This window comes from Nelumbo lutea, chromosome 3 (genome assembly GCF_056320005.1).
Source record: "Nelumbo lutea isolate HS-2025 chromosome 3, American lotus-T2T, whole genome shotgun sequence".
NCBI classification, from domain to species: domain Eukaryota; kingdom Viridiplantae; phylum Streptophyta; class Magnoliopsida; order Proteales; family Nelumbonaceae; genus Nelumbo; species Nelumbo lutea.
Genome location: NC_142686.1, coordinates 5,981,305 through 6,265,046, shown reverse-complemented (window position 1 = coordinate 6,265,046; position 283,742 = coordinate 5,981,305). Strand labels below are relative to the sequence as shown.

General features: G+C 39.3%; 22 protein-coding genes, 1 non-coding gene and 2 pseudogenes across 41 annotated transcripts in view; 10 read left to right on the top strand and 15 right to left on the bottom strand.

Annotated features, from left to right (window-relative positions):
* The window catches only part of LOC148862594 (Leucine-rich repeat protein kinase family protein), a 19,373-nt gene extending 9,768 nt beyond the window's left edge, over positions 1 to 9,605 (bottom strand). Inside the window, exons 1-6 of one of the 3 annotated variants that reach the window (XM_088981360.1) lie at positions 9,139 to 9,605; positions 8,255 to 8,792; positions 7,060 to 7,571; positions 6,813 to 6,945; positions 160 to 231; positions 1 to 45 (exon numbers count right to left, since the gene is read on the bottom strand). The exon at positions 1 to 45 is cut by the window's left edge and continues 24 nt beyond it. In XM_088981360.1, the coding sequence (XP_088837486.1) occupies positions 1 to 45; positions 160 to 231; positions 6,813 to 6,945; positions 7,060 to 7,571; positions 8,255 to 8,792; positions 9,139 to 9,205 (1,367 nt within the window). In that variant the 5' untranslated portion in view covers positions 9,206 to 9,605. Of the gene's footprint in view, positions 46 to 159; positions 232 to 6,812; positions 6,946 to 7,059; positions 7,572 to 8,254; positions 8,850 to 9,138 lie in introns of all 3 variants that reach the window. The other 2 variants (XM_088981362.1, XM_088981361.1) reach the window with 2 other exon arrangements.
* A 1,796-nt stretch (positions 9,606 to 11,401) lies between these two features.
* LOC148862593 (adenine/guanine permease AZG2 pseudogene) lies at positions 11,402 to 13,369 on the bottom strand (annotated as a pseudogene). The gene has a single exon (XR_016109025.1). The product of XR_016109025.1 is annotated as an adenine/guanine permease AZG2 pseudogene (transcript).
* A 6,001-nt stretch (positions 13,370 to 19,370) lies between these two features.
* LOC148862592 (E3 ubiquitin-protein ligase AIRP2-like) lies at positions 19,371 to 21,889 on the top strand. The gene is made up of 5 exons (XM_088974665.1): positions 19,371 to 19,800; positions 20,523 to 20,685; positions 21,029 to 21,095; positions 21,195 to 21,429; positions 21,513 to 21,889. Exons 1-5 carry the CDS (start codon positions 19,718 to 19,720, stop codon positions 21,718 to 21,720), a joined length of 756 nt encoding a protein of 251 aa, XP_088830791.1. The 5' UTR covers positions 19,371 to 19,717; the 3' UTR covers positions 21,721 to 21,889.
* Positions 21,890 to 32,467: 10,578 nt separating this feature from the next.
* On the top strand, positions 32,468 to 38,381 carry LOC148862591 (two-component response regulator ORR26-like). Its single transcript, XM_088974189.1, has 5 exons — positions 32,468 to 32,771; positions 35,403 to 35,555; positions 35,673 to 36,062; positions 36,217 to 36,293; positions 37,094 to 38,381. Exons 1-5 carry the CDS (start codon positions 32,645 to 32,647, stop codon positions 38,108 to 38,110), a joined length of 1,764 nt encoding a protein of 587 aa, XP_088830315.1. The 5' UTR covers positions 32,468 to 32,644; the 3' UTR covers positions 38,111 to 38,381.
* Positions 38,079 to 45,276, bottom strand: LOC148862590 (protein WVD2-like 7). 5 transcript variants are annotated; one of them, XM_088974192.1, is made up of 10 exons: positions 44,936 to 45,229; positions 43,724 to 44,308; positions 43,416 to 43,641; positions 43,273 to 43,307; positions 43,122 to 43,180; positions 42,893 to 42,967; positions 42,742 to 42,826; positions 42,583 to 42,636; positions 42,327 to 42,434; positions 41,177 to 41,667 (listed from the first exon to the last, which is right to left on the bottom strand). In XM_088974192.1, exons 1-10 carry the CDS (start codon positions 45,002 to 45,004, stop codon positions 41,452 to 41,454), a joined length of 1,512 nt encoding a protein of 503 aa, XP_088830318.1. In that variant the 5' UTR covers positions 45,005 to 45,229; the 3' UTR covers positions 41,177 to 41,451. The 5 variants fall into 5 exon arrangements, with proteins under 5 accessions (XP_088830320.1, XP_088830318.1, XP_088830319.1 ...); XM_088974193.1 differs by having other exon boundaries at positions 42,742 to 42,817; XM_088974194.1 differs by lacking the exon at positions 41,177 to 41,667 and adding an exon at positions 38,079 to 38,199 and having other exon boundaries at positions 43,273 to 43,641; positions 44,936 to 45,272.
* A 1,473-nt stretch (positions 45,277 to 46,749) lies between these two features.
* LOC148862589 (peptidyl serine alpha-galactosyltransferase-like) lies at positions 46,750 to 58,562 on the bottom strand. The gene is made up of 8 exons (XM_088981110.1): positions 57,547 to 58,562; positions 56,208 to 56,378; positions 55,286 to 55,529; positions 54,987 to 55,187; positions 52,883 to 53,355; positions 48,299 to 48,463; positions 47,911 to 48,154; positions 46,750 to 47,815 (listed from the first exon to the last, which is right to left on the bottom strand). The coding sequence occupies exons 1-8, from the start codon at positions 57,843 to 57,845 to the stop codon at positions 47,180 to 47,182; spliced, it is 2,433 nt and encodes an 810-aa protein (XP_088837236.1). The 5' UTR covers positions 57,846 to 58,562; the 3' UTR covers positions 46,750 to 47,179.
* Positions 58,563 to 60,035: 1,473 nt separating this feature from the next.
* Positions 60,036 to 62,236, bottom strand: LOC148862588 (Radical SAM superfamily protein). Its single transcript, XM_088975768.1, has 2 exons — positions 61,302 to 62,236; positions 60,036 to 61,212 (listed from the first exon to the last, which is right to left on the bottom strand). Exons 1-2 carry the CDS (start codon positions 62,099 to 62,101, stop codon positions 60,585 to 60,587), a joined length of 1,428 nt encoding a protein of 475 aa, XP_088831894.1. The 5' UTR covers positions 62,102 to 62,236; the 3' UTR covers positions 60,036 to 60,584.
* A 98-nt stretch (positions 62,237 to 62,334) lies between these two features.
* On the top strand, positions 62,335 to 62,452 carry LOC148862587 (U5 spliceosomal RNA). Its single transcript, XR_016112049.1, has one exon. It is a non-coding gene; the product is annotated as a U5 spliceosomal RNA (small nuclear RNA).
* Positions 62,453 to 64,661: 2,209 nt separating this feature from the next.
* LOC148862586 (elongator complex protein 3) lies at positions 64,662 to 74,511 on the bottom strand. Its single transcript, XM_088977725.1, has 10 exons — positions 73,964 to 74,511; positions 68,648 to 68,717; positions 68,358 to 68,530; positions 67,478 to 67,652; positions 67,109 to 67,275; positions 66,720 to 66,939; positions 66,525 to 66,629; positions 65,966 to 66,118; positions 65,177 to 65,368; positions 64,662 to 64,997 (listed from the first exon to the last, which is right to left on the bottom strand). The coding sequence occupies exons 1-9, from the start codon at positions 74,431 to 74,433 to the stop codon at positions 65,210 to 65,212; spliced, it is 1,692 nt and encodes a 563-aa protein (XP_088833851.1). The 5' UTR covers positions 74,434 to 74,511; the 3' UTR covers positions 64,662 to 64,997; positions 65,177 to 65,209.
* A 329-nt stretch (positions 74,512 to 74,840) lies between these two features.
* Positions 74,841 to 76,502, top strand: LOC148862585 (pentatricopeptide repeat-containing protein At5g66520 pseudogene; annotated as a pseudogene).
* Positions 76,503 to 80,454: 3,952 nt separating this feature from the next.
* Positions 80,455 to 81,842, bottom strand: LOC148862584 (small heat shock protein, chloroplastic-like). Its single transcript, XM_088975307.1, has 2 exons — positions 81,107 to 81,842; positions 80,455 to 81,019 (listed from the first exon to the last, which is right to left on the bottom strand). The coding sequence occupies exons 1-2, from the start codon at positions 81,345 to 81,347 to the stop codon at positions 80,532 to 80,534; spliced, it is 729 nt and encodes a 242-aa protein (XP_088831433.1). The 5' UTR covers positions 81,348 to 81,842; the 3' UTR covers positions 80,455 to 80,531.
* A 16,002-nt stretch (positions 81,843 to 97,844) lies between these two features.
* Positions 97,845 to 105,899, top strand: LOC148862583 (26S proteasome non-ATPase regulatory subunit 6 homolog). The gene is made up of 8 exons (XM_088976677.1): positions 97,845 to 98,097; positions 98,203 to 98,317; positions 103,800 to 103,890; positions 103,996 to 104,141; positions 104,233 to 104,452; positions 104,637 to 104,745; positions 105,115 to 105,283; positions 105,391 to 105,899. Exons 1-8 carry the CDS (start codon positions 97,950 to 97,952, stop codon positions 105,563 to 105,565), a joined length of 1,173 nt encoding a protein of 390 aa, XP_088832803.1. The 5' UTR covers positions 97,845 to 97,949; the 3' UTR covers positions 105,566 to 105,899.
* A 2,975-nt stretch (positions 105,900 to 108,874) lies between these two features.
* Positions 108,875 to 110,621, bottom strand: LOC148862582 (myb-related protein 315-like). Of its 2 annotated transcripts, none has more exons than XM_088979467.1 (3): positions 110,338 to 110,621; positions 110,106 to 110,235; positions 108,875 to 109,939 (listed from the first exon to the last, which is right to left on the bottom strand). In XM_088979467.1, the coding sequence occupies exons 1-3, from the start codon at positions 110,468 to 110,470 to the stop codon at positions 109,387 to 109,389; spliced, it is 816 nt and encodes a 271-aa protein (XP_088835593.1). In that variant the 5' UTR covers positions 110,471 to 110,621; the 3' UTR covers positions 108,875 to 109,386. The 2 variants fall into 2 exon arrangements, with proteins under 2 accessions (XP_088835593.1, XP_088835594.1); XM_088979468.1 differs by having other exon boundaries at positions 110,113 to 110,235; positions 110,338 to 110,568.
* Positions 110,622 to 121,361: 10,740 nt separating this feature from the next.
* Positions 121,362 to 122,976, bottom strand: LOC148862581 (uncharacterized). The gene has a single exon (XM_088977750.1). It carries the CDS (start codon positions 122,474 to 122,476, stop codon positions 121,922 to 121,924), a length of 555 nt encoding a protein of 184 aa, XP_088833876.1. The 5' UTR covers positions 122,477 to 122,976; the 3' UTR covers positions 121,362 to 121,921.
* Positions 121,362 to 134,243, bottom strand: LOC148862580 (uncharacterized). Of its 4 annotated transcripts, none has more exons than XM_088977747.1 (8): positions 133,829 to 134,242; positions 133,718 to 133,744; positions 132,954 to 133,086; positions 126,595 to 127,182; positions 125,458 to 125,715; positions 124,465 to 124,740; positions 124,276 to 124,346; positions 122,989 to 123,466 (listed from the first exon to the last, which is right to left on the bottom strand). In XM_088977747.1, exons 1-8 carry the CDS (start codon positions 134,173 to 134,175, stop codon positions 123,154 to 123,156), a joined length of 2,013 nt encoding a protein of 670 aa, XP_088833873.1. In that variant the 5' UTR covers positions 134,176 to 134,242; the 3' UTR covers positions 122,989 to 123,153. The 4 variants fall into 4 exon arrangements, with proteins under 4 accessions (XP_088833871.1, XP_088833873.1, XP_088833872.1 ...); XM_088977746.1 differs by having other exon boundaries at positions 124,465 to 124,688; positions 125,241 to 125,715; positions 133,829 to 134,240; XM_088977745.1 differs by having other exon boundaries at positions 121,362 to 123,466; positions 124,465 to 125,715; positions 133,829 to 134,236.
* Positions 134,244 to 134,296: 53 nt separating this feature from the next.
* LOC148862579 (uncharacterized) lies at positions 134,297 to 136,689 on the top strand. The gene is made up of 5 exons (XM_088977749.1): positions 134,297 to 135,127; positions 135,224 to 135,452; positions 135,561 to 135,610; positions 135,742 to 135,816; positions 135,910 to 136,689. The coding sequence occupies exons 2-5, from the start codon at positions 135,312 to 135,314 to the stop codon at positions 136,406 to 136,408; spliced, it is 765 nt and encodes a 254-aa protein (XP_088833875.1). The 5' UTR covers positions 134,297 to 135,127; positions 135,224 to 135,311; the 3' UTR covers positions 136,409 to 136,689.
* A 4,834-nt stretch (positions 136,690 to 141,523) lies between these two features.
* Positions 141,524 to 144,209, bottom strand: LOC148862578 (nucleoside diphosphate kinase 2, chloroplastic-like). Of its 2 annotated transcripts, XM_088980132.1 has the most exons (6): positions 143,689 to 144,209; positions 143,526 to 143,582; positions 143,327 to 143,413; positions 143,004 to 143,089; positions 142,826 to 142,875; positions 141,524 to 141,752 (listed from the first exon to the last, which is right to left on the bottom strand). In XM_088980132.1, exons 1-6 carry the CDS (start codon positions 143,848 to 143,850, stop codon positions 141,736 to 141,738), a joined length of 459 nt encoding a protein of 152 aa, XP_088836258.1. In that variant the 5' UTR covers positions 143,851 to 144,209; the 3' UTR covers positions 141,524 to 141,735. The 2 variants fall into 2 exon arrangements, 1 of the variants encoding a protein (XP_088836258.1); XR_016110462.1 differs by lacking the exon at positions 141,524 to 141,752 and having other exon boundaries at positions 142,813 to 142,875; positions 143,004 to 143,413; positions 143,531 to 143,582; positions 143,689 to 143,772.
* Positions 144,210 to 145,612: 1,403 nt separating this feature from the next.
* On the bottom strand, positions 145,613 to 153,664 carry LOC148862577 (putative carboxylesterase 11). The gene is made up of 2 exons (XM_088980131.1): positions 152,456 to 153,664; positions 145,613 to 146,524 (listed from the first exon to the last, which is right to left on the bottom strand). Exons 1-2 carry the CDS (start codon positions 153,364 to 153,366, stop codon positions 145,987 to 145,989), a joined length of 1,449 nt encoding a protein of 482 aa, XP_088836257.1. The 5' UTR covers positions 153,367 to 153,664; the 3' UTR covers positions 145,613 to 145,986.
* Positions 153,665 to 156,952: 3,288 nt separating this feature from the next.
* Positions 156,953 to 158,900, top strand: LOC148862576 (cysteine proteinase COT44-like). Its single transcript, XM_088977468.1, has 4 exons — positions 156,953 to 157,715; positions 157,898 to 158,133; positions 158,251 to 158,391; positions 158,512 to 158,900. The coding sequence occupies exons 1-4, from the start codon at positions 157,199 to 157,201 to the stop codon at positions 158,803 to 158,805; spliced, it is 1,188 nt and encodes a 395-aa protein (XP_088833594.1). The 5' UTR covers positions 156,953 to 157,198; the 3' UTR covers positions 158,806 to 158,900.
* A 34-nt stretch (positions 158,901 to 158,934) lies between these two features.
* On the bottom strand, positions 158,935 to 176,533 carry LOC148862575 (serine/threonine protein phosphatase 2A 57 kDa regulatory subunit B' theta isoform-like). 7 transcript variants are annotated; one of them, XM_088977464.1, is made up of 4 exons: positions 175,085 to 175,477; positions 174,627 to 174,870; positions 173,030 to 174,314; positions 158,935 to 159,796 (listed from the first exon to the last, which is right to left on the bottom strand). In XM_088977464.1, the coding sequence occupies exons 3-4, from the start codon at positions 174,245 to 174,247 to the stop codon at positions 159,437 to 159,439; spliced, it is 1,578 nt and encodes a 525-aa protein (XP_088833590.1). In that variant the 5' UTR covers positions 174,248 to 174,314; positions 174,627 to 174,870; positions 175,085 to 175,477; the 3' UTR covers positions 158,935 to 159,436. The 7 variants fall into 7 exon arrangements, with proteins under 7 accessions (XP_088833590.1, XP_088833588.1, XP_088833589.1 ...); XM_088977462.1 differs by having other exon boundaries at positions 173,030 to 174,536; positions 175,085 to 175,400; XM_088977463.1 differs by having other exon boundaries at positions 173,030 to 174,536; positions 174,627 to 174,837; positions 175,085 to 175,337.
* Positions 176,534 to 178,403: 1,870 nt separating this feature from the next.
* Positions 178,404 to 222,477, bottom strand: LOC148862574 (AUGMIN subunit 6-like). Its single transcript, XM_088974402.1, has 13 exons — positions 222,122 to 222,477; positions 221,967 to 222,023; positions 221,769 to 221,863; positions 220,713 to 220,863; positions 187,690 to 187,815; positions 187,409 to 187,568; positions 183,755 to 183,815; positions 183,340 to 183,661; positions 181,932 to 182,057; positions 180,556 to 180,717; positions 180,189 to 180,441; positions 179,534 to 180,019; positions 178,404 to 178,760 (listed from the first exon to the last, which is right to left on the bottom strand). Exons 1-13 carry the CDS (start codon positions 222,335 to 222,337, stop codon positions 178,720 to 178,722), a joined length of 2,256 nt encoding a protein of 751 aa, XP_088830528.1. The 5' UTR covers positions 222,338 to 222,477; the 3' UTR covers positions 178,404 to 178,719.
* Positions 222,478 to 251,199: 28,722 nt separating this feature from the next.
* LOC148862573 (glucose-6-phosphate 1-dehydrogenase, cytoplasmic isoform-like) lies at positions 251,200 to 261,414 on the top strand. The gene is made up of 16 exons (XM_088979278.1): positions 251,200 to 251,335; positions 251,780 to 252,012; positions 252,408 to 252,493; positions 252,965 to 253,034; positions 253,130 to 253,316; positions 253,965 to 254,122; positions 254,220 to 254,288; positions 255,010 to 255,068; positions 255,536 to 255,572; positions 255,726 to 255,797; positions 256,590 to 256,737; positions 257,003 to 257,098; positions 257,781 to 257,851; positions 260,633 to 260,748; positions 260,967 to 261,012; positions 261,102 to 261,414. Exons 2-16 carry the CDS (start codon positions 251,824 to 251,826, stop codon positions 261,267 to 261,269), a joined length of 1,572 nt encoding a protein of 523 aa, XP_088835404.1. The 5' UTR covers positions 251,200 to 251,335; positions 251,780 to 251,823; the 3' UTR covers positions 261,270 to 261,414.
* Positions 261,415 to 265,669: 4,255 nt separating this feature from the next.
* LOC148862572 (F-box protein SKIP14-like) lies at positions 265,670 to 270,346 on the top strand. The gene is made up of 2 exons (XM_088979274.1): positions 265,670 to 267,503; positions 268,658 to 270,346. The coding sequence occupies exons 1-2, from the start codon at positions 266,568 to 266,570 to the stop codon at positions 269,216 to 269,218; spliced, it is 1,497 nt and encodes a 498-aa protein (XP_088835400.1). The 5' UTR covers positions 265,670 to 266,567; the 3' UTR covers positions 269,219 to 270,346.
* A 646-nt stretch (positions 270,347 to 270,992) lies between these two features.
* On the bottom strand, positions 270,993 to 274,131 carry LOC148862571 (Restriction endonuclease, type II-like superfamily protein). The gene is made up of 2 exons (XM_088979276.1): positions 273,568 to 274,131; positions 270,993 to 272,201 (listed from the first exon to the last, which is right to left on the bottom strand). Exon 2 carries the CDS (start codon positions 272,150 to 272,152, stop codon positions 271,220 to 271,222), a length of 933 nt encoding a protein of 310 aa, XP_088835402.1. The 5' UTR covers positions 272,153 to 272,201; positions 273,568 to 274,131; the 3' UTR covers positions 270,993 to 271,219.
* NBP35 (nucleotide binding protein 35) lies at positions 274,094 to 281,730 on the top strand. Its single transcript, XM_088979275.1, has 3 exons — positions 274,094 to 274,201; positions 274,380 to 274,481; positions 280,670 to 281,730. The coding sequence occupies exons 1-3, from the start codon at positions 274,159 to 274,161 to the stop codon at positions 281,599 to 281,601; spliced, it is 1,077 nt and encodes a 358-aa protein (XP_088835401.1). The 5' UTR covers positions 274,094 to 274,158; the 3' UTR covers positions 281,602 to 281,730.
* Positions 281,731 to 283,742: the final 2,012 nt, after the last annotated feature.

Genomic DNA, 283,742 nt, shown 5'->3' with positions numbered 1-283,742 from the left:
CTTAAGTCAGGGATTGGTCCAGTGAAGGAGTTACCGTCCAGCCACCTAATAGGCCAAAAGTGATGCACTGGATATGAAACTATCAATTGGGACATGACAAATAAAAAGAAAAACAAAAAAGAAAAAGAAATGAATCACTTAAAGTACATCAACACTTACAATTCTGTCAAACTGTCCAAGTTCTTAAGCTCATTTGGGATTTTTCCCTTCAAATTCTTTTCAGAGAGAGCACTGTTGAGCATGCCAGAAGAATTATCCAGTTATTATAGCAGGTTCATTATGTAATAGCTATTTTTTCATATTGGTAAATTTCATATACTCACTAAAAGTCAGGACTTTTTCTAACATTCTATTTTAAAATGTAGTGCAATACAGACTGGACTTTTCAAGTATTGTCAACTGAACTACCCTTTAAATGTTTTTATAAAAGACAATAAAAAGCAATTACATGTTCAAGTGCATCCAGGAGTGGGTTTTGTCAGTAGTTGTCTAAAGAAGCCTGGTTTTAACTGGTGCTTTGATGGCAAGCCTTCCTGTTGTAGATTCTTATCATGGCACAAAGAACCAGTGATACATGGGGCACACATATGCAGGAGGGAATGGACAGGAACTACCATTTGATGGATCATACATGGGAGATCTTTTCTAGCCTTATAAATGAGCCAAAGGATGACCATCCTAACAATCAGCTATGATTGGTGTAGATGTTCAAGACTGCTATCAGTCTTGAGCACTAATAAATTTCAGGTTCGAAAAAGGAGAGAAAGTATAGAGGGAAGAGGAGAAAGAGTAGTGAGAGAGCAGTAGAACACAAAATTTGAAAGGAAGGATAAAATCTCAAAATGTTCTGCCACCGCCACTTCTATTTAATATTTAAAGGTTATGCTAGTTACATGAAAGGACACATCTGCCCTTGGTATTTACATAACACATAAAACAATATAAAACTGAAATATAAATAACAACTAGAATAACAGATTGACCATCAGCTAACCCTAGGATGACTAAGTACATTCTACCCTACGGACAGAGTGGGACCACAGCTGTGGGGCCCACATCAGTGTTCTCTACACTCCCCATCAAGTTGGGAGTGAATGTTTATCATTCCCAACTTGGATAGATCCGCCACTAGCTTCTTTCTTGATACGGCTTTAGTGAGGATATCTGCTAGCTGCATATTGGATGTGATGTAAAGGAGGCATACTTCTTGAGATGAGACCCTCTCTCGTACAAAATGTCAGTCAACTTCAATGTGTTTGGTTCTGTCATGCTGCACTGGATTATGTGCTATATTAATAGCTGCTTGATTATCACAATACAGCATCAGGGGCTTCTCATACTCAATATCCAACTGTATTTCAGCCATAGGATTTCAGCCACTCCGTTAGCCATGGACCTGTATTCTGCTTCAGCACTAGATCGGGAGACAACACTTTGTTTCTTACTTCTCCAAGAGACAAGGTTACCTCCCACAAGGGCACAATATCCTGAGATAGACCTTCTGTCATCAATACTCCCAGCCCAATTGGCATCCGTATAGACCTCCACCTTCATGTGGTTATTGTTCTTGAACAGCATACCCCTACCCGGGCATCTTTTCAAGTACGATAAAATTCTTTCTGCGGCAAGAAGATGTGTGGTTCTAGGAGAATGCATGTACTGGCTGACAACACTAACAACATAAGTAATATCTGGCCGAGTGAGGCAAAGATATAGGAGCTTTCCTACCAATCGCTGGAACATAACCTTGTCTTCAAGAGGCTCCCCACTCTCTGCACTAATCTTGTGGTTCTGTTCAATGGGTGTACCCGTAGGCTTGACACCTAACTTTCCAGTTTCTGCCAACAGGTCTAGGACATATTTCCTCTGAGAGATAGAGATCCCCTGTTTGGATCTAGCAACCTCAATACCCAAAAAATACCGGAGTACACCAAGGTCTTTCACCTCAAATTCTTGATGAAGGAGCTGTTTAAGGGACTCAACCTCATGGCTATCATTCCCTGTCACCACAATATCATCAACATATACTGCCAGTAGTGTCAAGGAGACTCTACCCTCTTGATGAATAGAGTATGATCTGACTGGGCCTATACGTAACCAAACTTCACAAGGGTTAGTCTGAATCTATCGAACCAAGCCCTAGGTGACTGCTTCAAACCATACAAAGCCTTGTTGAGCTGACAGACCTTCTTACCTGTTTCTGCATCATAGAATCCAGGAAGCAAATGCATGTAAACCTCTTCCTACAGGTCTCCATTCAGAAAAGCATTTTTCACGTCCATTTGGTATAAAGGCCAAGTGTGACTTGCTGCAAGGGATAATAGGACTCGAATGGTGGTCATCTTGGCTACCGGGGCAAAGGTCTCCAAGTAATCTATGTCATAAGTCTGGGTGAACCCTTTTGCAACTAACCGAGTTTTATACCTCTCAATGGATCCATCTGCATTATGCTTCACAGTAAATACCCATCTGCATCCAACTGGTTTCTTTCCTTTGGGCAGATCAACTACCTCCCAGGTGTTATTTTTCAACAAGGCATCCATCTCAACCTGCATTGCATTTTTCCATTCCGGGACGGATAGGGATTCTTGCACTATTCTTGGAATAGGGACATTGGAAACGAAACTAAGGTAGGACTTGCAGGTAGGAGATAGGCGACCATAGGATAAAAACTGGGAAATACAGTGGGCTGTAGATGTGGTACAATGTCGTTTGCCTTTACGGACGGCAATCGGAAGGTCAAGGTCATCTGTAGGAGGTGAAATGACAATAATAGAGGAAGTCTCTGTGGGCCCTGGAATTGCAACACCTGGACTTGGAGCTACAAATGAGATTGGAGCTAGCCTGGACTGCTGATGATCGGGATCAACCTGCCTGCACCGCCTGTGATAGACCCTCAACTCCTGATCCCTCTAACCACCCTCACCATTGCAACTCTCATCACCCAACGGAATAGGTAAAGGAACTGCCCCACTCTCACTGCTCTCCCCTTGAGGAGTAACCCGAGGATAATAGGGTGTCTCTTCAAAGAAAGTGACATCCATGGAGACAAACTTCCTCCCTGAGACAGGATCATAGCAGCAATAACCCTTTTGAGTTTGTGCATAACCAAGGAAGATGCATTTGGAGGCCTTGGGTTCGAACTTGGAGTGGTGGGGTCCGAGAAGCAGAACAAAGTAGGTACAACCGAATGTTTTAAGGGGAATAGAAAACAACTCCTCACTTGGGTATAGGAGGGAAAAAGGAGATCTCATATCAAGGACCTGAGAAGGAACCCGATTAATAAGATATACCGCTGTGAGGATAGCATCGCCCTAGAAGCGAATAGGGACATTGGAGGTAAACATGAGACTTCTAGCCACCTCCAAGATGTGCCTATTCTTCCTTTCTGCAACTCCATTCTACTGAGGTGTATGAGGGCAAGAGCTCTGGTGTATAACCCCATGATTAAGAAGGTCAGATGTCAGTGGTTTAGCAAAGTATTCCTTTGCATTATCAGATCTAAGAACTTTGATCTTGGCATCAAATTGGGTTAGGGTCATTTGGTGAAAGTTTTGGGTCAGGGCAGGGACCTCATCTCGTGAACGCATGAGATAAACCCAAGAAAAACGGGTATGGTCGTCAACAAATAACAAGAAATATTTGTACCCACCCATGGAAGGGATGTGATAGGTCCCCCAAACATCAGTATGCACAATATCAAAAAAATTATTACTCCTTTTATTTCTCAATAAATAAGACTTTCTACAATGCTTAGCAAATTCACAACTTTCTCACTGCAACTGAGACAACTCAATAGACTCAAATAAAGCTGGAAACAGACTCTTTAGAGACCGAAAGGACAAATGACCCAATCGGTTATGCTTTGACTCACACTCTGAGAAATAAAAGACATCTTTTCTACTGACTCTTCCTGACGGGACCTCTCCCCGAGCAGATAGATCCCATTCGTCTCACGGCCAGTCCCAATCTCCGTCTTCGTCTCCAAGTCCTGAAAAACACATCGGTCAGGGAAGAAGGTTACTGAGCATTTCATATGCTTGGTAATACTACTGACTGAAAGAAGATTAGTATCAAGCTTAGGAACATGCAAAACAGATGACAGGGAGATAGTATCTGATAACTTGATGTCACCCTTCCCAGAAATAGGAACCAGGGAGCCATCAGCAATAGATACTTTATCCCTACCAGAAGACAAATGGTAAGTGGTAAACAGTGAAGGCAAGCTATTCATGTGGTCGGATGCACCTGAATCTATTACCCAACAAGGTTCAGTAGTACCTAGAGCTAAGGCATGGTAGACTGAAGCTCGAGTACCTGAATGTGCGAAGGCAGATGTGGCAGGAGCTGATGGTGACTATGGTGGCTGAGCTAAATTTCCAACTTCCTTTTCTAACTGTATTAGGGCAGCCCGAACTGCAGCTAAGGTCTCTAAAGGTGTTCCTCTTGTGCTAGATGAGGATGCTGAATCAATGTTCACGGCCACATGAGCAGTGCCCTTCTTGCTTCTCAACTTCGCCGGAACCAAGTGAGGATGCAGTTTCCAACATGTTTCTTTTGTATGTTTGGGTTTCTTACAATGTTCACATACCACATCCTTCTTGTCTTCCTTCCTCCTGTCCTTCTCTGAATCACCCTCTGATTTGGGTGTGGCAGCTACAAAGGCTGGTGTAAGGGGCTGAGGTTGCATCATAACTTTCCTTCTGGTCTCTTTACTATGTACGAATGAGTATTCTTGAGAGAGAGTTACACTGTCTCTAGTCAAAATCTGTTGCTGCACAATATCATACTCTGAATTGAGGCCCGCCAGAAACTCAAACACCCGGTTTGTCTCGACCTGCTTTCTATATTTCTGTGCATCTTTGGGACTCTCCCACTCAAGAGTTTCTAAGTGATTAATCTCATGCCACAGGGACTGCAAGGTAGAGAAGTATACTGAAATCGGTTTCTCTCATTGTTTAAGGTTTTTCACTTGATATTTCAATTCATATGCTCTGGCAACATTAAGGGGTTGGGAATAGGTTTCTTTAATAACATCCCTTGGTATACGTAGTTTTCTTGAATTACGTATACCAAGTAGTTTTCTTTAATTTCTTTAATTTCGGATAATATGAGGCCGCATGGAATTACACAGCCATGTCATAACCAAGTAGTTTTCTTGGTTCCACTTGGTATACGTAGGGTCTCCCTTGGGGGGTTCTTTCACATCTCCCAAGAGGTTCCCTAATTTACCTCTTTCCCCAATAGCCATCACGGCTGATTGGGCCCATTCCAAATAGTTTGATCCATCAAACTTTACGGTTGTAATCTGACCACCCGTCTCAGAAACACTACCATAACTGATGTTCCCAAAGCTGCCTTCTACCTGATTTTTAAACTCCATCACAGTCAAGTCTCAAAAACAGCACTTGGACTACCAATCACAATCAAAACAGTGTAGGACTGATCTGTACTCACAGTGTATGTGCACAAAACTGGTATAATTCTGATTTGAAACCAACTAGCAAACACAACAACAACTGTCCGTACAGTTCTCACCCCTTAAGAGAGTTCGAAAACCCCAAAAGGATATGAAAAACAGCTTAGAAGTAGGTCTGATATGCTTGGCAGAATTAGGGTTTTAATCAGTCCTTAAAGTGAACATTTCAGTTGTACAATCCAATCGGTACTGTATAGATAGACTTGCAGTAGGGTTAATATGAAACCCTAAAATCTGATCAATGCTAACAAAAAACTTGAGGACAACTCCAAGTAGATCGCAAGGTTTAGTCTAACACTAGGGCTTGCTGCACGATCACTTTCAAACCCTAGAGTAGAGAGAAACAAAGCTAAGGCAGTTCGGCCCAACAGTAGGGTTTGCTATAAAACCCTAGAGAATAGAAGGAAGAAAACCCTAGAATGGTTCGGCCGCCCTCTCCAGATAGGTCCAACCTATCTTCTCTGATAGAACTTCTCTTAGAAAGTAAATAACTTACAAGAAAAAACTGTTCGCTGCCTTCCAAGGTTACCCTGACCCTAGTCTTCTCTGATTCTTCCTGACCACCAACACTCTACAACCGTGACAAGCCTTCAACAGCTGCTAAACCTTCTGGCGATCTCCAAGAATCAGTTTGCGAACTCCACCTTTTCAGCTTCCAGTTCTAGGAGATTCTCATGTGGTCAGCTGGTACTAGACTCACATGAGAAACCCTAACCTTGCTCTGATACCATGTAGGTCTTCAAGACTGCTATCAGTCTTGAGCACTAATAAATTTCAGGTTCGAAAAAAGAGAGAAAGTATAGAGGGAAGAGGAGAAAGAGTAGTGAGAGAGCAGTAGAACACAAAATTTGAAAGGAAGGACAGAATCTCAAAATGTTCTGTCGCCGCCACTTCTATTTAATATTTATAGGTTATGCTAGTTACATGAAAGGACACATCTGCCCTTGGTATTTACATAGCACATAAAACAATATAAAACTGAAATATAAATAACAACTAGAATAACAGATTGACCATCAGCTAACCCTAGGATGACTAGGTACATTCTACCCTACGGACAGAGTGGGACCACAGCTGTGGGGCCCACATCAGTGTTCTCTATAATTGGATTATAGGATCATATAACTGAATACATTTTTTTCTTTTTCATTTCAGAGGCGACAGCTATTAACGGTTGGCTCTGATCTCTTTCTCTGCATAAACATATATGCTTCTGGAAGCATGTTATATCAATCTACCATTTGTGCATCTTTTAGCTTTATATGCCATTTATTTAATATGGCAATGCATCAACTGGAATTTGTATTCCAGAGACAAGGTATGAAAGACTTACAGCTTAGTAATTCTTGGCGGTGTGCTGGAGCTGCATATAACCCATTCCCATGGAGCTGGATTACAAGGATCACCTTCCACATGAGCCCAATCACTTCCAGGGGACAAGGATCGTAGGATATCCAAAGTTATTGCTTCCAATTGAGAACACTATAAATCATTAGATCATATATAACTGACAGGAAATGATGAAGAGATAATCTGAGTAACTGCAACAAGGCAGAAATGAAATCATTAAATAGACTTACCATCTTTGCTTTCTGTCTTTGGGACAATCTGCATATATTTACTGATTTCAATTGCATTTAGGAGTGGTCCACGAGTAGAATCTAAAGTTTTGACAAGTGAAAATGACAGTACAAAATCCAGGGATATGTTCATATAGCTGGGTTCATAAAGAGTGTAGCTCCCATTGGCATTCTCAATAATGTTTACTATGATATTGTTATAACCAGGCACTCGAGGTTGCTGCATAGTAAATTTCCGAGTGTCATTCTTACCCAAATCTTCAATTTCAGCAAAATATGCATAAGCTCGAGCATTAGCAGGAAAACCTTCAAGATTTAACCTGTAGCTGAGTTGCCCTCTGGTGCCAACTACGGCAGTCTGCATTACTTTAACAGGTGGGAATTCATGTGTTCTTATGTCTATGTTCTTGGAGGTATTGATTCTTTCTGTGCCAGGAGCAACCCCCACAAGATAGTTCTGTCTTCTATCTAGGTCTGAATCCCATATTCTGTCATAGGGATCATCTGGGTACCTGTTAGTAAAGGAAAATAAAAAAGAAAATATTAGTACCTCTTCACTGATCTTTCAACATGACATTTGTCTTAAAATGGAATCTAGATATTGGTGAGCATGTTAATTTATAAGTCTGCTCTTGCTGTGGTTCAGCAATTGTGGCCTAGTTCTTTTTTCCTTATGATCTTTGAACTAGCTCATCAATTTAGTTTTCTATTTTCTTTCTTGTTTCTTTATTTTTCTTTGAGCCTTATCTGTCTGGGTTGATTATTTTATAAGTGAGAGAGATAGTAGCACCGTTTCCCAAGTGTTGTACTTAGTATAACAGAGGAAAATACTTCAGAAAGGAAGAAAAATGCAAATGACCAAGTAAAGGCAAGGTTAAATCACCAAGGAAAATGCCCCTAAGCTTACAAATAGAACCCCAAACAGCCATTTCCCTGTATAAGACTCCTACCAATTGCATGCTTTTTTGAATTTCTTTCACTGATGATGTCTGAGAAGCACAAGGACTTGGAATATCCAGAGAATCCCATGTCCCAGTTATGGCCTTACTCTTGGGATATAATGATTGTAATATGATTGGATGTTCTCTATTATCTCATTCTATGATGCTTTGATTTCACATCAAATGATGATGATAAAATATGATTCACTGCTGATGGATTTATAGACTTAGATAAGAATCTTCAGAGTACATACCTAATGGCATCCTTGCTTAGAGCACCAAAATTAACTCGGGCTGCAACCTTGAGGAAGAAATCATCCTCGTAATCTGTAGCATACATTGACAGATTTAAAGGGCGTAACTCAAGAGTCGATATGAAAGGAGAACTTGTTGTTGCACAACAGAGACAGAGATGGATAGAGGAGGAGGTTGCCCTGATGATTATTTCTTCAACATATACTCTTGAAGAATCCAAAACTGTTATGGTTGACCACATGGTAGAATCCAAGTAGAGCTGAAATTTGGGGTATGAGTCTTCACTGTTAGAATCGCCATACTGAAATGTTGCTCGGACAAGATACCGTCTTCTTGCAGTGGTCTGTAGAGTATAGCAGTACTTCTTCCTGTCTGCTGGGAAGTCTCTGCGTCTCTGATACTGTAGCATGTTATCCTTTGGAGTGTCAACTTTTACCACCTTACCATGTGTAGTGAATCCAGTATCAGAAATCCATGCTAGTCCAGTACTTGGATCTGTGTAATTACTAATCCCTCCACAGTCTATACTGACAAACTCTGCTCATTAACTTAACAAGGTTATGACTAGTTTGAAATTCTCTATATTTAATTAGTCTGCTCACAAAGTAGAAATCCTTTTATCAGTTTGAAAGAACTTATGTTTTGTTTATGCCAATCAGACTAAATCTTAGCTTACTAGCAAATATACTTTGGTGTGGTTTAGTTTACAAGGAATTCTCAAATCACTGAATCAGTTTTGCATTTGCAGCATGATGATACTCAGAAATAAAGATGCTAATAATTGCAAAGCATGGTTCCTGGTGTTGATTAGAGATGTTTTTACAAATAAAATTGTGTACAAATATCATAGATATATTATTGCAGATTCGATAGAAATACGCACCTTTAAGTTGGCAGGAAACAAGAGTTAATTGAAGAAATATAACAAGAAAGTAGGAGAATAGATCCATTGAAGACTAGAAAGGCTAGCCACACCCTTTGATGCTTCGTTCTGTCTGTCATCCCATTTTAGATGAAAATCTAGAACTTCTTGTTAAAGTTCAAGAGCTCATCCGTCTTCTCTCCACCCAACTTTTACTTTTATAGATGGATGAGGTGTGTGGGTGTGTGTATGTAATTTTCATTCACGTATAACTTTTCATCTTGGAATCTGCTTTTTTGTCATTATAATTGTTTAAGGATCAATTTCAAATCTCCTTTTTTCTGGATTTTAAAAAGATAATGTCCATTCTCCAGTTGAACTCTTTCACCTGTTTTTATTCCCACAAGCAGCAGCATGCAACCTTTTTCATAGTGTGAAGCAAAGTTTGGGAAGACACCATTCAACGGAGAGGAAAGCAGAAGTTGCCAATTCTGTTCATTCTAACCATCTGATAAATAGACCACGTACAGGAGTCTTGATATTGAGATTAGGATGGGGAGATCTCGCACGTAGAAAATACGAACTATTAGGCTATCTTTGGTTTGAAGTAAAATGTAGGGAAAGGAAGGAAAATGTAGGAAAACCTTTACAAACTTTGTATAGGTTTTCCTGTCTTTTCCTTTCTTTCCCTACATTTTCCTTCAAACCAAACACAATCTTAGGGACGAATCCTTAACCACATGCTTGTGTCTTGTGTGTACATGTAAGAAGGAAAAGATTGAAATGGGTATTTAATTTAGCCATGCAAAAAAAAAAAAAAAAAGTGGAGAAAATCTTTAAGGAAAGAAAAGGCAAAAGAAACAAATACGGTGATGGTGAGGGTTGCAGAGTTCTTTATAGTTTGGACTCCATCTTTTTGCTTTAGCTTATTATAAAATGGTTTTCTGCTGGCCTCCTTTTCAGTCTCTGTTTTGCGTTGCAGTTTCAATGACATGCATTAGATGCCCTTGATCATCGCCTTCACCTCATGTGATGCTTTCACTCCATCGTTCTGGTTAAGATAAGCTACTTAGATTAATAGGTTTAGTTCATACCCTGTTGCTGATTGAATGGTCCAGATTGATTGGATAGTGGCTCATAGGTTGGTCATATGTATGGATATGAGAAAAAAAAAAGACTTTTTAAATTATAGGGGACCATCTTGCATTTTTTCAGTAAAGGGGGAATGTGAGGTTGAGCAGGTAAGCAAGTGAATGGTATGGATCTAGTTCCAGAGCTGATCTACCAAATGTTAGAATTGTCTGGATCCACTTCATTCCACTTGGTCCTTCTTTATGTCCATTGGACGGATCTCTGTTGACAATTGATCCAATCCCCACTGAAGCTTAGGCTGTGTTTGGTTCAGATTTTGCTTTAAAGAATCACTCGAAAAAAAAAAATGTTCCAAATTACTCACATAAATCCAGCTTAGAAGTGACTCTTAGAATCACGAAATTCATCAGAATTAATTATTCAAAAGCATGTCAAACACATCCTTGGAGAAATCTCTTCCAATCCCACTTGATAATCAAGCTGGAGCCTGGAAGGACAAAGGGGCGAGTGGCGATTGGGAGGGCTGAGATGAAGATTCAGCTAAATTGATTCAACTTTCTTCAAATGATTGATTAAACACCCAATTTGGGCTCTCCGGATTTTTCATGAAAGGGAGAAGCCGCTGCACTTCTACCCTCCCAAACGGGTATATAGTAATTAACGTCCATTTCTTTTTGTTCCAAGACAGCTAGAGGAATATCCAAAATTCCAAATCTATGCCGTAGCATGATGCGCGTAACGTAACGAGATAGAATCTCTTTCTTTTTATGGGCCTGGGCCTACACGCATTAGACCGGATGAACCAGGCTATGTGGTTTCGTAGCATCTGAATCCATCAATCCAGTCATACGAACCGGATCATTCCTTTCCTGCTGCACTGGGAAAAGGTGGATTGGCGACAAAACATAATCAATTTGAACCAATTCAGGATCCAGCTGCTCATGGCTCATGCGATGGATTAGCATCTAGCAAGAAGATGCCACTTGCCAGATAGTTGATTTTTGGTTCATCCTTCCCAACCCAACCCGGATTGGCCTGAACCAGCCTCCAATTTCTCTTGACGGAAATATCGAATGTCTATCATCGTGTCCAAATTCTCTGTATACCAAACAAAAGTAGGATTGAGATTAACTATGGGAATGGGGTGCCAGGAGTTCATTTTCTTCCATGACACCTGGGTGACATTTCCAAATTGCACAGACATATTAAATGTATGTATTAAATAATAAATATGGTAGCTGGCTACTTTACCTTCCTTTTTTTTTTTCAGAAAATAACTGCTAACTGCTTACTTCTACCTACTGATAAAGATAAAAATTACAAGAGTTCAGCCGTTGGATCTGCATTAGCAGTAGTAGCAGAGACCTGGTTTTGAACTCCACCCACAAGTACCCTCCTCATCATCTTCACCAACCATCTCATAGAGCTCTGTATGTAATCATACAAGCTCAGAGCCAGGTAAAGGCCAATCCCAGCGATAACTCCATTGGATATAGAATAGGTGAGTGGCATGAGCAACATGGTAACAAATGCAGGCGCACCTTCCTTCACCTTCATCCACTCTATATCCTTGGTCACCCTCATCATCATCACTCCAACCATGACGAGAGAAGGCCCTATGGCCCATGGAGGAACGCTTGCTAGAAGAGGCGTGAAGAACAACGACAACAAGAAGTAAAACCCAACAGTCAGAGCGGTTAATCCCGTTCTCCCCCCTTCTCTGATCCCCGCCGACGATTCTACGTACGTAGCCATTGTCGACGTTCCTAGTGCCGAGCCCACAATCGTCGAGCTTGCATCCACCACGTACGCCAAGTATTCACCTTCAAACCCTCCGTTTTCATCATCTACGAATTCTCCAACTTGGGCCACCGAATACAATATCCCTGTTGTGGCCAGCACATCCACGTAGAGCAGCGTCACTAAGGCCACCCAGACGTTGCCTCTGTTGAACTCTCTGAAGCTAAAAGCTCCAGCGGTGGTCTTAATTCTGTGGAAGTCCACCACCTTCTTGAAATATTCGTAGTTGGCGTTACCAAGAGGGGTGTCGGGGAAATATGTTACAGAGGTTCCCCTGATCCATGAAATCAGTGTCACAAAGAGAATCCCGTAGATCATGCTGCCATTGATTTCCTTCATCAATCCATAGCAAGTTATCAGGAAGCCAACGGCACCCAGCCAGAATGTGGGGCTTTGCATCTTGCCACTTTGGCACTCGCCGGTAAGTGGGTTTGTATGGGAGCAAGCTGTGAATGTCAACAACGTTGAAGAACTTGGGCCTACGAGGCCAATACCTTGGTGGGGTTGAAGGCCCACGAATGCAATGAAAAGCCCAATACCTGCTGAGCAGGCGAGCCGGACTGGATTAGGAATAAGACGAGCAAGCTTTGCTCGTAAACCAAGTGCAGAGATTACAAGAAAGATGCAACCTTCCACAAACACTATGGCCAGGGCGGTCTGGTAAGACATGGGTCCGGATCCATGAAAGCCCACTAAGTTATAGGTGAAGTAGGCATTAACCCCCATACCTGGCGCTAGGGCGAAAGGTAAGTTGGCCAGTAAGCCCATTGCGAAGCATGCAATCATGGAAGACAAGGCAGTGGCCACTATGAGGTCGCTTTTGGTTTTGGCTAAGCAGTTCTGATAACCCACATTTGGCTTGAACTTACAGTCCGGAGCTGGCTGCTGGTGGCGGTGGTGGTGGTGCGGTGTGGATGCTGCTGATGCATTATTTCCCAGATGCATGGCGGTGGAGCAATCGGAGACGGAGCACGTTCCACCGGAGTCTGCAAGCAACGTGGCGTTGACGCTGATGATGTACGCCATCGTAAGGAAGGTAGCAGTCCCTGCACGTAATTCCCTTGTAAAGCAGCTCTTTCTGGCCTCTAGTTTGAAGTATCTCCCAACTCTGCTCTTTGAAACTCTTTCATTGAGACTCCTCTCCTGTCTTCTCCATGACTCTCTTAGCCTCGCAAGACCTCCACCTCCCAACCTCCCAACAATCTTACCACCCATCTCTCTCTCTCTCTCTGCAAAATGTTCAGTCATGAGTGTGGGAGTATCTCTCAAGTAGTAATAATATTTATAGGCCTAACTGGAAAGGGCAATTAATTCAGTATTCCAAATTTAGCAGCATGAATTATTTAAGAATGAAAAAATGAAGCGGTATCCGGATATAGAAGATTAGGGTGCATTAGAATAAAGGATTTTATGATTCAATATGGGCACCCTTATCACTCACTACCCATTGCAGTGCCGGTTTCCATTTATGATCTATAATGGCCCTCTGAGACCAATTCAACGGTTGGAATGCAAAACTTGACACGTGGAAAACACTATTAAGTCTGGAGATCCCAGATCATAGACTATTACTTGTGAGATTCCATTGGGGTTTTGAGTTTTGAATGCTAAGTGGTGTTGTATTTCTATATTCATATGTGAATGCTGAATGGGTATTTTATATTAATATGTGTATTAGAATAATGTATTTGTTGCATGCGCAACCAGCTAAGCTATTCTTTTGTGCACTGGAAATTCAATGGATCATCTTTTGAGATAAGGCCAACTGAGCCATAAGGGGAAGAGAGAAAGGAGGGAAAAGAAAGAAAGAAGGAACCGAAAAGGGAAGTTCTTTTTAAAAAGAATAGAGTTATATCCGGGCACTGTTTGGGGCGAGACAGAGGGATTCACATTGCTATTTTGTTTTCCCAAGAAAGAATTGGAAACAAATGCAATATACAGAGGCTCTTCTTTTAAGGGGGGGGAGGGGGTTTTGCATTTGATTCTCATCATTTCTCCCACCATGATGGGTGATGAAGCTCAGTATCTACCTATATATGTAGATGGGGATTCGCAAATCAGTGAATCACAATCACTAATATGGGTTCTCTTTAATTTCTTTGGATGAATGTTTCTAATTCAAAGCCCATGTCTATATCAGCTTCAGCTTCAGCTTGTAAATTTATATCTTTTACCTTTATTCTTTCCTCTAGAGGGGTTGTTGCCATTTTGGAGATGATCCTTTCTTTGTTTTGTTGTCTTGCAGTTGTTTCTTTAATACAAGGTATTGGAGAGGAGCCTAACAATTAATAACAAAGCCTGTAAAGTGGTTCGAGATGGGGTCGCTTACTTTTAAGAGTGACAGTTTATTTAATCATTAACTTGACAAATTGTTTTCTTGTTGACGTGGCAAGCTTATTAGCTTAAGGGTGGCAAACATAAGAGAGAGAGAGAGCTTTTTTCGGTAAGCTTCTTTATGTTCATATGCAAATGTGGAATTGGAACTGTCCATTTACGAAAGCAAATTTGACAGCTTTAAATTGCCGAACTGAAAGACTTCCAGTTGTTAAAATAATTAAATAACAAAAATTTACCCAACTTCAGTTTCAGGTTCAGCCATTATTTATTTATTTTTGATTCAAAAGAAAAATGGCCATTCCCCACTTAATAAATCTTGCCCCTATCCAGTCAGTTGCTTTATTAACTTCTCTAAACACATGCCTATACTCTACTCTAAATAGAAAAGGGTCTTTGATCTGTAAACACTCTAACAATATTTCTAATCAACCAGGGGGGCTTAAAATTTTCCTTGAGGCAAGCAGTGACAAGACTCGAATAACCTTCAATGATAACTTGATGATCCAAGAAGTTTGTAGCCAGGTTGTGGGCCTCCTAGGCAGCCCAGGCCTCCTCAGCGTTGATTGAAGAGATGCCGATTGATGCTGCACCCCTTGTAGTCCAACGTTCTGTCAAGGTGATTTCTCGCCATTGCCGCAATAGAGCATCTATCATCACTCGATCGAGACGCATTAAAGTTGATTTTGATCGTGCTATGATCCGATGGACGCCAATAAATATCCACCCATTTCTTTTCTGGTTTTGAGGTGCCTGAACCCTGCAAAAAAGAAACATACTCCTCCCAGTTTTTTCTAGCTTGCACCATCATCAGCGTTGGATAACAATTTTTTAGTTAAGCATTTCAACTGTTATCCAATGGCCCCTTATTCATATAAAAATGCATTTTTTTCTTGTATCACTTGGACTTTGTATACTTTACTGTACATTTGTAAAAAAAAAAAAGGTAAAAGACTCAAGTATACCCTAAATTTTCAGAAATTGACTTAAGATATCTTGAGATTTTAAAATGGACTTAAATATACTTATGACCTTTTTATCCTCAATTTTTATTTAAATTTTCAAAAAGAACCAAAGAAAAGATAAAACCATTTTTCTCAATGTTTCTAATTTCCATCCTTTAGAAGTCTTTCTATTGTTACTATTAGGTTGTGAGTAACAAAACTTAATTTGAAAAAAAAAGTAATGAGAATAATTCTTGTTGATGTGTTATACTGTTATTATTGGAGCTGGGTTTTGGGTTTACCTGGGTCTAACAATTGAAGTGGTATTTTCTTTTGGGAAAACATGCAGCCTGATAGAAAACCTCAGGTTTTAGATTAGTGATTGTCTGGCCTATTGTATCATGAATAGCTGGGTTTTATGGTTCACCTGGGTGGTGGGCATATCATGGTTTATTAAACAGTTTATCATCATGATAGCTGCATTTGGGCCTTTCCAGTAAACATGACAAAATAAACTCATGTTTACTGATTGTTCAATTGGTAAGAAGCCTAGTTGGTGCGAGTGTGCGGTTGTAGGTAGGTACAATTTTAGATTTTTAAAATAGGATTTTTATTTTTTATTTTTTGAGTTTATATTTAACTTTTACCAATGGAGAGTATGTTAAAGTCTACTGGGATCAGCTCACAAGGTATATTTAAGTCCATTTTAAAAGTGGAGAAGTATGGACTGGTCCAATGCAAATTTCTGATTTCCATTGTAGAGCTATAAACATTCAAAAGGTAAAAAATCCACATTTATACACCTATATCCACCTGTGAATTAACATTAATTTCGAACTGGCACCTACCCCAAATATACCTTGAGCCTATAAATTCTGACCCTGGGCTGAACCATCTTTCTCCCTATTATAATTTAGGGTACGTTGCTTGAGAAAACTTTAGATTTGCATAATGATCATGGGGCTGACAGGGCTTAGACCTCGCATGAGGGCCTTAACCTACTAACCTAGGCCTGTGGACCCTGGAAATTTTCGTCCCTAACCTTGCATAATATTCTTATTTGTAAAAGTTGGAATGTTTTTCCCCAATTTAAATGATATAATATTTCAAGCTAATTTTAATTATTTTAGCCAAGATTGTTTTCATGGTAGAATACTAGAATCCTTAATTTATTATTATTATTATTTTTTGTTTTTCTATATTAGTACGTAAGGATCACTGACCATGCTATGGAGAGTTCTCATTTTGAGGGTCTGATCCCATGTTTTAAAAAATAATGCTGAGTGATCATCTTGATTATTATTATCATCAATGTGTTACTGGAGTTAAGGGTTTAAAAAACTGAATCAGAAATAGAACTGCTTTTTCTTTCTATTCTCCGATAGAGGTTTAATCATCTAATTCAAATGGGTCAAAACAGATGAATTCAATTTCTATTGCTTATTGTTTATTGCATCTTGGCCACTAGATTGAGATATTAGGGTTAGATACGCGTATTATTAGAGGGGAGAGAGTGAGAAAAGTCGCTGAGAAAGAAAGAAGAAAGAGTAACGGCCCTATCTCAAATCTCTCTCTCTCTAGCAACCAGTCAATTCCTTTCTTATTCCCCCACTAACAAGTCCAACGTAACCTTCTCTTGATTTTAAGTTTTTAAATTTAAACTGTAAACCGTCTGCATTAGTTACTTTTTAGAAAAATCTAGCCCATGGGGTCAACGAAACCAAATAGGTGGCCAATTTTCAGGTTGAGCGGTTTGATTGCCTGTGTCAATGATATTTTGAAAATTATGCTTGGAACCCCTTACATGTGGCAGTTGGAAAGAGAATGAGAGAAAAAGAAGAGGAAAGAAGTAGAAAAGAATTAGGATGTAGAAAAGTAAATCAGACCTAATTAGTTTTTCTCTCACTTTTCTGTTTTTTTTTTCTTACAATTTCGGAAATAAAAATAGAAAAGTGTAAAAAGAAAATTAGTTTTGTGGCAAAATTTTCCTATACAATTAATGTTGTGTTTGATACCATTTTCACTTCAGGCTCAAATTAATGTTGAAAGAGGGTATGACATTTCATGCCAAAACACCAACGTAGGCATTTTGACATAAAACTTGTTTTGTTGTGCTTATGCTGATTAGACATTGAAGAAGTGTTTTGTGCAGTATAGTATTGTGTTTGGCATTAGCATTGCCACCTCAAAATGCTTAAATGAAATAATTATATTCGAGGTGACACCATTCAATCGATCTTTAATTCAATGGTTATGTTTATAAAAAAAACATATTACAAATGAGCAGCTGATGGAATTGATGTTTCCTCACTCTCCCCATGGTTATGCTTATAGAAAAAAAAAAAAACGTATTACAAAAACTCAAAACGGTCTTAACCAAATAGATAATTCACATTTAAACTCAAAACGCTTAATGGTGCTCATGTGGTAGTGTTTAAGTAATATAATCAATGGTACCAAATATCACCTAAGTCATCACCCAAGAACTAAAGATGTATGAAAAGCAGAGAACAGAGATCTTGTGAAGCCAAAAGAAAAGAAAGAATAAAAGAGACTTTGATCCCATGTAATTGCATTGGAATCAATTCATACAAAGACCAAGGTCAATGGGCCTTACTAATTATTTTTAGGGTCATTTATTAGAACACCCCTTATAGTTTTCTAGTTTTATTTAAACCTACCCTATAGTTTTTTATTTTACTAAAGCATCCCCTATAGGTGGCAACCTATTGACTAAATCTTGCCATCTGAAAATAGTAACATGATCACCTAAATTGAGTGAAAAATGTTCAAAGGCATGGGTCCATGAATGTTTATTCAAAAAGTACCCCTTACACTTCTTCACTGTATATTCTTATTTTTATTTACTTTGATTAAATTTATTCAAAAGCACATCAGGGTCAAATTGTTATAAGGGATGTTTTAGTAAAATACAAACTATAAGATAAATTTTAATAAATTCATAAAATTATTAGAGTGGTTTAATAAATGACCTTTATTTTTAATCCCAAAATACTCATATAGGGCCCACCCAACACCAAACCCCAAGGTCAAGCACATCATAGGGTTGTTGGATATTGGGTCTTGCTTCATAAATAGCATAGATCGAGTGAGTCATATTGTAATTTATCATCCATACTACCTTATCAATCATTCTTGAAGGGGATTCTAAGCTTGTCATATTGCTTGAGGAAGCTGTTGCTACGCCATGAAGATTAGTGAACATCGTTGAAAAATGTGAACGTGTGAGGTTGTATGTGGATTGTTGTGTCATCTGCCATCATGTGCATGTACAAATGACTAGTGTTTGTTCAAAGAAGATTTTACCTTCTCATAACCTATGACTAGAGCTTTCATGTGCATGACAGGTTATCATGGGTGTCTTTATTAGGTAGAGAGGAGGATTGCTACACGGACCGTGAAAACCAACAACAATCTCAACAGTCAAAATTGCCCATTTTAGAAATCGTCTTTACTATAATTTTATTTTTTTGGAAAATTCCTTTTATTTTGGACCTAGTGATACTTTGGTCTCTGAATTTTAAAATACAATAATTTAATATTCAAAATTTCAAAATGTGTCATTCCAGTATCAATCGTTAATCAGTTATTAACCAACCATTAAATAGTCTTTAAAAAGATGCAAATGCTCTCAAGTGTCATCTAATTTTCTTTATTAACTATTCAAACATTGACAAAAAAAAAATAATCCTAAATCCTTACATCTTTTATTCAAGAAAGTTGAGGTCCAAAATGTCCAGGTGACCCCAACTTTTTTGAATATAAAAAATAAGAATTTGGGATTGCTAATTTTTTATCAACTTTTGAATGGTTGATAAAAAAAATCAGATAACACTCAAAGGGCATTTGTGTCTTTTTCATGTACTACTTAGCAACTCATTAACTGTAGTACTGGATTGACAAGTTTTGAAAATTCAAATAATGAATTATTACATTTTAAGGCTCAAAAACCAAAATGGTATTAGGCGCAAATTACAGAATATATACTAATCGGAAAATTTCCCTTTTTTTTATTGTCTTCACTACCTTGTAATGTTATTATGTAGATCCCTATTATTCCTTGTACATTCCTGGAACTGGGATTTGGAATCCAGTCCATGCTGCAAATATATATTGATTATTTATTTCAATGGAATTTCTCATTTATCTAATTTTTTTTTTCTCTTCATTAATTCAAGTAGAGGAGGGAAGCAAGGAAATATGTGAGAAGAAAGGCAAGACATTCTTTTCTTTACAAGTGGGGAAATGTCTCCATTGCTAAGCAAACTTCTGTCGTTACCCTTCTTAAAATCTCTCTCTCTCTCTAACCTTTCCGTCCAAAATTCTCCTCCCAAGATAACACCCAAAAGCCTTCTTTTTGTTCGCCTTTAGCCTTCCTTTTTTTCCCTTTTTTCTCAGAAGTAAAGGAGATGTGTCAAAGACAACCCAGAAAGTCTTCTTACAGAGAATCTATCAAAGCTCTTGAAGCTGATATACAACATGCTAATAAGCTGTATGTCCTAACTTTCTTTACTTCTTTCTCATAGTCTTTTTATTTTTATTTTCCTTTTGGCTTCTAGGTATTGTAGCTTTCACCTTCTGTGCACCTTGTTATTCAGAAATTGAAATATGGTTTAAACCATTTGTTCCCCTATAAAATTAGAATGTCAAAAAGCGAACAATTGATAAATGTCGTTCTAATAATTTGGTTGTTATGGTATATAACAAGATGAAATTGGTATTGAATTTGGGGAGTTGGTTCCTCATGGCAGATGCTCTTCCAAAAGCATACGTGGGAACCCTTGTTCGCTCAGTTGAAACTTTTTTTTTTTTTTTTTTTTTGTTTCTGTAAACTCAGGAAAAGAAACAGAAGTCAGTTGCTATTGGCTTAGTTTGGAAAGAGTACAAATACAAAAATACAAATATGTACAGTATAAATACATATAAAGTAATAAAAAATAAAAGCTTTTGCACTCTATGCATTTTACTATTTCTATTGTGAAGTAATTAGAACTGCTTCTGGTTTTGGCACTGGTTTGTGGAGTAACTCCATTAAGATGTGCTTGAAACATTACATGAAGAGTTCCTGCTGCTATTTACTACAAATATTTTGTTATATTTATGGGCATTATAGGCGAGTTCATGAGAAGAAGTGTTGTCTGTTCTACTTAATGTTTTACACATATATTTTCAAAACAAACCCAGAGACTCAAAACATGATCTTTGCATTTGCAGGGCAGCTGCTCTCCCAAGAGACCATGATGGGGAGTGCGTTCAGATGAGATTGTCCTACAGCCCCTTTGCACCATTCTTTCTTCTTTTCATTGAATGGATGGATTTTAGTTGTGCAGATACCCTCCCAAGCTATTTAGGCCTTCTCCACATAATTATATACAAGGTTAGTTGGTTTTTCTTCCTCTGAGTCTGAAGTTAGGCTGCCTTCAGCATAGTTTTTTGGTGTCCTTTTTTGTTTGTCTAAACTAGAATGGAGCAGCAAATGTGTCTGGTTTTGCCAGAATCATCAATTATTTTGTGGAAACAGGTCCAGAATAGGTGCTTTTCCTTTCCTTTATAATTAAACAGCCAAGTTAAGCTAAGGCAAAGGCAGCCTTATGCTTCTCATAAGGAAATATGAACTCATGATGAAGTTAATAATATGAACTAAGCTATCATTTATTTTATTGTTTGTTATATTATTGATTTATTGAACAACCAGGATTAAGCTTTTTTCAACTGTACAGGCATATATTGATGGAATGACAACCATATCTTCGCATGAAAGGAGAGCCACTCTTAGGGAATTCTATGGTTTGTAATGTTTTATGGCATCCCCCTGATTCCCACTATTTCCAGTGCTCATAAATAGCTTTTCCCTTATTTTATTTTTTAATTTGAAATCCTTTGCAGCTGTAATATATCCTTTGCTTCAGCAACTAGAAGGTGAGTTAGATGAATTGGAAGATAAGAATGAGAGAAGTCACTGCCTGGATGTATTGAACCAGAAGAAGGTGATAGAGAGGAGGAAGGTTTCCCTCAAGGATTCAGAAAGAGAGGATGAATGTAGTATTTGTATGGAATCTTGTACCAGGATGGTGTTGCCCAACTGTGGCCATTCCATGTGCATCAGCTGCTTCCATGACTGGTAACAGAACCCAAATTTATTATTCAATCAAACAAAATTCCCATAAGCATTACTAATAAGTTTATTTTTTGTATCAACAACAGGAACATGAGATCTCAGTCCTGCCCTTTTTGCCGTGGTAGTTTAAAGAGAGTCGGTTGCAGAGATTTGTGGGTCCTGACCAGGAACAGCGATGTGATTGACACGGCAAACCTTGCAAAGGAAAACTTCAGACGTTTCTATCTCTATATCAGTACCTTGCCTCTTTTTATGTCTGACACCAGTTTTTCCATACATGGGTACATGATTTGAATTACAGAATTCAAATGTATGATGCTCCAAATGGGAAGGAGCCGATAACCCCTTGTACATGGAATCTTTTTTCTTTCTTACTCTGGTGACTGGTGTGCAATTGTGCATAATTGATACAGTGGATACTTGCAAACAGGAGAAAATTATGAGAGGAAATTCTTTCTAGCAAGAACATAGACAAATGCAGAGGCATTTGCTGGGGATGAGTCCAGATCTGCTGACCACAAAACGCTATGCATGACGCCCTATAACCTCACAACAGGAACATACATCTCTTGTATTATTTATTTTCATCCATGGGGAGATGTTCTCAATGTGCAGCACAACTGTGGTGTCTTGCACAGGATGTGGCTAGCATTTTGTGGTCAGCAGATCCAATCTCTTTGCTGGGTTAATTCTATTTCGTAGCGTCAGAATCTAGAAACTGGAGAAAGCTATCTCTACTCTATCCGGAACCAGGAACTTGGGAAAGTATCAGAACGCCATTGTCAAGTCCACAGTTCTACTTGATTCTGTTTTTGATCTAAAATCGTGATTTATAGGTTGGTTGATGATTGAGTAGGTTTGATAATGCCATAGTGGGTCATTTTGGTGATCTTTCCTTCCCTAAGCGACTCTGGCGTCTGGAATGGGCCACATGAAAATCTTGTTTGGACTTGGGAAAACCCAAGACGGCTAGTTTGGGGTGAGTAGGAAATGCAACTTGGATGAGCCTAATCCGAACCCAAACCAATCTAGCCTACAATTTTACATGAATTGGGCTTAGGTTTTATTTGATATTTTAGTTCTCAGGTTCGGGGATGGCACAACCCTTTTTTTCTTGGGCTGGTCCTAAACTAGCATTTAACCTGAGCTTAGCCTGATTAAATTTAATATGTTATATATATAATTATATTTAAAATTATAAAAATAGCTTTTATATATTATGTTATATATGAATAAATTTAATATGTTATATTTATATTAATTTATTATATATAAAAGTTGAAAAGTAAATAAAATTTTAATTTTTCTGATATTTTAGAAAATTTAAAGTAAAGTTGGATTAAATCCGAATCCGATTAACGGATTCGAAGTATTTAAATCCAATCGATTTTCAGATCAGATTCTGATGTAGGTTCTTAGTAATCTCATCACACATATGCATGCATACATTTTATGCAAATATATATAAAACTAAATTATTAATAGTAAAAAGGTTCATGTAACCTTTTAATACATTGGGCCTAATTTGCCAACCAGAGCCCTGCCTGGGCTTGCGCGCAACCATGTCAAATTCTAGTTCGGGCTAGGCTTGGGGTGGACAAATCAGATTTGACCTTGGCCTCAGTCTGGGCTTAGGGCCCTTAAGCCCAATGCTTAGGGTTGGGCCGGGTCCAACCTAGCCTGTCTAAGCCCCTTTCATCTTTTTCTCTTGGTGCTTATTGTGTCGAAGAAACCACCAATATAAGGTGGGGTATGTTGATGGAGTGGACCAGAGGCTTGGATGCCTGGCCAATCTAGAGGTTAGAGGTGCAACTTGGACCGGGTTAATCCAAACCAATATAAAAAAAGTTGGGTTGGATTGGGCTGAACTTCTTTGTCAAGTTAGGATTGAAAAATATGAATACAATTTAGATGGTGTTTGGTGTTGATGTAGCTTTTGGAATAAACAGTGCCAGCTCAGCATTGGAGATGCGTTTAACAAAAAAAATGCCTAAAAAGTTATTTCTCGAAAATCGTGTGAACCGATTATCAGAAAACATCAAATTTGACTTTTTCATTTTCAAGACCAAATTTTCACTGTTTGGCTTATACGGCGCCTAATGGCACGAGGTGTAAAAAAATAGTACAAAACGTTTATCCTATAAATGCCATAAAAACCAAAGAACCTCTTAATTGTTGGGTAAGATTTGAGCCTTGGGCAATCCAATCCAACCCCTTCTTGACGTGTCTTATAAATATCATATGTGCATGTACACATGTATTAATACATATATGTAACCATTCATCCCTGAACTTATGTATCTATATGTATGCGTCAATATTCTAAGGGCCCGTTTGGTTAGCATGGATAGAGATCTGGAATTGGAATTGGAATGACCAATTGTTTGATTCGGCGGAATCGAAATCTCATTTATTCTTGATGGAATGGTTTCCTCCATTTGAAGGAATGGTCATTCCTTCCCCTTTTCTTGGGAATAAAATCCCATTCCAACTTATTCCAATACACATTCTGATTCCTGTCTAAACCAAACAGACCATGGGAACAAACTATTACGATTTTGAATTTAATTCCATTTCCAATTCCAACCACAAACCAAGCGGACCCTACACTCCTACTTCACCCCCCCCACCCCCCACCCACAAAAAAAAATAATAATAAATCAATAAATAAAACTCCTAAAGCACCATGACTTTGTCCTAATGCAAAAAACAATGAAATGATGCTAAAATCAGCCAATCCAAACATGCAAATCTGCTAAAAAAACTGTCAATCTAAGTCTGAGAAATAAAAACGTTTTAGCAAAAAGAAATGAAAAAATCAACTCAACATGATTCCAATGTTGACCTCAGCCTAACCTGGCCGAACTTACATCCCTATATGTGTGGTGAATGGTTTAGATCTATCACATAAATTCCTCCATGTGGCAGAAAAGAGTTAAATCGTACAAGATAATAGGGGTGAGGAATCTTTCATACCATGGGCCCAAAATAGACTCACATTACCCTGGCTGACCTAACAGTATAAATTTGAGAAAATTTTAAAGACTTAAAAACAGTATATAACTGTTTAAGAGTTAAAATTTTAAATTGTCTTTTGATCACATCCAATTAAGTAGATTAAACATCAATGGTCATGATTTAATTTCCCCATGGTGTTTCTATGTGGACATTACATCCTTGGTGCATATATAAAGTTCAAGTGCATGTTTTTTAAAAACTTGATTGCTAATAAATATAATATGTAGTTTAAAATTTATATTTTCTTTATTGATTAAATTGGATAAATTCAAAATGTTGATTATCATTATATCGTTAAAAACTTATAAATTAAATTTAAATTTTTGTAAATATTACTCTTTACATTACTTATTATAAACATTCAAATATTAAAATGAAAACAAATGATTGAATAACTTAAGTAACTCAATGGTCAAGTGAGACCATGGATTTTTAACCATGAATACTTGGGTTCAAATCTTCACATCCCCAAAAAGTACTTTGGGGTTTATTCTAAGGCAAGTTTAGTTCAAAGGCAGGTTCCATAAGGTCAGTTCCATCAAGGCCAACCAAAACCGGTTCATCGGGTCGATTTGGGTAGGGTAAAACCCTAGACCCCAGCCTGGGTTGGGGTCAATTCCAAGAATTTGGAACTAAACCCTACGCTGTAACAGATTGGGTGATTCAAGGCCGGTTTGAGGTCAGTTCCATTCGGTTCTATGTATAACCTACCCATTTGCTCACCCCTACATCTTATAATTTTTTCATGTGGGACAAGTTATAAAGAGTGATAAACAAAAGCTTTAGTGGGAATATTAAGAATTAGAAAACTAATTTTACAAAACTAAAAGTACAAGTGTTTAACTATGTAATTAATCAATCAAACCTAATAAATTAATCTCTAATGAGATTGAATTTCAACAAGCAACTAAACTTAATTTTGACCCTATCATAATCGGAACTCAAAATTAATTTAGATGTAGGTTGATCTTATTAATAGTTGTGACTAAAATAAAGACTTAGTCATATGTAATAAGGTATCCAGCTGAGAGTTCTGATATTAACATTATTAAGTTCGTTTTTTGGAGCACTTTTCAGCCTATATGGGCTTTTAAAAAGCTATTTTTTTAAAAACCAACTTTTTGAAAAGCACTTTATAGTGAGATTCAGTCCTCACAGAACTGTTTTCACACCGTATTTACAATCTTTTACATCCATGCATTAGGAACATCTTCATAGTTGTATGTTTATTTTCATACGGAGGTATATCCAATACATGGCTGCACGGGACTGTACGGATAATGTGAGCATGGTATTGTGAATACCAAATCTGATATCCTTTTTAGTATTTGTTTGATCCCAACTTTATTGGTTCAAAATAACTGCTTGAAAATATGAAAAGTTAAATAACGTTTTCTTTTTCTATTTTCCAAATGGGTTTTCTTATGTAAAAAAATTATTTTGAACTTTTTCGCCAAAGATTTTTTTGAATGGCCTTTGGTGTCTCCTATGTGAAAAAAAAAAAAACGTTGGAAAGCACTCCAACTTTTTTTTTTCTTTGCTGATGCTTTTAAGTGATTTGGTTGTGTATGATGTCAATACTTGGTGTGATGCTTCACATCAATGATAATTTCTTGAATTTCATTGCCTTGTTGGAGCCACATCAGCGTTAGAGGAATCGGCATTGAAATTTCTATTTGATTGGTCGATTTTGGTGATTTTCAGAAAATTGGTAATAAATCAATTCTTAAAATCAGCCCTTTTCAAGGATCACTTTTTTTTGATGATTTCTTGATTTCTAGCTGATTCCATTTTTTTTTTGAGGATGACATGGCCAACATCTCATTGAATAATAACTCTAATACAAAAATAACCAACCCTTGAGAATCAGTACCAAACAAACTCAAAGCCAACTTCTCAAAAATCAGCTTAGATGACAGAAATCATACCAAATAACAAAAATTACTGATTTTTGAAAATACTTATTTCAAAATTTATCGATTTTTAAAAAAATTGGTAAGGAAGAATCAGCATTGATGCCAAACATCCCCTTAGTTATATTAAATTTGGTGAACTGCCTGTTAATGCCATTACATCATCCGACTGTGCGATGGATAATATGCCACGTAATACAAGAAAACCAAATATCGCTTGGCTAGATTTAGATCTCATCTAAAGATCCTATTTGGTGTCTGAGATCTCTTTCTACCACAAGGGCAAGATTATGGATACTCGTCAGGTGAAAGATTGAAAGCGGAAGAACTAATATGAGTGAAGTGGGTTTTTTTTTTTGGAGAATGACTGATCAGCTGGGTTCAGAATTCTTAATCTCACTGTACAAGGAGATGAATCCTGCACGGGAGCAATGGATGATCAAAAAGGCCAATGGCCTAGGTTGGCGGTCTCCATTCCACTTGGGAGGGGTGTCAGCGTAACATCTTCTACGAGGGGTACGTGTTCGCCCGGCCCCTTATAGGTCAGTTTATAAAGTTTGATTCTTTATCTTTCTATTTTGTGTAATCTAAGGTCATGGTCATTGTCAAAATGGTTCTGGTATTACTTTTAGGCTTTGTCATTTTCTTTGGAGCAAAACAAGCCAATTAATTCTAGGCGGGATTTTCGCAATTACTACTATGTACTGTGTACATTGCTTGGTGGAGCTCATGAACTTGATTTTTTTCGTTTTAACTTGATTTCACAGTCACTACATTGAATTTTTGACCCTAGTAGAAACTTGATTTCTTCGTTTTAACCAGAAAACAAATTTTTATCAAACGTAAACAATATTATCTGCTTCTACTTTTTTACTCATAAGCAATTACAAGATTTTATCAAACCTAACATCATTTAAACTCACCCATAACCCACTCCTTGTAGAACCAGAACATGGACATCTTTCACACCATGGGTTTCTTCTATTACATATATATCTGTACTTAGGGATGGCTATCCTACCCGGTGGGTATCCCCCTATCCTCCCCAACAGGGTTCTAGAACCTGTATGGGTACGAATAGAATGCAGTATTAGGTTAAACCCGATCCTCCCCAACTAATATATTATTGGAAATTAAAGCATATAAACTTTATGTATTAAATGTTGAATTTAATAATATTTTAAATTTTATGTGAATGATAATTGATAGTTTATGTGTTTTCTACATGTCTTAATCAAATAATTAAAAATTCTATTGTATATTTGTGTTATTGTACTTATTTATTACAAGAAATAATAGGAGATTAGATGCAGATTCTAAACCCAATCCACCTCTACCTTTTAATACAAGGAGGGTAGGGTCGGGAAGGGTTTTGCATTTTCATGTGCAAAAAGGGTTTAGATTCTCAAAATGTAACCTGTTATGGGTTTTGGAACAGGTACGGATTAAGAACTTTAGAAAGGCAGGTAAAATTTAGAATTTACAAAGTCCTCCCCAAACCCACCTATCTGCCATCCCTATCTATACTATGAGAGCGGAATTAATCCTCACAGAATTATTTTCACACCGACATATTTTTATTCATGGGAAAATGTTTCCATTGCATGACTAAAAACTGCTGTGAGGACAATGTGAGGATGATTCTGTGAGGACCAAATCCAAGTTCCTATACCACATAGTTGTCCATGCCAGCATATTCTCTTCTCTCCTTGCGTTGTTTCTCAACTCTTGAATTTTTAATTAAAAAATTAAAAATAAAACACGAGGCTCCGTAAATTTACCCACAAACCAATTCAGTTTCGTTTTATTACAAGACTGAATGTAATTACTTCGCTGGAGGATATGGGCATCGATGTTTTTAACTCAGCCTGTGCATTGCACAAGTCTCTACTATTATACAAATTAGGAATGACGTTTTAAGGAAGGAAATTGTTAATTTTTTTTCTAGGCCTCATTGAATATTCCTATAAAAAGGTTTAGCCAAGAAACCCGTATTCTAAAAAGAAAGAAAAAAAAATTAAAAGCATGAGGTTTTCTTGATTCACATGTATGGCACCAAAAGAAAACTACATCAAACATAACTGCACAAGGGTTAAACTTGGGCACCTTCCATTTTTTTGGTAAGGGAAACATACCCCACTCATCATAGAAGAGTTGATGCATTAACAATTCTTTCTCTAAATATCTTTTGTCTTTTCACTAAGAACGGTTTCTTCAATTATCAAAAACTGGGATGGACCCAAATTAATTTCCTTAATTAAACATAGAGGCAAAGAACAAACAAAAAGAAAAGAAGAAAAGAGAAACCTTGATAGTGTGTTCAAGTCAACTGTACAGGATTAGTTGTAGCATATCCCTGCTAAATAATGGATGCCACCCATGCAACCCTAATCTCCATGATAGGTTATTCTCCCTTGTCGACAATGCAAAGTGGAAACATCAATATGGATGTGGTGTCGTTGCAGAGAGTTTGCTTAAATACTAAACCTCTTTTTTTTTTTTTTTTGTTTTTCCTGTGTGTGACCTCATGGGTATCCTCTTGGAAAAACTATCAAACGTACGGTTAGGGGATCCGGATGCAAAGGACTAGTAGGGATTGGGTCGGGTTTGAGTTGAGTTTGGTGGGCAGAGTCAAGCTCAACCCGAATGCAAAGGATATGCATGAAAGGTATTTTAGGGGGGGGGGGGTGCAACTTGGGTCGGGTTTTTTTTAATTTTAAATGAGTCGAAGCTGATCCGTTCAGTCAGCTTGCCAGCCGGAATCGGATTGGACATGATTCACTGTATGGGCCCACCTGATGGACTGGTTCTAAAATTTAGAAAGTTGTTCACCACTCCACCAAGTCCAGGGTTCGCAGGGCAGGGCCCAGGACTGTTGAGAAAAAGACCAAGATTATTCCATCATTTCCACAACTGTGCAACAACAGAAGATTAACAAAAAGCAATGTTATTCCCACGTGAATGTATTAAAGAAGTGCACAAGAAGAATAATTAACATTCTAGCTTTAACTGCTAATTTAAAACAGCTTTTTGATAAGTTGCATGAATTCATCCTCCGAATTTCTTTGTCCCAATCATGCTTCTCTCTCTTTAAGTAAATTATTTCTTTTAATGTAAAGAAACTGATAGTGGGCATTTCCTTTTAGGGCCATTGTTGAGCTGCTTTAGGACTAGGAAAGCTCTTCCATTACCATTTGCCACTCTCAAAAGCAACCCCACCCTTCTCCCGTACTTAATCCTGTTTTTGTCTGTAACTTGTGTTCTCAGACCTCGAAAAGGCACCAAGTCCCAAATTATTCTAGACTTTTAGTAATTGAGGAATCATGGATTATATCCATTTGTTTGTTGTTAATTAACCCTTGAGAGTTAAGAGTTAGGGCCACTGTTTCAAAGACTTAAAACCTAAATTTGGTCAAATGGATCACCTTAGATGGGGCTTTACCCTTTGGAGAATAATCTTGTTTCAACATATTCGATTGTTGTCAACTCCTAGCAAGCAGCCTGGATTAGATCAGTCATCCCACCAAGGCTCCAAACAAAACTCAGGATCTAAGCAGCACCAGCGTGGCCCATATCTGTCCTGCCGAACAATGAAGCTTTTGGCCACTTTCTAGCCCAGAGAACACACAAAGCTCGACCTGGCCCCCCCTCCCCCCGTACGTTCTTCTGTGGAATAAATGCCACCAACACTATCCTTCTCCATGGACCATGGCCACTGCCGGCACAAATCCCCCATTTGGAATCAGGTCAACCCTAATTCAATTCCCTAGTTTTTCCCTGCTTCCTTTCAGATGGAAGTAGGCCCCAAGTTGTGTGCTTCAATGGGGTCAGCACTTATCTATATCGATCCTAGCTAGCCACCCTTTTTCATTCTTCTTGTTTACCATCAAGTTCCCTAGTCAATCTAATGTGGATTTCACCCTTTAACGTGGGTTCATGCCATTGGTTGGTATGAGGAAACACATATTCAGTCGTATGAGCCACAGTAATCACAGAATCACTTGAAATGATTTGGATGTGCCTTAAGTTGTTAGATTCAATGAGGGCAGCACTAATCTATTTCCTAGCCACCATTTTCATTCTTCTTGTTTACCATCAAGTTCCCTAGTCAGTCAATCTGATGTGGATTTCGCCCTTCAATGTGGGTTCATGCCATTGGTTGGTATGAGGTAACACAAATTCAGCCGCATGAGCCAAAGTAATCACAGAATCACTTGATATGATTTGGATGTGCCCTGTTTGTGAAAACAAGAAAAAAGTGTGCCCAGGTAACTACCTTGTTTCCCCCTTTCTTATCAAACCTTTTAACCAGTCCTCGATGTTTTTCATTTTTGTTTTCCTCTTTACTAAGTGCAGCTTCAGCACACAACTGTAATGGGCGTATTATGATTAGACTGACTTGTTAGCCCAGGTTGGGTTTATATACAAGAAACTAAACCAAGATGGGGCAATAAATCTGGGTCCCCATATCAGGACTACCCCAGAACAGGCCTGGATTTAAAGCCCACCTAGGCAACCTGGACTACTTGTCTGTAACCTTCTCCATGGTTCAATATGGAGCTGACTTTGGTACCTTGGAATGAGTGGCCTCTCAGGAGATGCCACTTAGAAGCTTCAAAAACAAAGTCATACACATTGGCAAACACCCCCTAAGTAACTGTTACAGCAGTGCTGTTTCACTTGGTTTCATCTAAAATACTTGGAACTTGATAATCACTTGGTTTATAGATCTTTTTCCTAGTAAATTCCTTATTAATACTGAATTAATTCCTGGGATTTTTGACGCAAGAACCTGCCATCACTAAGTATTATGTATACAGGAAACAACAGTTAAGGATTCTTCGTGATGAAGACTCTGTCTTACAGAAGAGATCTAATGAAATGCAGTTGGAGGCTTGGATAGATAAACAAGAATCTCCTTATTGCATGCAAGCCAAGAAAAAAATATAAAAGAATAGGAAAGGAAAAGCTCTGGCTTGTGGCTTTGGACTGCTAATGGAGTCATATAATGTACCTACGGGCTACAGACATGAAATTATAAAATATCAACCATAGCTTTCCAACCAAGTACATAGATGCTTTAAATATGAAAGAATGGGCATCCAACAGTTCATGGCTTTCATTGTTCATACTTCCACTTCAAATATTTTATACTTTCTTTGAATAACATTCTCTCCTTCCCCCCTCCCCCTCTCCCTACTGAGTACATTCCAGTTCCTTTATTTTAACAACTTTCAACCATAAAAAAAAATCCCACGCTCTCTCTCTCTCTCTCTCTCCATTGCAACCTATTATAAGCCTTGGGATAAATAGAAAAGAATTCTAAGAAGCTTATTTGATACAGACCTCATTAACTTATCCTTTTGATGATGGACCTACTATTCTTTGAAGGAATTATTGTTCAATGTTTGACATCTACCACACTATTATAAACATTTCGAGCTGGAAAGTGGGACAGTGGGCAATGAAGCTAAGACACGTAATCATAGAGACTAAAGTTCTTTGATTAAACCTCCCATTAGAGACAAGACCATTATGGAATTTTAAATGCTATCAAAGTACAAAGAAAAGGGTGGCATTCCATGCATGAACAACCCAAGAAAAACTTCATCTGCTTTCAATTCATCTCTATATAATGATGATTTTGCATAATTTCAACAATCATCTGCTTGACTAAATGATGATCATGGTCGTTGCGAAGTCAACATCGATCGAGTTTGTCCATCAGACACGGCATTTAGTACTGCAAAGTGACATCAGATCATAGCCCTACTTATGTGTATAATCATTTCAAGTTAGAAGCGTTTCAACATTAGAAGGATGATTGGGCCAAAAAGGAATGGAGTTCTGGACACTGCTGCACCATTTTTGCAATATTAATAAACATGAGCTATTGTTGTCACTGTGGTGATCTCTGCATTCGAACATGCTTTAATCCATTTTTTAAAGATTCTTCTCTCCACTGCCAAAGTTAACTGATGAGCACTTAACAAGATTAAAAAATGTTCAGGAAGAAAGTTAAAATATACTAAATTGACCGTTAACCAGCCGGCTCCAATATTCGCCATTCCACTTCACTTATTTCACTCCTTCAAAGTGCAACTAGACACAAACAAATACTCATTTTTTTAAACACTCAACGTCATCCCTCCCTCCTCTCTCTCTCTCTCTCTCCCCGCCTAGTTCCTACATAATACACTGCAAGCAAAAGCAAAATCCCCTTTTTCTCTCTCTGACTGGTAGAATAACGAGCTTTGGGATCCATACACTATCAGTTTATCACGCCAATGGAAAGTGGTTTTGCTTCTCCTCGAGCTGATGCCTTTCCAGCCGGCCTTCGTGTTCTTGTTGTTGATGATGATCCAACTTGGCTCAAAATTCTCGAGAAGATGCTTAAAAAGTGTTCTTATGAAGGTAATCTACTACCAGAAGTTTCAGTTTTGCTTTTCTATGTTGTGTCGATTTCTGGAAGGTCTTGGCTAACTGATTGGTTGTACCGAATTTGATGCTTACAAAGTGTCTTTCTTTCTACTCTATAGCAGTTTTCATTCTTTAAGCTAAATATGAGAGCTTGGTATGAGCAAACTATGTGAATCTTTGTTACTAAGCGGTTGCTTTTGAGTTGGGATTTTTACAAGTTGTAGTAAGAGTAGAACTTCAAAAGCATCCATAGCTTCAGTGTTGAAGCTCTAGAACTTTTCTCTAGAACGCAAATCATTAACTGAAAAGACATGCAGCTTGAATTGAAGGAACTGTACATTCCGACATCTAGAAAATTTTTGTAACTGTTATATGGAGGATAAAAGGAAAAGAAAATCGTGTTCAGTTAAAATTTTATGGTTGGAAAGGATATGGGATTTCTTCACTTTGTCTGGTCGTGGCAATAGTTGTGATGTCAACATAATTTCTATGATTATGATATGGAGGAACTTAGTTGAGAAAAATCATGCTTAATTGGCTCTAAGCATATGAAACTGTTTTTATTTGCCTTTGTGCACTTCTGCTTTCAGTTGAGAATGTAACTGGATAAATTTCTTTCTAGTTCAGTGATCCTCGTGAAAATCCCAAAGTTTTTCCATGACCATTACATACCAAATATGTGGCATCATGTAGCATTTGACATCATAGAAATGGGAGAATTTGTAAACTGTAAATTTCCTAGGAATGTTATTATTACATTATTTTGCGTCATTACTCCTAGAAGCAGGAACACTGAGTTGACTAGAACCCGCCAATTTTCACAAATTGGAACTTCAAGACCCCTCTGTTCAGTTTGGCCATAGATTTATACATGGTGTATAAGAACAACTATTAGGCCAATTTGACTGTAGCTTGCCTTCCTCACCAAACCCTTGCTCCCAATACACCCGAAGCTCCCTCTCTCTGTGTCGGCCCCACAAAACGGAGAATGTGACAGATTTTGTGAATCTAGTGTCCTGCGAGGTGCGAGCCCCACCTGCAATTCCAGTCTAACTGCGAGTCCGGATAACTAGTGAACCTGGATGACCTGTGGGTCTGGACATCCTGCGAGTCCCACCTGACTGCGATTCCAGGAAGACCTGTGAATCCGGATGACTTGCAATTCCTGGATAGCCAGTGATTCCAGATGCACTGCAATTCCCATATGTCTGCAAGTCCATATGCAGCATTAGTGGCCTAATCCCTCTGCTTCAACCACAGACCATTATGAAATTTTTCCTTCAGAATTTTTCAACTTAATTGGGTCAGGTCATGGAGCAGGTTGAGACTGGAATTCAAGGCACCAACACAACAATCTGAAACTCGGGATCTTTTTCCTGTTTTACTGGGTACTTGCCACTTGGTTTTTTCTTTTCTTTCAATAACTTAGCAAATCTATTCTGTTTATTCCACTTTCCAAGCTCCATTTTTAAATCCACGTTTGGTGAAGTCAGAGTAGGCCTTCTCAATGGAAAAAGGATAGGACTATTCAATTCCCAGTTCCCAGTCAAACTATCATTGAGTTGGATTGCTGTCTGGGATAAGAAAAGTCACAAATTGGTGGCCAAAAAAAGGTTTCCCGAAAAGAAATTACTTAAATCTCGTGTTTTAAGGCAATGAAGAACATTGTTTTTTTGGGATGTGAGAGGTGTCACCGTGGGGCTGATGCACAATAAAAGGTCAAGGATTAAATCCAACCAACAATCAAGTCTCTGAAACCTAGGTTCTACAAAAGTGTCAATTCTTCATAAAGTTCTTTCTACATGAGTATAGCTAAGGAATGGTCTATGAAAGAATCATTCTCTCTATGGTTTCATATATGGCTCTGTATAATACTTATGATTTCAAGAATTGCATTTTTAAGCTTTCAACTTGCACTTGGACAGAGCACCCAATGCTGGTATAGTTATCAGCATCAAATTATAAATTGTCAGAAGTCACGTGGATCTTTTTAAATAAAAAATCTAGTTTTTGAGTAGCTAAAATTTTCTTGTCCCTTCCTTGTAATCTCTTATAATGAAATTCTAGGGGAGCCACTCGTTAAGATAGTGAACAAACAAGCAAAGTAGAACCCCTTTATCAAACTCTCAGCCAAAATTTTCATTTGTTCTTTTCAAGTATCATCATCACATGGCAGATGACAGATGGAGGACTCCACATAAGTGGTACTTTGGCATCAAGCGAACTGAGTGAATATTTTAAGGCAAGCATTACACGGATTTGGAAAGAAGATTAATGGTTCTGCTGGATGCGGTAGCTCAGTTCAAAAGTATCATCTTGGAGGCATTAATTGAAGGAAAAAAGCCTGTTGCTTTATGCCATGAAAAAATATAGGTTAATTGTCATAAGGTTGGTAAAATAGGGGTGGAAATATGATTCTTACAAGTGGATTCTGATAAATTTGCATCTGTTCCATTTGAGTGGTGCCATGCAAATCCTTTACAGTTTAATGCTGATGTGTAATGATATATGGCTATTGTATTTTGAACCAAAAATTGGATACAATCCTCATGATCTCCATGACAACATTAAGCATGCACACTTCCCATACATTTCTGAATTATTTGTTTCTTTTGCTTTCTGCAGTGACTACATGCTGTTTAGCAAGAGATGCGCTGGACATGCTTCGTGAAAGAAAAGATAGATTTGACATTGTAATTAGTGATGTTAATATGCCTGATATGGATGGTTTCAAGCTTCTTGAACATGTTGGACTTGAGATGGATCTGCCTGTCATCAGTTAGTTCTTTTCCATTAACTTCGATAGTTTGGCTTACAGGATAATTTTTTCCCATTTTTCATTTTGTCAAGTTAAACCTAAAGTTATGACTATACATATTCTGTGTTTCTGCACAGTGATGTCTGTTGATGGGGAAACAAGCAGGGTGATGAAAGGTGTTCAACATGGAGCATGTGATTATCTTCTTAAGCCTGTTCGAATGAAAGAACTTCGAAATATATGGCAGCATGTCTTCAGAAAGAAAATTCACGAGGTTAAAGAAATTGAGAACCATGAAATCCATGATGATGTTCAGATGATGCGAAGTGGATCAGAAGAATTTGATGATGGACACTTACCAAGTGGAGTTGATTTGGTTTCACCAAGGAAAAGGAAAGACGTGGAAAATAAAGAGCATGAAGACCAAGAACTTAGTGATCCTTCTGCTATGAAGAAGGCTAGGGTAGTTTGGTCTGTGGATCTCCATCAGAAATTTGTCAATGCTGTAAACCAGATAGGTTTTGATAGTAAGTTTTTCTAAGCTTCCTCTTAAAACCAATTGTCTGAGGAGTTTCAATCAAATTAACTCCAAAACTTATGATACTTTTGATATTGTTTACTATTTTCAGCTTTCATCCTGCTGCATATTGCAGATATATGATGTTTAATTTCTTTTGGCAGAAGTTGGCCCAAAGAAAATACTAGACTTGATGAAGGTTCCTTGGTTAACTAGAGAAAATGTTGCTAGCCACCTGCAGGTATATATTTTTCTATATATCATCTTCCAGTTATCAACTTGAAGGTGTCTTGGGCTCTGCTTTACACATTAAAGAGTAGTCTGTTAACAAAGCTCTCAAGCAAAGTTGTCATTCATTGCTCTAAATAAATTGATTTTTTTTTTCAATAGTTGAAATATCTCTGAACTCCTTTTGCTCTTTATATACCGTCTTCCTTGCTATTAAAATTACTAACTTCTCTACTGGAAAATTCTGTTGTCCATATTTTTCAAATCAAACATCAATTTCTTCTGCAACTTAATTTGAAATTATATGCTGATAATGTGATAATAGCTTATAGCTGCTTATGCTTTTCTGCACAGACTACGGAATTTCCTTTTGAGCCTCAAGATTGGAACTTACTAGGCATTAACTAGTTCTGATGTTTCCATGGCCATAACTTCATTTAGTTTAATATGGTAAACATAGGAACCAGAGACACCAGGGCTTCATTTGGTCATGCATTTAATGCTTACTTATTTTAGCTAATCAAATATTTAAGAAATCAAATTTCAGTATTAAATTTGTTAAATACAATAACTTTGGAGCATGCGACCACCTTAATGACAATAATAATTAAAGGTTAAATAAAATTACCTCCTTTATTTTTTTTTTCCTTTTGGGTCTTGCATAATATATTTATATTCTTCCTTTTTGCATCAGAAGCATAAAAGTTATGGGTCATCTGAAAAAATTTTGGAAAATGTCAAATGAAATTTTGCATACCTAATATTGGATATGCTATGGGAAATCTGACTCTGAGAAACTTGTATGATATGCAGAAATATCGTCTATATTTGAGTAGGTTACAAAAACAAAATGAATCAAAAGCTCCCTTTTGTGGGACAAAGCAATCGGATTTCACTCCCAAAGATACTCCTGGGAGCTTTGGCATTCAGAATTCAATCAAGATGCACCAAAATAATGCAGCCAACAGCAGCTATGGATACTGTGGCAACAAAATTCTTCTCCAAAATGTGGGCTCAGAAATCCATGAAAATGACCTGAAGGGTATCATTTCCTTCTTGCCAATAACAGAACCCAGAAAAGCTTTGGCTGGTGATGTTTCAAATACTCAGAAGTCGAGTAACGGTTTTCGAGTGGGCTTGTCTCATTCTTTTGGGTCACTGGGGCCAGATGTCAATTATCCAACCATCCAATCACCCAATTGTTGGAATACAGATATTCCCGTAATACAGTTTGCACAAAAAGCAAAGCAAGAAAAGGAGCCATATATTTTGTTGGAGGATAACTACATGCATCTACCACCATCAGGTCCACAGAATCAGATCCAAGCTGATAGACTACAATCCTCTCCACCCATTAATTCCAGAGCTTCTGTCACAGAAAAAGGTAAAGTCATTGCCACTGAAATCAAGCCTTTGTGTACTGAATATGGAAGCAACCATGTTGGAGATATTTCCCGAAGAGGACAAGGAATTAACTTGTTTTCTGCTTTTGGATACATGCCCACTGCTACTGGTTCGTCACCTATGAGAAATCAAAGCTTTGACCAGATTTACATAAACAACTGGAACTCTCTCCAACCAAGCATAATCCCAGAAGGTGGGTCATTTTTGTCATCTTCTCATGAGGACTTGGAACCATGTTCACTTCAAGGAGGATATGGTTATACCGAGACTGTTGGCTTCAACAATGAGGAGATTTTGGCCTATGAACATTTAGATCTCACTGCTGACCCTCCGAGCCACCTGTATGATGGATTGAGGTTCAATTGTGATTATCCATGTGATTCAATGGAATATCCTTTAATAGACCGAGGTCTGTTCATTGCATGAGGCCACTCCACTGAAGTCTGCTCTTGCTAGAGGTTAGCAAAGGATCTTGTTCCAGATAACCGGTCCCCCGAGCAAAATGCTTGCTTGCCCTGGGTTTATTAGGATTTGTAATATCCCACATTTGGACATGGATGTCAAAACTTGTACAGTAGATCAAAGCAGTATAATGTGTACTTGTGATAAACAGTTAATCTATGCTGCTTCAACTGCAAATTTTTCAAAATGGTTCCATCAAAAAATAAATAAATACTGCAAATTTTCAAAATGAGAACATCATATATTTTGATAATGTTCATATCAACTCCAAACAGGCACATGTGCACTGTTATGGGCCCGGGCGTAGGATCTCGTCACGGGTCGGTCCACGGGGAGAACCTCTAGCTTCCCCTTGCCCCTCCCTTTGCGTGCAGACCCTATCGTGGCGACCTAAGGGGTGATTTGTCCAAGAGATCACCCTAACTCTCCTCAACTCTTCTCTTGGCTGAAATTCTTAGATGCCTTTATTCAATAATAGTGGCTCCTTAAATAGGAGATTATAAGAGTCCTGCTCTTAGGGAGATTCCTTGCTGAATAGGGAGACCTCCAACTCTATCTTGATAAGATAAGACTGATAAGATAAGATAAGTCTCTCTTAATCCTAATCTAATAAGATAATCTAATCTAATCTACTAACTTAATAAGATAAGAATAACAAGATAGTCTAATCTAATCTGCTGAATGGATAAGACTGTGGTTGCCGAATTGGATAGGATGAGAACACCGGATCATTGCCGCTAATGTTCCCAATACGCGTCCACATCATTACTCCCCTCTTGGACTACGAGCTTGTCCTCAAGCTCGAATTCAGGATGGGTGTCGGGAAACACCGTCAAAGGAATCCCGGATAGGTGGAATGACTTTGCCCTCCTGGATCGGATTCCAATGAAGAGGGTTCATCCTCATCTTCCTCTTGTTTCACCAGGAGGCAGAAAAGTCTCTTGCACTTGTGCCCTACTAAGTAGAGTTCATCGCAATTAAAACATTGTCCCCTTGCCCTGCGTTCCGCCATCTTAGCCTTGGACAAGTGCTTAATAGGGGGTGCAACGACGTTGCTCCCTATACTGGATGCTGATCTGGAATTGTTGCTCATCGGTGGCTTCCGTTCTTGGCTGGCTGCTGAATATGGAGCCATTCCGAGTGGTTCCGGGGATGCCCATGCTGATGGAGGCCGTCCCATACTGAAGGTTCCGCGACTAAGTTGTAGTTTGCGTTCGAAGGCGCGAGCTATATTCATGGCTGTAACCAGGTTGGAGGGATTCTGCATTTCCACGTCCACCCGCAAGGGTTCTACTAACCCAGCGGTGAACATGTCTACCTGCTGGTCCGGTCGCACTGAAGATGCCCTCGCGAGGAGGGTCTGGAACTGGCGCTGATATTTTGCCACCATGCCGGTTTGTTTAAGGTTAATTAGCTCACCTAAGGGGTTGCTTGTCAGTGGGGGCCCAAATCTAAGAAGGCAGTAGAACTTGAATTGGGTCCAACTGAGCCTAGGTTCTTCTTGTTCTAATCGATAGAACCAGAGTTGCGCTTCCTCTGTTAAGTGAAAGGCGGCTAGGCTTACCTTATCTCGGTCTCCGTTCGTTGATTTCGAAAAAATTGCTTGCACTGATACAGCTAGTCCAAGGGATCTTCGTTGCCGTTATACGACTGGAATTCTAACCCATTGTACTTGGGGATGACTGCGGCCCCCTGGTTGTCGAACTGCTGTTCGCTGAAAGACTCCGGCAGATTTGGTCGGCGGCCGCTAGTGGCTGTCACCCCTTTTGTGTTCCTCTCTTTACTAGAAAGGAATAACTCCATCAGACTTGTAGCTCCCTGACTTCGTCCTTGATTTCCCGTACTTCCGAGCTAGTCTCCATGAGCCGGTGCTCGAGTTCGTGGACCCTGGACGGCAACTACTCCAGATCACCCATGACGCCTTGCTCTGATACCAAAATGTTATGGGTCCAAGGGGTGATCTGGGTGACCTAAGGGGTGATTTGTCCAAGAGATCACCCTAACTCTCCTCAACTCTTCTCTTGGCTGAAATTCTTGGATGCCTTTATTCAATAATAGTGGCTCCTTAAATAGGAGATTACAAGAGTCCTGCTCTTAGGGAGACTCCTTGCTGAATAGGGAGACCTCCAACTCTATCTTGATAAGATAAGACCGATAAGATAAGATAAGTCTCTCTTAATCCTAATCTAATAAGATAAGATAAGATAATCGCTCTTAATCCTAATCTAATAAGATAAGTCTCTCTTAATCCTAATCTAATCTACTAACTTAATAAGATAAGAATAACAAGATAGTCTAATCTAATCTGCTGAATGGATAAGACTGTTGTTGCCGAATTGGATAGGATGAGAACACTGGATCATTGCTGCTGTTGTTCCCGATACGCGTCCACATCATGCACATACATCTATATCTATATTATATAGAGGAAAGAGGAGGCAAGAGTCCTCTCACCTTAATGCTCATGAGAACCCCCCTCCTCTCACTTAGCAGACATGTGGTTATTTATATTTTAAATTAAATTATTAAAAATATAAGTCACAGTTAAAACCCTCTTAGGTCTTAATTGTTTCTGAAAAAACATACCATTACTCTTTCTTTACTAAAATTATTCTGTTCTTACTTGCAAGTAATCGTATAACCAGTAACCACATAGAAGAAATCATGTTAAATTTCAAATCTTTACAAGGAGTTGGAAATTGCATACTGTTCAGTCAAAGCCTGTAGGGAGGTCTCATTCCTCTCTCTCTCTCTCTCTCTTTCTCTCTCTCCTTTTTTTAAATACTCTGGACAGTTAAACAGGGGATTACAGGTAGAAAAGAAAATATTATATTTCAACCCCACATAAATTACTGCTTTAAATAGTTGTGCTCTTGATGATTTTGTTCTAGGCTCAGTGGAGTTGCTTCCCAAATCCCAAATTACAGGTGCAGGTTGGCTGGGAACCAACTAGTATTATCTATTATTTTAATGACCAAAAGAATACATTTTTATCTGATTCAAAAAAGAAACAAACAAATTATATAGGCATTAACCCAAATACACGATGATATTCATTATCTTGGAAACACCGTGTAGCTATTTTGTACATATGTTCTATGATTGCCTAAATATAATACATTCCATTAGGAAATGAAGGAAAGAAGGATCTGATGCAAAACTTCACTTCTGTTCAATGGAGAAAGAAACCTCCAACATAGATTGCAAATTTCCCATTGATAACCTCACATGAGAATCCTCACTATCAGCTCTTCAATAGCACTGTTCAGGTAAAAAATAATCAATGCATGAAGCTCTCCTATTGTTCAATGCTGGATATTTGGAGAAGAATTCTCCTGGGCATTCTTGTCATGTAACAAAGTTACAGAACAAACTTGGCCTCTGATGTTCTTTACCATAACATGCTTGCAGTTATTGTTCTTGACAGGAGGCCTTGGAAGAAGCAGAAAGCTTGCATCCTGGACCGTATCATAGCTTGGATTCCTTCCAAGTTTGGGTGATCGAGGATGTGTTAGTGGAATCTGTAAGAGATAATAGATATGCATTAAAATGACAACAATTCTTGATTGGCTTTAAGCAGAGCTCAAGGCTCAAAGTTTTGACACATATGGTACCATATCATATGATATGTATCAAGTTTTCAGGGTCACCAAAATGTTACATGTTGATAGTTAGAGCATTTTAACAGGTACATTAATAAATGTCCTAATATATCTATCTGTGAATAAATCTTAATGAAGAAAAAAAGTGTATCCAGAGTATACTTTGAACCATGGCAGAGCTCAAACAGTAAGAGCATTGTAAGAAATGAAACTTTCCTAGAGGATTAGGTAATTTAAAGCTCAAGTAGGAAACATCTATGAACCCCTGCCAAAGAGGAGACAACAACACACGTGCAGATATAACAAGAGAGAGAGAGAGAGAGAGAGAGAGAGAGTACACACACCTTTGGGAGAAAAGAGAAAGCACATTTACCAACAGAGTTAGTAATAAAGCACAACTAAGAGAATGAACTTCATGATTTGTGGGGACTAACATCTATCTTTGAAAATACTAGAAAACCTACCTCCTCTTCAAGTATCAACAGTAGTTCAATTTCCAAATGTAGTTAAGTCAATGTGACCATCAATTAACAAGAACCAGGAAGTGTGATGTAAGCTAACATGATAGAAAAGGCTACCTTCTTAATCTGATTCTTTGGTAGTTCTGTCTCACAAAAATCTGGCATTGGTTTGGCTTTGAAGCTGAGGCTCTGACGTAATCTTTTGAGTTCAGTTTTGGCCTTTTCCTGTAAAACAAAAAGAACTTGGTCAAGGTGCTCAGTTTTTCACTGAGTTGCAGGTACAAAATGAAATTGATATATTTAAAAAGAAGAGAGACAGCATTGATTTGAAACTTTGTATCAAGGCTATAATAAATCTTGGCAAGGAAAAAACCTTGGATTGCTGCATCTTTTGCCCCTCATTGGTATTGAGTTTCTCCTCCAACTTCTGAATGTATTGGAAAAATCAAATGATTATACAGAAAGAACAATGAATAACAGATTAACTGGCATAAACATAGCACATTCAGTGTAATAATTAAGGAATCCTTGCCTCCTTTCTTTTTGCGGATCTTTCATCACTCCTGAGACTAAAAGGAGAAAATACAGTTGGGGATCGTGTTCTGATCCTGGAGCAACTGTCAAGTAAATTTCAGTTTAGACGAACAAGAACCATGTAAGAGTGAAGCAAGCAAACATCTTACTCTACAGAAAGGGACTGTGTAAGAGAATTAGCTTTTCTGCTTCCAGATACACCATGATCAAGTGTCAGTCTAATCCTGTAAACCAGTACAGTCATAATTGATGTTAAAGCAAAAAAAGTTTCATATAACTGATGTTAAAGCAAGAAAAAGTTTCATCTTGTAGTGCAGTTGGTACAGATTAGGGAATTATGCATATCTGGAGGCATAATTATGGAATTGGGTGAAATACCTTTTATTTTCCAATTGAGGGGTTAGTGAAGGAATTTGTGGTGACCCGTTTGCAGATGCCTGTGGTTTGAAATGAAGCTAATTAGCATGCATGGCAACTTTGGATTCTGAAGAATATACGAAGGCATTGAAGGCGAATTTGGAGTACACACCCTATCTGAAGTACAAACAGTTGACTGGTATTTAGCTGTTTTAGATAAATTTCCCGTCAGTCTTGAATCCCCTATCCCTTGGCAAACTGGAGAGGATTTGTTAGTTCCACAAGCACAAGATAGAGTGAAATTGATTGACATACAAAGTGATTTTGGAGTTGATCGCTTCTTATCCATCAAGTCTCTTGCAGACTTCTTGCTTTTTGGAGTGGCACTATTTTCTTTTCTTGTAAGCACCGGGGTTGTGAATTTTACAGGGGAAGATGGAGCCTTAGATGCTCTACTGTAAAGTGATGGTTTTGAGGAAGAAAAACTAGATTTTGTCTTGGTTTCTGAAGGCAAAGTCTCCTGATTAGCAGAAATAATCTCCTGGAACATATACAAGCAATGAGTGGTTGCAATTAGATCGTGCTGTGAAAAACAAAAACTAGAGAAGTAAAACAATACTTACCTTTACAGGTGATTTCTCCATTTGGATGCTTCCAGAAGGCTCCATCTTAGCAACTTCATTCAGCTTGCCAGCATCTCCAAGCTGGTTTGGTGAAGCAAGAAGCATGTGATTCTCCTCAACAACCTGGTCTTCTATCACTTTATCTGCAATTTCTACCTTAGCAGCTTCCAGTTCATCTTTTTCAACAATACGGTTATATCCATTCAGATCCAAGGTGGAACTTGCCTCACCTTTTTGGGCCTCAGCTACTTGTGTCTCATCAATTCTGACATGGCTGTTAGACCCTTCCAACTTGACATCCAGGGAAACACTTTGTTGAGCTCCATCCTCAATTTTTGGTTGGGGAGCATTATTAGCTGCAACATTTGTTTGGTCAAGCAAGGGGACTGCCTTCTTTGTGGCAGTTCTCTTGTAATAGGCTTCAAAATATACTTTCATCTGAGCCACTGAACCAGGTCTCGTGTATTTCTCAGACTCTTCTAAGTACCTGTTGTGAGAGAACGATGACCATTTCTCCCAGTCTAAGGACTCTGACATGAACCTTCCAAAGGAGATTGATTCTCCAAGAGAATGTACGGGGTTCCCCTGTAACACAACATTTCACTGATTACACGGCTAAATATCCATCGCCAACTGCAAATAAAATCAATCTCGAAAAACATATATTTACCTACAAATCAATAACAGAATCACAGAATAAAGTCGCAACGATCACAGGAAGTTCTGCCTAAGGAATAAAAATAAGAAATAGTCGTGTATTTGAAATTAAAAAACATCAAGTAACCGTTTGCAACTAAAAAAAGGCTGCAAATCACAGACCAGACATGGAGAACCCGTAGTAAGCTGCATTGGGAGGAAATAACTTACGAAGAACAAATGCATTAGATACCCATCAGAGAAAAACTACAGCTAAAACAGCACATGCAGGAGAGAAGGCATAATTAACCATTCCGTATTTCATGAAATTGCAGAATTTCCATGAATCAGGTAAATCCCTCAGCAGAACCTTGCAGTTAAATTAAGGGCCATGTATTTTTTTTTCTTCTCCATCAAAAGAAGAAAAAGAATGCTTGATTGATGGTGTCAGAAGTTAAATTAAGGGTCATGTCTAAAATGGCATGCATCTCGTTGGCCAACCAACCATGAGGAACCATTAACAGGAACTTGAGAATGAGAGAAGTTAATGGGCGCTTTTTTTTTTCTAGTCGTTACCTCTTTGGCTTCATTGGTGGTGTCAGAAGCATGAGAGAAAGATTGCATGAGACAAGCTGATTCCCCCATGACTTAATGAAAAACCACAGTCCTGTTTGAACTCCTCCTCTGATTTCCTCTACTCTTGCTCTTTCCGTATAAGTAGCTAAACTGAAGAACATTCACTTCAAAATTTGAATTACAAGCCTTTGGGTTCGGGAAAAGGAAATCGAGAGAGGGTAGTGCAGGAAAAAGGGAAGCTTTTTCGGCGGCGTTTTTTTTTCCTTGCTGTTAAATTAAATGTTCTTATATTTCGGATATTTCAGGTTCCCTCTCTCATCTATTTCTGAAAAAGCTTTTCTTAATTGTTACAGCGAAAAAAATTAATAAAGTTCTAAAGTTTTGATGGCCCCACGTTGCAGCCGTACATCGGGAATATCATTCGAATTTATTTATATGTTTTCAATTACGGGAGAACCGGAGATGTTCCCTGTGGACGGCTAAAAGTTCTGTAAGGTGGGGTATGAAACCGTTCTGTGTGAGGAGGAAATCCAGATTCATAATCAGGGAACTAACAAGTAACAACGTGCATCCAGCATCCTACGTTGGATTGGAGCATGCTGGCCGACCCGGCTTGAGGCCCAGATTACAGCCAGACCCAAGGCCCAGCTTAAGGAATCTATTATCGGCCTTGGCCCAAAAAGTAAGTCCAATGCTCAGTTTCGGTTAGGTTAGGATTGGCCGTTGGCCCGAGACCTAGCTCAAGATATATATATATATATATAAGATTCTTTGGCGTCATCCGTGCTTGGAGTTGGTTGTTAGCTGTGTCAAGAACGATTCATAGCAAGCGAGAGATGGCCATAGAGGTTACACCCCCACGATTCCTAGCAAGCTCTGTCGAGAACGATTTCTTCAAAAACCGTTGATTTTGGTCAGCAAACCACTGACCCAACTGTTTAACCGTTTGAACCATTTTGACCGTTTTTATTTTATTTTATATATTTTTTATTTTTTTGTCTGAACAGGCCAACTGTTCAATTCGGACAGTCAGACCATTCAACCGGTTAACCAGACCCTGACCGGTTCGATCTCCGAGTTGGTTTTAAAAACCATGATTCCGAAAGCCCTCCCAAACGGTACTATAAAAAGTCGGTTTGCCAAGTGATTACAATAAGGTCTCTCATGGATGACTTTCAAACACTTGATCGATTGAATACGTGGCTAATTCAATGGCCATTGGGTCCCCTTCCCCTATTTGATAGATGGTCTGAATCGATTGCATGATTCGGGACCCACCACTGAATCCAACCTAAGATGATGCCAAATCAAAAATATCAGGATGGTCAACCATTTTATTTATATGATCTTTATCTTTTCTTTGGAGCTTTAGGGCCTTAAGATACATATATTGTCTTCAACCAATGTGGAGTTCGGGGCTCTGTAGGTGAATTCTTCTCGTGGATGAATGGTGAATCCTCAGAGAGAGGTACCTCCTTAGCCAGTTGGCACAATCCATGAATGAGCACAGAGCGAGCGCCTTAGCTTGCTTCCGGTTTCTGGACCTTGCGACTTGGAGGCCCTGCTGTGGTCCGACACCTTGGTTCACCAAGCAACCAAACATACACAAGAATTCCTACTTGTGAGAATGGAAAAAGCAAAGGGACATACCGAGACTTTAGACCTAAATGTGTTTGGCATCTGAACCTTGAAAGTGTTATCATTGGTTATTATAATAGTGTGCTGCCAAAGGAGCAGTAGAAACAGATAATTAGCAAACAGTGAAAACTAAAACAATTTTAAGTAGCTAAGAGGGTATTCCAAGTTTCCAACCATTGAGAATAAAATTAAGATTATATATTTTGTTCTAGAAGAGGCTATGGAATCTGTGAACATGTCTGGTACATGACTAGATTTAGATATCAGGTCACTTGGATTTGACATTGTACACTCAAAATTGGGGTTGAGCTTAAACTTAAGTGGGAAGTCAAATTTCGTGAAGAAATATTGATGGAGCCCATACCCATAACTTTATGCGGAAACAAGAAAAAAACATTCACCATTATACACACCTGTCTTCACCATAGAGATGGAGAGGTTCTACTCAAAGATGTCCTTGTTCTTTTCCTCAACCGTGTTCCCTTCCTTTTCATGAAAGGATGAGATTCCTATAGACTGCTTCCTGTTGTTACATTAGATTTTTTCATTTTGTCATTTTTCTTGACGGATCATGATTTTGATATTCCAGCACTAGATAGATGCCTATCATGTTGCACCCAAGAATCCGGAATAAGACATTCTTCTCTTGTTTCTATAAACTTTATATCTTGTTCCCTCACCTTTTCTGCCAGATAGCACTAGTGACATGACCACTACGAAGCCCAAGATAGAGAAGGCCCATAGACCAACTATCCAAACCCTTAAAGACATAAACATCTGTTCATTTGCAGCAGGTAGAGATGATGCTTTTGAAGAAGTTATTGGATGTATCCTACTTCTTACTTCTTTTGATATCTCAAGAAACTTGCCAACTTTCCTAAGCATAGGTTTTTTTGAGGTCTCCCAGTCTGAGGTGGTTTCTGTAGTGAGGTTGTGGCAATTCCTCCTCTTGTGATGCAAATTAAGAGCTTCATTTAGTGTCCTTGCACATTCAATGCTCAATTGATCCTGCTTTAGAATGTTTTCATCAGTTGAGTCGAGTGTTGCAGCATCAGGTGGATCTGGAAATTGAGCCCAGCATGTATTCACCAAGTCAGTGTTCCTCCAGTTGGCCTTATCAAAGCTCCAATTACCCACACTAAATTCTAGCCCGTAATGGAACACTCTATAGTTCACACCAGGTTGAGGAACATAACCTGGATAAATCAAGATCTCATTGTTTATGATATGCCTGAGTTTCAACTGCATAAAAGACAGCATTCAAGTAAGCTTTGAAGACTAGAATCAGATGTAAATTCTGGAGGCAGACAAGCAGCAATCGTACTGTAAAAACATACCTGTGCAGCACCAAATGAATAACCGTACATCTCACTAATCCATCCAGATTCATAAATATCCCCAGTGATTTCTTTTGCATAATGCTCTTTGTCAGCTCGGACCTCCTCAGTTTTGTGCAGCCAAAGTAGAGCAAACTTGCGTAGATCATCTATGTGCATGATGATTACACCACCAACCTTGTCACAAGCATCGGGATGACTGGTATGGAGTTTGGCAAGCACATTGTCACATCCAATAAGGTAGCTAGGATGCATAAAGACAATACAACAGCAACTGTTACTCATACGAAGATGTTCATATATAATTGCGAATACCAAGATCAAAACAAAAAGCACATGAACATAAATATATGCAGACTAGAATGCATATATATCATTCATCTCTTACTCATATGGGGTTGAAACTGGGCGACCACGTGCTGCTTTGAACTCCCATGGGGTAATTGGGCCTCTTAGTATCATGTCCGCATCCAGAATAACTATGAATTCTGCATCTATGTCTGCATGATTAAGCCAATGAAGCACTGCTGCAGGCTTGTTGATTGCAGGGTACCTAATATGGCACAAATACAAACAAGGTTTATGTCCCTCATTTATCTATTTATATTTTTGAAAGAAGGTAAGGTAAATTTATTAAAAGAAGCAGAGAATACAGAGGGGCTCCAGAAATGGAGCAACATTACAGAGAGCAAGGCCCCAAAACTAAATTACATTTCAAACAAATTTCTAGACCTCAGCTGTGCTCCAATATAGTCTGGAGTCAGCTGCAGTCCAAATTTAATTTTTATCATAAATGGGGACTGAAATCATGACCTCACGGTTGAAGCAGGAAGCATTGCGCCAGTGAGCTACGAACTTACAACTTTACAAAAAATAGAAACCTACAAACCAGATTGGCATTTTTTTCAGTTCAAAAGGCAAAGGATTACTAGCTATTACCAAAAGAAAAAGGCCATTAACCCTGCCATCTGGGGTCCGAGGCAGGGTGGACTTTATAGGGACCTAATCTCAGGCATTTTTAGCACAAAGTGGCTGCTCTGAGACTCAATTGTGCATTCTCACAATAATCAGCCGAAGATATTTTTTTGATAAATGAGAGTAATTTTATTAAATCAAATAACAGAAATGCAATCAGTCTAGGAGGAGGCACGAGATGTTACCCCCCCCCCTAGGACTGAACCATATACACCAAAACTGCCCAAGCCTGAGACACAATTACAAAGTAGCCCAAAATAGATCTCCCCTTGACACCCCCTGCTTGGCATTTTTAGCACAAAGTGGCTGCTCTGAGACTCAATTGTGCATTCTCACAATAATCAGCCCAAGATTTTTTTTTTTGATAAATGAGAGTAATTTTATTAAATCAAATAACAGAAATGCAATCAGTCTAGGAGGAGGCACGAGATGTTACACCCCCCCCCCCCTAGGACTGAACCATATACACCAAAACTGCCCAAGCCTGAGACACAATTACAAAGTAGCCCAAAATAGATCTCCCCTTGACACCCCCTGCTTGGCCATCAGCCATTGCATTTGCTGATCTTCTAACCCACTGAAACCTGACAGTCATATTCCTTGTCATCCATTTAACTTTCTTTAACAGATCCCTGTAGCCCAAACAAGCTGTTTCTGGGCTAATTAGCCAGCCTACTACCACCTTAGAATCCCCTTCTACTAGCAGATTTGTCACTCCACTTTGACTAGCCATCTGTATACCTTGTACCACTGCTAGTAACTCTGCCCTCATTGAATCACCTTCACCCACTGGTCCTGAAAATAGAGACAACCTATTGCTGTCTTTGTCTCTCAGAATCCCACCAATTCCCGTTGGCCCTGGGTTACCTTGGCAGCTTCCATCAAAATTCAATTTTACCACACCATCCGGTGGGGGAATCCATTCAGCTTGTGATTTGATCTTGGTGGAACTGTAGCAGCCACTGCAGCCCAATTTCTCCTTAAGTCATCAAAGGAGTAATCTGCCAACATGTGTGAAGATTTTAACCATGAAATAGTCCTTGTCAATATGCATTCCTTGATTTCAGAAAGACTTCTTTTATGTTCTTGAAATATTCTAGCATTTCTCTCCTCCCATACAGTCCACAACGTAGCAGCTCTGATACATTTCCACATTAGCTTCCCTCTTTTTTGTCCATCTCCCAAAAGCAGCAGGAGTGAACAGCAACTTTGCTAGAGAGCAAATTCCACCTGCACCCAAATAATGAAACAACCAAGTTCCAAATATTGGTAGCAAAGGAGCATGATATCAGCAAATGGTTACAGTTCTCACCCATCACTTTACACAAAAAGCGCCAATTAGGGGACAAACACATAAAAGGTTTCTTCTTTTGCAAGTTTCCCGCAGTATTGATCTTACCATAATAGGCTTCCCAACAGAACACTGCTATTTTGGGGGGAATTGGTCTTGACCATACCTCTTTAACGGGGAAGACTTGAGAGGAGGGATTGGAGCAAAGGGCTTTAAAGAAAGAAGCACGAGTGAATGAGCCAACCGGGGTTAGGGACCAGACTCTTGTATCCGGGTTAGCCCAAGATTTTACCATTAGACTAATCAAACCCTCATCTGTTATTACCATTGAGTGATCATTTACAACTTTAGAGCACTACTGGGTAGGTGGGACACATGGATAGGCTCTGACAACATCTGATGGTAAAAGAAGAGTAGAAAGGTGCTGAAATAAAGATCTGTAAAAGAAAAGAATATTTCTTGAAGAAGAAGAGAAGAAATGAGAAAAGGAAGAGAAGACATTTGAGAGAGAAAAGAGAGCAATAATGCTGGTCACCCTCTACACTATTATTTATAGTCTAAAATAATAAAGAGTACAAAGACCAATATGCCCTTATAGGGCAACTAACACATAAAACAATTAAAATAACTACTCAAAAAGGACCCAACAAGAGTGTTGTGGTCCCTACTTTCTATCTAAACAATAAATAATAAAAAACTACCACTATAGACTACACAATTTGTCTAAAACCTCAACACTCCCCCTCAAGTTGGGAGTAAATGTCACACATTCCCAATTTGCATAGATTGCATTCAAACTTGTTCTTTGCAACCCCTTTGGTGAAGATATCAATCAATTGTAGTTCAAAGGAGACATAAGGCAAGTAGACTTCTCCAATTGTCACACTTTCTCTTATGAAGTGCCTAACAACCTCAATGTGTTTAATCCTGTCATACCGAATTGGATTGTGGGCAATATTGATTGCAGATTGGTTGTCACAATATAACATCATGGGCTTCTCGGCTTTTATTCCAATCTCACTCAGTAGAGATCTCACCCAAAGTAGTTCTGAAACACCATGAGCAATAGATCTATATTCAGCCTTTGCACTTGATTTAGCCACAACTGAATGTTTTTTACTCTTAAATGAGATCAAGTTTCCTCCCACAAAGGTGCATACCCCTGATGTAGATCTCCTGTCATCTAAGCAACCTGCCCAATCTGCATTTGTATAGACTCCAGCTTTAAATTTTCATGATCTAAGAAAATAATCCCTCTGCTAGGGTGCTTCTTCAGGCATGCAAGTATCATCTCAATGGCTTCCCAGTGCTGAACCCGAGGTGCATGCATATACTAACTTACAACATTAATAGCATAGGAGATGTCTAGACATGTCATACATAAATATAGTAGCCAGTTTACCATCCTCTGATATCTTCCTACATCCTTAACCAACCCACCATCCAAAGCATTAATTCTATGATTTGGATCAATAGGAGTATCAGCTGGTTTAGTTCCTAGCTTCCCAGTCTCCTATAGTAAATCCAACACATACTTCCTCTGAGAGATGAAAATCCCATACTTGGACCTTGCAACCTCAATCCCCAGAAAGTATTTCAGTTCACCTAGATCCTTGATCTCAAACTATTGTTGTAGTGACTTCTTGAGTGCATCAATCTCCTTCAGATCATTTCCTATAACTATATCATCTACATATACAATCAATACTGACAAGAGTGTCTCACTCCTTTTTACAAAGAGAGCATGATCAGATTGAGTTTGTGTGTACCCAAAACGGATAAGTGCTCCTATGAACCTATCAAACCATGCCCTAAGTGGCTATTTCAAACCATAATAACTGCTCAAAAAAGACCCAACAAGAGTGTTGTGGTCCCCACTTCCTATCTTAACAATAAATAATAAAAAACTAACATTATAGACTACACAATTTGTCTAAAACCTCAACAAGAAGAAATTGAAAATTCTAGCAACAGTATATTTGGGGACAATGTATAAGAGGTTTAGAGTTATACCAATGCTACCATGCACATTAGCATATACAAATTACAAAGGGTTCAAATACCAATTAGATGTCTGACATACAGAGATGTTTCCAAAAAACAAAATAGAAAGGAAAAAAGAAAAATAATTGAGCAATAGGAGCATTCAACAACATAAATCTAGAGTTTGGGGAGGGCCAGTAATTTGCTTTAAACTAGGTGATAACACAATTTAAGGCTATGTTTGGTTTCATAGAAAATAAAAGAAAAGCGAAAAGTTGAGCAAAAGTTCTTAAGGAATTTCACAAAATTACTTAAGAACTTACCCTCAATTTTTGTTTCTTTCTTGTTTTCTATCAAACCAAACATAGCCTAAGAAAAAAAAGTTCAATGAAAATCACAGCATTTCTTAGTAATAGTTTAGATGGCCAATTAGTGAGAACTTGGAGTTCTGCTACCACCAGAAGAATTCCATTAAGATAACAGTAGAGAAGGTCAAAGACTTCCATTTCCAACTTTTCTTTCTTGTTTTTAACCACCATACCCAATGCCTGTTGACTTCCATGCATCCCCACTCATTCATTCAAATAGTGGTCCACGTAATAAAACATGCTTTCTGATTCTTAACATATTGCAAGTAGGAAGAGATGCTCATTTATAACTGTTTCCAATGAATGCTTTACAAATTAAAAAAAAAAACAAATAAAATGTGGAAAATTGGGTTACCAGTCTCCTGTTAATGGATGACGGCTCATAGATGGAACATAATGTGTAGGAGCCAAGTCGTGGCCTTTATATTGCTTCAAGTCCTCCTCTGTACAGCTAAGAAGTCGCGTGAGATTTCCAGGCTGACCACTCAAATGGAAACTATGGACAAGCCCTACAGTCTGCCAGTCAAAATAAGAGGAACATTCAGTGGAGAAAATGGTATGGATTTTTGGATGCATAGTTTCTGATTCACTAGAATACTGTTCTGCTTCAGCTTTGTCATTTTGTGTACTGTCATGAATTAAATACTTGGGCTTTGTTAGTTCAGCAAAAGTCTTGCTCTTCAGAAAGCTCAAATATTTTGACCACTTTGTCTTAGGGCACCCACTTGATGCATGGTGTAACAGAAGGCCCTCATTCAATGTGTTCATACATTCTATGCTTAGAAATAGGCCTCGCCTTTTGTTCGGATCAGCTTCCAATGCTAGCACCTGCAAAGAGGAAAAGAAAGAAAACTCAATTTGATCTCTTCCACCAACTTGGTTCAATAGTTCATAACAAGGGAAAGATTGAGGAGGATGTTGCCCATAGAATTAGAGCAAGATGAACAAAAAATTCTATAAAACAGTTGTTTGGCCAGCAATGTTGTATAGAGCAGAATGTTGAGCAGTGATAGACATCTTGGCTGGTCAAAAGGGCAGCTAACAGTATGACTATCATCTTGGCTAAACAAGGGGTTGAAATCAACTGTTTTGGGCTAAATTGTAATTTTTGTTTGTGGAGATAAGCCATTTTATATATATATATATATATATATATATATATATATATATAAAAGAGTGGTAGAAATGGGAATGTTGAGATGGATGAATGGAAAAACTAGAAAGAACAGTATTATAAATTAAGCCATTTGAAGGGACCTACGAGTGGCTCCAACTGGGGATTAAATGAGAGAAAGTAGACTAAGATGGTTTGGTTACATGCAGAGAAGAACATTTAGAGCACCCATAAGAAGTGATCTATTACAAGTTGAAAGGGCTAGAAGAGTGTTATGGACGCCTTCCTCGGGAAGACGTACCATCGCCACCGGCAGCAACAGGCACCTGACCCACTGCCAGCAGCAGCAGTGATTCAGTGATGCTCATCCTACCCAGTTCGGCAACAGCAGCCTTATCTAGATTAGATTAGCTCATCTTATTGTTCTTATATCTTATCTTATCTTGTTAGTAGCTTATTAGATTATGTTCTTATCTCTTATCTTATCTTGTTAGTAGCTTATCAGATTAGGATTAGCTTATCTTATCCTTAGCAAGATAAAACTGGAAGTCTCCCTATTCAGCAAGGAGACTCCCTTTGATTAGGACTCTTGTAATCTCCTATTTAAGGAGACCCCATTATTGAATGAGATATCGAATATTCAGTTGAAGAAGCGAGTTAGGAGAGTTGGTGATCTCTTGAACAAATCACCAGAGGCACCAAGATAGGTTCATCAAGAGCAAGAAGGAACAAGGGAAAACAGGAGGTTTTCCCCGTGGACCGACCCGTGACGAGGTCCTATTCCCAGGCCCTCAACAAAGAGCTAGGGACAGACCAAAAAGGACATGGGTTGAAGTAGTAAAACATGATTTAAGCAGCCATAATTTGACAATAGATATGGTACTGAACAGAATGGAATGGTGAAAAGGGATTCATGTAGCTGACCCCATATAGTTGGGACAAAGCTTACATGATAAAGATGATGATTTGACGATTTGATGAAATTGCCACATGATTTTTTGTATTTAGAATGAATAAATCAGACTATACACTAAGGCTTTGTTTGGTTTGAAGGAAAAAGTAGGGAAAGGAAAGGAAAGGTAGGGCAACCTTTACAAATCTTGTATGGATTTCCCTACCTTTTCCTTCAAAACAAACATAGCCTAAAAGAAATCAGAGAGTTTGGGTGTGAAAATGCGAAAATGTGAACCTATATGAAGAATGTCAAATTATGCACTCTTTTACCATTTTACTACATTTAATTGTTATGATATAGATCAATGCAAAAGTTTGGACAATGGACTCCTGATATAATTTCTGAATTAGAGCATTTATAATCTTCATGGTGTTTTTTCCTTGCACGCACCTCTCTTGGATAAGGAGGCTCGGGGAAGAGCCGACCACAGTCATAAACGATGCCATTCTCATGGTGGTCTAATTTACTGAAAGACCAATTTCCAACCTCAAATGGCAAGCCATAGTGCATAAGAATAGGCTCAAAACCCTCTCTTGGGATGTAACCTGGGTAGATCATCAAGTTGTCATTAATTTTGTGCTGAAGCCCCACCTGATAAAGCAATCCCAAAGGCAAAATAAGCATATAAACAATTACTTAGTATTTCAAAACCATAATTCTAAAAATGGAAGAACATGAGATCCACTCACTTCTGCAGCACCAAATGAGTAGCCATACATCTCACTGATCCACCCCTGGCCATAAATATCACCAGTTATGTTGGTTGCCCAATGGGCCCTGTCCTCGCGTACTTCTTCCGTCTTTGAGAGCCACATAGGTGCCAAGGCCCTAAGGTCATCAATATGCATGGCCAGAAGCCCACCAACCTTGTCACAAAGTTCTGGGTGCTTTGTGTGCAATTGGGCAAGAATATTATCACATCCAACCAAATACCTGAATTAAACAATTTCTTTATGAAATAATATTATATATTGACAATTTGAAACTCTACAAGTGGCTTTAAAAGAAAGTGTAGTAAAAACTAAGAGCAAGATACATCTACAGTTGCTAGAAAGGAGGTTCTGTGGCAAATTTTGATTCACAAAGATAGGAAAAGTAGGTCTATGACCACATTCCAAGGCTGTTACATGAAATAGTTCAATTGGTAACGAGACAATGGAAACAATAAGTTGACAGTAAGTCTTCCAGGTGGGTCTACCCCCGGTTGTAGTTCTATATACTTTTAGCAGAGTTCCATAACCATAACATCTTTCTACCAGCTATCAGAAAAGAGACGATTTTGTCTTTCACAAGAAAATAAAGGGAGCCCAGAGCACGAAGATCCTGCCAATGTGGGGTCTGGAGAGGGACAGATGTACACAGCCTTACCCCTGTATATACATAGAGAGGCTGTTTCCAAGATGTGGACGCTGGTCACCCAGGTCAAAAGAGAAACTTGTAGATGTAGATGTAAAGGGTATAAGTCCATTCTGATAACCAAGAATATTTTAGGTTGGAAGATGAGGATTGAACCTATTATCTTACAGCTGCAAATGATAACCAAAAAGTTATTCAAAGAAGAATAGTCAATTGTAAAACATTAATAACTTGAACAAAGGAATTCTTAAATACCCATAATATGCAGCAACAGGCTTTCCTTTCTCAGCACCAAGTTCCCAAGGTATAATTGGGCCACGGATGATCATATCTGCATCTAAAATTACAACCCAATCCGCATTCTGTGCATCTTTACTATGTTTAAGCCAGTGAACAATTCCCGCTGGCTTGTTGATTGCAGGATACCTACCAAAGAAAAAAGGATTAACTACTTTTGTTTTTCTATCTTCTTTTTGGAAATAAAAAGAGATTTAGTCTAAAATTCTATTGAAGGAAAATATTAACTAGAAGCACAAGAGAGATCTCCACTGAAAAGAAGTGCAGCAAGAAAAATCATGGTTAATGACTCTTGTTCAACATATGAATGCATACATAGATTGCAAGTAAAAGAGAAGAAAAGAAAATAAAATGGCATAACCCTAATTTGTAAGATGATATTAAAAAGTCAAGCAAAACTATCATCAACGTCAGTGAACTCCGCCAAGTAAATCTCAATGAGAGGAGAATTGCAACAATGCAGACCAACACAAACCCATTATAAGTGAAAAATATAAATGAGCATGGAAGAAGAGAGAGGAAAAAACATTTGCACACATTAACTGAAAGAAAATAAACTCTAAAAGGAAAAGAAACAGAAGAACAGCAACTTAGCCCAAAGTGTGAAGAAAAAGTGTAGGACAACTGTCAATTGTTACGAACCTGATGCTATGGATCCATTCATTTTCTTTGCTGAAGATGGTACGGGGTCTAAGTTGATTTCTTGTTTTGATTAAGATAAATTTTTATGGAATTTAAGTAATGATATGCACTTTTTTTCTTGTGGAGAATAGTTGTGGTTAATTGGCAAGAGGTATCTCCCCTCTTAATGTTTCACCATGTGAGGACAAAGCTTTGACAAAATAAGTTTCACAAGCTTTAGTAGGTGTGTTTTTCATGGGCAGTTTACTTCCTGCCAGACAACCTGCACTACCATGTATTCCTTCAAGCCTTGCAGGTAGTTATCTAAGTGCTATTTAATTGGAAATTCTGTTTTTAGTTAATTTAGTCCGGCACAGAGTGATGATAAAACATCCATATATAAACCAAGGATGAAGGAAGAATCAACAGGCAGGAAAAACAAAAGCCAATGCGACTCCACCAAATCAAACTTCAATATGCAATCCCCCTCGTGATAAAAATAGGTTAATATGACAATGGTGACATGCAATGAAAGCAACCCAACAAGCACAGCAAGGTAGATGATCCAATCCAACAACCAAAACCCATTATTATGAATCTAACGAATTGAAAGACCAAATCTAATTAAACACTAGCGCAATAGAACCAGATAGAGAAAAGGAAATTCATCAGATACCAGTCTCCAGTTTTTGGGTGTCGGCTCATGGAAGGCACCTCAAAAGTAGGAGCAAGGTCCATGCCTTTATACCGCTTCTTCTCCTCCTCCGTACAACTGAGGAGCCTCGTTATGGGGCCGGGTTGGCGGGCCTTCTTGAAGCTGTGAACGAGACCCACCGTCTGCCAGTCGAAGTAGTTCTGGCATTCGACCGAAAACAAGGTGTGGATCCTCCATGGCGCCTCCTGAGATGCTTCAAGACCCAGAACACCGTTACTTAAAAAGCCCACCAACAGCGCCAAAAGTAGAAATATCGCCATTAGAACCCGTAAGGTGGCGACCCTAAACGTGTCTTTGGGTGCAGAGATCTGAATTTCATGTTATAGGGGGAAAAGTCAAACTGAGAAGGAGTTGGTAGGGGAGAGAGATGAAACAAACGAAGGTTCTCCTTGGGTGAAAAATGTCAACTGAAATTTTTCATGACCAATTTTTTAAGGGGATGAGAAGGTGGAGACGAGAACAGCGCATTGAGTAATTTCTGATTGTCAAATTTGCGTTGAGGCTTTCTCTGCCTCTGAAAGTGTAAAATGTAATGATGTCATGGTAAAACCTCGATAGTATTTTACTTCGACGAACTATACTCGATTTTCCATTTTTTTATTTAATATTCTTCCCTCCAAGTTTTTAATAGGAACTCCGCCTCCGGTCGGTTGCCTACCTCCATGGCTGATGGCTCCCTCCTTTTTCACGCCTGGGATCAAAATTAGGCATGGTGACATCGTAGCCGTTCAATCATTTGGCTTTCTTGTGGATCATTCAGATTCAGCTTCTTTCAAAACAAGTCAAACGGATGGGTTCGTGGTCGGGTCCCACTCCAGACCTAGGTTCCGAATTCCATTCCCGCCGGCGCCGGTCCCCACAGCCACGGGGACTACCTACCGCGACGACGGATCGGCGAAGACACGACGGAAGTGGAACAGGCGAACAGCTCAGCAGCTTTCCTTCGTTACTTCGTTTGAGCCCGGGCCCCGGTAACATGGCCCGATAACTGGGCCTGGAAAATAGCTTTCAGCCTTTAGGCCCAATGAGGCAGCGGTCTGGGATCCAGCGGGCCGTTTTGGGTGCATAATCAATGCCATGGTGTAAATCGACTTGTATTGGATCATGTTTTGTGATTATAGTGGTGGGCCTGATATGGTAATTAAAGGGAATGAATCGGTTAGGGCCAGGCCCTAGGGAAACTTGGGCCGGGTTAGTTCGAATCCAACCCAAAAAACTAGAATTGGGTCGAGGTCTTGACCAACCCAACCCAAACCATGCTTATGTATATGCATATCTATCTGTCTATCTATCTATAGATACATGCGTCATGTATGTATATTGTATGTGAAGAGTTCCAAGTTTACAATTTTTTCTAAAACATTATAATTATTGTCTTTTAACATAATAATGTTGTTGAATTAAAATGAACCCTTAGATTCTAAAAAATAAGTACATTTGACAAAAAGTAGAGAAATTGAGTCAACCCAAGCCCAGCCCAACCGAAGTTTTAGGGTTGGGGTTCATCAACTTGTGTTGGGTTAGGATTGATATCAAATCGACCTAACCCGGCCTGGCTTTCATAAGTTAGGGTGGGGATTCAATCCCTAATCTCCAGAAACACATTACACATCTGATGTCCTTGCCAAAGTGTTGACACCTTCCCAATTCGGCAATTCCCTCCATTGTAAAAATTCTGCACACACCGTGAAAGCATGAAAATCCCGTCATACATTGGGAAGATCTCCCCATAAATTAAACATTAATGTATGGGATATGGGAGATATTCTCAATATCCGGCTGGATGCTACATGAACAGAATTTTTGTTTGCAGGAGGTATAGGCTCGTTGAGATGCGATTTAGGTTGCATTTGGCATTCCTTGTTTTAAGGACTTACCTCCTATTTACAGTCAAAAGGAGATAAATCCTTAAAATAAGGAATGCCAAATGCAGCCTTAGATTCTTTATGAAGCATACATATCCTTACAGGCATGCATGTATTTCAGTGTTTGATTTTCCTTTCCGCCACAAAAGTTGTTGGGGAAAGAGAGCAAACCAATGGCTACACCTTATTCTTTTTGACAGAACACAGAAGCATCAAAGTCAGTGTTGGTCATGGGTTCTCGCCACAGAAATTGTTGGGGAAAAAGAGCAAACCAATGGCCACACCTCTATTCTTTTTGACAGAACACAGAAGCATCAAAATTAGTGTTGGTCAGGGGTTCTCTCTCGGGCAGGAACCCCCAACCATGCCTGCTTCGATGGTGGTTTTCACCTGAGGATTTTCCTGTAAATTGGTTGGGCAATGTATTAGATGAAAAGATTCTCTAATATATTCAATCCAACTCTTTATCAATCTTCTTCTCAACTTCAGCTTTTAGAATATATATATATATATATAAACTAGTTCTTTAATATATCAATCTAGCTCTTTACCAATTTTCTCATCAAGTTTTAGAGAAAAAAAAAGTTGATGGGCAAGACATTGTAAACAAGTTCGATCAATGATTTCTACATGTTCAGTTCACAATTCGTGATTCATAGGTCGGCTAATGTATTTTAAATTCAAGACTTACTTCTATACTGATCCATTCCGGTACATCACACTGAGACACAAATAGTGTATTGCCCCATTAGAGAACTAAATTTACTTTGTAAAAATAATTGTCGCCTGCTGAGATACTTCGGAATTTCCTTCTTCATTGTCGCCTTAGGAAGTGCCTCCAAATGCAAGGTGTCATGACCAGCAAACAGTTCTCCATCATTGCCAAGCTCTCTCTTCCCGCCCCCCGCACCCCCCCCCCTCTCTTTCAGTCTGATTTCTGCAAATTTTTTACATTCAAGATCCAGCCAGTGAGGAAGCTTTTTAGACTTTGCCCACAAGGTTGGCTTCTAATTGTTTTCTTGCTTTCTGAATTTTTGCTTCATAATCAATATATTAGATATACTCGGTTACTCTTTATGATTGTTCACAATCCAAATTCACATTCAAAACTCAACTTTCCAATAGCACAGCATACTATGGAGATATAACTGTAAATGCAATGGATATCAACTCATTTGATAAGAGGAAGCCATCAGGGTCACTAAGCCGAATAAACTCTAGTACCTCTTCAATCTTCTGCCCACTGGATAATGCAGACCCAAATTCATCTGGTCTCAGTGCTCTTTTTTCCTCGTTCAGTGCGACCACATGTCCACTCTCCACGTAAGGTTGAAAAGCCTGGCAAAGAGAGGCGAGAAGATGGCTACCAAACGCTCCTGCAAAGGACTTCACTTCTAGGCCTCTTGCAGTTCTAAGTGAGAGCATCACAACATCCATTGTCATGTCTTTGGCATCAATTTGATCAGTGCCGTGGTTATCTACCAACCCAGCCTCCAAATTCTGTACGTAGCCCATGTACTCTTTCATCTTCCTGGGTCTCGAGTACCTCAGTCCGCCAGTATAACTAGCCGCCCCAAGACCGAAACCATAGAAAGATTTGTTCTGCCAGTATGTCAGATTGTGCTTACATTCATAGCCACTCTTGCAATAGCTACTGACCTCATAATGGTTATAACCAGCACTTGACAGCGTCTCCGAAGCCATCTTATAGAACTCTGCAGACTGAGTTTCAGAAGGCAGAGGGAACTCCCCTGGTGTATACCTGCAAAACATCCAATTTCAAATTCTAGACCGTTATGGCAAGATGTGAAGCTTTTAGCCTTTCATTACTGGAACTACTAGTTGACTTACAAAACTCCAAACTTGGTTCCTTGCTCCACCTGCAAATCATAGACAGACACATGAGTAGGTTTAGATTCTACGGTTCGCTTCAAGCTCTCCTGCCACATCTCTGGCGTCTGATGAGGGAGAGAAGAGATGAGATCCATGCTCCAATTTTTCAGACCACATGAGCCAATGATATCAATAGCCTCATAAACCTCATCGATGCCATGAGCTCTTCCGCACGCCATCAACAACTCTTTTTGAAATGCCTGCACTCCTAGAGAGACTCTATTCACTCCTAAGTCCAATAATTCCCTCGTTTTCCTCGTATCAAATGTCCCGGGATCCATTTCTATTGACATTTCTACATCCGGGCATACCCCAAATTTTGATCTGAGGGCTTCCAGAATTGACCAGATGAGTCTCGGTGGCACGAGGGATGGCGTTCCTCCTCCAAAAAAGACAGTTTCGAGAGGTGGATTGTTGTTAGATGCTACTTTTGTTGCTTCAATTTCTCGACAGAGGAGTTGAACATAATTTGCGATTCGTGGGTCATCATCTTCAGTTTGGCTTAAAGAAGAGCCAAGAGCGACAATTGGGAAGTCACAGTAATGACAGCGCTTTCTACAGAAAGGGAGGTGGACATAGGCTGACGTTGGAGGTAACAAGGGGTTCTGGTTAGTGGCGTTAGCATCGAGTGAGGAATTTTCTCGAACAGAAAGCGGGTTGTTGAGGAACGCATTCGAGATGGAGAGGGAAGCAGCTGGGATTTTGGATTTGTATGGAATAGCAGTAACAATGGGAGTGAAGGTTGCTCTGAGCAGCATGATTTGAATTGTGTGAAAAATAAAAAGCTACGGCTACCATTGGGGATGGGCAACCCGGCGTATGTGTAGCGCCATGGAGCCAAATAAAAAGCTACTATTGGCAAAATCAGTTGGACATGAACATTATTAATACCGTTTGAAATGAGTATGGTTCCCACATCGGGCAAGAGAGTGAAACTGCACTCAAAGACTCACCCATATAAATGAAAACGAGGCGTCCTTCCAAGCCACGCAGCCGCGCTGTGAGCACAGAGCGAACTATTCTTTCGCCTTTTACTAAAGAATACCGTGTGCTCGCCGCACTCAGCGGCATACGCCTATTTTTGGAGGGTGTTTTTCGTAAGAAAAAACCCTAACAAAGTTTAGTTTAAATTAAAATCTATTATGTTATAGGAAATTATTTTTTTAATCAAATTCTGCTTATGAATTTTGATAAATAATATCCGATTGGCTATTACGTATTACTTTGCTTACAAAATAAATGATGCAATTACCTAAATTTAAAAATACAAATTTTAATAAAAATGATTCTTTCAAAATAAAAAATAATAATAATTTAATTTTGTTATCTTCCAAAATTAGGAAAGGATAAATAATGGAATCAAAGATTTTTTGAGTCGCAATTTTCTTCTTCTCAACATGCAAAACACTCATCAAATAAATATATTAACAAAGCCTCTAAAATGTTCATAAAAGTAATGGTTAAACTGTTCTCAAAAAACAACTAAAATTACAACTCTATTGGCATGATTCAACCTGACTAAGCTAAGCTATGAATTAAAGATAAGTGCAACAAAATTATGAAGGCTTGAAGATTTAACAAACAAACCCTTAAAGCATTGTCTTCTTCACAAGGAGTACTGGTTTCATGCAAAATTTAAACCAGTTACTCCAAAATGTTTTGGCCCATTTAAAGTGATGAATGTTGTATGGTGGGAGAAGTAAAAAACAAACCCTAAGCAATAAAGACTCGAGAACAAAAGTTTTTCCGTACGCAAATTAAACCCTTTGTAAATTGTCCATAATTGTTGGAATTGGGCTTACGAACGATGCAAATAATAGGGGGTTCTCACTGTAAACATGGCGATGGCGTTGAAGACAATGAACCCACCAATAGTGAAAGTGATGACGCAAACACCAACCCCCTTAGCATGAGCGTTCCCTAGCGATGAGGTGGTTGAGCAGCGTCAGGTTGAAATCACTTGCATAGAGAACATGTCATGGATGCCGATTTGGAATCACTGAGGGTGCCACTAGAAGAGTTACCTCAAATAGTCAGTTGGTGCTGGGATATGAAAGGTGGGAATGCAGACATGAAGCAACATCTGACAACTGAGAAAGGAATCATGGCCAGTAGGGGTTGATTGATTCCACGAAGTCTGGATGGTTGCATTGAGTTAAACTTTAAAATTATGGAGATTATGAAGAGAATAGAAGATTGCATTATTTGTTGGTTGAAAGGTTATTAGAAAAATAAGCTTTGAACCTTTTACACTTGACATGTAAGGCAATTGCATGATGCATGCAAGAGGCCAAGAATTGAAAAGTTATTTAAAAAATATTTTTTCTTTGAGGCTGTGCAGAATGCAGATATGTATTGATGTTTTATCAATTGGTTGATTATAATGGACAAGTTTCATTACCCTCATACGTGATTCTAACAGAAAATATAAGAAGACAAAAAATCAATATGTGAATATACATTGAGACTTTCATTTGACTTGGATTCACATGATATAATAAAATTCGTGTGTGGATACTAATTCTCGCACGGATAGCGGGCCACGTCGCTCAAAACGAGCACCCATCCTGCTTTAATATACATAGATAGATTCTTGGTTGTTTTTGGGTAATTGATTTAATGAGCATATTCTTTGTTGTTCATGGAGGGTGCTGACTATTTATTTAAGCTTAAACGGGTCGCATATCAATCCGGATCAGGTCACGTTCAATGAGCACTGTTAAATGCTCATTGAACGTGCTTACCATATTATGCCTACATTCAGTCCCATTAGGTTGCAACAAGGCCAGCCTGAGTGACGCAGTTTGTGATTGTGATCAATGGAATTAATGTGTGAATCATGGCTTTTAAAAACAAACCAGTGATCAAACCGGTCAGGGGTCCGGTTACTGGTTTGAATTGTTCGACCATTCGACCTGAATGGTCAGCCCATTCTAACAAAAAAAAATTGAAAAACGGTCAAAACCGTTTGATTGGTTAATCGAACGGTTCAACGGTTTGTTGACCAAAATCAACGATTTTGGGGGAAAAAGCAGTTTTGGAAGAAAACGGAACCGATCAGGTGACCAGTTCCTAATTTTTCCAGTCCAACCGCCTGGTCCGATCCGATTTTGAAAACAGTGGTGTGAATTGTGGGTTTTGTCACCGCCACCCAAGGTCTGGCTGCACTGCACATGAGAAAAAAAACTTGTGAAACGAAAGCCTGGATTTAGTATGAGTTTGGATCTGTGGGTGTTTAGTTGATAAAAGGATTTAGTTATTGGTGTTTAATCTTCACTTATTGAGTTTGTATCCCCAACTTTTGTACATGTTCTATAAAATTTTAAAACAGTGGACATTTATTCACTAAATGTTTGTACTTGATTTATTTACAAAACCAAAAAAAACAATAATAAACCTATTTATTGACACTTAGGCATCACTATACACCATTAGACACTACATCAGCAAAACATTGAATAAATGCCTACCTGTTGGACGCTTTTCCCAACAGTAGACACACATAAATCAAGGCATGTATTTACAATTCCCTATGTGTATAGATTCGCAGAATGGGAAAATGCTGAAATGGTGCTTATGTGGCAGCGGTTCCAAACACCTTATACTTTCACTCCCGGGAGATGAGGGATTGTTTTAAGCCTCAAATCGTTTGCCCTACGAAAATAAAGCCAAAACCCAAACTTTAACGGCTGTATGATTTCACAAGTGGATGAACGATACTATAAGTTTGAAATTATGGTAAAAAAAAACACCTACTTTTTCTCCTAGTCTAGGATGCTCAACTGTGCAATACAACAATTCTTATAAGAATAGAAGATGAACAAATCCCCTACCTCCAAAATATAAGATTATCCCATTAGTAATTGTTACAGAAGACATTTGACCATGTATGGCCCTTCGAGCTCATATCCCAATTTTCGATAATAATGCCGGGTCCCCACCCCTGAAATTACAGCTATTTTTTTGGATCTATGCTCCATACGAGCAATCCGCTCTGCCTCTTCCATCAAAAGTGTCCCATAGCCCTGCAGAACACGGACAGAAAAATCTCAGTCAGGATGCAATTAAAAGACGGCAACTTCAAATACCTCTCTTTCTCTTCCCCCTTTGTGCTTGAGAGAGAGAGAGAGAGAAACCATAAACAGGTTCTAGGTAATAATAGCATCTCATGCAAATGACTGAATAATAGAACGAAATTATCTTCAATTCAAGAGCTTATCCTCCAAAAGGTATTAAGGTAATTGGTTTTTCGGGAAGACTGAGAATTGAGGAAACTGCTGAAGTGCTAATTTGCAAAGCTGAGTCGGTAACCTAAAAGGCTGGACACTTGATTACTGATACAAGGCTAATTAGGATAATCACCCACTTGGACCATCTAACCACATCATTTTTCGGTAACTTAGAAGACTGAAAGATGAAAGTTGTTGTGGCAAATGGGTCTAAATGACCCATCTAAGGCTGCATTTAGCATTCCTTATTTTAAGGACTTATGTCCTTTTTGCAGTTAAAAACTCTGTGTTCATAGGGGCATTTTAACTGTAAAAAGGAGACAAGTCTTTAAAATAAGGAATGCCAAATGCAACCTAAAAGACCTTTACCAATTTCCAAAAACATAAAAGTACCTGATGCTGTAGTTTGTCAGCATCCCGTCCATGCACAGGCACTGCTGTTCCATAAACATGGAGCTCACGAACAATTGAACATCTTCCAGTGAGTTCTGGACATGTTGTATTCCGGCCACACTTCCGCAAGCGTAACAACCCAACAAGAATATCCTGGAAACAGAAATAAAAGATTAGCATCAATTGACCTTAGCAAACAATTGCTGCTTCTAGGAAGAAATAATAATGTACAAGGGCGGATGTATTAGCCTTGGTGCAATGATCAGGTTAATATTTTCCTTGGACTGGCAAAGAGAGTGGATGGATGGAGACTCAAAAGGTTGTTATAAGCAAGATGAATGGCGAGGAAAAGAGTCCTCAGAATATGTGATTATATTTTAGAGAATCTAAAATCTTGTATCCAGGGTGAATATCTAGATCAGGTCAGCAAGTATAGGGATTGATGGAACAACATTAATTTATTTCCTCTCTCTCTCTCTCATTCCTACTTTTATTAACAAAGTATTTTGCTACTGATAAGAAAAATGCTATACCCACTGAGAGAAAAATGATTTGATACCTGGCGTGTATCCTCGTATGAGAGAAAAGTTTCCCAACCCTCATTTGCTGTATAGTCACGACGAACGAGCTCCACTTCTTCAGGCTTTATTTTGTGGTGAATGTCCTGAATTTCCACCACAGATATGTTATATGAACAACAAAACTCAAACTATCTAGATTTTTTTAACGCAAATAAGCACAACTGTCTTCCTACTTGAATTCCAGCTTCACGTGTTCTGACATCACGGCATTTCAAACCCAAGTCATCCATCCGAGCCAAAGCCAATTCACGGAGATTTCCCTTCTCAACTCCAGAAGTAACCAGAGGCATGGGGATGTCCCTCTGAACTCTATAAACACGTGTCCATGGAGGTACCATTGCTAGGATTCTGGCTATTATATCCACAAGTTGCTCTGGTGGGTAGTTTCTGTACCTGCAAGATAGTACAAGTAAAAATTATTTGTTGCCCATCAAATTTCTATTACATTTTAATTTGATCATCAAATGATCATGCTTTCTCCATGCTATATACCAGAACTGGTATTTTAAGCACAGAGACATGAATTAGTTAGACACATGGAGGACCAGATACTTCAAAATACCTTCCAGTTTTCCATAGTTCATAAAGCCCTGTTCCACGAATTACAAGTGTTGGATAGATTTTAAGACCATCTGCCCTAAATGATGGACTCTCAAAGAATTCCCGAAAGCTTTCCAAGTCCCTCTCAACCCCAACATTTGGGAGATCAGGCATCATGTGAGCCACAACCTGAAGAAGCATGCAAATTAACTCAAAGGCAACATAGAAAGACTAGTTCATTTTGGAACAAGACATGATAAGTATGGCAGCCTTAGCATTTGGTATTCCCTGAAGAGAGGGCTAATTTTTTTGAGAAATGATAAGTCTATGAATTACATTAATATAGGAAAAACTGTACATGTAAATTGCAGGACATGAGCCAAGATCAGACCTTAAAACCAGCATCTTTTGCGAGACAAAAACAATCAGCTACAGCAGCTACAGTGTGCCCTCTATTAGTGTCGCGAGCAACATCTTCATATGTGCTTTGAACCCCTATTTCTAGTCTTGTACATCCATAAGAAAGCATCTGCCGAAGATGAGGTCCAAGGCAATAATCTGGCCTCCTAATAGATTAAATACAATGAAGAAGACATTATCCAAAACCCATTTACCATGAAAAAAATGAATTACAGAAGCTCCACATGGGTGCAAGTTGGGTACCCAATTCAGTGAATTTCCGTTTCATCAGGCGTTCAGGCCTGGGCCCTTGCACTGCACTCCTTCAAAATTTTATGAATGCTCAACCCAGGCCCACCCAAGTTGCAGCCTTAAAGTTCCTAAGATGTTTACAAATTGAACTACAATTACAGTTTGTTGCACTAGTGAATTGGTAAGTGAAGCTCTTTGGAAGGAAATCATAATTTTTTGTCAAAAATAAATAAAACAGAAGGCCAACTTCTTGAGAGCTTCCTTTATTTCCCACCCTGTGGTTTACACTTCATATGCAGCATGATAAAGACTCGTCAATAAATGGGTCCCAAGTAGGAAAGGACATATATTAAAAATGATTTGATGATCGCAACCATCACATTTTTAGACCTTTTCTTTCCCTCCATAGTATTAAAGTATTAATAAATAAACTCAAAATTGTCAGTTTTCATAGTTGAATGAAAATTTGACCAAGGAGATCTCCTAGGTAGGACACATTGACTGGTGAGCCTTAACCAGAATGTATGCATGTTTATAGCATAGCTGCAGGAAAGATGGGGCCTTCCCATATTCTCAGCTCTCAAAAGTAACCAAGATTTTTTAACTTAAATCTGACTCACGTTTCAATAGTCATGCCAATACACTTTATGGCACTATGCTCTGAGTAACAAACTGCCTCCTCAACATTTGCAGAAGTATGTCCTGACAGTGCATCATGAAGATTCCGTATAAAATAATCACGATATTCAGATGGCAATGACATGAAAGTACCTCCCATTAAGATGAATTCAACCTGCAAAATATCCATTGGTTGAAATAGTAGACTTTTATGCTTTGTGCATTCTTGTCCAGAAAAAAAAAAAAAAAAAAAAAAAAAGATTTTTGTGATTATGAGACAAAAAAGTCAAACCTTATCCACACTGTGGCCTAAACGTTTGAGCTGATCTATTCTGCTTCTAGCCTGAACATAAGGGTTATATCTGAAATCATGTAAGTTGTGAGCAAAAATGAGAAGATGGCTTGAAAGAGTAAGGCACAATAGTAGATATATTTATGATGTATTTTCAGACATAAAGATTATAAAGATCAAAGTTAAATAAAGAAGCACATTTACCAAAAGTTTAGGAGTCCATACTTTTAAACTAGTAGAAACCGTCAATCAAACTCAAATCACTTTGAACTGTGAAATGAACCCAATTGTCTTCCTTCAGAGTTTAAAGTAATACTTCCTTATTCAGGTTGTGAACTGATACTTTCCACTTTTGGCATTAGTGCATGTTTGAGCTGACTTGCCTGCCTTTCTTTTGGCTCTTAGTTGATAAACACCTCTTCCTTTACTTCCTCTTTGCTTGGCTTTACCTGCTCTTATTACTAGCTCTGTTAGACTAATAGCATGTTTGAGATTATTTCCCTGCCTGTCTACTGCTTTGTCTGACAGACTATTAGGACTAGGACTAATGAGCTTCCTTTCTTACCAACTAAAGGACTAATCATCGCAAAATAGGGTTGTGCCAGTCCCACTTGATAGGGTTAGGTAGGAAAACGCTAACTTGATCTAAAATTGGGTTGAGTTAGGTAGGAATTGGGAAAACATTTAAATTTGTGTATAGAATGGTTTTAATTTAAAACTTTGCATAAAAGTATGGGTCTAGATACAACAGCTAAGCCAATTATAAACCAGGTCTATTCTAGAAAGAAGAAGAGAAGAGCCACATCAACAAATTCAGTTAACAACATGGCAAGTTAATCAACAAACAGGCTGGCAAGATCAAGAATAACATACAGCCAAGATGTAACTACCAATCTTGATGGAATTAAGTGTACAACATAAAAGACCAAATAAATGAAAGAGAAAGCTGGCATTGCTCTCTCGTTCGCTCGCTCTGCACCCCGTTGAAGTGGTGTCTAACAATATTGGTATTAGAAGTCTATATCCAAGTAAAGCCGAGATGCCGACTACCAGGTTGGAATCTGTGGAAGACCGGATCGATAGAATGGAAGTTGGGATGCACAAGATGTCCAACAATCTCCAAGAGCTGAAAACAACCCTAGCAGCAGTGGTCGTGCAACTGGAAAAAGGAAACAGTGCAAGTAACAAGGGCGGAGAACAAGAAGGAACCAGTGGCAGAGACAATGGCAGAGGCAACACAATGGGAACAGGAAGAGGCAGACCAACCCTCACCAGGCTTGACTTCCCCACATTCACCAACAGCGACCTTGTACCCTGGATTTTAAAGCCGAGAGGCACTTTGAATATCATGAAGCCCCTAGTAATCAGAGTCTCAGTTGCATCATTTCACTTGGAAGGGGAAGCCATTCTATGGTTTCAATGGTTCTGTAGATCCCACCCCCATGTTGCTTGGGCAGACTTCACAGAAGCCCTCTGTATATGCTTCAGTCCTTCAAGATTCGAAGGTTTCGATGAGTCTATCCAAAATAAGATAGATAGGCCCTGTAAGAGAATACCAATTAGAATTCAAAGGCCTTGCCACACGGGTACAGGGGTGGCCAGAAAGAACTCTGTTGGGCTGCTTTATTGGGGGGCTTAAAGAGGAAATCCAAGTAGAAGTCAAGGCCATGCAGCCTTCCTCTGTGCAAAAAATAGTATAGAGATCTCAACCATTATATATTATTTCCCTCCTGCTATCTATGTTCTACACAATCTTTTTCTGTAACTAACATTCCATATATCATCATCGTCATCATCACCACCACCATCATCATCTAACCCTTTGTCTTAACTCTATATGGTTAGCTACACAAATTGTGTTCTACCATTTCGTTCTGTTCAATGCCATATCCATTGTTAAATTATTGGTCCTTAAATCATATTCATCCTATGTCCATAAAATACTAATATGATTATTTGTGACTGCACCCAAAAAATGATTACTTGGGCTTGGTAGTTTCTAGTCATGAACTTATGATAAATGACTGCAGGTTGCACCACTCACAAGTCGCAAACATGCTACATTTTAGACTGCTGTAAGGAAACAAAAGCTACTCCAATTCCCAATGTATCTCTATCATCATCCTCTAACCCTTGTCCTGACTATATGAGGTTGACTCAAGGATTAAAATATCAATACACCCGATACCCAAACATGGGTATCAGTGCGCATGATATGGCCGATACTCATGTTTTTTTGTTTTTTATTTTATAATAATCAGGGGGTTGGGGAAGAGGTCTAAGACCCTTTAAATATTTCAAAAAGTCTGTGTATCGATGTATCCCAGTGATACGATACGTCCCAATCCCATATTGGATGTATTGTATCTATATTTTAATCCTTGGGTTGACTACATGAACCCTTCACCATTCCATTCTGTTCAGTCCCAATGTATCTATATATACAAATAAAATAAAACCTAACATATCCAACACTCAATATCTAACATTTTGAACATAGCCTTAACCAGGAGACTGAATATCCCACACTCCTCTTCCTCTTCCTGTCTTCCCTACCCTCTTTGACTGATCAATGGTAATGCCCTAATATTCATCATGGTTCTGAATGGCAGAGCTTAATGGACCGTCCTCGCTGTGCATAAACACCCATTACTTCCATTTTTTTTATCAATACCCATTACTTCCAATTAACCTCCCTTTCATTTTTCTTCTTCTATTTTCTATTTTGGATTTCTTTTATTTACATGTTTTCTTGAGAAACTACAATATTTTACTCATTTCATGCTGATATAAATCATTATTTTGAAGAATATGCATATTAATCCATAAATTTCACTCCATTCGCCATGAGCTTGAATTTTTATAAAATAGCACATGTAGTACTTCTTTTTTGAAGAGTAAAGAAGAAAAATTTTATTAAATAAAAAAAAAGGTACAACTTTAGTAGGTGTCAAGGTAACACCCAAACAACTGAAGCTATGAAAACATATTTACATTACAAGCTGGGATCTCAAGAACACCCCAGAAATTTTCCTCTAGGTCTGCACTATTAAATTGCTCAAATTCTAGTAGAATCGAGACCCAGCTTGAAACAAGCTTTCCTACCGAGGTGACCACAGCTTCAATGCTTTTGGACTTGTCTTCGAACAGCCATTCATTTCTTTCCTTCCAAAGTCCAGCACAATGCAAAAGGGATGCAGCTCCACAAAATGTTTGCTTTCTTGGTTCCTTTAAACCTTGCCCAGGCTGAGAATATCTCTACAGGTAGGGGTGGCCACGAGCCGAGCTTCTCACAAGTTATTCGAGTTTGGCTCGTGAAAAGCTCAGTTCGACTCGGTTTAAACCGAGCTTCAAACCAAGTTTGAGCCTGATATATAAGCTCGTTTGCTAATTGAGCCAAGCTCGAGCCCAGTGAAGCTCGGCTCGTGAGGCTCGCGAGCCTAATCGGGCCTAGTATACATATACATATATAAATATATATATATATATATATATATATATAATAAATCATTTTTGTTATATATAATAATATTTTTATTTTTTATGTATAATAGTAAATAATTTGTATAATTCTCATTTTTTTGTATGTAAAATAAAAAACATTTTTATATGTATATTTTTTATTTTTTATATGTATAGTAATAAGCCACTTTTATAATTCTTAGTTTTTTGTATGTAAAATAAAAAATACTTCTATATGTATAATTTTTATTTTTTAGAAAAAACTCGACTTGCAGTCGAGATCGAGTTGAGCCTAGCTCGAACTTGTGAGCTTTGAACCAAGCCGAGCTCGAGCTTGAGTTCGAGGCTAATACAATTTCAGCGAGTCGAGCTCGAAGACAGAGATAACTTGGACTGTTCTAACTTATCCAACAACAGCACACACTCCTCCACTTCTTCATCCAGCAAAGGTCTTCTGAGGTTGGGACACCACACCAACTGCTCGCCTCTCATCTCATGACATTGGGCAATCACCACCTGGTGTTCTGCTAGTCTGTAGAGTCTTGGACAGATATTACACAACTTTCCAACCCCACTCCAATCATCCTTCCAAAACCTCACCCTAGTCCCCCCACTCCCACCCTAAAAGCTCACTAAACTCCTGAATTCTTGGTTGAATTTCATAATGACTTTCCATACACTCCATAAGAACTTGACACCTCTCTTGGCTCCCAACCCAGCCTTGCCTCTCCATATTTCCCTACTACCACCCTCCTCCAAAGAGAATATCTTTCCCTTTCTAACACAAAGTCCCAAACCTCCAAAACCACTTCCCTAGCAAGGCTTTGTTAAAGATTTTTAATCTTCTTATCCCCAGCCCCCCTCCCACCCCCCCCCAAATTCTTTCAGCCTACATACCTTTTCCCATGTAGTATGCCCATCTACTAACACTGTTTGCAACCATCAGACCAGCTTTAGTCTATTTTTCCAAATTAAATTCATGATTCTGTATTTTTTCCAAAAAAACTACCCCCTTCTTTGAATCCTAATTAAAAGCAATCATTAACCAAGACCAAGTGTGGCACTATTTGGTGGGCAAACTCTTAGTCAATGTCCTTTAATCACTATCGGGTGTACCATGTATCCTTGATGAAACATCAGGCTGAAACCATCAAAGCCAGTTTGTGCATATTTAAGCTGACACCATCTATAGCAGAGTATTGCATATTTAACAAGAAACATAGAAGGATTTATGTCCTTGCCCTGTTAAAAGTTGTTGCCTCTTGTTTATTAATATCACAGGCACAAAAAGTGGGGAAAAAGATCTGGTCTATGGCCATGTGCCATACTGTCATTGCAAGATCATGCCAAAGTTCTCCTATCCATATCCTATTTGTTTTTTGTTTTTTTAGGTTGTTTATGTTTCTCTATGAAATGGGCGTAAATTTTTCATGCTGAAATATCTGAGCTATATTTTCATCCCTTTTAATAATGAAAATTTTGTTTTTCCTTTCCATTTCATCAAAATAAGTTAGAAGGGGCGAAAAAACAAAAATGATAGCTGTAATACTTCAACCTGAAAATGTTATGTCCATTTTACAGAGAAACCAATGCAAGTATGGAACCCTTGTCAAAATAAGGTTCTGTTGCTCTAGGTCCTTCAATAACTGGTTGTTATCTAACAGTAAGGAAAGAGGGCAAGAGATATAGAACCGATACCATTGAATCGATCAATATAGATGCAATTCAAAATAAAATAAAATAAAAGACATTATCCAGTTCATAAGATTGACAAGAACGCCGCTTAAACGGATAGGAACCTGAGTATGAAAAATTATTATAAATAAAGAAAAAGAAGAAAGCGAGGAAAGTTACCTGGCGCGAATAGCTCGCATACTGGTGGGTTCATATCCGGTGTAAGACTGGGTGCTGTACTCAAAATCAGAATCAGGTCCGCCGGGGCAATACACACAGATGTTCCCGGTGGTAGCGATGTGTGGACAACGATGAGGCTTCGACATGACAGCCACAACGGCGATACCAGAAGCGGTGCGGACGGGCTTGGCTCGGAGGCGAGGGAGCAGAGACTCGCGTTCCGACTCCGGCACCGCTGCTATCATCTCGACGAGTTTGGGGGCACGAGCGAGGCCATATTTGCGACAAGCTGCGGATTTGAGGGCGTTCAGATCAACGTTCTCTCCTCTGCGCAAGCGCTCCACCATGCCGTTCACGATCTCCGCGATTGCCCGGACTCGCGCCTCCTCTTCGCTGAGTTCGTGGCCGACCACCCCGCCTCGACCAGGCCGAGGCATCTTCCTTGGCTCAGCGACTTCGACCGTCGCCATGGATACGCGAGTGAGAGAAGATGGGGAACACTGCAACTCGAACTCCAAGTAGAAATTTCGTTGTCGAAAATAACCCAGTAATTGCGTTGAAATACCGAGCGGCTGTTAAAATAATACCGGTTATTTTGGGGTGGTAGAAGTGTAGGAACAATACCGGTTCAATTTGACTTAAACTGAACCAATCTGCGATTCAGGAAAAATAATTAAATACGACAGGTTTTACTGTTTTAGCAATTTAGACCGGGCATGGATGGGCCACTGGATTGACCTGATCGATGGACTGTGGACTATCTCGGCTCGGTCCAACCCTTAAAGGCTCAAACACACTTCACTGTTCACTCTTCAGTCTTTCACGCTTCACTTCACAGAATGCTAACGTGAGAACGCCAAAACTCCCAGTCCCAGATATGGCTTCTTCACTAATGTTCATTCCACGTCCACCACCCCGAACACCTGTAGTTCAAAACAGAACCAACAGAAGTAGCATCTATACAACGCAACAGCTGGAGAACCAAGCCTTCTCATTGCTCCAATCCTGCACCACCTTCAAGCAAATGACCGAAATCCATGCTCGCATTATTCGCAACTCCATCCACCATAACAATTTCGTCGCTACGAAGTTTGTCTCTGTTTGCTTCTCTTTCAACAATCCTTCTTACGCAACTCGGGTCTTCGAACAGGTTCCTGACCCGAATCAGTTCTTATGGAATAACATGATCAGAGGCTCTGTCCATGTCGGTTTACATGAAGATGCCTTGATCTTTTACTACAAAATGATCAACCATGGTTCTTTACCTAATAATTTTACGTACCCCTTTGTTTTAAAAGCGTGTTCGGAGCTCCTTGCGCTCGAAGAAGGCAAGGTTCTTCATGGTCACATTTTGAAGTTGGGTTTGAGTTCAGATGTTTATGTTCAGACGTCATTGTTGGATATGTATGGCTCTAGTGGTGGAATTCTAGCTGCCCGTCAGGTTTTTGATAGAATGACTGATAGAGATGTTGTGGCTTGGAATGCAATTCTAGCAAGCTATGTCCGATATGGGCTAGTGGAAGCGGCCAATAAGTTGTTTGACTCGATGCCGATCCGAAATGTTTCTTCTTGGACCACCATGATTAGCGGTTATGTCGAAGTTGGGTATTCTAGGGAGGCCCTGGATTTCTTCCATCGGATGCAAGCTGTTGGTGTAGAACCTGATAAAATGGCAATTGTGACTGTTCTTTCTTCTATTGCAGATTTGGGGTTACTGGATGTGGGTATACGTATCCATGATTATGTAGAGAGCAACAGAATTGAAATTGACGCTTTTCTGGGAACTGCTCTAATAGACATGTATGCCAAGTGTGGTAGCATAGGAAATGCCCAAGAAGTTTTTGAGGGCATAAATTCGAAAACAATTTCATGTTACAATGCAATGATCTCAGGCTTTGCAGCTCATGGAATGGGTAAGCAAGCTATTGAGGTGTTTAGAGATGCTCAAAGAACAGGAATCAGCATAGACGATATCACCATGATTGGTGTGTTAACTGCTTGTAGTCATTCAGGCTTGGTAGACATGGGTCGTATGTATTTCAATTTGATGAAGAAGGATTATGGCATTGAACCTAAGATGGAACATTATGGATGCATGGTGGATCTATTGGGCAGGGCGGGTAGGTTTGATGAGGCAATGAAGATTGTTGAATCTATTGAGGCAGATTTAGTTATCTTGGGTACCTTGGCTTTTGCTTGCAGGATACATGGAAATATGGAATTAGGGGAAAAGATAGCAAGACGAATTTCTGAGCTAGATCCAACAAATAGTGCATTCTTAGTATTGAAATCAAATATTTATGCAGCTGATGGGAGGTGGGAAGAAGCTGCAGGAGTGAGGAGATTGATGAAGAGCAGTGGAATCAAGAAGATACCAGGATGTAGTTGGATTGAGGTTAATAATGTGGTTCATGAATTTATTGCTGGTGATGATTCTCACCCTTGTTTGGAGGAAGTCTATTCCAGTTTGACGGATTTGAGTGAACATATTAAATATATACCCAATGAGGCTTGGCATGCAGAAGAAATGTATGACTAACTATGAGAGACCAATATCAATATATTTTCATCTAATACCACAGGGATGTAAACCTTCTCTTTATAAATACTGTTGTAGCATTCTGATCTATACATGATTTAATGCTTCTTTCATTATTCAGGTCCATGTTTTTTCTTTTCTTTTTTTTTCTTTTTTGTTGATTGGAACAATCAAAGAGTTTTAGTGAAGTGTTCAAAATAATGGTTTACAACTTACAAGTGCAGTACAATATATAAGGCAACCCTTTTTGAAGGCTAGTATACACTACATACCCCATTTTGTAAGTTCTTTTACAGCAGGTTCCCCAATGGAACCTCCCACCCATGCATCCTATTTACTCCTATTCAGGTCCATGTTTGTTGACAATTTTTTTCTCTTTGGAAAGTATTTCCTATCTGGTGCTTGAGACGGATTCTTCAGTTTGCTGCAATGCCAGACTGCCAGTAGGCATTTATCTGGAATTTGGTCCAAATATGAGTTTGTGCAATCAGCTCTCATGAAGCAGTGAACTTTCTCACTCATTTCTCCCTATGCTTTATCTTCTTCACAGATAATCTATAGCTTTAGAAAACGAATAATAGAACTTTTAATTTCTTAAGGTAAGTCATATATCTGGCAACAAAAATATCTCAATCTACAACATAATATCGTGAGTTTATGATGTTTAAAGTATAGAAAATTTAAGTTTTTTTACTTGTTTTCTAAATTTCATTCATAACATTATATGCTCCCAATTTCTGTTGGCCCTTGAGTGAAGATTCAGATATAGTTGTTGCCTGTAGCTGGAGATTCTGCCCAGAGAAGAACTTGAAGCAACCAAGGATGTAATATTGTGATGCATTCAATTCCTCAAGGAATTAACTGTAGGATTCTTTACTTTTTACATTTTGTGGGGCAGGTTACAGCTTGAGAAAGAAACTACTAATTTGCTTGTCTTATCTGGCGAGTAGGTTGGAGAGTCATGTCCATTTAGTACAGAGGATGGCTTACTCTGTGGATTTTGTGTTCTCTTAGGCTGTGTTTGGTTTGAAAGAAAAGATAGGGAAAGAAAGGGACAGGTAGAGAAACCTATACAAGGTTTTATACGGGTTTCCTTGCATTTCCCTTCCTTTCTCTACTTTTTCTTTCAAACCAAACACAACATTAAGTAAAAAAGACCATTACCCAATTTTTTCCCCGTTATCTAAGGTCTTGGGAGGGGTGGGCTGGATACGATCCTAACCTTTGACATTTTTTCACACAAAGTGGCTACTCTTAGACTTGAACCCTTGTTCTCACACTTAGCCCAGGATTTTACCATTATACCAAGCAATGGCTCCTTTCGTGTTCTCTAATGTAATTGACCAAAAAAATCCCCTTTACCTATAAGACAGTTTCAGTTAGGAGACTATTGACTGGGAATTTGGGTCTGGCACCAAAGCCAAAGAGGTTCCAACCAGAGCTAGTTCAAAAAGTGATAAATAGGTTAATAATGAGATAAAAGCATCTTTTACTGTGTCAAGTACGGGGTAGAAAATGCTGATAACAGAAGAAATACCAATGTGAAGTGCGAAAACAAGAAGTTACCTGAGTTAAAGACAATAGATCCAGATGAGGTTACTGATCCCTCAACTTTTAAATAAGGAGGCTATCTAGTTAAGATGATGATGATGCAGACAAGAACTCCAAGAAACCTAAGTTTTTGTTCCTTTTTTGGGGGGTAAGAACAAAAGGAATTAAATGAGCCTGGGACAAGCCAACCCCCAGCAATCAACCAAAGCATGAAGCAAGAACTCCAATCTGGGTTTCCCTCCTTCTAAGAGATATAATGCATCCTTGTAGCCATATGATTTGACAGATAATCCATACTTGAAAAGAAACAGTTGGTTCTATGGTTGGGGCTTTATGAAACCCAATGACCATATGGTTTGAGTTGTTAGTGTTTGTGAGGTTCCCAAATTATTGAATGCTTCTTATGTAGATGAAGTTTATGATATATGTTGGAACTTGGAAAGATGATAAAGTTGAACCATCAACATTATGCTACCTCATAACATTGGCCAGAACCTTTGGTAGGGGTGGCAATTGAGTAGATGTGAGTTTGAACCAAAATCTACCCATTTAACCCATCAACCTGTTTACCACCCATCTGTATAAAGCCTAATTGGCATGACCCCCACCCTCCCTCTACACACACACAGTATTCAATGGGTTGTCAACCCATATTCAAGGTTGGGTCAGAAATTGCCACTCCTACTATGAGCCATCCTGTCTGTTACTCTAACGATCATAACATAAGGGGAAAGAAGAGATTGACAAACATTCAAGGTAGAACCAGTAGAGTGTCAGTTTATGCTTATCAAATGTGATGGGTTTTTGGTCCTAAGATCCACCAGGCGGATTCGTTCTATCAGTGGTCTACCCATGTTTGCCCCAGTATCCGCCATGTATATCATGTGTCTCATCCTTGTATTATTAATATTAAAGAACAAGGGTGCCTTGGATTTGCACAAATTTGAATTATCCTTTATCCATGAAAGAAACAGAAATTTTTCCTGATTATTGCCTATCTGCTGCTTGTTTTACAGGAGGAAAAGACGCTTGAGGTTGGAAAGATTGTAAGAGATGACCTCAATATGTATCAGGTGATCTTGTAAGAAATCTTGTGCAGGTCCATTCTTCTGTTCTAGCCATTGAAAGGAAGTATCCACAGCTGAACTGATGTGGCAAAAGTTCAATTTTTGCATTGCTTTTCACGTGTCCTTTGGATGTTTGAATCCGCTCAACAAACTATACTCTCCTAATGTGGATATCATTTGATAGAATCTGATACTTAAATAGATGCAACCCAGGAGCTTGCATTATCCAAAGATCCTTATACCACCCACTTTAGAGTGTCAACCATGGTTCTTACCTGGTAACAGAGGGCTTCCCAGAGCAGGTCCCCTGAAAAGAGGTATCAGAAACAGGAAATTATTACCCCAGCAAATAATCCAGCATGGGCATTCTGGTATGGTGTTTTGCACATGCAGTTATAGAAACCTCATTCTACCCTTCTCATCTTGGATGTCTACCATGCCAGATTGGACATGGTTGAATGGGATTTTATAGCTATTTGATTTGATTATGATCATATATAACTTTTTAGCATTTAGCAGTATAGGTCTATAGAGATGGAAACTAGTTCTAGCAAGGATAGGTATGATCATTTACCTTCTTGTCTCCTTGGTTCAATGGTTTACCAAGGCAGTACTGCATTAACTCAATGGATATGCTATGTAGGATCATTTGGATGGTGGGGAGCATGGTTCCTGCATTTGTATTTATGGATTTTTCCTTTTTTTTTTTTGTTTGGTTATGGATTTCCCGTTGTTAAAGAGTCCTTGGCTCTCTCTCTCTCCCTCCCTACTCTTAATTAGACATTATATAATTTTCTTATTTATTTAGCTGTTTTAGTTGTTTATGTCCAGGGAGGTCTTACATCATGTAGAATGGGAGATCTGTCCTATTTTCACCTTCATGTATATTGGCAGCAGTTCATTCATCAGCTTGAGCGATGAGTGCATCTGCTTCCTATACCCCACATCAACGGTCTCATCCACTGGGCTGCCCAGCTGCTCGTTTGTAATCCTGAAACTTCTTGGGGCTCTTCTGCATATTTCTGAATTAGATAATGATACCGAGCGCAATACAGAACATCTCCCATGAATGTTAACATGTAAGTACGGAAGATGTTCCCAATGTAGAGCTGTAACGGCCTGTGGGTAGGATCCTTGTGGGCAGCTCTCGTCCATGACAGTATGACACTCTTTCCTTGGCCTTCCCATGTATGATCTCTGATCCCGTAATCATTGGCAGCAACCTTTCTATTACCAAATTTGCCAGATTTAGTGAAAATGTACAAATGTATTGATTCAGGGATCCGATTTCATGATTAAACCGAAGTTGAAGTATCAAACCTTCACTCACAGTCTGAAAGTTCTATCTTTTTAAGGTATTGTATTGCACTTCAGAAACACCACAGACAATGAAAAAGAAAAGAAAAACAAGTTATTGGACGTTAATGTCCAAGATTTTGGTGGAAGTGGTGGCCTTGGGAATGGTTATATACAAAACTCCATCTTTGACCTCTGCTTTGATCTTCTCGAACTCGACGTTCTCCGGCAAAGCAATTCGGCTGCTATACCTGCCGTAGCTCTTGGGAGACCACTCCTCCTCTTTCTCTTCTTCAATTCCATGTTGCCCATCCTCATCTTTCTTCTTTAGAACCTTCTCGGCTTTAACCACCAACATCTTCTCCTCCACCCACACCTTCACATCGTTCCTGGTCATACCTGGCATATCAAACCTCATCTTGTACTCTTGCTCCCCCTCTTTTATCTCCCATGGCGTCCTCCCCCTGCTGTTGTAACCCCCTCCCTCTCGTAGTGTCGACGATGGCCAGGTGCTGCTGTAAGCAAAAGGGTCCTCCATCATTCTCTCCATCGTCTCCATCATCTGCTGCACTGCCCTTGCCGTCGGAAAACGATCCCATATCCCTGCACAAAACCCTTCCATCAAAGTTCAGACTAGTACTTTATCATTATCAGGCCTTATGTTCAATGAATTAGTTAATAAATAGTTACCTACTGGTGCAGCTGGGGCTAATCGGGTCTTTGGTTGAGGGGATTGATGCTTGCTTGCTCTCTGCAAGTGATCAAGGTTGTCTCTCCCTTCTCCTCCTGCCATGGCCTTGATACTGCTGTAGTATCTATTACCAATTGGTCTCAACAGAGGCGGAAATATAGCCAATGAAATCTTATACCCAGTGTTTTTCTCGGACGATGGAGCCAAAGGGACGCTCAAATTTGTGAAAGACGTCGACATTTTTCTATTTTTACTACTGATTATTGAAAAAAAAAAGACAAGGGCGAAGCAAATAGGATGTTAGAAACGATGAAGTTGAAAGTAATGAAGCGAAACTCAACAGAGAATCAGATGGAGGTCGGTTTGAGGTGATATTTAAAGGGAGACGTGGACATTTCTCGAAGGGTTTTGCTTTCGTCGGAGGCTTTGGTTTCTGGAAGTCTCCGGAGGAGAGAGACAGAGAAGGCACTCTGTTTATTTGGATAATCTCTGCTTTGTGGGCTCTGACGGATATAGTTATGGATCGTGGTGCTTCAGATGAACATGCCCAATAATTTTTCGTTTTACCACAAAAGAGTTGGGGTTCATAAGAGATCAATCTGTGGGGTAATGATGAGGAACCCTTTTAAATCTACATCTTCAGCGTTATTTCTATGCATATGCAGCAGAGGCCAACCATTTGGTTTAGTTGGTTCCTGTGGATGCAATCTTGGCTATTCAGTTCATTGCTCATGCAGTTTATACTTGACAGAATGGACTGCAATTTAATGGCTACTTGATTTACAATTGATGGTTTTTCAGTTGTGTGCAATTTTTTAGGGACATGCGTGCATAAGGAGAAAGTTGTCAATGGGACATGCGTGCAATTGGGTTGGGTGGGTCGGATTCGGGTTGAGTTAAGGTATTTTGAGTTGATTTCGGGTCGGATTGAATTTTGGGTTAAGTTATCAAATGCTAGACCCTAACCCTAAATGTTTAAGTTAGGGTTGACCCATGGGTCAAATTGGATCATTTCAAAAAAATAATTGAAATTAAAAAAATAAAGAAAAATGTCAAAATTTAGAAAAAAAACCTTAAAATTCCAAATATAAAATAAAAAAAACTTGAACATTTAATAATTTAACGAGTAAACAATAAAAAGTAAAGACTAAATAGAAAAAAATTAAAGAATGAAAACTTCTAACAATACATAAATAATCTCAATTAGATTTGACAATCAGATCAGCGGGTTGATCCATGGCCCAACCCAATCCAACCCAGTTTTTTGAGTCGGGTCGGGTTATTTTCACATTTGGGTAGCTAAATGTGAAACTCTAACCCTACTTTTTTGGGTTAGATTGGGTCGGGTTCACAAATTGAGTCAACTTTTTGCCAGGTCTAATCCCTACCATCCATTTTTGAATACTATCAGTAACTAGGATGCCCCAACCCAGAATTCTCAGCCAAACCGATCATGTCAGTTCTGGTTCTGTCATTTTATTCCTGTTAGTAATTGGATCGGTTCTGGTTATTCTTATTTTGAACCTATTCAGATAGGAATCGATTATTTTGATAATAATATATAAAGATTTTCTAGTTTTATTGCAATTTTTATTATATTATATGTCTAAAAAGATAAATGTGATAGATAATTTTGATTAAAATGCTTATTATATTTTATTAATATATGAATAATTTGCAGTTTTACTGTTAATTTTTTGAAGGTTATATTATAAAAAATAAAACTTTTTATTATTATTTAGATTACAAAATTATATGTCAGTATAATCCGATTTATCAAGCTATACCTGATTATCCTGATTTTTAATCGAGATGGTTTTGGGTCTACGTTTTGTCCTGATTAATAATCAGTTCAGGACTGGTACAAGCTGTGCTGAATTAGACCTGACCACCCATTAACGGCCCTAACTCAAATATAGAGTTCAATCAATTGCATGGCCTCCACGAGGCTTATACTTGCAACCTTGGGCGTTGTTACCTGTTCATGGGTCGGGTTCGGGTCAGGTTTTCACTCTGTATTAATAGATTTTTTTAAGGCCCGAGTCCGAGCATGACCTTCATAAAAAACCCGAAGTTCGGGACTGAGCCCGAGCCCGAATTTTAGCCCATATTGTTATTACTGTTGAAGCGGTTGAATAGAGAAAGAAAGAGAAAAATTATAAAGAAAAGAATAAAAAATATATATATTAAATTATAAATATATATTTTAATAAATATTATATTATTTATATATTTTATAAAATATATAATATTGAATCGGACTGGGCTTTTATGACAAATCCCGAACCTGGCCCGAAACACAGTCGGACTTACTATGTTAGGCCCGAGGTCAGGCCCGTAGGCCTAATTACATGACCAAGCCTGACCAGGGTGCAGGACAGGCCAGGTTGGGCCATCGGGCTACCCGGGCCATGAACAGGTCTAGTGAAAGCTTGCAGAATTCATGTGGCATGCATTAATTTGAGCTGCCAAATTAATTAAAAAATAAAGGTTTAAGCGGTTAAGCCAAGTAGTTATTAAAAAAAGAAAAAGAAAAAAGAGGTGTAACAACTGCAACTGTCAACTTTCAAGTTCTAGTTAATGGCTTCCCAACTAAACCCTTCAAGCCAAGAAGAGGTAACCCTCTCTCCCTTTACCTCTCTGTCCTCTGTTGTGAAGGCTTCACTAGGCAAATCCAGAATATGCCCTCATGTCATAAGGCAAATTAATTTGGAGTTAAAAACCTCCAATCCCATGTTACAATTTGTTAGTAATTGCTTGATTTTCAGTTTTTCACAAAAGCTAACCCGCTATAGTATTAAAGACATTTTAAACAAAGTTGTATGTGCCTCTCGTCAAAAACCAAACTTTCTGAAATTGACCAAGATATTTTCAAAGTCTGTTCCATCAAGATTCTAAAGATCATTGACGAGAGCAATCGGAATTCCAAGATCAAACAAAAAGGAAAAGCATTTGGGTGCCCCTTGGGTAACAAAAAGCACCTGCCAAGAGGTCCTAGAAAAAAAAAATCAAAAGTAAATTAGGGGGTGGAAAAGAAAAACCTTGTCTCTTGGAGGGAAAGTAACTCTTTTAAAAGCAATTGTTAGAAACTTAGCACAATACTAAATGAGCGTTTTTGGATTTCTAAAGGAAATGGATAAATTACAAAGAAACTTGTTATGGGGATCAAAACCGAATAATAAACCATATGCGCTCACTAGTTGGAAGTTGGAAGTTGGAACTTGGTTTTGTGCGGATGAGAAAAATTGAGGCATCATGGGTTTAAAAAATGACTCAAATAAATCAAACAAATTTAATGAAGCAAGTCATAAATAATAGTGGCAATCTCGCATTCAAGTTGTCCATCAAAAATACTTAAAACAAATTGATTTTTTTTGGACCATCAAGCTCCTAATTCTAGTTCATGAGCATGGAAGAAAATAACTCATGAAAAGAATAATATTCAAAAAGGAATATTGTGGAACATCGAGAATGGAGCAACTTGCAACTTCTGGAGTGATCAATAGGCGTATAAACAAGTAGAACTATATTACAAGGCGAGATGTTCTTAATTCACGGGGTAGTGTGTTGTGAGTAGACGTAGGTAAAGTTCTTGTGGGCAGGTGATTCCGAGTCTATAAACAACCGTTTTAAGGATTTTGTAAATACAAGAGACTTGAATCAGGTAAATCAAGATATATAAGTTGGAAACTTTATTGACCCAATAACAAAGAAATGGGACAGAAATAAATTGACAAGTCCTACAATTGGATCCATAGGCAGAGCATTGTAAACACATTCAATGAACACTTAATAAATACTCTAGCAATTGTATCAAAAGTTGATTTTAATCTTTTTCAAAGATAAACTAATTAAAAGGACAGGTGTCAAAAAAAATTTCAAGTGCTTACTCAATGTGCTCACCATTTATGCCTACCTGCTCTGAACTGTCTTACGGAAAAAGTTCTGGCCATTCATATCCCTCTAGTGAAAAGGAGGACAATAGAGGAAATGGATTAATTTCAAATGGAACCTTATCGGTCAAATCTGCCTACAATTCTCTAAAGAATGATAATAACTTGGATCCAACCTTGGTAAAATTAATCAAGTGGTTAAGTGTATTGCTAAGAGAAATTAAAAATATTTTATGGCTATTAATGAATAATAAACTCCCAACAAGGAAAAATCTTTAAGAAAGAGGCATGACCATACAGATTGCCCATTTTGTGGCGCTGTAGAAGATAGAGATCATGTTTTGGCCAAATGCCCATGTAACCTCACAAGTGTGGAGGTTAATGGGCAATCAAATCCATCAAACAATGGAACATAGAAACTAGAGCTTGATAGAATAATGGGAGAGAGAGAGAGAGAGAGAGAGAGAGAGAGAGAGAGAGAGAGAGGCTAACAAGAATCCCAGCATTCAAAATATGAACATTTTGAAAACTGAAATGTGTGAATGGATCCCCCTGACTCCAAATTGTATTAAAATAAATTTTGATGCATCCGCCAAGTCAGATGACCACTTTCCTCCACTTTCTCCTAAATTGACTCTAATTCCTATTTATCCCTAACTCATATTTATCTCTTAAATTATCTCTAATATAATAGAAATATTCTCTCCTAAACTATCTCTAATTCCAATTTATCCTCTCCCCCACTTTTTATCTATATATATCTAAAGAAAATTTCAATTAAAAAAATTCAGAATTATTTAAATATTATAACAAAATTATATACTAAATTTAAAATATTTATTCAAAACAAAAAATAATAATTATAATATATTTAATAATATTCATATTATTGATAATTCTGTATTTATACAAAATTCATCATGAAATTATGTAGTAACAATATAAATTATAATTATATGAATTATTCAATTTAAATGTTATTCAAATAATATAAATTTAACATTAAAAAATAAAACAATATTTTCAATAGCTAAATATCTTAAATAACAAAACATTTAAAACAGGTAAATAATTATATAAAAATATTTAATATTACATAATAACATTAAAATAAATAAAATTCAAATAATTTAAAATTTTAAATATTTTACATATTATTTAAATATTTAAATAAAAAATGTTTAACATGACTAAATCTTAAATAGTTAAAAAACGAAATTATGTAATAAATTGAAGAAATTTATTAAAAGTAGAAAAATAATTATAACAAATCTCACAATATTCATATTAATAATAATTTAATACTTTACAACATTAATAACAAATCATGTAATAATAGTACTAATTATAATTTTATGGATTATTAAGTTCAATAATAATTAATATTTAATAAAGTAATATAACAATATTATTTAAACAACTAAATAATATTGTAAATAACTAATTTCACTTATATTAATTAATAATTATAGAAAATAACTATAAAAAATTAATACTTATTAGTTATAATTTTACAATAATAGTTTATATTCATTATATATATATATATTAAAATTAATATTTATTTTTATTTTTAGTAATTATTTATTGTATTTTTGATAAAAATGTTTTCAATAATTATTTGTAAATCTATTTTTGTTTTTTTATTTAACAGAAATTTGTCAATAATCATTGGAGACCAAACAACTATTATTTGCCTTTTGAAATTTAATCTATCGTATTTATTGTATTTTTGTTATAAATTTATTTTTAGTAGTTATATATTTTTTATAATTTATAGATTAATATTTATTAGAGATTAAACTATTATTTGAGATTGCACTATTTATTGACTAATTTAATATATTTTCAGTATTTATTAGATTTTTTGTAATTATCGTATTTTATTTAGATATTTATTATATTTTTATTATAAATTTATTTTAATGATTGTGTACTTTTGCTATACATTTTCAATAATTATTAGATATTAAACTATTGTTATTTATTACAGATTAGACTATTAATTTAGTTGAATTTAGGAGTGTTCGAGGATTGGTTCAATTTAGTTGCAAGCCATTTCGCTACCCAAAACGACCTAGTCAAGTCGAGAGTTTGTCACTCGAATTTGGTCGATTTAACCAAATCGATCTTTTCAAGGATTAGTGAAAACCCACCAAGTTTAAATTTAATAAATTACAGTGATATTATTAAAAATAAATTAAAATTTTAAATTTGTGATATAAAATATTTTAGACTAAGAAATATGGGAATTTTTCCACTTTCCCGCATTAAACAAATTAAATTTAAAAAATAAAATATTAATATATATTTATGATCAGGCCAATTCAGTTTTGGTCGGTTTAGGAATGGCCAAATCGAAACAGACATAACTTGGTCAGGTTAAAAGTTCCTAAACCAAAGCCAATGAAAAATACTAGAAAACCGACTAACTCAGGTTGAATTCAATTGAGTTGGTTATTAAAAAGTTAAAATATAAAACAATTATATTTTCTTATGTATTTCAATTGTTTAACTTCCGCTTAACAAAGCCTATGTATATACATACATACATGCATATATATATAACAAGACGGTCCATATCAACTTGCCTCTCCTTGCTCTATTACCCCCACCCTACATTTTCATTGACTCTCTCCTCTTACTTCCCACCACTCCCATTAAAGCATGTCATCATTCCCAACCCAACTACATAAAAATAATCCTAAAATCTCTCTTTTAACATATCTCCTCTAAACCATTAAAAACTATTATATTTGTTAGGAAGATGGGGTCACTGTAACTTAGGAGGAGAAGCTTTGAAGCGCGTCTAAAGACACTATCTTTAGAACGTTATTTGCCCCCACTCAGTTTTACTGAGTTTGCTGTTGGGTTACAGGAAAATTCGTTCCCAGGATACAACAAAGCCTTAGGCGAGAATCTGCAACCAGCAAAGTTGAAGAGTCTCCAAAAAACCTTCTGTGAGACTGTAGCAGACTGGACTGAGAGAGAGAGAGATAGTGAATTTCGAAATTGTGTTTTTGGAGTCTGATTCATGCTCCTTAAATAACTTGTGAAGAGGTATGAGGAAAATGTAGGTGTTGTTTTAGAGAAGGCACCTTGAACAGTCACAATTTCAACCATTGTGACTGTTTAAAAAGTTGTTAACAGTTGGTGACTGTTAACTTTGAATTGTGCTTCTTGATCGCACCCGATCGAATCGTGACCGTTGATCCCATCAATGATGATCAACGATCATCAACGTACCAAAACCAAAGCTGTCCATCGCAAGCCACGCGAAGTATGAGCAAAGTGCACCTCTAAAGCGCCTCATTGCGCCACACACACGCGCGCACATGTGTGCGCGCGCGTTGTGCGGTATCAAATCCCCATACTCTCCTCTACTAATTCTAAGGAGTGTAAATCAGCTCCTATTGAAATATTGAAAACAAAACTTATAAATTTCCAATGTGGGACAAATTCAAAACTGGGTTTTTGTAAGAGAAAAACTGGTTTTTTCAAACAAGTGTACATGTGCAATTTCTCATGTAATTGACCAATCAAACCCATTGAATTTAATCTCTTATGAGATTAAAATCCAACAATCCCCCACATTGATTGATCAATTACATAGTTCTCTCTCAACCCAAACTACTATGACACAGTTATGCATACAAAGGTGTTTATCAACTTAAACATCTTGTTAGTATAGTTATCTCAGAGCCTTGTCAAGGTTATTGGTGGTAAGACCTTAAACCAACTACTCTCAAGATAGACCGGAGACACCTATACACATAAAAATGTTCAATCTCTACAAGAGTTTCAAATTTTGCTTAGCACTGTTATGGCCATGTGCTTCTTTCCTGGTTTCATGAACAATCCCAAGAGCAAACCCAAACCCTCATGAGAAGCGGCACCACTTCTATGTTCACATAGGTGAAATTCCACTATGTGCTCCATTATTTGACACATTTCAGAACTTCATTAAGAGTTTATTTCAACCTCTCATCATAACGGACAACACTGTTTATGTTGTGATGGGAAATTTCTCAATGTCAGTGCTAACAGTCACATTGTTGTAACTTGTTGTTACCCATTAAACCCAATACTGATGGCTTTTCAGTTCAGGTTGGGTTACCATTATATGTGACTAAGTAAAGGGTTTTAATCCCATCTCTTTGGTTGTCATTCTTACCAATTCTCTGGCTAAACCCTTGGTAAGAGGATCAACCAAGTTTTTACTTGACCTCACATAGGTTATAGTGATGACTCCATCTTGAATCAGTTGCCTAACAAATTCATGTCTCAGACTTATATGTCTAGACTTACCATTGTAGGTACCACTGTAGGCCCTTGACAGAGTTGCCTCACTAGCACAGTAAATGGAAATCGGAGGCATAGGACTAGGCCAAAGTTTTATATCCAATAATAAATTCCTAATCCATTCAACATCTTTTCCAACAGCTGCTAAGGCTATGAATTCGGATTCCATGGTTGAGTGAGATATACAAGTTTGTCTCTTGGATGCCCAAGAGATCGCACCCCCACCAAGGACAAAAATCCATCCATATGTGGACTTGTTATTTTCATTACCGGTAGTCCAACTTGCATCAGTGTACCCTTTTAGTATAGCTGGATAATCACAATAAAACAAGCTAAGTTCCAAGGTTCTCTTGAGATACCCAAGAACTCTCCCAATTGCCTTCCAGTGCTCTGCACTGGGATTACTTGTAAACCGACTGAGTTTACTTACTACAAATGCAATATCAGGTCTGGTACAAAGCATAGCATACATCAAGCTCCCTACTGCACTAGCATACTCAAGTTGTGCAATTGCTCTACTAGTATTTTCTACTAGTTTTATACTACAATCATATGGCGTGCTATATTCTTTAAAACCTAAATGCTTAAATTTCTCAAGTACTTTTTCAATATAATGTGATTGGCTTAGTGCATAGCCCCTACTATGTCTTTTAACTTTTATTCCCAAGATGGTATCTACTTCTCCTAAATCTTTCATCTTGAAAATAGAGGATAAGTAGTTTTTAGTTTCATTTATGCCAACCATATTTGTACCCACAATAAGCATATCATCCACATAAAGACACATAATTACTCCATAATTTTTAGTGAATTTTGAGTAAATGCATCTATCAGCACTATTATGTTTAAAACCAAAAGCTAGAATGCAAGAATCAAATTTCTCATGCCACTGTTTAGGTGCTTGTTTTAATTCATATAGTGATTTAACCAGTTTACAGACTTTCTTCTTGTTTCCAGGAAGAACAAATCCTTCTAGTTGTTCCATGTAAACCTCTTCATTTAAATTACTATTTAAGAAAGCAGTTTTAACATCCATTTAGTGAACAGATAAGTGATAAATTGATGCTAATGCTATAAGTGTTCTAATAGAAGTTGTTCTAGCCACTGGTGCATAGGTGTCAAAGTAATCAATCCCTTCCTTTTGACTAAATCCTTTGGCTACCAATCTAGCCTTAAAAGTTTGCACAGTTCCATCAGTGTTGTATTTTCTTCTAAACACTCATTTACATTTTATTGGTTTTGATCATGGAGGCAGATCTACTAGCACCCATGTGTTATTTGACATTATTGAATCAATTTCATCATTTATAGTTTCCTTCCAAAAGACAGTATCTCTAGAGTTCATGGCCTCACTATAGGTTTTTGGATCATTTTCAATGTTTAGGACAATGGGTATTTTATTTAAAATCTTCTCTCTATCAGCCTTAACCAAAAATACAATTGACTGAGTAGAGATAAAATCTGAACCTAAGTGTTTCTCTGTTCTTTGTCTTTGACTTCTTCTAAGTCCAATTGTAGGTGTTATAGTTGTGTCATTTCTTCTTTCAGTCTCATTATTATCAACATATATTGAGATATGAGTTTCTCTGTCATTTCCTGTGGATTCATTTTCTACATGTTCAAAACACAGTTTATTTTCAAAGAATCCAACATCTCTAGTTTCAATTATTATGTTGGACTCTATGTCTAGAAGCCTATAGGCCTTGCTATGTTCTGTATATCCAACAAACATACTTTTCTTAGCTCTGAGTCCTAATTTGGTTTTTTTAGGATCTGGAACTCTATAATATGCTAAGCACCCCCACACTTTTAGATATGTTAAATTAGGTTTTATTCCTGTCAATAATTCATATGGGCATTTGTTATTAACTCTAGAAACAATTCTGTTATATAAATGGCAGGCTGTTAGGAGTTCTTCCCCCCACAGGTTTAAGGGTGCATTAGCTTTTAACAACATACAGTTTATCATTTCTGTAAGTGTTCTATTTTTCCTTTCAGCCAGGTCATTCTGCTGAGGGGTATAGGGAGCAGAACACTGATGTATTATTCCAAAATCTTCACAGAAAGAATTAAACTCATTTTTAAAGTATTCAACACCCCTATCACTTCTAAGGATTTTAACTTTCTTTTCTAGTTGATTTTCAACTTCAGTCTTATATGGTTTAAACATGTCAAAGGCTTCATCCTTAGTTCTCATAAGGTAGACATATGTGTACCTAGAAAAGTCATCTATAAATGTTATGAAGTATCTCTTGTCTCCTCTAGTTAATACACCATTGAGTTCACAGATGTCAGAATAGATTAGTTCTAGAAGTTGAGAATTTCTCTCAACATTAGGGAAATGTTTCTTAGTCATTTTAGATTTTACACATATTTCACATTTTCCAGTTGATTCATTACTATAGGCAATTATACCTAGTTTGCTCATGTTCTTTATGGATTTAAAATTCAAGTGTGTTAATCTATCATGCCATAAAGAGAAAGAATCAACAATATAAGCAGAAACTTTTCCTTCATTAATACTTAATTTGAACATACCATTACAACCATATCCCTTTCCAACAAATATCACATTCTTGGATATGATTAATTTGTCGGATTCAAAGACAACTTTGAATCCCCTCTTACAAACAAGATTTACTGAGACCAAGTTCTTTCTAATGTCAAGAACATGGAGAACATTCAGGAGAGTCAGTGTCTTTCCGGAGGTGAAGTTCAACTCTACGTTGCCTTTTCCAGCAACTTTGGCACATGTTTGGTTTTCCATCTGTACCTCCTGACCATCAGTCACTTCTTCATATGTCTTGAATAAGGACTTGTCCTTACAAACATGGACTATGGCGCCTAAATCAAACCACCATCCAGAAGACGATTCTGTCATGTTGACTTCAGTAATCATGGCCACGAGATTGTCTTCTACCATATTTGCAGACTTGGTTCCGCCTTTCCGATATCGGCAGACTCAAGCATAATGCCCCTTCTTTCAACAAACATAGTAGTATCCTTTCTTATTGTTGCTCTTTTTGAAGTTCCCATCCTTCTTCTTTACTTGTAATGCAGGGTTATTCTTCTTCGATCCGTTTTCCACAAAATTTACCTTAGAGTTCAGCATACCGGTCATGGTCTTATCCCTACTGTCTCTAATTCGAGACTCTTCTTCAATACGAAGGTGTTGCTAAATTTGCTCCAAGGTAAGTTCTTCAGCCTTGTGCAAAAGCTTCTTCTTGTAATCCTTTCAAGAGGGTGAAAGTTTGGCAATGATTGCTCCCACTTGGAAAGATTCAGGAATGATGATGTTAAGGGATCGAATTTTATTGACTATCACCTGTAGTTCATGAACTTGCTCCAGTATAGGTTTATGGTCGTTCATGGTGAAGTCAAAGTATTATGCAATAAGATACTTATTCGTACCTACTTCTTGCACCTTGTATTTGAATTCCAAGGCCTTCCAGATTTCTTTTAGAGATGTAAGTTCCTTGTAGAAGTTGTAGAGCCGATCTGATAAGGCATTCAGTATGTGTCATCGGCATAGAAGTGAGTCATCTTCCCGTTTTGCTCTTCCATTTTTAGTTTCTCAGAGTCTTTGTCAGTGGGTTCAGGAAGTGATTGCAGATTCGGGTCCAACAGATAGTATAGCTTCAGTGTGGTCAGAAAGAAGATCATCTTGTCTTGCCATCGGTTGAAATTTGCTCCATCGAACTGGTTTAGTCGAACAAGATCTTGGTTCATCATCTTGATCGAAGTCATGCTTGCTTCCGCCTCCATTGCAGAATAACGTTCTAAAATTGTTGGGGAGATGGGGTCACTGTAACTTAGGAGGAGAAGCTTTGAGGCGCGTCTAACACTGTCTTTAGAACGTTATTTGCCCCCATTCAGTTTTACTGAGTTTGCTGTTGGGTTACAGGCAAATTCGTTCCCAGGATACAACAGAGCCTTAGGCGAGAATCTGCAACCAGCAAAGTTGAAAAGTCTCCAAAGAAAACTTATGTGAGACTGTAGCAGACCGGACAGAGAGAGAGAGAGATAGTGAATTTCGAAATTGTGTTTTTGGAGTCTGATTCATGCTCCTTAAATAACTTGTGAAGAGGTATGAGGAAAATGTAGGTGCTGTTTTAGAGAAGGCACATTGAACAGTCATAATTTCAACCATTGTGACTGTTTAAAAAGTTGTTAACATTGGTGACTGTTAATTTTGAATTGTGCCTCTTGATCACATCCGATCGAATCGTGACCGTTGATCTCATCAATGGTGATCAACGATCATCAACGTACCAAAACCAAAGTTGCCCATCGCAAGCCACGCGAAGTACGAGCAAAGTGCGCCTCTAAATTCAATGTGGGACAAATTCAAAATTAAGTTTTTGTAAGAAAAAAACTGATTTTTTCAAACAAGTGTACAAGTACAATTTCTCATGTAATTGACCAATCAAACCCATTGGATTTAATCTCTTATGAGATTAAAATCCAACAAGATTCCGGCTTCTATCAATGTTGAATTAATGCGTGCACCGTTCGTGTAGCATAAGAACACACAACGTGTTCTTAAAACGTACGTGCGTTTGATACGTGCAAGGTGAATTTAACTCCTCATTCCTTCCATAGTTTCATTCCATCCCGCTCCTCTCTCGGCCTTGATTCTCTTGTTCAAGTGTATTCATCGACGAGTGTAATAGCGTGAGCACCCAGTCCACGGTAATCATGATCGCCCAAGCCGGTCGACCACCTTTTTGTATTAATTGTTAATCAGTTTTTATTGACGTCCTCCACCGTGTTAAACAAAAGCTGGTCGGACCTCAACCAGAAGAGAGATGGACCTCTTTCAAGAATCTGCCATTAAACCTCCCACAGAGCTCAAGAAAAGTCCCAGGAGAGAGAGCCCTGTAAATCACATTAGGTGGCTCTACCAACAGAGATTCTGCTAACTTTGCAGAAGGCAACTCATTGATAGCTTGAATTTGACTATTCGACAACCTGATGATTGTTGGAACAGAGTACGAGCTGGAGCTACACACTTCGAAGCTTCCCATTGGCCCTCTAACTCTATGCAATGAAGGCGCCTCATGAGCTGCCGACCGGATACCTTCAACAATGAAGTTTCCTCATGAGCTCGCCGACCGCCTTCTAAGCTGTAATGCCACAACGTCATAGGTAGTGGCTGCTATCTTCGGCATCTCGAAGTTGTCCAAGCAAATTCTTGTTTTCTTCCGTCTCACGTATCTCTGACACCCATTTCCCCCATTTCCGCCTCCAACGGCGAGGGTTGTAGCAGATCCGATGGCGTTGTTGTTTGGGCGGTGGAGATTCAGGCACTTGTTGGGGCGGTTCGGTACTGTGTAGGGACGGTGGGGAGGGAAGAGAAGAGAAGAGAACACCGGCGACAGTTCAACACATCATGTTATAAACTTACCCCAAAAAAATCGCTTTACATAAATTCGTTTATTTCCCCCTCTTCTCATTCTGGCCTAGATTTACTTTATTTCATGATTTTCATCCACCAATTTTCTCCGGTCACCGGTGATAGCTGTCGGTCGCTGCTGATCGAAGAGGGAGAGAGTGAGAGTAAAAACGGTGGGTTCTGTTCGGTATGGGCGAGAGAGTGGTGAGAGGAGCGCGTTTAATTCACATTGCACGTTTTCATTACTCACACGTTTCAAGGACGCGTGGTGCGTATTCATGCTGCGAATGATGTGCGCATCAACTCTGCGCTGATAGAAGCTAGGCCGATCATGTTTACTTACTATTCAATCAATTCCTAAAATCTTTTCTCTAATTTATATCCATTCTTTATATCATTTAAAATATTTATATTAATTAATAAATAGTTATCCAATTCATATTACAAATATTAAATAGTATTATTATCAAAACACGGTAATGATGAGAAGAGGTTATTCTTATTAGTATGGTTAATAAATTACCAAAACTTAATAAATGCATCGTTAATTTTTAGTTTTTAAATTATTTTGGATAAATATTGTTATAGTCATATTAATTAACAACATTTTATAGAAATTGAAAACTCTTAAACTAATTTCTATAAAATTTAGAGTTATATTTAACAATAATAAAAAATCTAAAATTTTAGTGTAAAATATATAATATTAGAAAATAAAAGATAAATTAGTTTAATTTTGTTAGTAAACTACTTAATAAAAATAAATATTTAATAACAATTTAAAATAATTTTCAATAAACATCCATAATTACACAAATGTAATATTTTTTCATAAAACTATATTTTCATAAAATGAATTAAAAGATATAATATTGTACTTTTGGAAATTTTTTGAAAGTTTATTTAAAATGTATTAAATAATCATTGAAAATTATTGAAATATTTTGGAAATTTTAGGAAAATTTGTTACATTTCATATATTTTGGAAAACTATTGAAAAATTATGTACTTTTCATAGTAAATTATTGAAAATTATTAAAGATAAATGAGTATGGGAAAGGGAAAACTATAATTTGATCCAATAGTTATACAAATTATTAAGATAAATTAGTATAATATTGGAAAGAGGAAATTATTGAATAGTTTATATTAGAAAATATAAGATAAATTAGTGTAATTCTATAAGTAAACCATTTAAAAAGAAAATAAATTATTTATTAACAATTTAAAACTAAATCTGAATAAATTTTCAAAATTACACAAATGTAATAAATTTTCCAAAATTTCCATAAAATTACATTTTTTGAAAATTAAAGACAATTTAGTGTACTTTTAGAATTTTACCATGCAACTGATATTACTATATTCTTTTGATCATTTTTGTCATCAAATTGAATATTAGATTTATGGGGAGTGGGTGCCTTGCCTTTAACCCGCCCAACACTTGGAACAGGGTGGGGAAAATTTGAGGATTCCCCATCCTTAATGAGAAGTGGGTGTCTTGCCCTAAACTTGCACGACATTGAGGACGAGGTGGGGAAATTCGAGCATTTTCCACCCTTAACATGGAGTGGGTGCCTTGCCTTGAACCCGTCTGACATTGGCGATGGGGTGGGCTGGGGTAGAATGTCTTGACTACAGGAAAGGGATCGGGATGGGGTGTTTCACCCCAAACCCGCCCCGTTGCTATTCCTATATAATTGTTAACTATTAGTAAAACTAAGAAAAATGTTAACTTTTGTAATTATTTTTATTTATTTAAAGCCAACCAAAATTTAATTTAAAAATAATGAAAATAATAATAGCTATTAAAATTACTATAAATAATTAATGAAATGAAATTTATTAAAAAATATTTATTCATGTTAAATTAACAATAGTTATTTTCTATAAATCAAATTAAATGAAAAATAAAATTATTATTTTTAAATATTAACAGTAACTTTAAATAATTTTAATTAATTAATAGCAAATTTTGATTATTAATTTATCAATTAATTAATTGTAAATAAAATTATTCAATCTTTTAGATTTTCCATGCATCACATGGGTCCCTGCTTGGTTTAATGTAGGAAGAGTAGAAAAAAAGTTGTAGGAAGTCAATATCACATGCAAAATCCTAGGCACTTGTCACATAGTATGTGTTTGGAATCATGGACATTTATTGACTGAACGATTTGTACTTGATTTGTTTGGATAACTCATAAAAACAATGATGAACCCATTTATTTACACTTAGGCCATGTTTGGTTTGTTGCTCTGGGCCTCATTCTCTTAATTCTTGCTCATTCTAGGCAATAATGGGCAATAATAAATAACATTAGTGTTTGATTACAAAATTCTTGCTTAGGGCCATATTCTTTTTAGAATGAAAAATCAGCCCTATAGCACAAAAATTGGTTAGCCTGCAACATGAAAAATATTATGCTCTTATCTTGCTCATTTCATTCTTTAAGGAAACTCTACTCATAAAACTGTTGCCATACATGTTTACTTTTGTAGAAGTACTTTTACGAAAGTACTTTTAAAAAAGTACTTTTAAAAAAGTACTTTTATTACATGAAAGCATTTTTATGAAAGTACTTTTACGAAAGCACTTTTATAAAATCATTTTTACGAAAGCAATTTTATGAAAGTACTTTTATGTAAGTAATTTTATGAAAATACTTTTACAAAACATCTATGCCATTTGGTAAACATTGATTATTGGAGAACTGAGCTAGCGGTTTGTGAATAATGGCACAATTTTTTATTTTTTTGAAGAATAAAAATGAGTAACATAGGATGCTTGTGAATCTAAAAAGAATTAATTTTTAAGAAAAAAAGTATTTGGTTCATAACAATATTTTCTAAATTTGCCTATTTTCACCTATTCTTTTCCATTTTAGAATTTCATCTTATATAAGAATGAAAAAGAATAAAAATTGAACCAAACATAGCCTTAAGTGCCACATCAGCAAAACACTGAACGAAAAAATGACGAAGTGATGCTTATGTGGCAGCGTTTATTCAATAAACGCCCATGATTCCAAATCCACGCATAATTATTGATCCATAAATTTTGCCACGTCACACTAACGTTGACTCACCCACGACTGACCCACATGGCCACATTACTCGAATACTCGTACAAGACTCTAAATGGTTACCCTTTTGCTAGTCTATAAATACGATCTAGTGACGACTAACCAGCAAAGAAATCTCAAATCTCCCTCTGGTTTGGTTTGCGAAGAAAGGAACCAAAAGTGAATCATGAGAGAAACCATGGAAGCTCAAGAAGGAACTCAGCAGCCACAGCTTGTGCTAGCCCACAAACTATTCCTCCTAACCCATCCAGATGTCGAGGACATCGAGAAGGTCCGCCTCAGGGAGGAAGTCTTGTCATTTGTTAAAGCCAATGGTAATCCACCGTTTCTCCTTCATTTCCGGTCTACGATTCTGTAGTAAAGCTCATTAATTCTTTATTACGACATTGTTCCCTTTAAGATTTAAATTCCATCTGCAGACATGGCTCCTCTGTACGAAACTCTAGCTGCTAATTCGATTTTGGAGATGGATCAGGCAATTTTGGAATCCATGCGCACAAAGATTGATGAAGAGCTCAAGAAGCTTGATGATAAGTGAGTCAATTTTCTTTTTTTTTTCATTTCTTATTTTACTGCATTTTTCTGTAAGCTTCTCATAATTGGTTCATTTGATTGTTAAATTTCTGGTGATTTATGGTCTATCTAGAGGTTTAACACCCCTAGCTAAATTTGAAGTAAAAAAATTAGGTTAAACATGCATATACAGGAAAAAGCCTTCACCTTAAGAAACGTAATTTCTACGAAGAGGGGGCTGTAGGACTTATTATAAGATCAATTCAATGTTTCATTATTCTTTGCACTAACTTCGGCTAGTCTTTTGAGGTTTTATTCATTAGAATTTGGATTTATTTTTATCTTTTTCAAAAAAAATGGGGCCTTAATCAAGAGAGACCTATTTCAGCGAGATATATGTTTAAGTATTCTTCATTTTTGAAAAATTTGACTGTTTGTCAGATACAAACGTCATTGCTTTGTCCTGCTTAAGTGTTGCTTATCTTTGTTCGCCCATGTCGTCTCTAATGGTGTTCGGATTTCTAATTAGAGAGAGAGAGAGAATGAGAGATGGTGTTTAATTGTCTTTTAGGAGTTTTTGTTAACTAGATACCACCTTATGAATTTCAATTCCTGTCTCAAGCAGTCCAACAACATTCCGTCAGAATTTATTTTATTTTTTTCCTCCTTTCTTAGCCTGAAAGCAGGAACATAGAAAAGTAAAAAATTAAACGTAAGCTTTCAAAAACCTCCATCTTTATCTAATCTTGTTGAGTTCTAAACTAACAAATATCAGCTTCCTCTGGAAAGCTGCCAGAACCCAGTAACCATAATTTGGACCTCATGTCAATACTATTAGGTGGTAAGACTGCAACTAAGTGGGGTTTGAGGGAACAAATCTTTTGGGCTAATTTGTAATATGTATGAATGGGTGAGAGCTTGGTCTTTGTAAAATAGAATGTAAAGTTGTAAACATGGTTTTCAAAACCGGACTGGACCGGACGGTTGGACCGGAAAACTGGGAACCGGTCACCTGACCGGTTCCGTTTTCCCCAAAAACCGGATTTCCCCTCAAAACCGTTGATTTTGGTCAGCGAACCGCTGAACCGGGCAGTTAAGCGTTCGAACGGTTTTGACCTTTTTTATTTTTTTTTAAATTATTTATTTTTCTGTCAGAACGGGCCGAGCATTCGGTTTGAACGGTTGGACTGTTCGACCCGGTAACCGGACCCCTGACCGGTTTGGTTTTAAAAACCATGGTTGTAAATACTATTTTCTTTTAGTGAAAGCCCTGCTATTCGCCAAAAAAAAAAGACTGCAACCAAGAGACAATTTTCTTCTCATCATGCATCACATGCAAAAGAGATAGGATCTGCTAAGACTTGTTGATATATTTTTGTTTTTATAATATCACTCTTATTTATCACTTTCAAAAAGACCCTAGAGATGACATGAACCATGCCTACCAACATTGAAATCATTTGATAGCTAGCAAAGATCCTTCAGGTGAATTTATTCTTGGTTATCATTTGGGCAATCTAGAAAGAAAAAAAAAGTGCAAACTTTCTTCCTTTTAAGCAAATAACTTTGGAGATACCCCTTGGACTTTTGGTAAGTTATGGAAAACTGTGATAACAAACATTCATGGTATGGAAGCAAATGATTGAGATGCAGTGTTGCATGCAAGCACTTCCTTAACCTTTCCTTGGAATCTATTTCGTCCCTTCTCCCCTTGTTTCTTCAATTCATGATGTAAAATGTTATATCAGGTAACCGAATAAGTTTTGGGAAGACCCGTGGTGGGTTAACTTGGTATTCAAGGATAGATTTCAATTCTGTATTCCATTTCTTTACATAACAATAAGTTGGTCTCTCAATGTGCCTCCTTTCCAGAGCAAGTCTTGGTTTGGCACTTGGGTTTAAGAAGAGGCTTCAGGGCTTAGTGATTTTGAAATATCTGAATCTTTATCTACTACTGATACTCTAAAAGGAGTATTTATTGATGTATCTTTTTCTGATGTCAAAATCTATATTACGAACTCCATTAGATTATTTTCTTGTCCTTTTTATAAATCTCTCTTCTGGACCTCAAGGTACGAGGGTTTTCCTGTTAGGCCTTTTTGAGGACATGTTCCTCCGTAAATAAGGGCTTTTTTTGTGTGGAGGTAGTTCACTTGAAACTGATACTTGTGATAATCTCCAAAAGAGAAGGCCTAGGTGATTTCTCTCATATGACACAGGATTCATGTAGCCAATGCCAAATAGTTAGAACAAGGTTTAGATGCTAATGATCTCTGTTAAAGTGGCTCATTAGGTGAAGAAATTGAAAGAATTCAAGTGTTACTCAACAGATGACATTGTCAAGAATTGGCCACAGGTGGCAAAGGTCCCCTAGGTCAAGATCCCTTCCATCTCTCTCTTGTGACTCACTGCAGAAGTTTCTTAAACTACCCTTATGGTTTAGCTAATTGACTAACCCTACTGTTTAACTATTGTCTTAAACTACCCCTACTGTTTCTGATAAATGTCATCGTCGTTAAATTGTAATATAAAGGATGAAATGCCCATTTTACCCTTATGTTAAGAGAAAAACTGCAGGAGAGACAAACATTCTCTCTCCAAGTGGCAGCGATGGTGGCGGCAATGAGCAGGGTGCAGAGATGAGTATCTCTCAGATCTGATCTCAGATCCAGTATGCAGATTCCATGCTCCTTCTCCGGTGTCAACAATCGATTCCGGTGGACTCATGCTCCATGCTCCTCCAGCACCAACAATCGATTCTGGCAGTCAAATCCAGTCCAGATCTCAGATATGAATATCTTGGGGCATGACAACAAGCATTTCTAACGAAAGGAAGCAGAGGAGATTTGACTGAACACAATAGGTGCCTTGAGAAGAAGATGGTGGCAACTGATGAAGTTGTTAGTCGTGTTGTGAAGGAGCTTTTGGTGTGGATCGAGGTTAGAACGTTGCCTAGGCACAAGTCTCCATTAATGACGATGCAGGTTTCAATTCAGGAACCTCCATAATTGACAATGGGCTACATGCCATCTGCAACTATTTGCCTCTGAGGAGTTGAAACGGATGGAGATGAAAGAGGATGAAATTTGAAGACAATCTCTGACAGCTTTCCAAGATCAGATTCAAATCTGATAGTTGAATCTGAACCTGATCAGAGGATTGTAAATTTATAATGAGAAGACAAAAAGAATTACAATGATAATGTTTCCGCACTCAGACCTGTTAATTTATATGCGTAAACGGGTCGTGCGGAAAAGCCGAATTTTGGGTGTTTCTAACTTCTGGATTATCGGAAACGGAAAGGAGGTATAGGAACTTTGTAACTTGAAGCTCGGAACTTGGGACTAGTTCTTAATTAATTCCTAAGAAGTTCGAACATATACCATCATCTTTGCCACACCTAGTCAGTTCGAACAGCAACGTTACCATTCAACAGCCATCGTCTTTGTCTTTGTTCTTTACTGTTCCAAGCGACAGGGGTCAAGAATGTGCAGTTGGATGATGCAGCTTCTCAGTACTTTTTCAATTTTCTGTTTATGGTTGTTCCTCATCGGTGGTTCTTTCCTCCTACAATGGAGCCCAGCCCTATGTTGAATCTGAGGTGTCATCATATCTAACTGTAAAGCCCGTTGTGATCCATTGTCTCTTGTTGTTTCACCTGCAACATCTGCAATTTGGAACAACAAACACCCATTCAGCTTTTATTGCTATCTGAAAGAAATCTCATTTTCTATTCATCAAAAAAAAAAAAAAAAAAGAAATCTCATTTTCTCATGGTGGGCTACACCACCTTGGTTTTGACTTCCTAACAGGATGTCACCAAAAAATTATTTGGATGCCATCTTGATGAATTTCTGAGCTAAGGAAGAAGTTCACTTGGTCCTTTAGTGTGGTTCCAGCGGTTGTCTCAGACTGTATGTGTTCCATTTATTTCTAAGCTTTGTATAACCCCTCAGATCTGAGTATCTCTCAGATCGCTAATGATTGAAGAGTGAGATGGGCGTCTCTGGTTAGAGGGAAAACAGAGAGCTGAGAACACCTTCCTCAGAATGCCCTTTAGAATGGCTCCTTACTGTCGTCTCTCATATTCATCCTCAGCAGAGTTCTCAGAGTAGAAGGGAACTCTCCTCCTCAAGCCTTAGACTTAGACACTGCAATCTGTAGAACACTCTCAGCACGATCCATGACTTCGTTGTCCGATGACAGCTTCAGATCCTCAATCAACTGGAGGATCTCATCAATGGCTGAGAGGTAAGCAATTGCTGCCACTGCTCTTTGCCAACATCATCCTCTTCTCCACCACTGTCGATCTCTCCGGTGGCTCCATCTGTTATGGTTTATTGCAGATCTGATAGCCATGTGAGCAATGCCATTGGGGTTTGGATCTGTTACGAGACGATGCAGACATGGATGGTGATTCTTACCTCGTTTACAGAAGCCTGGTTTACAGAAGAGGGACAAAGGGTAATTGGGTTTAAAAAAAAAATTATACATCACGTGGTGTGACGTGTATGGATTTTGACGAAACATTAACAGATGCTAATGGTAGGGGTAAACCTAGTCAATTGTCAGAGACAGTAGAGGTGGTTTAAGACAATAGTTAAACAGTAAGGGTACAGTTTGTCAATTAGCTAAACAATAGTTAAACAGTTTGCCAATTAGATAACCATAGTTAAATAGTAAGGGTACAGTTTGTCAATTAGCTAAACAGTAGTTAAACAGTTTGTCAATTAGATGACCATAGTTAAACAGTAAGGGTACAGTTTGTCAATTAGCTAAACAATAGTTAAACAGTTTGCCAATTAGATAACCATAGTTAAATAGTAAGGGTACAGTTTGTCAATTAGCTAAACAGTAGTTAAACAGTTTGTCAATTAGATGACCATAGTTAAACAGTAAGGGTACATTTTGTCAATTAGCTAAAGAGTAGGGGTAGTTTAAGATATTTGCCCTGTATTTTATATGTCCTGTGTGACTAGGAGAGAGGTCTAGTAGAGCCTTTAGAGAAGTTATCTATCAAAAGGAATATATAACCATAGATAATCTATGGTCATCCTGACAGGGTTGATAGGCAATCTTTCTCTCATAAAGAACTCGTGGACGTTTGTTTTTTTGATGCGCCGGGTCATGCTACCCCTCGCCTTGTCTGACGTATTTTCTCCAAAATATCCAAAAAAAAGGGATAACCTTTAACCTTAGCAGCTTTCATGTGGCAGCTTTAGGTGGTGGCTTCTTCTCTGTATATAAAGTCACCAAGCACAACAATCCTTTCATATTTTCTTCTTCCTTCTATTGGGAATCTAGTTTATGTTTTAAATTATTGAAAAGTTCTACCTTCTATAGATAGAGTCTTTGCATGAGAATGCTATAAGATTCTGTTATTTTATTGACTCCTGTCTTGGTTTTTGAATGTTTGGGATGCATCTATTTGGAGCTTTGAAGCATTGCTTACTTTTTTTGAAATTGTTATTCTTATACACATCTTCTGGATGCATTTGAACAGAATTGCTGATGCTGAAGAGAATTTAGGAGAAAGTGAAGTTCGTGAAGCTCATTTAGCTAAATCCTTGTTCTATGTTCGAATCAGTGACAAGGTATATGCAAATGCTTTTCTTCTTGAGCCTCAACAATCCTCTCTTAGTTAAAAACAACACAGTTATGTTTTTGGCATCTTATTTAGCACTCTTATGTACTACTAGGAAAAAGCATTGGAGCAACTAAAACTGACAGAGAGCAAAACAGTAGCCATAGGTCACAAGATGGACATAGTCTTCTACAGCCTGCAGATGGGGTTTTTCTATATGGACTTTGATCTCATCTCCAAATGCATTGATAAAGCTAAGAAGTAAGATAAGATGTTTAAGAATTTCCTAATATCTCCAGGGCATCAATCACATTTTCAAAATTTATTCCTAATTTATGCACATGGATGGCAGTTTGTTTGAAGAGGGAGGAGATTGGGAGAGGAAGAATCGTCTTAAAGTATATGAAGGCTTGTATTGCATGGCTACTAGAAACTTTAAGAAGGCTGCAAATCTATTTCTGGATTCCATCTCAACGTTCACAACCTATGAACTTTTTCCTTATGAGACATTCATTTTCTATACCGTCCTAACAAGCATCATATCATTGGACAGAGTTTCTTTAAAACAAAAGGTAAATCTTTTGACCTTTTCTTTCTACATGTGGTCTGAGCTCTTTATACTTGGGGATGTTTCAATTTTAATCTACTCTTGCTAGGTGTTCCTGGTCTTTCTGTTTACATTAGAAATGGAACTTGTCAACTTGATTTTCCTTCTTTCAAGGGAGCTTGCTGATTGCAAAAGTTAATACATGTTAGGTAGTGGATGCTCCAGAGATATTAACGGTGATTGGGAAAGTCCCATATCTATCGGAGTTTTTGAACTCTCTCTATGGTTGTCAATACAAGTCCTTCTTTTCAGCATTTGGTAAGTGGGTACTTTGTAAGTTTCCACTAGCTTTTTTCATTTCATTTTTTGTGTAGAAGAAAAACTATGTTTGTTGTCAACATGATGATGACCTATAATGCAAGTGCCTTTGGTGTATTCCAGTGTTTATGACTTTTCGTTTCAAAAGAATAAATTGACAAGTATCTTTTATGGCTTTGTTATATCTGGTTGTCTGATACTTGGGTTTCTTTGGGGGGATGTGGCTTTCGTTTGGTGATATCGGATATCCCAAGGATCTATTGGGAGGTTGAGGACCTTGAGGTTACTCTACTAGCTGACTATTGTTGAAGTTTGTCAGACCGCTCTATTCTTCCTAGTTTATTGACCTTTTCTTGTGATGATCATCAGCTGGGTTGACAGAGCAGATAAAATTAGACCGTTACCTGCATCCACACTTCCGTTATTACATGAGGGAGGTGCGTACTGTTGTGTATTCTCAGTTTTTGGAATCATACAAGAGTGTCACTATGGAGGCAATGGCCACGGCCTTTGGGGTAACTGTGGACTTCATTGATCTGTAAGTCTCTTTCTTCATCTTAGATTATTTGTTCTCTGTTATTTTTATCGACTCCTCGTGTGAGATGTTCATAGACACTGCCCAATATTATCCTTGTATTTATTCAGGGAGCTGTCCCGTTTTATTGCGGCGGGGAAACTTCACTGCAAGATTGACAAGGTTGCTGGGGTCCTTGAAACAAATAGGCCGGATGCAAAGAATGCCCTATATCAGGCAACCATTAAGCAAGGGGATTTCTTATTAAACAGGATCCAGAAACTTTCTCGAGTGATAGACCTGTGAACTTCTGCAGTTGACCGGTGATGAGTTGATATTCCCCGCCTTTTTTGAAAACTTATTGGTAGGCTTTGTTACTTGGTTTTTTAAGAGCTGTTGTTGCTGTGACTTTGACAATTAATTAGGGTCAAGATGCGTGACCCTGGTCCTGGTGGGGCGGAAAATGGGATAAGTTAGCTGCAGGTCAGTAGTTGCCTTTGGAGTTGAGAAAAGTTACCAATGGATGAGAGATGCCTCCCTGATTCATTGTTTGTGCCATACCCGATATTTGATATTTGTATGATTATTAAGGGATGGGCCCGATGGTTGTACCCATTAATCTACGGAATTCTCGAATTAACATTCTGCCTCTTTTTTTTTTTTTTTAAATCTAATTTGAGAAATTGAATGTCAAAATCCGGATTAACATCGTGTTCCAATTTATGCAAGGAAATCAATCCTTGCGGGGGGTTTCAAGACATGCCAGCAAGAACCAAGAGTGGGTTAATGGAATGAAGCCAAAATCTACTCCCTGGTTCTCGACTCGGGTCCTCCCTTAACCCTAACTGTCACCTGTATAAGTATTTCTTTTTGATGCATAATGTGGAAATAATTGGTGTGCAAGTTTTCATCTTGGAGATGATGAAATAAACCACAATTAGACAAATTATTACTCTTTAACCGACTTCGGGAAAGACGTAGAATTGTTGCAAGTTGGATTTCTTTTCTTCCAGCTTCGTATATTGGGCGATCCCTCAGATAGGGGTATCGTCTGAGGGATCTTGTATATCTGCGATCCACGTCAGGCTTCTGCCCCAGCCTTCCACGTGGAATCTTGTAGGGCGATCCCTCAAATAAAACCACGTGGAATCTTGTAGCAAATCCCTCAGATGGGGGTATCGTCTTATTTTAATGTCTGTATATCTGCGATCCACGTCAGGCTTCTGCCCCACCCGTCCAGCCCCATTATCATATTTTGAACGTGTAGCAGCCTTTTAGGCCTTTTTTTCTGTGAATGTAGGTTGGGGAGATGGATGCAGCGAGCAGCATTCTTTTGGACTCCAAAACTAATTTTCCAGTTACTATTGTATAGACTCTCCTGTATGGATGATGTGTTCATGTTGGGCACTTGGATACTGGCCAATATGCCGGTAGGGTGTATTGCCCAGTGTCGGCCCTTTTTTTAGCTTTTACTTGTCATCTTTTTTTTGATTTTGGTTCAAAGGGGCCGGTTTAAATCCTGATTACCCTCTAAACCAGGCCCTGACTTGATACAGCAAGAGACTGATACGATACATATCAAATAATACGGGCCAATAGGTAACGATTTTTTGGACCTTGATCGGATCCATGCAACACCGATCCTAGGTTACTTTGTCCTTTTTTCTAGACATAAACGCAAAATTGATGTGCAAATATGGCAGGGGATTGAAGGATAGAGACGAAAGATGCATGATTAGACTTTCATATTTGAATTGTTTATTCTTTATATTACTCTATTAGGAAGGTTTTAAATAATATTTTTTGGAATTGTGAAATTACCCTAATTTCTCTGGCTGTGAATGTGATTAAAGCTTCTCTACATGATGAACGGAATTGGGATGCTAAAAGGTTTTACTTTTCTCTAATTTTAATTGCTTTTTATTGGGGGGGGGGGGTGCCCATCTGTTGTTTCCCTCATTAATGGTCATTTTTGAGTTTTAATTTTCTTTTGAGTAAAATGATTCATGGAAGAAAGTTTCCAAATATGAGCATGACCTTAACACTCAACAGAGTAGGGAGTTTGCTTCAGTTAAAAGTATGGATAATGGGATTTCCCCTGTTAAAAATGAGAATGTGCAAAGAAATACATAGAAAAAAAAAGTTATGGGGAGAAGAGAATAAGCAACCATTGCTTCCACTAGTTTCTGTAGTTTGGTCTCATACCTATTTCTCATCTGTTCCTCGTATATTTTATGGTTATCATTTTTTTTTTGTTCATCATCTTTTTCTTCTTACTTTCCTCCGAGGGTTCAGGCTGCATTTATTTCTCCATAAAATGGATATAACATTTTTCTGAACTAAAATATTGAAGCTAATTTACTTTGATGTAAACGGCAAAGAAAACATAAATTTTCACAGAAGTTTTTTCTTTTTGTGGTATTTCATAGAAAGAAGCTGAACCCTAACAACACTCCTCCCCGAGTCACTGACCAACTATGACTTTGAGCAAGGACTATTATAATATGGCATAGAGAGATCCATTGAACTTGAACCAACACCATATTTTATCTTCTAAAAGCACCCCAACTACACGAATTTGTATTGCCGCCTTGCGCCCTTGCCGGCGATTAGTTAAATTAAAGAAAACAGCTGGGCGCTGGACCTTTAGAGCCTTTAGAGCCGTCTGATTGGAATTTCATTAAACATCCATAGGCCCTGCCCCCAGTCCACTGGCACGAATTCCACGTGCCGAAATCTGACAGCAGCCAAACACCACCACTAGCAAGTATAATGATTAACTAGGAAAACACTACTATTAAATCATATTATACTAACAAAAGATGCTTAATTTCTGTTCTAGTGGATACTTAACTTTGACATAAATAAGCATGCACTAGCTTTAATTTATTTATCTCATTAAAAGTTGATCTTATCTTTATTGTATAGCCACGTCTGTATTTGTTTATCATTTTCTCTGTTTTGAGTGATGATGACGACTGTGAGAAGTAGAGGGTTGTCGTCAGTCACATGGGTGCACCATCTTCATTTAAAATTTTAATCCCTTAACTAATCAAACTCGATTTTCTTGCAGGTTTATTATGTCGTTGTAAAAGGCTTCACCTTCCTGGATGGTGGGTCTCTGATTCAACAACAATATACATTAGAAAACTAAATACAACCTTGTTGTTCTAAAAATGGCAAACAGAATAATAAGTGTTAAAATGATAATGAAAGGGTGGGGTTCAACTCTCGAATATCCACTTAGTTGGTGCTTCTTCGATTTGATTCCTTGTTTCCATTATTGGATGCACTTAATATATAATAAACTAGAGCTGAAGAGTTGGTCCTTAAAAGAGCTACTCCTCTCTGTCTCTGGTTTGTTCTTACATGAAACAGACCAGACCAGACCAATGTTCTGACCAAATGGGAGAAGGTACCAAAAGAATCTTCAGACTATTTTAAAGTTCAATAGTTCATATTCCATGGAGAAAAGTCTATAAACAGTTATTATTTTTCTCCGTATGTAGTTTTGCAATCATTTTCTATAGTATATATGTTCTTACTAGCTTAACAGCTTTAGTCCTACCAATTTGATAAGATACCGGCCGGCACGAACCAACAACAGACATTAAATTGTCATAGAAATAATTGAGATTCCATAGATTAGAGGACAAGCCTTCATACAAACGTTTTACATATGAAAACATACTTACAGAAAAGATACAAGAAGATAAAAATGTACAGTGAGTCCAATCCTAGGAGTCAAACCCACTCCTCCACCCCTATCAGATCAATCTTTTCAGGCTGTAATGATATACAGTTACTGATTCATTTGTCGCCCAAATTTGATCTTTACTGTTTGAAGTAATCAAATGGAACTAAAAGAAAGAACACCCATAATAAGAAATACAAGTTTGGGGACTAAAACAATGGAAATTAACTGAACGAACCTAAGGGAAGGAGATGGGTGAATTAGGAAATAGAGTATTTGGGTTCTGAAACTCAAAGGGGGATGAGATGACATGAATCCCAATTGTCACAAGTAGATATTCAATAACTATATTGTGCTTTGTTCTTTTTTCCTTCCTTCCTTGAGATCACTCATACCTGGGAGCACAGGGCCTTAGGGAATAGAGAACAGACATTTATTGGCTATTTTTCAAAAGGAAGATATCGTCTACGTCATGGAACAAATCCCATCGAGGGATTGAATAATTTACATTATTGATCCAACATTGCCCAGAGTCTTCTTGCAGAGATGAGGATTCACCAGTTGATCGGCTGAAAGAATCTTCCAAAGAAAACGAAGAACTGTAACTATTTGTGGGATTGTTTTCTGGATTGATCATCATTCCCATGTCCAAGTCTTTCCACAACATCTCATAACCATGCAAAACATTGATCGTTTCATCTGAACCTGGTTGAAAACTGTCTTCTCCTTCCATCTGAGGCAATGGAGCGTCCTCTAGTCCTGAAGTATCCAACGGCTCAATTTTTAAATCTTTCTGTTGCTCTCTTTGGGAATGAAACCGTGAAAGTTGTTCAGCTTCAGAGTTGCATTTTTCGCGTTGCTCAATTGGCTTGTGGGTTACAGGGTCTAAACCCATGATCTTTAACCTCTTCTTAATTCGCGTATTCCAATGGTTCTTGATTTCGTTATCTGTGCGACCAGGAAAATGGGCTGCAATCTTAGACCACCTACAGAGAATTGAAAATGCGTTCATAAGAAAAAAAATCCATTATTTATTATACAAATTGCATCAAATATTACTCTGTTAATTAATAAAACTCAACAGTCAATAAAGGCGTCACTATATTTGAATGGATAAGTGAAGCAGAGGCATGACAGTATGCAGTGTAGGACCTGTTACCGAGACGAGAATGGAGTTGGATTATCTGATCCTCTTCCACCTCCGACAACGCTCCTCTCTTGAGGTCGGGCCTCAGATAATTGATCCATCTTAATCTGCAGCTCTTCCCACACCTCATGAGACCTAAATCATCAACCAAAAACCAGACAAGATATCATTTTATGATATTAACTCCTATCAGATTAAAACACAGAAGAAAAGTTTAGCATGTTCATCTGCAAGCACCTGCAAGCTTGGGAACAAGACGCCAGCATTGTATGCCATTGTTGAGGATGAAGTTCATGAGCTTATGATCTTCCTCGATTGTCCATGGACCCCTCTTCAATCCAATCTTCTCGCAACAAGGCTTTCTCCCCATTCCACCAACGTTTGTCAATAGAAGGAACTGGGTAAAGACTAGAGAGAGAGAGAGAGAGAGAGAGAGAGAGAAGCTGAGACCCCAGAGAAATATTAGTCGGAGAATACAGGGGGTACACCAGAAGGGCTTATAATTGAAGCAAAGATGCTGCCAGTTCATCCACACGTAAAAGAATTATAGTTTATAAGGAATACATGATTGAATGAGAAAGAGTCAGGTTAACAAGTAGAAGCATGGATTCCATTAAATTTTAGAACTATTCTTACTGGTTACAGAGAAAAACAAAAACCATAGAAAAGAAGAAGTGGGATCCATCCAAAGTCGTCTTCTATTGGCTTTTTCAGCTTTAATAACTAAGATTAAAAGGATTCCTTGGTCCCCTTAAAAGTTGGCTAACTTTGTCGTTGTAGGCAACTCTTCTCCTCTTCTTGTGGGGAAGTGGGGAGAAGAGAGAGAGAGAGATGCTTTCCAAAGATGCTTTGTTGTTAGCAACTTAAATAGAATATAAACTATTAAAGGCGCGAAGTTTAAAGTATTGAAAACATAAAAGGAGTGTATCCATAGGAGATACGATCAAATGAAATGAACACAGTATGGACCCTCGGGAAGGGAGAGAAATGTGAAGGGTATTAGAGATTTAGGGGGGGGGGGGTTCTTTTCGTTGTCGTGTTTGCATTTGGAAAGCATTTTCATTTTGTTGCTGGTTCTAACCTGCAAACCATTGAGAATTGACTAATACTTTCTTTACTGTCAACATTCTGTCATAAGCCATTCAAATGTGCATCATATGATTATTATAACTTCCAAAAATGTCCAATTTATCCTTGTTATAACTTCCTGCACCAACCAACATCTTCAAAATGTACTCTTCATCGTAGGTCCGTGGAGCGATATTAACCTTTAAAAGCTCTACCTCTTCTCTATCGCTGTGGAACCCTAACCTTTCAAAGCCTTCCACATCTAAGGAGCTGACAGAATATCTCATTGTCCCCTACTTTTTATCCCTTCTTTCTCGGAGAGGGAATTACCAAATCCAGTAGGGTAGGATTATTTTTCTACTTGACTTCAAATTTGTCAAATGTCACTTCAGTCTTGAACTTGACCTTATAGGGTTTATAACAAAATCCATAGAACTGACCCCAAAACAAAAGCTTAGCCTAATTGACTGAGATAAGGGAGAATAACAGTTCAGCCAGGGTCAGAATTTCTAGGTCCAAAGTACAGTTGGAGTAGGTGCCAGTTCGGAATTGATGCCAATTCATGAACAGGCATTGATGTATAGAATGGGGGGTTTTAACATTTTTAATGTTAATAGCTCTGTAGTGGAATTCAAAAATTCGCATTGGGCTTGTCCTTACTTTTCCCCTGAGTTAATAGAAGGTCAATATTTCTGTTTAAGAAAAAGGTATTTAAAAATAATCAGGGTTTATATTTTTAATGTTAATAGCTCTGTAGTGGAATTCAAAAATTCGCATTGGGCTTGTCCTTACTTTTCCCCTGAGTTAATAGAAGGTCAATATTTCTGTTTAAGAAAAAGGTATTTAAAAATAATCAGGGTTTATAGGAGAAGTAATAAAAATTCAAGGAAGTGCTTTTACTTTTAAAACCCAAGCTTTGCTTATTGGCTATTTTATTTCTATATTGTATATTGTGGTAAAGAAAGGGTATTGTATTGGAGAATATAGTGAACATGGGACTCGGATCATTACAAACATCCAAGACCCTAAAAACTCCTATTGATTCAACCTATGTATCCCATCAACACATTCTCATTCTTAATTTACCATCTTTCTTTTTCTCTGCGCATGTCGGATCTTATACAAATTAGGGGTTGAAAGGGTAAAAGGTAGACAAAAAAAAAAGATAGTAGTAGTTAAAAAAGCTTCAAGCACTCGTAATTTAAGGAAAGCTGTAGCATTAAACAGAACGAAATGTCAAAACAGAATTCATGTAACCAAACTCTATATAATTGGAATAAGGCTTGATGATGAAATTATGAAAACATTAGTCTCCTCCAAGATGCGAGATCTTTATTTATTTTTTTCCCTTGAAACTCCACCTAAACTAATAATTTAACTTTGGTCAGATCAGATGGGGGCCCAGTTTATTGGATCTGAGTTGGATCAAGGAAATATCTGGAAGATGCGTATCTGGAAGATATGGACCTAGATCTGCCTACAACTTCTTTGATCCAACCTGGTTCGTTATATCATATCATATATAAAACCAAGCCAAGCCAATTGTGGCTTTTCTTTTTCTAATTCATGAGTCATGACAAGTTCTATATTGCTTTATTCTTATTCTTTTTCTATCTCATTCTCGTTTTCTTGTGTGGATGATTTCATTTTATACTGTGAAATGCTGGCAAACAAGCTTTCCCAAGGGGGTCCCCATGCCTGCAAACGCCTACGCATATCTGCTAGAATGTTTTTTTTTTGTTTAATTACTGATCAATTTCCCTTATATATATATATATATATATATATATATATATATATATATATATATATATATATATATATATATATATGTAGGCGCACATGGCAGGCCCTGGATTGTGCCACATGGCATCGGCCGGATGGAGTTCTGGCCATTTATCCTTAATTGCCTCCAACCATTCCATGGCAAGGTCAGTTATAAAAGGGGGAGCCTAACTCAAGGTAAATCCATCTTACTCACTCTTGTTTTCTTGTATTCTTACTCTCAAAAGGTCTCATCTGAGCTCTTAAAGATTAAGCTGTAAGCCCTCGTCCCAAACTTAATCCGACCCCTCATTAGCACCTGACTAACTTGATCGTCAAAACCTTCGCCCTTGGAATAACACCCAAAGCCTCTAACATGTACTCTTCTCCTACTCACAAATTAAATCCATCAGCTTTGAACATCAATTAAATTACCTTGTTACCCTTAACCCCATCTTTGACAACAATAATATATATATGAGATTGAGGTGAATGGAAATTTCATGAATAAAGGCTGTGGACAGGAATAGGATTCCTTTCGAGCCCCAAAAAAACTAAATGGCCATATGAAAGAATCGTAAGATTATTTAGCAAAACAAAAGGGGTAGACCCTGGGCCAAGCTTAGTTTTTAATGAGCTAAGTCCAGTCCTTAAAGTAGGGGTCAGGCCTGAGTAATTTGGCCCATGTGCCCCCCCCCCCCATTAATAACACATGCTACGAAAATATAAAAAATTGTAAACTAATGACAAAAAGACAAATGTCATTGATCCTAATTCCTAAAGCAAACATGGCTGATCCTATCTCCCTAAGTTGGTAAAACTGAAATCCTTCCCCTTGTTTCTCTCCAGTCAACTTGGGTTCCGGTTCATAGGTATGGAATGTATGAGCATATGAATAATGCTAAGGATGGGCCCAAACACAGCCCAGACTCTACGTTGACACTAAAGTTGAACCTGGGCTTTTGTTCTAGACCAGTGAAACCTTGTGCTAGGCATGTCCTACTAGGAAGCTGAAAATTGGATACATAGGCTTAGATGATTGGAGGAGAACAGGCTCAAATAATCTGACAGAAATTGAAAATGTTAAAAAAAGGGTAAATTACAAAAACCCTCCTGTATTATGGGGTCTGTGATAAAGACCCCTGTACTTAGTTTTGCAACAAAAACCCTATGTACTATGACCATGAGATAAAGACTCCCCTTCACCGTAAGTTAGACGATAGAATGTGTTAAATTGCCAAAATACCACATTAAACTTTTTCTTTTTTTTGTCCTTTTTCTCTTAAAACCCATTTAACCTATTGTTTTCCCTTTCTTCTCTTCTTTTCCCTTCCCTCACCATCATTTCTCATACTTTCTCTCTCCCGACTCTCCCAAAACGAAGCTAGAGACTCTCCTCCTGCAACACTTGTGGAGCCGGAGCCAGCATCACGTCCTGACCTAAACGTGTTCATCGTGGTTAGACTCGTGGACTACTTACTAACTACCAAAACCATTTACAGAAGATATGCGGTTTTGGCATCATCACGCCCATCAACTACTTACTAACTACCAAACCTATAGATTATGTAGATTTCGTTTCTAAGCTTTTGATTCTCTGATATGACAAATATACACGGAACAAGCCTATTTCCTCCCTCCCCCTCTCACTCTACCCTTCCTTGAAATTTCTCTCCCCTTCCCATCTCAATCCCCTGATCCTTTCTTATATATCCTCACTTCTTCTATCGGCCTCATTTACTTGGTTCCTCTTTTCTTCTTTTTTCTATTTATCTCCATCTCAGGACTCCCTCTCCCTCTTTGCTCAAATATATTTGAATCATCAAAGGAGAAAAATGGAGAACAATCAGCAATCGTTTTGGCAATTCAGTGATTAGCTGAGGCTACAATCAACAAATTTGGCAAATCTTTCTCTTAACGATTCAATATGGGGGAATTCAATGATCAGCTGAGGCTACAATGATCGGCTGAGTCCACAAGCTGGAGCAGACGTCATGTCGTGGTTGGACTCGTGGACTACATACACCCAAGGTTCAAAGTATAAAAAATGGAATGCATATCAAAAAAGAAAATTTAAGAGACGTATCGAGATACAACTTGGATACGGACGAAAAATTAAGATACTCATGGAAATGCATGGAAATACTATAAATACTTCAATAAATCATAAATAAACATCAATATCATTAAATATAAGACATAAATGGGCGATTTATGCATAAAAATAACATGTTTTAGTGGTTTTTATGAAAAAACACATTATAATCAATATATGAGAACAAAACATACTATCTAATAAAGTACTTAATTCGGTTCCAATCTTCTAAGTTCCAACTTCAAATTTTCAATCTATTATAATTTACAAATTGAACATGTGAATCCCAATATGATGAGGTTAGAAGTTAGAACATACCTTGATCACTTTCATTATATTCATGCATTCATTAAATTGGTGAATGGTAACAAAGTGATGGAGTTTATTCCTAACCTAAATAAAATATCATTAAAATTAGATACTTAATAAATAAACAAAAATCATAAAAAATTATAAAAATTATCATGAGTTGACAATTTATTATCGTACATAGAATCAGAAGTGACGACCATCAGTACCATAAGGAGTTACGTGCAGGTTGAAAGATACTTATATCAACATTAAACTGATCTCTGACGTAACAATAATATTCATTCCAAGTCATATTGGTGGAGTAAGAATTCACATATGCTTGTCTAAAATATTCATATTGCTCCCAAGTGCATTGTTGATAATGAGTTTGAGACTGATAACTTGATCCATAATTATGTAAATCACATTGTTGTATACTTTGTGTGCTATATGAAGATGAATCATCAATTTGCCTATCATCATATCTTCCACCAAAAAGCCATGAGCTCATAGCAGATAAACTAGATCTAAGAGAAGATTGAGCAGTAATCATGTGGCCAATGCCATATACATAATCTAAAGATGATCTCAAATTCATGCTACCCATGCCTTGTGTCATTTCATTCCTAGGGTTATTATAGGCTTAACTCCACTCATTTTGTCTTTCATAACCATAATTGCCCATTAACTGTGAATCCCTACGCTTAGGACGGTTTTCTTCTTCACTAAAAGGCATTGAGTTATATACTGGTGGAATATATTTAAAATATTCACCACTTTGATCACCTTAATGTTGATCACCTCTAAAATTAGCACCTTGATTGTTTCCAGTGTTACCATCTCCATTACCGACACCATCATCATCACCACTATCACCACCACCACCACCACCACCACCACCACCACCATCATCATCATCATCATCATCATCAGTGATCTTTTTTTTTCTATTTCTCTTGTTCTCTGACCTATTGATCAACATTTACCCCCATTTGACTAGCAATAAAGGCATCAGATCTTGGTGGATCACCTGACTCATCTAACACCATTGATGTATCTTCTTTCTCCACCAACCATGACAATAATGGATCATCTTCATCATATATGTCATCAAGGTTAATTGGGTCAAAATAACCTTCAACATGCTTCCTATCTCTAGTAAGATGTCTAACCCTTAGCCTCATATTGTAATGCACATATACCAACTTTTCAAGAGTCTCATAGGATAGTTCCTCTATTTTGTATGAATGAGGCCAAAGGTACTCCAATTGCGTTCACAACCACTAGATGAAGCAGTTTGTGATAGTACATTTATTGCAATCTTTTGAAGATGTAGGACATCTTAACCATACATTAACCACCATTCAGCTGAAACATATAAAATAAAAAATATTTTAGTATCATATATCATTACAATAAAAAATTACTTAATAATATATTAATAATTCTAAAATATATTAGAAATTTAAAACTTCATCATACCTAGGTTAGTTTTATCTCTTGCTCTCTATGCCAAACTATCTCCAAATCCTCCCAATGCCTCATGGAATAATTTGACCTTATTGTTATTTGAAATAACAAATATTAATATTATATGATTAAATCATCATAAAAACATATTGTATAATTTATAAATTTCTAAAAACTAATGAACAATAAATAGACAAATAATAACTAATAATTATATAAAAAATTACACTTACCTCTTGGATTGAAATAGTAGCATTATCTTCATTAGGCTCCAACTTTGCAACCACCTTTTTCAAAGAACTTAACAAATCTTCAACACTGAGATCATAGAATATTGAAATGCTGGATTCAAATAATATGCTAAAATTAAAAAAATATAATAATGTTAATGATTATTTTAGATATTTAGTCAACATAAATGATTGAATGTAAATAATATAAATTTAAGAAAGAACATACCTGCTTTGTGAATATGATGGACAAGTTGTGAATCCCCTCTCTTCTCTATAATGTTTATGATCTTTTTATGAGAATTTGGGCCAGCTTCTTTGATTGCTAAAACAACTCTTCACATTGCTTCATATATAATTCTCATTGTTGTCCGTTTTCACCATCAACTATGCGAAGCACTTTCTTTAACATGGACTCAATCATATTACAATATAGATAAGTCACTCTCCAAAAATTGAAATTATTGATTATTTTCTCAACTTCTTACCCAATTGATGTTTTACTTTGTTGCAACGATCTCCAATCATCTGAATCAATCATGACTCTCAATGCTGCTTTTTGATAAATAAGACTTTGTAGTGCAATGTAATGAGTGAAAAATCTTGTGGGCCCTAAACATATTAGTCCTCTGCCTTTTTATAAATTTTCTCATCAAGTTGAGAATTATGGGGCATGATTGTAGATGAAAGTTGTAATTTTATGTCCTTTTGCAATAAGACTAGACACATTAGATAGTTTTGAGATATCTTCTAACATCAAGTCAATACAATGGGCTGCACATGGTGTTCAATATATGTGCTTTTTATTTCCTTTTAACATTTTTCCAACTGCTTTGTAAGCACTTCCATTGTTAGTTATGACTTAGACAACATTTTCAGTACCAATTTCATCAATCATTGAATTCATCAGTTTATACAAATATTGTGCATTATGGTGCTCATTTCATGCATCAATAGATTTGTGAAATATTGTTTGTCCATTGCAATATATCATAAAATTTATAATAGACAATCTGGTTGGCCCTGTCCAACCATCACACATGATGGTAAGCCCATAATTGTCATCATTCTGATAGAATGCCTTGAAATGGTCTTGTAACTCAACCACTTCTTCATCTAAAAATTTTCCCATCACCTTATAAGTTGTAGGCTCCTTCAAACAATTTTTTGCATTTGCTATTTCATCTATCATAACTTTGTAATATGAGAAATTGTTACATTTGCAGGAATGTGATTGTATAACAAAAATTTTGCAATTGCTCTTTTCATATTATGCCTAAAGCTTTTCTTCTCATAACACTCCTTAAGTTTTTTCTGTGTAGCATACCTGTCTATGTATAAATATCTATCAATCTCTTCAATATTAGGAGTGTCCCTATTTGATGAAGATTTTTTAAAAGGATTTAGCTTTGAAAATGCTCTTTTCATACTCAGTGTACAGAACAATTTACTTTTACTCCTTGACAAGGATGCTTGTGATGAGTCACCACCCCCTAATACTCTGAATCTACAAATACATATCTACTTCTTTGAAGTCATTGTAGTTGCTCCTCTTCCCACTATGCAGCTCATGATGCATGTCTTCCCATGTTATATGTTCTTTGCTCTGCATCATCATCATCATCATCGATGTTAAAATGTTGAGGTCTTGATTCTATGTCCTCATCTCCTTCATCATCATCTCTAGGCTCCAATGTTCTAATAATTTTTTATCAATTTCTTGTTCTTTGAGATGTTTCTGCATTACCTTAGAAGTTTCTTGTGGGCATTTAGGGCAATTAACAACATTAGGTTATCCTCTTGCTAAGTGATGTTTCAAACAGGTCACACCACCACCTTTCATAACTTGCCCACAAAAGTTGCATTTTGTATGGAATCGGTTCCCATCAACCATAGTGCCATATTTCCAACCAATATCTTATTCTTCCTTTTTTTTGAGTGCCATGTCGAAGGATTAAATGGTCAAATTCTAAATCCCAACTCTCAAGTATCAGTGTATCACAGTCTCACAGATTCACAGTGTTACACTATTATAATGCATATGCACAAAAATTAATTAAAATTTAGAAACAACAATTAATCATAAATCTAAGTATCTAACAAGTAATTTAAAAAATTATAAATTTAAAAATAACGACCATTAATTATCAAATAACCAATTATCCATCATATATATGTATTTAATCACAAATATCCACGATGAATCACATAAAAATTCAATTACTATATAAATTATCCGGTTTTAAATATTAATGTGTTAGTAAACAAATGTTATCTAATCTAATTATACAATTAACAATTATTGAATCAAATAATTATGTAAAATTTTTAATTATTTAATCAAACACTTTTCTATATCTTATTATCTTTTAAATAATTATTTATCTTTATTCAAATAACTATTTTCCATGTTTTATTCTAATTTCTAAAAATTGAACAAATATTTTTTCTAAATGGCTTCATGGACATCTAAAATTAATAATTATTTTGCATGTTTCATTCAAAAACTAAATAATTATTTTACATTTTTATTCTAAAAATTAAATTAAAATATGAAAAATTGTATATGTAATAGAAAATTTGAATGGATTTATGCACATAATACATCAAATAATTATTTTGCATGTTTCATTCAAAGACTAAATAATTATTTATTTTTATTCAAATAATTATTTTGCACATTTTATTCTAAAAATTAAATTAAAATTTGAAAAATTAAATATATATTATGTAACAGAAAAATTGAATGGATTTATGCATAACAAATCATCCATATATTTACTGTCATTTGTAAATATTTATTATTAAAATTTAGATCATAGCAAAAAATTAGAGATAAATAAATATCTAAAAAAAAAAAAAAAAAAACAAACTAAAATTTTCACATGATAGATCAATATTATGGAATTATATATCATGTTAGATCAATCTTAGATCTACAACTTACTGAAGTCTCAACATATAGGGTTAGATACTTAGATCACATAAAGTTGAAGAAATTATATATATTCCGAACGTTGGAATAAAAATTAAAAAAAATCAATTATTTAGGAAAAATTCAAATGACCTATGGACATGGTAGATCATCCATAGATCTACAACATAGTCAATTTCTAGAGGTAGATCACAAGAAAAACTAAATATTTTATTTGTTTTTCAGATTTTTCACTATTCTGAAATTTCTTCAAATATTAACAAAGATCTACATGTAGCATCAAAATACATGGGATTTTTTGCACAAAAATAGTAGATCAACACAAATAAATATGTTTTCAAGCATCCAAGTGAAAAAAAAACAAACAAAAAAAAAAGATTGGCTGAAACAACAAAAAAAAAGAGAAAACATACCTATTTTCGCTATTTTTTTAACAACCTTGAAAAAGTTGTTGGATCTTGCGATCTTTTAGGCTTTTTGGCGGATTTTCAGTAGATATGAGTCTCTAGTAATGGAATGAATGTTTTTGGAGAGTTTGGGGAAGAAAGAGGGCTTCCGAAGTGGGTTTCGAAGCCCTCTTTCGAAAGGATTTTTATTCGCATTTCGTCTATAGTAAATTCATACTGTATCAACTGATACGCCCCCGTATCGGTAGTGTATCGGTCGATACGGTGTCGAAACACGTCTATACAGGCCAATACTATTATGATACACTTACAATACACGTTCAATACGACAAATAGATACGAGACATTTAATTTGGTATTCTATACCATGCCGAATCCCTACCGGAATGATACATATTAATCGATATGGACCAATACGTGACGAAAATTTGAACCTTGCATATGCCAAAACTACGTATCTTCTATAAATGGTTTCACAGATGAGAAGCAATGAAGAGATATATTGTGTTTATTGGTTTCTAGAGGTTCCACAAGGCGTTGGAACATCGTCCCCAGCTCAATGGAGAGAGAGATCGGGATTGAATTAAATGGGTTCAATCCCAACACTGGTAAGGGAAAGGGCAAGAAGAGAGATCCAGGGAGGGGAAGAGAGAGGGAGAGAGAGAAATGTGAAGAAACGAAAAGATAATATTGGAAGGTCGAAAAAGATGAACAGTGTTTTTCTCCTATTTATTAGAAGATTAGTATAGGAATTAAAAATATTGCAATGGTTTTTTTGGACGGAGGACTAACGAAAGGAGGTCTTTGTCTCACGGTTATAATACAGGGGAGTCTTTGTCGCAAAATAAAGTACAGGGGGTGTTTGTCAGAGACCCCATAGTACGAGGGGTCTTTGTAATTTACCCTAAAAAACACTGCATCAGGCAGCTTTGAACTTGCTAGGCGTAACATTATTAATCAATTGAGCGGGGAACCGATTGATTGCTAATTCAAGAACAGTATGAGCGACAAAATTGCCAAATCAACAAAACTAAGCGTTACAGGGAAATCAGTAGAGAGATAGACACCACTAAAAGAATAAAGATGCCACTGGAAACGGACTTCACAAGCCTGTTTCTTCCAGGAACTAGTAGTTAAGCCTTAGAGGTGAATGAAATCAAGCCCTAGAATCAGATAAATAATAGATGGGGGAACAGCATGAACTCGATATAGGAATCTGGAGAGACGCCCAATCAGAACCAGCCTGAGTCACGCCGAGCCTCAGGGCAGGTTGTGATTTGGGACTTGAGTCGAGCACTTGACGAACTGAACCGAACCAAACCAAATTGGTTTAATTCAATTCAATTCAATCAAATTGGATTGATGGCGGATCATCAATCATCATGTATGATTGCCATGTCGCAACCCCAAAACCTGTAGACTGGTTCTTCAAATTACAATTACAACCAAGTTCCAGCTATAACGAAAACCCCAGGTCGATGAAGTTCTGAAATCGACCAGCCATTGATGACACTCAAAACTGAACGGTTTTTATCACGTCTGAGGCATCTTACGGGAACATCTATTTCTTCCTCTGCTGTTTCCCCCTTTTATCTTCGTCGTCGTCATCTTCCTCTTCTTCTTCCTCCTCATCGTCATCGGACCGAGACGGATCGAGACGAGCTGCGTCCATGGCCCACTGTATCAGTTTCTCCACCTCACTCTTAGAAACCCCATCCTCGTCCTCGTCATCTTCCTTGTCATCAACGCCATCACCACCGTCAGATCTCACCGAACCCATTTGAGATTCTGTAGCAGAAGAAGAGGAACCCTTGAGAGCGCCAAATCTAGCGGAGAGATCGGCTCCGAGAATCCTATCTAATTCGTCGTCCTCTTTGGTTTTCACGATCGGCTGCTTCGGCGGCAGTGGCACCTTCGTAATTCCGGGAGGCGCAGAGGGCTTTTTGAGGACCTCGAATCGACGGGCGAGATCTCGGTCGAGAGGAGAGGAGGCACGTGCCATGTGAGAGTTGACGCTGAGTTTAAGAAGCATCTCCTCCTCCGCCGCTCGGAGCAGCTCCTCCACCTCGTCTTTGTCTCTATTTTTCTCCCTTGACATTACTCTCTTATTACTCATCCTGCCACCGCTCTTCTATCGCTTTCCTCCTCTTCTGATCTCCCTCATCTTCTTCTTCCCGGCGACATCACTTATAAGGATGGAGCATAAAGCGAGAACTGGGCCAACTTTGTGTCATCAAGGCTATCCTATGACCTCTGATTAGGCTTGGGCCTCGCCCATAAAAAAAGCTTACAATTAATATGGGCCCAAGAGCCAGTACAATCGAAGTCCAAAGCTAAGCCCACTCTCATGCTGAGCTTTACCGTTACATCTGTTACAAAGAGATATCAGACAATGTGAGTGGGGAAGACTCTTCCACTAGTAAGTACTAAGTAGCAATGACAGTCATCCAAATTAAAGAGTCTATTTAGTTGGATGTAGTAACCCACCAGGCCACCAGGGCCCAGACCCAGAATGACAGTAAAAATGAAGTTGTGTATGAGCAACATCCATTGGTTATTTTTAGTATTCAGACAAAAGGGCATGTATGTAAACACCCTAAATCGGTTAAAAACCTGCAACCCTACGTATGTTGTCAACAGAATCTGATTAGAATCTGGGTCTTAAAGATACAACAACAAAGAAAAATGGGGTTTTCTGAGAAGTTATGATTATCTCATACATGATTGGTCACTACACAAGTTTTCTATACAAATGGAAATATGCAAAAAGAAGTACAGAACAATATTCTGTATTCATTTTCCAGTCAAAAACTTCTGCAATGTTTTCTTTCTTTTGTGCCTTGCAGTTGCCACTTTCTCACATTTCCACTTCCGATACCTTTCTCGATCCTTCAACCACTTGGAATAATCTTTTCCTTGTTTGCACTCAATGAAATCAACCAAATCATCAAAATCAGATGTTGGATGGCCACCTCGTATGATTTTGATAAAATTTGAACCATTGCAGGTATCTTCTTCCATGCCAAGAACACACTGAGACTCCACATCCCCAAGAACCACTTGGACATCTTGTGCTTCTGCATTGTATCTTGTGAGAGTCTTTGATCTGCAGAGAGGGAAAAATAATTGAGAAGGATCAAAGTCTAAAGACGGATGATTTTAGTAGCTTGCCATTTAGTGGGACTTCCCTATTAAATAAAAAGAGTCCAGTGCAAATACAAAAGGATGGTGACAGAAAAAAAAAAAAAAAACGAATTCTCATTTTCACCCATGTTCTCCAGCATAATCAGCCAGTTCAATTTAATAATCGCTGTGAACATGGAGAACATGAAGAATAGTGACTGACAAATCTTTACAACATCCTATCAGGAGATTCCAATGCAAAATACCAACTAGGTTAGATGATCCTAATCAAGCAATTGACCTACTTGTCACTTAAAATGTCTTAATTTTGAGAGCCAATGATGTTACAGATGATCCTATAAGTTTTGTTCTAATTCTCAGTATCTGAATACTCCTATGTCATTTAGGTTTTAATCAAGGTATTTTTGTTGTAAGTTTCAGCCCAGTAATCCACCCCTTAACCTTCCAAATTTTGATAAGCCTGGTTCAGAACAGATCTGATAACATCTCCTTGCTGTTACAGATCAACTTACACAGTTGTACCCATAGACTGAAACTTTTTTTATCAGTGACCAAACTTCAGAGCCTGAAACCATTACATAACCTGTAATCCCATATTCCATCCATTAAAATCTTTCTTAAAAGCCAAAATCTAGCTTGTATATCTTGAAATCAGATTAAAAAGTATTAATCATTTTAGTACAGCAGTATATAGTTCCTTTCCTTCAATTTACAGAATGAAGTCAATGTCATCTCCCATTCTTGAATAAGAAACTTATTGATATTGCATACCTCAAGCGCATTGTCTTAATTTTTTGAAATTGCCATGCAACTAGGGCGCTAGAACTTCTTTCTATTAGAACCTGCATTATTAGTCATCAGTTTTAGAAGCAAAGTATGAATAAAATGGAACAAATTGACTAATAGTATAAGTTATATAACCAAACCAGCAAGTTCACGAGAGAACAGGAAGAATCTCACCTTTGGAGATTTATCAAGAGAAGGCTGAGCAGATTCCTTTTCAAAGCCAAGCAATGGCCTCAATGCATCCAGATTACCCTCTTCAAAAATTATTAGATTCATAATTGTCATCATCATGAATATGCAACTCTTCCACAAGAATTCTAGTCCAGTACTAAAACTAAATAACAGCAACTCTGCCATGTGCATGAGCATCACCATTGACTCCTTATGTCTTCCTGGGTCTGCTCCCCTTGCATCAGAAAAGATTTGTTGGATTGGCTGACTGACACTGTACTGTTGAAAGCAACCAACTTTACCCACTATAAAATCATATTCTCTACATGAAGGGTAATCTTTCAATGTTTTTAGACAACCTAAATTTCCATTTTGCTTCAGATACCAAACAATTTGCAGCAATGAGCTGCTCATTAACTTTAGAACAGATGCAAGAAGACACATTTTTTCAGAACTTCCATCTACATTTTTATTCAATACGTTAAATACAATTTCACTTGAAAGAACCCTTGATATGATGCAGTTTAAAATTGAGAAAGCCTCATCTTTGCATGTATTGTCAAGAATGTACAGGTTCTCTGCCATGTATGCAACAGAGGCACTCATCATGCTAGATGTCATTTTGGAGTGAAAATCATGAACACCTAAATGCCAAGAGAAAGTTGATTTGGGAATTTCATGAATAATTCTGTTATATGTGATTGGTCGAACATAAGATTGAAAAGATGGGTGACACCCTCCTTCCAGTGTACATGGTTTGTCAACCGATCTAATATTACCTCCAAAATGATGGCTGCCGAATTCTAAACTAGAAATATGTCTATTGTACAAGATGACTGAATGCTCAAATGCTGAGATATAGCAATTCTTAGCTCTGGGATTTAATCTTGTCTCCTCTGGAACCATGATAATGCCAAAAGCTCTAGCAATCAAGGAAATGAGATGTGCTTGGAACACTTGTGGTGCAGAAAAGATTGTGGGAGTTCCAAGCAATACCATAGCCGCTGTCAAACTCAGTTCCGGAAATCTGAGTTCCTTGTCATCCAGCCAGAATAATGTGTTCAAGAACTTGTTAAATGGTTGCATGCCAGAGACTGAAAGAAGAAAATGAGCAGAGATCACCTCCAACACATCGTCACTATCACCATGACTACTATCACAGATAAACAGTTTCTCACTCGTGCAAGAAACAGAATCCATGACTATAAAATATTGTCTCAAACGTCTATGCACCAAAAGCTCATCTGCAAAGACCTGGAGATAAATGTTTCCAAAAAGGTTTTAATGGAAAAAAAAAATAAACAAAAGTTCCTTTAGTAAATAATTAATAAAGAAAATTAAATGAGGCACCTGAGCTCTAAAAGAATTACACTGATTATTGCCATGTCAATGTAAAACTTTCTCAGGATCCAGTTTGACTTAAGGCACCTAATTTCCTATAAATTAAAGCTCATATTTTTATGATTGACATTATTTATAAAGAAAATTTTGCATTGATTAATTTATCGTTGAAAAGGACCAATACTTAGAAGGCCATTACCCAATGATGGTCCCAGATACCCCGGGTCATGGGAGGGGTGGACTGGATGCAGACCTAACCTCCACCCTTTCTTAGCACAAAGTAGCCATTCTCAGACTTGAACCCGCATTCTCACAATTGTCAGCTAATTCAGCCCAAGATTTTACCATTTCATAGCACAAAGTGGCCCCTGAAAAGGACTTGAATGTTGAAAAGGAACAAAAAAAAAAAAAAAAAAAAAAAAAAAAAAAAAAAAAAAAAAAAGAGCACATGTACAAATGTGAAGCCATTCTTTGACCATTAAGGACAATACAACCAAATAGGGAAGGCCTAACATCCAATACACCAATACTCTAAAGTGAGAAAAGTGGTAAATGATCTATTAAAACAATAAGATCTCCTAGGTTGGCCCTAAACATGCAATTGTCTGAAATACAGAAGGATAATTGATATGATGTCCTTAATCAAGATGTGTTTGTATATTTAAATTCCTCTACTCAATTAGTATCTTTGTGATTGTGTGTGTGTTAGAGATCAGGGATGCATAAATTAAACACATGCTTGACAGAAGTAATAGTTAAATAAATGAATAAAGATGGAATCAACAATACTACCTCAAGCATCGAGCAAAGAATAGGAATGGGCATGCCAATCTGCTCAGAAAAAGACATTGAAGCATCTAATTCCTCAACAACAGAGATAATACTATTATCACTGGCATAAATGCGCTCATGTGAAACTGGTCTCTTTAAGCTAATGGTACTTTTCTCGTTTCCTTTCATATGACAGGAAACATGTAACAGCAGATCTGGAGAGCATAATTTCCGAAGTACCACAAGGAGAATTTGGCATTTTTCCATAAGAAAACTTTGGTCAAACACTAGCAAGAGCATGATAATTAGACAGCATCTTAAGAGCATAGTTAGATCTTCAGGGTGGTTCAAAACCTTAGCCCGGCCTGTTGCTGTATTTACAGATACATTGAGCGAACCAGATAACAACTGTTCAAACCTCCTTTGGAGTTCTTTGAAGAGGAAGTTGGAGAGCTTACAGATAACAGCAAATGTTGCTTTCAAATCAAACTGATGACTTCCCACATTTGAGTCTTTTAAAGCCTCAAAATTAGAGCAATGCAATGATGAATTTGAAAACAAGTAGACGAGAAGGCAATATAAACTTTTTAGAAGTGGTGCCTTTAAAACCTGAGAAGTTAAGATTATCTGAATGAGAAAATATATAACAAGTCTTTATGCAGACCAATTGTCACCAAATAGAACTTCCAAATATTATGGATAAAAAAGGCATGACTGTAAGAAAGGACTGTGTTTTTATCCCAAAGCCTCAAATATCTAGAACCTTACTGCTAGAATAAAAAAGAAAGATGAAAGCCAACAAAAATTCAACGAAATTAACAGTATTCTTTGAAGAAACCACAATCTGGGAATTGATGCATTTTAAATGACCTTGGCATTGCACTTAACAATTTTTCCCATTCGCAAGAAATAGCTATTCTTTTTTTTTTATGCAAAGAAATAACTATTCTGAAGGTTAGGCCTTTTTTTAGTTATAAATGTGTCTTTGCTCAACAATTTTCTATTGAACCATTTTATTTCATGTTCCTGTTCAAATGGGCTCTCTGATGTGAGGCTAATTTGAGAAAATATGTATTGGCAGTGTTAATATTGCATGGTAGGTGGAAAATCAATGTTATTGTTGGGGAAGACATGCTAGCAATTAACTTAGCTTGCTAGGAAGGAATTGGAGGGAAATAATATAAGAGACATAGTGGGGGGGTGGGGGGGGGGGGTAGAAAGAAGAAAATCTTTGTGTTCTGTCTCTTTGGTAGGACCTCCCTCCCACAGTGGGACTGGGAACATCTTTTCTCTTTCAAATAATTTGCTTCTAATAAAATTTAAATCCTATAATCTGGTTTCATAACCCATTTCTTCTGAGCCATGGTGGATGGAGGCATGGAGTACAATCGTTAAAAGTAGTTAAGAATATAGAATCTGAAGTCAAGAAGCTTTCTAAAGATCTCTGCATAAATCATTATGATCCCTCTAATGAGGTTAAAATTACAGAAGAAGCCATGAGCATGGAACAAGATAATGCAAAAACTCCGGAATTGTCTTCGCAACATTATGGTAGCAATTAAAAATAAGTAATGATAAATAAACATAAATTGTATTTAATGTTTGTGGAGAGGTTTCATCAGTCAACCCAACTGATGAACAGTCAAGTTTATGGGGAATTCATCATATTAATAAGCATACCATGGTGGGACAATCTGTATATGATATGTGAATTAGTGAATTTCATCATCTTGATGGGACTGACACTGGAAGTTGGATATATCATGTCAAGCAATTTTTTCTTTTTTAAGGTGATGACTTCATTTCACTTAAGAAGGGGAAGTGATATAGTGATAAAAATGGATCAAGAAGTTTAATGGAACTCCATTACAGCATTTGGTAGTTGAAGGAGACTCCAAAATTGTTGTGGGATGGCTGACAGATCCAGCTTCAGCTATGTGGCGACACAGATTTATTGAGGAAAGTCAACTGGCTCACAAGAAACATGACAGTTACCTCCCTTTGGGTGGGAAGATCAGCAAATACCTTAGCGGATGGGTTAGCTAAGAAAGGGGCTTCAAGGGAACATTTATTTTGGGCTGCTCTGTAATACTCTGTTTTTAACTTGATGTAATACTCTGTAAGAAGAGGTAACAACTCGTGTCTCTTCATGGGTTTCCTGTATTGCCTTAATTTTCTGGATTAATAAAATTATCTTCATTCATCAAAAAAAAAAAAAAAAAAACTCTATTACAGCAGAAGGTCATAGAGGCAATATGTGTATAGTTTGGGGAACATCAATTTGAGGACTACACCACAGTCATGGGTAATCAGGCTAAATTTGAAGGACTTCAAATTCCTTTTCAGAAAGAAGGCCTTGAACGATTGACCAACAAAATAATGGAATGGACTCAATTAACATTTTGCTAATTGTTTCATCAATAGGCTAAAAAATTAGTTAAAGCAATCTCCTGCTCTTCTTTTTTATCAATAACTTCAAATTTCATTAATGACAAAAAATAAATTACAAAGGAGGAAGGTAAAATCTCTTAACTCTCCCCAAAGTTAAAAAGCCATTACAATTGAGCCCAGAACAACTGATTTCTCCCCACTCCTTGTTTTGCCAAAGAACTAAAAAACCAATTAGCAGTTCTTTTAACCCAATGTACTCTCTAGGGTTGAGCAAAAAAACCAAAAAACCGAACCGAAAAATCAGTTAACCGAACTGGTCGGTTCGGTTTCAGTTCGACGTTTTCAAAAAACCGACAGTTTCAGTTAACCATTTAAAAAAACCGCCGGTTAACCGAATCGACCGATATATATACAATAATATATATTTATATAGTATTATATATATATATATATATATATATACTATATTGGCTTTTTCAGCCAGACTTTTTTTGGCTTTTCCCTTTCTTTCCCTCTCTCTCTCTGAGCTCCCTCTCTCGGACTCTCACTCTCTATCTCTCTCAGACTCCCAATCTCCCAGTCCTAGTTCTTCCCCAACGAACTGATGGGCAATGGCCTTCGACGCTCCGCCCTCCAGTCGAATCATCGACGGCCTTCGGTGATCCCTCTTGCTTCGACGAATCGATGGTATTGGCAATCCTTCCTGCTTCCACAACAGCCTGACACTTTTCCCTCTCTCTCTGTGAGCTCTCTCCCTTTCGGACTCTCACTCACTCAGACTCCCACTCTCCCAGTTCTCTTCATTCTTCCCCAACGGACCGACGCCGATGGCCTTAGGCGCTTCGCCCTCCGACGTCGGAGGTGATCTGCTTCGGCAACACTCTCTTAGACTTCCACTATCCTCGTCTCGTTCCTTTTTTTTTTTTTGAAAGCATAAAAAAAAACCGAAAAACCAAACCGCGGTTAACCGGTTGCATCGGTTCGATTAAATATAAAAACTGAACAAATCGGTTCGGTCCAGAAAATCACCCCACGGTTCGATCCCCTAGTACTCTCACATCCATGCCTCATGTCAGCCATTTAAACTTCTTTCTTTCACTGTTGTATTTCCACAGCCTGACTTCTTCCTTTTGTAGCCAACCCACCACCAGCTTTGAACTCCTATAACCAACTTACTGATGAGCATATTCTTAGCTCTTTGCACCCCTTCCATCATAGCCAAAACCTAATCCCTCAAAGAATATTTGCCCTGGAAATAGACAAACAATATTGCCCTCCTCATTCCTAAAAACACCACCAATGCCTGAAGGACTCGGATTGCCTGTGCTTTCCCATCAAAATCTAGCTTAGTTAAACCCTGGGGAGGTGCGAACCAAAAGGGATTAGTAATAGTCTTATGTTGATCTGAACAAGCCACTTCCCTCTGATTTCTCATAATATCACTCACTATAAAATCAGCAAACGACTCCAAGGATTTAACCCACTGAACCACCCTAACAATGATAGTCTCAATAATAGCCTCTCTTTGGGGTGGGGGGGAGTTGGCCCATCCCCCTCCCTTAACCCTCTCAACCCTAGTGGCAGCAGGATTTGATTCCAGCTCTCTACTCCAATGAGTCAGAGAACCTACCAACTGAGCCACCATCAGTTGGTTAGGAGTACCCTTGAGTTCCTTTCCTCCCAAATACTCTCCTAATACTTTTATCCCAAGATGATAGAAAATGCAATTAGTCTGGCCTCCCAAATACATCTTCTTTTCCTTTCTTTCTTTCATTCTTTGTTTTTTTTTCTGTTTTTTTTTTTTGGGCGGGGGTCAAACCAGGGTGCACATGAGGTCCACGGCCCTTACCACAGAGAGCTTGCAGTTACACAGCTTTGGTCTCATGCTTCCATACATGGAGGACGCCGAATGACTTCTCAGTTACTGGTTGTCATTGGCCCTCTTGGACATTAATAGCATTAAATAAAGTGAAAATAATATGGAGGAAAAACATAGAAAAGAGGCTGAACTTTATGAGAAGCCCGAAATCTCTGTGAAATGTGAACAAATTGGGGGTTCAGTTGCTCCTAAAACTAAGCATGCAAGTTGCTTCATTAAGAAAAGAAATAGTAGGTTCATTATTTCTTATATTTCTTGGCTAGTACTCTTTATTTTTTATCAATAAAATATCTTTGGTATAATTACAGATCAAAAGAATAATAATGTACTAGAATCTCCAAAAAGGTTTAAGTGGACACACTACAAGGATGAGATGAAACAACAATCTGACTGACACCATAAAATGGCAGTTGTATGAATGCAATTTAGTTTTTTCCACCGATAGTCATATGGCCAAACTTCAGCAGCTATCGACAAGCTAAGGGTCAGATTGGAATTTTTTGAATTTCTATGTATTTTTTGTATTTTGACAGTATGGGTGTTTTCATCATTTTAACTATCGTTTACCAAAAAAACAGTCATTTTAGCTAATTTCATGTGTGTTCCAACCTGTTAGTGTGAGTTGTCTAGTCATGTATAAATATTCAGAGTCATTGGTTAAGTAATTTAAGAGTTATTTAGTTTTCTTTAAGTTAATTTATCAGTGGCAGAATTGTAATTTTGAGTTTTTCAAATTTAAAGTAGTTTGGCTAACCCTAGACAGTCTATATATTTGTGCAAAGTTGCAAAACATGGGCAATGCATATTGGAGTTTATTTTCTGCCTGTGTGACTTGTAATGGGTGATATCCACATCCCTACAGTGATTTTAGGAACCCTAGGAATTATTATCACTCTCCCCCCCCCCTCCCACAAATTTTATTGATTAGAAATGAGTTAAGGTACAAAAAAGGAGAGGGATGGTCAACCCTGATTAACCATCCATGGGAAGTTCAGTCTCAAGTACAAATCCCCCGTCTTATCTTTTCTTCTCTCTCAAGGTTTTGAGCTTACCCACTTAGAGTAATCAAATAATTGGGAAAAAGCAATCAGAAACCATCATTCAACATCAATTGAAGGACTAAATTGATCCTGGGTAAGTCTCTTCTTTATTTCCTTCAAATTTGACATCCAAACACCTACTAGAGAAATAAAACTTGTCTCTCTAAAGCTTCCCTACCAAATCTTGGTGAGATACAGATCTGATTCAGCCATCCCCTATATCTAAATTTTTCCCCATCTCATTAAAACAGTTTCAGTTTTCAAAAATTCCCACTAGAAACCATAGTTTTCAAAGGTTTATTGAGAACTCTCTTCTTTTTGTGCCCAACCTTCTTAAAACCTCTCAAAATTCAATGCCCTACTTTAATTCACCTACATAACCTTTCGTCTAAAATGGTTTAAAGAAATTTCATTCCAATCTTGAGATATTGAAATTTCTTTGTTTTCTCTCTGTAGAAATTTCTGCATATTGCAGGAATTTCAGCACTAAATTAGCCTCCTTATCACACCATGTAGCTATATAACCCAAGAGCGCCCCTCATCCACCTTCCCTGGGCCTACTCTTAGCCTCTCAACCCCAAACCTTGGACCTAACCCCCTTACCATGATCATTTATTTTTCAGTTTCCCTCAAATTCGTTATCAGTACAGCCTTGGACCACATCAGCCCTGCATCAATTACAGTCCCTAGAAGGTTGTCTAATGCATTCAACAAATAGCATACAAAGTGAAATTACCCAAAGAAAAATTCATTTCATCTAGCATCTCATGTTTCATTTTGAAAAAGAAGCTAGAACAGAACAATGTGGCACAAGGCAGTTTTCCACTTTTGATAATGAAGTAACCATGCAATTCAAGCATGTGGTTATAGTACATGATTGACACAGACATCGTATCTTAGCACATTTCCTTGACTTTATGCAGAAAGAGTAAAAACCCACTATTTGGTTAAAAACTAGAATTAGACAAAGCCAAAACCTTCAAAGAAAAACTCACTACCTTCAAGAAAAAATCTTCAGGCAAGAAAATAAGGAACTAAAGGAAACAATTAGAGAGAGGAAGAGAGAGTACCTCAGGATCTTCTATTGCAAATAAAAATTTTTCCAAGCTCTGAGGGTCCCAGATTGCATTTGCAGGGTTGAAATCCATCTTTTGGACTGGCTTCATTCTTACAAATGGTTTTGACAGTTCAGTCAAGAAAAGCCTGGAGAGGAATTGGATATTTGGATTCAATTATTCACTGTTTCACTTTGGTGGGGCTATGTTCTTGTGTTTTGGCGGCGAAATTATGGGACTTTAAAAGACAGGATCTGCTGCACAACCATAGTATCTCAACCCTGGCTTGTGCGAGAGTAGTGGAGGACATTGTGTCTTTCTTTTATTTTTAATTTGAATTTTTTAAAACTAATTGAAAGACTCTCAAACCGTCCTCTTCAGCTCCAGCATGCAATCCCGACCACAAGAAAATCTAGAAATGGTGCCTTCATAAAGGCTGGTTGGTAAAGCCACTGTCTGTAACAGATAACGATGCTTCGTAACTGACACTGGGATGTTGATGTTGTGGAATCCAAAAGACTAGAACGCTGATAGCCTGATACTATAGTTTGACTGTTGCGTCATCGGAGGGTGGGTGGTGTAGAACCCAGTGACTATATGATATCATTAAAGGGCTCAGACGTTCCTTCGCCCTTCTTCAAATATTTCTAGCACAGGGGTCTCATTCGAAGGTTTGAATAAGATTACAACAGCAATCGTAGTATAGACACTACCAAATCGAAACAGCAAATGATTTTGTATGCTAATGGAGAGAGGAAAGAAAGAGTGAAGGGATGCACCTTTCTGATCTGATGCTCGTTATGAAGCTATAGATGAAGAAAAAACAGAGAAATTAGGGAGAAGAAGCATAAAAAAGTTGGGCACCATAAATTTGAGAAGGAATAACCTACCTATCACTGTCGAGAGCTTGGAATTCACTGGAGATTGCAGCGGCGGGAGAGAGAATAAAGAAGGGTGGTTTGGAATGGGGTTGGTCGTGGACCTCGTGGTTCTTTGTTGGGCAAAGATTGGAAATTAGTTGCTTTCTTAGGGGTAATGTTGTCCACAAATTCCCAAAGTTAACAATTCTACTGCCAGCCAAAAGCTTGCTAACATCCAACCGTAAATTGAGAGCATCTCCCATGAATGACAACAATACGAAAGATATTCTCGATATACGGTTGGATTGCGTTACTCCAGTTGTTAGCCGAACTGCTTCCAAACACCGTATCCATCCGCACATAAGGAGCATCTCCATATTTGGATGTTAACAAGTACGGGAGATGTTCCTAATGTACGGATGGATTTTATACACGCATTTTGCTGGCAGCAGCTCCATCCCGTTGCATTCTACTGCACCGGCCATTACAGCATTTTGAGACGTGAAGCAAAACGGAATTCGAAAAATCGACCGTTGCAAGAAAATTTTCTCCATATCCCTGTCGGATCCGCAAGCGCATTCTACTGCACCGGCCATTACAGCATTTTGAGACGTGAAGCAAAACGGAATTCGAAAAATCGACCGTTGCAAGAAAATTTTCTCCATATCCCTGTCGGATCCGCAAGCGCATTCTACTGCACCGGCCATTACAGCATTTTGAGACGTGAAGCAAAACGGAATTCGAAAAATCGACCGTTGCAAGAAAATTTTCTCCATATCCCTGTCGGATCCGCAAGCGCATTCTACTGCACCGGCCATTACAGCATTTTGAGACGTGAAGCAAAACGGAATTCGAAAAATCGACCGTTGCAAGAAAATTTTCTCCATATCCCTGTCGGATCCGCAAGCGCATTCTACTGCACCGGCCATTACAGCATTTTGAGACGTGAAGCAAAACGGAATTCGAAAAATCGACCGTTGCAAGAAAATTTTCTCCATATCCCCGTCGGATCCGCAAACGCTTATATGCAGAAGAGGAAGTTGCGTTTCCTCCTGCAATCAATCACAAACGAAAGGAAAAAATGATTCCCGAAGAAAATGAGAGCTCACAAAGCTCAAAAACTGCTAGAGAATCTGTTGCTGTCGAAGACGGGAGAAACACAGAATGCATCATCAGTCCTAGGTTCCGATCCGTGGCCGCAGTGGCGGGTTGAGACGAAGAATCGCTCCTAATCGCCAGTTTCATCGTCGAAGACACGCCAGAAAGAGAACCCAAAGAGAAGAAGCGTGGTCATTTTCAGTTTAAGTCCCCAAAAACCAGTTCGAGAAGGTAATCTAATTCTTCTTCCCCTTTTTTTTTTCCAATTCTCTCAAGCGATATTTTCCTTTCACCTTTTGATATTAGTTGTTCTTTTCATCTTCTCAGAAAACGCAGAGCACAGAGACGGAGTCCTACTTCAATTCCTATTGCTGTCTTTAACCTTGATGATGAAGAGACTGCTGCAGAGAAGAAAATGGACTCAAAAAGTAGAGTTATCGAAGAGAAGCAGAGAAAAGAAGGCAAAGCTGCTTTACCTGAGGAATCTTCTGATGTTTCTCATTCGGGTTCATCTTTCCCTTGCATGGATAAACTAAGGGAAGAGCTCTCTTGTGCGGTAAGGAATTTCTAAGCTTAATATTGGTTGCCCAGTTTTTAGTTGTAGATTTCCACTTGTACCGATCAAACTATATATTTGAGTTCATTTTGTGATCTGGACATACAGATTTGTCTTGAGATTTGCTTCGAACCGAGTACCACTCCTTGTGGCCACAGGTAAAAGAAAACAAAGATGAATAAACAAATTCAAACAGTACATGGTTTTCTTGCTCTTCAGTGGATTAATTCCCTCCTTTTGAGTATTTTCTTTTGAATTTATTGTCCTGATAGAGATTTTCGTCTCGCAGCTTTTGCAAAAAATGCCTGCGATCTGCTGCCGATAAATGTGGAAAGCGATGCCCAAAATGCAGACAGCTAATTAGGTATGAGGGTCCTAAGAAACTAGAGATTTGAAGAATTTTCTTTTATTAGGAGTTTGTATGGGCTTTAAAAGTAATCTTCCTTTGAGTTTGCAGCAATGGGCGATCTTGCACAGTTAACACAATTCTTTGGAACACGATACAACTTCTGTTTCCAAAAGAAGTTGAAGCAAGAAAGGCATCAGGAATCCTGAATAGCTATGAAGCTGAGCGCCAGAGCCCTGAAGAGGCAAGTCGAAATATCCCAGTTCCCAGAAGAATAGGAACAGTAGTTAGAAGAAGAGAAACGTCTACTCAGGTAGAGGAGGAGGAAGAGGAGACATTGGGTTCAAGTTGGAGGAGGAGAAGAAGAGGAGTGAGCAGTCAAGAGCAGCGTGTGAGAAGAGGAAGACAAGTCCCCAGTCAAGAGGAAGATGCCGCATTGGCTTTTAGATTGCAGAGGGAAGAATTCATGGGAGCTCTTAGCGGGGGAGCTCATCATGTGCAACCAAGGACAAGGAGCTCTTTTTCCTCGGCCAGGGAAGCCTTGAGAGCAGCGTGTGAGAAGAGGAAGACAAGTCCCCAGTCAAGAGGAAGATGCCGCATTGGCTTTTAGATTGCAGAGGGAAGAATTCATGGGAGCTCTTAGTGGGGGAGCTCATCATGTGCAACCAAGGACAAGGAGCTCTTTTTCCTCGGCCAGGGAAGCCTTGAGAGCCATGGCATCCAGAGCCACTGACCTTCGCATCAGAAGCCGCCCTATATAGTCTAATTTTCAGGATTTTTTTCAATCATGCATATTCTTTCAACTGAAATTTATTGTTTCAGACTTCCAGCTATGGGTTGTTCCAGAACGGATCTGTTTCTCATACCAATAATAAACAATTCACCTACCAATACAGTCTTATTGTGGAATCCACCGTCGTCTTTGCTGTAGATTGGTCATGTGCATATAATTAGGATAGAATTTAAGTGGCAATTAATTTACAGAGTTTCAATAAAAATAAATCTAGGAGTTAGCAATATACTAAATATGTAAGTTTATAGAGCCATCCAAAAATAACACCAAAATGGATAGGAAGAACCATCCAAAAATAGTTGGTTCATGATATCAAAGGCTCTATTAATTTATCAAAAAAAAAAGTCAAATGTTCTATAACTATTATCTAATACCTAATGATGTTACAAATTTTCAAGTTTTTTTTTTTTTTTAAACTGAACCCCCCATGTTCTATTCCCATTGACAAATTCAGAAACAATTATTATCTACACAAATCCTAATTATAATTTACATTGGACTCTGGAGGGTATACATACTTTCTGTTAAACAATTAGGGTCCGTTTGGCTCACAATTCTGAATTAGAATCCATTGGAATCAGAATCGGAATGATCTATTTCCATAATCTGTTTAGTTCAGGCAGAAACCAGAATGGGAACTGAAATCAGCTGCATTGAGATTTCGTTCCCAAGGGGGAGGGAGAGGGAATGATCATTCTCTCAAATGGGAATAATGGGATGGGATTGCAATTCCACTCAACCAAACAGTTGAAATTGGAATTACCCATTCTAATTCCAATTCTAGACCCCTATTCCCGTGAACCAAAAGGCCCTTAGAGGTATAAAATTTGAGGACGCTCTTGTGGAGCGATTGAAACTTGAGATTCCTCGTTTTGATCCTTGAAGGAGAAGATCCCAGTTGAGCAGTACCCACTAGGGGTGTATCAATGGGCCGGTTTGGGGTTGGATACCGTCCAAATCAAAATCAATCTGGATGGATTGGATGGACCAAATGAGACATATTGAATTGGACCAGTCCAGTCCAGACTTAATAGTCCAAAGTATTTATTGGATTGGATTGGATTCAGTCTGATCCATCTATAATGGATTTATGTTAGATTGGGTAGGATCGAACCAATATCCAGTTCATACATACAAGATAAGAGAATACAAGTGTTAATGAACCAGATTTTGGTTGAAACCATTCTAAATTAAAACCAATTTGAACAGATTGGATGGTCCAGACATTGAATTGGACTGGTTCAAATTGGCCCAAAATATTCAATGGATTAGATTGGAGTTGATCCATCTGTAATGGACTCATCTTAGATTGGATCAGATTGGACCAAATCCAGTCCAATTGACACCCTAGACTTCCCACCCACAGCCTGAATTTACAAAATTGAGGATTTCTTCACCTTCCACCAAAGGGAACTAATGGATGCCAGTATCTAATGAGATGCGACAGAGTCATTGTGAGAGAATGTTAAGGAAACTTGAGTTAGCGTCACTCTTATGGGCCTTCTTGCCCATGCAACTACGTTGTTGACGCACTTGCTAGGCTATCACTGTGAATGACTATGAGAGATGACTTTGCATATAAGACAACACGATTATCAGTATTAAGGTGCAATTTTTGCGGGTTAGGATTGGGATTTTGTTAAAATTTCAATGAATCCAATTCAAAGCCTAAATCCGGAAAACTGTTAACTCGGGCCAATCCGACTTACAGCGCTATCAGTATGAAGGCATAACTGCATGGTTTGAGAAACTTGATCATAGGTTTTCTAATTTCTATTTTGAGATATCTGATTTAGGAATTGAAACTAACTAGAGAGTAGGTAAGTCCATCATCATCACCCTCAAAGTCAAGTTTTTATTTTTTCAATCCATGATAAATCATAATCACTGCTTATTTATTTAAAAGCAAAAACATATAAAGTCATCGTCCATGGAAGATGGAAGTGGAAAAAAGGTTCTTAATTGATTCGTTTGACACACACAAACATATGTATGAAGTACGAACAATAAATGACAATCAAAGAAAATTGAGGCAGCCACCTCACTGCCTCATCATCAAATTGAGGTCCACCAATTAATTAATTTAGGGCTTAGAGGGGGAATAGAGAATAGAGATGACTAGATGAGAGATGCAACATGATGCATGCATGTGACACAATTTCAAAGGTAAGGTACTGGACATTTTCAATGAAAGCTTAATTCTCATCTACTACCCATCTATCCTTTCTATTCTACCTAAACACTATTAAATATGTAACGAACTAAGCAAAGTTGAAGGTGCCAACTCAATTCTGAAAGCCAGAGCCCAGCCCAAATATTCTCTATGATTTGGACACTCCACCTGTAATTAGTCTGTAACGTTGACAATCCACATGTACTTTACTATAACTGTTTAATTGGGGTGATTCTTATATTGATTTTACAATTGACCCAACCCCAATTTTGTTTTTTTTTTTTCAAAACAAATCCTTTTTCTAACATCAAATCTCAATTTTTAACATAAAATAAATATTTATTTTGATTTTTTTATAAATAATAAAAATTAAATTTAATAACATAATATTAATTTATATCTTTACCCTTTATTCACAACCAGTTAATTAAATCAGCATCCGTGATGATCCCGTAAGCATCATAGACCAGTTCCAAGAAGAGTACAACACTACGTTATTCATTAATTCATGGGAATTTAGGATTCTTTTCCTAATTGTACTGCATTATGATTATATAGTACTAAGTACAAGCCTTATCCAAATGCCTGTGTTGATTATTCCTCCTCTCTCCAGTTCTGCCCGCCGCCTGATGTTAATCTAACGGAGGATGGACTGCCAAAACCCAAAGCATTTTCCTCTGTTACATCAAGCGATGAGACACGGTTGACCTTAATATTTTATTTTTAAAAAATATTCTCATAAGAATATATAATTTATTCCATAACCAGCGACTACCTCAATTCTGTCCAGGGCGCCACCTCATCTCTGACCAGAAGTGTAGCCCTATAAAAGTACAGTGTGGGAGAGACCTGAACCTTGTAGGAAGTTGGCTTCTTTTCCTTGTTCCAAGTTCTTACCGTTCTGTGTCTCTCATTATTCAGTCATTCTTCCTCGATCGGCTTAGAAATGGCAACAGGAAGGCCCAGTTCTCCATTCTCTTACATGTGCAAAGTCATGGCGGTGTTGATATTAGTGGGCATATCAGAGGTGGCTGCTCATTCAGGACATGATCATGCACCAGCCGAGGCTCCTAATGCTGGAGCTGGACATAGTGGCTCCGCTGCTTTTTCGCCTCCTTTGATCCTCTCAGCACTCTTTGCCTTCTTGGCCTTCTTCTTGCCATCTTGCCTCTCTTTTGTCATCATCTGAGAGAGAGAGAGTCTACGGAGAGATGGGTTCTTCTTTCCATTGATTGATTGTGTTTGTTTCAGCTGCTTGGATTATTAACTGTGTGTCTGTACTAAGACGTTGTTCTGTGTAATAATAAATTTTTCCTACCATTCGTATTGGTTTTAATAATTTGTTGTTGGTCCCTCTACTCTCAAACGGGAATGAAACTGCTGTCTGATACCGAGTTCTTTCTTCTTCTGACCCCACCAACTGAGCCACCATCAGTTGGTGTAGTCTGATACTGTGTTGAAGAGATCGTTTAAGTGGCAAATAAATCTAATGGATGAAAATGTTCACCTTCACCCATGGAAATTAAAAAAAAAAAAAAAAACTTCTATTCACCTTTAAAAAGGACGCAATGCTAACTGGGAAAGGACTCTTGATGTCCACTTTTTTTTTTTTTCCTGCAGTTGCACCTAAATAGAAGAATTGCGATGAAAAGCAGAGGAAAAGAGTCCTAGCGCAGCCTCCGTTGCTTTGTGGTGAGCTTGAAGCCTTGAATCTATTTGTGTCAACTCTTCATAATAGAACAATAATTGCATACACATTTAAGGGCCGTTTGATTCTTAGAGATGATATCCACATAGCACACCCACAGCCCAAACCTCCGGTGAATTGGGAACATCTCCCCATGACAGCAGGGGAGATGTTTCCAATGCATGTGGGGATTGGCTGTGGGGTGCACGTTACAGGGAGTTCATATGAATTTTTATTCTGTTTCCAACTGTTTGGCTGGGTGGAATAAGAATCTTATTCCTATTCCCATTTTGGAAGGAATGGCATTTTCCCATTTGAGAGAATGATCATTTCCCGCTCTCCGTTGGGAATAAAATTCCATTCTAACTGATTTCAATTCCCATTTTGATTCCTGTTTGAACCAAACAGACTACGGAAATAGACCAATCCAATTCCCATTCCGGCTGAACCAAATAGACCCTGCTGTGGAGGGATGTTTGAGACCAATCCAGATCATTTGGAAAGAAATCTCTCTTTAAAGACTATCAATTTCCTTGGTTCATTTCAGGCTTGTACTCTGAGCTTTTCCGGTTCTATGATTCAGTTTGAAAAGTCTTCAACAATTTGTCTCAAATAAACTAGGTATTACTTTTTTTTTTTTAATTTTCTTTAGAGAAGGTACTAGCACTACTAAATATTTCACCTTTCTCTCAAACATTGGTAATCTATGAGGCTTATGCCCCATACGTCTAAAGGTCTGACGAAATCATGAAATTTAATTGAGATTTGGCAAGAAAGCATGCCGCTGCTCCAGCCAGATGGAGTGATACCAAAAATATTATTATACTTAAGCAAGGTCGGTTATCTTATCTCTCATTGTTTGAGGGGAATGCAATGACATTGGTTCTTGAATTTGGACCTAAGTAGATGTTATTTACTAAGATGTCTATGCACTTCTCAGTGAGTACAGTAACAGATTCAACCAACAGAATCATAGTCTCTTCACCTATAAAAAAAAGTCATAATCTTTTCAAGTTTAAGAGATGGGGTGCCAAAAAAAAGTTTAAGAGATGGGTGCAAAGAAACAGGTAACTTACACATTGACAATTTGATATGTAATCTATTCATTGGGAAAAATAATACTGTAATGTTGCAATCTCATCTCAGATCATCAAATTTTATGAAATCACCAAAGACATGTAAACGGAAGATATCTGATAGAACTCTCCAAAAGTGATGCGTACATCCTGAAAATCACTCCCTTAACCAAGATGCTTGAACTTGTGTCCATTGACATAATTCACCTTATTTGAACCAGAGATCTGCAGAAAGTAAATGTCAACAGACCGAATTTATAATAAATCTTTTGAAACTGAAGGTTACATGCAGACTACGAGACAATCCCATAAGCAGAAAAGGCAGACTAACTAGTCTATCAAGGCAGAAAAGTCACAACTTTGCATTGCCAAGCTACCATGTAGGCAAGGTATGCCATCCATGATGCCCTATTTGTGAATGTTAATCATGTTTATCCTGATCCCAATACCGAGCTTGTGAGACACATACCGTCATGATACATGACTAAAGTTATCACAATAGTGTAATACCTTTTTAATACCATATCAATATATTTTTTCAAAAAAAAAAAACTAAATACCTATCCATTTCTTAATGTTGTTCCTTTCCTTTTCGAACTTAAAATGGACCATTCTTTAACAGATGTGTTAAGTAAAAGTTCTTAAATACAGTGATTGCGTATAAATAGAAAACAGGGGAAAAAAACCCATAAAAGATCTGTAAAATTGGCATTCAAATTCCTTTAAACATATCTAGGCTTGATGTGGTCCATGTGGATGCACATGCAGAAAACAGAAATTAAGTACAACACAGAGTAACTAATATAATTATGAGAATTAAGATTTTTGAAAAAGAAAAGAAAATTTATTTACACAACAAGGAATTAAGGATAAACAAGAAATAATCCAATTACAAAGATTAGGAAAGGTACAAATGCATACAAAACCTATTATCCATGTCCATCTTATAATTTAGAAGTATTTTAATTCATGATTACATTCTACATTCCAAAATTGTCTTAATTACTGATGCTCCATCAGTTTATGTATAATAATGAATGCACTTGTATGCAGGTTCAATGCACCAGCCACAAGGTATCCTAACTTTGACATGGTGTAAAAAAGTATAAGAATCCCTATGTTAAATGAACTAAAGGTTTATCACATGGTTGTTGCAGAAATGTAGCCAGACTTACTTGAATCAGAGAACTCAAGTAAGAGAACACTACAAGCTTGACAAGTGAGAACATTCATAAGCAAGAATTTTATCTATAGTACTTTTATCAAAATTTGAATTTGTAAGAACTTGAAGGCCACACCTATTTCATGTTTACCATTCTCAGGGCTGTCACTTCCATGGATAACATTCCTGCAAACAGGTTCATCATAACTCAGAAGAATATGTCGTTGACAATCTAACTGGCAGAGCTATACAAACAAAATTCTAGACAAAGTATAGACAAGACCGGACTAAATAGCAGATGCTGAGAAACTGACCTTCCTGTTTGTACTGCTAGATCCCCTCTAATGTACTCAGTCAGCTTAGGGAAGAAAGGCTTAGCTTGAAGATCCTTATAATGCTCCTATAACAATTAAAAGAAATAAACAGAAGAAGCAGAGCATACGTGGGTTGAGAATAGAAAACTGTGTAATGTTCCGGTAACCTTCAAGTTGGAGGCAAGAATGTTATAGAGGGGCTCAGCTAATGCTCCTTTAACCAACTTAGTTATCACAGCAGCTACATGAAAGACTCTAAAACACGTATAGGTTCCTTACATCGACAACAAACAAGTGAATAAAGGTGCGGTTCAAGCACAAACCTCAGCAAGCTCCTTGGGGCATTGGAAAAGTTTCAATCCTTTCAGTTTAAATCCCTTCTTCTCAAACCTGGATATTATCTCTCCAACCTATAAAGAGAAAAATATATGATTTGAACAAATCATTTCTTGTGCTAAATAACTTATTTTTTTTCATTAAACTTCAAAAATAATGGAGAGAGAGAGAGACAGAGAGTCGTGCCAGACCTCGTTGGACACCGTCGGGCTTTATCATAATGTATGTCTCTTCAACTTCTTCCTGGATTTGTAGACCAAAGAACAATCACAAAGGAAAGAAGAAAATTTAAATGGGCTTAGCCATCTTAGCAGAAATTGAAGATATAACGGTGAGGAAAGAAACTAACCATGGAAGCGACTAAGTGGGGAAGGAAGACATGGGGCTTGTTCTTCTTTGCCCGCATTTTAGAGGTCAGAGGTGGAGAACATAAGAAGAGTGAAGATGGGCGTAATGAAGCAAGACGCTGGGTGGATAGCAAAAGCTTCCGGGAGACGGATAAAGTTGTCATTCCTCCCAGTTGTTGAATGAAAGGATGAACCACAGGGACTTCCTCCAAAGACGGCTACTCTCTCTCTCTCTCTCTCTCTCTCTCTCGGGAAATTAAATGGATTTATAGAGTCGAATTACCGAGATGTCCGTTCTTATCCAATAAATTAACACAAAGGACACACAGATAAGGATAAGATTAATTTATAATCGCCCATGTAAATTCATTTCGATTTGACTAATAAAAATGAATTTATCCTAAAAGAGCCTGGAATGGAGGTTTCAGGCAACATGTTTATAAACTATTTCAGTATCAATGGTGTTGATTTTTAAGATACCATTAGCAGAAAGAAGAACAAGCAAATCAAAATAGTTTAATGGAAGACTCCAGAACAAGATTACATAGAAATGACGCTCTGGTGGGAGATGACGAGGACATATCGATTCGATTTGGTAGCATGGCAAGAGATCAGCAGGAGAATTTGTTAAGACTAGTTACAATTGATATTGCCGAAACGAGAGCACCTTAGAATCAAACCATTGGTTCATCAAGAATGCAGTGACATGAGGTCATACTATTTTCCGTCTCGAGAAGAAGAAGCAGCAGCAGAAAGTCAACGGGTAAAATACTTAATAAGCGCTAAACGATCGAACCTTCTTGTCAATGGATTTCCTCGTGACAAGGTCGCAACTCTGTATACAACTATTTACAATGCCCCTCTTTCGGTCTCTCATGGTTCTTTGTTTCAATGGAGGAAATAGGAAGGAATAGACCAGGAAGAGACACCATTGTCCACCATGGGTAGATATGGAAAGGGATGGGAAGCCACGGCTGCAACAGTGAGATCAGGATACCCCTGACCCCATCACTTTCTCTCATGACTGAAGAAGTAGAACTCAGATGGCATGAAGATTGAAGAGGCCAGGAGCCATCTTCTTATGCACTATGAGCTTACCTTCTCTGAAGACCACAATCTGACATGAACATAGATTTATTTGAAATTAAAACGAAAAAGGGCCTAATGGTTGTCCCCGTAAAGCAAACATAGAACGATCAAAACGTTAATCGCCTTCATTCAATTCCGAGGATTTTGGAGTTTAACCATCGTCTTCCTCCCAACTAATTCCAACTTTCTATGTTATAGTTTCCTGTTCTGGGAAAAGAATTTACAATCGGTTGGGGACATGCATACACACAAATAGACATGGTAGGGGAAGGGCAGCATCACTCAACATCCCATCCATCACCTGGACAAATTTATTGTGCCATAATCTAATATAAACTCTCGAACTTCGAGAATATCACGGCACATTTACAAATTACAACCACTTGGTTGGATCAATTTCTAACCTAGAATGCACGCCACCCTTCAAGATGTTGGCCTGTTGGGTTTATAATTCTATCCATGGCCGCCGGCTTTGGGGAAAGCATGAGATTCTCATTGAATTAGTGCATGCATTTTAGAGATGAAAGCCTCGAGTCCCAAGTTCCTTGTCCCTATATCATTTTCTTCTCGCAATGTTATTTTGAAATAAGTATAACAGTTAGTTGTCGAATCCAGCATCAAGCAGCTACAAAAATATCCTGCAGTTAAATTTGCCATGAACCTCTCTCACTATATAACAAAAAAAAAGTTACATAAATCGGTTGCATTCATCAAATATAATACAATATTATTCCACTTATTTTCTTGTATTCCTTTCTGTAAAGTTTTGGATCCAACGCAGAACACGGGAAATAGTCAAAGAGCGATAAGTTGCGTAATGGTGTAGGGACGTAGGGGTAAAGTAGAAGGAATCAATGCATCTCTTAATTGATTATATTCACGGTGAATAATACATCTCGTAGTGAAAAAGAACAAATAGAAAGAACTAGAGCAAAAAAAAAAAAGTTCTAAGAACATACGCATATGACCTCAAGACATGGAGGAAAATGCTCATTGTCCAACTATAAACCCTACCCTCAAATAAATTCTCTATCTTACAAAAATAAACAGGTAAATAAAAAAATTGTGGAACATTCCTACAAACAACGTGGCTATATTGGCATGAATCACGCAATTCAACTTACCCCTATCTTGTAGATGAAATGTAGATACAAAAATTGATGCTCCTGCTGCAGCTGTTTCTGGGTTCTGGGTTTCCTTTTACCTACTAATTAGTAAGAGAATTCGTGACCTCGGAGTGAGATATACTTCTTAATCCAAATTGCAATGTCCTCGGCACAGGCCTGGGCTTGCGGGGTCTTAAGGAGCATGTCGAGTGTTGCAAACTCATGAACAGCATCCTTGTATTCAAGAACTGGGGCATCAACATTAACTTTTCGAAGCTCCTCTGAGTATGCAATTGCACGGTCTCTCATCCAATCATGCTCTGCCACCACTGTTAGTGTTGGAGGCATATACTTCAGTGGTGGCTCCCTCCCTGGGATGAGGGGATTGGCTGCTGGATGGTCCAGACTGAACTCCTCCTCAGGTAGGAAAAGCTTCCATGCAAGGATGCACATGGTCTTGTCGTAGAAGTAAGAATTTGCAAGTTTAATCTCTGAATGTGTGGGGACACTCCCAACGAAGAAAGGGTACATCAAAACCTGTGCTACCACCTTCACAGGATCTAGAAGCTTGCCTGCCTCAACAGCCTTTCTAGCAACATAGTCTGCAATGTTTGCACCACAGCTCACACCTAGGAGAACACACCTGTTTCAGCAACGTCAGACCAAGTTACTTGTTTCTGTAAATGAAAAATGAGAAGGACAATGTTAAATTTTAAAAAGTAAAATAAGGAACTTACCACCCAATATGAATTTCTAGCTCATTCCATAAATAGATTCATAATTTTGTGTCCCAAATAATACTACCATAGTAACAATATCCAGGCAAATTTTACCATACAATATATCCCAATATACACCCTAAAAGAATTGTTATTTTTCTTGCAAAGGCTCAGCAGCCAATAAAAAAAGTATACCTTGACAAATTATAAATATTAGGTCCTAAAGGTTACACCAAGGACTGTGATGCTTTCACTCAAGGGGAAGAATGATCTTGAAACAATTACCCACATGTAAATAACATTTCTAACAAAGTGACAAAATCTTTGGTTGTTTTCCTCAACCTGCATAAAGTGACAAAACAGAAAATATGCCTTGCCTGCATAGTTGTCAAGGCAACGCCTAGGCGACAAGGCACCCTTTGAGGCTCGCCTCACCTAATCGCCAAGCAGTTTTGCACTATTTATTATAAAATACTTTTTTATTCTTTATTTTTTGACATGATAATTATAAAATAGGCACTATTAAACTAAAATATTCATTTTGTGTTTTTATAAATTAATTTGTTTTTATTATTTTCTTCTTTGTTAGGATTTAATCAATACAAGCATTGCTAAATGCTTTATTGAACCCTCAAAGACTTCAAAACCTGAACCAATAAGGAAGAACTTAAAATTGTCTAATCAACACATTTTCTACTACTACTACTTTTTGTTTTCTTCTTTTCCTATAACAAAAATAAGGGTTCATCCCCTATATTTTTTGAATTTTCTTTTCCTTCTTTTTTTTTCTTCTCATGAATATGTTGATTTTCTATACTTTAACATGAACTCTATACTTTCTTATGAAAATTATGAACAATTATTAAGGAAATATGGCTAATGGTACCTAGGGAACTACCCTAGGATCTATGTTTTCTATATAAAAAAAATCAATTGCCTAGGCAACGCCTAGGCACCCCCCTGACGCCCAGCTTCACCTTGGCACCTTGAAAACTATGCTTGCCTGTTAACTTCCATAATTCAACATAAATTAGTTTATTCTATACTTCATGCTTCTACCACAGTAAATTTACATATTTATTTTAGATCTTTAACATGCCTAAAATTGCTTTAACTTTCAACTGAACATTACAAAATGATTATTTTTTCCTCTTATAAAGAAATGAAGAACCCTCATCGCCTCCACAAGAACTAACTTGGCATATAATCTGGATCCATTGGACAAAAATAAGGAAAAAGACATGTATACACCCAATATATCATACACACTATCTGGGGTGAAATTAGCCACTCTCATTAATTCAAAGACCCTCCAACATTCACCCATATACTTCTCTAACACAAAAACGAAGAGAGCAGGAGAGTACAAATAGCTGATGTACAGAATCTGGATCCTTGAAACCTGAAATCCATGCCTCAATGACTCAAAAACTTTCGAATTAGCACTGCCACAGTTGTCGTGCCCCCTCAAAATCAATCTTATGAAGACCTTGAAACTCCCATTCTTAATTGAACCCATGATAAGAGTTCACCTACTAGGATAAACACCCTGAATATTAGGGATGATATAAACCCATTATCTTCCTTGGCATCATGGACTAAACTTCAATGAATATCTTGTCAAAACCCCCTCTAAGAACTAAGATTACCACTTAAACTTATAATTCTAAATGCTAGTTTTCAACACTAGCATGGCTTCCAAAACCCCAGATAGCTGGGACCAACATTGAGTAATGGCCCTTTTAAGCAGATCTAACAATGGAATTTCAATTCTTATTTACCAAGCGAGCTCATGGATACAACTTTTAATCCAAGGGTTTATAGTGTACAAACTATTGTAGAAATCTCTATCTAATCCAAATTTAATATGATTATTGTAGAAAATTTTCAATTATTGATGCACCTGATAGTTATAGATTTACTCATAATCAATTATCAATCTGAACTAAAAGTGGAATGGATAACTTGGTCAGGAATAATCAATTGAAAAAATGCCTTCATAAACCCAATTATATAAAAAGCAGAAAAAGGCAAGTGCTACATGATACGTATATAGGCATGTAAAAAAAAATACTATAACATGTCCTCAGATGTTACCATTGGGTGCACTACAGTTGCAGTAAACTGGAGGCAAAAGATTTAAAATCATAAGACTGGTAATAATTTATCAGATTTTGCAGGTGATACATATAGTGAAAGATTTAAGATTAATAAAAGGTATGAAAATCCAAGCAGTACAAGCATCTATACTACTATTAGCAAATGAAAGTATCGGAATCGGAATCGGAATGGTCTATTACCATAGTCTGTTTAGTTCAAATGGGAATCGGAATCAGAATTGGAATTGGAATCAGCAGGAATGGCCATTCCCTCACTGGGCCGAACATATCTGCTTTTTTGAATGTGACCGCCAAGTGATCATACTTTGGTTAAGATCAGGGGAAGAGGTTCCTTGGATAACAGGTTTCTAGTTCATTCAGGTGGGTTTCAAGAGCTGCCAATACTTTGGGAGACTCTCTAGCTAGAACAGGGGTTTCATGGTCTTGGGGTAATTTGTAAAGAATTACTTTTATATAAAAGAAACTGATGTGATCGGCTTATTTAGGCTGTTTGTATTTGCATCTTACCATCCACTTCTTTAGATGGTAAGGAGTTTTTTCCTTTCTGCAATAAAATTCCATTTTAATTTTGACTATCAAAAGAAAAACAAAGAATAAAGTATGGCTCTGTCAAAGAAAATTCAAATTTTCCTCATGTAGAGAGAGGGATATATAAAATGCTAGTATAATGCACTATGACAAAATCCCAAACAAGCAGACTGTTTCTACTCAAGAGTTGCATGTGGTTCCTTCTCAATAGCAAATAAGGTATAATGAATCCATTCACAATTTCACCATAAACTAAGGCCCTGTTTGGCGGTATTTTATGCTTTATACTTTCAACAGCACCAAGTACAAAGTATGTGTATGCTTTTGGTTTTGAACTTCTACTTCAAAAACCGTTTTGATGGAATTTTTTCAAAAACATGTTTTTCAAAGTAAATAATGACGTTTAGATACAAAAAAATGTTTTATGTGTGCATGCCATGTGGCATCATGGCATTTGAATGCAAGTCAATAATATGGTGATGCCATGTGTATCATATATAAATGCCACATGGCATTCAAATATGGGTCATTGACATGTAGATGCCACGTGGTGACATATATGGATGTCACATGGCACCTGAAGGCAAGTCAATGATATTGCATGCCACGTGTCATTGAATACATTAATGTACCTATGCTTCCACATGGCATTCATACATGCTACCACATGGTGGGGTGTACAAGTATCCATGGTTTTCAAGGCGCCAAGACAAGGCTAGGCGATAGGGGGGCGCCTAGTCTCCTAGTCACCTAGGAGATGGATTTTTTTCAAGTAAAAACATGTATCCTAAGGTAGTTCCCTAGGTTCCGTAATCATATTTCCTTAATAAATATCCATAATTTTCATAAGAAAAGTATAAACTTCATGTTAAAGTATAGAAAATCAACATATTCCAACATATTCATGAGAAGAAAAGGAAGAAAGAAAAGAAAATTCAAAAAATATAGGGGCTGAACTCCTATTTCTGTTATAGGAAAAGAAAAGGTGGAAGAAGAAGAAGAAGAAATTAGTATATAAAAACACAAAACTAGTAAAGAAAAAGAAGAAAATGTGTTGATTGGACAACATTTTATGTTTTTTCTTACTTATTGGTTCAGGTTTTGAAGTCTTTGAGGGTTCAACACAACATTTAGCAATGTTTGTGTTGATTAAACCCTAATAAATAAGAAAATAACAAAAACAAATTAGTATATAAGCACACAAAAATTAGTATTTTAGTTTAAAAATGTCTATTTTATAATTATAACCTCAAAAAAATAAGAATATAAAAGTTTGTTATAACACGCTATAGAAAACTGCTTGGCGATTAGGTAAGGCGAGACTCCAAGAGCGCCTTGTCACCTAGGCATCGCCTTGACAACTATGTGAGTATCACATGCGTGGTTGATACACACATTTTAGAAAGCATAAAGTACGTTAAAGGACCAAAAATCACAAAGTATCAAAAGCTAACATTGTTCTTTTTGTGTTTTTTGTACTTTTACTTCGTGTTTTTTAAAAGTAAAAGACACCCCAAACAAACACATTCCGGTACTTTTCATACTTTCATACTTTTGAAAGTACGTAAAGCACTTTAAAAAGTACCGCCAAACAGGACCTAAATTAACAAACATTTGAATATTGATTTCCTATCTCTGCAAAACTCTTAAGCTGAACTTTGATGGAAACAGTATGGGAAATCCAGATCCATTTGGGGGGGGGGGGTGTAATAAGATACGAAAGTTGGACTTTCTATGTATTCGGGTCTGATAGGGTAAGGAGATTCCATCAGGGTGGAGCTAAAGGCAGCAGTGGTTATGATGCAAAAGGTTCAAAAGTAATTATAAGCTGGTCATTGAAGAGCGCTGCAGAAAATTGGATCTACAGAAATGAAATAAGATGGTTTGGCTGGCATTATAAAGACATGCAATTGGAAGTACAATGGGTACAAGGATCAGCCAACAGCAAGGCTGATGCAGTAGCAAAACAAGGGTTTAGGAGACAATAAATGTTTAAGTAATTAAATCTGTTTTCTGTTGGCAATAAAAAAAGTCTTCTTCTTAACCACTACCTCTTCCCATTCAAGCCTGATAAGCAATATTACAGAAGCTACTTAATCACCAACACAACCTACAGGATAAGCTTAATTAACATCTTACTAGAACCGAACTCATGGAACACATTCTATAGATGCTTATAAAATTTTTCTTTTACTTATCAAAAAAAAAAAAATATACAATGGGAAAAGAAAAAAGACCATCCCTTAATACAATTTACTCGTGACCTGAACTACCGGTTCCCTGGCTCTGAGAAATAAAGAACCAGTGATGCTTAGTATTTTATTGCAGATATCAACTGCAAAAAGACCATCCCTTGCGCACAACATAAAGACCTATATTTTTAGCTTGACATGGAACAGGATCTACACACTCCTCAACCCAAGGAGAAAAACTGTAACAGTGTAACCTGGCCCTGCCCCAACTTCTATTTCTTAAGTATTCCAGAATGTAGCACTTGGAATCATTACCACTTTGCGCATCTTCATCTATATCACATGTTCCAATAGATTTCTTATTTATCAAAATATTAAAAGCTGTCTATTCAGAGAACATATCATATCTAGTAAACATAGGTGCCCATTAATGCTTGAACCAAAATAGGTTAGTCCATAGTTCTTTTCTGATTTATGATGGAAAGATTATTGCCATGGGTAGCAATGTCAAAACATCATTCGGTACAAGTACATTTTAGAATATAGAAAATAATGTTACTTAGATATTGCTGCAGCTCCCTGAGTCCTCTTCATATATATAAGGTAAAGTTTAATTTGCAGAAATTTATCATTTACAGATTCACTTTCCTCCATATAAAAGGCATACAAGTTGAAAAGCTGTTGGATGAATAGGATCTCATTTTAATAACTGCAAGGTTTAATGGAAGCAATTATTAATTGTCTGTGAAAGCACAGTTTAATCGACAGAAATGATAAATTGAAACTGGAATAAGCATTTATTCGTGAACTTTATTCCAGACGATTAGAAAAGAAACGAAAGCAATTATAACAATCCAAACCAACTTGGATAATCAATTTATTCTCCATAAATGCAAAGAAAATGGGCGTCAAATCTTCAAATGATAAATCAATTTATTCATTAAAGCAAATGCATGGAATTTTAATCAAAGCTTCAAATCTAATGCAGAAAAAGAAAGGCGGAACAAAATGGAACCTGGAGGGATCTCCATGAGCAGCCAACCAAGGCTCCACCATTGATGCTCCAAATGCATCAGCAATGTGCCGATGAACATCAGATCTCCTGACATCAGCACCAGCACCAGCGCCAGCGCCAGCACCGGAACCGCGTGTGTTCACGAGAGACTTACTACACTCGGCCAGATTTGCCTGCTTCCCCAACCAGTTCAAGACTTTGAGACCATCCTCAAATGCAGCCGGATAACGATTCTCTGGCGCAAGCCTATAGCCCACAGCGATAACAATCACATCACACAACTTAGCGATCCGTCTACAAAAGAAATCATTGGCCGCGGACTCATTGCTCCCAGCAACAAACCCGCCACCGTGAAATTGCAAGATCAGAGGCAACTTCCGACAAGTCTGGTGGTCATTTTCTAGGGACGGGGAGTAACCTCTATAAGTTCCACTTTCCTGCTTCGAAATCAGGGCATCGGTATCACTGCTGCCACCGTAGCTGCTCCTGCGGAGCTGGTCGGTCGGAGATACGGGTTTGGTTGCCCCGGAAGGGTCATAGCTATTACGACGAAGATGGTAGAGGTCGTGCCTTGCGTCGATAGTCGCGGATGAGGAACCTCGATCTGGCGATCTATAAGAATTCCGAACCCTAACCCTAGATTGAGATTGCCTTTCAGAATCAGCGGCGGCGAGGCAGGTATCAGGGAGGAAAATTCGAACGGAGAGAGAGGTGAAGGGATCTATGTGGATGTCTTTGGTGGCGACGCCGTCGGTGAAGGAAGGGTTCGCAGCGGCGATAGTTTCTTCAGGACGAGACGTAACGCCGAAAGCGTTGTTGTCATTAAATGTGCTCTGTATTCTATTCTGCAAACGATGTTTCAGAAGGAGTTTGAAGAACACACTGTAGAGCTTTACAGCGACGCTTGGCATCTCTATCACTTTCTCCCTCTCTAAACACTCACTGTTAATGCAGACGCCAGAGTGCAGGCAAGAGAAAGGTTAACGTACAGGAGAATTGTCTGTTTCTACTTTTTTCCCCTTTCAGGTTACATTTATGGTGGTATTCTAGGATTTCGATTGGAGATTTGATACATGAAGAAGACTGGTTGAATTCAATTGCGAGACAGTAGAGAAGAAGAGGTTTCGAATTTTTTATTTGAATGATAAAAATAGGGAGGGGGGTGTCACTCACTGTTTCGATCAGACAAGACAAGGACAACACGAGTGCACTGGAGCTAGATGGCAGCTCGGATCAAAGTAATAACGGACACGCTTGCTAGAACCTGGATCTCCATTGGATTGGAATCTCTCATCTTCTTTCTCTTTTTCGTTGAGTGGGGAAATGGGAACGTGGGTGGGATCAACGGAATGGATGAGCATACCGACAAAAGATTTTAGATCTTGTCTTGTACAATAACATTCCCATCCAATGGTTGGTCTATGACTATAAGATCTTCTACCATATGGACATTCTGTACCTTTACTTACCCATATAGAAAAGGGATTCCAATCAGATGATTGTTCTGTGTGCACATGTCTACAGCCTTGGCTGACTGTTACAGCCTTACAGGTGGGATCATTTCGGCCTGGCCTACCCTAGGCCCTTATAATTGGATTGAGCCCAGGCTTATATTTTTTTAGGCTCAACATTTGGTTTGGGCTAACCCTAACCCATGGTAGGATGGCAAAATCATGGACCTAAAACCATTTTGATTAATAATCGGGCCCAAAAGAGTGGTTTCATAAGTCTTTTTTGAAACATCTTCTATAAGTTCTGATTTCTATGGTAAAAAAACGATGCAAATTTTTGCATCAAAATCTTAACAACTTGAAGATCATTTGGCTAAGGTGTATTTGTCTTTTTGCACAAGGATGAATTGAAAAAATAAGGCAAAAAGTTCCATTTGAAACTTCCCAAAAATAGCTTGAAAAGGGGTTTATACATCTTTTCAGGGCTGCGGCTTTTGATGGTTAAATATTTTTCCAATCAAATAAGAAAATACTAAAATGCAGGCTACTAGACTTCTAAAAAGCCAACGGCCAATGCGAAAAGACATGCCAAATGAGGCCTAATACTATCAACTATATTTATTTATTTATTTAAATAATAAACTAAAACTTGAATTTTGATAATATATCCTTAATAAAAATGGCAATAAAATAGTAAATTTATATGTTAATAAATTAAGTATTTTAAACTAATATATTATCTAAATAAATAAATAAATATATATATATATATATATATATATATATATATATATATATATATATATATATATATATATATAAACACAAAAAAAAACAAAGCCTATTATTTAGGAGGTGTTCAACAATATGATTCCAACCATGTTGTGGAGCAATGTCACACTTGTTTTTGTTTGGGTTAAAGATTAAACATATCCTGAGTTTTTATAAATTGACTTAAGCATACGTTCAGTTTTTCAAATAGCCTTAACATATACCTTATCGGCTGACCCCACTGACTGAAACCTATCCTCATTTCCTTTTCCCTTTTAGGAACCTCTTTTAATATTCTAAAACTCCTATTTTACCCTTTGAAAAGAATAGAAGCTAATTTCTCAATGTCTCATCTATCGCTTCAAGTTTTTGTAGTTTTCAAGGTTTTACATTTTATTAGGTGATACCCATTTGCTTCAACTTATTTTAAACAGTCCCAATATGACTTTGAAAGCATAGGCTTGTCCTAATTTATCTCCTAATCTATAGACGCTTTCAACTACTTTGAATGTGTAGAGGTACCAGTGGCTCATGCTCGGATACATTATTTTTCTTTTGGTGGTTGGTTAATGTGTAATAAACTTTATAATAGTTAAAAACAGGGTGATAATGGATATGAGGTCTATCAAAACCATCCATTGGTTAAATTTTCATACATCAAGTATATGTTTGGCATTGATGCTGTAGATATAGCACTCTTTTCTCAGAAAACGGTATTGTTGATATGTGGGTTGGAAGCACCGTTTTTTGAGAAAATGGTGTCTTTTTTTGTTTGGAAAGGCTGCTGCTAGCCTGCCACGTAGGACATTTTGCAAATACAAGATTCAAGAAAAGATGATAAAAATCGTCTATTCTTTTGTATTCTTTGACATGTAATATTCCATTGTTTCCGAATTTTTCATGGCCCAATTTATAGAGAGAGTTGAGAATTAGACTCTCTTTTAAAATTTGAAGAATGATGAAGAGTAAAAAAGAATTTTTTTTTTGGCTACAAGGTATATTTAAATCTATTTGAAAAACTCAGAATATATTTATGTCAATTTATAAAAACTCAAGGTATATTATAAGTATTTTACACTTTTTGTTTTCAAAAACAAAATCAACCTTGTTGTCGAAACATCCCTACTCCCTAAGGTATTGTTTGACAAGTCTTTTTTGAAAAATTTTCTAAAAAATTTGATGGCCAAAAGACACAGTGATCTTTTACCTAACAATCTTGGCAGCCCAAAGATCGTTTGGTTGGAGGCATGTCTTTCTACACGGAGACGATACATGAATAGGTGAAAAAAGACAAAAATACTCCACTTCTAGTTTCCCAAAATAAGCTTGAATCAAACTTCTCATATTTTTTTGGAGCATGATCTTTTGGTAGAAAGATCTTCCCCCAACCAAATGGAAAAAGATTGAAAACCAAACTGCCAGAATTCTAAAAAGCTACAAGCCCGTGTGAAAAATCATGCCAAACGGGGCCTTTATTTTATGTATTTTGAAGTAGCCCATTCCCCAATTCATAACCCCCACCCCCTAAATCAGGCATGAATTTTCACTCTCCTAAATTCTGACCATTAGGGCCCCGGAAGGGTATCCTCGTGGGACTAGCTAGTCAAATGCTTAGGAGGAACTGAGGAAGGGAGAGATGACTTTGGATAGAGATCAAATCAGCCCCCACAATTCCACAGCATATTCCCGCCGTGTAATGAAAACATCTCTCAATGATAATACCAAAGATGATGATGTCATCATCGAGAGATATTCACAAGGCATGGCAGGGATGTGCTGTGGGACATTATGGGGGCAATCTTGTGGGGGGGCTGATTTGAACTCCTTTGATCAGCATGCAAGCTAACAAACGGCCAAAACGTAATTGGACGGCTCACGTAGAATATGGTACCTACACGGCTACACCCACACTCGTCAGTCGTCACTGGACGGCTCCGTCCAAAAGAACACCACTCGTCAGTCGTCACGATGATAACGGACGGTGTCGCTTTTTTATCCATTTCTCAGCCAATCCTCTCTAATAATAATACCCACACGCAGACGCAATTTCAAGTATCAAGTTGAGATATTTCACAAACAACTGCGAGGAGCCGAGGACACAGAACCAGGTCCGGAAGGAAACCATGAACGGTTCGAAATCGAAATGGATCCGTCTCATGTAAACTAATTAAGCGATCCGTGATCGCATCCAAACCCAATCAAAAATCCGGGTTTATGAATACAGAGGAAATGCCTCCATTGATTATATAGCTAGAGAGGCAGGCATGAGGCAACTACTTTTCCTTCGGCATTCATTTGGAAGGAACCAATGAAAGAGAAGAGAGACTCGTACAAGCAAAATCCTTCCTCCTTTCATTGTCTGGTGATTGGTGAACCAGTCGTGAAGTGGAAGTATGAAATCATCTCATCGCTTCCTTCCTCCACAAAAAACTTCTGATACAAACTATATATATATACACAACCAACCAACCAACCAACCTAACATGCCATCACCATTCACCACCCACTCAACTTCCATCCCATGGCCACGGCGAGGAGGTTCGTTGCCTTCCTTCTTTTATGCTTACTTCCTCTTCTACCCACAACCTCTGCTGCTTCCCATGGTGACTCGGTGGTCCTAGGAGTTGCCGATGAAGACATCCAGTCCGAGAGCGCCATCTTCAGTCTGTACAGGAGATGGCTTGCCATTCATCGACCTCACGACATCAACTACAGGATGACAGGTCGTGACTGGGATTTGGGCCGCCAGAATACGTTGCTCAAGAGATATAACATCTTCAAGAACAACGCTCGCTTCATTCATGCAAGTAACAAGAGGACTGACGTTACTTACACTCTGGGACTCAACAAGTTTGCAGACTTACCTAACGAGGAGTTCCGTGCAATTTACACATCATCAACCACTAGAGTCCTCAGACAACAAAGTGGGGTTATGGGGAGAAGCTTCATGTATCAGAATGATACACAACCTTTGCCGGCCTCTGTAGATTGGAGAAGCAGAGGAGCTGTTACTGGAGTCGAAGACCAGGGCCCATGTGGTGAGTTGCAGAAGAAAAAAACTTTTAATACCAAGAACCATCCATCCAAGCTCAGGAATCGGGTCCATATATAGGTTTTCTTATCGAAATGATTTTTTTTTTATAGAATTTATTATCACATCGAAATGAATTTCTTATCGAAATGAATTTTAACTGATTTATGTTGCAATTGCAAATCCTAGGGAGTTGTTGGGCTTTCTCGACAGTTGTGGCAGTCGAAGGCATCAACCAAATCAAATCAGGGCAGCTGATCTCCTTATCAGAGCAAGAACTGGTTGACTGCGATAAGAAGGTAAACCAAGGCTGCAACGGCGGCCTAATGGACTATGCTTTCCAGTTCATTGCTGAGAATGGTGGAATCAGCAGTGAGGACGATTATCCTTACACTGCTACCGACAACAAATGTGATCTCACAAAGGTAATTTATAACAAGTAAACATCTTCCTTCTTATTTAGGCCAACAGTTTTTTTTTTTTTTTGGTTTCCTTTTTTTATTGTTTATTCATTCATTCATCTATCAACTTTCTTCCGGCAGAAACATTTGCATTCGGTTGTTATAGATGGTTATGAAGATGTTCCTGCCAATAGCACCGATGCTCTGATGAGAGCTGTCTCTCATCAGCCTGTTTCAGTAGCAATAGAAGCTGGAGGGATTGAGTTTCAGTTCTACTGGAAAGTAAGTTTCTTCATTCATTCATCCTCGTGGTTCTGACCACGAAGAAGAAAAGACAAGTTAGTTATAAAACAGGCTTATGGTAGTCAACAGTCAACACTGATTGTGCATATCTCCATGCAGGGGGTGTTTGGCGGGGCTTGCGGGACAAATCTGGATCACGGGGTTGCAATTGTAGGTTATGGAGAGTCAAAGGAAGGGATCAAGTATTGGATCATTAAGAACTCATGGGGATCCGACTGGGGGGAGGATGGCTACATCAGGATGAAGATGAATGAAGCAGAGGGACTGTGTGGAATAAACATGATGGCATCATATCCAGTTAAATCCACACCCAATCCTTCCAAAGCAAAAATAAGTGACACCCTTATCTACCTGCCCACTGGAAGAAAGTTTGGGCAGCCCTTGGCTTCGTGAGAAGCTGTGAAATGAAGAAAAGAGATAGGGAATGTAATTTACAACAGTTAATTTTGTCTAATTTGATGGCAATAGATGGACAATCTGTATACATATTTTCTTTCTCCCATCCAACATTTGGAAACTAAATTGATGACAAGATTCCACACCAAGCAAAATTTTCATTCATAAAGCCATTAACATATAGCAAAGGCAATACATATAAATAAACAAAAGACTAAGTATTTCATTAACACTCAGGAAACAATTGAAGTCAAGTATAGAATGCTAGGTAAATGGATACCTATGACCTGAAGCCCTCTATCACCCTCCAGAATCAACTACAGAAAGGACACAATTACCAGCCCACTCTCTTCCTTTGAATGAAGAGCAATTGCCGGTAAAACTTGTTTGCTTTGTTCCCATATATACAGTCCCTGAATACAAAACACAAGTCGGGGCCAGTATGTTCCTGTACAGTGGAGTTCTTGGTTCTATGGAACCTGACAACCCAAAACAATTGGAAGTAACAGGGCGTGAGCTACTAAAAAGAGCAGATTTCCACCTCCTGAAGCATGTTTACCCATTTCATGACTCAACACCCAATTGAAAATTGAGACCATTGGAACTACCAAAAGATATCTTTCTTTGTCTAGCCCGAAGATGTGCGAGGGGGTGTTACATGGGCAACAAGCACGGCCTCATTACTTGCAGCTTTTGATGCAGAAATCTCTTCTAAACGCTTCCATGTTGCTTCTCGCTTTGCTGTAATATCTTTCTCTTTTGATTCATCTTCCTGAAACTTGAGAAGGCATTCATCAAATAGCTCAGGATCAAGGTCAGAGAATATTTTCCGGACATTTAGTGTCAAGCTCTGAACTGCTTGATTCCAGTGGTTTCTAGCATTTTTCTCCAAGGCAGGGAAGATGATAGGCAGTATAACTTTGCGATTTTGTTTGATTAAGTTCTCAACATGATCATTATTCCATAAGAACAAAGCTCTCTCCGCCACCTGCAATGAAAGCATCAATTATATTGAGTGTGATTCAATTGCTTTAGTGCAGAAGCCATCATATCACCTAACATACTTGAACTAGACCAATCAGTGACTGCATGAACTTTGAATCCTAACTACTTGGGTCCGCTACATAAGGCCATTACCCACTATCTTTTTTTTTTTTTTTTTTTGATAATTGAACCATTGGTCGCTGCCATCTTCTTGGGAGGGGTAGATTAGATTTGGTCTTAACTTTTTGGCATTTTTTTGCAAAAAGTAGCTGCTCTTAGACTCGAACTCGCATTGTCATGCTTGCCAGCACAAGATTTTACCATTAAACCAAGCAATAAACACGAATCCCAATATTTCACATGTTGGAGTTTTCCTTTTGAAAAATTGCAATGCTGATTAGGATAAATCTTCAACTTTCTTCCACTTTGGACTCTTTAATTATTGAGTAGATACAGCCATTAAGTTATCTATATGTATAGAGTAAGTTTCAATTAAATGGGATATGATATAATTATTAATTAAATATTAGTGAAGAAGTTTATGCTTTCTTGTCATTGATAATCATGAAGAATTACATTATTTTAAGGAACAAAATGTAAATGAGTCAATTACATCTATAATGTTGTTTCTCCAATCCACTTACCCTAGGGATGTACAGTAATTAAACTAACTTGTTTTCAAATTTTTCTTAGAGGATATTTGGATAAGATTTTGTATTTTTCTACTTATGAAAGCCTCACCTAGACAGGAGGTAGCTCCTAGGTGATTAAATGGTAGACTAGGGGCCCAGTAATATATGCTTTTGCTATCTAAAGAAAGCATATGATCATCATAGAGAATAGTATGGTAGGTTTTGGAAAAGAAAGGAGTGTCAAATAGGCAATGTGGCCCTAATTAAGGATATGTATGAGAGTGCAACAATAAATGTTAGAATAACTGTGGGAGAGACATCAGATTCTACAATTACAATAGGTTTTCACCAAGGCTGAAGGCTCAGCACTTGGTCATTATTTATTTGCACTTGTCGTGGATGAATCGACTAAACATATTCAAGAGGAGGTCCCCATGATGCTGCTTGTTTTCTGATGGCATAGTAATAATTGATGAAACTAATGAAGGATTAAAAACAAAATTAGGTTTATGAACAAATACCTTAGAAACAAGAGGTTTTAAAATAAGTATATATGCTGGTGACAAAAAAAAAAACAGAACATTATGTAATAGTGTGAATCAGGGTGCACTTAGGATTAGAGATCGAGTGAAAGCTCAATATGATCTCTTCCATTCCATTACCTTGGTTCAATAATCCATAACAAGGGAGAGATTTAGGAGGAAGTCGCCCATGTGATTAGAGCAAGATGGGAAAAACAGAGCGGTGGATCAAGAGTCTGGTAGATGAATACCACTTAGGATAAAAGGAAATTTTTATAAAATGGTTTTAAGGCCAGCAATGCTGTATGGAGAGAATGTTGTGCAGTCAAGAAACATGTCCAAAAAATGTGTTTAGCGCTAAAGGCTTTGAGTCTACAAAGATGATGTGGTTCTTGATTTTGCTAAAAATACATGTCCAAAAAATGAGTTTGGCAGAAATGCAATTGTTAAGATGGATGAGTGGGAAAACTAGGAATGGCATGGCACATCAGAAATGAATCAAATGAATTTACGAGTAGCTGCAATAGGTGATAAAATGGGGGAAGTAGACTACATGGTTTGGTCGTGTACACAACAACAACAACAAAAAAGGAGAGAGAGAGAGAGAGAGAGAGAGAGAGAGAGAGAGAGAGAGAGAGATCTATTACAATTTTTAAAAGGATAAAGAACAAAAAGGGCATGGATTGAAGTAGTAAGGAATGATTTAAGGGCTCAAAATTTAATAATGGTTATGGCACTAAACAGAATGAAATGGCAAAACAAGATTCCAGTCAGAATTACAAGTACTTGTTAAAGTTCAACAAGTGCCTAAGGATTCCCTTTATAAGATTGTAAATGAAAAGCTCCAACTCATGATGTGAGAAGCCATAACTGCTAACAGTAACACTATGCTGGAAGTACCTGACCAATGAGGGCCTTTGTCTAATTGGAGAAAAAGGATATCTTAGCCATCGGCAAACATCCTTAGCAATCTACTTTCTTTTGTTTTATGTTGGACAATTTGGAAAGAATGCAATTTTTTTGAATTTTGAAGATAAGAACTGCTCATTGGATCATGTGGTGAAAGTATAAGCAACAAGGCAATAACTAAGACTCAAGGATTTTCAACTACAGGGGATTGCTAGGAATGACATCAGGAACATCCCTACTAGTCCAAGATGCAGAAGTAGAGCAGCAGCAAAAGGAATCTTGGAAGAAGAAAAGTTAGAGCAGCTAAATAGAACAGTATAGGATAAGTCAATTACAGTTGGCTGAATCAAACACAGAAGAAAGAGATTCAGTAAATTCAGAAATGTAATGTCAAATAGAAATTACTGACTATAAATGGCTTCTCATAACCATATATATAGACTCTCTAGACTTGCATTAATTTCTCTTCTGTTTCTTGGGTGAGTAGAAATAACTGATTGTAGATTTAGTTGAATTTCTTGTGAAAGGAAATGGGCGGAAGATAAAGATTTCAGTAGTAGAGAAGAAAAGAGAGAGAGAGAGAGAGAGAGAGAGAGAGAGAGTAGGAAGTCAACCAGAATTCTTGAATTAACCCTAGCCACCAACCCCTCATTATATTTATACTAAACTTAAAGGATGAGATATTACAAGGATGCCCTTAGTAGGGCGGCTACTAATGTAGCTGAACAGTCATAACTTAAAAACATAAACTAATGGGCCTAAAGCCCAACAACTTCCTAACTAAATAGCTTAAAATAATAATAAAAAACAACTAGGCCCAACTCAACACTCCCCCTCTAGTTGGGAGTAAATGTCACGCATTCCCAACTTGCGTAGATCATGCTCCAACTTGTTCTTTGCAACACCTTTTGTGAGAACATCCACGAGATACAGATCAGAAGCAATGTATGGAAGACAAACTTCTCCAGAAGTTACTCTTTCTCTAATAAAATGTCTATCCACTTCAATGTGCTTAATTGCTGCCTAGTTATCAGATTATATAACATCATAGGTTCTTCTGCATGTACACCAATTTCTTCTAATAGGGAACGGATCCAGAGAAGTTCTGAAACTCCATGTGCCATGGCCCTGTATTCAACTTCAACACTTGATCTTGCCACCATTGTTTGTTTCTTACTCTTCCACGAGACAAGGTTACCCCCAACAAAGGTGCACACTCCTGAAGTTGATCTCCTGTCATCAAGGCATCCTGTCCAATCTGCATCTGTATAAGCCTCTAGTTTCAACTGTCCATGATCAGTAAACAATATGCCTTTGCCCGAGTGTCCCTTCAAATAAGCAAAAATCATGTTAACTGCCTCCCAATGCTGGACTCGTGGAGCATGCATGTATTGACTTACCACACTTACTGTATAGGAAATGTCTGGTCTTGTCATACACAAGTATAGCAGCCGACCCACAAGTCTCTGATATCTCCCAATGTCCTTTACTGGTTCACCTTCCGATGCATTGATTCTATGGTTCTGATCAATAGGGGTATTGATTGCCTTCGTTCCAAGCTTCCCTGTCTCTTGAAGAAGATCCAAGACATACTCCCTTTGAGAGAGAAAATTTTCATGTTTTGATCTTGCAACTTCAATGCCTAAGAAGTATCTCAATTCTCCAAGATCCTTAATTTCAAATTATTTATGTAGATTCCTTTTCAGATAATCAATCTCACTTAGGTCATTCCCCGTGACAACAATATCATCCACATAAACAATTAGGACTGACACCAAAGATCCCCTTCGCTTCGCAAACAAGGTATGATCGGATTGAGTCTGCGTGTAGCCAAAAGCAATCAAGGCCTTTCTGAATCTGTCAAACCATGCTCTGGAAGATTGTTTCAAGCCATAAAGTGACTTCTTAAGCCTGCATACCTTTCCCTTTTCAGTATCATTGTAAAAGCCAACAAGAAGATTCATATACACTTCCTCTTGCAAATCCCCATTTAGGAAAGCATTCTTCACATCAAGTTGAAACAAGGGCCAAGAGTATGAGGCAGCAAGAGAAAGAAGTATCCGAACAGAGGTCATCTTTGCAACTGGTGCAAAAGTCTCTAAATAATCAATACCATAGGTCTGTGTGTACCCTTTTGCAACAAGTCTTGCCTGGTACCTTTTTATACTTCCATCTACCTTATATTTTACTGTGTAAACCCATCTGCATCCAACTGTCTCCTTGCCTTCTGATAGATCCACAATGTCCCATGTTTGATTCTTAATCAAAGTTGCCATATCTTCTTGCATAGTTGTCTCCTACTCAAGTTTGGAGAGAGCCTCACTAACACCCTTGGGTATAGAAACTGAGTCAAGAGAGGAAAGAGAAACACGGTAGGAAGGAGAAAGTCCACTGTAGGATAAGTACTGTGTAATACAATGAGCAATACACTTTCTCTTCCATTTTCTAAGAACAATAGGAAGATTAAGGTTATTTGTAACAGGGTTAGTAGAATCAATGGGAACTGAAACAGTAGCGGGACCAAGAGGAATACCTAAATCCATGTCAGCCAAATCTAGAGTCTTCAAGGAATCGACAGGAAGTGATGTGAGTTCTGCTACATTGGAATCAACCTCCTTGTGAAGTCTTTGTCGAAAATAATGCTGAGAAGCAGGACACAAAGGAGGTGGTAAGGTAGGATGGCCAAACACAGGAGTAGACAAAGGATGGTCAAGCACAGGGGTAGACACAGGGACTAGAACTAGGAGAGGAATAGACTGTTGACTCACTTCCCCAAAACACTCCCCCTGAGAAGGATTCTTTAAAAAGAAGCATGTGGATTCAAAAAAAGTGGCATCCATGGTAACATACCGGCTCCCAGAGACTGGATCATAGCAGCAGTACCCTTTCTAATTTTCTACATATCCAAGGAAGACACACTTCTTTGCCTTGGGATCAAGCTTCAAGCGGTGAGGACCAAGGATATGTGCAAAGCAGACACACCCGAACACCTTGAGAGGAACATGAAACATCTCCCCCTCAGGGAAAAGGAGATTGAAAGGGGTGTTGAATCCAAGTATACAAGAGGGCACTCTGTTAATCAGATATACTGCAGTGAGAACTGCAACACCCCAAAACCGAACTGGAACCGTAAATGTGCTCATCATGCTTCTTGCAATCTCAACAATGTATTTGTTCTTCCTTTCTACAGCACCATTTTGCTGTGTGTTGTAGGGACAACTGCTCTGATGGACAACACCATATTCTAACAAATATGAGGAAAGGTGTTTTTAAAAATATTCCCTGGCATTGTCAGATTTGAACACATTTATTCTTGTTCCAAACTGTATTAGCACCATCTGATGAAATTGCCTCACCAAGGATGATACTTTATTACAGGATCTCATCAAGTAAATCCAAGAGTATCATGAGAAATCATCCACAAATAAGAGAAAATATCGACAACCTCCCATAGAAGGAACATGGTAAGGTCCCCACACATCCGAATGAATAGCATCAAAAGAAGAAGAACACCTTTTATTACTAGGTTTAAATGAATGTCTACAATGCTTTCCAAGTTGACAACCTTCACACTCCAAACTTGACAAACTAACAGACTCAAAAAATTTTGGAAACAAAAGACTCAAAGAAAAAAAAGATAAATGGCCCAAACGATTATGCCAAAGCATAATTTGACCCACAGACCCTAACTCACTATCCTGTTGACATGATGACTCTGATGAGGAGGAAGAATATCCAGGAGGTAAATCCCATTCACTTCACGACCACTCCCAATTGTCCTCTTTGAATCCAGATCCTGCAAAATACAATGACTAGGAGAAAAAATTACTGAGTAGTTCAGGTTCTTAATCAAACTACTAACAGATAACAAATTAGTGCTCAATCTAGGAACATGAAGGACTGAGGGCAGAGAAATAGAATCACTAATCTTGACAGATCCGTTCCCAGCAATAGGAACATGGGATCCATCATCTATGGAGACCCTATCTCTGCCAGAACAGAGTTGGTAAGAAGAAAAAATAGTAGAGCTATGGATCATGTGCTCTGAGGCTCTAGAATCTATAATCCAAGGAGGTCCCTCCTTACCTGAAGTAGAAACATAATTTGCAGTGATGTGTGAACTACCTATGTGAGCAAAGGAATTAGAGTGGACTCCACTAGTGCCACCTGTACCTTGTTGTTCGCTTGTTGTTAAACTGGAACTGGCTGTATCCCGTTGGTTCAAAAGTTGCCCATACCTCTCAAATTCAGCCCTTACTGCAACAGCTGCAACAGACTCCAGATCAGTTGTAGTAGGAGGGGCCGGAACGTTACCAATAACTGCCATGTGTGCATTTCCCTTCTTATTTTTCAGTCTAGTCGGCACAAGATGTGGGTGAAGCTTCCAGCAAGTATCTATTGTGTGTTTAGGTTTGTTACAATAGTCACAAATCAAATCTCTTTTATCTTCCTTCTTGATTTCACTGCCACCCCGATCTCCACTTTGTTTAGGTTGCATAGTACTCACCATGGCAGACTGATTAGAAATAGGATTTTTCATCATCACATCTCTCATGCTCTCCTCCCCTAACACAAAGGCATATGCCTGGGAGAGAGTAACACTATCCTTGGAAAGAAGATGTCTTGCAATATCATACTCAGGATTAAGGCCAGCAAGAAATTCAAACACCCTATACTTCTCTAGATGTTTCTAATAGGTAGCTACATCCTTAGCGGTTTCCCAAGCAAATGTCTCTAAATTGTCAATCTTCCGCCACAGGGTTTTAAGGGCTGAAAAATAGGTTGCAACAAGTCTATCTCCCTGCCTTGTAGAAATAATCTAATTTCTCAACTGATAAGCCCTAGCAACATTCTCCCTCTGTGAATAGGTTTCTGCAACCCCATCCCATATTTCCTTACCTATACTTGCCCATAAAAAATTTTCTTATATGGGGCAACATGGAACTACACAACCAATTCATCACCATATAATTCTCTTGTACCCACCGGGAGTTGCTAGTTTTGGGTTTCACTTCCTCACTAGTGATATACCCTAATTTCCCACGAGCACCAATGGCCATCTTTGCAAATTGTGACCATTCTAAGTAATTTGCACCATCCAACCTAACTGTAGTAATGGTCCTAGTTCCGAAAAGGTCTCTAGCACCTCCTCCTACTGGTCTCATTTCACTCCCGAGCTTATTTTCAACTCCATGCTTCTCAAAATATGTAAAGAAAATAACTAAAATATGTAACAAGATCAAACGAAACACTTTTGAAACCAACAACACATTTCTGGTGTCCTAGACTGTCTTCCCACAAAAGATTCCTTTTCTGTGGAACGAGAAAGAGAGAGAAGAGGCAATTGCTCTCTCTAGAAGCCTCCAAATCAGGCAGGACTTGAACCGCCCCTTACAGAAAACTCCAAGGAACCCTAAAAAATTAGGGCGCCACTTCCTAGGTCAAAATTGAAGAGTCCAACAGAAACAAGACTCTTCCCCTTTCTCCAGTTTTTCCTGATTTTGATGAGAAACCCTAGACCAGCTACAGGGCAAACAGATCCACAAAAAAATCCAAAAACTGGGCTTACCTGAGAACTTCGATCAGCCTTTTAAATCACCATGCAGCCGGCCTATCTAAGGTTGCATGAGGAAACAACTCAAGGAACCTTTGGCCTGCTCTGATACTAAGTAGAAATCATTGATTGTAGATTTAGTTGAATTTCTTGTGAAAGGAAAGGGGAAGAAGATAAAGATTTCAGTAGTAGAGAATAAAAGAGGGGGAGAAAAGAGTAGGAAGTCAACCAGGATTCTTGAATTAACCTTAGCCGTCAACCCCTCATTATATTTATACTTAACTTAAAGGATGAGATATTACAAGGATGCCCTTGGTAGGGCAGCTACTAATGTAGCTGAACAGTTACAACTTAAAAACATAAACTAATGAGCCTTAAAGCCCAACAACTTCCTAACTAAATAGCTTAAAATAAGAATAAAAAACAACTAGACCCAACTCAACACTAAGCATTACATGAGGAACACACAAAATTCATTCCAAGACTTAACTTTGACACAACAAACTTCATGAAAGGACTTAACTACAAGAACCCCAAAATACCTACTTCATCCCTGCCTGAAAAAGATTAAAACACCCTTGATTAAAATTCTTATTTTACCATTTCTAGACAGTCCAAATTACTAACCTTAGAACTAAAACCTTCAACAAACAATGACTGAGAAATCAACCAAACATTCCCCTTCTTACAACAATGTTTATTCCCCATGGGAGTATCATGTGAACTGCATTTCATCAGGGAATGTGCTCCATTTTATGTATTCTACCTGCTTCATATAGATGATTATCTGATATCTAACCAGCATAAATTACTTTGTGTACATGGAGGTTGTCCCTTATTAACACATATACTCTATAAAGCATTATTTCTTTCTTGCATCCACCACCCTCTGGATCAAATAAGTTTATATAGGGATGCAAGCGGATCGGATTCGAATCAGGGTATACCCGAATCCAATCCAACACTATTAATTGCAGATCCAACCCAATCGGATATCATAAACATGGATTTGAATTCGAATTTGATGAGGTAGTTGGATCTTCGGATTTGACCTAATCCGATTTGATATTTTTAAATAAATAAATAAATTATTAAAAGAAAAATAAAATATAACAATTTAAATAAAGAAAAACAAAAAATACAAGTATCTTTTCAACTATTTTGATAATATATATACATATTTTTTATAAAAAAATAAATAATATAAAAAATTTAAAAAATGCAATATAAATAAATAAAATAACATATAAATCGGACCGGATCTTCTTGGAGGTATGATCTGAATTCGATCCAATTTCTGATTGGGTCCTATTATCCAATCTGAAGATCCGAAATGGGGCTATCTGAATCCGAGAATATAGGATTGGACTTCTAATCGAATCGGATCATGATCTAATCCATTTGCACCCCTAAGTTTATATGCATTGCATTGTAAAAGAAGGGGGGAAAAGGGGTGCTATGCAATAGGCACAATCTTTATTTTTACACAATTCTTTTATTCATAAATTAATAAATATTTGTTTTGTTGCTGATCAAAACAAAGGGAAATATGAAACTACTAACCATTTAACCATCAGATATCTTATACAAAATGGCCCATTACCATGTTGCTTGAAAAAATCATGTGACACTGACACCAAGGTGATTGATAAAAACATCCGGGCATTCCTTTTTGAAACCTGCTTGGACTACTATAATCAAATCCATTTAAAATCCCTTGGTTGCTTAGGCACTAACCTTGACAGAACTTGTCAAGATCCAAACATTTCTCTATGTATTTAAGCTTTTCAGCTAAGTTACTCAAAGAGATCACTTAAAAACTATCTTACTTCATAAAAGAAGAACAGAATAAGTATCAAGCTTTGGTTATTTCTCCACAGCCTATCAAGAAAAATCCATCACCTAGTTCCAAGGTTCAAAATATTGATACACCCGATACGCCTCTACTGGCGTATCAGAGTGTATCAATAGTTATTTCTTTATTTTTTTTAGTTTTTTTTTTTCAAATCTGGTTCAGAGGGGTCAATTTAAGGTCCATCCACCCCCTGAACCGGTCGAGACCCCAAAGCACCCCCTGCAGGGGCATATCGGGAAGCCCCCGATACATATGGATATTTTGAACCTTGCCCAGTTCTACAATTTTCCTTTTTTATTTTTTGCAAAATGATGTGTACATAAGAAGATGTATAAAGTAATGAGAAAGCAAGGCATCCTTCCTAATACAAAACTATGAAGTAAGAGACTATGACTAACACCAAGGTTCAAAGTATCAATACTCTCAATATGGAGAAAATGCATATCGAGAGTTTCGTTCTAATCGATACTCTTCATTTTTTAAGATAAGATATGCCGCATCACATATTAACGTTTAGTGAAGTTGGAATTACTCAATTCTTCATATTTAGAATATTAGTGGATTCAAAAAAACTGATGTGCATCATACAATACACACTGTTACACATTGATACTTTGAACCTTGACTAGCACACTATACAAAAGCCTTTTAAACCCTGATGCCCATCAGTTTTTGAATTGAGACTTCTTGGAATCCACCTTTGTTAAGCAAATAATTGAGTAATTATGTGTCTAATTTCATTAAAGGGGTGCCGGGTGACCAGGTGGGTCATTTATTGGTGCAATGGTAAAACATAAGGTTGACAAGCATGAGAACATAGGTTTGAGTCTGAGAGAGCCATGCATGAAAAATGCTAGCAGTTAGGTCTGTATCCAGTCCACTCCTCCCAAAAAACCTAGACAACAAAGACCAAAATTGGGCAATGGATTTTTGTCTCTATTTTCATTTAGGAAATGACTAGTACCCCTGGCACAGGCGCACAACACCTAGAGTCTAGCTCCACCTGATAGTGTTAATGGAATCCCCTCAAATCAAGAGTAGATAATTGTGATTAAGGTTGTACACGGGTCGGTTCAGTTTGGTTTCACTTGCGCCAACCGAACCAACACTATTAGGTTGATTATTGGGCCAACCGAAACCAACCAACAATGACATAAAACTAGGGATGGAAATTTTCCCCATCCCCGACAAGGACTTGACTTCCCCAACCTGAAGGGGTCAGCGATGGGGATTGAGGACCCCGGCCCCCCGACCCTAATTATATATATATATATATATATATATATATATATATATCAGAACATATTTAGAACATTATTTATAATTTAAATTTTTTATTTATTTTAAGTAAATTTATTTTTTTAAATATTGTTATCTAAAAATTTTAGGGATTCGGGTCCCCGTAGGAAACCCATCCCCGTCGGGAATCGAGGATGGAGGACAAATTTTATCCCTGACAGGGATCGGGGACGGGGATGGGGGTTAATTTAAGAATCGGGGACGGGGATGGGGAATATGATCCCTGCCCCGTTGCCATTCCTACATAAAACTAATTTTATTTACTTATTTACTTTTTTCCATTTCAGTCGGTTTCATCAGTTAACCAAGCAAAAGACAGGTTGGATCTCCACTCCAATTATTCTTAAAATAGTTGATTGAGACTTGAGGTAGAGGATCAGTTGTACAGTCAGTCACTACACAGTTTTAGCTCTTGGGTTTTGGCTTTATGTGAGAGAGATGTTAGACAACTAAGAGAGAGAGAGAGAGAGAACAGGACTAACAGGCTAGCAGCTGATATTAGTTAAAATAAAAAAAAAATGTATAAAGAGAATAGGAAAAGTCTGGCTTCTGTGACAGTACCATAAGTTGCCATGTATCCCATATTCTCACTAATATATATGGTCTCAGTTCAGGTCTGTTTCAGTTTGGTTTTTAGGGACATAACCCATAAATGAACCGAGTTATCAGGTTTTAATATTTATCAAACTGGAACCAACCAACTTTTTAGAACAGCCCTACTTGTGATATTGCGTAGCCATATGCAACCAAGTAAGAAAGGTCATTACCTCAGTTTTGGTGGAGTTTGCATCCCCAATTGGCCCACCAAAAAACATTAAATAGATCCCTCCACACCAAGAAACACCCTCATTCTATATTTCACTGTCAACCCAAGATCAAATTATTTTGCATGTTTCAGTCCTTTAAGACACTTATGCCCACTCAATAGAATATAAATTGATAATTTTGCTTTCTTTTTTTATTTTTTTGCTCAAAATCCAATTCTGGATATTTGTTATGAAATATTGCTTTCTTTTGACCACCAAACCTCCAAATCTCCAATCCACATAAGCATAGATGATAGACCATGTATCATCTCTCCCTCACTTCTACAACCGACCTCTTAAACATCAAGTATTAACATGCATAGGAAACAAAAAGAAAAAAAAAAAAAAACTTTCACAACTACTGAATGCTTCTGTTGATGTTTCTTTTTCTCCCATGGTTATAATGGGTGCCAATCAAATCTACATATAAATGTCTATTAAAAATAAATATAAGTACCATCCACAACCAATTACTTGCCACCCAAGATTAGCCAAACTGATGACACCTAGGAAAGAACAGTAGGCTCATAGCATTATAAATAGTAGAACCAGGAAGATATTTAAACATATTCAATAAAAGAATAGATGAATACAAAATATAAGAATGTTCCAACTCTGAATTACAGAAAATACAGGAAGGCAAGAAAGCAATCATCAGACAGAAAAGAAGATTATTATATTGATAATTGATCAAAAAAAGAAAAGAATATTATTATTTTTTTCATATATAGTTCTAAACTAAATAATTAGAAAGAAACCAAAAAACCAAAGAAGAAACAAATGCAAAACATAAATTACGACAAGTCAACAACACCAAGGCCATATTTCTCATCATCTGATTGGAGTATATGATCAAATAGGATACTTTGTTTTCCTCTTGGAAGAAATCAAATAGACTATCCTGAATTGTTCTTTTTTTTTTTGGTGTTCATGCTAGCAAAAAAAAGATAAGAATATTATTATTTTTTTCATATATAGTTCTAAACTAAATAATTAGAAAGAAACCAAAAAACCAAAGAAGAAACAAATGCAAAACACAGATTACAACAAGTCAACAACACCAAGGCCATATTTCTCATCATCTGATTGGAGTATATGATCAAATAGGATACTTTGTTTTCCTCTTGAAAGAAATCAAATAGACTATCCTGAATTGTTTTTTTTTTTTTGGTGTTCAAGCTAGGGTGTTCCCCTGAAACAACATGCTACACCGTAACCCAAATGTGTGGTAAGGGTATGCTAGGGCACTCCCTGGAAGCAATGTATCACAGCTACTGGAATGGCAAAACAGGATTCATGTAGCCAACCCCATATAGTTGGGTTTTGGGATAAGGATTAGATGATCATCATCATCATCATCATCATATAGTTGGGAACTTGGGACAAAGCCCCAATTTACATTATGTGCTATGAGGCTTGGAAGTTTTTTGCCTTTAGATTATAATATTTTTAAAAGCAACTCTTACCAAACACTTGAAACACTTTTTGGCTCAATTTTGTTTTCCACAGCCCAATGCTCAACCAAAAAAAAAAAGTTTATCCAAACAGAACCTTAAGTTTCCCCATTCATGGTTTTACTTTGCAAAAAAGAAGCATGTCCTTGAAACTGGAATGAAGGAAACTAGAAAGAACATGATGGGGAAACCTGAAAAATTTAGTACCTGAAAGTGTGAACTGCTCAAGCATCGAGAGATCTGGCGGAACAAAGGCACCATACAGCGTTGAAATTCTGGAGGCTGAGTTGCTTCCAAAACTTCCTCCAGCTCACCCAAAAACATTACCTCTTTCGAACTATTTGTAATAGGCCAATACTTTAATAAACCCCTTATAACAGTATCAGCAAGCTTGCAGTCTTTCTCTACAAATTGTGCAATGCAGTATGATAGCTGCTGATGGTACATGGGTATGCATTTTGGCTTGTGAAGGGGAATCAGTGCACGAACAAGGAATAGTTTGTGTTCTTCTTTCAGTGGAACAGCAAATCCGTTGATTATACTGCCTAAAATCTCAAGAAGTTCAGCAATCCCATTATGCTTCTCAGTTTCAAAAATGAAACGGTAGAAGATGTTATTTATTGCCTTCCTGATGAATGGACGATGTACCATAAATTTTCCATAAATGCGGTGTAGGATAGTCTTCAAGTACTCTCTTTCTCTGGGATCTTCAGAGTCAAAGAGATCCAACAATCTGAGAACAAAAGAATGGTCAATGTATCTCTTAGCCAACTTTGCATCAGTCTCAGGTGATGCAACGAACCTTAGGAGGAACTCATACACAAATTGCAAGTGAGGCCATGCAGGATCCATTGAAGGTTCTTCCTCTTCCAAATCAAAGGCTTCTAAAACCTTGTTTTCACGGGGTGGAGAAGTAAGTGACCTAAACAAATTCACAGATACCATTTTTGTCATTTCTTGCATGACAATTTCCGTGAATTTTCCGTTTGCTGAAGTAACATAATCCACAAGCTCTAGCAATGTCTGTCGCTTTATGTCCTTTTCTTTCAAGTTCTTTGTTGGGTCAGTGAAGTCAAATATGACACAACATAAGTTCAGCTTTCTAATAAATAAGTTCTGCTTCTCAGAACTGGGGACTTCCCTAAAACCAGGTAATGCATCATAAGAAGAGGTAGCTGAATTCCCATTTAACTTTGAATTCAGAACTTGAGGTAACTTATTTCCATGATTTAATCCTGAACTTGGAGCAGAATTAGGGGGTGGAAGAGATGTACTATTTGGGTTCCCAGCACGATTGCTAACTAGTTCATTGCTTCTTGAACTTGTAGAAGCATTTGAAGGAGTGGGGGCAGTTCCGCCTGACTCGCGATTTTCAGCTGACTTAGATGGCTTGCGAGGCAGCCTACCAAGTATCTGCTTGATCATGATTAGGATAAAGAAACAGATGTACCACCTCTTGAGCCCCAAAACCCGCCTTTTATGCTCCAAAGCTCTTTCAAAGCAGAATACAGTCCATCAGCACAGAGAAATTAATCCTTTTCTATCTAAGAAGGAAAAAATTCACATTCAAAAACCCATTGACTGAGGTTTTTAGTCCACGCTAGCTTCCTAGAAGCATCTTTGCTCTTTATCTGAAACCCGGCTTGTTGTTCAGTTTTTCCAAATCAAGGACGAGTTTCCCATTCTCATCAAGAAGGAAAATTCAAACCAAATTCTGAAGACAATCCCATAAACAGAAACCCATTTTAAGCCAGATATCAAACAAAATCTTTAGTTTCAACCAATCAACCGAAAAGGAACTTACCTTCCAAAAAGAAAATAGATTTCCCAAAAAGATCACACCTTTTTCTTAAATCGGAAAGCAGATGCATAAAATTCTTCAAACCCAAAGATCAGCGACAACTTTCTAGATTGAATCCACACCCCCAGAAGCTGTCCTCTTCTTAGTTCTTCCGCTAAAAGAAAGGGGACAAGAATATTCTCCTCTTCCTTTTCCCAAATTAACAGCAATTCAGCTGGATCAAAAGAAGACAAGATCTGGGTATGATCTAGAAAACCAAGATAACATTTTTCATCAAAAGCAACCCAAGTAGGTTTAAGAAAAAAGAATAATCAAGAAAAAAGTGACAATAAAACTAAGCTGCTCAGACGCGCATACCCGACAGACAAACACACGGATTTCAAACAAAAAGCTAAAAGGAAAAGAAAAAAAATATAAACCCGGATGAAACAAAGAGAGATGGGAGAGTGATTGATACTTACAGAGAGACAGAGCTCGGCGGGTACTGATGAGGAATTTGAACGACAAAGATGGAGAAATTCTGGGTATATTGAGTCAGTGGTCGGAAACCAAAAAAACCCACCAACTAAAAAGGTTAGACAGACAGTAATCCCTTTGTTATTTTCTGTAGTTGTTTTTGTTCGTTATCATCTTCCCGAACTTCTTTCTCTAACACCGGTCTCTGTTTTTCTTCTTTCGGTCTTCATGCTCACTGATGATTAAAAAAACAAACTGACCGAAACTGCCCTCCGAATCCTCACAAAACCCCGTGTTTATGGCCTTCGATGGCAAAACGTTGAAAAAATAATTGATTGATAAAAGAAAATACTTATCTTTCTTTCCACAACTAGTCTTTTACTTTTTGCTTTCCACATGTTTTCTTTTCCCACTTTTTCATCCCTTTATTTATTTGTGTACTTTGTCTCTCTTTCCCTCTTTGGTTTCCTCCCTTCATAAACATGAAAATTAACAAGCACTGTAAAAAAATAAATAAATAAAATAACAATAAAAAATTTTCAGTTAATAGTACCATTGATTTTTATATTATTTGGATGCTTGTCTGAGTAATGATCCTCCGCTCAGGCTGTACACTCACAATTGGTGTACTTTGTAATGTCTGCTTCTGGGTAGTGGGTAATCAGCGAGAGCCATGATCAAATAGAGAATGGACTTCTATTTGATGGTTTAGTTTTTCAAAGGTGTGGCCCTGTCTAACACTGAAACAGTGGTTCAGGAGAACTCAATAGTCAATGCCTGGGTTGATAGATGGTAGAGATGAGCCCATGAAAAGATTAGTCATTTGCATAATAATTCAAGCAAATTCATGGTTACTGGATAGATTTCTACTGGGAGAGTTATACTAAGATAAATAGATTTATCTACTTGAAGTAGTGATACAAAAAGATCTTTAGTTTGGCGGTTTATCAGTGGGAATTCTCCCTCCCTCTCTCTCTAGTCCTTCCACTATTCCAGCTTGCAGTTGCAGGTGTGTTTGTTAACTTCTTCCGGAGGCGGCCTAAATGGGGATCGTGTCCATGCGAAAATAATGCGACATGGCCACAACAGATATGAGCTCGTTTGTATAGTTAATAGATGCTCCGTACCTGCAGGCTGAGTGGCTGGTTTGATCCTCCCATCCTCGCCATGTCGCCAGATTTGACTGAATTTGAATACCATCCATCATTCAACCAGTCTAACGAACCAAAGAGACCGAGCTTCGGCAGTTCAGCCCAGTCTCCAGGTTGCCTGGTCTGACCTGTCGACCTGGGTGCCGTGCTGGGCGCTAAGCGTTGCATGATCTACGACTGCAAGTTGGTATCAGATCCACCAGGGCCTAACAAGCTGTTGGGCTGTACGCCATTGGAATTTGCAAAGTATCCACAACCCCACGAGCGATAAAGAATCCTCCTAGCGGTGAAAACTGATGAAAAAGCATTCTGTTCCATTCTTTTTCTATTCTATTCTATCTTGTATGTACAGACTTTCTTCTTTACGCTGAGAAGTGTCAAACGCCATTCATTCAAAGAGGACCCATTGGAGTTGTATCTGTACAAAATCCGTGTCAGAGATGTGCCACTAACAGACAGCTCCATGTACCAAATTTTACCACGTGGAAAGACCACTGGCATGAATTTCTTTTGGCGCTATACAACATGGATAAAGCAGTATTTGCAAATGTTGGCTAGATTCTAGAGTCGAATACATAGGGGCAATTTGATTACTGTGCCAAAGGTAATTCCTAAATCGGAAAATTGATTAATCTGAGGGGTATTTTTGGTATACAATAAAGCTTTAAAGGGTGTAAAATAACCCCTGGGTCTTGAGTTGATCAAACGTTAAGTTTTACATTTTTTTAAATCTAGAATCTTTTCAGCATTTGGCAGCAGTTACCAAATGCCACCTTAGTCCAAATCCCAATTGGTTATTTCACCATTTGACCTTCATGGAGACTATTAAAGTTCTTGAGAAGCTAAGTACGATTTGCAAATGAATCAGTAGATAATACATAATCAGATTGAATATCACTATATTATCCCAATATTTATTTTCTTTGTGGTCCCAAAAGGGTAGATGTCCTGATCCTCACCAAATGGTTCGCACTTTGGAACTCAAATGGAGTCCTTTGATTCCTCTCCCCATCCGAATGGAAATATTTTCAGCCCAAAAAACCTTGCCCTAAGCTCTAGATAAAATCTTCTTACCCAAAAAAAAAAAAAAAAAACTAATTATCATAAGCAATTTAAAGGAATTTTAGAGAATATATTCTTAGTCTAAGGTTAGAATAGCTTTGATGTCGTATTTAAATATTTAATCAAATCGATTTCAATTGCAATTTTTTACTTTTCAACGATTTATCAGATATCTAATTCAGTCAAATATCCCAAATTTGTCACGAATCAGAATATACCCCGTTTGAATTTGATTCGATCCATTCGCAGCCCTACTAAGGTGTTGCCAATTTCTAATATATCATCCGATCCATAAACAAACACGTATACAAACCTCCTGAACATCCACGTGGCAAATTATTAGCGTTTAAGATGGCAACTAACCTCCGCCATCATATTTAATCGTATTCTAGATTCTGACTAGTTCTGCGGGGCCGCGCGTCGAGGCGATAAATATGGACTTTCAGTCCAATATTTTGATTGGTGCCTGATACTAATATTAATATACCTTATTAGCAATGTTCAAGTCAATACTAATCTACTCGGTTCATTGCATAGATCACTCTTTACAGTGACGTTTTGTTTCATTTAATTAACATTTGGATTTTACAAATGGAACTAATTTACTCGGTTTACTGATGCATCATCACAAATTGAGTGATTGAGACTTGAGACTAGTTGGCAAGGTTGATTGGTGCCTGATACTAATATTAATATACCTTATTAGCAATGTTCAAGTCAATACTAATCTACTCGGTTCATTGCATAGATCACTCTTTACAGTGACGTTTTGTTTCATTTAATTAACATTTGGATTTTACAAATGGAACTAATTTACTCGGTTTACTGATGCATCATCACAAATTGAGTGATTGAGACTTGAGACTAGTTGGCAAGGTTTAAAGTATCGATACGTATTGTTCTGGTACTCCACTGATATACCCTTACACTGAGTGTATCGATGGTCTGACCGATTTAAGGTGTGGCAAAGATCTAAACCGACTCCCCTGAACCAGTTGACAAAAAAAAAACCACCAAAAGGATTATTGATTCGCCCAATACGCCGGTATGGGCATATCGACATTTTGAACCTTGCTATTTGGTTTTTACAAATGTTGAGAGTACTGTCAAGTCGACATGAAAAGGCTCAATCTGATCAACTGTCTTCTTCAGGTGGAGAGTGGAGACTTGGAATTACTTTCTGGCTTCCAAAGAGTAGGAGTTAGGACCATAAAATTGGAAAAGAGGGGAAAAGGAGAGAACATGAAAGAAAAATACATGATACAATCAAATACAAAAAACGGGTCATATAAAAAACAAAGAGAGGAGACAAGTATCATCGCTGCATTACAAACAGAAACCTATCACCGTTATTGCAGCTCGTAGTCAGTCAGATTGCTGGGAGACAGTTCCCAAGACCACCATAGAAACTATATTCAAGCTGAGCCTCAGCGTTCCATTAAAGCGGTATCAGTTTCAGACAGTGGAGCTGCAAGGAGAAAGGGGAAAACAGCATGAACTCTAAATAGCATTTAGGCCCCGTTCGCTTTTTGAAAAATTACTTACTCGGGTAAATGCACTTATCTGAATAAGTGTTTCCTGGAAGACATTTACCCATGTTCTTTTATTTTCCAAGTAAATAAGGCAATGACCATTTTAGCCACAAGAATCCATTATTAAAATGGGCATTTTTGTTCCATTCAAGTGTGACAATTTCCCCCCAGATGGGAAAGTTATTAATCCACTTAGGAGGGATACCCAGGAAAATAAAATTTCCCTGAACCCCACATAAATCTGAAAAAAGAACATGGGTTTCTTGGCCAATGGGAACATAATCCCATTGACCAACTTACCCCCCTCTCAAAATCCAAAAAAAAGAATGCCCCCTTAGAAATATCCAAAGATACAAAGAAATATGAAATATGATCCTAACACAACTAGCATACATCCATCTGGCTGTTCAAAGGAACTTCTAGAAAGACAATAGCCCATCCCCTATACCCATGGCCTACCAACCCTGGTGGCAGCGGGATTTGATCCCAAGCTTCTGCTACAACGAACCACAGACCCTACCAACTGAGCCACCATCAGTTGGTGAGATGCTCCCTTTAGAGGTATGTACCATGCCTAATAGAAGTACCCCCAAGCATTATATGGTTCGCTCACAGGTATATGTACCAAAGAAGATTCATAATAAGCACTAATATGAAAGAAATAAAAAGGAATTGCTTATTTGGATTTTTCTAGCTCAAGTAAACATACCAAGCAAATCCTCATAAGAATCTTCTAAGAGAGATGCCTCCACTAGCAATGGAGGAGAGAAGACCTGATCCGGAGTGTCCATGACATAAAATGTATTTTGGTCACCAGAAGCTGCATAATTTGAACCGGTAGCCAAAAGAAACTCATTTACTTCATCATCATACTCTAGTAAATTAGTATTTATGTTTGGTATTTCATCATGGCTACTCCTAACAGGGCCAACAGACGCACAATTCCTGAATAAACAGGCGCCTGGTGGAGAAACAAACAGCTGTTTACTCCTAAGTGAAACTGATTCTGTTTCTGGGCTAACACGAGAAAAACCATTTGTTGAAAGAGGTACAAAGAAGTGTTCCAAGCTATCATCAGCATCATGCTCTTGTGAGGAGTCCACACGGCATGATGGAACAGAAGGCTCTGACAATGCAGCTTCCCGAACAGATCTCCTCAAGTTCTGGACATAAGAACTGTCACTATCTACACCGTCTGTGAAAAAGAAAAAAAAAAAAAAAAAAAGATTACTAGTTATTTAACTGTAAACACTGCTCCAACTTTATCATAACAGAAAAATGACAAATGGACCTTGGGCTAGACACTAAGCTTACAGTTAATGAAAATAGATATGAAATGAGGAACAAGAGAAAGCACTGCAAACCTTGTGCTGGATTATCTACATGATTATTCAAGAGAGCCTGGTCCAAAGACTTCCCTTCAGTTAAATTATCTACTTGACTAGCTTGAGGAGCCAAAGAGTGCCGTTTTTGTACATTTCCAGTTTTCCCAGTGGAATTTGGGGTTAAACTAAATAACTGTGGAAGTTTCAAAGCAGGAGGGTTGGCTGAAACCTTTTCAAGCTGGACGTTAGACAGTTTTGAAGTCAAATCAGCGACCTCATCAATGCTGCTTTCCTGCTTAGTCCAATGGGTTTCTGTTAGTTACGTGGTTCAAACTTTTAGGAATGAAAAACTGCAGTACCAAAGCAAACATTTTCTTTTCAATATATCATTCATAGGAGCAATTACCACTGTCCTTCCAGTACTTTGAGCATGGCTGGGTGAATTAGATCTTCCATGACATCTAGTCATGGAAGGTAAAGTGGATGAAATTTTGTTCACTTCTTCTGTGAACTCTGATATTGATTTTTGTATTGCTGGAGCAACTTCCTTAAGTTGATTAATGAGCACCTGCATAGCAGACATTCCTGGTGAAGATGAGATTTTAACATAATAATAAATCTAGTTCCCAACAAAACACTGCTCTGCAAACTAATTCAATGGTCAAACTACCAAAGAACAAGATCAGAAATTGGAGCAAAAGCTGATTATATGCTCAAAAATCACATGGGGCTAAACAACCTTCCAGTACTAGGAGATTCCTTTGTAAGGAAGCTTGTTTCGAGTACAGAGGCCATTCAGTGCCCCAACCATCAATTTCAAGCAAAGGTATCAGTTTCTTTAATAGGAAAGGCATATGAAATATATGTATGTGCTGAATGCACAATGTGTATGAAAAGAATAAGGTTCTTATTAGAAAAGACATGAACTTAGAACATCCACCAAACCACAACTAAGAGTGGGACTAAAAGTTACACCCACTGGAAATATTATAAAAACATGGTGAAATAAAAGAAAAAATAAAACATAAAAACCCCTTCAGGTAGTCAATAAAAAAAACATGAAAAAAATCTCACGGCTCTAAGTTTTCCATAAAGGCCAAAATCTATGGGACACCCAACAAGGACACAAAAACAAAGCTAGAGATTGGTTTTTCTTTCAGATAAGAAAGATAACTTAGGGAATGTAGAACAAGAGCATCTACCTCCTCTGGAGATCCTTCCAAAAACCATATCCCCTCTCCAAACTCACACCTCATTTAAAACAGTGGGGAAGTTTTGGATGAAATGTTTAGAAAAAGTAAAGCAAATTAAGTTTATGCTTTAACCAGTAAAGATTACAAGTTACCAATTTCCTAGCATGTTTCTCAGCAACCACACCCCAGATTATGGATTGGCTCCTAGAAGGAAGCCAACAAACAAGGAAAACGATAAGAAAGGAAAGAAAAAAAAAAAAAACATGAAAGACTATTTTTCCATCTCATTTATAAGACCTAGGACCTAATACACTAGACATCTTGTGGATGAGATAGAGAGAGAAATCTAAGTGGTATTCATACTTTTATTAAAAAGCCTGTGCTTGTGCATAATATATAAGCTATAAAGGCAAAGAGACATACATGGTACAAAAATGGCCATTTAACTAGAGAAAGAACAAGAAAAGAAACACTAAAAGAGAAATTTAAAAGGTTTACTGATATTGTAGTCATTGCCAAAGCTCCAAGGTGGACCAAATAGTGAACATCCAAACAGAACGTTACCATATCCCTGATACTTTTTAATTACCTGTATACTAGCTAAGAGCTGTCGATGTTCTGCAAGAGTTGCTTCTAAAGATTCGGCATGGCCACCAGTATTCCCATCTTGTGCACTTCGTAGAAGCACTGGACCCTCCCCATCATTAGCCTTGGTCTACAGTACCATATATGAGTGACAATATGCAAGTATTTAACGATGGCAAAAAGAATAAGAATGGAATTGTGCCAAAAAAATCCATGAGTCTCCCAATCATTACATGAACATCATATCGTCTGCTTACAGATTAAAATGCCAGGCATAAGGTACAGATCAATCTAAGACAAAGCATCTTTCAATATGGACTTCAATTCATTTGACCACAAAACTATCACTTCTTTATTGTAGTAACATTTTCTGGAACATCATATAACAAATATTGATGGAGACTTCTCACACTAACTAGCTTACAAAATGTAGAAACTGGACAGAACTGGTCAAAAGGAAGATGTGTGTGTGGATGTATGAAAAATGATTCCTTAATTAAGTCACTTAAGTAAACTCACTAACACCCCCCCACAGTTTTCTACAACATGGAGGAATCTTGTGGCTAATCTAGATAGGAAACTCTCTAGATTGGCCACATTTAGCTCCTGCAATCCATGTCAGACTTATACCCCACCTATATCGAAACTTTTCCCTAATTATAGTAGCAGCCTTACTACTCAGTTTGCTTTTTTCTCTCTTGTTAATGAAAACCAGAAATATTACAATCATTACAATCAACCCTTGGGCAGGGTAGCGGTTACTAACCCTACCACTTCAAGAACATTCAGATTAAACCTTAGTACTTAGTTTACTATTCTAAAGAACACTTTATTCAAGATACATGGCAAAGCCTTTGGCATAAACTTTAGTCCATGAAACAAAAGTCAGAGAGAAGAAATAATTGGAGGGAAAACTCGTTGGTTGCTAAATACTTCTGTAGTTTTTTTCTTCTTTTTTTTTTTTGTAGGGGGGCTTTATTTTATTTTTTGTATCCATACAAGTAATGGATGTGTTCAAACTCATGCCTCTATCAATATGCAACCCTCTACAGCGCAACTATTTCCTATAAACAGTAGTCCATAACTCAAAAGCATAACAAAATAGATGCACGTTCCAACAAAAAAAAAAAACTCCAAAAAGAAGAAAATTACAGAAAAAATACAGAAATAATCATCATTGTAAACTGTAAACCCAAGTAGAGAGCTATTAGATGTATGTGACATTGGTTCCCACTTATGCAACTCCAGAAACTTCATGTTAACACGTGTAAATGGCAGCATGAAAAAAACAAGCATAACCTTGATATTTCATTTGATCAGTCATAGCCTTACATGAGAAGAATCAGATAATACCACAAAGGCATAACTATAGTTCTTATGTGGCAACAACATTGTAACACAGTATAACATACCAGATGAAGTAACTGTTTGTGAATACGCTGTAAAGCATGTGTCCAACGTCTGAGAATTTCTGCTATGTCAACAGTGGGATGGACTTTTCCACTTCTATCATCCACCCAAGAATGTGTTTCACCATTTACTTGCAATTGAGTTGAATCTAAGCTGTTTTTCTGTTTTTCCCTGTTGACAATGGCAAATGGTTCATCCATTGATTCACTGTCATCTACATGTGCTGAAGTCAGATCACCAGGTTGATTAGACAAAACATTGGAATAGGAAACCTGAGAACTTTGATCCATAGCCGCAAGCAAAGATGATCCAGAGATGCGGTACCTGGATAGAAATAGGACTACTTACATATGAAGAGGTAAGTAGAAAACTGCTATCTGGAGAAAGTAAAAAAGAGGAAGAGCAGAAGAAAATTACCTATGCTCACGATGAGCCATCAAGTCCTCAATAGGACCTGAAGCAAGAACTTCATGTTGACCTGTAAGTACAAAGTAAACGTTAAAGATAATAAGATTTAAAGAGGAAAAAGACTAGAAATGCCACCACAAATTGATCACATTCTTATCAGAGGAGGAAGAAGGCATTTAAATAAACACCTAACATAGTGACCCATTGTAGTAGTTGGCTTTATTTACTGTGGTTGTCTATAGACATGCTGGGCTTTTTCATCTCATGGCCACAGGTCATTTTGGAGTCTGTAGATTTTGTATGGTAGACAGGTAGGTATCTCAGAAGAGTGTAACAAGTTTAAGTATAGAAGCAAATTGCTCATTACCAAAGTTTTCTAATTTATTGATGTGGTAATAAGTAGTTGGGTCTCTTGAGGATATTTCCTCTTCGCCGTACATTTTTTCAATGTTAATACAAGTCAATTGTTTTTGTGATGAATACAAATCAACTGTTAATCATCAAATGAAAAAAAAATAATAATAAAGAAAGAAAGAAAAGAAAAGTGGATGGGTGATTGATATTCTATAAGCAAAAGGAACTGCAAAATCCATTGTTGATACTTGCCTTGGCTTCACATCAAGATGACCATCCCAAATTTTTAGTCCATTCTCTATAATTTTCTTGCATGTGCAGTGTTTCAGAAGGCACAACTGAGGTGCATAAGCAAAGTGCATTTTTAAGGCATGTGCTTCACTTGAACCAAAAATGACACCATTTTCAAAAGGTGTGTGCTTTTCTGTGCCAAGATGCACACCTTGTGCCTCAGCCCAGGTGTACACCTCTTCTTTCACTTATGATGCTCTCTTAAGACCCTAACATGGACTTGTTTGGGCTTGCCTTGAGAGGCGTGGTCGGGTCCGGTGGCGGAGCCCCCGGCCCAGCCACTAGGTTCAAAAAAAGCAAAAACAAAAGCATACAATTTTCAAAAGGTGCATCAGGCACACCAGGCGTGCGCCATTTGAAAGTGCAGAGCCTAGAACCTAGGCGAGGCACCTACCCTAAAATGCGCCTAGGCACGCCTCAAGCAGTCAGACATGCCTTTTAAATCACCAGAGGGGGATGAGAAGGAAGAAAAAAAGGAAGGAGGATCTTATTGGCTTTGCTTTTGTGAAAGATGACATGTCTTAAGAAGAATGAAGATGCATAACACTAGCTGAAAGAGGGGGTCTTGTTTTGGTCACTAAAAAAGAAACAAGAGTCCAACTAATATCCAGTCCCTAACCCTAAGCAGAACAAACAGTGACCAAAATCACAAATAGCACTTGACATTTACAAAGGCCCTAAGCTCCTACAATTAGGTATGCAAGACACTTAACATTATATCAGCTACCTAAAGTGATAAAATTAGGAGATGTGTTTGTCTTTCTTTTCTTTTCTTTTCTTGAGGTTCTTTGTTGCTCTTAGAAGATAAGCGTGTTTGTCTTCCTATTGTAAATCTTCTTTTGATGAGTTAATGAAAGTGTTATTGATCAAAAAAAAAGAGTGATAAAATTAGGAGATGGAAAAACACATTAATAGTATCATAAGCTTGAATTGTTGAATGCTTGAAGCACTTTGATATGATCCACATCCACAATAGGTATATAATCTTTTCTTTTTCCTTTTCTAAATAGGGATTCACTGTAATGAGGGCTCTAGTACTCCTCTTCTTTCCCTTTGCCTTTTTTACTGCTTGAGGTCCACACCTATTCCTCTTTTTTTTGAAGAGTAATAATCAAAAATTTTATTAATAGAAAAAGATTACAAAAAGGAGGTGACGAGATGGCACCTCGACAAAACACAGCAGCTACAAATCAGCAAGTGCCATACTAATGACTGTTATAATTCTGGATTTTAAGTACGTTTCAAAAATTCACCCTCAAGGAGCACCAGAACCCAATCTGAGACAAAATGTCCTACGAAGGCCACCAACACCTCAATATTTTTGAGTTTGTTTTCAAACAGTCTCCGGTTCCTCTCGTTCCAAATGACCCAACACATAGCAAAAGGTGAACTTACTTGCCATTTCTAACTTCTTCCACCACATACCACCACAGACCTTTCATGCGCCTCAGCCCAGGCGTGCGCATTTTGAAAATTTGACATTTTTTTTGCTTTTTTTTAACCTAGCAGTTGGGTTGGGGGCTCCGCCCCTGACCCCCATGCCACGCCCCTCAAGGCAAGCCCAAACAAGTCCATGTTAGGGTCTTAAATTCTTAGTTCCCGCACAAAAAAAAATAATGATTTTATAATTTTAATTGCTTTTTAAGAAGATTGTCTATTAGGATGAATGAACTCCGCTCCGATGAGCAAGTGCTGAGAACGCCCTATTTGCTAATGTTGTTCATTCATTCATCCTAATAGAATATCTTCTTAAAAAGCAATTAAAATTATAAAATCATTATTTTTTGTGTGAGAACTAAGAATTTAAGACCCTAACATGGACTTGTTCAGGCTTGCCTCGAGGGGCATGGCACAAAGGTGGCTCATAGAATCAGGAATGTAATATGTTTTACATCACATTAGCTACTTGAATTAATGCAATTGAGGAAAAAAAGAGATTGTGGGTTTTACATGCTTGAAAATGTTTTATATGTTTGATTTTATTTTTAAATTCTCATTTGAATATGCTTTACATGTTATGTTTATGTATTTCAATTTTAGTTAATAGGTTTTTAACAAAATTATTTTAAATTTTGAGTTTATATTTTTTATTAATATTATGTTTGATTTTTTTATTTTTTGGCATTTTTTTAATTTTTGGCTTTTCTTGAATTTTCTAACATTTTTTTTTAGCATTTTTTGTATTTTGCGCCTTGCTTCAAAAAGGCGAACACCTCGCCTTGTGCCTTGTGCCTCGGACGCAAATTGGCCCCTGCACCTTTTTTGTGCCTTGCGCTTTTGAAGCACTGATACCACCCAATGGAGAAACTAACACCTATTCCTCCTCCTTCACTATGATTTACCTATTCTATAGTTTTTCATTAGTTACATTCAATAGTTTTTCTGAAACTTTAAATTTTGATTTTGACTGACTTAATGGCTTCATGGATTTATATGTCTCCCATGTAGTATTTGGATTATGGCATTTCATTGATATAGGAATTATCAATCTTTCATTATGTAATATGGTTATGGATTGCTACCTTATGTCATTATGAAAGTTTATGTTCTTTTTATTTGATATAGAATCCAGGTTTTCATATTCATATATGTCAAGATTTCTATTTTATTTTTTCTAATTGGATGCATGCCTTGCCTTGCACCTTGCACCTCAGCTGTTTAAAATCCCTTGCACTCCCATTGTACCTCTCACTTTTAAAGCACTACACATGCTACCTGACTAGTATATAACAAGGATTATGTGCACGTGTGTAACAAAGAGGTATGAAGAAGGTATACTTGGTAAACAGTAATGAGTTCTTACTTGTCAAATAAAAAAGTAATGTGTTCTATTCTAACCAAATAAAAGAGCAAAAGTGTCACACAACCTTCTTACTGCCAAATGGAATCTCTTTTGAAAGACTTCCATGATACAACAATCCTAAATGACCAGATTGGCCATGTTCTTTCATGACAGACAACACAGAGGACAAGAAAATAAGGCATATTCATAAAGAACAGTACAGGTTGACTACTTACCCTTACGAGATAATAGAGACTCCCACAGGTGAGTTGCCTTGGAGACCAAATGTGAATTCTGACCTAAGGAACCAGAAACATTGTCATCCCATAGCTCCCCCTCCAACTTTGCTTTGTTTTTCAAGCCCTGTAGCTTTTCCAGCTCTTGCTGCAAATAAGCCTGACTTCCAGGATAAGGAGAAAAACCAATGCAAGTACAATTACTACAACAACATGTCCCAATAAGAAAATTCAGCATAGGTCTTCAAGCCCTTAAAGAATGTCAAGAAGTTACCCTCTACCTCTTCAGCACATAGACCACGAAATTCAGCAGTCATTTCATGAGCCAAGTTCGACCACATGGCTTGTCTACGGATGACTGCATCTGCATTCTTAAGAAACCTCCTCCGTTCAAGTGCAATCCTAGCCTGTTGGGCATAAGAGACTCAAGTGAGTGACAATTTCCAACAGCTATCAAAGTGGTATCGACATAGTTACCAAAAAATAAGATGAACAGCATCAAAAGTGGTCTTAACCACTATTTTGGTTTTCTAGGTAAGCTTGGAGTTATACAAATCCTAAAGAATCCTAATGTAAGGATGAAATAATTTAATTTGGAATTTTTGAATTTTCTTTATTTTTGTGTTTCTATAAGTAGGGGTATTTTGGTCATTTTACAGGTTATCTGCGGGAACTTCATTTTTCTTTTATTCTTTTAAGTAGGACTAACCACCCCTGTCCTGTAGTCCCCATATATGTGATTGTGTGTGTAAAGTTACAAAAACATGGAAAAAAAATTCAGCATAATATGCTTATTGTTAGTGATTTTTTTACAATAACAGAAAATTTTATTTAAAGAAAGAAACAGATGCAAGAATATAAGGAGATAGGTAAACTCTCTTAACCCTCCCCGAGCACAATTTTAGCTTACAACTAAGCCCAAAATATACTTTTTTTAAGAGTAAAGATAAAATTTTATTAAAATTAAAAAAGAGAGTACAATCTGATTAGGTGTCAAGGTGACACACCAGTACACTTGGTCCAAATGAAAAAAAAAAATCGCATTACATGCTCGAATCTTAAGAATATCCCAAAAGTTTTCCACCAACTCTGAACTATTAATTTGCTCAAAGTCTGGAAGAGTCAGGACCCAGCTTGTGACAAGCTTTCCAACTGAAAACACTACCATTTCACCCCTTGTTGAAGGTGACTCAATGCCCTTTTCCTTATCCTCAAAGAGCCTTCTGTTCCTTTCCCAGTTTGTGACAAGCTTTCTCCATTTCCTGGGTCAGCCATTTAAACTTTTCAATTCCTTTGCTCTTTTTACCCCTCCCATTGCCACCAAGATCTTAAGTTCTAAGTGAGTCACCTACACCAATAGAGCCCGACAATAAAGTAATAACTTTCCCTTCCTCATCCCTAAAAACGCCTCCAACTCCAGATGGACAGAGGTTACCTTCACTGCTACCACCAATTTAGTGAAACCAACATATGTGGGGACCAAAGTGGATACACCAAGGTTTTGAGAAGGGCAGAATTAGCCACTTCCTTCCAGTTTCTAAGCAGCCCATCTACAGAGATACCCTCAAATGTGCCCAAAAACTTCACCCAATAAACCACTCTAACAGTAATGGTTTCATTGGTGGCTTCTTTACTTCTTTCCTTTTCAGAGAAAATTCTTTGGTTCCTTTCTTCCCAAATTGTCCAGTAAACACAGCTCTTGCACATCTCCATAATATTTTACCCTCCTTTGACCACCTGACTGAAAAAGAAGCAAACTAAATTTGTACATTTGGTGGGGGGATCCACCTGCAACCAAACAAAGAGAGACACCAACCCTGAATAACTGAAACAAAGGGGCAGAAGATTAATAAGTGATATCTAGTCTCACCATTAGCCTTACAAAGGATGCACCAATTCGGGGATAAGCACCAATTGGGTCTTTTTCTTTGAAGCAAATCAAAAGTGTTGTACCTTTCCAAGAACACTTCCCAACAAAAGGATCCAACCCTAGGAGGAATCGGTTTACCCGAAACTTCCTTGATTGGAAAATTTTGCCCAAGGCCAATGGAGGATTGAACTAGATCTTTTAAAGGATGAGGCACGACAGAAAGCACCAGAGGTAGATAAACTCCAAATTCGGTTATCCACCCTGGAAGGATATAACACCACCCCACCCAAAACTTGGATCAAGATCGAAATATTCTTCAATTTAGAGTCTTTGAAACCCCTTCTAAAACCCAAATCCCACTCCAACCCATAACTAGAGTGAGAAGGAACCAGAAAAATGGATACAAGCTCATATTTAAACCTTGAAAGGGAATACAAGGAAACTATTCTTTCAAAGACGAGTCCCCCACCCAGACATGCTCCCAAATTGGCTGAAATATTGGCTGTTTTGGAAGGTTTAAAAAGAGCCCAAGAGTTGAATATCAGAAAACTGATGGTCGAAGGTGATTCTAAGATGGCTATCAATTGGCTGCAGAAGGACGATTTTAGTTTGTGGAAATTTCTGAATGAGAAAAAGAAAGTTAAACAGATTATTCAAAACATGCAAGTCAAGCTTCAATGGACTAAGAGGAGTGCCAATTCCTTGGCAGATTCATTGGCCAAACAAGGGGTGGGAAGAGTCAACTTTTTCTGGGCAATATTGTAAACTGAAATGTTGGTTCGGCTGTTATTAGTGTTTAAGTTAGTCTTATTAGTGTCTTATGTTCTTAGTTATTGGGCCCAAACATGTTTCATGTTTTAATTGTTCTATTTGTCTAGGTGTCCCATCACTAATCAGGGGCATTCTAGTCTGTTCATGTAATTATTTTATAATCTTGTTGGGTCGGCTGAAGAGTTAATGCCGCCTCTCTCAGATCTTCTTCTCTTCTTCTTCTTCTCCCTCTTCTTCGACTGCTGAAATCCAGCAAACATGGTATCAAAGCAAGGTTCGTTTGTCTGATTACAGCCGCAACCTTTTGACCCTTCTTTTCTTTCCTTTCTCTTCCTTTCTCTTTTCTGTCTTGGTCACTGTGAAGAAACCCTAGGGCTGACCGTAGAGCACAGCAAGGTCTGTATCTAGGGTTTCCCCTGGTTGTAGGGCCCTAGGGGAGTTTGTTCCAGAAATCGATGCCCTACTAGACACCTTACAGCAGGTAGTAGCCATTTGGCTGCTAAGAGAGATCTAGGTGGAACAGATCTAGGTGGAAGGGCTGATTTCAACGGTCCTACTTCGGTTTGTACAGTTGGTCACAGTCTACTACAGCAGAAATTCGAAGTCCAGTCCAGTCCAGAAGAGTTCAGCACTGTGCAGAAGTGGAGTGTTCTTGGTTTCAGTTCTGTTACAAGGGTTTTTCAGGCCTGCAACAGCTTTGGTAAGTCTGAAATTGTGCTCTTTGTACTGAGTTTTTCAATTGTGATCACTGTAAGAGGAAGGAGATGTCTTCAATATTGGGAGAAGTGTCTTCTAGGGATAATAGACCTGGTGGGAGGTCTCCTAATCTAGAAAATCCAAATATGCACAGCTTGCAGATCACCAGTGTGCTGTTAGATGAATATAATTTCAGAGAATGGTCTGTTTCAGCCATGCTCTTCATTACTTCCCAGGATCTTACGGGTTATCTAGATGGACAGAAGAAGGAACCTGCAGTGGGTAGTGCGGAGCATGCAGTATGGCATAGGGAAAATGCTACTATTATATCCTGGCTGCTCGCTTCGATGACTTCAAGAGTGGCCAGGACTGTTCAACACTTTCCGACTGCTGCTAAGATTTGGGAGAAAGTCTCTAAAACTTATGGATAGAGAAAGAACAATGCCAGAATTTATAGGTTGAACCAAGACATCGCTGCATTGAGAAAATGAGACATGACAGTTGCAACATATTTTGCAACCCTAGAAGGATTATGGGAAGAACTCGATCACCATCTTATTCTTGATTGGGAGAAAGCAAAAGACAAGGGGAGGCATGATAAACAGATTGAGGAGGGTAGATCCTTTAAGTTCTTGGCTGGCTTAGACCCAATGTTTGAGAGCATAAGGTCTCAAATTTTGGGAAGGGATGAACTGCCAGATTTACATCATGTCTATTATCTAGTAAGGAATGAAGAGGTTAGGAGGAAAGAAATGCAAGTTGACACTCAAACACAGCAAGTCGAACAGCCTGTTGAACATTCAGCCCTAATTTCTTCAAACCAAAAGGGGAGAAAGCATTCAGACAAGAGGCATCTTAAGTGCTCTCATTGTGGTGGTGAAAGGCATGTAAAAGAGACTTGTTGGGTTCTTTATCCTCATCTGAAACCAGCTGCTTTAAGGAAAGACAGGAAGCCCCAAAAGAATCAAACAGCAAGTGGGAATCATGTTACGAGTCACAGTGGTGATAGCTCAAAGAACACATCTATAGTTGCATCTTCTCCCATGGGACAGACTGCTAATTTCCCCACATCCGAATCCTTGGGTTTCACTGCTGATGAGGTGGTCCTTAGTCGGGCCTTAACTCGTCTAAGGACTAATTCTCTTGCTTCCACCTCTCTTGCCAAATCAGGTATTGTCTCTGCTTATAGTACAACTAGTTCTATTGACTCTACTTCTTGGATTATTGATTTTGGTGCCACTGACCACATGACACACATGTCCTCTTTATTTTCTTCTTACCAATTGATGTCTGGCCAAGATAAGATGAGGGTTGCTGACGGTTCTCTCCACCATCTCGAGGAAAGGGGGAGTTGACCTAAGCAAGAACCTCTCTCTTAAATCTGTTCTACATGTTCCCAATCTTACTTCCAATCTCTTATCTGTTTCGAAGCTTACCAAGAATTTAAACTGTAGTGTAACTTTCTTTCCTAGTCATTGTGTCTTTCAGAACAGATTGACGAAGAGAACAATTGGGAGCGGTCATGAGTGTGGAGGTCTCTACTATTTTGATGCAAACATAAGTTCGGCCTTACAATCATCTACAACCAGTAGTCAGAATAATGTGGAGTCAATAGCTAGGTTACACTTGTGGCATGCTAGGCTAGGTCATTTACCTTTTTCATCATTGCAAGGGTTGTTTCCTGAATTATTTAAGGGTATTTCAAGTCAAAGTTTAGTTTGTGAAGTGTGTCAGTTGTCAAAACAATGTAGAACCCTTTATCCAATTTCTAGTAATGAAATTCAAGCTCCTTTTGATTTGGTCCATTCTGATGTTTGGGGCCCTCACCCTTTGTTTCTATGGACGGCTTTTGTTACTTTATTAGTTTTATTAATCATTATTCACGATGCACATGGATCTACTTGTTAAAAGAACGTGATGAAGCGCCACGGATAACCATGGCATTTTGTAAAATGATTGTGACTCAATTTGACAAGAAGATTAAGCAATTCCGTTCAGACAATGCTGCGGAATATTTTGAAAGATCCTTGAACCTATTCATAGAGGATGCTAACATGATACATCAGTCGTCATGTGCTAGTACCCCTCAACAGAATGGGGTTGCTGAGCGCAAAAATAAACACTTATTGGAGACCGCTCGGGCTTTATTATTTCAGCACAAGGTGCCCAAGCACTACTGGTCTCAAGCTGTCCTTACCGCATCATATCTGATAAATCGAATGCCATCCAAGGTGTTGGGTATGAAAACTCCTTTCTCTGTCCTTTGCCCTAATCTTCCAGATTTTCCTCTTCCACCTAGAGTCGTTGGTTGTGTGTGCTTTATACATGTTAAGGATCCGAAGAAGTCCAAGTTGGATCCTAGGGCTACGAAAGGAATCTTTCTAGGGTACTCTCCTACCCAGAAAGGTTACAAGTGTTATGATCCCATCACCAAGAAGTATGTCACAAAAGATGTGATATTTTTTGAGTCTCACTCCTATTTTCATTCTTCCCAGAATCCTCTTCAAGGGGAGACTAGTGGGATGGAAAAGGATTCTTCTTTGGTTTCTCCTTCCCCCTCCTGTTTTGTGCTTCTCTCTGCCTCGGGCCTTCCATCCTCTCCTCATGATCCTCCTAGTTGTAGCATCCCGGGTAAACCTAGTGAGGCTCCCATTACTCCTGTTACCACTCTTGATGCTGCATATGTAACTAGAGACACCAATAAGCAACAGAAAGATATAAGAATCACCTACAACAGAAGGAAAAAAGACCCTCCAACTCATGGCAGCAATCAATCGGACTTGGATCAATCTGCCTCAACAACTTCAAGTAATCCCATCCCCCATACTTCTGATTTGGATCTCCCTATTGCTCTTCGTAAGTCTACCCGCTCTTGTACTATCCGACACCCCAATGATGAATTTGTCTCTTACTCATGTTTATCTCCTCGTTATTATTCCTTTGTGTATGCTCTCTCCTCAATGCATGTTCCTACTAGGTACTCAGAAGTAGTGTCTAATCCAAGATGGAAAGAGGCTATGAATGAGGAAATGAAAGCCCTAATGAAAGCGAAGACTTGGGAATTAACGGATCTACTAGAAGGGAAGAACATTGTAGGATGCAAGTGGGTGTTCACTGTAAAGCATAGGGAGGATGGGTCCATTGAAAGATTCAAGGCCAGACTTGTGGCAAAGGGGTTTACTCAAAAGGAAGGGATTGACTACAAAGAGACATTTGCTCCAGTCGCGAAACTCAACACAATCCGGGTCTTATTGTCATTGGGAGGACGGGTCCATTGAAAGATTCAAGGCCAGACTTGTGGCAAAGGGGTTTACTCATAAGGAAGGGATTGACTACAAAGAGACCTTTGCTCCAGTCGCGAAGCTCAACACAATCCGGGTCTTATTGTCATTGGCCGCAAATTTCTCATGGGAGCTACATCAGTTGGATGTAAAAAATGCTTTTCTAAATGGTGATCTACGTGAAGAAGTATTTATGGATCCTCCACCAGGTTATGGCTTTGATGGGAAAGCATGTAAACTGAGGAAAGCATAATATGGCCTTAAGCAGTCTCCTCGGGCTTGGTTTGAGAGACTTTGTAGGGCCATGAAAAGAATGGGATACACTTAAAATGGTGCAGATCATACTTTGTTCATGAGGAAACAAAATAGCCGACTTACAGTGTTAATCATCTATGTGGATGATATGGTGATTACAGGGGATGATCTGGAAGAGATAAAAAGTTTAAAGGAATTCTTGGCTTCTAAGTTTGAGATCAAAGACTTGGGCCATCTAGATACTTCCTTGGAATTGAAGTTGCTAGATCAAAAGAGGGCATCTATATATGTCAGCGGAAGTATGTCCTTGACCTACTAGGGGAGACAGGCATGATGGGGTGTAGACCAGTAGATACTCCAATAGAGCAGAACCATGGTCAGCAGGAATCGGTTGGAGAGGACTACATTGATAGAGAAAGATACCAAAAACTGGTAGGCAAGCTGATATATCTGTCTCTCACTCGACCGGATATTGCTTATGTTGTACATGTAGTTAGCAGTTCATGCACTCTCCAAAGATTCCTCATATGAGAGCAGTGGAAAGAATTCTCAGGTAGTTGAAGACTTGCCTAGGAAAAGGAATTATGTTCAAAAAACACAACAAAATTGAAATTGAAGCGTATACTGATGCAGATTGGGCTGGCTCTATTGGGGACAGGAAGCCTACTTCTGGCTATTGCACGTTTGTTGGAGGAAATCTGGTTACATGGCGAAGTTGAGAGCAGAATGTGGTTGCCAGATCGAGTGCAGAGGCTGAATATCGAGCTATGGCCCATGGTGTTGCAGAACTGTTGTGGCTTAGAACCCTTCTTGGTGAGCTCGAAGTAAAAGTCGAGTGTCCTCTCAGGCTGTACTATGACAACAAGGCTGCCATCAACATTGCAAATAATCCAGTGCAACATGATAAAATAAAGCACATTGAGATTGACCGGCACTTCGTTAGAGAATGAATTGTCTCAGGAGAACTCTGCATTCCTTATACTCCTTCTGAGATGCAGATTGCAGATGTGTTAACTAAAGGACTAGCTTCAACGAAGTTCTCAGACTTACTTGGCAAGCTAAACATGATTGACATCCATGCTTAGCTTGAGGGGCAGTGTTGGTTCGGCTGTTATTAGTGTTTAAGTTAGTCTTATTAGTGTGTTATGTTCTTAGTTATTGGGCCTTTAGTTACTGGGCCCAAACATGCTTAATGTTTTAATTGTTCTATTTGTCTAGGTGTCCCATCACTAATCAGGGGCATTCTAGTCTGTTCATGTAATTATTTTATAATCATCTATATAAACTTGTTGGGTCGGCTGAAGAGTTAATGCCGCCTCTCTCAGATCTTCTTCTCTTCTTCTTCTCCCTCTTCTTCGACTGCTGTAATCCAGCAAACATGAAATGTACCTATTGGGAGGGTTAAGAGTTTTTACCCCTCCTTCTTGTATCTTTATATATTAATATCTATTAATAAAAGTTTCTGATTTTTTTTGGAAGAGGTAAAGTAAAATTTATTCAAACACAGAAAAAACCAAACAGCAATTCAGACCCAATAAGGCAGTCTGAAAAGCGTCTGGGATTACAGATTCCACCAGAAACAAGATTGAAACAATACTGGTAGGCTAAGATCCCTGAATTCCCCAGATATGGAATCCAAGAGATCAGCTTACCCACAGCTCTCTGAATTACAACATCAAGACCCCTAGACCTATTACAGAAAATTCTACTATTCCTCTCAGTCCAAATGGACCACAGAACAGCAGCTGGGATTGTCTTCCACATGATCTTTCCTCTCTTATTCAGACCCTTCAACTTCCAGCTACAGAGGTGCTCCTTAACTGATCTTGGCATGACCCACTTAGCACCCAAAGCTTGAAGAAAATGCATCCAAATCTGAAAGGAGAACGGACAATGAAGACATAAATGCTCTGTAGTTTCTGTGGCAGTCCCACAAAGAACACAATTTGGATCCAAAATTGGAATGCCTCTTCTCAACAGATTTGCTCTTGAGAGACATTTGTCAAGGGCCACCGTCCACACCAGGAAGTTAGACTTTGAGGGGCTCATAGGATTCCAGATCTGAGCAGCTGGGAAATCAGAATGCCCAACACTACATAATCTATCAGCCATGGACTTCACAGAAAAAACTCCATCGTTCTTCCATTTCCAGCACCATTTATCCTCCTCAAGAACATCATCTTCTGATTACAAAGATTCGTCAACAGCTCCAAGAGATCTTCCAGCTCCCAATCAAACATATTTCTCCTCAGGAGAGGGAGCCAAGAAACTGAGTTCTCCCTCAAGGAGAAGTACTCAGCCACAGTAGCCTCATGATTAACTGCACATCTGAAAATGTGAGGGAAGGATCCAGCTAGGGGGCCTTCTAAACACCAATTGTCTTTCCAGTATTTTGTTCTATCACCTTTACCGACAGTCACAGAAATCCCTTCCCTGAAAATAGGAAAACACCTCATAATACCTTTCCACAAGGAATTACCCCAATTTGGAGGGGGGTCTCTAGTTCTCCAGTCTCCCCATTCAGTCCCATACTTTTCAGCAATAAGAGATCTCCACCAAGCATTTCTCTCAGTCGAGAATCTCCAAATCCACTTGCACAAGAGAGCAGTATTAGAACTCTTCAATTTCCTTATTCCAAGACCACCTGCATCTTCAGGGAGACAGACTCGGTCCCAATTAACTAGATGCACCTTACTATCCTCCTCCCAGCCTCTCCAAAGGAAATTCCTCTGAAGCTGTTCTAGTCTCTTAGCAACTCCAACTGGAATAGGGATAAGGGATAAGAAATAGGTTGGCAGATTTGAGAGAGTACTTTTGATCAAGGTTACCCTCCCTCCAAAGGAGAGGTATTTCGCCTTCCAAGAGGAAAGTTTTCTCTCCATTCTCTCAATGACTGGATCCCAAATCGAGGGAGAGAGCCAATTAGCCCCCAAAGGGAGAGCCAAATACTTCACAGGAAGGAAATTAGTCTTACAGGCCAAAGCAGCACACTCTACTAAATTACAGACATGCCCCACTGGAATGATAGAGCTTTTGTTCAAGTTCACCTTAAGCCCTGAGACCACTTCAAACCAAATTAGAATACCAAGCATGAGATCCAACTGGGACGGGGAAGCATCCATAAAGCACAAGTTATCATCAGCAAACTGAAGAAGATTGACTTTTTCTCCCCCCCTCAGAAATTGCAAAGCCTTCCCAACTGCCATCTTCAGCTGCTCTCTTACAAAAAAGGGTGAGAATTTCCATTACACAGATAAACAACAAAGGAGACAGATGATCCCCCTGCCTCAATCCCCCTAGAGCTTTCGAAGAAACCTGCTGATTGTCCATTAATCAGAACTGAGAATTTGGGAGAGGATGTGCAAACTTTAACCCAATTTCTCCATTTCTTCCCAAAGTTCATATGATGTAGAACTAAATCAATGCACCTCCAATTAACATGATCGTAAGCTTTCTCAATATCTAATTTGCAAATTAAACCTGGAACACCCTCTCTTCTTCTTGAGTGGATTAATTCAATAGCAATGAGAACCCAATCAAGCATCTGCCTCCCAGGGACAAAGGCACTTTGATTGTTAGAGATGACATCTCCTAACACTCCTTTCATTCTCTCAGCAAGAACTTTAGCCAGAATCTTATAAAAACTGTGGAGAAGGCTGATAGGCCTGAAATCTTTGACATTCACTGCCCCATCAATTTTTGGGATTAGCGTGATGAAAGTAGCATTCAAACTTCTTCGCAGAGAGGCATTATTGTGAAAAGCCTGAAAGACCTTCATAATGTCTTGCTTTACAGTATCCCAGCATTTGATGTAGAACAAATTTGTAAGGCCATCCAGACCAGGCGACTTATCAGCCACCATCAAAGAAATAGCAGATTTGATCTCCTCCTCCGAGAAAGGCCTCTCAATATACAACTTTTGGTCTTCACTTAACTGCTTAGAAGGAAGGTTTCTGGGAAAAGGTCTACAAGCCCAAGTTTCTGTGTAGAGCTTTTTATAAAAGCTTGTAGCCACCATTTTAATATCAACCTCAGAGACCCCAACCAAACCTTCCCATTCCAGTTTAGAAATAGAAGATGCTCTCAGTCTAGCATTAGCCATCTTATGAAAAAAAAATGGATATTTTTGTCTCCTTCTTTCAGCCACCTCACTTTAGCCCTCTGCCTCCACTTAATCTCATCCTCCACTGCTAATTTGTCATACCGTAGCTTTGCTTGGGATCTCTTGAGCCTACTACTTTCCTCGGAAATCAAGCCAACCTCTTCAGCAGAATCAATTTCCTCAATGATACTCAAAAGGGCACGCTTTTCAATTTCTGACTTCAAGGAATAGTCCTCTTTCCAAAGTTTTAATTTCTCTTTAACTGCACTAATTTTCCTTGCCAAGATATAAGAAGCACTACCTTCCACTTGCAGCCCATTCAACACATCCTTCAAGATTTGAGTAAGCTTTGCCTCTTCCAACCAAGAACCTGAAGAGGAATATCCATCAGCTCAAAACTGTTAATAAAGTCTGCAAACTGGATCATCTCTCTAGATCTCCTACCCCTTGTATTCTTTTCTTCTACAGAGAGGCAGACATTAAAGTCACCTCCAATCACCCAAGGGATAGACCAATTGCCTCTTACTCCTGCCAATTCCTCCCAAAATTCACTCTGGCAGCTTCTATCTGTAGGGTTGTAGACATTTGTTACCTGACAAATCTTATCATTAGAAAATTTCAGCACCAAAGAAACTGAGAAATTTCCAATATGAGCAGAAACAAGACTGCAAATAGAGGGATCCCAAAGAGTCACCAAGCCCCTTGTACTATCCATTGCTAATTTAGCTTTCCACCTAACTTCTCCTTCACCCCAGATGCTCCTGACAATGGAAGCATCCATAAACTCCAGTTTAGTTTCTTGCAGCATAATTAGCTTCGAACCCGACTTCTTCAAGGAATCACACACCACAACACGCCTTCTACCCAAGCACAAGCCTCTAACATTCCACGATAATATTTTCAAATCCATATGATTCGATAAAAGTAAGCCAGCAACTCCCCAAACCAACCTCAAAACCTTTTCCCTCCTCTCACCATCCCCTCACTACACCCCGCCTTGTCATTCAGCCCCCAAGTCAGCCTCATTATTTCCCTGCTCCTCTTCCAATTAGTTCCCCCTTTCTTAGCCGAAAGCTTCCCTCTCTCCAACAGGACCCTATGTTCAATCCCCTCCAAGAACTTAGTTGTTTCCTCCTCCATCCCCTCCATCGACACACCCAGGAATTTACCCAAGCCCAGCAACTTAGATCTAACCCAAGTAGAGGACGAGTTGTCAGGCTACAAGTCACCTTGAAGCAACAAGTTGGAACTCTTACCTCTGAGGTTATTCGTCTAAAGAACACTTCCATTCTTCTTCACTGAATCACCCACTATCTCCCTTCCTCACCATTGTTCGGACTGTAAGCCTCTCCCCTCTCTGTCGTCATATCAGTGAACTCCACCACCACGATAGGCTCTGGTTCCATAAGGTTATCTTCCAATTCTGCCACTATTAGATCATGTGCATCCAAGCAAGGATTTTCCTGCTGTTGAGGAGACTGAGATCGCAACTTGCTGAGATGCTGACCCAAACTCTCCTGAACGCCATCCCTGTCATTTGACTTCATCCCCTGTAACAAATGTGCACGCCCAATGTCCATCGAACTAGAGAAAGGGCTGGAGCTAATGGGCCTCCCACATCTAGGACTATGGACCTCCTTTCTACAGAGGGTAGTCTTGGGTTCAATAAATGCTTTCGGCCCAGGCCCATTAAATGACCCCCTTAACTGGCCCTTACCTGTTCGCACGTGCTCATAGTTGGCAATTTGATTTTCTAATAAAACCTCCGGATCCCCTATTAAATTCGCCTGACCCGAGCTTGACTCAAAAGTTGTGCTCTGACAATTGTCCTTACCCATCTTAGGCGCCAAACCCTCTATGGGAGCCACATTCAGCTCTAATAAGCATTCCTTGATTAAATTTTTCAACTCCTTTAAACCCAACTCCCACCCAAACACCTCTACTTCAAAAGTTCGAGTTTCAACATCGGGGCAAATTCTAGAAGGCCCATCATAACCCTTCATCTCATTCATAATCGGACGCTTCAAAATAATTCGCACCCTTTCTTCTTCTTCTCCATTTCCGATCGTCGGAGACTGCCTGGGCGAACCAGGATCAGCTTGGGTTTCCAAGTAAAGATTCTGCTTCTGAGGATGCTCGTCCATGCCTTCCAACATTTGAGCTTTTGGCGCATCTGAGCTCGCTTTCCCCTACAACTAATTAATTTTACTTCCTCTCTCTCCCCCTTTCCATCTACTTACCGTCAATAAGAGCTCATGCCAAATTTGAACTGAAAATAGGGATTCGCCAGCCACCACCTCCACTCTACTCGGTATAGCTTCACTTCTACAGACTTCATCCTATCCCGTTCACAAGTGGCAACTTCTGAAGGGGAATCATCGGTTTCAATGAAGCACCCACAAACATCTCCAATAGCTTTAATCACACTAGGGCACCAGAGGAAAAGTAAGAGACCAAAAACCCTAATCCAAATGGAATTCGACCAGTCTATCTCAGCTTCAACTTTCGAGTAGAAACACCCCGCACTCGCGCCCCACCAATCCAGAAGAAGAGGATTCCTGTCCATTTCCCATGGCCCCTGTTGCAAAATCCATTCAGCTTCAACTCTCGAAGGACAAATGAACAAGAGTAAGTCATCTGCCAACTTTTTCACCCTAACTCCCCACACCCCCCCTCCACGTTCTAGTCGCCCATTCTTCCACCTCTCTAGCCTCCACCCCCCAATGGAATCTCCCCACAAGACACTTCCGCAAAAAACCCCTCCTCACATCGACCGCTTGACTTTCTGTGAACACCACCAAACTATTCTCCAATTTTCTCACCTCCGTAGTGCCAAAGTCCGCCCAGGCACCAGCCACCGCCACTTTACTATAAGAAACATCAGATCTGGTCCTTGCATCAACCCCCCCTTTCTGGGACCAATTTCTTGCCTCCCATCTCCATTTCCTGCCCTGAGGGAATCTAGAATATGATCTACGGAACATTGCATAAAGATTACGCCTTTACCACAAGAACAAAACTTCTAGAGAACTTCTGAAGAACTTCACTAGAGCTATGACGAGGCATGGTTGCTCACCACAAGAACTTCCATAAAACACTTCCATACAAGGCTTAAGGGTTCATTGTTCATTCGAACCCTTAAATCTTGAAATCCCGATTACACAAAGTGTGAGTTGTAAGCAGCAAACCAGCAACCATTCAACGAAATGTTGCAAAGGGGTGACTTAATATGAAGAGGTTCTAAGTAGTTTGGGAACAAAGGGTTGAAAATCCTACTTTGCAAGAAAAAAATCTAAAACTTCTAAAACTTAGGGTTTTAGTTGAAACTTTGTATTGAAGCTTGGTAGGGTGAATAACCATGGAGAATAATGAAGAATGACTAAATTTGAGAGGGATTTGAACTGATCTTAACCGAGGGACAACAATTTCCAAGGATAAAAGGATCTACAAAAGTTAAGAGTAAGGAAATTGAAAAAGTGAAGGCAGAGGCTTAGGTTACTCGTGATAAAAGAATGACTAAAGTTTTTCTTATTTATCAAAAAAAAAAAAGATGAGTCCCCCACCAGACATGCTCCCAAATTTTCACAAGGTTACCAAAGTATAAATTAATTGTACCTAATAAAAGGCAAGAAGGATGGTAGAATGACATAAATAGATTTCCAAGGAGAAGCACTTGTGGCTCTAGCCAACTGTATCCCAGCCATCAATCACTTGCCCATGAATGCTTAGAATCACCTTGGCCAACAATTTCTCTCTATCCACTATCAATCTCCATAACCATTTTCCCAATAAAGCCTCATTTCTTTTTTGGATATTTCCTATACCTAATCCACCATCATTCTTACTTCTATTGACCACCTCCCAACTGACTCTATGATCCATTTTCTTCTCCCTAGTTCCAACAGAAAATACCTCATCAACTTTTCCAAACTTCTACTTACTCTTGGTATCTTAAACACCGGTAAGAAATACACAAGCAAATTGGCCAAAGTGGACTTTCTCAATGCAATCCTACCACCCAAAGAAAGACATTTCTTCTTCCAAGATGCTAGTTTCTTTGTGAATTTGTTAACCATTGGATTCCAAAGTTGTTATTTCTCGGATTATCCCTTGTAGTCCCAAGTAATTCAACAGCCAATGAGAAACTGCACAACCCAAAATGTTTTCCCTTTTCTACCACTTCCCTTTCATCCATATTAACCTTGACCACACAACTCTTATCAAAATTTACTTTCAAATTTGACAATTGCTCAAAAAATTGGACCACCTCAAATTCCTAACCCACCTGACATTGCCTCCTTCACAAAACAAAATAGTATCATCTACAAATTGTGAGTGAGTGATTGGAACCTTATCCCTACCCACTCTCCACCCCCTCACCAAGTCTCTAGAATCTGCCCTCTCAATTAGCCTACCTAGAATTTCAACAATTAAAGCGAAAAGAAAGGAGAGAGTGGGTCCCTTGTCTAATTCCTCTAGTGGCTGGAAAATGACCCACCACAGTTCCATACTTCCATTCACCAAAATAGAGTAGTGGCGATGGCAAGTACTAATACAACCCTTCATCCACTTACACCATCTATCACCAAATCCAAAGTTTTCAAACACTTCTAACAAGAAAGACCAATCAACCATATCATAAGCCTTTTCTAGATCCAACTTGCAAGCCAAACCCTTCTTTCTAACTTTTCTCAAGTCCTCCATGCTTTCATTAGCAATAAAATCTGATCAATGATTTGTTTATTCCTTACAAAGGCACCTTAGTTAGGGGAAATAATGATAGGGAGCACTATGTTTTATCCTCGAAGCAACTTACTCCACTCTTTTTTGGAACCAAAGCAATGAAAGTTGAATTCAAACCTGGATGTATCACCCCTCTCCCACAAAATTCATTAAACACCCTTTGGATATCATGCTTGTGTATGTCCCAACATTCCTGATAAAAAGCCTTCATAAATCCATTTGAACCAAGTGCTTTGGACCTATCCATAGAAAAGATTGCTTCCTTTATTTCCCCCACCTCAAAATTCCTTTCAAGCTATAAATTAAGGTCCTCGGATAACTTAGGCCAATCCAACCCTTCTAACCTTATTTTGTCATTCAAGGGTCTTCTATAAATAGACTTGAAATGATCCTCAAATGCCCCAGCTATCTCATTATATGAGTTAGTGTTACATCACCAGTCACAAACTTAGAGATGAAAATTTTCTTTCTTCTCCCATTTGCCAAGGCATGAAAGAAATTCATATTTCTATCCCCTTCCCTGACCCATTTGTGTATGGATTTTTATCTCTTTCCTTAAAAGTCCCCTCTCCTTAGCATCCAAATCCTCAATCCTTTCTTCTATCCTCCCAAATTGTTGAAGGTTCCATTTCTTGATTTTTTGTTGTTAATTCTTGCAGCTTCTAATGGAACTTCATTCCCTCCCAATTAACCCTGGGATTACTTTCATTCCACTAATCCTTTACTTTCTCTACAAATCCAGAGTGACATGACCACATTTTCTCAAATCTAAACGAGATTGGCCCTCTAGAACTTAACTCCTCCTTACTAATGGAAATTGGCCAATGATTAGAAGTTACCCTAGGTATGGCTCTAGAGATTAAATCTTTCCAACGTTCCTCCCAATCTATAGTAAATAAGAATTTGTCTAGCTTTGAGCAAATTGGAACTACCTGAAGGTTGGACCAAGTGAAGTTATTATGTAGGAGAATCAACTCTTTAAGCTCATAGTTATTGATGAACTCATTAAACTTCCTCATACTTGTACTAATTCTTTGTCTTGAATAATTGTCTCCTCGATGAATCTAATTACATTAAAATCCCCACCTATACACCATGGTCCATCCCAAAGTCCTCTAATGTCTCCTAGCTCTTCCCACATCTCATTCCTCTCTGTATCTATTAGGACCATAAATATATGTCAACACCCACTCAAAGCCATAAGCCACTTGTCTAAACATAATGTGCATTGGTAATTTACCCATAAGTTCTTCAATTCTCTCCATGATCTCATCTCTCCACAAGGTCACTATGCCTCCCAAGGAACCCCATGAGGTACTTATTGCCCAACTAGACAACTAATTCCCCTAGCCCTCCACAAGCTTCTAGCTCACCTGTTATCAAAGTCTACCAACTTAGATTACTGGATGATAATTATTTCTAGGTTTTCCTCCTTTATTATAGTTCTCTTTCTTGCATTCCCTAATCCTTCTACATTCCTATAATCTTCGTTTCCACCTAATTTATCTACCCCTACCTTCTACCTCCTAGTTTTATGGAATTGCAAATTTCTCATACAATAGAACCTTTTTGTCCTTTTCGGAAACATGTTCTAGTTTCCCTTGAAATCACCTTACCCAATACCAAGTTTCGTTAAAAAAGTTTCATCCCTACACTTAGTTTTGAATATTCTGTATTTTCATAATCCTATAGAAAATATGCAGTTCTCGACAATTTGTCCTAAAACCTTTCCAACCCCAACAGCTCCCATCTTCTAGGGGCTGTCATAAACAGCTGATGTGGCTGAACTGAATGACTTGTTGCTTTGTTTTTTAGTGAAAAGGATTTTAAGGAGATTGTGAGCTCCTTAATGACTGAATCTGAAGTTGGGGTTATTATTATGCGCTTGAATATTTTATTATTTAACTATGTTAAACACCAAACGACAAAGAAATAAGTCATTCAGTTCAGCAACTTCAGCTGCCATCAAATGCCCTTTTATTCCTAAAATCATATCTAAACCCTATTATAGTCAATCAATACCTTCTTCAACCAACCTAAGAGTCACATTCTTCCATATGTCACATCCATATCATGACAAAGCATTAATAGTTTTTCTTTTTAGTGAATCTTAATATCAAAAAGCATCCATGTCACAAGGCTGGTCAAAATCAGCCATAATGGTTGAAAATAGGGGCTTATTGAGATCACAGTCCCACAATGACCAGAATCCCTCAATTAAAAGAAAATTCAATCTGTAATATGTACAACTAGCTGCATCTCTATCAACCATGTAAGCTAGATTGCTCATTGCTGGCAAGAGAATCAGTTCACAGTAGTATGCCTTCATCTACAAAACTACAAAATGAGGCCACCAGGGCAGCCGCTTGGTTAATTTCTCTACAGATATGGACATTGTCATATTAAACAATTCTTTGGCTGCTAAATTCAGCTTGAGATTCTCTTGGACTGCCGGGGAGTTTTTTTTTGTTTTTTTTTTTTTTTTTTGAGAAAAGATAAAGTAAAATTTTATTAATAGAACAGCAAATTACAACAGAAGTCCCAAAGACAAGGAGCCAACCACACTAGATCATACTGCATTACATCATAACTCAAGAAGATCCCAAAATCTCAACTGAGAGCTGAGGACTGAGTTTTGAAGACCCTTGGCTGCAGCAACCCATGAAATGAGCTTGCCAAAATCAAAGGAGATCAAGCAATCTAATTCATTAACTTTATTTTGGAAGATCATCCTATTTCTTTCAGCCCAGACTGTGCAGAAAATGGCTGCAAGCAGGACATTCCAAATACACCTAGCCAGCTTGGACACACCCTGAAGCTCCCACTCCATAGCAGATCCAAAACAGAGTTTGGCATACACTAGTGAAGCCCCAGGCCCGACAGAAAGTGACTCCAGATAGCAGCCGTAACAGAACGGTGAATGAACAAATGGTTGCAGTCTTCATCCACTTGACCACACAGAACACACGGCAGGTCCTGAATCTGAACACCTCTCCTGCCAAGAGATTCTTTAGTAAGACATCTTTACAGAACAGCCGCCCATACCAAAGCATTCACTTTTCAGGGATCGGTTGGGTTCCAAATTTTCTCAGCCGGAACTTTTAACTGACTACCTTCATTCAGAACCCCAGCAAATGAGCTAACAGAGAAAAAACCATCAGCACTGTGTTTCCAGCTCCAAGAATCAGCCGACAAGTCTATGGACTGCCAGAACAGCAATTCCAAGAGTTCTGAAACTTGCTCAACTTACCAATCTTGGAATGGCCTTCTAAAAGAAGGGCTCCAAGCAATAGTACCTGATGGAGCGCGATCCGGCTGGTCTTAGCTGTCCGCTACCTTGCTTCCGAACGGGGTAGCAGGGAACCTGAAACGGAAGAGATGGGAAAGCTCCGGGGGGAACCCGGTGTAGAGGCTCCGAAGCTCAAGTTAGAATCCTTCAAAAGCAAGGTGGGTCAGTTCGGCGAAGTGTATCCCGAGCTGTTACAAGGTGGGTCAGTTCGGCGAAGTGTATCCCGAGCTGTTACAATGTGGTAGTTCGGCGAAGTCTATCCCGAGCTATTACAAGGTGGTAGTTCGGCGAAGTCTATCCCGAGCTGTTACAAGGTGGTAGTTCGGCGAAGTCTATCCCGAGCTGTTACAAGGTGGGTCAGTTCGGCAAAGTGTATCCCGAGCTGTTACAAGGTGGCAGTTCGGCGAAGTCCATCCCGAGCTGTTACAAGGTGGGTCAGTTCGGCGAAGTGTGCCCTTGTTCAAGCCTAGGCTTGGCCCCTTTTGCCGAGCTGTCGTTTCTGCCACGTGTCACATAATAAAGAGGTCGAGCCAAATCTTCCTTCATCAATTGCCCCCCACTCCTTGCGCCGAGGGTCTTGCCATGGTGCGGGGAGTTTTCGCGAGGTAGCTGGTGGATTTGTCCCGTCCTTCAAACCTTCACTATACGAGACGCTTTTGCTAGGGCTCTTTCGGTTTCTGAGAAGGCTGGAAACGTGCTTACTCAAGAACGCTGGTGGTTGTGACCGCGCGTTTTAAATTTCAAACCAACTCGCGCCACTGGGACGTGACAGCGGGTCATTTCAAAAAGGCACGCCACTGCTGTACGTGCGCAGTCAACTGTCAGGGAGACGTGCGGCGCGTCAGTTTCGAAAAGACGCGTGTCGAAGCGACGTCGGTTTCAAAAAGACGCGCTGACGTTTCGCTTTTCTCGGAAAGACGTGCGCCCGTCACGTCTCGACCTTAATGGTTGTGCGGTCGGTAAGAACGTGGGCCGTCGGATCGTCTTCGGTCTGCACGGTCGATTCTTGGTTACTGTGGATATAAATAGTGGGGGACCCTCGTTGTTTGTCACTTCTGCGGTTTGTCTACTGAGTTCGCGTCCAACCCTTCAGCTCGCGTCAAGGCTGGTTATACAGTTCACGGTTCTTTGGTATTTCTTCAAACCTTCCGGTGAGTACTTTCTTGAATTCATCTTTTCCCCAATGTCTAGCTTTGATAGCTCAGACGATTCTTCGAGTAGGGCCGATGTAGGTTCCACCAACCGAGCCGTGTCCCCCGACTGCCTCAGTGATCCTGAGGTGGAGTTTGAGGACTACGAACCAGCATGTCGAGTCGCTTCGGGCAGTTTGGCGTCTACCTCCCGCCGAGGTCGGATGCTAGACCGGTTTGGCCCTTCGACCATGACGCCTGAGGAGCTTCAATCCATACTTCTATCTTACAATCTTCCTGGGGGGTACACATATTTTATTCCTTCGGGTAGCTTTCCTTGGGAACACGGTCCCGACGAGATCGTGATTTTTCGAGAGCAGCTTGCTGCAGGGTTGCGACTTCCTTTCCATCCCCTTCTCGTCGAAGTCATAAACCACTTCGGTGTCACCATTGGCCAGCTTCATCCGAACTCTATTCGGAACCTGGTGGGGACAATTTCCCTTTTTTGCGAGCAGAACTTTCCCTTAGACTTAGAGATATTCTCCTCTATCTTGATGCTCAAGAGACAGGCGGGTTCTCTTCCAGGGGGGAGACGGGCGTATTACCTTACTCCTCGCCAGAGTTTCAAGCTTCTGCACGATCTTCCTAATAAGGTCTCGGCTTGGAAGCGACTACTTCGGCGTGCGAAGTGCACAAGGATGGCCCTTTCAGACCGGGTGGGGTGAGGTCGCTCCCGATTTGGGCGTAACTCTTGATAAAGAGACGGTGAAGGGTCTCCGGCAATGGGCACGACAAGGATTAAAGTGCCACCACTACAAAGTCATGCTTTTCGGACTAAAAAATGCCAGGGCAACTTTCCAAAGGCTTGTAAATAAGCTATTTCGGCCCCTGATTGGTACGAAGATAGAGTGCTATGTAGACGACATGGTCGTCAAGACTCAGTTTTCACAAGAGTTAATACAAGACTTGGATTCTGTCTTCCAAATCCTACGTCAGTTTAGCATGAAGTTGAATCCCAACAAGTGTGTCTTCGGCGTCACCTCGGGCAAGTTCCTAGGCTACATTGTCAATCGACACGGTATTGAGGCGAACCCGGACAAAATAAAAGCCATTCTAGATATAAAACCACCTTGGAAAGTAAAAGAGGTTCAGAGGCTAAACGGCCGCATAGCCGCTTCTTGTCTAAGTCAGTAGACCGTTGCCTACCCTTCTTCAAGGCAGTCAGAGGCAAAGGGTTCGAGTGGACCCAGGACTGCCAGTTCGCGTTCGACGAACTAAAAGGTTACCTCGCTAGTGTGCCAACCTTAGCCCGGCCCAAGGTGGGCGAGGTCTTAGAACTGTACCTCTCGGCGAGCGACGAGGCGGTCAATTCGGTACTAATAAAGGAAACAGACCGGGTCCAACGACCCATATATTATGTTAGTAAAATTTTGCAGGGAGCAGAGGCAAGGTACCCAGAGATAGAAAAACTAGCATATGCCCTAGTAATAGCAGCTCGTAAACTCCGCCCGTACTTCTAGGCTAACACCGTCATCGTCCTAACTGACAAACCTCTTAGACAAGTTTTACTCAAACCCGAGGTTTCCGGTCGACTGACGAAATGGGCCATCGAACTCAGCGAGTACGACCTCCAGTACAAACCGAGAACCGCTATCAAGGCCCAAGCGTTGGTAGATTTTATCGCCGAGTGCACTTTCAGCCACGAAGCTGTTAGACAGTTTTGTATGCCCTTAGCTTCAATCAAAATTTATGTACTTTATGAGTTTATTGTAAATGAATAAAAGTACATATTTGATTCATGTTCCCTTGATATGTTTCTGTGTAATACCCTTAAACTGGACACTTATTGAGACTCGTGTTAGTTTAGAATGTTCACAGCCAGTGGGTCGATCTGGGGAGACCTATCTTGACGAGGCTGACACTGTGGTGCCACCAAGTCGGTTGGGGTGGCTTGTCTCAGCTACTGGGGTGAGACCCTAGGCACATACAGTGTGGGATTAATTGAATCTTTGAACTGGACCAGATTTCCAGTATTGCCCTGGACCTTGGAGATTGATGGGCAAAACTGGAAAATTACACCCGACCCCTAGACTCGATTATGATACTGCACTAGGTGTCGGATCGGGCTGTCTTTGATGTACCATTCAGTGAGATCCTTAGCGGGGGTCAAAACCTGGGTATGTTGGGACAATCCGAGAATTCATCTGAGTGGGTGATCATAGTGACAGGATCAGCCCCTTTGTCGGACAAAGGTAATGATCAGGGATGCACTCTCACTGTTGGAAACCAAGACTGCCGGCAGCCGATTTCAACCGTTGAGATTTGTTTTGCAAAGTATATTTTATATGAGATATAAAAGTATATATATTATGGTTTATAAAATGTTTGCAAAAGGGTTTTAATTCCCGGGATCCATATAAGTGGAGAGTGCAACACTGTTCCTTGCAGCCGAGGGAGAGGTCCTCTCTTGTCGGGCAGTGTATGATCATTATGGGCTGAGAGGTTAAGTGTAAGACCATTGAGGATAATACCTGATGGGCTAATTTTGCATCTGCCCACAGTCCCTGGGTGTTACAAGGTGGCTTGGCCCAGGGACCACTTAGGGTAAGTGTTGGGCCCATAGAGCCCATTCGATGGGTTTCAGGGGGTGCACTATCTTAACAGTGTATTCGACCAGGCCTTGTAACAATGGCTGGGCCGAACCCATGTGGCTGATGTGTAGATCAATGCTTGGGTCCCACGCCATACAAGGAAGCCCAACTGGGCAGCAGTTATGAAGGTTAAGTGAGCACATAAGCTTAATGGGCCTAAAGCCCATTTCGAACTGGGCTATTAATTTAGTTAATTAAAGGGGCGAATTCTGAGATGGATTAGCAGTTAGGATAGGGTCTTGATCCTATCCACTCAGAGAGTCCAGATCTGAATGTGATTCAGATCTAGAAACCTCCTAATAAGATTAGGATAAAGCTAATCTAATCTGCAGATAAGATAAGGGTTTATCCTTATCACTAGAAGAGAATGCTGATCCAAATATGATTTAGATAAGCACCTCCTAATGGGATTAGGAGCTGATCTTTTCAAGTTAACAAAAAGAAGGAGGGGGCGGCAGCCTTGAGAGAGAGAACAAGAAATACATCAGATCCTCTTTAGTGCTGAAATCAAGAAGAGAGAATTCTGCAACCTGCGAATACTCTCTTGCCGCCTCCCTGCTCTTGCCGCCCTGTTTGCCAGTTCGATCTCCAACTGTGGGAGAAGTCAAGATTGGATCTTGACATCAATTTTTTGAGAAACGATTGAAAAGGAAGCTGTGCTCACGTTCCATCCTGTTGTTTCTTGCGAAGGACAGAGTTCTTGGGGAAGAACACTGCTGATTCTGCTCCATCCTGCACTGCGCCATCTTCAGTGGGAGCAGTCTTTGGATCCTTCCTTGGGCGTGAACACCTTCGTTGGGAGATATTGCTTCTCCGTATCAGGTATCATTCTCTCCCATTCCTTTTGGTTCAGATCTGGTTCAGTTTAAGGTTCAAGATTTATCCTTGAAAATGTGATTTTCCAAACAGGGAATGTGATTCCCAGTTGAAGGGAGAGAAAAATTTTTGAAATTCGCCCCTTATTCCGCAATCTTTGGGCGTCCATGTGATGGATCTCTCAACCCTTCAGAAGCCCCACAGGTCGAGCCCGAGGCCCCCAATTCGGGCGGACCCGGAGATCCCGAGCCCATAGAGTCCGAACCCCGTGAAGTAGCACCCAGCGTGGCATCTCTCCTGGTCAGGCGAAGCGCGAACTGGGATGAGGAGCCCTGGATCCTTCACGTGGATGGTTCCTCGAACCGGCAAGGCAGCGGAGCTGGAATAGTCTTGTGCGGCCCGGGTGGCACAAAATTAGAATACGCACTACGCTTTGAGTTCGCGGCATCCAACAACGAGGCAGAGTACGAAGCACTGATCGCCAGGCTGGACCTAGCGCGAAAGGTAAAGGCAAAACACTTGGTCATCTGCAGCGATTCTCAGCTTGTGGTGAATCAAGTTACCGGCGAGTACAAAGCACGCGATCTCTCCATGATCGCATATTTGGCCAAAGTAAAAGAAGCCCTGCTCAACTTCCAGTCACACATCATCAGGCAAATCCCGAGGTCAGAAAACACTGAAGCCGACACCCTGTCTCGGTTAGCCAGTACAAGTCACAACAATATGAGAACTGTGTACATAGAGGACTTACCTCGACCTAGTATTCTCGGGGGGACAGAGGAGGTCGCTCCCGTCTTGGAGGCAGAACCGAGCTGGATCGATCCACTTGCGAGCTTCTTGATAGACGGAACCCTCCCTGCAGAACGCAATGCGACCAAGAGGGTGCAGCGCCAGGCAGCCAAATACGTCATAATAGACGAACGGTTATACCGACGGTCATACTCGCTCCCCTACTTGCGTTGCCTGCGACCTGCCGAAGCCGAGTTCGTACTCCGCGACACTCATGAAGGACTGTGCGGCGGACACTTAGGGCCAGAGCATTCGCCCAAAAATCACTTCAACAAGGATACTACTGGCCAACGATGAAGGCAGAAACTATCGAGCTCGTCAAAAAATGCGACAAGTGTCAGAAGCACGCCAATATCCACCATCAACCTGCCTCCGACCACAAATACCTCGCCAACCCGTGGCCCTTTGCACAATGGGGCATCGACCTCCTAGGGCCATTCCCACCAGCAACAGGTGGAAGAAAAATCTTAGTTGTTGCAATAGATTACTTTACGAAGTGGATAGAAGCCGAACCTCTGGCAACTGTTACGGCTCGAAACATACAGAACTTCTTTTGGAAGAACATAGTATGTCGGTTCGGGTTACCTCGGGTACTAATCTCCGACAGCGGCAAACAGTTCAAGGATATCAAGTTCCAAGAGTGGTGCCAGAACATGGGGATTCGACAAAATTTCACGTCAGTCGCGCACCCGCAGGCAAACGGTCAGACGGAAGTAATGAACAGAGCCATCCTGCGCGGACTGAAAGCACGTCTGGATCGAGCTAAGGGATTGTGGGCCGAAGAGCTACCAAGTGTCTTATGGGCTCACCGAACTACCGAAAAAACAGCCACGAGAGAAACCCCCTTCAACCTCACCTACGGCACTGAAGCAGTGATCCCGGCGGAAATCGAAATACCAACATTGCGATTAGAAAACATACGACAATCGGACGAACGGAGACGAGTTACGTACCAACCTAGACCTACTGGACGAGGTAAGGAACCTCGCGCACATCCGAACAGCGACATACCAGCAGCAGGTAGCTCGCTACTACAATAGCAGAGTAAAGCAACGAAGCTTCCTAATCGGCGACCTGGTCCTTCTTAAGATTATGGTGCCCGAACCCGGCATGGGCAAGCTTGGACCTAATTGGGAAGGGCCCTATAAAGTAAAAAGAGCGCTCGGGGGGGGGGGGCGTACAAACTCGAAACCTTGGAAGGCAAACGAGTACCTCGAGCGTGGAACATCGTGAACTTAAGGCGATACTACCTATAAACCACCAAGCGAAGTGGACGAAATCAGGTCCTATGTGCCACGATGCAAGCCAAGAAGAACTTCAGCGTAGACAAGCAAAGAATCAGTTTGGGGCAGAACACACCGCGGAAATTTAATAACCCGGACAAAGTGGCAAACAAAGAATCAGTTCGGGGAAGAAGAACACGGGGAAAAAGACAATCCATTGCAAGAAACAGTACATTGGCCATCAGAAAGGACTAAAAAAAAATTTACATGCCCGAAGCCACTTTTTCGCCATCGAAAGGCACTTCAACAACACCCGAAGGCCCTACCTCTCCTTCAGAATCCGGCTCGCCATCGGCAGCATTGCCATCTCCTGAGTTATACGCGAAGTGGATATGGCACTTACATCGAGGTCGGGGTACGTATTCCGGATCATCCACCGGCTCAACTTGAACCCCCTCCTGTAAGAATCCACCATCAGATCGTCAAAACGCGGAGAGGCAATGTAGTCTTCAACTGCCTTCTTCTTGGCGTCTTCAATGCCTTGGGAAAAAATATGTGTTCTCTCCCTGATGTCCTCTTGAAGATATTCGACTCGATGCTGCAAATCCAACTTCAAGTCCGCCATATGCTTGACAACTACCCCCATGGCCTCGGCGTCACGCTGAGACCTCGCCTGCCTGGCCATCGCGACGCGAGCAGCCTCTTCAACAGCGTAAACAGCCGCCTCAGTAGCCCGGGTATTTGCCTCTGCAGCACGGAAAGCTTCTTCAGCAGCATGAGCGGCGGCCTCAGCAGCTCGCGCCTGTCGCGAGCTCCTCTCCACTTGGGCCGCCAAGGCATGAATTGAAGAATTCACCTACCAAAAGAAACAAGTGAGCAAATAACAGCAGAAGCAACAGAATAAAAAAGGAAGACGGAATCTAACTTACCACCATGGCATGTGTTACGGCGCGGCATGCAACCTGATTCAAGGGAAGATCGGTCCACGCCGCGACCTCCTCAGGGAAAGTAGCGTCCCTACTCTTCTGAAGAGCGTAGTTCGGCATCAACACGCTCCTAAACTCCCCTTGAGCTCCCGAGCCTGAGGGCCCAGCCCGCGTATGAGCAGACCCGGAGTGAGCAAGAGCACTTGAGTATGCGGGAGCGCCCGTATGAGTGGTCTCAACGTAAGGTGCCCCGGCAGTTTCGTGCACCAGTGGAGTCACTTCGGGCTCCCTGGGCAGATCCTCCGGCGTATGGTCTGGAACTTGGGGCTCCTCATCCAGGGGCAGCTCGGTACGAGTTCGCTTGGCGACCCGCTTCCTCCTCTTCATACCTTGGAACAAACGCCCCCCACGAGTTCTCTCCGCGTCCATGACACCTGTAGAAACGAGTTCGACATCAGAAAAAACGAAAAGAACAGAGCAAGCAAGAACCGCATAGCTAGAAACCTACCCGAACTCAGGCCGGCTGCAATAAGCTTGGCCTCCGTTAAGTAGTGGTGGCACTTTAAGCCTTGCCGTGCCCATTGCCGGAGGCCCTTCACCGTCTCTTTATCGAGAGTCACGCCTAAATCGGGAGCGGCCTCACCCCACCCGGTCTGAAAGGGCCATCCTTGTGCACTTCGCACGCCGAAGTAGTCCCGCTTCCACGCCGGGACCTTATTAGGAAGATTGTGCAGAAGCTTAAAACCCTGGCGAGGAGAAAGGTAATACGCCCGTCTCCCCCCAGGAAGAGAACCCGCCTGTCTCTTGAGCATCAAGATAGAGGAGAATATCTCTAAGTCCAAGGGGAAGTTCTGCTCGCAAAAAAGGGAAACTATCCCCACCAGGTTCCGAGTAGAGTTCGGATGAAGCTAGCCAATGGTGACACCGAGTGGTTTATGACTTTGACAAGGAGGGGATGGAAAGGAAGTCGCAACCTCGCAGCGAGCTGCTCTCGAAAAATCACGATCTCGTCAGGACCGTGTTCCCAAGGAAAGCTACCCGAAGGAATAAAATATGTGTACCCCCCAGGAAGATTGTAAGACAAGTATGGATTGAAGCCCCTTAGGCGTCATGGTCGAAGGACCAAACCTGTCTAGCATCCGACCTCGGCGGGAGGTGGACGCCAAACTGCCCGAAGCGACTCGGCCTACTGGTTCATAGTCCTCAAGCTCCACCTCAGGATCACTGAGGCAGTCGGGGGACACGGCTCGATTGGTGGAACCTACGTCGGCCCTACTCGAAGAATCGTCTGAGCTATCAAAGCCAGACATTGGGGAAAAGACGGATTCAGGAAAGTACTCACTGGAAAGTTTGAAGAACAAGCCAGAGAACCGTGAAGACTGCATAACCAGCCTTGACGCGAGCTGGAAAAGACTTGGACGCGAGCTGAAATGTTGGACGCGAACTCAGTAGACAAACCGCAAAAGTGACAAACCGACCGGGGTCCCCCACTATTTATAGCTACAGTAACCAAGAATCGACCGTGCAGACCGAAGACGATCCGACGGCCCATGTTCTTACTGACCACACATCCCTTAAGGTCGAGACGTGATTGGCGCACGTCTTTCCGAAAAAAGCGAAACGTCAGCGCACGTCTTTTTGAAACCGACGTCGCTTCGACACGCGTCTTTCCGAAACTGACGCACCACACGTCTCCCTGACAGTCGCCCGCGCACGTACAGCAGCGGCGCGCCTTTTTGAAATGACCCCCTGTCACGTCCCAGCGGCGCGAATTGGTTTGAAATTTAAATCGCGCGGTCACAACCACCAGCGTTCTTGAGTAAGCACGTTTCCAGCCTTCTCGGAAACCGAAAGAACCCTAGCAAAAGCAACTCGCGCAGTGAAGGTTCGAAGGACGGGAAAAATCCAACTGTTACCTCGCGAAACTCCCCGCACCATGGCAAGACCCCCGGCGCAAGGAGTGGGGGGCAATTGATGAAGGAAGATTTGGCCCGACCTCTCTATTACGTGACACGTGGCAGAAACAACAACTCGGCAAAAGGGGCCAAGCCTAGGCGGGAACAAGGGGACACGAGCGGACTGAACTCCCTACCGGGGGCCCAAACTCACCCTTTGTAACAGCTCGGGATACACTTCACCTAACTGACCCACCTTGTAACAGCTCGGGATACACTTCGCCGAACTGACCTTGTAACAGCTCGGGTTACACTTCGCTGAACTGACCTTGTAACAGCTCGGGTTACACTTCGCCGAACTGACCTTGTAACAACTCGGGTTACACTTCGCCGAACTGACCCACCTTGTAACAGCTCGGGTTACACTTCACTGAACTAACCTTGTAACAGCTCGGGTTACACTTCGCCGAACTGACCTTGTAACAGCTCGGGTTACACTTCGCCGAACTGACCCACCTTGTAACAGCTCGGGATACACTTCGCCGAACTGACCCACCTTGTAACAGCTCGGGATACACTTCGCCGAACTGACCTTGTAACAACTCGGGATACACTTCGCCGAACTGACCCACCTTGTAACAGCTCAGGATACACTTCGCCGAACTGACCTGCCCTACAGATACCTCCGAGCTCAAGACCGCCTCGCTCAGCACTTCGCATCACCTGGCACCAAAACCAAACAAGTCGTCCCACGCCTGACACTAAGGAAGTTCGTGCCCGAGGACGCCGCGCCTGACTGACTTGGGATCTGATGTTTGGCGGCAGCACCCTAAACGGCCACCTGCCACCGCCACTGACACCGCCATCTCCAGTTAGATAGACGGTTAGGCAGTGACGGTTCTGTCTCAGCAGAAAGGACGACGGTCGAATTGACAAGCACAAGGGTAATCATACCTGACCTGACAAGGGCCCTGGGACGAGTGAACGAAGTGATTATAAGATCCCCCTGCCCCCCGACAACGGGGGTATGCAAACTTTGCGCTATCTGGTATTACCTTGCTTTTGAAGGATTCTAACTTGAATTTCGGAGCCTCTACACCGGGTTCCCCCCGGAGCTTCCCCATCTCCTCCGTTTCAGGTTCCCTGCTACCCCGTTCGGAAGCAAGGCCGCAGACAGCTAAGACCGGCCGGATCGCGCTCCATCAGATAGCATTCTGTAGAAACTATTCAACAGACTGATTGGTCTGAAATCTTTGATATTGGTTGCACCCTCCACCTTAGGTATAAGGGAGATAAAGGTTGTTGTTCAAACTTCTATCCAAAGAAACACTTTGGTGGAAGTCTTGGAACACCTTCAGCAAGTCCCCTTTCACCCCCTCCCAACACTGCTTATAGAATATGTTAGTTAAACCACCCAGCCCTAGAGATTTCTCAGTTCCCAAATTTTTTATCACCTGCCATATTTCACTTTCTGTGCAGATTCCTTTGCTGATCCACGGAAAGTCTCTTGAAATTAAGGTTTTCTAGCAAAGCTCTCCTCGAGGTTCTAAATATCGACACGAGCATATTTCACTTTCTGTGCAGATTCCTTTGCTGATCCACGGAAAGTCTCTTGAAATTAAGGTTTTCTAGCAAAGCTCTCCTCGAGGTTCTAAATATCGACACGAGCCAATACGCCAGTAGGATGTATTGGCCTATTTCGGTGCTTTTTTATGTTTTACTTTTTTTTTTGAAATCGGTCCAGAGGGGCCAGTTTAAGGCCCGGCTACCCTCTGAACCAGTGGTTGGCCCAATACAACCCCTGTAGGAGCGTATCGGGATTCGGGAAGCCACTGGCACGATACATATTGGCCGATACGTGTCGATACTTTGAACCTTGGCTTTCCTTGCCCAAGTTTCTTCGAATAACTCCGAAAAGAAACAAGTGGCAATGTGTTTCATTTCTACCCAGTTTTCACCCACTTGCCCTCGCCATTCAAGTCTCTCAATTTGATTTACTCTTTTCCTTGCATTGGCCATTCTGTGAAAGAAGCTAGAATTCTTATCCCCCACTTTGAGCCACTTAACCTTATCTCTTTGCTGCCACTTTAACTCCTCCTTGTATGCTATAGAATCCAAAGCCACTTTAGTCGAGAGTCTTTCCCTCCTCTCTTCCTCTCCAAGAGATCCCAATTCTTCAACTGAATCCAGATCTTTTATTAACTCTAAGCATTTCCTCTTTTCAACTTCAGCCTTTCCTTGAAAATCATGCTTTCAGCACTTCTTTGATTCCTTTGACCTTTTTAGCCATTATGAAGGAGCTGGTGCCCTCCATTCGGAATTCTGTCCATTTCGACATAAGTAGAGGAACCAACTCTTTCTCTTCAAACCAAGCATTTTCCATCTTGAATGGGGGTTTTGCTTCTCACCTGATTTACCAAATTACCACATAACAACTGAATTGGAGAATGATCCGAAATAGGTCAAGGAAGAGCCACTTGTTTTACTTGCTGGAAAGCCTCTTCCTAACCTGGGAATACTAAAAATTGTCAAGTTTTACCAGAATTGGGGATTCTTGATTGTTTGTCCAGGTATAATGAGCCCCCAAGAGAGGCAGATCCATGAGCCCAAATTGATTCACAAAATCAGCAAATCTTCTAATATCCCTCAATCTCTGAGCACCACCATATTTTCCACCAAAAACCTCAATACATTGAAGTCTCCTCCAATGACCCAAGGCAGGTTAGAATTACCTCTAGCTACTAACAGATCCTCCCACAACCTCTCCCTCTCCTCACTATCCGTAGGACCATACATTAGTAAAAAGGCTTCAGAGCCCCCCTCCACATCCAAAACCACCGAGACTATAGATTCACCGAAATGAGAGAAAATTAGTTTACATTTAGACCGGTCCCATAAAACTAACATACCTTCTGTACTGCCCCTAGCAAGCTTACTTACCCACCACACCTGACCTTGACCCCAAAAACTTCTTACCAACCCAGCAACTATTGCTTCCAACTTTGATTCTGGGATGAATACCACATATGATTTCCACTTGCTCAATAAGTTATGCACCACCATTCTCCTATGCCCAACGCACAAGCCCCGAACATTCCAAGATAAAAGAGACAAGTCCATTAAAACCCAAGAACACCACCCCCTGCTCCCCCCTCAACTACAGCTTTTTCCCCCCTCCCCTTGATGCCCCTTCCCCCTTCCCAACTGTGTCGTTCAACCCCCACACCAATTTCAACATTTCCCTATTTTTCTTCAACCCATTTCCCCCTTTCTTCACATTTGCTTTACCTTTCTCTTCCATCCACCTCCTCTCAATAAATTCCAAATAATTAATTGTTTCCTCCTCCATGCCACTATTGAAATCCCAAGAAATCTCCCCAGGCCCAAGAGCTTCGAATTCACCCAGGCTGAAGAACCTTCCACCCCCTTCCCTTTAACTCCCTCTTTCTCTGCTCTTTAAATCGTCCTTAGAAGACCCTATCGTCTCCCCCAACCTTCCTCCTTCCCCTTCCCTCCCCTCCCCTAGTGTGCATACTTGTGAATTGCCTTCCGCAGTGGTGAACTCCTTGTGAACAACACTTACTTTGTCCCTACCCATCGCCAACAATGTGACTTCCGTCACCTCCAATAATTGATTGAATTGGGAAGCCTGCTCTGGAGCACATTCTGATAGGGTTCCTATCGGCGTTGCAGGCGAAGGATCTGGCTAAGATTCCCATTGTAGCTAAGGAGATAACGCTTGGTTCAAACCAACAATGTCAGGTTTCCTTACTTGACTCTAGCATCAAGCCCCTCCACACTCCTCTTGCAAAACAAGTAGCTGGGCCAGAGCTAAAAGGCAACTTAGGCCTGCCAAGTGAGGTAGGCCCCCAGTCCATCCCACCTGAGGCGGTCTGCTCTGGGTCCAGTCTCGCTCGATCTCCACTCAACCCCTCTCAACCCCGCACTAAATTGGAGCAGTCAACTCCCAAACTCTAACCACCCCCAACTTCCAAAAATACCCCTCAAAATTCCCTTCGAGCCCCTTGTTTTCACTATTTCTCAGCCCCCTCCAGGACTTGACATACTTCAATCTAACACCATGTTTAACTCTACCAGGCATTCCAGAAGAGCCTCTTTAAACCAACTCTTCGAGAGCCCTTCCCGCTTTTTGTTAGACTTTGAAAGTTGAATCTCCTTTTTCGCTCCATCATGAGGCTAGTCTACCATCTAATGGTTCACAAGTGGGGTTGAAAATTCCGTCTCCTTCCACGGGTTTGAAGGTGTCACTTTATCATCTGACTGCCCGTCTCCCATCGTCTTCCCCTCCATCTTCCTCGTTTTCGATGACCTTCCCTTGCTCGAGCTTCCTTCTTCTTCCACCAACAGAACCACTGTATTATTCATCTCTGATCCCCCCCCCCCCTTTTTTCTCCTCCTCTTTTCCCCCTCCCCTCTCATCCCAAGCCCCCTCACTCCACCCCCTATAACTCACCCCCGGCTTGATTTCCTTCCAGATCTAGACCCAACAAGACAAGTTCCCCACCATTATGATATAATGGACTGCCAGGGAGGATTAGAACACTTGTGATATAATGGACTACAAAAGTCAAGAAATTAAAAAACAATTTACAATATCCCTTTTCATTACCACAACCCAAGTTCCTAATATATTTAAGATATTCATGAGAGGAACACCAAATACTCCATATGAACATAAACCTAATAGACAAGTTATACTTTATGTAGATCAAGAGTAGACCTACTCAAGAAAAAAATGATAATAGACAAATAACTAAAACCAATACCCTAAAGGTCATGGGATCTTATTTTAAGAAAAAAACACAACCCATTAAGCAACAAGCTAGGAAAAAATAATCAAAAATACCTTGGTCACTGGAAGTAACGTGGCTGCATGTGAAAATGCTACATCTGTCAAAGAAGTAGGCAATGGATTGGAAGCTACATCAGACACAAATGTTCTTCTATGGACCTCCCGCAAAGCATGCAAAGAAAGTTGCCATAGAAGTTCAACAAATCTGTAGTCACAATATGAAACATATTTCTCAGTTCTAGTGACTCAGTTTTTGAACATGCATTGCAAAATCTAAGGACATGGATGACCTATGGCCATAATGCTGAAGAAATTAAAAATAGAGACACATATATACAGACTAATACATTCGCATAACATAAAAAACAAAATGACAAACTGAAAGAAATATACAAAAAATAAGAAAAAAAAAAAGAAGAAAATAACCCAAAATGACAGACAACAGATGCATGATTCAGGTAAGGAAATTGAAAATATTAAGCTGCACTTGAACTCTGACCACTAGTACTAACAGAAAGAAATCTTTGGTCTCCATTGATGATAATGCTATCAGGAACTTCCTCGTAGATCATGAATATCTTTACCTAGTATTATCAAATCCCAAGTGTACAATAATGGCAGTATGCCCAACAATTTTCCCAAGCCTTACTCTAAATACTTATCTTGTTGAGCAAACAACGCCTTTGAAAAACAATATCCACCTTGAATTATTGAAATTAGAAGAACTAAAACAACGGTTTTGAACAGGAAATTTTTTTCCTCTAAATTAAAGGTATACAGGCACCCAATCAAACAGTATTCTCTTCATAGACGGTGTCGTGTCAGGTTAACTTCACAATCACATGGTGGAAACATTAGAGTCAAACAATCACACTCAGTAACCTCCACCAAGCACTTGAGTCAAATAGCTCCGCAAACATGCCAATACTTAAACAGCCGAAGCTTACAATTTCTCAAGAAACTTCAATAAACAGTTCATAAAGAACCAAGGAATGCGTACCACAGGGAACATGAAAATTAGTGACAATATTAGACAAAACGAAAATTCAAGCAAATGTTTAAACGAATAAAAGGCAAAGGAAAAGGAGTAAGAAATTAAGAAAATGCAACCTCGGCCCACAACAAGTAGCGAGTGAAGAAACCCTTGAATTGCTTCTCGGAAGGGCCCCTTGGGATTCGAGCTCGGTTATAATCCCCTGCACGACCTGGAGCAGAACATGGAGAATTAAAACACTTATTCGAAGCAATCAGCGTGAACAAAATTTAAATTCGCAATTCGGTTCACAGATAAGCGGTTGAAAATTTTACCTTTCTAAAGTCACGCGACTGTGCAGAATCGAAGATTGGCCAAACCTTATCGAAATCCTGCAAGATCTCGAGATTTAGAAACCGAGAAGAATCCAACGGAAATTACCAATAAAAAAAAAAAGGAATGCCAAGATCTACAGGATCAGAAGTGGTACCTTTGCAGATTGAACTGGACCCCTTAGTGAAGATAAGATGAAATAAAGAAGCTGTTCGCCCAATTTCGGATTGGAATGTCGGAAAAGTCCTACTCGAGGAGTACCATTATTGCCACCTACGCCAATGATGGCTGGATCAAGCCCTAATAACAAACAGTTGGTGTACATTGCGCTCTCTAACTCAACCTCCCTCTTCTTCTCTCTGTCCATTATCATTAATCTGTGTCTCTCCCCTCTTCTATCTGAAGCTTCTGTTCCTCTCTCTCTCTCTCTCTCTCTCTCTCTCTCTCTGTTGTCGCTCTTGCTCTGTTCCTCCTACAGTCCCACCTCTGTATTTTTTTTCGGGTATCCTCCAGGTTACGGTAGCTCCTTATTTTATTATTAATTCAAATTATTCCCATTTTTTACATTTAGAACCTTTTACATAAATTATTTTAGAAATGAACCTTGTAATGATATGTAATACGCCAAAAGCTGTAAACAAATTGAAGGAGCGATAAACAAATGTCAAAATTTACAAGGACTTGATTTCGATTATCGATTGCGCACTAAATGTCAGGGGTGTTTACATTAAATGTCAAATCCGATCCAAATCGAGTTGGTCCACTGGTCGGTTTTTGTCTCTATGAGAAAATAAACCGATAATTCGGTTCGGTTTGAGTTTTCATATTGAACCGAATCGATCCCATATGTTTAAGTAATTATTAATAAGTCCCTAACTTATATCTTAAATGTTGATATATTTTATTTGTGTTTTGTTTGAACTTTTAAAAAAATGGTTATTTATGATAAAAACTAAAAACATAAAACCGATGGAGGGTGATATGACACGACCTCCTAAGAAAGCGACACGTGGACGTGACTCAACATATGCAACAGCTCAGCATGACAGTCTGGCTACAACTGAGTAACGAGCTTGTTAAAGTCCTCGCAGGTCAACTCGCTACGGCGCGAGCTCGAGGACCCCAGTATGCTGAAAGGGAATACTCCAAGTCAAGTCTATCCCAGCTCGCGGGCTGAGAGAATCAGCTCGCTCCAATACTTAGGCAAGAGGACTACCACAGAGGCAACCTCAGGCGGAACCACCTCAGGATACCTCCAAGAGCTCGCTACAAGGCAGCTCGCTATTGAGCGATGCGGCATTTTCAGGAAGCTTCTTATTTCACGAGACCGTACCCGTCAGACTACACCACGTCTCTTGACTAACAACACAGTCCCTGCTAGCCCAACAGACTGCGCCCACGTCTCTCGATAGGAGGTAGCATGTCTGTCCTTTCCGGGTCATGTCTCTCATCTGATTGGGTAGTACTCTGCAACGGTTACTTGCGTAGCCCTAGCAAATAAAGGCCACGACAAAGGCCAGTGGCGATTTCACTTGATTTGACAAAAACAACCATATTTAAAGGCCCCAGTGTCGAAGGGGTGGAGGGAACTGAACTGGGACTGATCTAGTGCTATCTGCACTCTTAGCTCTCTTTGCATCCTTTACAGCTCTCTCAAGTGTTATAACTTAAGCATCAGAGTATTCCCACCGGGTGAGCTCCTTGGGAATCCTTCACATTCTTCTTCTCAGGTATCGTCTGTCGCCAGGTAGGAGCTAGACGTCTGCCAGCTAGGAGTGCCAGGATCGCACTGCATCATTTGGCGCCATCTGTGGGAACGCTTCAAAAAGCCTTCCTCTAATATCTTCAACTTTCTCTAAGAGCTCAACATTCATGGATTCTTCTAGCAATGCCAAATGTGGTGCTGACTAGAACGCTTCTGGGGAACAACCTCAACTCCCGACTGTCTGCATTGGACAGTTCACCGTCCCCCTCTCTGTGGACGGAACTCCCAGCCTAAATGTGCCTTTGATAGTGGCACCTGTGAACGCTCCACTCCCTTCCACGGTTGGAGCAACCTTCACTGAACCTTCCGTTGTTTCCCCAGTAACCAACCAAAACCAATTGGAATACCTGGTGCAGTGCATGCGAGCCATGCAAGCTCAAATGCAATAGTTCAAGGAGTTTCAACTCTACCAACAGCAAATGTTGCATCAAGTTTCCCAGTACCAGTACCAACAGCAGTTCCCTTCACTGCCTCAGGCCCAGCAGCCGCTTCCTCCTCGGCATCTGGCTATGAAACAAGCTAAGCCCTCCCGTCGGAGCAAGCGTCCTCGCTAGGGAGAGGCCTCTCAAACCCAGAATCCTTCCAAGAGCCAAGCCTCATCCCACAGCAGGAAGGAGAGACTAGTCACCCCCGCCTCGTAGCCTACAGGCAGGTCGGGGGCCTCCCAGCCGGTCAAGCCTGCATCACCTCAGCACTCTCAGTTCGAACTCCCGCTCGCTAAAAACCAGTTTGAGGTCCTAGCCGCAAATTACAGGCATGGCCCTTCGGTTCATAGCTATCATCAGCAATCTGAGCCCATCGAGCTCGGTAATACTCAAGCAAGCAGCACCAACGCCAAGCCAACGAAGCAGTAGTGGAGGCGCCGACGAGCTCGCCGAACAGCCACTCGCGTCCTGCCCGAGCTCAAGGGTAAGGAGGAGGTAAGCTCAGATGAAGTAAAAGCTACACCTCTCCTTTTAGTTCCTTCCCCTTTGTCGCCAAAACTTCTTGCTATTCTTATGCCAAAGGACTTCAAGCTTCCTCCCCTGGATAAGTATGACGGATCCATCGATCCGAATGACCATGTTGGTGCCTTCCGGTCCCAGATGCACCTAGCAAGGGCCAGTGAATCCTGTATGTGCGTGACTTTCTCCACCACCTTCAAAGGAGTGGCCCGCACGTGGTACTGGAATTTTGCACCCAAGTCGATAAGAAGCTGGGCGCACTTCGTGCAAGTCTTCACTTCCCATTTTGTCACCAGCAAGAGATGCCCGATAACTTAGGAAAGCCTCCTCGGCATAGTCTAGAAGGAAGGGGAGTCCATTCGGAGTTACATCAAGCAGTTCAATGACGCTTGTTTACAAATACCTAATCTGAACCCCGTAGTTCATCTCACTGCGCCCAAGCAAGGCATTACCCATAAAGAATTCAAGTGGCATGTGGTTGTTAATCAACCCAAGATTGTGACCATGTTCCTCAAGCTCGCAGATCAGTTTATAGGGACGGAGGAGGAGATCAACCAGAAAGGTGAGCAGGCCCTCGAGAAAAGAAAAAGGGAAATAGAGCCCTTGACTCAGGGTGATAACAAGAAGAAGAAGGACCAAGCTTGGGGGGCAAGGCCGGGTCAGCCTTTCTGAGCTCCAGCAATAGAGATGACAGACTACATTCCTCTGAACACAAAGCAGGTCGAGATCCTCATGGCGATCAAAGACGCCCCATATGTGAAGTGGCCACCTCGGTTGAAGGCAGATCCTAGTGTAAGAAATAAAAACTTGTATTGTAGTTTCCATAAAGACTACGGCCATAGCACCAAAAATTGAAAAAACCTCCGCGACAAGATAGAGGAGCTCATTCATCGCGGATACTTAAGAAATTTTGTACAAAATAATAATAATAATAATAAAGCAGGTCGGCAGGGGGAGCATAGTAGAGATGCTCCCGAATCCAGCAGGCAGGCAGAGCAACAGCAGAGGCAGTCCCTGGAAGAGATACCAGTTCGGGGGACTATCCACGTGATCGTTGGAGGTTCGATTGTCGCGGGCGGCACTTCGGCTGTAGCTCGGACATCAACCCGCGAGGCCACTAGGGAAGAGTAAAATCCCCTAAAGCGGCCAAGGACGAAAGACCCGATCTTCTTCACAGAGGACGATGTGCGCAGGGTCCACTACCCCCATGATGAAGTGTTCGTTATAAAGGTAAAAATCAACGACTTTGAGGTCAAGCGTGTCCTCGTCGACTCGGGCAACTCGGCGGATATCCTTTTCAAAGCAGCATTTGACCAGCTCCAGCTCCAAGAAAGCGACCTGAAGCCCGCAAATACTCCCCTGGTAAGCTTCAGCGGAGAGGAAGTCAGGCCCCTGGGAAGGATTACAGTACCTGTGGAAGTCCGCACCTGGCCTATCATAGTGAGGCTCAACCACGACTTCTTAGTGGTCGCAACCCCCTCCCCGTCCAATGCCATAGTAGATCGGTTGATCACCCATGCCCTACGTGTTGTGGTCTCCACTTACTATTTGGCAATGAAGTTCCCCACGAACTTCGGAATTGGGATAGCGTGAGGTGACCAGCTCGACTCTCGCAAGTGCTACGTCGCCGCCCTCAAGGGGAAAGCCAAGGTGGCCGACAACCTCGAGCTGGAGCGAGCTGCACCCACGGAAGAGACTGTCTCCATCCCAGCATCAACGGAGGACCCAGCCCGGACACTTCAGATCGGCGCTTCCATTGAGGAGCCTCTACGATCTCAACTGGTACGCTTCTTATTTGAAAATTTAGATGTTTTTTCATGGTCCGCGGTAGAGATGCCCGACATAGACCCTAGCATCATAACTCACAAGCTTAATATTGATCATGTAGTTAGGCCTGTTAGACAGAAGAAACGCATCTTAGCCCTAGAGCGATGGAGGGCAAGTCGATGAGGAGGTGGAGAAGCTCCTCGCGGCCGACTTTATCTGAGAAGTCCATTACCCGAGTTGGGCGGCCAACCCCGTTCTAGTAAAAAAAGCAAACGGTAAATAGTGCATGTGCGTCAACTACACCAACCTGAACCGAGCTTGCCCAAATGACTGCTTCCCACTCCCCAGGATCGACCATCTGGTGGACGCGACCTCAAGGCATGAGTTGCTGAGTTTCCTAGATGCCTATTTGGGCTACAACCAGATCAGGATGGCCCAGCTAATGAAGAAAATATTGCCTTCATAACCGAGCCCGGCTTGTACTATTACAAGGTCATGCCCTTTGGGCAAAAAAATTCTGTGGCAAACTTTCAGAGACTTGTAAATAAATTGTTTGAGCCATTGATTGGCAGAAAAATAGAATGTTATGTAGACGACATGGTCGTCAAAACCCAATTTTTGCACGATTTAATACAAGACTTACATTCAGTTTTTGAAATTTTGCGTAAACTTAACATGAAATTGAACCCAAATAAGTGTGTCTTCGGTGTCACCTAGGGTACATCGTTAACCGATGCAACATTGAGGCTAACCCGGATAAAATAAGGGCCATCCTAGACATGAGACCACCCCGGAAACTGAAGGAGGTTTAGAGGTTGAATAGATGCTCTTAGCCGCTTCATGTCCAAGTCGGCAGGCTGTTGCCTGCCTTTCTTCAAGGCAATTAAAAGCAAAGGTTTTGAATGGACCAAAGAGTGCCAGCTCGCGTTCGATGAGCTCAAAAAGTACCTCGCTAGTATACCGGTCTTAACCCGACCCAAGGAGGGCGATGTTTTAGAGTTGTACCTCTCGGCAAGTGATGAGGTGGTCAGTTCGGTACTGATAAAAGAGGTAGATCGGGTCCAACAACCTATCTACTATGTTAGTAAAGTGTTGCAGGGAGCAAAGACGAGATATCCGGAGATAGAAGAGTTGGCCTATGCACTAGTTATTGCAGCCCGAAAGCTTCGTCCGTACTTCCAAGTTCACACTGTCATCGTCCTTACCAACAAACCTCTGAGACAAGTTCTACTCAAGCTCGAGGTCTCCGGTAGACTGACGAAGTGGGTCGTTGAGCTTAGCGAGTACGACCTCCAATACAAGTCACGAACTATTATCAAGGCCCAAGCCTTAGCAGACTTCGTCGTGGAATGCACTTTCAGCTCCGAAGTCCCCAGGCCGGTCGAGCATGAGGCCCCCAGCTTGGGTGAGCCCGAAGTTCCTAGGCCGGTTGAGCTCGAGCACCGTGAGGTAGCAACTAGTGTGGCATCTCTCCTAGTTAGGCCAAACGTGAACTGGGATGAGGAGCCCTGGATCCTTCACATAGATGGCTCGTCAAACCAGTAGGGTAGCGGAGCCGGAATCATTATGTACGGCCCAAGCAGCACGAAACTGGAGTACGCACTACACTTCGAGTTCGCCGCATCTAACAATGAAGCAGAATACAAGGCGTTAATAGCTGGGCTGGCTCTAGCCAAGGAAGTGAAAGCCAAGCATATCGCCATCTGTTGTGATTCCCAGCTCGTGGTCAATCAAGTCATAGGCAAATACAAAGCTTGCAAACCAACCATGATCGCCTACTTATCCAAAGTAAGAGAGGCTCTGCTCAACTTTCAGTCACACTTCATCAAGCAAATCCCGAGATCGGAGAACACTGAGGCCGATGCCCTATCCCGGTTAGCCAGTGCTAGTGATAATACCATGAGACCCGTGTACATAGAGAACATGTCTCGGCCTAGCATTCACGGGGGGTAGAGGAGGTTACTCTCGTCGTTCAAGCAGAGCCGAGTTGGATCGATCCGCTCGTGAGCTTCCTGCTGCACAGGACCCTCCCTACAGATCGTAACGCTACTAGAAGGGTAGAGCGTTAGGCGACCAAATACATCATAATAGACGAACGGTTGTACCAGAGGTCTTGCACGCTCCCCTATATACGCTACTTGCGACCTTCTAAGGCCGAGCTCGTGCTCCGCGACACTCATGAGGGCCTGTGTGGCGGACACTTGGGGGGCAGGGCCCTCACCCAAAAAGCGCTACGACAGAGGTACTACTGGCCAACAATGAAAGCAGACGCGATCGATCTCGTCAAAAGATGTGACAAGTGCCAGAAGCACGCTAACATCCACCATCAGCCCACTGCCGACCTCAAGTATCTCACCAGCCCGTGGCCTTTCGCACAGTGGGGGATTGATATACTTGGCGACAAGCTAGAGAAGGTTCTTAGTAGAGGCAGTTGATTTTTTCACTAAGTGGGTAGAAGTTGAACCCCTTGTAACGATCATAGCTCGGAACATACAAAACTTCTTTTGGAAAAATATAGTGTGTCATTTCAAGTTACCTTGAGTACTGATCTCTGATAACAGTAAGCAGTTCGAGAACATTAAAATCCAGAACTGGTTCCAAGACATGAGAATTCGATAGAACTTTACCTTAGTCGCACACCCTCAAGCAAACGGCCAAGCGAAAGTCACGAATAGAGCTATCCTTTGTGGACTGAAGGCACGCCTGGACCGAGCTAAAAGGCTATGGGCAGACGAGCTACCCAGTGTTCTATGGGCTTATCGATGCATAGTGAAGACCGCTATAGGCGAGACCCCCTTCAACCTCACCTACAACACTAAAGCAGTCATCCCAGCCAAGATCGAGGTTCCCTCGTTACATTTAGAAGCGTATGATGACAAGGCAAAGACGAGCTACGTACCAACCTCGACCTACTTGACGAAGTACGAGACCTCGCATATATTAGGACCGTAGCCTACCAGCAGAGAGTAGCTCGGCATTATAATGCCAAGGTCAAGAAGTGGAACCTCCGCGTCGAATACCTGGTTTTTCGTAAAGTTATGGTGCCTGAGCCCGATGTTGTTAAGCTTAGGCCAAATTGGGAAGGACCCTACTGAGTAAAGCGGGTGCTCGGGGAAGGAACATACGAGCCCAAAACCCTAGAAGGGAAACAAGTACCTCGGACATGGAATATTGTCAACTTAAAGCAATATTACCTATAAATTACTGAGTAGACCACGAGTCACTCCCAGAGCCTAAGGGCCAAAATGCTGAGCTAACAAAGACCTCAGCATGATAAGACCCAATCGCCTCTCTGGCATGGGCGAACTCTAAGAGTGGACTATAAGTCACTCCCTCAGCCTAAGGGCTAAAACGCCAAGCTAACGAAGACCTCAGCACCGTATAAGACCTAACTATTTCATCGGCAAAGGCTAAGTATTAATACCGAAGGCATAGGAAGCTCAGGCGTGAACCCTATGAAGCGTAGGTCGCCTCGATATACTAGTTGAACCCAATAAGGGACAACCTACGTCAATTTAACCTAGGTGCATACAGCTCGGGCATATGCTTACTATTATAACCACCTTGAGGTATACTATAACTACCCCAAGTACTGAGGAATAGTTCGGGGTAACAATTACCGAAAGGCCTTACTTCGGGTATGTAGCTCTAATAGCTCGAGTGATAAAATCACTTCGACAGAAAGTAAAGAGCACACAACACTTAGTAGAAAAAAAAAAAACAAAACATCTCACTACTAGTTCTTATAAACAAAAACAAAGAAAAAACTGGGCCCAATCGCCCGAGAGAGTTCATAAGAAAAAAAAAAGAAATATTTAAAACCGGGTTCAGACACCCGGGAACAACCATTCCAGAATCAGAAGAAAGAAAAAAAGAGCAGCAACCGGCCTCAAGGTTCCAACGCCTCCATGTCCTCGTCATCCTCCAGAGAGTCAGGCTTCTCCTCCTCCGCCATGTCCGCCGTCTCTAGATCCAAACCCTTCATCGTTATACCCTCAAGGTTGAGCTCAGAGAACTTCTTCCGGACCCACCAACGGAAGAGTTTGAATCCAAAATGGTAGGAACTCGAGCAATACTCCACCAGGAGGTCATGGTACTCCTGGCAGTCCTTGAAGTGCCACATCGCCTTAGCTCGTTCAACCTCCACCATGGCGTCGAAGTTCCGAGTCCGATTTTGAAGCGTGGACTCCATGTCTTGGACCTGCTGGCGAAGAAGCTCCCTCTTCACTATCACCCTCGACGACTCCTCCCAGTAGCGAGCGCTCTCCTCAGACAGTCGGGCGATCCGTGCTTCTTGGTCCCGGATGAGCAGCTCCTGAGCCTCAATCCCCTTTCAAGCTTGAAGGACTTCACCTCGGGCCTGGTCGAGCTCGCCTTGGAGCTTCTGCACGTTTGACCTCCGAGTAAGAGTGTCGTTGGAGTGGATATTGGTCTGGAGGGCCATGGTGTGAATGGCGGAGTTCACCTACCAACAAAAGGCCGAGGTCAAAAAAGAAAAAAGAAGGAGAAGAAGGGAAAATAAGAAAAAAACAACCACTTACCACCATACAGTGAGTTGAGGCTAGCTTGGCGATCTGATTAGGGTCCATCCCTCCCCAACTGGCAACCTCCTCGTGGGTGACTGCCTGACGACTCCTTCGCGAAGCCACAATGAAGTCAGTGATGCTTTCCCACTCTCTGGTAGGGAACTGCGCGGAGGCGAAGGGGTGGGACTGCACAGACGGAGGGTACTGCCCTCGTATCGGGACCTCGCATTCTTCTACGCCACCTTCCGTGGCTACTCCCTCGAACAGGACCGATGGGACCTCCAGCAGTGGTGGAATGAAGGCTGGATCAGCAGCCTCGAACTCAGTGCTCCCATAAGTGGAAGCTCGGTCAGAGCGCGATTTCTTCGCCCTATGCTTTTGGTTGTTTGAAAGAAGGCGGCGCGCATCAACACCAGACATGTTGGCTGCCAAAAATCACAAGGCATTAGTCCAGCAAAAAAAAATCAAATCACAAGGCATTGCGCGACCTAAAAGGCAACCTATCGAGGCTCAGGCTAGCCTGCGCGAGCTTGTCCTCGGTCAAGTAGTCCGAGCAATGGAAGCCAATCGCTGCCCAAGATAGCAGCGTTTCCCGAATTTTTGGATCCAAGTCAACAACCGAATCCTGGATGGCGGCCCTCTAGTGAGTTGGGAAGGGCCACCCTTCTGGGTTGCGAACTACAAAATTATCCCACTTCCAAGTCGGGATCCTATTCGGCAGCTCGTGTAGGAGCTTGAAGCCGGGACGGGGAGAAAAGTAATAGGAACGCCTTTCTGGAGGCGCTCCGGGGGAAGCATTCTTGATAGAAAGGATAGTGGAGAAGATGTCGAGGTCAAGAGGAAGACAATATTCATAAAACAAAGAAATTGTCCCAACTACATTTCGGATTAAGTTGGGGTGAAGCTGGTCTATGGTAACGTTAAAGTGGTTTAAAACCTCCACTATCAAAGGATGCAGAGGAAGACGAAGGCCAGCGACGAGCTGTTCCTAAAAGATCACGATTTCGTCGTGACCGTGCTCCCAAGGATAGTCACCGGAGGGGAGACTGTAGATGAGATTTCTGGGGAGGTCAAATTGAAGGACCAAGGTCTTGAATCTCTTCATCAACATGGAGGAAGGACCAAAGCTGTCCAACTCCCTACCCCGGGAGGTGGAAGCCATTTCCCCAAAGGCCTCCCGATCCTCCAGAGCCTGCCCCCAAGCTCCCCTTGAGCTCGAAGGGGCGTCATCTTGGTTACCGCCCCGGGGAAAAACATTGTACGAGTACCCAGACATTGCTGACAAAGCGATAAGACTCACTAGGAAAATGCTAAACCGAAAAGACGATGCGAATAGGAGAAGAACTCGAGCAGCTAGGTGAAGGTGCGACCTTAGATCTGAAAGCAAGGCAAGTTGGCGTAAAGGAAATGAGGCTTGGGGCCCTCCTATTTATAGCCACTGTGCCCACAAACCAACGGCTCAGATTAAGGCGAATCCAATGGTTCGTAATCAAGCTGACTGCACGAATTCTGAAACCGAAATGAGACTGGATGCACGTCTTCCATGATTAAGGTAATGTCGGCTGCATGTTTCCCGGAACTGAGAGTCATTTTGGCATGTTTTTTGGCATTTGAAAAGTACAGAATTCGCCTAACATCTGCGTGTGTATTTAATGTGATCGGTCAATCGAGTTTGAATTTTGGGTCAAATCCACCCGTCACACTCCATGAACTCCTCGCGCTAGGGTAGAATCCTTAGCCCAAGGAGTGGGAGGCAATTGATTAAAGGTAATTTGACCCGACCTCCTAAGAAGGCGACACGTGGACGTGACTCAACATAAGCAACAACTCAGCATGATAGCCTGGTTACAACTGAGTAACGAGCTCGTTAAAGTCCTCGTAGGTCAGCTCACTACAGTGCAAGCTCGAGGACCCCAGTGTGCTGAAAGGGAATACTCCAAGTCAAGTCTATCCCAGCTCGCGGGCTGAGAGAATCAACTCGCTCCAATACTTAGGCAAGAGGACTGCCCCAGAGGCAACCTCAGACGGAACCACCTCGGGATACCTCTAGGAGCTTGCTACAAGGCAGCTCACTATTGAGTGATGCGGCGTTTTCAGGAAGCTTCTTATCTGACAATATTGTACCCGTCAGACTGCACCACATCTTCTGATTGACGGCGCAGTCCCTGCCAGCCCAGTAGACTACACCTACGTCTCTTGATAGGAGGTGACGTGTCTATCCTTTCCGAGTCGTGTCTCTCATCTGATTGGGCAGCACTCTACAATAGTTACTTGTGCAGCCCTAGCAAATAATGATTGCGATAGAGGGCCAATGGCGGTTATGCCCGATTTGACAAGAACATCCGTATTTAAAGGCCCTTGTGTCGAAGGGACAGAGGGAACTGAACTGGAACTGATCTAGCGCTATCTGCACTCTTAGCTCTCTTTGCATCCTTTACAGCTCTCTCAACTAGAACTGATCTAGTGTTCATCGGAGTATTCCCACCGGGCGACTCCCTAGGAATCCTTCACCTTCTTCTTCTCAGGTACTTTCTGTCGCCAACTAGGAGCCAGACGTCTGCCAGCTAGGAGTGCCTGGATCCCGCTACATCAAAAATCAATACAAATATAATATAATGGTATATTATTTAATTCGATTTTGTATAAAGTTAAATATATATTGACAAAAAAAAATCAATTTTGCATAACAACTAATCAATGTAAATATATATTTTTATTTTGCATAAAAACTAAAATGAAATAAACTTAAATATAGATAGATATTTTAGTTTAAAATATATACAAAAAATGACTAAACTGATAAACCGACCCAAATTGACCCTTCAAGTTTGGGTCGATTTTGCTTCAAGGTCGATTGGCTTCGGTTTAGTTAATAAGTAAACCGACTAGGTCGGGTCGGTTGAAGAAAATGACTCAAATCGACCCACCCCAATTCGTGAACACCCCTACTAAACGTGTATAAACTTTAGGAAGCCATTACTTTGCACTCCAATATTCAATTGAGGTGCTTTTTTTTATTCTCGATAACTTTTCGAGATCTATGTGTCCCGAGAAGCCATAGGCGCCTTGCCCTTCTATTTCCTAAAAAAATATTTTTAGCCTTAAATTGCATTTTTTATATTTTTTACAAATAAAAAATTTAATATAAAATAACACATACATTACATGTAAAACATAATTATACATTATTTATTGAAAAAATGCATGTTTATAAAAACGGTTCGACCTTTTTGGCCGAACCTGTCCATGTGGTACAACCTAACCCATTCGACCCAGCTAGTCGAACTAGTGACCCATGATCAAGAGGCAAAAACGATTTCGGCCTCCGGTTTAATTTTTAAAACGTTGGCTTGGACAAGTTCCAATAAAGTCAAACTAGTGACCCGCAACCCTTAATTAATTAATTTAGTAAAATAAGTAAGTAAATAAACTTGTTGATAACCCTACATACTGGGCTTAGGAGAGAGAGAGATATGAGAGAAATAATTTGTTAGTGAATAAATTATTATTTAATTTAATTTAGTAAATTCAATAAATAAAAACTAATGGATAATAATTTACTTAATTTATCAAAATAAATAAATTAATAACTTAATTTAGTAAATTAAATAAATAAAAACTCATTTATTATTGGGATGGGAAAGGTATAGGTTGTACCAACTAGACTTGTTCATGGGCTTAGTAGCCCGATAGTTCAGCCTGACTCATTAACAACACTAACTTAATTAATTAAATAATTTAAGATAGCCTTTACCAATCTTGTGTTGATAATACATTAAGTTTTATTTATTTATTTACTTATTTTAATAAATTATTTAATTAGTTAATAATTTAATAATCTAACAAATTATTATTGCTAGAAAGACCTAGAATCGTATATATATATGTCTAATCTCTCACTTGATTGTCTATTTATCTTATCTATTTTACTAAATTTATTTATTTATTAAATTAAATTAATTATTATTTAACTATTTGCAATTATTTCACTATATAAAACAAAAATACAATAACAAAAGTTATATCTCCCTCTTTCACTCTATTGCCTAATGGCCTTGGTTATTTATTTATTATTTTTTATTAAATTAGATATATTATTATCTATAAATTTTGATTTATTTTAAATAGATATTTTTTAATAAACTTTTAATTAAAAAATTATCTTCCAGAAATTTTTCCTTTATAATAATTAATCTTTGTTGAGTCACTTACTATCTTGTTTTGCCCCTCTGTAGCAGGGTCCCTCGCTACTGATATGTAATATGCCAAATTGTTACGGTATGACACAGGCTTAGCCTTGCCTACGCTTGGCAGGCTTACATTAAGGGACATCATCATCATTTTCGCCTGTAAGATTTTTGGGAGAATTGATGTTATCTTCATACAGACCACCAAAAGCTTAACGTACTCTTTGAGGAGGGGTGGTCGACCTCCTTGGGTGCCTAACCTTGGCACTCCTAAATCATCATCCCTTGCGGGGTGGCCCTAGTTAATGGCTAGCATGGCTACCAAGGTTCCTCATGGATGCACACTTGCTCATGGGAACAGTGCATGGATTGACACTGCGCTGCCGACACTCAAGGGAGGCTTGGCATGCGGGCCTGGCTCAAGCATGACCTTCACCACACCAGCCCCCTGCCCAAGCTGAGTGAACTACCCCGTTGCCTCTGGCGCACGGGTGTGTTCCGGACCAAGCGGTTGCCTCTCAACATGGCACATAGGTGCCCACATCATCGGCATATAGGAGACCCATCACATTGGTGCCCAGCCAACTCTTCGCCGCACAGTCGCCTCTCATTATGGTCCTCCCCCTTTAACACATAAGTGGCGCCTCCCATGGACCGGCCAGAGCCAGCCGAGCGCCCCGGCCATGTGACTTGAGGTCATGATCCAGTGCTACTGACCTTGGTGGAGCCATCTCATTGGGCAACTCTTAGCCTTGCAGCACACAAAGACTTCTCCTGGATGCCGCACGAGTTTCTTCCGCTGTAGAACTACCCCCATGACAGTTGGTATTAGAGCGAGATAGCCAATTGTTGCCACAATTGGTGTCAAGCAGATTAGCCCAGAGCCAGTTAAAGCGGTCATCTCGACAAGCAACATTGTGGGGTGCCGTCCCTAGGCACTTTCACTTGGGTACAAGCAAGCAAAATTCATATCAGGCCTGGCAAGAGGCCAATCATTGTTCGTGTTCCCATTCCAATGAATCCAAAACAGCGCCCTTGTGGGAGTAGACACATTGGTTGCTGTGCTCATGCGGGGGCAGACGCGTGCATATTGTGGTGGTTTGAGTGGGGGAGTGCCATTCTTCCTTACGGACATCAGTTGCTGTTCATTTTGGCGAGGTGTTGGGCGGTGTGCCTACATCTTGGTTTCATAACAGATGAGCCATTGTTTCGTACCTTTGTCTGAGGCACTACTAAGGCGGGGACAACAGTCTGAAATTGGTTGGTGTCGAAAGTTGGTCAAGGAATATCACTGAAGTGGCAGTTTTGCACAGAACGGGTCATTGGTTGAAGACACAGTATTGGAATGATAGGAATATGGGTAGGCCGTTGGAGCATGGAGGCTCTACACCGGCAATGTATCAGATGACATGCTCAGCATTCACAGGTAGAACACTTGTAGCAGTGACAACTCATCACAATGTGAGTGCATGTTCGGGAATCTCATGGGTAAAAGTTGCCACCACTCGCATACATTGCGGTCAGATCTCCTTGAGGCAGCAACACGTTGGGCCCCCCTTGGAGCGAAGAGGTAGCCTGAACCAGCAAGGTGAAGTGTAGTTTCGAGGGCCAAGAGAGCATAAGCCATGGACTAGGTTTGAGTGACCCGCACATGGCGAGGTGAAGTCTGCAGGCCAGCATGGTGAAAGGGTATCCAGGACACATCGCCAATAGCAGGAGTAGACCTATCACAACGTGTTCGGTAGCACCACCGAAAAGCTACCAAGAAGACGGTCAAGCCTTGAGGTAAAGATGATACATGGGGCGGGTAGCCCAAACCGGCGAGGTGAAGTGTAATTTCGAGGGCCAAGAGAGCATAAGCCATAGATTAGGTTTGAGTAACCCGCACATGGTGAGGTGAAGTCTGCAGGCCAGCATGGTGAAAGGGTACCCAGAACACATCGCCAACAGCAGGAGTAGACCTATCATAGCGTGTTCGGTAGCACCACTGAAAATCTACCAAGAAGATAGTCCAGCCTTGAGGTAAAGATGATACATGGGGCGGACCTCCGCGAAGCACACCCATCCAATTTCTTCGAGGGCCCTTCTTTCACACAGTTCAATGGCATAGCCATTGCGCGGTTTGAGTAACCTCAACATAGGGGGTGAAGTCCAGGCAGGGTGACATGGTGAAATGGTTCCGTCCCCATAAATGCACACCAACATAGGCAAGACCCAGCTTGGCCAGTCGAGCCTTGAAATTGGCAGAGAAGTGGATGGCATGAGACACAGACGCCCATTCACGAGAAGACCATTGTTGATGACGACAATGGATTGAGTGGTGGAGCCTGCTACGGTCTGACACCAACATAGGCAAGACCCGGCTTGGCCAGGCGAGCCTTGAAATTGGCAGAGAAGTGGATGGCACGGGACACAGACACCCATTCACGAGAAGACCATTGTCGATGACGACAATGGATTGAGTGGCGGAGCCTGCTACGGTCTAACACAGGCTTAGCCTTGCCTACGCTTGGCAGGCTTACGTTAAGGGACATCACCATCATTTTTGCCTGTAAGATTTTTGGGAGAATTGATGTTATCTTCAGGCAGACCACCAAAAGCTTAACGTACTCTTTGAGGAGGGGTGGTCGACCTCCTTGGGTGCCTAACCTTGGCACTCCTAGACCATCATCCCTTGCGGGTGGCTTTTGTTAATGGCTAGCATGGCTACCAGGGTTCCTCATGGGCACACACTTGCTCATGGGGACAATGCATGGACCGGCACTGCGCTGCTGATGCTTAAGGGAGGCTTGGCATGCGGGCCTAACTCAAGCATGACCCTTCACCACGCCAGCCCCTTGCCTAAGCTGAGTGAGTTACCTCGTTGCCTCTGGCGCACGGGTGTGTTCCGGCCCAAGCGGTTGCCTTTCGTCATGGCACACAGGTGCCCATCATCATCAGCATACAGGAGACCCATCACATCGGTGCCCAGTCACTTCTTCTGCGCATAGTCGCCTCTCTTCATGGTCGTCCCCCTTTAGCACGTAAGTGGTGCCTCCCATGGATCGGCCAGAGCCAGCCGAATGCCCCGTCCATATGACTTGAGGTCATGATCCAATGCTACTGACCTTGGTGAAGTTATCTCATCGGACAACTCCTAGCCTTGCAACACACAAAGGCTTGTCCTGAATGCCGCACAAGTTTCTTACCTCTAGAACTACCCCCGTGACAAAATGGCGAAAGCTGTAAACAAATTGAAGGAACGATGAACAAACGTCAAAATTTAGAAGGACTTGATTTCAACTATTTGAGGAACGAGAATGTCCGTTTCAAAAAACCCTTTCTCTTTACGTTAGAAGAAGTGTCAAGGGGCCCAGACGGACCAGACCCCATATAGATAGGATAAATACTTCAGAGCTCGGTGTGCAACAGTGCATGTGAACATGATTAATGAATTATGATCTAACGGCTTTTAGCTTTGTCAAGTTGTAAATTGGTCAAGAATTCTGAGTTTGCATCTCCGATCCAACGGCTATTTATTCAATTTTGATAAGTTAGCGTCACTTCCAATGGAGGTCTAAATCGGACCGTGTTGGGCCGGTAAGGCACGGCCTATATATTGGTCTGTGCGAAGTGTGGGTCATGATGGCACAGCCTGCGGCTGCGGGAGTGTCTCTTCTAAGATACTATGGGGGATCGGCCCAATACGGCCTAATGTCACGGGGGTAATTCTACAGCGGAAGAAACCCGTGCGGCGTCCTGGCCAAGGCAGGCCAGGACAAGCCTTTGTGCGCTTAGAGGCTAGGAGTTGCCCGCTGGGATGGCTCCACCAAAGTCAGTAGCACTGGATCATGACCTCAAGTCCAATGGCCGGGGCACTCTTCTGGCTCAGACCGGTCCATGGGAGGCGCCGCTTACGTGCTAAAGGGGGACAACCATCATGGAAGGCGACCATGCGCCGATGAGGTGACTTGGCACCGATGTGTAGGGTCTCCTGTATGCCGATGATGACAGGCACCTGTGTGCCCTGATGATAGGCAACCGCTTGGGCCGGAACCCACCCGTGCGCTAGGGGCAACGGGATAGCTCAATCAACTTGGGCAAGGGGCTGGCGAGGTGTAGGGACGTGCTTGAGCCAGGCCTGCGTGCCAAGCCTCCCTTGAATGTCGGCAGCGCAGTGGCGGTCCAACACTGTCCCCATGAACTAGTGTGCGCCCATGAGGAACCCTGGTAGCCATGCTAGCCGTTAACCAGGGCCGCCCCGCAAGGGGATGATGGTCTAGGAGTGCCAAGGTTAGGCACCCAAGGAGGTCGACCACCCCTCCTCAAGGAGTACGTTAAGCTTTCGGTGGTCTGCCTGAAGATGACATCAGTTCTCCCAAAAGTCTTACAGGCAAAAATGACGGGCATGTCCCTAACGTAAGCCTGCCAAGCGTAGGCAAGGCTAAGCCTGCTTTGAACCGTATCACTAAGGCCTGAACCTGTGCGGGCTTGTGCCGAGCCATGTGTATTTTCAAATGTGGATGGTTGATCACAAAAAGGATTCTAACCGATTTTATGTTCGTCTTCCTCGTTCGAACATAATTTTCATCAGAAACGAGCTTTTGCAGACAGACCGAAAATCGAAGACGGAAAGTTCATAGAAACCAACTTCTAAAAGTCGAAAATGGAAAGAAAAAACATGAGGAAGTACTCTACCGTATGCCTCCAGAGGCAGCGATCACTGTGGAACTAAATATACGGCTGAAATCGGTCGATATGCCGGCAGCCATGCAAGAGAGAGCGTTCCGACAGGCCAAATCACTTATTGATGCCGCCTCAAACAGCTCACGGCCTAACCCCACCCCACTCGCGAGGAGGGTTCCTCTACTTTTCAATCGACAAGTTTTGCTTTCTTCTCTTCAAAACGGAAGTTCAACGAGTCACTGAGCCTCGTCCTTTGTGAGTCAATGACCTCCAAAAATAAACAAACGAATCTCTCTTGATATTACCGGAGATGCTGATCAGTCTTACTGGAGATGACAAGTTTGCTTTCTTATCTAATGTCCTTCAAACTAAGATTTACCAGAGACGCTGATAATATCAAGAGACACCTAGATTTACCAGAGACGCTGATAAGTTTTGCTTTCTTATTTATTTATTTATTTTCTTCTTGACAGTTGATGGGGATCTAGCCTTCTAGCTAATTTGTCTTGATATTACCACAGTACGGACCTGCTAGAAAGAAGGGGTGGATTGAATCTGAAGTGAAGTGGCTGAACCTGAAACTGAATGAATTATCGCTTTCATTAATGACTAAAATAGTTATATGCAAAAAGAATCATTCAGTTACCCACTCACTTTTCCAGTTCAGTTTAGTGGCCGCAGAAAAAAACCATTTTTTTTTTTCTGGCAGCTCGTTGCAATACAGAGAGGAGGAAGACGAGTAACCAATGCCCTTATTTGAAATTTTTTTAAAAAGGTATCTCATACTCATTTTAGTTATTATATAAAAAATATAACTTTTATTGATATTAAGGGCAAAAAGTTGCCCTTATACTAGAGACCCTAAAGAAAATTAGATGACATTTAAAGGTCATTTGTGTATTTTCAAATATCACTTAAGTTAATACATTTTGAAAGTTATTATACTGAATTGTCACGTCTTAAAATTTGGAGACCAAAGTGGCACTAGACCAAAATTACAGGATATTGATCGGAATTTTCTCTTAAGAAGGGGAGAATGATGGCTCAGCCCATGATCGAATATTGCCATTGACCATGATACCGTGATATCGAAAAAATTCAATTAATCAACCGGTATCAAATGCTATATAAAAATTGGCGGGAAGAATACTTCATTGAGGGCTGTGTATGGTAAGAGGTATGAGTGCCAATCAAACAAATTGAAGGATTTTTCGTAATTTCGTATACGGTGAGAGTAGAACATATATATAAGGAGATTAGTACCTTATACTTTGGGCCTAGTGCCACTTTGGTTCTCAAACTTTAAAATGCGATAATTTAGTACTCAAACTTTCAAAATGTGACAATCCAATACCTACTGTTAACTAGTTATTAATCAGCCGTTAAGTGGCATTTGAAAAAGACACAAATGCCTTTCAAATGCCATCTAATTTTCTTTATCAACCATCCAAACATTGACAAAAAAAATTAACAGTCTCAAATCCTTACATCTTCTATTCAAGAAAGTTGGTGGTCTCCAATTCATCGGATATTTATTTAATTTTGATAAGTTAGCATGAGTTCAAAACCTAAACAGAATTGTCTTTTAATGGAGGTCTAAATCGGACCGTGTTGGGCTGGCACAACATAGCCCACATGTGGCCTGTGCAAAGTGTGGGCTATGATGGTGCGGCCCATGGGCGTACTTCTTTCCCTTGGGATACTTTGGGGGTCGGCCCAAGGTCTGAGCCCATGTAGGCTTGTGCCGAGCCATGTGTCTTTTCAAAAGTAGATGGTTGATAAAGAAAATTAGATGACATTCAAAGGGCATTTATGTATTTTCAAATATCACTTAACAAATGGTTAACGGATTGATTAATAACAGGTATTGAATTAACACATTTTGAAAGTTCAGATATTGAATTATCACATTTTAAAGTTGGAGACCAAAATGATACTATACCGAAATTATAGGATATTAATAAGGATTTTTCTCCTAAAAAAAGAAAAAGATGGGCAGAAGCCGGATAGATGCCATTGTTTTGCGTTCCAAAAATGAAAGGTGGGGTGGGCCCATTATCCAATATCGTCGTTGACCATGATACTCTGATATCGAAAAAATTCGACTAATCAACCGGTATTAAAATGCTATAAAAAAATGGCGAGAAGAACACTTCGTTGAGGTTTGCTAGCAAGACGTTGATGTATGAGTGCCAAACAAGCACATTGAGGGATTTTTTGAAATTTCTTTTTCTTCTTCTTCTTTAGCTGATATTATCTGTTTATCCCTGATGATGCCAATATGGTTTGAGTTGAATACCCAACTATTAACTAAAGTCATGCTAGCCACTCTCTTTCCAATGAGGGTTGTTCGAGTTGATGTACGAATCGAAGAATTGCTTGTTCACTAAGAACTGTTCCATTGGATTTGCTTGAAATTCGAGAGAGACTCATGCCAAGTTTTTATGCATTTTGGTGTTATTCTTTTATTTCTTGTTTTCTTCTTCAATTTCTTTAAATAGCAGAATCATCGGGCCTCTACCTCTCTAGCACAAAAACCAACCCAACTTCACTCAATACCTCCAATCAAGATTTGTAGACTTGACGAATGATGGTTCCAGACTTACTTTCATGGATGCTATGCTTTCTTCATTTTCTCTTTAATTATTTGATGGTTTTAACTATGCGTCAGATGAGCAAGATTAGTAATACTAAACCTACACCAATTCTGGAAAAATTCTGAAGTTTTACAAGTGGAGGAATATGAGGAATTTCACCATGAATTGACTAGATTACTTGTTTTCTTCATGTTGGTGTTGATTGTGTGTAGGAGCACAAGGCAACGATATTTATTATTGTCTGGTTCTACTTTTTGGGGATGGTTGATTGGTGTTTTTCTTCTTTTTTCTTTTTGATTTTTTGGCTGGATTGTAGTTGTTGACTGTAAAGGTAAAACAAAAGAGTAGAGTATCAAATTGTTAAGAGACGAGACATGGGAAAACATCACAAAAAATAGCATTTAATGTTCTATTTACTTTGAACCTGAGGCAAAATGTAAAACAAATTTAAGTATCCTATTAATTATTGATGTAATATATAAAAATTTACTTGACAATTTTTAGGGGAAAGTAGAGATAGTTTTATTGAATTTGTGTGGTGACTCGGGAAGCAGGTAGTTGTAAAAGGCCAAAGAAAACAGAGATAAAAAAAAAAGGTTTTCCTCACATATTGATTAAGTGATTTACAGTAAATTTATAGATTACATTGAACAGCTATACAGAAAGAAATTGAATTTGAATGGAGACATGCACACCGAAAACCTATCATGAATAGCGAAAATCATGCAAGACATTCACTAACGGTGAGCTTGTCATGAAGAAAATGAAACTTGGGACTAGGAGAGGTTTGGTAAAAATATCGGCGATCTGATCATGGGTGGAGATAAATCTCACCCGAAGTGAATTATTAGCCACTTTTTCACGAATAAATAGGATATCGAGTTCTATGTGTTTAGTTTGTGCATGAGAAATTGGATTCGCCGAAATATATGTGGCTTCTAGGTTATCACACCAAATTGTTGGTGGTGATGAAGAGGAGAAGCCCAACTCAGTGAGAAGCATTTGTACCCATGAAAGTCCATCAACAGCTGTGGTGATGCTCCTGTATTCTGATTCTGTACTGGACTGTGAAACGATTCATTGTTTGCAGGAGCTCCAAGAAACTAAGTTCGGACCAATATAGATATAAAACCCGCCATGCGATCGGTGATCTTCAATCCAGCCAGCCCAATCAGCATCTGAGATGGCTTCAAGAGAGAATGACTTAGTTGGTCGAATGAGAAGGCCATGACCAATAGTGGCTTTGAGGTATTTGAGTATTCTCTTAACAGTTGACCAATGATTAGTTGTAGGCTTAACCAAAAATTGGCAAACCTTGTTGACAGAATAAGCAGTTTCAGGTCGTGAGGGTCACATACTGTAAGGCCCAAACAACGCTTTTGTATTCATTTATGTTGGGAATAGGAGTACGACAAAAAGAAGTGAGTTTGGTAGAAGTTGCCATTGGAGTATTACTAGGTTTGCATTCATGCATTTTTGTACGAATCAACAAATTTTGTATGTACTTGCGTTGAGACAAGTGTAAGCCATTCCTCATGTAATGCATTTCAATGCCTAAGAAATAGTGGGGCTTCCCAAGGTCTTTGAGAGGAAACTAAGTAGTAAGGTCATATATGACATGCTGAACCTTGGAAGGGTTAGAGCCTGTGATGAAGATATCATCCATGTAGACAAGAAAGAATGTGGTGTCAGATGATGTTCATATGACAAATAAAGAGGAGTCCTCCTTTGAATCTTGAAACCCAATGATGAGAAGATAGTCGGGGAGACACTTGAACCAAGCTCTTGGAGCTTGTGGAGCTTACAAACATAGGTGGGGTGTTTTGGATCCACAAAGCCAGTGGATTGTCTCATGTAAATCCCCTCTTCTAAGTGGCAAAAGCATTGGAAACATCAAGTTGACAAGTTTCCTAACTAAATGTGATAGCAATAGAAAGAACAACTTTGATGGTGGTGGGTTTAACCATTGGACTGAATGTTTCATCGTAATCAAGCCCAACCTCTTGATTGTAGCCTTTGGCTACTGATGAAGGGAGATTTGGCCCGACCTCGCAAATCACGCCACGTGGCAAAAAACAAGTAGCTCGGCACTTAAAACAGCATACCGAGATTACAAGCACCAAAGGGAAGAGACCAGCGGTCCAAACTCCCTACAAGGTGCTTGAACTCCCTACTTAGAGCTCGAACTCCCTATGAGGAGCCCGAACTCCCTACTTAGAGTTCGAACTCCCTACGAGGAGCCCGAACTCTCCCTTTGGCCCCGTCACACAAAGTAGAGACCCGAACTGGCCCGTCTTATGACAGTTCGAAACCTCCCCCCTTATCCGAACTCAAGACCGCCTCATGCACCGCTCTAGGCACTTTGCTTCCAGAGCGTTGAACTGGATGAACCACACTGTACCTGACACCGAATGAGTCTGTATCCAGGGGCGGCGCACCCGACTGACTTGGGATCTGATGTTTGACGGCCGCACTACAAACGACCACCTGCCACCGTCACCAGTCACCGCTACCTCCAGTTACAGAGACGGCTCCGACAAAAAGAGCAGTGACGGTTCTGCCCCAGCAGAGGCGAGGACGCCCGAACTGGCAGAAGCACGAAAATACTCATTCCCGACCTGACAGGGAGTCTAGGAGTGAGTGCGCGAGGTGGTTATAAAAGGCTTTCCACTCCCCCAAAGAGGAGGTATACAAACTTTACGCTATCTGGTTTTATCTTGCCTTTGAAGAATTCTAACTTAAGCTTCGGAACCTTTACACCGGGTTCCCCCCGGAGCTTCCTCATCTCCTCCGTTTCAGGTTCCATGCTATTCAGTTCAGAAGCAAGGTCGTTGACAGCTAAGACCGGCCAGATCGCGCATCATCAGCTACCAAACGAGCTTTGAACCTGTCAATCATGTTATCAACCTTACGCTTAATCTTGAACACCCATTTGTTGCCAACTATATTACGTCCATGGGGGGTGGAACTAGGGTCCACGTACCATTTCTTATAAGAGCTTAATATTCCTCGGGCATAGCAAGCATCCATTGTGGGTCCTTGTGAGCATGGGAGTAGCATGTGGGTTCGGTTTCTTCAAGTGGGCTGGTAAACATGGCATACTTGGGGTTAGGTTTAACTATTCCACATTTGGATCTAGTAAGCATGGTATGTGTAGGCTCAACTTATGGATTGGAGGGAAGGGTAGAGATAAGTTGGTCACGGGAGCTGTCATGGTCCTGAATGTGGGTTGATGGTAGGGGCAACAAAGGTGATGGAGGAGTAGGTGGGGTGGGAGAGGATTGTAAGGAAGTGGGTTGGATTGGTGGGGGAATAGGAGCCGTAGTTGATGTTAGAGGAACTGGATTATTGAATGGATATATAACAGGTGGAGGCCCAAGGATGGAAGGCAGCGGTGAGTTAGAGGGAGATGTGGGTTGGGGAGGTGAGGCAAAGGGAAAATTGCTTTCCTCAAACACCACGGTGATGAGTGTTGTATCCGAGGAAAACACATGGAGCAGACCTATACTCAAGCTTGTTGCGTTGATAAGGACGAATGAAAGGGAAATAGGAGCATCCAAAAATCCGTAACATTTTATAGTCAGGTTGAGAGCCAAACAACCTCTTCCATGGCGAGAGCATGTTCGGCGTAGGAGTTGGCATGAAATTAATCAAGTAAGCGGCAACATCAAAGGCTTCAACCCAATACGATTTGGGTACTAATGAGTTGGCAAGTAGAGTTAAGCCGGTTTCAACTATGTGGCGATGGCAATGCTCTGAAGCTCCATCTTGTTTTGGAGTGTGAGGACATGTGAGGCGATGAATAATTCCGACTTGTTGAAGAAATGATGCTAAGGGCTTGTATTCAATGTCACCATCAGTGTGAAGGTTATTGATTTTGCAATTTAATTTATTTTCAATGTTGGCTTTGAATTGTAGAAAAGTAGATGGAACTTGGGATTTGGAATATAAAGGGAAAATCCAAGAGTATTTGTTGTAGCCATAAACAAATAACAAGTAATGCCTATGTCTAGAAGAAGAATAATAGGGAGAAGGACCCCAAACATCAACATAAATAATCTCTAATGGTGTTGAGACAGCAGATGAAGTGGATGTGAATGGTAGCCCGTGACTTTTTCCAAGCTGACACAAGTCACACAACTGTAGCTTCTTATTGGAGATGGGGAGATGAAACTTAGAAATAACATGATTTGTTATTTTAGGACTCGGATGGCCGAGTCTATGATGCCAAACTGTAGCGGTAGTACGTTCATCGATGAGAGCACAACCTCCATTATTGATGCTGGTACCAGGTGATGGTTGTAGTTGATAGAGCCCATTACTGAGTGGTCCTTGAAATAGTGTTCTCCCCATAAGATCCTTAACACGAAAACCATGGGCATTACATTCAAAAGAGGCATTGTTCCCACGAAAAAATTGGCTTAAAAAAATCAAGTTCTTTGTAATATGGGGAACGTGAAGAATGTGACGTAATGAAAAAGAACCAGTAGGAGTGTTCAAAACAAAGGAGCCAATGTCAGAGATTTGCAAATCTTCCCCATTACCAACTGCAATCTGATCGATGCCTTGATATTCATTATATGTGGATGGATTTTGAAGATCATGTCTGATATGGTTTGTTGCCCCAGAGTCAGGGTACCGATTTGGATCAGGAGATGTAGAAGAGGAAGAAGCCATGAGGGTAGAACCATGTTGATTAGGTGCAGAACCAGTAAGAGCAAGATACCGTTGGCAAGTTGTCGTAATGTGACCCACATAACCGTAGAGTTGGCAGGTAACTTGCGATTTTCAGGAGTTGGTGCTGTTGTAGGGCCGACGACCATTGTGGTTGGCATTGTTGTTGGAGAAGGTATGTTCCTTGGAGTGGTGAGTGAAATTAGATTGTTGCATCGGAAACTGTTATGGATGACGATGGAAAGTGTTCTATGAAGGGGAGTTGTGGTCTCTAGTTCTGGCACGGTTGGCTACATTCACTGCAGAGTTGGCAAATAACTTGCGATTTCCAGGAGTTGGTGCTGTTGTAGGGCCGACGACCCTTGTGGTTGGCATTGTTGTTGTTGGAGAAGGTCTATTGCTTGGAGCGGAGAGTGAAATTAGATTGTTGCATCGGAGACTGTTATGGATGATGACGGAAAGTGTTTTGTGAAGGGGAGTTGTGGTCTCTGGTTCTGGCACGACTGGCTACATTCACTGAGGGAGACACCACTAAGCGCATGTCTTTCAAGTCTCTTCTCGTAGGTAAGAAGAAGGATTTGAACATCACTAGTTGTGAGATCATCAAGTTTGGTAATAACAGTGAGAACAAAAGGATTGTAGTCAAGAGGTATGCCTCCGAGAAGATAATGTGCCAGGTCAAAATCAAAAACCACATAGCTGGATGCTACCAATGAGTCTGCAATACCTTTGACATGTTGAATGTATTCGGACATGGAGAGGGTGCCTTTCTTCATGTGTGCCAATTCGAGCTTGAGATCATGGATCCTTGCTTTGTTGGAGGATGAGAATAGATGATGAAGAGTGTTCCATAGAGATTTGGAGGAGGAACAACCAACTACTTGGGCTGAAACAGGTTTTGTAAGAGATGAAAGTAACCAACTAAGGATCAACTGATCCTGTTCTTGCCAGAGAGAATATAGGAGGGGATTGAGTATATGTTGTCTAGAGGAATCATCAACATGTTGCGGTGGATAGGGAAACGATCCATCAACATAGCCAAAGATACGATGTCCACGTAGTGTCGGAACCATTTGGGTATGCTAGAGAAGAAAATTAGTGCGATCAAATTTAATAGAGATTAAATTGATAAGATGGGAGAAGGTAATCCATGGAACTGCAGAATGCTGAGTTTGGGAGTCGCTTTGGGTAGAGGATGTAGCAGACGGAGAATTCTCGTAAGTAGCCGTGGCTATAAAAAAAGGACGTTGGTCTTAAAGGCTCTGATACCATAAAAGGTCAAAGAAAAAAGAGATAATAAAAGGTTTTCCTCACATATTGATTGAGTGATTTACAGTAAATTTATAGATTACATTGAACAAATGTACATAAAGAATTTGAATTTGAATGGAAACATGCACATCAAGAACCTTTCATGAATGGCAAAAATCATGCAAGGCATTATGTATTGGTTTTGTCTTGCTTTTCCATAATAGTTTCCTTAATAAATTGCCTATTGCTGCTTTTATGTAAGGTAATTAGATGCATCAAAAAGTAGGTCAAGAAAGTAGTTTAGTTTGTCCTTTCCTATCTTGGATTGGATAAAGACCTAATGTTTGCATTTTTTGCACAAAGTTGCTGCTCTTTGACTCAAACCCACAATGCCAGTGATTTTTTTTACTCCAAAATTTACTCCTGGTAGAGGGGTGGCCACTGTAGATTTTATTAATTTGGAAAACTATCAAGAGAGAGGGGGGGGGGGCATAAAGTTCTTACCCCTAGAAAGAATCTATTGTAGGAGGACCACCTAGAGATTATAGAATGGGGATACTAGAAGGATGAAATTACATACGGGAAGCTGGTAGAAAAGGAACAGAGTACTTGAACTTTTGGCAGGTAGAAAAAGAACAGAGTATTTGAACTTTTGGGTGGACTTAACACCAAGTGTGATATTGTTAGACAGTAGATTCTTATAATGGACAATATTGCAGCTTTACATTCTTGTTCTTTGGTTCATAGTGAGAAGAGCAGAAGGTGAGTGATGTTATGAATTTCTATAGTTGGTTACACAACCTTGGTCAGTGTGAAACCAAAAGTTGTTAGTGAAAAAATAAAAAAGGCTGGAAGGATGAGAAGGAAGTTAATGTATGACTATTGCATGAAAATCAAGCATAGTAGGGAGACTTACTATTATAACCAATGAACCGGTGTCATAAAAGTAATATTCATTTTGATTTTTGGGTGGATGGGTGAAACTTTCTTTTGAGTTGAGTAAAACTGACGGTTTGGTGAACCTCCTTGCAGCAAGAACATGTTTGGAAAGTAGAAACGAGACTTCGTGTTGGGGTGCACTCCTTTTGAACGGGAAGCTGGCGTAGGGTGGCCGATTGGTTCAATTGTGTCAAACACCAAGGACAAAGAGGTTCCTTCCATTCCACACTTGTCTCTGACCAAAGTGGAGGTATCACAAAGCTGATCAAAATACAAAATAGTAAATAATTAATTGATAAAGAATAATTCTTTTTGATAACCACATCACACGAGATCATATCTAATTGTCGCATATGCATACATTAATTTTCTCTGATTAGGAGAAAAGAATAATGGATAATGGTTGATTGGCGTAGCAAGTGGATGTTTCTACTTTTACTTTCTAGTTTGTAGCAGGGATGTCTCTGATAGGATTATCTCTCTCCATTCTCATTGGTCAAGACAGGCAAGTTTCGCCCCAAAGTCCTAACAAAACAAATCTCAATTTGCTACGTCTTCTCCATTCCAATTCTCATTTTACTGTTGAATTTGTAAATCAATGTGCGAAATTCGTCTAATCAGATTGTCATCCAACTGCGCTCAGTCTCGGCCCCGTCGATGCTCCTTGCCGTGATCGTTCCAATCAACGGTTCAAATGATGTATAATGCGCGCCCATCGATAGCAGGGGCAGGGAATTCTTGTGTTGTATTCGGAATCTTCTGCTATAAATAAACAGACTTGCATCGGGAACATCTCCAGGGGCTTATGGGTGGAGTTGTGTGTAGCAGATCCGACTCGTTCGGGTAGTCAGCAATTCGGCATCAAATTTAGGAACGCAAATAAGGGTGGTCACGACTCGAGCTTCTCATGAATTATTCGAATTTGGTTCGTGAAAAGTTCAGTTCAGTTTAATTTAAATTGAGCATTGAATCAAATTTGATCTTAATATAGGCTTGTTTGTTAATTGAGTCGACCTCGAATCTAGTGAAATTCGGCTAATGAGACTCGTGAGCCTACTATAATAAATAAATATTTTTTTATTATATACATACATACATATACATATGCATATATATAATAAATATTTTTTATTATATATAATATTATTTATTATTTATTATTTTTTATGTATAATGATAAATAATTTTTATAATTCTTATTTTTTGTATGTAAAATAAAAATATTATTTATATGTATATTTTTAATTTTTATATGTATAATAATAAATGATTTTTATAATTCTTAATTTTTTATGTAAAATATATATATATATATATATTATATGTATACTTTTTATTTTTTAGAAAAAAAACTTAGCTTGTAATCGAGTTCGAGCCGAGCCAAATTCGAGCTCAGATTGAACTCGAACCTAAGACAGTTTTAGCAAGCCAAGCTCAAATAACCAAATTCAGCTTGGATTGGCTTTAATCCACCCCTATTTTTATGAATAAAATGAATTGAAATTATTTATATAAAATTTAAACATACGATAATTTAGTGAAAATATAACTCTAATATCAACTTCAATGATAGATACAATATAACTTTGAAGTATATATGAACATATATATTTAAATTCAAATCAGAATATAAATATAATATTAAAATTATTTTTAGCTCATCTTATCAAATATTAAATATGGTCCGATTGGGATTCAAATATGAATAAATGAAATTTGGACTATGTCGGCTCCGATCCGATCCGTTTCGTTTGCAGCCCTACATCCATCAAGGTCTGCCTTCCGAGACTCGAATCCTAGACATGGGGTCGCATCCTATTAAAAAGGCGGAAGAGGAAAGCTCATAAACAGCCCATCTATTTCCAGAGAATGACAAAAAAGTACTTATTTTCATTTAGACATGGCTTGATTACGTCATGCACCACGTCGACTTGGGTGGCTACATACTACATAAGCACATGGCACGAATAACTCTCGTAGTGAGAGCGGGAGTCGGTGACACAAAGGAAACAAATCCAGGAGCTCTTCTGCTTCGGAGATCGCATTGCCACGAGAGGTACCTTACTCTGAAGCAGCTCAGTTACTCTTCTCTGCTCTTCGGTGCTGTTGTTTTTAGGGAAAAGTACTCTGCAGCTCACTGCAGAATTCTGGATTACATATATATTTAATTACTCTGTTCCTAGTTTCAGTTTTTCACTTTATGTCACCTTGGTTCTTTAGTTAGTTTAGAACATGGGTAGATGATGGACTCTGTTCGACTATGAATCCATGAAAAATTTCGCCAATTATATATATATATATATATATATATATATATCTCACTTTCTTTCTTTGCTTTGTATCAATTGCCCAATTACCTACCAATTCAACACTTTTAAGATTCATTTTCCTTTTGCTGCCCTCTCTACTTTCAATGTTCTCTGTATACATTCATGTATAATAGAGGAATGGAGCTAATAGTTTACGGCTCTAATGCCTGTATACATTAAATTCAATGCAGATCGAGTGATAACATTCACCATACCAGCATACTTGTAAGACGCCATGCCCGTGATGCCATTTAGTGCTCCCTCCGTGGAAAAGGGGCCTACTTTGAGAAATGATTCCTTCTCAGATAGGAGAGACTCCGTTAATAAGCTGGAAACTGGATGCCTCTCCATTATTGTGCTTGGTGCTTCTGGTGACCTTGCAAAAAAGAAGACATTTCCAGCCCTTTTCAGTCTGTACCGGCAGGTTTGTTGGATTATACTTGCTTTTTCTCATTCACTAGGGTCTCTCCATGTATCATTATCCATGTCATTTAGTTGAGAGCTCAAATATTTATATTGCTTATTGTGAGCCAGATAAATATTCCCATGCAATCGCTTCTTGGAAACAATATGACTAAATGAACTCTTTATGGAATATGCTCATGGATCATTAATTTCCTCCACTGGCTGCCATAGCGATACTCATAACTTATCACTATTCCTACTTAACTTTGAGAGGTTCCATCTTCTCTACTCGTTCAGGAAGCAAGTCCAAACCCACAAAATAGTGTATCATTTCTAGAAGGGTTACTAGGTTAAATTCGAATGATGTGCATGATTCTCCTGTTCATGAACTAATCTTACTTTGGCTTTACATAGGGTTTCCTACAATCAAGTGATGTTCATATTTTTGGATATGCTAGAACCAAGATTTCAGATGATGAGTTGAGAGCCCGCATACGTGGGTGAGATCTCTTACCTCTGGTGTTTATGCAATTTTCTTATCCCATATTCTATTTATGCTATTTTATCTGTGCTTAACTGGTATTCTTTCTTTGTTCGTCTTCTACAAGGAAAGTTATTTCATGGTGATACGTATATCACATGTGAAAATTTTACTCTAGATGTTTTTGTGTAGGGAAATTATCTCTTCGGTTGACTTAAGGGAACTATAGTCACTTGTTTATCTTATTGTTTGGCATCCACTTAATTTAAGGGATGTTGAGCAAATTACAAACCAAATCTGGTTTAATCTGATATGGGAGATCAGTACCTGCTCTTTATGAACTTGGTCATACACACACACACACACACACACACACGAACTGCTATATCCTGTTTGTCTATGCTCTTCTCTTTTCTGCTTAATTTCTTTGATTCTTTTTTACTGCTTGTTTTAATGCATTTGACAACTGCTGCTGCTATGTTAACTGCAGATATCTTGTCCATGGAAAAGGGGGTCCTCCACACACACACTCTGAAGATGTATCAAAGTTTTTGCAATTGGTAAAGATGGATATTTCTCCGCACATAATCCTCTTATCATTTATGAATTATTTACTACTACACTAACTTCCAAATGCTTTTCTCAATTTTTGCAGATCAAATATGTCAGTGGTTCTTACGATGCTGAGGACAGGTTCCGTTTATTAGATAAAGAAATCTCAAAGCATGAAATCTCAAAAAACATTCAGGAAGGGTCATCCCAAAGACTTTTTTATCTTGCACTTCCTCCATCGGTGTATCCAACTGTCTGTAAGATGATCAGGCGCTTTTGCATGAATAAATGTAAGTCTTCCTTATGGAGATGAATGCATAAAATTCTCTTGAATATATTACATTCCATGTTCGTGTCAACCTGCACTTTGGATATTAGAAAACACTCTTTTTTTTTTCTTTTCTTCCTCTTCATTGCATGATGGCCACCTCATGCTGACATGCTGAGTTAGAATGCCTATTACCACCTCATCATATAAGTTAACTATTAATTTAATCCAGTCACTGAAAAGAGGAAGAAGGAATAAAACTGTAATGGACGGAAAATCTTTGATTTGGATTGATGATCCACATTGAAGGTGACTACTGACTATTTATATTGCTTTTGCTTTTTGTGTAATTCTGGCCCCATGTTATGATGTTGGCTTTATGTAGTTCGTATAGTTTAAAAGGGATAAAATTGGAGAAGCATTATATCTTAAAAATTATTATCATATCTCTTAAGTTATTCTTCGGAATTTATATTTATTTTATACATCACAGAAACACAGAAATAAATGCATGCTTATAGGTCTACATATTTAATTACATACATACGTAGGTCATTTGTGACAACTTATTGCTATCCTAAATATACTACAGACTAGGATTGCCATAATACTGTTTCAGAACATATGAAAGTATATTGTTATGGATTAAGATTATTTCCATCTTTTTCAGCTAACCGTGGTGGTTGGACACGCATTGTTGTTGAGAAACCTTTTGGCAAGGATTTGGAATCTGCAGAGAAACTCAGCACTCAGCTTGGTGATTTATTTGACGAATCACAGCTTTATCGTATTGATCACTACTTGGGAAAGGAACTGGTGCAGAACTTGGTAATATATGCCCTAAATGGTTTAATTTCTGTTGGTCCACTTTATTCCTCCCCACCCCAACTGATGCTCAGCACCTTTACTATCTCCTCCTTTGCAGCTTGTCCTTCGTTTTGCAAATCGTTTCTTTTTGCCCCTCTGGAATCGTGATAATATTGATAGCATACAGGTAAATATCTTTTAGGTAACTGTTTTTGATATACTTGAAGATCATTTAGACTGTATTTAGATCATGAGGGTGGAGTTAGATTTGAATTCCACACTCCTTCCTGAATTTTCATGACCTGAAATGACCCATAACTTGCAAAGCATATACAATTATTTATCTTACTTGGTGATCAGAGAGATTTCATTAATATAAAATAGGGGAACCCCATTATCAAAAAGTAATAGTAGGGAATGAAACAGCTTCAGATAAAGGGAATGCGAAGAGTAGAAGTGGAAAAACTATCTCAGAATACAAAACAAATCTATATATGAATCCCTGGTCCAGGAGCCCTCCAGTCAAGGGCCTGCCTCCCTGCTCCATCTCTGGCAAGTGCATCAGCCTACGAATTATATGATATAGGAGTCCAGCTGAACAAGGTGTTCAGTAAAGGGGTAAGACCATATTTACCTCACCACGGGCCTTTCAAATAAGACCATATTTGCTTCAATTAATGGAAGGCCAGAGAACTTATTCTTGAATGGGAAATTCAAAACCACTTACAAAGCATACATCATACATTAGTTCCAATTTATACAAGCTTTACAACTAAATCTGTGAATGTTGACATTCATAATTGAGTGCCAGGTCAAAAGGAAACTAATCTCTTTCCTGAACATAACTGACCACTATATTGTGAACTGCAGTTATTAAGAAATTGCAATATCTACATTCATTTTGGCAGATCGTCTTCAGAGAGGATTTTGGAACAGAAGGACGTGGTGGATATTTTGATGAGTACGGGTATGTGCTCTGGATTCTTGTGACATCCTTGCAAGTTTCAGAGTGTGCAATTCTTGGTTTTTGCTTACTTTTTAAAGAAAATATCTACTGTCAAAAGCACTTGATAGTCACAGTTGCTCCACCTTCTCCAAGAAACAATAATAATTAAACGAAGTAAAATAGAACTGTTTGCTTTATAGGCAAACCATCACCTGTTGTGAGCACATTACTAGAAAAGGAATCACATATTCCGTAGCTAAGATGTCAGCACCCTTATTAACTTCACAATATTTGTACTTCCATGGAAATTGGGAATCAATGCAAGCATACATTTATTCTTTATAATAAATGATTCATTATTGTACTTTTGGGATTTCTGTATTTCAATTCAGGCAGGTTCATTTTTCTCAAAGATTTTAACCGTTATTGTGCTGTTGGATTGTGTACTCCCATTCAATTAACAAGTAAACATTTTTGCTGTTTTGCAGAATAATACGTGATATCATTCAAAATCATCTGTTGCAGGTAGCTCTAGGATCCTTTCTTAGCCATTATTCTGAAAATGACTCTTTTTCTATTATAAATTGGTAATATTCAGTTGCAGTGTGAAACTTAAATCTAAAAGTTTCTTTTTGGTGTCTGTCAAGTCACATGCTTGTTGTTTCCCATCAATTGTAGGTTCTCTGCTTGGTTGCCATGGAGAAACCTGTTTCTCTTAGACCTGAGCACATTAGAGATGAGAAAGTGAAGGTATCGAACATAATTGGTTTACAAGTTTCATTTCCATTTCTCATCTTATCTACAAAATCCATATTTCCAATAGTTGTTCAAAAGTTCCCACTCATTTCCTTGTCATGGAAAAATATCTTGACCAGGAATAATAGATTACAAGACCCATTCCTCTTCTGGATTTGCTTTTTCTTAAGTGCTCAATTGAACACCTAAGAAAAAGCATAAGCTAAATGTTTAATCCATTGCAGATAATCAGACCAAATTGAGTTTGGTAAGCTGTAAAAAATTTTATACTTTTGGAGAGAAAAACAAAAAATAAATTTAGTAGCACTATCTCAGAAAAAAAAAAAAAACTTTGTGGGATCCACTTGATTCCAGATTTTAATTCATCCTACTTCAAATATAATAAACTCAATTTATTATTTACTGTCACGTATGAAACCATCAGAAACTTTTACCCTATTTGCTAATAACTGTTTTCAGTAGAAGCAACTATTGTGCTTTGAGTCAAAGCCAATTTTTTTTACTTTAACCAAAAACAAGAAAATTGGATTATGTGCTCCAATAAAGTTGCTTTTTGATCGGGTGGTTACCAAGTGTTCTTTTTGCTTTCAAATAAAAAAAAGTTGCTTTGTTGGGACAATTAAAAGACAGCCTAATTATATCTTTGATTCATAGGACTATTACTTTTATAACCTATACTCAAAGAACACTTCAGAAGTTCTTATTGCTTTCTTCAGAATTTTATGTTACATATCTCACATATGCCCATTGCATGGACCATTTGATGATTATGACATGAAATTTCAGGTACTTCAATCAGTCCTACCTATAAAATCTGAGGAAGTTGTTCTTGGACAGTATGAGGGCTACAGAGATGACCCAACAGTACCTGACAACTCAAATACCCCAACTTTTGCAACCGTGGTTCTGCAAATTGACAATGAAAGATGGGAAGGTCTAATAGATTTTCCTTTCTTGAATTTTCAATTATTTCTTCAGTTATTCTGAATAAATTTTTGTCAAATCTTATCAGAAGCAAAAGAGAATAGCAGAAATTTGAACCTATAAACTGCAATTCTGCCCTCATATTTCAGATGTAGAATGTCTATGTATTCCTTTGCACTAGATTAACATAACCATAATATTAGATTATAAATACTTAACTCTTATGTTTTGCCACATATTGGTCATTACATGCAAATTCTTACTTCCTAATGCAGGTGTTCCTTTTATACTCAAGGCAGGAAAGGCATTAAATTCAAGAAAGGCAGAAATTCGTGTTCAATTTAAGGATGTTCCAGGAGATATCTTTAGATGTACGATATAAGTCATTCTTTCTTACCCTAAGTGAAGTCCATTTAATTGTTTTTCTTCTGTTCATCAAACACTCTCAAGTTCTCTAAATCAGTAATCATCTGTTACAACATGCAAATTACATGAGAATCTATTTCTCCATTGTTCAGTGAGTATTGTGATTTTGATCCATTTATATCTACCCATAATATGGGCAAGTCTACATGGTAATCCTATACTTATCAGTCCTTCAAGCATAAAAGGAGCATTCTTGTAACTTTAACCATGCATAAATAGGTTTTTTGTTGACAAAGACAAATATCTCAATATGAAAAATTTCAACATTTATTGATGAATTCAAATATGTTACCATCAGTGTAATATCTCCTTTATTATCCATACCATCTGACAAACCTGTTTTCCTATTGTTCTTTGCATATCTGGATCATGTTCTAATTTTTTAAGTTTACAATTCATGTAATTTTAAGCCATGCATATCTAGGTTGTTTGTTGACAAAGCCAAAGATCTCAATATGCAAACTTTCAACATTAATTAATGAATCAAAATGTTTTACTATCAGTGTAATGGCTTCTTCATGATCCATGTCATCTGTTTTCCTATTGTTATTCGCATATCTGGACTATCTTTCAAATTTTAAAGTTCACAATTCTTCTTGTAATCCACACCATTTTTATCTTGCATAGGTAAAAGGCAGGGCAGAAATGAATTTGTAATACGCTTGCAACCTTCAGAGGCCATGTACATGAAACTTACAGTGAGTATTTTTATATTACATACAAATTTACCGCTTCACCTTCTTTATGGTAGTTGCCTGTAAAGCTCCCTTTGTTCTTTAGGCTCAGTTTGGGAAGAGTACAATTACACATATGTACAGTGCAAATACATACAAAATACAAGGTTTTGTACTCTACATATTCGTATTTGCACTCCTTCCAAACTGAGCCATAGGCTCCGTTTGGTTGCAGTACAATCTTTTTTGCACCAATACAAATGCATGGGAGTGCAAATGAAAATAACGCAAAATTTGGTCTAATTTTGTTTTGGGTTCTACTTCATTCTGTTTCAGATATTCTTTTACTTCATTTTTACTGCAATCAAACAAAAAATAAAGTAAAATTTGAAACAAAAGAAAATCAGATTTTACACCCAAATCATTTGTACTGCCATAGTTTTGCATCAGAGCAAATTTATTTGCACTGCAACCAAACGCAGCCTTGAGGTAAAATTTTCTGATACTTGCTGCATGGAAGCCTTGGCAGGATATGCTCAGACTCCATTCGATTTGTACTCTTTTCTTTTTTGATAAGTAGGTTCCCTCTTTTCTATGAACTTATAACTGTATTCCGGTATTCCCCTTTTTCACAAAAAAAAAAAAAAAAGAAAAAGAAAAAGAAAAGAATGAAAGGAAAGAAAAGAAAGTCTTGCATATTCTGTTGAAAAACATGTGCATCTTCACTATGCTTGATGAAATTTTTAATTGTGGCTTTAGTGGTGGATACCATTTTTCAGTACACACTTCAAATTTCTTTCAAGCTGAGCTCATTATGAGCAAAGCCTGTGTACTAAACATGTCTCATCTAAGCTTGTTCTGTTTCTGCTTTTTCTAGGATTGCTTTTACTATAGATAGGCCATGTTTGGTTCGATTCTCATTCTTTTTCATTCTTATCCAAGATGAAATTCTAAAATGGACAAAAATGGGTAAAAATAAGCAGAATGAGAAAATATTGCTATGAACCTAACACTTTTTTTCCTAAAAATGAAATCTTTTCACTGACAAGTGCCCTATGTAAAAGTGCTTTTGAAAAGTACTTTCTAAAAAATGCTTTCATAAAAACACTTTGATAAAAGTGCTTTAGCAAAAGTGCTTTTGGAAAAGTACTTTTTAAATGTACTTTCGTAAAAGTGCTCTTATAAAAGTACTTCCATAGAAGTACTTTTATAAAAGTGCTTTCATAGAAGTGTTTTTGTAAAGTACTTTCATAAAAGTGCTTTTGTTTAAAATTACTTTTATAAAAGTACTTTCGTGAAAGTACTTCCATGGTAGTCCGCTAGTACACATCTATGGCAGCAGTTTTGTAGGCAGAGTTTCCTCAAAGAATGAAAATGAGCAAGATGAGGCATGATTATTTTTCATGCTGCAGGCTACCTCAATTTTTGTGATATGGGCTGATTTTTCATTCTAAAAAGAATGTGGCCCATGGCAAAAAATTTGTAACCAAACACTATTAAAATAATGAGATTTATCAAAAAAAAAGAATTAAAAGAATGAGGCCCAGAGCAGTGAACCAAACATGATCTTAATAGTTCTTCATTGCCATTAATTTATTGTCGTTCTTATTATCAATGTCCTGAAAACTGGAGCAGACCTTGCTTTGTAAGGTGGTCTAATTCCATGCTTAGCTTCAAACCACCAGAACTGGCTGATTATTCTTGAACAGCAAGGCTCGAGTTCTGATTTGATTGATTCGACTGGATGGACTGTTCTAGTTTTTGAAACATTAGTTTATATTATTTTATTGTTATTATTTCTGGTAACTTCAAGAACTGGGTTGGTGGGCTTGCAAATATCTGAAGTAGGCTTATTATCAGTTAGGTACTTAGGTGAACCAGGCCCCATTAAAACCTCGAGGAACCAAGCTCTGACCCCTAATCTTAGGCTATCAGGAACCTGACTTGAGCTGGATAATGTTAAGCTCAGCTGGGCTGGTTGACAGTTATATCCGAGGAAATGTTCCTTTCACATGTTTATTTACTGATGGTTCGTCCATCATCATAGGTATGAGGCTTTTAGTATAGCTCTTCAGTAATCTTCAATTCGAGTGATCCACCTTTGAAAAACTACATGAACTGAACTGACTGAGAAAAGCTTGGCTGTATTGGAGCTTCTTGCGCATGACACATCAGCATGGGTGTGGGGTAAAAAAGTAATGTCAATCAATATTCTTTTAATTAAAAAGATAAATTAAGAACTAAGTGGGGTTATGTGCCATGTGCAGGAAGCTTCAAAACAGCCCAGGCTGTGTTTTTCCAAACAGCCAAGCCTTTCCCGACTTTGTAAATACTTTTATGCATTTCTATTCAATGAAAGAATGATACATGACACTTGAATTTAAGATATGATATGTATTTACACTCAAATCATGCCACTCCTCGAAGTACAAATTGATTACCTGTAACTTCATAATGTTGTTATCAACTGGTAACAACACTCAATTATCATTTTGGGGAGCTAATTTGGGCACATCCTCGGTTGCCACGTTACCTTACGTATATGATAATGAAAATAAATTGTGTATGGTTTTTTTCTCAAATATTTGTCCTATTAATTAGGAGTGTCTCACCATAATAAGAAATAGGGCTTTCTCGAACTAACTTCGATGATATGGTTTTATCTTACGAAGAATAACATCTATGGAAACTACAGAGAGAATTGGTTTCCCATCAATCAGAAATTTGTCTGTTCACCAATACCAAGAATTATCGTGTTTGACCTCTTTGAATGCTCCTTTATCATCTTTGATCTTCATCTTGCAGGTCAAGCAACCGGGACTGGAAATGTCAACCATACTAAGTGAACTAGACTTGTCTTATGGGCAGCGTTACCAAGGAGTTACAATTCCTGAGGCTTATGAACGGTTAATTCTTGACACGTATGCTACCAAATCGCTGTATCTTCTAAATATGCTTATGTGTACCCATAGTGTTCATAAAGTACATATATTTTGAGCTGTTACTATATAATAAATTTATTTTATTTTTTGAAGTATTAGAAATATAGGACAGTTACTGTCCATGAAAATGACCATTGACATCACAACTATATCTTTTGTGTTTGTCACAATGAATTTGGCTCGGATTCTTTTTGCAGAATACGAGGTGATCAGCAGCATTTTGTTCGCAGAGATGAGTTGAAGGTAAGAACCTCCCACGCTTGGCTTGAAATCTCCTCCTATATATACAATCTCGGCTTAAAATTTTACTAATGTGATGTTATGGTCTACAGGCTGCATGGGAGATTTTCACTCCATTGCTGCACAGAATTGATGATGGAGAGCTGAAGCCACTTCCATACAAACCAGGTAGCCGTGGTCCAGTAGAAGCAGATGTGCTGCTGTCAAAAGCCGGTTACAGGCAAACACACGGCTATGTATGGATCTCACCCTCCTTGTAATCGTAGCTAGGAATTTTAGGGTTCGCCTATAAAAAATAGTAAATGATCTTGCTCCGTCCAGTTTATCAGTGAGGCTTTCCCAAATATTTTAAAATAGAAAATAAATGAATGAATGATATCCTAATATGAATTTGGATTTGCTGAACTGAACGCTTTAGCCGTTTAGCCGTTTAGCGGGCTGTGAAACCAATGATTCGGTTCCACGCCAGTAATAAATTTATAGGCTCCACTGTAAAAGACGCATGCCCCATGTATCTTAAATACTGGCGTAAAACCTTTTCATTGGTTCCACAGCCTGCTGAACAGCAGCTGAACCTTGTTCGAGTATTTCATCAATGTAATGGTAATTGGTGATGAATTTGGGTCCAGTATGTGCCATGATTAGATCTTTGCTATGATCTGCTTGACAATGGTGGTATTCAAGTATTCAATATCTCACTGCCTAAGCGGAATGGATTTTACTTTTACCATTTTTTGTCAAAGGTAAAGAACCAGCTGTAGTTTAGCTCCGAGATGCCATACAGGTTAACCATTGAACTCCTTGGTTTCTCATTATACTGGATGCATCTTTGTTCGTTCAATTATGTTCTTTTGAAAAGAATTGCCTTTCTTGGGGTAAGGCCATAAAAAGCTTACCATAAGAACCAGAGGGGGCCCCATAAAAAAATGATGTCATTCGTTACTTGGAGAGGAACTGAGAAAAGCTCCTCTCTTTTTAATTATTTCTTATAGGTCTGTCTAAGAAAACCAAATGTTTTGCCTTTTCAATTAACCGTTCAATAAGTCTACATTCCAAACTTAAAAGCCAATAGAATTTTAGGTAGAGCCGTAGAGCTGCCCATCATCTAAGCCAACACAATATTCTTGTTGGGTAGTTGTATAAATGGTGAAGCAGGACAGGACTCGTAGGTAGCGTAAGGAAGTAAAACCTTGAAGAGGTGGGTCACTCAAGGAATATGTTCGAACACCTTACCTACATTCAACTTTAAGATTTCAACCACACCCCCCCATCTCTTCCTTGCTGCACTCTTATTCTTCTTCTTCCCCTTCTTGAACCAAACTGCCTACAAACTCAAAGCATTAAATCCATGCCCCAATTACATGACTCCCTTGGTGATGATTCAATCTGTTGCGCTTGAAATAAAAACTAATCTCAATCGCAACTTGATCGGTTGGTTGGCGTTGGGTTCAATCAACTACTAATCGGAGGTTTACAATTTAAGCAAAGAAAGATAATTGAGGTTTGCCTTTGACACCCTTTCTATTTCAACTTGCTTTATTAAGGGCATCTCGGCGAGATATTTCTGGTTGGTAATCTGGAATATTGACCGAATATCGACGATTGTTTGAAGGAACTAAAAAACAGGAGAGGACTGAGGAACTATAACGAGGGAAGCTGGAAATGGAATCCCCAAAAAGACAAATATGCCCACCCTTTTATCAAAATAAACTGACCCGGTGACCCCCCTACTTAACATAACGAAACGTCCTCCCCGCCTTCTCAGTCTCACTTGCATTTTTCTCTCGATGCTCGACCGTACAAGTTTATGAAGATTAGACCTGTTCATGGGTCAGGCTCGGGTCGGGCTTTTATTCTTCATTAATGAAAATTTGTTAGGCCTGAGTCCGGTTCGACCAATGGGCTTACAACTTTGGCCCGATCCCGGCTCTGATAAAAAGTCCAAAGCCCGATTGTGTTTGCTGGTGAATGTGTTCGTCGGAACTGAGTTTGCAGTGACTGTGGTCTGTGAGCTGTGATTCGCGATTTTAGGTTTAATAGTGATTAGTTCACATCAGAGAGAGAGAGAGAGAGAGAACTCACCACCGCCGCCAGTGCCTATATTCGTCGCCTCACCGTCGCCGGTGTCTGAGATTTGAAAGAGAAGTGAGATTTGAGAGGAACGAGAGAGTCAGAGAGAGAAAGAAAGAGAGGAGTGAGGACTCACCCCAGAGTTGCACCGATGAACGTTCACCGCCTTGTCGGTTGTGTGCTGCTTGAGAGTGTGAGGATGAGAAATGTGGAGGATGTGGAGAAGAATGGTTCGGTTGGAAAAAGAAAGGAAAGAGGCAAAGAGGTGAAAAAAAGAGGGGGTCTTCAACTAGGGTTTTTAGGTTTAGTTATAGGTCGGGCCGGGCCGGGCTTTTTGGCCCATACAAAGAAGAAGGAAAGAATTGATAAGATCTAGTTCATTGCATCTATTGCCGCATGGATTGACTGGGGGCAATGAGGTAAATTTACTCTTCAAGTTTTGAGTGTTGGTTGAGGACCCCGAGGCCTCAGAAGAGGTGGGTTGAAGCTGAGGACTGCAAGCCGAGGTGAGATATTCCTTTCGAGAACTATGGTAGCCGAGGAATGTAGGCAAGGCGAAGTCTTTGGTGACTAGAGATACTACAAGATAGGGAAAGCCAGAGGCATCGGGCGAATACCCGAAATAGAGACTCCGACGCTCAAGTTAGTACGAGGTGTAAAGTAGGAGAAGGTGTAGGAGAGGCCTTAGAGATAGTCTTCGGATGCACCAGATCTCCCTGAATAAATGCTAAGAAGACAAGGTAGGTGCAGGGAGTAAATGTGGAGTGGTGTTGGAATTTTTTGTTCCGTATCCCCTTTAAGGGATAGTTACTTCCTATTTATACTTAAACGTGCTAGAGGTAAGTGAAGATGAATACCTCGAATGAAAGCCATACGAATGAAAGCCATACGGGCCTCCCAGCCCGAGTGGGTTGGGCCAAGCTATCCCACATCAGCATCGAATTAGCTTCTTGACGGCAAGACGTATTATTTATTGATCCGAATCATTTATAGGATTGCTTTAGTGACATAGCCCTGGACTTAGAAGTTGAGGAAAACGATATGCAGTCATAATAAAACGGCACGCCTAAGTCCAAACATCTAGCTTATACAGTATTATAATTGTTATTAATTAATAAACAAACCTACAAACAAAAGTTTGTAGTATACTATTTATGACATTAATTCTCTCACAATCTAAATCTAATTTGGGGATTTGGCCATCGACAAGGATGGCCCCACTTAGCTCTTCCCTCTTGGCCTGGAAAAATGAAACAACAAAGCTACTGTTTATCCATTCTTTGGGCGCTCACCCCTTGTTTTCATGTTTTTATTTTTTATGATTTTTTATTTAATTATTTTTGTCCTTTCAGAGTTTCAGCAGGCTCTCTGCAATCTGCTTGGAACGCCTTGAACAGTTGTCGGACCTAAAAGCGAACCTTTTTGAATGACCAAAAAGCAAAATCAGAGCGGGAAAGAGGGGGGGGGGGGGAGGGATGGAATATTGGGGAGGCACGTTTTGACAGTCAACACTTAAAAACCCTACACGTAATAGTAATTGTGGGCCTATACGATATGCCACGTCAGCCCCATACATGTGGGTCCACATGTCATGCTAATGTGGCAGATCACTTGCCTCGGTATTATTTTTCCCGTAAGCATGACGGCCAAAATCTGCTGCCTTTCTCCCCCTCTTCCTCCTCCTCTATGTATCCATCTACCTTTCTTCTTAAATTATCTAGTTTTTGACCCTAAAATTAATTGAAAAAAATGGAGGCGATCGAGTCTTCTTCACAGACATGACCCATTACTAGTCCAATTATTTAATCTGTTGAAAGGAGGCTAAAACTTAAAAGAGCCAGCGGTTTGTGACTTTGTGTTTGTATTCTTGCTCCCCACGCCAATGTCAAGTATGGAGATGTTCCCTATCTGCGGCTGCAAGTGATGTGAGGAGTCAATCCGGATTGTCCTTCGGGTCGAGTCGCCTGACCCGAGTGAAGTTGTAGAGTCGCGACTCCGGAGTCCTGAGCTCTCTCCATTCGACGAGGCTGCGTCACGGTACAATCGGAATATTTTATGGGACCCTCACCCTCACCCTACTATTTCAACGAACTCACACTCCAACGATCCAATCCGATGCTCACGCACGCACGAACTCTTAGAAGGAATGGCAGGATGTAACGTGCATATATAACATAAACACCTTACCTCAGGCTGACGCTCAAATGCCGTGGGTGGGAGTGGGATCATTCTGGGATGATTAATGAATCACTTTAACACCAGTTGGTAACCGTCAGATCAATATCCAACGGCTGAAGCAGTTAATAAATTTGTAAATATAAAATCGCGTTGGAGTGCGCGTGGTGAAGACGAGGAGGACGAGGGAGCCTCAGCCTCAGCCAGTCAGCCGAGCCGAGAAATCAGGACAATGGGATTATGGGAATGGGCACGATACAAAACAAACAACATAATAGAGAAGAGAAGAACAAAGAGTTGAGATCTTCTTGTTGTAGCTAAACAAGGAAAACAAAAGAGGGTGATCTCGCTCTCGCGCCACATCTTCTGGCGATGGACGAGTACTTCTCTCCTCGAATCACCACACGTGTCCTTCCCTCATCTTTCTCTCTCTACTAATTTTAGCGCTTTCAGTTTTCTTTCCTCTCTCCATCTCTCTCCCCGCCCCCCTCTCCCTCTCCCCCTCTCTGGGTTCACTTTCTCTCCCTCGTATTCGGTTTCCTCTCATTCTTTCTTCTCCTTCTCCTTTTCTCCATCTCTATCTCTTTTCTTTTATTTTATTCTCTGCAATCGATCAATCGATTGATTGATATTTGTCTCGGATTCGAATACAAGATCCTTCGGATTTCATTCCTCGGCATCTGATGAAATTCTTTTTGACAGTTTCATACAATTAGATCTCTTTACCATTCATATCCCTCCATTATTCCGTTCTGTTAGTTCGTATCACTAGGTTTCCGGTGATCTTCATCGTTGTTTCGGGAACTGGAGACAAGTATTGGTTCTCGCTCAAAGAAAAAGGTCGATTTCCCCCATTCTTCGAACCTTATATTGTATCAGTTCTAACCCTAGCTTTGATAAAGTCGGATAGCAGGAAAGGAAAAAAAAGAGGAAGAAACAAGTAAGCTCTGATTATTTTGTTGATTTTTTTGGTACTTGAATTTCTTTGTTTCCGTTTCCGTTTTCTTTCGTTCTTTGATCAATTGTAGCTGCTTTCATATCCTAGAACAAGAAACTCGGTGAAATTTTTGGTGCTGTTTTTTTGTTGCCATCCGAAATCGAGGGTTCTCTTGTCGGATCTTCTAGGGTTGAGGTTTCATTGTTTTGCTTTCTAGGGTTAGGTTCCATACTTCCATTCTATTTCATTCCCTTTTTATCTCTTCTAGAATACCTATATCAACCGGTAGGATTTGGCGTTTTAGGTATACTCTTCTTTTCCTGGGGGAAGTTTGGAAGAAAGACCTATCTGGTTAGAGTGTATATAGTGAATTAGTATGACCTTGAATTTTTCTCACCGGCCTATCTTTCCTGCTACTACTCCTTCAGAAGACAATTTGCTTTCTTCAGTTAGAATTGCTAACGGGTACGTTGTGGAGGGAATCCCAGAGAAGAGTGCGGATAGCTTTGCTAAGCCCTGGCGTTTCAACTGGGAATTTGAGAATTCCTATGATTACGCAAGGGATAGAGCTGACAGAGGAGGCTCTTGTGAGCCAATTTCCAATGATATTCTGGACCTTTTGCCATCAGATCCCTTTGGCATGGAAATAAGTGCTACCTTTAGAGCCATCACTGGTTGGATTGAGGATTTTGAAGCGGATTCTGACAATTATGGAGAGGATGAAACCTGGGCAAGGAAGGGAGATTATCAATTGGTTGCTGGATTGAATTTTATCTGGAACCAGGCCATGAAATTTCACATGGAGCCAGGGAACGCATGGATTGATGAGAGGTCAAATCCATGCGGTGAGTTTGGTGGAACTCTTTACGAGAAGGAATCTGAAGATGGATCATGTGATGGTGGCTTTGTGTCAGTATGCAATATGGACGAATTCCTGAGTTTTGGAGATGATGCTTGGCCTGCTAGTCATCAAGCCAAAGAATCAACAGAGGGTACTGATAGTTGTTCTGACGGAGATGGTGGTGCTCCACACGAGGCTTTGCTTTATGCACTGAGCTATTTGGGTGTCCGTGACCTCCTTTCTGCTGGAAGCGTTTGCAGAATGCTGCGATCTGCAGTTGAAAGTGATTCCTTTCTCTGGAGAAATATTCACATTGATCAGCCACTTAGCGAACGGATAACTGATGATGATCTTTTGCGGCTAACTAATAGGGCTCAAGGCAATTTACGATGCTTGAGCCTGGTGGAGTGTCCAAGGGTTACAGATGATGGACTTAAACGTGTGCTTGGAAGCAATCCAAGACTAACAAAGGTTCGTAGCACTAAATCAATTATATTTCTGATATTAAGTTCCCCGAATCTTGTTTGTTCTGTATTTATATGATGTTCCTTGTCTAATGGAGCCTAGCGCACATTATCTTATGTGAATACTAATCAATCAAAAGTAGAAGAATGTAGTGACCAACTAACCATAACTATATGATATTCCTTGTCATAATGGCACACATTGTCTTATACGAAAACTTACCTGCCCCTCTGCTTCTGTTCAACTTGATTTTGAGGGAAACACTTGGGTTTCTTTAACTTCTTATAGTTATAGTCACTTTTCAAGCATTGAGCTGGCCAGTTCATGATGTATAGAAACCTCTCCTTCCCCTTTTTAATGGATACCTTTTTCACTTTTAAGAAAAAAATGTTGGTAGTTTTTGTGGTTCATGATGCTTGAATGTTTTATTAATAAGAAAGAACCTAGCATATTTTTAGATCTGATCTAGGACCTTTGATGCCAAGGTGTTCTTGCATATTTTTGAAGCTGAATAGTTTGCCAGAGTGGCTAGCAACCAATTAATTATTTCCTGAAAGATAAGACGTGAAATAATGTGTTTGACATATTATTTTTGTAACATGGGAATTATGTGCTTCCTGTCTCTCTCTCTCTTTTTCTGATTATTAATCAGTTTTCTCAATTATATGGTGCAAATTTGGACCAGGAAACTTGACAATAAGGCTGTGTTTGGTTTGAAGGAAAAAGTAGGGAAAAGAAAGGAAAGGTAGGGAAACCTTTACAAACCTTGTATAGGTTTCCCTACCTTTTTCCTTCAAACCAAACATACCCTAATTGTTAGGTGTGTAGGAATTCACACAAGAGCAAAGTGTATTGTCAAATTCGGGAGAACAAAAGATCACTACTTAAAATGGAACTATTTCTGGTTGTTAAGATTTAAAAAAGTCGTTTAATTACTTTAAACGAACTCATTTCCATTTTTTCTTAAGAACTAAATGACTTCATCGTGGATGAGGATGTTGTGGAGAAGATGCTATTGAAAACAGATTAATAGGTTGCATTTCTGGTGACATCAAATATCCCCATAGAGTACTTAATGTCTTGTTTGTCTTCATGTTTTGGTCTTGGTATTCTGTTCTTCTGTTGACAGTCTGACATGTTTTTGGTTTGTCTTCATGCAGCTGAGTGTGCCTAGATGTAGAAGACTCAGTGTGGAGGGCATTGTATATAACTTGAAGGCTTTCAAGTCTTCAGGTGTGCCTGGAATAAAGCACCTTAGAATTGGTGGCCTCTATGGTGTAACACATAAGCATTTTGAAGAGTTGAAGTTATTACTGGGCACAGAAAACTGTCCACAGCCTAAAACTCAAAAACCACATTTTTATCACAATGGGTACTTGTCTATTACTAGTGATGATGATCGTGCCATTGATATTGAGATTTGTCCAAGATGCCAGAACTTGAGGCTAGTCTATGATTGCCCAGCAGAAGGCTGCCAAAGTAAACAGCCAACCACTCAGTTGTGCAGGGCATGTATATTCTGCATTGCACGGTGTGTCCAGTGTGGGAGGTGCATAAATGATAGCGAATATGTGGAGACATTCTGTCTGGATTTGTTATGTTCAGACTGTTGGAAAAAACTGCTGAAGTGCCAAGAGAGGCAGGAGGAAAAGGATACTCCCTCCTCAAAACACACCATCTTCCACCATGAGTCAAGGTGCCAACTTCGCTTTTGTGGCTAGAGAGTGGCACTATATATGAATGTCAGATTTTGATGTTGGACGAAAGTGTCTGATTTGCAGTCAACATATATGCCAGATAGATGGAAATCAGTCGCATGGTGTGGTCCATCTGATATCAGAGTTTTGAGTCAGCAGGTTCATGTTGGGTTTTGCATTAGGTTGATGGACCATGGCTTCCATGGCTAAATTATATCAGCATTACCCAAGGATGCTATTCTTTCTATTAAAAAAATGCACACAAAAAAAGGAGAAAACATAAAATTAAGATACTCAAAAAGGAAAGGAAAGGAAGAAGAAGGTAAAGGAGAGCTTTTTAAATGTAATGCTAGTGAGGCAGGAATGTGCTCAAAAGAAGAGATACTCTCCTGGTCTATTAATTGTTGTCATGAGAACATGCTTTAATTGAATCCGGTGAATTAGGAGGGTGATTTATATGCTGTCTGTGAGGACTGAGGAGGGGAGGTGACTTGAGAAGGTGCAATCAAGTGGAAAAAGTACTGAATTATCTTTAGCTCTGAAGCGTCTTGTCACTATATACGGTTGTACTGCCATCATACCATCCATCTCTGCAGGCATTTGTTTGTTGCTGATGGAGTATGCATACAGGAGAATGACCTCTATGTTGCCTGGTCAAGTTGGGGATCATTGCCTGTCACCTTTGCAGCAGCCGGCAATGGAATGGTATAGCGCAAGATGCTACCGAGCAGCAGCATGCAGTGTGGTTAAAGAACAAGTCTAAATCAGAGGCTTTATATGACTAAGGGTTATGTTCTATTTGTCTGGAGATTGGGATAATTTGTGGTTTTTGTTATGCTTAGTTCTCCAGATGGTAGCGGTTTCCTGCTTTGTTGAGAATATAAAAAAGCCACGACTCTTGGCTAAGGTGTCTGGCATTAGACAGACCCCCTATGTCGCCATGTCCATTCAGGAGCGGCTATGTATGTAATTTGTGCAGAATTGCGGATGGAGCCCGCAATGTCTTTCTACATGGTGGCAATAATTCTAGTATTTCCAAGTGAATGGAGTCTGTAATATTATATTTATATGCTTCAAGAATCAAGATACTATTACAGTGATTTTTATGTTCCCAGGTAGCAATATACAATCTAAACGACCTTTGTGCCTGAATTGAATAATTATTCCAATACAATGTGACTTCTTGAGAGTCGGACATGTAAATGAGATCAGTTTAAACCAAGGGGCTTAACATTTCTGAACACTAGGCAAACAAGACACGGTTTCGACCATTGAATAAGATCTCTTTTTGGTCAGTCAACTATATAATGTGCGAAGGCAAAGGAAAGTTTCAGCCCATTTTAAATTTTTAATTTAATAGGGGATCTGGGGATGTTTGATAATATTCCTTATTTATTGCTTGTTGCATTTATATACGACAGCTCTTTTATTTCTCATTTATTTTGGGTAACAGCCCACGTTCTAAATTATAAAGTTAGACCATAAACATCATCGTTGCGTTATAACAAGACCTAAGCCCCATCCCATAGAAAAGCCCACGAACATTTTAATCCGCTGCTGGATTGCGGGGCAGAGGGTCTGCTTCTAAGATCTAATCAAGAGAGTGGTCAATCTATTTAATGACCGTTGGATTGACCTCGGAGGCGGGAGACGCTGGTTTCATTAGATTACTGAAACCGTTGTCATTCCAATAAATCTGTGGGTAGCACCTGCGTCCAGTTTGTGGGACAACCTTTAATGGGGGAGCATCTATAGATGCATAATCCATGGAGTTTGAACTTTGAAGAACCGGAACACATTGCATGAAATGGACTGAATATCAATTAGAATTTAGAGATGATGAGTTATGAAAAGAATGAATTCTCTTTTCACTTGAAATCAGATCCCAGATCCTAATTAAATCATCAATGTACAATGAGGCCAGATAATACATGCTGTTGACTGTTGTAAAGGCAAAGCTTAACAAACCCTGAATTAGAAGCCCGGAATGATGAAAATGTTGGTCACAATTCCACTGATCACCCATCATCTGTAAAACTCTACGTGACCTGCAATCTCCCTACACACCAACTTTACCTGAGCAGCTAGTTTCATGCTCTTGACTATGGCTAATCCTGTCTGACTGTGTGTAGATGCCGGCTTGTAAGCCACTGCATCCTCCTCCCTCCCAAGCAATAAAGCTTCCCTGGCGGGGACAACATTTTCCCACCAGAACTCCCTCAGAATCCCATGTATCAGCTCCCAATATCCACGGTCACGATGCACACGGAAGATTGTGCTCCCATTAGGAGTCCAACAGTACAAATCAACCCAATCCCTGTCCATGATCTCCATCTGACCCTGCACTTGAGGCATGTAGTAGAATGGCATACTTGACCAAGGAAGACCAAGTTCAGGTTTCCCCTTGTTGTATGGGCATTTCACCTCTAGAATCCCACCCCCAGGGCAGCATCCAAGAAGTCCATCAGGAGAGGCACCAAGCCACTTAAACTGCTCCACTGCATGGACCGCAAACCCTAGATAACTAACATCACGACCTGTGATGCTCATGTAACGCTCTATTGCAGTGGATTCATTGAGCACACCCCACTCCATGGCAGCCCTTGCAGCAGTAGCAATGGTTTCAACACCCATTGGAAATACTTTCTCATGCCAGAGCTCAGAACGACGGTTACCTTTCCAAAAGCCCAGAGCTGTGCTGAAGGTGCTTGTGGTTAGCTTGTCCCTACGGAGTGCAAACCACTCTTCTGAGCGCTGTGGGGCATTTGAAGGGGTAACATGCGCAGTCACCACCAATGGCGAGGGGGTACGGAGGATGAGCCCGGCTGGTGTATGAGCCACCAAAGGGGTGGAGATGGTACTGTTCCGGGCAAAGTCACTACTATATCTTTTACTCAGGGTCAATGGCACTGCTGTCTTGTTGACTATCTGAAATAGGGTCATACAAGTGCAAGTCATTGCTGAGTGAATTGGCTTATTGATGGCAATTTTCTTCTGTTGGCTGATCCTGTACAGGAAATAGGTCAAAGGTATTTGTATCAACACAGAAAAAAGCCTACTAACGTGAACCATATGCTACCACTCAAATCTTTCCCAAATCATTGTTCCCCTGGTTGTAATTTTAAATTTTCTATGTACTTGTGTTTTTGGGATTTGGGAACACCACATCAGAAACAGTGTAAAGGTTAGATGGTGCAACTGCAGTTTGAAAACATTGTTTGCTTTCAAGTTTGAAGCCATTAACCACCAAAGGCAAGGTTCTACTAGGACCATCTTTAAGCCAACCTAGTAAAATTTTAAAGAATCTTGCAATTGCAGCTACCGAAATGCAAGGCTTCATTTATTTCAATGTGAAAGGAGAGTTGGAATAAAACTTCCACCCCTTCCCATTGTAAGAGAATAAAGCACAAAAATGGTACTTTAGTTGCAGAAGTTAAAACCTAAATTTGAATTTATTTGAATGTAACAGGAGAGTTCAAATAAAATTTTAAACATCCTGCCCTGCCCCTTCTCATTGTTAGGGAAGAAGGCAGAAAATTTTGCTTTTCTACCCCTTTTACACCAAAACAAACAAAAAGAGGATAGTTGATTGGTGCTGTTTCAACTTCCAAGATAATCATTAATCAATGAAAGACCAGAATAAAAACTTGTCTAACATCATTGAGCATTCCCACTAGTAAAGAAGATAACTAATTTTGAATGACTATATCCATGACATAAAACTAGAGACTTAATGAGAAGTTAACGGTATATAAAACTAAACATCCATTTCTCTGATTGGCCATCACTAACATAAAGAAACCTAGTTTAGAAATGGAAAATATACGTGCTATTATATTATAAAGATAGAATCCTGAAAAAAAAAAGGAAAAAATCTGTCGCAAATTGCAAGCCAAATATGAAAATATGATAAATGTTGATCAACTGGTCTGTTTGCCCATAATGGAGGTACACCAAAATACTCACCGAAATAATAACTAAAAAAGGTGGGGGCATGAAGTTAGAAATGGCACAATATCATTCCAGTAGACGTACGCAAACAGATGTTTTACCCCCCACTCAGAGGAAAGAATACTACTAGATTCAGGGAATACAGCGAAAAAGTCAGTCCTTAACCCAAGAATATTCTTATCAGCCAACGTTTCATTCGCCCAAATTCCTAACTAGTAATTCGTATGGAGCCCTAACTAGATCACAGCAGTCTTCTAATGACTGTGCACAAATTTCCGCACGAAGCTTATGAGATTGAGACACTGCATTCTCACTCCCCACTCCCTTTGCGGCAGCTAAAGGATGAACAAGTGGATAAATATAGAAAAAAAGGGCCTAAAAGAATAAATACGAAGAATCATAAAAGAGTAGTTTCTCTGTACCTGAAGGAAGCTTTTCAGCAGGCGGTGCTGGTGATGCTAAAATCCATTAAAATCACAGGCAGTTCTGGGTTGAGCTGAAGACACTGAATTGAGTCCCATTGTCTGCTCTTACCACCCGAGCCAACACAGACACACCACCATGCTTTAAAGGTATTGGGCCGGCTGAAACGGAGAGGAAAGGATGAGCGAGGACTTATAAATGGACGGCTTCAAATCAAAACTTGGGGGAACATCGTCTTGGAACTTCTAACAAACAGATGGTGAGAGCGCGAACGCACCGTCTCTTTCCAAACTCAGAAAGAGCCGTGTGCGTAAGTTGATGATTGAACTCGTAGGAGTCAAATTGCCCGGGTAAGGTAAAATGGGGCAATGAAAGAGTCTATAAAAATTATTTGACTAAATTACCCTCATTACAATGTCCAAGACCATTGCATAATCCCTCACTTTTTGAGTATATAGTTACAAACATAAGGGCTTTTGAGTCAATTGATTAATGCAAAGAATTAAAATGCAGAAAACCCAACTTTCTTCCTGAAGCGAATTAAGGCAACAAGGCACTGGTATCTTTCCGCGAGAAGTGAAAGCGAAGCAATGGAGAGTGGTTATGGTGAAATCCCTGAAAACGCCAATGAGCGTATGCTTTCTTCTTAGTTTCTCTTTTCTCCAGTTAGATTTCCCTCCAAGAAAGAAATTTGTCGGTTTTGTTTTTGTTTGCTTGGTGCTCACGAAACGCCTTCTTTCTGCTCGCTGCTTCCATGCTTTTTTTTTTTTTTTTCATTTTTTGTTGTTCTGACTTAATTTTCATTAAGCAGATTGCCCAGGCCCTCAGTCAGAGTCTGCAGGAAAATCGGATGCGTGCCAAGGATGCCCGAATCAACAAATCTGTGCCACTGCGCCAAAAGGGCCCGACCCAGGTTCCTCTCCTCCCCCTGTGTCATGACGTGTTTAATTGGATTTTCTTCATCTTGCAGTTGTTAAAAAAGTTTAGAATAGTTTTGTTTAGTGGGTCCTTGTTTCGCCTTCCCTATTCGTAGTTTTCCTGAGGATTTTAGTGATTACGATCAAAGTTTGATTAGAAGAAATAAAAAATTGAAGTACATCATGGATATTTATGTGGTAAGTTAGGCCTTCTGTCTGCCAACTATCTCCTTTAGCCGAGCGTTTTTCCTTGTAAAGCGGCGGGAAACTAAGTTTTGGCCTAAGAAAGGCAAAACATGTAACATAAATTTTGAAGATCGAGAGATTTCCGCTCCTTTACAGTAAATCCAACTGAACCTTTTGGAATCATAATACGCAAAAAAAAATGTACGAGCATTTTGAAATTGAAAAACTCGTAATTCGAAATTGAAGACTGTTGCTAATGAGATGCATGTGAAGTAATGCATAAGTAGACTACTTCCCAACCATGTCTCAACTTGGATGAAGTACTTCAATCTGATATTTTGAAGCTTCCCGATAGACATTTAAGTGTCAGGACTTGGGCTGCGGCATTCCTTGTCTTATTTCAGAATTCTAGATTTCTGTAGGGTTTGAAGATACAGCTCCTCTAAATTTTGTTTTGTTTGTAATAGCAGAGGGGAGCATGCTGAGAGGGAAAAGTTATCTAATTGAACACCTGAAGCTTAGCATCTGAATTTTGAAAAACCATAAGTAAATGCTCAAGAAAAAAAAAATGCAAACTGCAAACCAAAGTCTGTAGTTATGTTTCTGAATGGAATGAGTCGGGAAATTGCAATCAAGCAGTTGCATGTTCAAAGTTAGACTCATCTGTCAAGTTGAAATTCTTGAGGTTTAATTCAAATTCTACTGCCAATGTTATTTGAACAGAATAAAGCAACACCTATCAAAGTTTTGAGACTGGAATTATATTGATTGTCATGGAATGCGATACAAGAGCTACCTCCTTTATCATTGAGTTCTATGGAGAGACTAAGAAAATCACCAATGAAAAAGGAAGATTTTTTATTATGTATATAGTAGGAACATAGACAGAGAGGTACAAGATAACACTTGAAAAAGAGATAATGTTAAATTATAGTTCATCTGAGCAGGGAAGATGAATGTAAAAATTCCTCATAGAAAATAGTACAACAAAAACTTGGTTACCATCCTGCTGACGAAGAAAAGTTCATATTCATCCTCCGGCCTGTCCTTTGGTGTTTTACCTAATAGCATCAATCTTATTACCCTTTTCACTAACAAGATAAACCTTTTGTAAAAAATTAGCCATCAAATCCACATGTCAGAAGAATAAATGTGAGTAATAGCTTCTCACAGCACCCAGAGATGATGCATACACAAATTGCCATGTGATTAAAGAGAAGAGAAGACATCGTTACAAATAAACAAAAAGTAGTGTTTCTGGTTTGAACACAGAGAGCTGTGGAGAGATGAAAATGAAGTGAGATAAATGAGGAAAAGTAGAGAAAATTAGAGAAATTTGGGAGCAATTGGTATTGAAAAGGTTGGGAGCCAATGAAAGGTAGAGTGGAGATATCCATTTTAAGCTTTTGTTTAAAAGGGAAGAAGTGAATGGGTAAAATATAGGGAAAAAATGGCTAGAGGTGCTCGTGAACTAGGCCTAGGTCTGCCAGTGGCTGGTCCAACCTGACCTAACCTTTTTAGGGTCTTGGTCTGGGCCTTAACTTCCAATCATAATTGGACGATACCTGTTCTGTCCTGATTAAGTGTGTGTAGAACTATCATTTTATAGGGGATATATTAAGATACTTTAAGAAGAGAGAGCAAGAATATTGGTAGGTGTCATGTCAAAATATCAAAACTAAAGGCATGTCGAGTATAATTGGATCAGCCAAGTAAGTCCGATTAATAGTAGGGTCAATTCTGGATCTAATACTTAGGCTCTGTTTGTTTGGAATGCAATTTTGCTTGCAATAGTAGAAATGCATGGGAGTGCAAAGGAGAATAATGCATATTCTGGTTTACTTTTTGTTTTGGGTTTTGCTTTAGGTTTTATTTCACTTCATGTGCAATGCAAATGAACAAATAGGGCAAAAACTAAAACAAAAATAAATAACTATTTGCTCATATATCATTTGCACTCCCATATTTTTGAATCAGTGCAAATGAAATTACACTTCCAACAAACCAGGCTTTAGGAGTAAGGTCTGTGAATTCTTATTGGGTTTGATCCAGTTCTATCCTGACTTGGCCCAGACTGACCCGTTGACAACCCTACCTAGGCTACCTAATGTAGTAGGTCCTCATATTCTTGAACAAGGGTTTAAGAGATTAGGAATGATTATCTAATCATGTGGAATATCAATTTGTTCTCCCTGATCCTGTTTTCAAATGTTCCCCTTTATCTGCTTTGGTTATTCCAAAATCTGTATTTTCCTTTTTCTTTTCCACCTTCCAGATGGTACCAATCCAATGTCAACCCCTGTCCTCCTTTGGGTCTTTCATGTTACCTGATAGACTATTAAACGCTAGTACAGCTTGGGCAATATTCGTGACTTCCTCTTGGATGTTCTGCTTGATTTGGTGCATCCTGCCTCCCTAGGATAAAAAATATGGTTATGATTCTGCATTGCTTTTCTGAAATTTGACATTATGCAATATCCATGGTGGTCCTGATTCCAGAGCTTTAGATGATTGACAGTCTAAAATTTGATCTGTTTTTCTGATCTTTGGCAAAGAAATTTTATGTACCGTTTTTATTTGACCTTCTTTATGAGAAAATTCTGCTTTAAATGTTATTCCTTTTAGGGCTAATTCAGTCCAAGTAATTCTTTTCATTGACATTGTGGATGAAGGATGATGAATAATGGGGACTAAGACTTCACTTTAAGGTCACATATTATGCATAAATATGGGGCCGATAGGGCATGGAAATTTAGTGGAACTTTTGGAAGCTCTACAGGGATTGGAAATGGCTAAAATACTAGGTTTTGTCAATCTGATGCTCATAGGAGATACCAAGGTGGTAGTGGTATGGTTAAAAGAAAGCAAGGAATGGAAGGCACATGCAAATACAAGAATACTTTGAGAAGATGCAAAAAAACTGATAAGGGAATTGATAATTCATTCAAAGTGGATGAAGAAGTTTGCCAAACAGCCTAGCTGATGCTCTAACTAGACAAGGAGTTCAAATAAGTCAATAATTTTGGGGATCTGTACTCAGGAGAATGAGTATATGTAAAAATTGCTTTGACTATGGTAGATAGGGTTCTGATCTACTAAGACTGGGGTTGCTTAGGCATATTTTTGTATATAAATCAAACCCTTTATATGTTACCATTGTACTATATTTTTGCAAGTAATAGAGTTTAGGTTAGTGAAAAAAAGGTCAATCTTCCTATAAGAAAAAATAAAGAAAGAAAGAAGTGAAAAAGAAAAGGAAAAGGGGTTGAACTTTCTGGATTCCATGTTGAGGGAATCCAGTAAGTATAGGCACATGTTAAGGGAATCTAGATCTTCAATGCAAGAATTGGGAGCTAAGGCAGTTTGGGTGTACAGAAGTGCTAACTGTTTAGCAGATGGGCTAGCTAAACAAGGGGCAACAAGACAACATATGTTCTGGGGTTTTGTTCCTTAAGGGGAATCTGTAAATTGAGGGTTTCTTAGGGGTTGGCTGAGGCTAGCTTTCTTTTATCATTATAATCTTCTCTTAAACTTGAACTAGGTCCAGCTCTGAACTTCTGAACGAGTTCTTTCAAGCTATGACCAAGCTCATGGAGGATATCCTGGTGGAAAGAACTAAGGAGCAAGTCATTGGCTCCGTAGTTGTTAGGATCATACATTAGCTGAAAGCAACTTAGCTGTTCAAAAGTGTCTCAGATGAGGATATCCTGAGGGGTTGGTCAGTAGTGGTTAACCCTTCAACTGCACAAAATGTGGTTCAGCCCCATTGGATACCTGCAGCACAACAAAGAGTTACATTGAATTTTGATGGAAGCTCTTTGGGAAACCCGGGGCCCTCTGGAGTTGGGGGAGTTTTCAGGGATGGGGAGGGCAGAATGCAAGCACTTTATTCTGGCCCAATAGGCGTGGGAGACTCCTTAAGGGCTGAAGTTATGTCTCTACTTCAAGGTATGAGATTGGCCAAGCAATGGGGGTATCAAAACCTTGAGGTAGAGGGAGATTCTAAACTTCTAATAGGATGTCTGCAGGCAAAAAACGTGGGTGCATGGACACTTAGACAACAAATGAGGGAAATACTTTGCCTAGCAAGAGAAGTGGGAGTGATGTTCAAATGGGTGAGGAGATCAGCCAATTCTGTGGCTGATAACTTGGCAAAGCAGGGGACTCACAGGGAAAGCTTGTTTTGGGCTGTATTGTAAGACTTGAGTTTTGTATGGGGTCAACACTCATGCTATGAGTGGTTGACACATTTGTATCTAACTGTTTTATTAATGAAAGTTACCGTTTCCAGTCTAGAAAAAGGACCAAGCTCATGGAAGAACAGACCAGTTCTTAAATGAAATAAGAGAGACAACAATTGGTACAGCAGAGATCTGAAGCTTCTCTGTATAATGGCCTCCCTTTCCCCAATTTGATGATAATAGGAGTAAAAACAAGGTATACTTAGGACTGGAGGCCAATGAGATAACTCAATGTGACCTTTTCTGGTATCTTGGTTTGATAATTCATAACATGGGAGAGATTGAGGATGCTGTTGGCCACGTGTTTTTTTTTTTTTTTTTTGATAAGCAAACAAAGAATTTATTGAAATCAAAGAGAATAGGCATTACAAGCATCCCACAGGTGTTACCTCTCACACAAACTTTTTCCGTTGCCAACAAGGTTTAAAGTATTGATACACCAGATACGTACGAACCTGGGACACCTGCTTGGTTTCATAGGATGATAAAGAACAGAGCATAGGGTATTTTTCCTTAAAAAGGACGAAAGGTCTTCCCAAAATCTTGTTTGGTTTCCAGAGTTAACATCATACCTGATAAAATGACGGAAGACTAGGAGAAGACAAGATATAGCATTCCAATGAGTGGCTAAAGTTTCTCTGGCATCAAATAAAATTAAGGCCTCACTTCTGGTTTTTGCCATTTTTTACCTGGTCAATGGGGCCAAAAGTTGTCTCGTGATTGTCTCGTGTTCAGATGGATTCTATTAATGTGTTATCATGGATTATGAAACCTTCTTACATGAACAAATAGATGCAGGACCTTTTGAGCAAACATTCTTTAGTTTTCTAGGATGGCCAATAATATGGCTGATTTAGCCTAGGCAGAGAGAATAACTTGCAGTCTTGGGTTGTAGTGCATTGGGTTATTTCATCTTTTGCAGAAAGCTACTAGAAAAAAAAAAGGAAGTTTATATACAGAATTGACCCTGCTCTTCTCAATTATTAAAACATTGACAGGAAAAAATACATAGCGGCAAGAATGTTTGGTTAGCAAATGTGTTAAAAATGTGTTAAAATGTATCAAGGAAATGAAATCCTTGATACATATAAACAATTAAGGTTTACAATGTCTGTCTATCTATCCATGTATGTTAACAAGATTTTGGATAAGATCAAAGAGAATACATTAATGAATCCAAAAAAAGGAACTACAAGTGATAAACAACAAAACTGGGAAGAAATCTCTAAGGCTGCAGCCTCCCCATGCAACTCATAAAAAACAAGTAACAATTTTATCAGTAAGAGCAGAGCCCCAAAGGTTTCAAATCATGTTTTGATGTCTATTGGATGTCATATCCTTTTTACAAGTAATCAAAAAACTTGAAAGAAAAAGTGTGTGTGCAACGATGTACAAAAAGGCCCAACATCTAGATAAACTTTAGAATCTCATGACTTCTGCTCTTGTACATCAATAAATCAGCAAAGATGGTGGAGCCAAATGAATACTTGGCCAAAATATGGAATGCTATGGCATCTATTTGAAGTTTCATTCAGATTATCATCACAAACTATTAGAGAAAGGGATTCCTTCTCTTTCGCTTAAATAGCTGATTAGATGTTGTACTCAAATTGCTGTAGGATCTTTCTTGTAAAAGGTCCATGTCTATATGTCACAGCCACCAAAAGGAAATAAAAAGCATCTTTCGACATGACTTACTCTTTTCTTCTTCTTCATTTTTTTTTTATTTTTTATTTTTTATTTTTTATTTTTTGCAGACTTGGTTGCAATTGCTGAGAGGATGGCTACTGTAAAGCACAAGATACTGGTTTTATCTGGGAAGGGTGGAGTTGGCAAGAGTACATTGTCAGCCCAACTCTCTTTCGCTTTAGCCAGTATGGATTACCAGGTTGGCCTCCTTGACATTGACATATGTGGTCCAAGTATCCCAAAGATGCTTGGTCTAGAAGGCCAGGACATCCACCAGAGTAACCTTGGCTGGTCACCTGTTTATGTGGAGTCCAACCTTGGGGTCATGTCCATTGGATTCATGCTTCCTCACCCAGATGAGGCTGTCATTTGGAGGGGCCCCCGTAAGAATGGGATCATCAAGCAATTCTTGAAGGATGTCTACTGGGGGGAACTCGATTACTTAGTGGTGGATGCTCCCCCAGGTACCTCTGATGAGCACATCTCAATCGTCCAATTCCTTCAAGCAACTGGCATTGATGGTGCGATCATCGTAACCACTCCACAGCAGGTGTCTCTGATTGATGTTAGGAAAGAAGTGAGTTTTTGCAAGAAAGTTGGGATTCAGGTTCTGGGAGTTGTTGAGAACATGAGTGGGTTGCAGCAGCCATTGGCAGATTTGAAGTTCACTAGATTAACAGATAAAGGAGAGGAAAGAGATGTTACAGAGTGGGCACTGGGGTATCTGAGGACGAAGGCACCAGAAGTGTTGGATTTGTTTGTTCATAGTGAAGTGTTTGATAGTAGTGGTGGTGGTGCGGCAAAGATGTGTGTGGAAATGGGGGTTCCATTCCTTGGCAAGGTGCCCATGGACCCCCAGTTGGGCAAGGCAGCTGAGGAAGGACGATCATGCTTTACCGATCAGAAATGTAGTGCCAGTGCGCCTGCTCTCAAGAGAATTATAGAGAAGCTTGTGGTAGAACGGAAGGTGTTAGGAGAGTCCATGGATGAAGGTGCATAACCTGTCGGCTTTATTTATTTCACTTATATTGAACAGATTTTGTTTTGCCTGTTATAAAGAATATTGAATTTCAGAGAGTAGACATATTTATATTATAATAGTAGTCCAATTCTCTCTTCTTTCTCTCAAGTCTCAACCCAGTGAAGTGTATTAAGTAATGAAAACTTGAAAAGGTAACCTTCCGTCTAATTCTTGATGAAATGATGGTTGTTGTTTTACAATTTATTAATCCTGATAGAAGGGTATATAGGTGTAGGCATCCTCGGATGAAGCCATGAGGTGTAAGAGCTCTCAACTTTCTGGGTTTGTTGGCGTGCTGACGTTCTGTGTGTTTTGGTTTAAAGTCAAAGACTTGCTATGTGGCTATGGTTTAAGCAACCGGTGCTGGAAATATCAAGGTTTTGATCCACGTCAGGAATCGTCGTCAATCGTGAGCAGTGAGCTCTTCTTTCATAGGAGCCATGGACCCATAGCCCATAGACCATCACTTGCATGTTGCACCATATCGTTGTAGGATTTGGGGACCGATGGTCCTGAATTCTTGGAGCGTCTTTAATTTATTTTATTTTATATTTTATTGATTGACGAGCTGACACGCCAGATCCAGAGTTCCTGGTTACCAAGTGGTATGCATAGTCATCAATCTTTGGTTGTGTTGCCGGTCTGAGGAATTGACTGGTGTTGTATCGAACGAGGTAAAGTTGGCAGGTTTTGGCCTTTTGGGAGCAGGATTATGCATGGTTTTAAAAAACGATACAAAGGAACCGTACTGGCCACCGGTTTGAATGGCCCGTTATGACAAAAAATTTAAAAAATAAAAAACTGCCCAAAAATCATCGAAAGGTTCAACAGTTCAACTGTCTGGAATGGATGATCAGGATAGTTCTGGGCCGAATGGTTCGACTGTCTGGGTCAATGGCAGTTCGAAAACCAGTGTTGGAAAGGCAAATATTGATTATCGGGGAACAAGTATTTGCCTGGACGTATGCTCATGCAACTTGCAGGGATGCAGCGAAAGAAGAGAAAGATGTAAATACAAACTGGCTTTATAGATTAATTGAATGGACTTTGTTAAATTTCCACAAGCCACAGCAATTTGGAGAAGGGTCTTTGTATGGCGCTTCTTTTTGTGGCTTACGAACTTGTATTCCTTAATGGGTCTGGTGCGACTCTAGCAGTCTGGCTCTATTACAATTGTATAGTTATGTACAGGCCACTTGTTGCCGTTTTGTTTCTGTTTCAGTACTTCCAGGTGTCCCCTTTCAGTCAGACATGAAAACGCCTTAACTCTCTGTCATGCAGATGCAGTTGAGTGCAATGAAGCACGAACCCCGTATCCATTATAATAATCCATGGGGCTAAAGCACCCAAAAAGAATCCATACCCATGACCCACGTGACAAAGCTATTAATAGAATATACACGAGCGCATATGGACTGTATTCTCTTTGTAGACATTGTTGGCTTGCAGGTAGAGAGAGAGAGAGAGAGAGAGAGAGAGAGAGAGAGAGAGAGAGAGGGAGTTTCAACTAAATAGTAGAATAGAAAAACTAAGCAGAACCTGGGACTACTACTTCATTTACTACACAACCCTGCTGCTGGGTCTCCTGAAAGAAAGCAATCTAACTAGTTATCCGTCTACATATTCAGTCTAAACTATATAAATCTAAATAGAAGAGGGAGTACAAGCGATACAAGCTAGCAAGAGAATGGCGGACGAAGCTCCATCATCTTCACCACTGAAGCTGCTCCTCTTGAACTTGCAAGCTTTCCCTTTGTTGCACTGTATCTGTACCTGCTTCTTCTGCAAGGGCGGCTGCTGTTGTTGTTGTTGATGATGATCTCTGCCCTTCTGTTGTGCTTGCTGTTGTTGTTGCTTCGCTTTCATGGATTCCTCTACCACCGCCACCACTTTGGACACCATCTTTTCCTTCTGTCCTTCTCCCTCCCAACCCTTAATTCTCTCAATTAACTGACTTTTCTTATAGAACAACTACTTGTCAAAGCTGACCCTAGAAGGCTAAAACCACCGAGAGCTTATTGCATGGGGAACAAATACACATGCCTCCCCCATTTATAAGATCTGGTGTTCCGTGCATGCCCTCTGTTTTCTTCTAAATTACTAAAACAACCACGCAGATG

What these genes read in the sequence shown, in the direction of transcription:
- LOC148862592 (XM_088974665.1), top strand. Translation starts at nt 19,718, where the DNA reads ATGTGTCAAAGACAACCCAGAAAGTCTTCTTACAGAGAATCTATCAAA. An exon ending in ATACAACATGCTAATAAGCT is followed by an intron (nt 19,801 to 20,522) that starts GTATGTCCTAAC and finishes TTGCATTTGCAG; the next exon opens with GGCAGCTGCTCTCCCAAGAG. An exon ending in TCCACATAATTATATACAAG is followed by an intron (nt 20,686 to 21,028) that starts GTTAGTTGGTTT and finishes TCAACTGTACAG; the next exon opens with GCATATATTGATGGAATGAC.
- LOC148862591 (XM_088974189.1), top strand. Translation starts at nt 32,645, where the DNA reads ATGGAAAGTGGTTTTGCTTCTCCTCGAGCTGATGCCTTTCCAGCCGGC. An exon ending in TAAAAAGTGTTCTTATGAAG is followed by an intron (nt 32,772 to 35,402) that starts GTAATCTACTAC and finishes TGCTTTCTGCAG; the next exon opens with TGACTACATGCTGTTTAGCA. An exon ending in GATGGATCTGCCTGTCATCA is followed by an intron (nt 35,556 to 35,672) that starts GTTAGTTCTTTT and finishes GTTTCTGCACAG; the next exon opens with TGATGTCTGTTGATGGGGAA.
- LOC148862590 (XM_088974190.1), bottom strand. Translation starts at nt 45,004, where the DNA reads ATGGGGGAATCAGCTTGTCTCATGCAATCTTTCTCTCATGCTTCTGAC. An exon ending in CCTCAATTGGAAAATAAAAG is followed by an intron (nt 42,968 to 43,121) that starts GTATTTCACCCA and finishes ACTGGTTTACAG; the next exon opens with GATTAGACTGACACTTGATC. An exon ending in CAAAGAATCAGATTAAGAAG is followed by an intron (nt 41,668 to 42,326) that starts GTAGCCTTTTCT and finishes TATCTCTTACAG; the next exon opens with ATTCCACTAACACATCCTCG.
- LOC148862589 (XM_088981110.1), bottom strand. Translation starts at nt 57,845, where the DNA reads ATGGCGATATTTCTACTTTTGGCGCTGTTGGTGGGCTTTTTAAGTAAC. An exon ending in ACTCATTTGGTGCTGCAGAA is followed by an intron (nt 55,188 to 55,285) that starts GTGAGTGGATCT and finishes TTGCTTTATCAG; the next exon opens with GTGGGGCTTCAGCACAAAAT. An exon ending in CATCCATTAACAGGAGACTG is followed by an intron (nt 48,464 to 52,882) that starts GTAACCCAATTT and finishes GTGCCATATTAG; the next exon opens with GTACCCTGCAATCAACAAGC.
- LOC148862588 (XM_088975768.1), bottom strand. Translation starts at nt 62,101, where the DNA reads ATGCTGCTCAGAGCAACCTTCACTCCCATTGTTACTGCTATTCCATAC. An exon ending in GGAACCAAGTTTGGAGTTTT is followed by an intron (nt 61,213 to 61,301) that starts GTAAGTCAACTA and finishes GATGTTTTGCAG; the next exon opens with GTATACACCAGGGGAGTTCC.
- LOC148862586 (XM_088977725.1), bottom strand. Translation starts at nt 74,433, where the DNA reads ATGGCGACGGTCGAAGTCGCTGAGCCAAGGAAGATGCCTCGGCCTGGT. An exon ending in TAGGCCACAGTGTGGATAAG is followed by an intron (nt 68,531 to 68,647) that starts GTTTGACTTTTT and finishes GATATTTTGCAG; the next exon opens with GTTGAATTCATCTTAATGGG. An exon ending in CTGACAAACTACAGCATCAG is followed by an intron (nt 65,369 to 65,965) that starts GTACTTTTATGT and finishes CGTGTTCTGCAG; the next exon opens with GGCTATGGGACACTTTTGAT.
- LOC148862584 (XM_088975307.1), bottom strand. Translation starts at nt 81,347, where the DNA reads ATGTCGACGTCTTTCACAAATTTGAGCGTCCCTTTGGCTCCATCGTCC. An exon ending in AGCCCCAGCTGCACCAGTAG is followed by an intron (nt 81,020 to 81,106) that starts GTAACTATTTAT and finishes GGTTTTGTGCAG; the next exon opens with GGATATGGGATCGTTTTCCG.
- LOC148862583 (XM_088976677.1), top strand. Translation starts at nt 97,950, where the DNA reads ATGAGAGAAACCATGGAAGCTCAAGAAGGAACTCAGCAGCCACAGCTT. An exon ending in CTCAAGAAGCTTGATGATAA is followed by an intron (nt 98,318 to 103,799) that starts GTGAGTCAATTT and finishes GCATTTGAACAG; the next exon opens with AATTGCTGATGCTGAAGAGA. An exon ending in ATGTTCGAATCAGTGACAAG is followed by an intron (nt 103,891 to 103,995) that starts GTATATGCAAAT and finishes ATGTACTACTAG; the next exon opens with GAAAAAGCATTGGAGCAACT.
- LOC148862582 (XM_088979467.1), bottom strand. Translation starts at nt 110,470, where the DNA reads ATGGGGAGAAAGCCTTGTTGCGAGAAGATTGGATTGAAGAGGGGTCCA. An exon ending in TCTTGTTCCCAAGCTTGCAG is followed by an intron (nt 110,236 to 110,337) that starts GTGCTTGCAGAT and finishes TTGATGATTTAG; the next exon opens with GTCTCATGAGGTGTGGGAAG. An exon ending in CATTCTCGTCTCGGTAACAG is followed by an intron (nt 109,940 to 110,105) that starts GTCCTACACTGC and finishes AATTCTCTGTAG; the next exon opens with GTGGTCTAAGATTGCAGCCC.
- LOC148862581 (XM_088977750.1), bottom strand. Translation starts at nt 122,476, where the DNA reads ATGAGTAATAAGAGAGTAATGTCAAGGGAGAAAAATAGAGACAAAGAC.
- LOC148862580 (XM_088977745.1), bottom strand. Translation starts at nt 134,175, where the DNA reads ATGGAGATGCTCCTTATGTGCGGATGGATACGGTGTTTGGAAGCAGTT. An exon ending in CTCTTGATAAATCTCCAAAG is followed by an intron (nt 124,347 to 124,464) that starts GTGAGATTCTTC and finishes CTAATAATGCAG; the next exon opens with GTTCTAATAGAAAGAAGTTC. An exon ending in ATTAAGACAATGCGCTTGAG is followed by an intron (nt 123,467 to 124,275) that starts GTATGCAATATC and finishes CCCTCTCTGCAG; the next exon opens with ATCAAAGACTCTCACAAGAT.
- LOC148862579 (XM_088977749.1), top strand. Translation starts at nt 135,312, where the DNA reads ATGGACTCAAAAAGTAGAGTTATCGAAGAGAAGCAGAGAAAAGAAGGC. An exon ending in ACCACTCCTTGTGGCCACAG is followed by an intron (nt 135,611 to 135,741) that starts GTAAAAGAAAAC and finishes TTCGTCTCGCAG; the next exon opens with CTTTTGCAAAAAATGCCTGC. An exon ending in AAATGCAGACAGCTAATTAG is followed by an intron (nt 135,817 to 135,909) that starts GTATGAGGGTCC and finishes TTGAGTTTGCAG; the next exon opens with CAATGGGCGATCTTGCACAG.
- LOC148862578 (XM_088980132.1), bottom strand. Translation starts at nt 143,850, where the DNA reads ATGACAACTTTATCCGTCTCCCGGAAGCTTTTGCTATCCACCCAGCGT. An exon ending in ACGGTGTCCAACGAGGTCTG is followed by an intron (nt 143,414 to 143,525) that starts GCACGACTCTCT and finishes TTCTCTTTATAG; the next exon opens with GTTGGAGAGATAATATCCAG. An exon ending in CTAGCAGTACAAACAGGAAG is followed by an intron (nt 142,876 to 143,003) that starts GTCAGTTTCTCA and finishes ACCTGTTTGCAG; the next exon opens with GAATGTTATCCATGGAAGTG.
- LOC148862577 (XM_088980131.1), bottom strand. Translation starts at nt 153,366, where the DNA reads ATGCCAAGCGTCGCTGTAAAGCTCTACAGTGTGTTCTTCAAACTCCTT. An exon ending in GCTCATGGAGATCCCTCCAG is followed by an intron (nt 146,525 to 152,455) that starts GTTCCATTTTGT and finishes TTGCTGAAACAG; the next exon opens with GTGTGTTCTCCTAGGTGTGA.
- LOC148862576 (XM_088977468.1), top strand. Translation starts at nt 157,199, where the DNA reads ATGGCCACGGCGAGGAGGTTCGTTGCCTTCCTTCTTTTATGCTTACTT. An exon ending in ACAAATGTGATCTCACAAAG is followed by an intron (nt 158,134 to 158,250) that starts GTAATTTATAAC and finishes TTCTTCCGGCAG; the next exon opens with AAACATTTGCATTCGGTTGT. An exon ending in AGTTTCAGTTCTACTGGAAA is followed by an intron (nt 158,392 to 158,511) that starts GTAAGTTTCTTC and finishes ATCTCCATGCAG; the next exon opens with GGGGTGTTTGGCGGGGCTTG.
- LOC148862575 (XM_088977461.1), bottom strand. Translation starts at nt 176,286, where the DNA reads ATGATGGATGGTATTCAAATTCAGTCAAATCTGGCGACATGGCGAGGA. An exon ending in ACCAGCCACTCAGCCTGCAG is followed by an intron (nt 174,315 to 176,206) that starts GTACGGAGCATC and finishes CTGCTTTGAAAG; the next exon opens with AGCTTTGGAGCATAAAAGGC. An exon ending in TGAGCAGTTCACACTTTCAG is followed by an intron (nt 159,797 to 173,029) that starts GTACTAAATTTT and finishes CTTTCATTGCAG; the next exon opens with GTGGCGGAGAGAGCTTTGTT.
- LOC148862574 (XM_088974402.1), bottom strand. Translation starts at nt 222,337, where the DNA reads ATGATAATGGACAGAGAGAAGAAGAGGGAGGTTGAGTTAGAGAGCGCA. An exon ending in ATGGCTCATCGTGAGCATAG is followed by an intron (nt 183,662 to 183,754) that starts GTAATTTTCTTC and finishes ATTTCTATCCAG; the next exon opens with GTACCGCATCTCTGGATCAT. An exon ending in ACAAACAGTTACTTCATCTG is followed by an intron (nt 182,058 to 183,339) that starts GTATGTTATACT and finishes ATGGTACTGTAG; the next exon opens with ACCAAGGCTAATGATGGGGA.
- LOC148862573 (XM_088979278.1), top strand. Translation starts at nt 251,824, where the DNA reads ATGCCCGTGATGCCATTTAGTGCTCCCTCCGTGGAAAAGGGGCCTACT. An exon ending in TATCAAAGTTTTTGCAATTG is followed by an intron (nt 253,035 to 253,129) that starts GTAAAGATGGAT and finishes CAATTTTTGCAG; the next exon opens with ATCAAATATGTCAGTGGTTC. An exon ending in TTAGAGATGAGAAAGTGAAG is followed by an intron (nt 255,798 to 256,589) that starts GTATCGAACATA and finishes ATGAAATTTCAG; the next exon opens with GTACTTCAATCAGTCCTACC.
- LOC148862572 (XM_088979274.1), top strand. Translation starts at nt 266,568, where the DNA reads ATGACCTTGAATTTTTCTCACCGGCCTATCTTTCCTGCTACTACTCCT. An exon ending in GCAATCCAAGACTAACAAAG is followed by an intron (nt 267,504 to 268,657) that starts GTTCGTAGCACT and finishes GTCTTCATGCAG; the next exon opens with CTGAGTGTGCCTAGATGTAG.
- LOC148862571 (XM_088979276.1), bottom strand. Translation starts at nt 272,152, where the DNA reads ATGACTTGCACTTGTATGACCCTATTTCAGATAGTCAACAAGACAGCA.
- NBP35 (XM_088979275.1), top strand. Translation starts at nt 274,159, where the DNA reads ATGGAGAGTGGTTATGGTGAAATCCCTGAAAACGCCAATGAGC. An exon ending in CCCTGAAAACGCCAATGAGC is followed by an intron (nt 274,202 to 274,379) that starts GTATGCTTTCTT and finishes TTCATTAAGCAG; the next exon opens with ATTGCCCAGGCCCTCAGTCA. An exon ending in GCCAAAAGGGCCCGACCCAG is followed by an intron (nt 274,482 to 280,669) that starts GTTCCTCTCCTC and finishes TATTTTTTGCAG; the next exon opens with ACTTGGTTGCAATTGCTGAG.